Source organism: Populus alba, chromosome 10 (assembly GCF_005239225.2).
Source record: "Populus alba chromosome 10, ASM523922v2, whole genome shotgun sequence".
Classification (NCBI taxonomy): Eukaryota; Viridiplantae; Streptophyta; class Magnoliopsida; order Malpighiales; family Salicaceae; genus Populus; species Populus alba.
The window spans coordinates 21,057,461-21,293,313 of NC_133293.1; the positions used below are offsets into that span (position 1 = coordinate 21,057,461).

At 35.4% G+C, this 235,853-nt stretch overlaps 44 protein-coding genes, 1 long non-coding RNA gene, 1 other non-coding gene and 1 pseudogene across 79 annotated transcripts; 21 read left to right on the plus strand and 26 right to left on the minus strand.

Annotated features, from left to right (window-relative positions):
* Positions 1 to 5,801: 5,801 nt before the first annotated feature.
* LOC118060062 (lignin-forming anionic peroxidase) lies at positions 5,802 to 7,357 on the plus strand. The gene is made up of 4 exons (XM_035073174.2): positions 5,802 to 6,068; positions 6,164 to 6,355; positions 6,449 to 6,614; positions 6,716 to 7,357. Exons 1-4 carry the CDS (start codon positions 5,862 to 5,864, stop codon positions 7,099 to 7,101), a joined length of 951 nt encoding a protein of 316 aa, XP_034929065.1. The 5' UTR covers positions 5,802 to 5,861; the 3' UTR covers positions 7,102 to 7,357.
* A 2,303-nt stretch (positions 7,358 to 9,660) lies between these two features.
* Positions 9,661 to 11,230, plus strand: LOC118060064 (lignin-forming anionic peroxidase). Its single transcript, XM_035073176.2, has 4 exons — positions 9,661 to 9,999; positions 10,092 to 10,283; positions 10,390 to 10,555; positions 10,657 to 11,230. The coding sequence occupies exons 1-4, from the start codon at positions 9,793 to 9,795 to the stop codon at positions 11,040 to 11,042; spliced, it is 951 nt and encodes a 316-aa protein (XP_034929067.1). The 5' UTR covers positions 9,661 to 9,792; the 3' UTR covers positions 11,043 to 11,230.
* Positions 11,231 to 12,527: 1,297 nt separating this feature from the next.
* Positions 12,528 to 14,255, minus strand: LOC118059802 (GDSL esterase/lipase At5g03610). Its single transcript, XM_035072772.2, has 5 exons — positions 14,192 to 14,255; positions 13,884 to 14,057; positions 13,243 to 13,511; positions 12,838 to 13,150; positions 12,528 to 12,742 (listed from the first exon to the last, which is right to left on the minus strand). The coding sequence occupies exons 1-5, from the start codon at positions 14,253 to 14,255 to the stop codon at positions 12,552 to 12,554; spliced, it is 1,011 nt and encodes a 336-aa protein (XP_034928663.1). The 3' UTR covers positions 12,528 to 12,551.
* Positions 14,256 to 15,010: 755 nt separating this feature from the next.
* Positions 15,011 to 16,874, minus strand: LOC118060065 (GDSL esterase/lipase At5g03610). 3 transcript variants are annotated; one of them, XM_035073180.2, is made up of 4 exons: positions 16,530 to 16,874; positions 16,228 to 16,419; positions 15,869 to 16,143; positions 15,011 to 15,516 (listed from the first exon to the last, which is right to left on the minus strand). In XM_035073180.2, exons 1-4 carry the CDS (start codon positions 16,597 to 16,599, stop codon positions 15,148 to 15,150), a joined length of 906 nt encoding a protein of 301 aa, XP_034929071.1. In that variant the 5' UTR covers positions 16,600 to 16,874; the 3' UTR covers positions 15,011 to 15,147. The 3 variants fall into 3 exon arrangements, with proteins under 3 accessions (XP_034929071.1, XP_034929070.1, XP_034929069.1); XM_035073179.2 differs by having other exon boundaries at positions 15,013 to 15,663; positions 16,228 to 16,410; positions 16,530 to 16,869; XM_035073178.2 differs by having other exon boundaries at positions 15,013 to 15,663; positions 16,530 to 16,869.
* Positions 16,875 to 17,813: 939 nt separating this feature from the next.
* LOC118060066 (protein SUPPRESSOR OF K(+) TRANSPORT GROWTH DEFECT 1) lies at positions 17,814 to 21,317 on the plus strand. The gene is made up of 9 exons (XM_035073181.2): positions 17,814 to 17,967; positions 18,172 to 18,896; positions 19,022 to 19,127; positions 19,531 to 19,729; positions 19,842 to 19,910; positions 20,015 to 20,089; positions 20,188 to 20,286; positions 20,457 to 20,612; positions 20,924 to 21,317. The coding sequence occupies exons 2-9, from the start codon at positions 18,419 to 18,421 to the stop codon at positions 21,047 to 21,049; spliced, it is 1,308 nt and encodes a 435-aa protein (XP_034929072.1). The 5' UTR covers positions 17,814 to 17,967; positions 18,172 to 18,418; the 3' UTR covers positions 21,050 to 21,317.
* A 193-nt stretch (positions 21,318 to 21,510) lies between these two features.
* Positions 21,511 to 23,925, minus strand: LOC118060067 (organelle RRM domain-containing protein 1, chloroplastic). Its single transcript, XM_035073182.2, has 9 exons — positions 23,474 to 23,925; positions 23,280 to 23,377; positions 22,940 to 23,177; positions 22,758 to 22,855; positions 22,614 to 22,679; positions 22,299 to 22,388; positions 22,062 to 22,130; positions 21,877 to 21,983; positions 21,511 to 21,784 (listed from the first exon to the last, which is right to left on the minus strand). Exons 1-9 carry the CDS (start codon positions 23,794 to 23,796, stop codon positions 21,698 to 21,700), a joined length of 1,176 nt encoding a protein of 391 aa, XP_034929073.1. The 5' UTR covers positions 23,797 to 23,925; the 3' UTR covers positions 21,511 to 21,697.
* Positions 23,926 to 24,678: 753 nt separating this feature from the next.
* Positions 24,679 to 28,856, minus strand: LOC118060068 (uncharacterized). 2 transcript variants are annotated; one of them, XM_035073183.2, is made up of 14 exons: positions 28,271 to 28,856; positions 27,599 to 27,710; positions 27,283 to 27,395; positions 27,086 to 27,208; positions 26,770 to 26,942; positions 26,597 to 26,672; positions 26,193 to 26,279; positions 25,890 to 25,970; positions 25,783 to 25,815; positions 25,590 to 25,643; positions 25,439 to 25,480; positions 25,119 to 25,197; positions 24,963 to 25,033; positions 24,679 to 24,879 (listed from the first exon to the last, which is right to left on the minus strand). In XM_035073183.2, exons 1-14 carry the CDS (start codon positions 28,460 to 28,462, stop codon positions 24,781 to 24,783), a joined length of 1,335 nt encoding a protein of 444 aa, XP_034929074.1. In that variant the 5' UTR covers positions 28,463 to 28,856; the 3' UTR covers positions 24,679 to 24,780. The 2 variants fall into 2 exon arrangements, with proteins under 2 accessions (XP_034929074.1, XP_034929075.1); XM_035073184.2 differs by having other exon boundaries at positions 28,518 to 28,855.
* Positions 28,857 to 29,794: 938 nt separating this feature from the next.
* Positions 29,795 to 32,758, minus strand: LOC118060069 (nifU-like protein 4, mitochondrial). Its single transcript, XM_035073186.2, has 6 exons — positions 32,419 to 32,758; positions 31,864 to 32,025; positions 31,598 to 31,773; positions 30,941 to 31,044; positions 30,726 to 30,837; positions 29,795 to 30,159 (listed from the first exon to the last, which is right to left on the minus strand). The coding sequence occupies exons 1-6, from the start codon at positions 32,633 to 32,635 to the stop codon at positions 30,091 to 30,093; spliced, it is 840 nt and encodes a 279-aa protein (XP_034929077.1). The 5' UTR covers positions 32,636 to 32,758; the 3' UTR covers positions 29,795 to 30,090.
* A 735-nt stretch (positions 32,759 to 33,493) lies between these two features.
* Positions 33,494 to 39,114, plus strand: LOC118060070 (uncharacterized). Of its 3 annotated transcripts, none has more exons than XM_035073187.2 (6): positions 33,494 to 34,000; positions 35,003 to 35,711; positions 36,548 to 36,917; positions 37,616 to 38,013; positions 38,112 to 38,336; positions 38,458 to 39,114. In XM_035073187.2, the coding sequence occupies exons 1-4, from the start codon at positions 33,745 to 33,747 to the stop codon at positions 37,664 to 37,666; spliced, it is 1,386 nt and encodes a 461-aa protein (XP_034929078.1). In that variant the 5' UTR covers positions 33,494 to 33,744; the 3' UTR covers positions 37,667 to 38,013; positions 38,112 to 38,336; positions 38,458 to 39,114. The 3 variants fall into 3 exon arrangements, with proteins under 3 accessions (XP_034929078.1, XP_034929080.1, XP_034929079.1); XM_035073189.2 differs by having other exon boundaries at positions 38,241 to 38,336; XM_035073188.2 differs by lacking the exon at positions 38,112 to 38,336.
* Positions 39,115 to 45,728: 6,614 nt separating this feature from the next.
* LOC118060071 (uncharacterized) lies at positions 45,729 to 48,541 on the plus strand. Of its 2 annotated transcripts, none has more exons than XM_035073190.2 (5): positions 45,729 to 45,887; positions 46,499 to 46,761; positions 46,844 to 47,055; positions 47,351 to 47,615; positions 48,110 to 48,541. In XM_035073190.2, exons 2-5 carry the CDS (start codon positions 46,501 to 46,503, stop codon positions 48,404 to 48,406), a joined length of 1,035 nt encoding a protein of 344 aa, XP_034929081.1. In that variant the 5' UTR covers positions 45,729 to 45,887; positions 46,499 to 46,500; the 3' UTR covers positions 48,407 to 48,541. The 2 variants fall into 2 exon arrangements, with proteins under 2 accessions (XP_034929081.1, XP_034929082.1); XM_035073191.2 differs by having other exon boundaries at positions 45,751 to 45,985.
* A 2,670-nt stretch (positions 48,542 to 51,211) lies between these two features.
* Positions 51,212 to 53,693, plus strand: LOC118060073 (uncharacterized). The gene is made up of 5 exons (XM_035073193.2): positions 51,212 to 51,354; positions 51,885 to 52,147; positions 52,267 to 52,478; positions 52,752 to 53,016; positions 53,255 to 53,693. The coding sequence occupies exons 1-5, from the start codon at positions 51,231 to 51,233 to the stop codon at positions 53,549 to 53,551; spliced, it is 1,161 nt and encodes a 386-aa protein (XP_034929084.2). The 5' UTR covers positions 51,212 to 51,230; the 3' UTR covers positions 53,552 to 53,693.
* Positions 53,694 to 53,975: 282 nt separating this feature from the next.
* LOC118060072 (diphosphomevalonate decarboxylase MVD2, peroxisomal) lies at positions 53,976 to 59,063 on the minus strand. Its single transcript, XM_035073192.2, has 10 exons — positions 58,652 to 59,063; positions 57,755 to 57,953; positions 57,065 to 57,128; positions 56,477 to 56,540; positions 56,295 to 56,375; positions 56,063 to 56,149; positions 55,586 to 55,743; positions 55,414 to 55,462; positions 54,670 to 54,794; positions 53,976 to 54,550 (listed from the first exon to the last, which is right to left on the minus strand). The coding sequence occupies exons 1-10, from the start codon at positions 58,859 to 58,861 to the stop codon at positions 54,337 to 54,339; spliced, it is 1,251 nt and encodes a 416-aa protein (XP_034929083.1). The 5' UTR covers positions 58,862 to 59,063; the 3' UTR covers positions 53,976 to 54,336.
* Positions 59,064 to 61,382: 2,319 nt separating this feature from the next.
* On the minus strand, positions 61,383 to 68,156 carry LOC118060074 (uncharacterized). Its single transcript, XM_035073196.2, has 12 exons — positions 67,727 to 68,156; positions 67,279 to 67,343; positions 67,070 to 67,175; positions 66,532 to 66,603; positions 66,348 to 66,407; positions 66,112 to 66,241; positions 65,847 to 66,031; positions 65,534 to 65,721; positions 64,775 to 64,902; positions 63,755 to 64,020; positions 62,766 to 63,009; positions 61,383 to 62,304 (listed from the first exon to the last, which is right to left on the minus strand). The coding sequence occupies exons 1-12, from the start codon at positions 68,114 to 68,116 to the stop codon at positions 61,547 to 61,549; spliced, it is 2,592 nt and encodes an 863-aa protein (XP_034929087.1). The 5' UTR covers positions 68,117 to 68,156; the 3' UTR covers positions 61,383 to 61,546.
* Positions 68,157 to 68,788: 632 nt separating this feature from the next.
* On the minus strand, positions 68,789 to 69,669 carry LOC118059803 (germin-like protein subfamily 3 member 2; annotated as a pseudogene).
* Positions 69,670 to 71,793: 2,124 nt separating this feature from the next.
* LOC118060076 (germin-like protein subfamily 3 member 2) lies at positions 71,794 to 73,914 on the minus strand. Its single transcript, XM_035073199.2, has one exon. It carries the CDS (start codon positions 72,787 to 72,789, stop codon positions 72,157 to 72,159), a length of 633 nt encoding a protein of 210 aa, XP_034929090.1. The 5' UTR covers positions 72,790 to 73,914; the 3' UTR covers positions 71,794 to 72,156.
* A 138-nt stretch (positions 73,915 to 74,052) lies between these two features.
* On the minus strand, positions 74,053 to 78,663 carry LOC118060075 (ACT domain-containing protein ACR12). Its single transcript, XM_035073197.2, has 10 exons — positions 78,404 to 78,663; positions 77,904 to 77,961; positions 76,924 to 77,046; positions 76,221 to 76,315; positions 76,025 to 76,109; positions 75,799 to 75,858; positions 75,034 to 75,089; positions 74,804 to 74,909; positions 74,631 to 74,699; positions 74,053 to 74,357 (listed from the first exon to the last, which is right to left on the minus strand). The coding sequence occupies exons 1-10, from the start codon at positions 78,586 to 78,588 to the stop codon at positions 74,295 to 74,297; spliced, it is 900 nt and encodes a 299-aa protein (XP_034929088.1). The 5' UTR covers positions 78,589 to 78,663; the 3' UTR covers positions 74,053 to 74,294.
* A 7,906-nt stretch (positions 78,664 to 86,569) lies between these two features.
* LOC118060077 (uncharacterized) lies at positions 86,570 to 96,953 on the plus strand. Of its 2 annotated transcripts, none has more exons than XM_035073200.2 (16): positions 86,570 to 86,730; positions 87,397 to 87,980; positions 88,248 to 88,491; positions 89,322 to 89,599; positions 90,190 to 90,357; positions 90,547 to 91,320; positions 91,460 to 91,554; positions 92,445 to 92,507; positions 92,588 to 92,676; positions 92,793 to 92,855; positions 93,567 to 94,232; positions 94,859 to 94,939; positions 95,143 to 95,213; positions 95,335 to 95,392; positions 95,667 to 95,883; positions 96,074 to 96,953. In XM_035073200.2, the coding sequence occupies exons 2-16, from the start codon at positions 87,568 to 87,570 to the stop codon at positions 96,718 to 96,720; spliced, it is 3,927 nt and encodes a 1,308-aa protein (XP_034929091.1). In that variant the 5' UTR covers positions 86,570 to 86,730; positions 87,397 to 87,567; the 3' UTR covers positions 96,721 to 96,953. The 2 variants fall into 2 exon arrangements, with proteins under 2 accessions (XP_034929091.1, XP_034929095.1); XM_035073204.2 differs by having other exon boundaries at positions 94,859 to 94,933.
* Positions 96,876 to 100,360, minus strand: LOC118060078 (uncharacterized). Of its 2 annotated transcripts, XM_035073205.2 has the most exons (6): positions 99,962 to 100,360; positions 99,328 to 99,460; positions 98,770 to 99,014; positions 97,843 to 98,014; positions 97,674 to 97,736; positions 96,876 to 97,321 (listed from the first exon to the last, which is right to left on the minus strand). In XM_035073205.2, exons 1-6 carry the CDS (start codon positions 100,075 to 100,077, stop codon positions 97,094 to 97,096), a joined length of 957 nt encoding a protein of 318 aa, XP_034929096.1. In that variant the 5' UTR covers positions 100,078 to 100,360; the 3' UTR covers positions 96,876 to 97,093. The 2 variants fall into 2 exon arrangements, with proteins under 2 accessions (XP_034929096.1, XP_034929097.1); XM_035073206.2 differs by lacking the exon at positions 97,674 to 97,736 and having other exon boundaries at positions 99,962 to 100,356.
* Positions 100,361 to 100,931: 571 nt separating this feature from the next.
* LOC140955975 (uncharacterized) lies at positions 100,932 to 101,715 on the plus strand. The gene is made up of 2 exons (XR_012170806.1): positions 100,932 to 101,123; positions 101,257 to 101,715. It is a non-coding gene; the product is annotated as an uncharacterized lncRNA (long non-coding RNA).
* Positions 101,716 to 102,347: 632 nt separating this feature from the next.
* LOC118060079 (uncharacterized) lies at positions 102,348 to 104,606 on the plus strand. The gene is made up of 2 exons (XM_035073207.2): positions 102,348 to 103,125; positions 104,139 to 104,606. The coding sequence occupies exons 1-2, from the start codon at positions 102,582 to 102,584 to the stop codon at positions 104,396 to 104,398; spliced, it is 804 nt and encodes a 267-aa protein (XP_034929098.1). The 5' UTR covers positions 102,348 to 102,581; the 3' UTR covers positions 104,399 to 104,606.
* Positions 104,607 to 105,398: 792 nt separating this feature from the next.
* On the minus strand, positions 105,399 to 106,848 carry LOC118060080 (iron-sulfur assembly protein IscA-like 1, mitochondrial). The gene is made up of 3 exons (XM_035073208.2): positions 106,558 to 106,848; positions 106,183 to 106,300; positions 105,399 to 105,761 (listed from the first exon to the last, which is right to left on the minus strand). Exons 1-3 carry the CDS (start codon positions 106,757 to 106,759, stop codon positions 105,656 to 105,658), a joined length of 426 nt encoding a protein of 141 aa, XP_034929099.1. The 5' UTR covers positions 106,760 to 106,848; the 3' UTR covers positions 105,399 to 105,655.
* A 1,778-nt stretch (positions 106,849 to 108,626) lies between these two features.
* LOC118060081 (agamous-like MADS-box protein AGL103) lies at positions 108,627 to 109,693 on the plus strand. The gene has a single exon (XM_035073209.2). It carries the CDS (start codon positions 108,641 to 108,643, stop codon positions 109,247 to 109,249), a length of 609 nt encoding a protein of 202 aa, XP_034929100.1. The 5' UTR covers positions 108,627 to 108,640; the 3' UTR covers positions 109,250 to 109,693.
* Positions 109,694 to 110,364: 671 nt separating this feature from the next.
* LOC118060082 (argininosuccinate synthase, chloroplastic) lies at positions 110,365 to 114,409 on the minus strand. The gene is made up of 10 exons (XM_035073210.2): positions 114,117 to 114,409; positions 113,961 to 114,019; positions 113,780 to 113,861; positions 113,150 to 113,291; positions 112,605 to 112,653; positions 112,271 to 112,453; positions 111,902 to 111,976; positions 111,631 to 111,816; positions 111,197 to 111,285; positions 110,365 to 111,093 (listed from the first exon to the last, which is right to left on the minus strand). Exons 1-10 carry the CDS (start codon positions 114,181 to 114,183, stop codon positions 110,541 to 110,543), a joined length of 1,485 nt encoding a protein of 494 aa, XP_034929101.1. The 5' UTR covers positions 114,184 to 114,409; the 3' UTR covers positions 110,365 to 110,540.
* Positions 114,410 to 117,227: 2,818 nt separating this feature from the next.
* On the plus strand, positions 117,228 to 119,078 carry LOC118060083 (ferredoxin, root R-B1). Of its 2 annotated transcripts, none has more exons than XM_035073211.2 (2): positions 117,228 to 117,420; positions 118,381 to 119,078. In XM_035073211.2, the coding sequence occupies exon 2, from the start codon at positions 118,389 to 118,391 to the stop codon at positions 118,854 to 118,856; it is 468 nt and encodes a 155-aa protein (XP_034929102.1). In that variant the 5' UTR covers positions 117,228 to 117,420; positions 118,381 to 118,388; the 3' UTR covers positions 118,857 to 119,078. The 2 variants fall into 2 exon arrangements, with proteins under 2 accessions (XP_034929102.1, XP_073268178.1); XM_073412077.1 differs by lacking the exon at positions 117,228 to 117,420 and adding an exon at positions 117,480 to 117,670.
* Positions 119,079 to 119,306: 228 nt separating this feature from the next.
* On the minus strand, positions 119,307 to 121,157 carry LOC118060085 (replication protein A 14 kDa subunit B-like). 2 transcript variants are annotated; one of them, XM_035073215.2, is made up of 3 exons: positions 120,360 to 121,157; positions 119,920 to 120,178; positions 119,307 to 119,806 (listed from the first exon to the last, which is right to left on the minus strand). In XM_035073215.2, the coding sequence occupies exons 2-3, from the start codon at positions 120,173 to 120,175 to the stop codon at positions 119,742 to 119,744; spliced, it is 321 nt and encodes a 106-aa protein (XP_034929106.1). In that variant the 5' UTR covers positions 120,176 to 120,178; positions 120,360 to 121,157; the 3' UTR covers positions 119,307 to 119,741. The 2 variants fall into 2 exon arrangements, with proteins under 2 accessions (XP_034929106.1, XP_034929105.1); XM_035073214.2 differs by having other exon boundaries at positions 119,371 to 119,806; positions 119,920 to 120,195.
* Positions 121,158 to 121,311: 154 nt separating this feature from the next.
* LOC118060084 (small ribosomal subunit protein eS25-like) lies at positions 121,312 to 123,033 on the minus strand. The gene is made up of 4 exons (XM_035073213.2): positions 122,882 to 123,033; positions 122,710 to 122,784; positions 122,376 to 122,510; positions 121,312 to 121,579 (listed from the first exon to the last, which is right to left on the minus strand). Exons 1-4 carry the CDS (start codon positions 122,882 to 122,884, stop codon positions 121,466 to 121,468), a joined length of 327 nt encoding a protein of 108 aa, XP_034929104.1. The 5' UTR covers positions 122,885 to 123,033; the 3' UTR covers positions 121,312 to 121,465.
* Positions 121,758 to 121,833, minus strand: LOC118060237 (small nucleolar RNA R12). Its single transcript, XR_004689408.1, has one exon. It is a non-coding gene; the product is annotated as a small nucleolar RNA R12 (small nucleolar RNA).
* Positions 123,034 to 123,819: 786 nt separating the features above from the next.
* LOC118060087 (uncharacterized) lies at positions 123,820 to 125,720 on the plus strand. The gene is made up of 2 exons (XM_035073216.2): positions 123,820 to 124,023; positions 125,268 to 125,720. The coding sequence occupies exons 1-2, from the start codon at positions 123,915 to 123,917 to the stop codon at positions 125,627 to 125,629; spliced, it is 471 nt and encodes a 156-aa protein (XP_034929107.1). The 5' UTR covers positions 123,820 to 123,914; the 3' UTR covers positions 125,630 to 125,720.
* An 883-nt stretch (positions 125,721 to 126,603) lies between these two features.
* On the minus strand, positions 126,604 to 129,258 carry LOC118060089 (ribonuclease H2 subunit A). 7 transcript variants are annotated; one of them, XR_004689382.2, is made up of 5 exons: positions 128,451 to 129,258; positions 128,264 to 128,335; positions 127,458 to 127,545; positions 127,042 to 127,179; positions 126,604 to 126,898 (listed from the first exon to the last, which is right to left on the minus strand). XR_004689382.2 is itself a non-coding variant. In XM_073411739.1 (5 exons), exons 3-5 carry the CDS (start codon positions 127,624 to 127,626, stop codon positions 126,991 to 126,993), a joined length of 288 nt encoding a protein of 95 aa, XP_073267840.1. In that variant the 5' UTR covers positions 127,627 to 127,732; positions 128,264 to 128,335; positions 128,451 to 129,258; the 3' UTR covers positions 126,604 to 126,990. The 7 variants fall into 7 exon arrangements, 5 of the variants coding, with proteins under 5 accessions (XP_073267840.1, XP_034929109.1, XP_073267839.1 ...); XR_012170899.1 differs by having other exon boundaries at positions 127,458 to 127,732; XM_073411739.1 differs by adding an exon at positions 127,616 to 127,732 and having other exon boundaries at positions 126,604 to 127,179.
* A 227-nt stretch (positions 129,259 to 129,485) lies between these two features.
* On the minus strand, positions 129,486 to 131,640 carry LOC118060088 (uncharacterized). Its single transcript, XM_035073217.2, has 3 exons — positions 130,757 to 131,640; positions 130,294 to 130,448; positions 129,486 to 130,075 (listed from the first exon to the last, which is right to left on the minus strand). The coding sequence occupies exons 1-3, from the start codon at positions 131,307 to 131,309 to the stop codon at positions 129,821 to 129,823; spliced, it is 963 nt and encodes a 320-aa protein (XP_034929108.1). The 5' UTR covers positions 131,310 to 131,640; the 3' UTR covers positions 129,486 to 129,820.
* A 4,674-nt stretch (positions 131,641 to 136,314) lies between these two features.
* Positions 136,315 to 139,603, minus strand: LOC118060090 (vesicle-associated membrane protein 727). 4 transcript variants are annotated; one of them, XM_035073222.2, is made up of 7 exons: positions 139,449 to 139,586; positions 139,290 to 139,327; positions 138,624 to 138,842; positions 138,340 to 138,532; positions 138,133 to 138,253; positions 137,001 to 137,063; positions 136,315 to 136,914 (listed from the first exon to the last, which is right to left on the minus strand). In XM_035073222.2, exons 3-7 carry the CDS (start codon positions 138,814 to 138,816, stop codon positions 136,771 to 136,773), a joined length of 714 nt encoding a protein of 237 aa, XP_034929113.1. In that variant the 5' UTR covers positions 138,817 to 138,842; positions 139,290 to 139,327; positions 139,449 to 139,586; the 3' UTR covers positions 136,315 to 136,770. The 4 variants fall into 4 exon arrangements, with proteins under 4 accessions (XP_034929113.1, XP_034929114.1, XP_034929112.1 ...); XM_035073223.2 differs by lacking the exon at positions 139,449 to 139,586 and adding an exon at positions 139,415 to 139,430; XM_035073221.2 differs by lacking the exon at positions 139,290 to 139,327 and having other exon boundaries at positions 139,449 to 139,603.
* Positions 139,604 to 141,673: 2,070 nt separating this feature from the next.
* Positions 141,674 to 145,658, minus strand: LOC118060091 (uncharacterized protein At2g38710). Its single transcript, XM_035073225.2, has 5 exons — positions 145,272 to 145,658; positions 143,953 to 144,072; positions 143,283 to 143,397; positions 142,443 to 142,536; positions 141,674 to 142,134 (listed from the first exon to the last, which is right to left on the minus strand). The coding sequence occupies exons 1-5, from the start codon at positions 145,373 to 145,375 to the stop codon at positions 141,929 to 141,931; spliced, it is 639 nt and encodes a 212-aa protein (XP_034929116.1). The 5' UTR covers positions 145,376 to 145,658; the 3' UTR covers positions 141,674 to 141,928.
* A 3,048-nt stretch (positions 145,659 to 148,706) lies between these two features.
* Positions 148,707 to 150,808, minus strand: LOC118060092 (UPF0496 protein At3g19330). The gene is made up of 2 exons (XM_035073226.2): positions 150,061 to 150,808; positions 148,707 to 149,970 (listed from the first exon to the last, which is right to left on the minus strand). Exons 1-2 carry the CDS (start codon positions 150,158 to 150,160, stop codon positions 148,910 to 148,912), a joined length of 1,161 nt encoding a protein of 386 aa, XP_034929117.1. The 5' UTR covers positions 150,161 to 150,808; the 3' UTR covers positions 148,707 to 148,909.
* Positions 150,809 to 150,940: 132 nt separating this feature from the next.
* LOC118060093 (uncharacterized) lies at positions 150,941 to 153,676 on the minus strand. The gene is made up of 4 exons (XM_035073228.2): positions 153,518 to 153,676; positions 153,329 to 153,418; positions 151,792 to 152,059; positions 150,941 to 151,387 (listed from the first exon to the last, which is right to left on the minus strand). The coding sequence occupies exons 1-4, from the start codon at positions 153,558 to 153,560 to the stop codon at positions 151,096 to 151,098; spliced, it is 693 nt and encodes a 230-aa protein (XP_034929119.1). The 5' UTR covers positions 153,561 to 153,676; the 3' UTR covers positions 150,941 to 151,095.
* Positions 153,677 to 155,449: 1,773 nt separating this feature from the next.
* Positions 155,450 to 157,262, plus strand: LOC118060095 (uncharacterized). Its single transcript, XM_035073230.2, has 3 exons — positions 155,450 to 155,665; positions 156,374 to 156,457; positions 157,022 to 157,262. The coding sequence occupies exons 1-3, from the start codon at positions 155,519 to 155,521 to the stop codon at positions 157,046 to 157,048; spliced, it is 258 nt and encodes an 85-aa protein (XP_034929121.1). The 5' UTR covers positions 155,450 to 155,518; the 3' UTR covers positions 157,049 to 157,262.
* Positions 157,263 to 157,627: 365 nt separating this feature from the next.
* Positions 157,628 to 158,077, minus strand: LOC118060094 (germin-like protein 9-3). Its single transcript, XM_073411940.1, has one exon. The coding sequence runs from the start codon at positions 158,075 to 158,077 to the stop codon at positions 157,628 to 157,630; it is 450 nt and encodes a 149-aa protein (XP_073268041.1).
* Positions 158,078 to 158,624: 547 nt separating this feature from the next.
* Positions 158,625 to 159,407, plus strand: LOC118059804 (germin-like protein 9-3). The gene is made up of 2 exons (XM_035072773.2): positions 158,625 to 158,628; positions 158,692 to 159,407. The coding sequence occupies exons 1-2, from the start codon at positions 158,625 to 158,627 to the stop codon at positions 159,252 to 159,254; spliced, it is 567 nt and encodes a 188-aa protein (XP_034928664.1). The 3' UTR covers positions 159,255 to 159,407.
* A 798-nt stretch (positions 159,408 to 160,205) lies between these two features.
* Positions 160,206 to 161,167, minus strand: LOC118060096 (germin-like protein 9-3). Its single transcript, XM_035073231.2, has one exon. It carries the CDS (start codon positions 160,914 to 160,916, stop codon positions 160,536 to 160,538), a length of 381 nt encoding a protein of 126 aa, XP_034929122.1. The 5' UTR covers positions 160,917 to 161,167; the 3' UTR covers positions 160,206 to 160,535.
* Positions 161,168 to 164,243: 3,076 nt separating this feature from the next.
* On the plus strand, positions 164,244 to 165,910 carry LOC118060097 (transcription factor SRM1). The gene is made up of 2 exons (XM_035073232.2): positions 164,244 to 164,720; positions 165,438 to 165,910. Exons 1-2 carry the CDS (start codon positions 164,308 to 164,310, stop codon positions 165,730 to 165,732), a joined length of 708 nt encoding a protein of 235 aa, XP_034929123.1. The 5' UTR covers positions 164,244 to 164,307; the 3' UTR covers positions 165,733 to 165,910.
* A 7,651-nt stretch (positions 165,911 to 173,561) lies between these two features.
* LOC118060098 (cationic amino acid transporter 6, chloroplastic) lies at positions 173,562 to 177,750 on the plus strand. 3 transcript variants are annotated; one of them, XR_012170884.1, is made up of 6 exons: positions 173,562 to 174,245; positions 174,333 to 174,552; positions 174,646 to 174,994; positions 175,108 to 175,342; positions 176,569 to 176,796; positions 176,964 to 177,078. XR_012170884.1 is itself a non-coding variant. In XM_035073233.2 (5 exons), exons 1-5 carry the CDS (start codon positions 173,861 to 173,863, stop codon positions 177,533 to 177,535), a joined length of 1,761 nt encoding a protein of 586 aa, XP_034929124.1. In that variant the 5' UTR covers positions 173,570 to 173,860; the 3' UTR covers positions 177,536 to 177,750. The 3 variants fall into 3 exon arrangements, 1 of the variants encoding a protein (XP_034929124.1); XR_004689384.2 differs by having other exon boundaries at positions 173,563 to 174,245; positions 176,584 to 176,796; XM_035073233.2 differs by lacking the exon at positions 176,569 to 176,796 and having other exon boundaries at positions 173,570 to 174,245; positions 176,964 to 177,750.
* A 9,271-nt stretch (positions 177,751 to 187,021) lies between these two features.
* LOC118060099 (pentatricopeptide repeat-containing protein At5g04780, mitochondrial) lies at positions 187,022 to 188,967 on the plus strand. The gene has a single exon (XM_035073234.2). The coding sequence runs from the start codon at positions 187,127 to 187,129 to the stop codon at positions 188,756 to 188,758; it is 1,632 nt and encodes a 543-aa protein (XP_034929125.1). The 5' UTR covers positions 187,022 to 187,126; the 3' UTR covers positions 188,759 to 188,967.
* A 278-nt stretch (positions 188,968 to 189,245) lies between these two features.
* LOC118060101 (small ribosomal subunit protein eS17w) lies at positions 189,246 to 190,932 on the plus strand. 7 transcript variants are annotated; one of them, XM_035073237.2, is made up of 2 exons: positions 189,246 to 189,389; positions 190,292 to 190,932. In XM_035073237.2, the coding sequence occupies exon 2, from the start codon at positions 190,323 to 190,325 to the stop codon at positions 190,749 to 190,751; it is 429 nt and encodes a 142-aa protein (XP_034929128.1). In that variant the 5' UTR covers positions 189,246 to 189,389; positions 190,292 to 190,322; the 3' UTR covers positions 190,752 to 190,932. The 7 variants fall into 7 exon arrangements, with proteins under 7 accessions (XP_034929128.1, XP_034929129.1, XP_034929132.1 ...); XM_035073238.2 differs by having other exon boundaries at positions 190,295 to 190,932; XM_035073241.2 differs by having other exon boundaries at positions 189,256 to 189,389; positions 190,304 to 190,932.
* Positions 190,933 to 191,579: 647 nt separating this feature from the next.
* On the plus strand, positions 191,580 to 199,582 carry LOC118060102 (uncharacterized). Of its 2 annotated transcripts, none has more exons than XM_073411800.1 (10): positions 191,580 to 192,548; positions 192,934 to 193,061; positions 193,498 to 193,638; positions 194,025 to 194,111; positions 194,634 to 194,787; positions 195,743 to 195,802; positions 196,819 to 197,247; positions 197,847 to 198,142; positions 198,318 to 198,447; positions 198,565 to 198,837. In XM_073411800.1, the coding sequence occupies exons 1-10, from the start codon at positions 191,670 to 191,672 to the stop codon at positions 198,586 to 198,588; spliced, it is 2,328 nt and encodes a 775-aa protein (XP_073267901.1). In that variant the 5' UTR covers positions 191,580 to 191,669; the 3' UTR covers positions 198,589 to 198,837. The 2 variants fall into 2 exon arrangements, with proteins under 2 accessions (XP_073267901.1, XP_034929134.1); XM_035073243.2 differs by lacking the exon at positions 198,565 to 198,837 and adding an exon at positions 198,868 to 199,582 and having other exon boundaries at positions 191,583 to 192,548.
* Positions 199,583 to 207,620: 8,038 nt separating this feature from the next.
* Positions 207,621 to 209,092, plus strand: LOC118060103 (transcription repressor OFP13). The gene has a single exon (XM_035073245.2). It carries the CDS (start codon positions 207,765 to 207,767, stop codon positions 208,395 to 208,397), a length of 633 nt encoding a protein of 210 aa, XP_034929136.1. The 5' UTR covers positions 207,621 to 207,764; the 3' UTR covers positions 208,398 to 209,092.
* A 3,638-nt stretch (positions 209,093 to 212,730) lies between these two features.
* On the plus strand, positions 212,731 to 216,113 carry LOC118060104 (protein SMAX1-LIKE 3). Of its 2 annotated transcripts, none has more exons than XM_035073246.2 (3): positions 212,731 to 214,249; positions 214,350 to 214,605; positions 214,709 to 216,113. In XM_035073246.2, the coding sequence occupies exons 1-3, from the start codon at positions 213,057 to 213,059 to the stop codon at positions 215,825 to 215,827; spliced, it is 2,568 nt and encodes an 855-aa protein (XP_034929137.1). In that variant the 5' UTR covers positions 212,731 to 213,056; the 3' UTR covers positions 215,828 to 216,113. The 2 variants fall into 2 exon arrangements, with proteins under 2 accessions (XP_034929137.1, XP_034929138.1); XM_035073247.2 differs by having other exon boundaries at positions 212,733 to 214,249; positions 214,712 to 216,113.
* A 4,620-nt stretch (positions 216,114 to 220,733) lies between these two features.
* LOC118060106 (uncharacterized) lies at positions 220,734 to 223,094 on the minus strand. The gene is made up of 7 exons (XM_035073249.2): positions 222,943 to 223,094; positions 222,725 to 222,824; positions 222,286 to 222,369; positions 221,892 to 221,931; positions 221,489 to 221,557; positions 221,285 to 221,394; positions 220,734 to 221,192 (listed from the first exon to the last, which is right to left on the minus strand). Exons 1-7 carry the CDS (start codon positions 222,965 to 222,967, stop codon positions 221,057 to 221,059), a joined length of 564 nt encoding a protein of 187 aa, XP_034929140.1. The 5' UTR covers positions 222,968 to 223,094; the 3' UTR covers positions 220,734 to 221,056.
* A 1,996-nt stretch (positions 223,095 to 225,090) lies between these two features.
* Positions 225,091 to 232,251, minus strand: LOC118060107 (exocyst complex component EXO70A1). Of its 5 annotated transcripts, none has more exons than XM_035073251.2 (13): positions 232,087 to 232,251; positions 231,860 to 232,008; positions 231,163 to 231,258; positions 230,447 to 230,652; positions 229,564 to 229,806; positions 228,899 to 229,037; positions 228,615 to 228,827; positions 227,888 to 228,093; positions 227,063 to 227,263; positions 226,874 to 226,973; positions 226,282 to 226,394; positions 226,053 to 226,199; positions 225,091 to 225,557 (listed from the first exon to the last, which is right to left on the minus strand). In XM_035073251.2, exons 2-13 carry the CDS (start codon positions 231,998 to 232,000, stop codon positions 225,440 to 225,442), a joined length of 1,923 nt encoding a protein of 640 aa, XP_034929142.1. In that variant the 5' UTR covers positions 232,001 to 232,008; positions 232,087 to 232,251; the 3' UTR covers positions 225,091 to 225,439. The 5 variants fall into 5 exon arrangements, with proteins under 5 accessions (XP_034929142.1, XP_073268168.1, XP_073268170.1 ...); XM_073412067.1 differs by having other exon boundaries at positions 231,860 to 232,002; positions 232,087 to 232,250; XM_073412069.1 differs by lacking the exon at positions 232,087 to 232,251 and adding an exon at positions 231,569 to 231,635 and having other exon boundaries at positions 231,860 to 231,987.
* Positions 232,252 to 235,853: the final 3,602 nt, after the last annotated feature.

The following is a 235,853-nucleotide window of genomic DNA, read 5'->3' on the forward strand; positions in this document are numbered from 1 at the left end:
TTCGAGAAATGACTTTTCTCCTTTGTTTTTTTGTGGTAAAAAGGCAAGAAATCAATTAAATATCTAACTTTTCTTAGGATCACTGTCGCCAACATTCATTTCATGTAGCTGCTGTGTAAGATCAGTTCTGATGACCAATGGCTGCGAAGGCTATACACGCTGAAAACTCTGCCATTCCTCTAGTGAGCTAGTACAATAAGAGGGAAACTACTCAGTGAAGAATTGTAACCTAAGAGAGTTGTTACCACACCTAACCTTGAAAAAAATCTTGGGTTTACTAATTCTATTGGCATTTTTCTGACCAAACCCTATGAAAGAGCAATCCGAGGAGGCTGCTTGGAATTCTCTTGAAAGAAATTGGTTGCTTGTAGCTTTGGTTATCTACTTAAAACAATCATTAGATGCCGAAAAACAAAGGAGAAATAGGCATTGTGTTCTCTTGTCAACATTAATGTCGTTACGCTTATTAAGACAATATAAATATTTATGCCGCCTTGAAGATTATTTCAGAGTAAGAAAATGACATGAAGGGAACTTGGCTTTTGACAATACATATAGTAACTTAACAGAATTTCTTTTTTTAATTTATATCGTAGTCTAGACTCTTAAAGCCATGCAGACATCAAAATTGAACAATGATTTACACGTTATCCCACAGTTTTTACTGAAACAAATCTTAATTAATTAATGAGCTTAAGTAATCATGCATCCTCTATAAATGGATGAGTTCCCATATGCATTCTACTCCATCTTCTATCTTAACTCTCTCCATTCTAGCATCTTGTGTTAAACTACACTAGCAAAATTGTAGAATTGAGGAAGACTGTATTTGATTTTATTTCAATGTAAAACATAAGAGCAGAAAAGGCTCTTATATATATAGCCTATACAGAGACTAATTAGGAAGAAACTAATTACACTAGTCTAGGAAATAATTATGGACGATTTACAATCAGGTAAGGTTAATCAGGAAACTAAATATTCTATGATTCCTATTCTGTGATTTCCATATTAATTCCTCACGTTAACACTCCCCCTCAAGTTGGTGCATAGATATCAGCAATGCCCAACTTGTCAAGTGAGTTATGAAAGATTTTACCCGAGACAGCCTTTGTAAGTATATCTGCTAGCTGATCCTCTGATTTTACAAATGGAAATTGAATCACGTTATCTTCAAGCTTCTGTTTAATGAAATGCCGATCTACCTCAACATGTTTGGTACGATCATGCTGAACTGGGTTGTGCGCAATGGCTATGGCTGCTTTATTGTCACAAAACATGTTCATTGTTTCTTGAGATGAACATCCAATTTCTTCCATTAATCTCTGTAACCAAAGTAGCTCACACAATCCTTTGGTCATACCTCTGAATTCAGCTTCTGCACTTGATAAAGCAACTACCTTCTGTTTCTTGCTTCTCCAAGTGACTAGATTCCCGCCCACAAATGTGAAGTAACCCGATGTGGATTTTCTGTCAGTGATGTTCCCTGCCCAATCTGCGTCAGTGTAACCATGGATGTGCAGATGTTGATGTTTCCTGAACATCAGTCCTCTGCCTGGAGAAGACTTCAGGTATCGCAAAATGCGAGTCACAGCACTCATATGATCTTCATTGGGACAATGCATAAACTGACTTACCAAACTCACGGCATATGCAATGTCTGGTCGAGTATGAGATAAATATATTAGTTTTCCCACAAGCCGTTGATATCTCTCTTTGTTGGCGGGAGCCTGATCAGGAAATTCTCCTAACCCATGGTTTTGAACTACTGGTGTATCAGCTGGTTTGCAGTCAAGCATTCCTGTTTCAGACAACAAGTCAAGAACATATTTTCTTTGGGATAGAAATATGCCTTGTTTCGATCGAGCCACTTCAATCCCCAGAAAATACTTTAATCCTCCGAGGTTCTTCATCTCAAATTCTGTTGCTAACTGCTCTTGTAATTTTGAGATTTCTTCTTTATCGTTTCCTGTAATTATCATATCATCAACATAGATTATGAGAGCAGTTACCTTTTCTCGTCGGTGCTTCAAGAAAAGAGTGTGGTCTGAATTACTTTGTTTGTAACCGTATCTCCGCATGGCCAAGCTAAATCTTCCAAACCATGCTCTCGGGGATTGTTTTAAGCCATATAACGCCTTTTGTAGCTTGCAGACCACCTTCCCTTGCATTTGAGAAGTAAGGCCAGGTGGAACATCCATGTACACCTCCTCCTTAAGATCTCCATGAAGAAAAGCATTTTTTACGTCAAATTGGTGCAGCGGCCAGTCCAAGTTTGCAGCAAGAGAGATCAGTACTCTTACAGTATTTAATTTAGCTACCGGTGAGAAGGTTTCTTGATAATCTATCCCGTATGTCTGAGTATATCCCTTCGCCACCAGCCTTGCTTTATATCTTTCTACTGAACCATCTGCTTTGTGCTTGACAGAGAACACCCATCTACATCCCACAGTTCTTTTTCCTTCAGGTAGTGACACAAGCTTCCAAGTATTATTTTTCTGTAGTGCTTCCATTTCTTCCTTTATTGCTTGAATCCATTTAGGATTATGCCAAGCTTCATTCACTGTTTTTAGGGACATCTTCTGCAGATAGTTTATGAGCCAGTGCCTTGAGGGGTTCAGACAGCTTCTGAGTTGAGACATGGTTGGCAATTGGATACTTGGATTTGCTCATTCCATGATCGGGTGAATATCGTTTTGGAGGTTGTCCACGATTATGTCTGAAAGGCAAGTTATAACCAGCAGAAATATTTTGAGATGAGTTTAGAACTTGTACCTCATGGATATTCTCAGGAGATTGAATTGATTGTGGTACTGTCACAGTGTGGAAGGGCTGTTCATTGGAGACTGCTCCAGTTGCTTCCATTTGCTCACCAAGTTCTGCACTCTCCTCTACTGTTTCGGTCTCCATGTGCTCATCATTTTCTATTTCTCCTTGCTCCCTCATTAATTCTGTCTCTGTATCAATAACAACATGCTCTGTATCAGTAACAACATGCGGTGGCTCCCTCACACTAATCATATGCTCATCATCTCCCCCTGCATTCTTCACTGTAGTATCAGTAAAGCCCGGCCAATATTCCCAGTCCTGCGTTGCACTTATGAGCTCCCCCTGACAAGAGGAGCTAGAAGATGGGGAAGTGAAGAAATGCTCAGATTCAAGGAAGGTAACATCCATGGAGGTATAGAGTCGTCTTGTAGCTGGATCATAGCATCGGTATCCTTTCTTGTGAGCTGCATACCCAAGAAAAACACAGCGGACAGCACAAGGGTCAAGCTTGCTTCGTTGATTTTTGTGGATGTGAACATATACAACACAACCAAATGTTCTGGGAGAAAGCATGAGAACTGACGGTAGAATTACATGTTGGCCTAAAACTTGAAGCGGGGTTTTGTAGTCCAGAACTCTTGATGGCAGTCGATTCATCAAGTATACTGCAGTCACCACTGCATCAGTCCAGAATCTTTTGGGCACGTTAGCAGCTGTCAAGAGAGCTCTTGTGATCTCCAAGATATGTCGGTTTTTACGTTCAGCGACACCATTCTGTTGTGGCGTTTGTGGACAAGATGTCTCATGATGCATACCATGTTCCTGAAAGTATCGGTGGAATTGTTTATTATCATATTCCCCACCATTGTCGGAGCGCAGAATCTGTAGTGTTGCAGAGAATTGTGTTTGAATCATATTATGGAATGAGCGAAATATGTCAAACACCTCATGTTTCGTTTTCATCACATACAACCAAGTCATTCGTGTACAATCGTCAACAAATGTGACAAACCAGCGAGCTCCAGAAGAGATAGTAATCGGGGCAGGGCCCCAAACATCAGTATGAACAATTGCAAATGGAGTGGCACTCTGATTTAAACTTATAGGATACGATACACGATGACTCTTAGCTGTAATACAAGTTTTACATTGAAAATCTGCTTCACGAAATTTCGTGAATAGTTCTGGGAATAAACAACGTAAATACCGAAATGAGGGGTGTCCCAACCGATTATGCCATAACCAAATCTGCCGTTCCTTATTGTCGACAAGTTGCATGTTATTTGCTCGACCACAGCTGAAGTCGTCCATGTAATACAGCCCTTCCCTCTTAGTACCACGACCAATAATCTCCTTGGTGAGAATATCCTGAAACAAGCAAAAACTAGGATACATTAGTGCACAACATTGTAACTCCTCGGTCACTTGTCCTACAGATAACAACTTATTGGACAGTGATGGAACTAGCAGGGTATGGGGTAATGAGAAAGAAGGAGAAAATGCAACTGTTCCAGCCCCAGTCACTGGATATGTCACTCCATTAGCATTAGCAATGCATAGCCGTTTTGGTTGAGTGGTGTCAGATAAATCACAGGGATCATACGTCATGTGGTCTGTTGCTCCAGAGTCAATGATCCAACCATCATGATCATGTCTTCTCTTCTGAGAGGAAAAAACATAACCTTGATTACCTGGGTCATTCTGATCAGTCTGTTCCTCAGCCGAGATAGGAGATTCTTGTACAAGTGATAGTGTAGGTTCCATGCTCATAAGGGCTGCACGACCAGAATGTTTCACTCCGCCTGGCTTCTGGTTTTTTCTTCGCCTTGAGTTCGTTGCCACCATTCTGGATAACCATGTATTTTGAAACATGTATCTTTGGTGTGTTTTGTATTTCCGCAGTGTGTGCAGCCTCCCCCTTCCCCATGTGATTTTGTAACTGGCCTTCCATTCCCTGGCATTAGAAAGGATAGACGATGCTGAGGTTTCTGTCCTCCTCTTGACAGCATAGCACCTCCAGGTATGACTTCTTCATTTTTCAGCATCACAGATTGCCTTAGGTCTTCCCTTCTAACTTGCGCATAGGCTTGTTCTACTGTTGGAAATGGCTGCATTTGGAGCACATCTGCTCTAATATTGTCAAGTCTGTCATCAAGCCCGTCTAGAAATATATAGACTCTGTCCTCTTGCAAAAGTGAGTTATATTTCTGTATGTCAGTATTGCACTCCATAGGGTTTGGACGCCGGAAGTCAATTTCTCTCCATAATCCCTGCAGATTATTGTAATATGTTTCAATAGATCCTCCTCTCTGTTTCAGCCTGGTAACTCTCTTTTTGAGTTCATATACTTGTGATGTATCTGTGCCATCAAAGTAGGTTGTTGCAATATTATCCCAAACAGCTTTAGCTGTTGAAAATCTGATGAAGTTGCTTACAAGTTTTGGATTCATAGAGTTGATCAGCCATCCCTTCACCATTGCATTTTCAGTTCTCCACTTCCTGAATGTCGGATCTGTTTGCAGAGGTTGTGGAAGGTCTCCATTTATGTATCCCAACTTGTCTTTTCCTGAGATATACATCTCAACAATTTGGGACCATAATGCATAGTTGTTGTCGTCTAGCTTGATTCCAATCGGTGCAGCAGATTCATGGCTGGCAAGTTGTGTCATCCCTGCCGTCAGATCTGCAAGGATTGAGTTCTCCCCTTCATACGTTTTCACCCCAGCAGAAGGGGTTTCCATTCTTTTTCGAAGAAAAGAAAAAAAAAAAAAATATGGCCCTAGAATCTCTGCTCTGATACCATGTAGAATTGAGGAAGACTGTATTTGATTTTATTTCAATGTAAAACATAAGAGCAGAAAAGGCTCTTATATATATAGCCTATACAGAGACTAATTAGGAAGAAACTAATTACACTAGTCTAGGAAATAATTATGGACGATTTACAATCAGGTAAGGTTAATCAGGAAACTAAATATTCTATGATTCCTATTCTGTGATTTCCATATTAATTCCTCACGTTAACAAAAATATTTAGCTAGACATTTTTTGTGTGTGAAAACTTAGTGTTGCCCTTTAGAAAACACGAAGAAATGGCAGTGAAAGTGGCAGCAGCTTTCATTTTTATGTTGTTTTTCTTGAGCACAGCATGCCAAGCAAAACTCTCCTCTGCATTTTACCACAAGTCGTGTCCTAAAGCAGAAAGTGCAATCCGAACTGCCATCAGAACTGCCATTGCGAGAGAACGGAGGATGGCGGCGTCTCTCATTCGCCTGCACTTTCATGATTGCTTCGTGCAGGTATTTTGGAAACCATATATGGCAGCCACTGTTCCAGTCTAGTATTTAACATTGATCTAGCAGTTTACTTCATGAATTATTCCTTCTTTTTTCAGGGCTGTGATGCCTCGATCTTGTTAGACGAAACTTCCTCTATCAAGAGTGAAAAGACTGCGGGAGCCAACAGGAACTCTGCCAGAGGCTATGAAGTCATAGATAAAGCAAAATCTGAAGTAGAGAAGATATGTCCTGGAGTTGTATCTTGCGCGGATATCATTGCTGTGGCAGCAAGAGACGCGTCTGCTTATGTGAGTATACAATCAATCCACCTCTTTATATCTTTTGTTTGCATTTCAAGTTACAAATTCAGGATCGTTGATTAGTTTTAAAAAATGTGGCAGGTGGGTGGTCCATCTTGGGCAGTGAAGCTTGGAAGAAGAGATTCAACTACAGCAAGTCCAGCTTTAGCCATCACAGAACTACCTGCCTTTTTTGACGACCTGGGGAAGCTTATTTCTCGCTTCCAGAAGAAAGGCCTTACTGCAAGGGACATGGTTGCATTGTCAGGTTGGCACCCGTAACCGACATAAGATGGCTTTGATAAGAATACCTTAACGTATCTTCAATACTAAATTCCTGATGCTAAATATATTCGTTTTCGGGTGCAGGTTCTCATACGTTAGGACAAGCTCAATGCTTTACATTCCGTGACAGGATTTACAATGCTAGCAATATCGATGCTGGATTCGCTAGCACTCGCAAGAGACGTTGTCCCCGTACTGGTGGCCAGGCAAATTTGGCTCCGCTCGATTTAGTCACACCCAATTCTTTTGACAACAATTACTTCAAGAATTTGATGCGAAAAAAGGGTCTCCTTCAATCAGATCAAGTTCTTTTCAACGGAGGCTCCACGGACAGCATTGTCTCAGAATACAGCAGGAATCCGGCGAAATTCAGCTCTGATTTTGCATCTGCCATGATCAAAATGGGAGACATCCGTCCACTCACTGGATCAGCCGGGCAGATAAGGAGGATTTGCAGTGCCGTCAACTAGTTTTTCCCTATTTGCTTGAATTGTTTTTTCCAAGTGTGCAGGCGCCCCCATCTAGTTTCGAATGGAGGCCTGGTTGCTGTCGTCGTCGTCGTCAAGTGTGCATATGCATGTGTGATTTGTTTTTCTCGAATTGTCAAGTATAATAAAGTGTGCATTCGCTTAATAAAGTGTGCAGAGGCATGTCTTTATTATTTTATCAATTGTTCATTCTTCAAATTTGTCGAGTATTACTTAATAATAAAGAAAATTCGTTTCATTGCTTATCATTTTGACGGTATTCATCGTACCCTTTCATATGGATCGTATCTACTACTCCTTGTCTAAGAACCATTTTAATTCAATGGCCAACTCTTTATAGTATCAAAGCTCCCTTTCCTCCAGCGAGTTTTTTGATCCTTTCTCTAGCTTTTGCCAATGGCCAACTCAGTCCCTCCCCCTTTTGCCATTAACGCTACCCAGCAAATCACTACCAGACTCACACCAACAAATTATCCCTCTTGGCATGCACAATTTGAGTTCCTCTTCTCAGCTACAATCTATATGGTTATGTTAATGGTACACTCACATGCCCTTCGTCCACGAATCCTGATGCAGTAATTATTGCTATTTATACTAGTTGATTTTGACAATATAAATTAATTTAGAATGTTATTTTTATTTTGATGTCTGATATTTTGATACTATATTAAATAATTATTTTCAATTTAATAATTTAAATTATTATATTAAATAAATATAATTTATATTATTCTGTAATTTTTTATGATGATTGTTCAAGAACAAGAGAAACAAAAGATTGAAGAACGCGTTGGTTTTGACAAGATAAATTAATTTGGAATGCTATCTTTATTTTGGTGTTTGATATTTTGATACCATATTAAATAATTATTTTAATTTAATAATTTAAATTATTATATTAAATAGATATAATTTATATTGTTTTGTAATACTTTTTTGAAGATTGTTCAAGAACAAGAGAATTACAAAAGATTGAAAGAACGCGTACAGCTAGATTATTTTTGCCTTTCAATTTTAATGACGGGTCTTAGAGTATAACTTGGGCCCCCCTTGAACATGCGTGGACCAATTAACCCCTACCTTTGAATTTCTGCCTTCAATCATGAAAATGACCACCTTTTTGTCTTCATTTTTTGCTTCAAATTTTAATTATGTTTTTTTATTGGGTAATATTTGATAGATGGGGATGAATTATACCGTATGATTTTTTTTATAGTGAGACCAAATTCTCAAGTGAAAAAGTCATTATCTGACTTTATATAAATCTTTTAAATTGTTGTTAATGTTTATTTTAAATAGATAAATGACATCCTTATCATCATGAGACTCACAATATTCATAAAATTGGAAAATATGAAAGAAAAGTGAAATTTTAAAATAAAACAAAAAAAAAATGAAAATTAAGATGTAAATAATATTATGGGAGGAAAGATCTCCGTTAAATTTTTGAAAATTTTTTATAGGTGGTTTCAATTTTTTTTAAATGTTCCAATTTCTTATATATATTTTTTTAAAATGAATTTTTATTTTTTTAATTCGATGTTTAAGAGATGGCTTTGCTTGAAAAGGGACAAAAAAAAAAGATACGAATGTACAAGAACATGTGATGCATTTAAAAAGGCCGGGGTAGAGACGGAGTACCAGTTCCCATGAGATGCATTGATTAGGAAAATGGTTAAGATATCACTTTCGAAAAAGGACTTTTCTCCTTTGTTTTTTTGTGGTAAAAAGGCAAGAAATCAATTAAATATATATCTAACTTTTCTCATGATCACCGGCGCCAACATTTCATGAAGCTGCTGTGTAAAATCAGTTCCGATGACCAATGGCTGCGAAGGCTATACACGCTGAAAATTCTACCATTCTTCTAGTGAGCTAGTACAATAAGATGGAAACTACTCAGTGAAGAATTGTTAGCACCTAGAGCTAGCGAGGATAGAGGGCTCAAGACTCACGACCTCTATACTCACTACTGTTCTTTATAAAAATCCCTTTTCAAATGCCATTTCTTTCAAAACAAGTAACCTAAGAGAGTTCTTAGCACACCTAACCTTGAGAAAAATCTTGGGTTTACTTATTCTCTTGGCATTTTTCTGACCAAACCCTATGAGAGAGCAATCCGAGGAGGCTGCTTAATTGGAATTCCCTTGAAAGAAATTAGTTGCTTGTAGCTTTGGTTATCTACTTAAACAATCATTAGATGGCGAAAAACTAAGGATACATAGGCATTATGTTCTCTTGTCAGCATTGTCGTTACGCTTATTAAGACAATATAAATATTTATGCCGCCTTGAAACTTATTTCGGAGTAAGAAAATGACTCGAGGGGAACCTTGCTTTTGACAATAGTACATAGTAACTTACCAGAATTTCCTTTTTTTAATTTATATCACAGCGCAGACTCTTAAAGACATGCAGACATCAAAATTGAACCATGATTTACACGTTATCCCAAATGCATAGTTTGTACTGAAACAAATCTTAGTTAATTAATGAGCTTAATTAATCATGCATCCTCTATAAATGGATGAGTTCCCATATGCATTCTACTGCATCTTCTATCTTAACTCTCTCTCTCCATTCTAGCATCTAGTGTTAAACTACACTAACAAAATATTTAGCTAGACATTTGGTGTGTGAAAACTTGGTGTTGCACTTGAGAAAACACGAAGAAATGGCAGTGAAAGTGGCAGCAGCTTTCATTTTTATGTTGTTTTTCTTGAGCACAGCTTGCCAAGCAAAACTCTCCTCTGCATTTTACGATAAGTCATGTCCTAAAGCAGAAAGCACCATCCGTACTGCCATCAGAACTGCAATTGCGAGAGAACGGAGGATGGCGGCGTCTCTCATTCGTCTACACTTTCATGATTGCTTCGTTCAGGTACTGTTGCAACTTGCAGCAATTGTTCTACTCTAGTCATTAACTCTGAGCTAGCACGTGTTCTTCATGAATTATATTCCTTGTTTTTTCAGGGTTGTGATGCCTCAATTTTATTAGACGAAACTTCATCTATTCAGAGTGAAAAGACTGCAGGAGCCAATAATAACTCTGTTAGAGGTTATGAAGTCATAGATAAAGCAAAATCTAAAGTAGAGAAGATATGTCCTGGAGTTGTATCTTGTGCAGATATCATTGCTGTGGCCGCAAGAGATGCGTCTGCTTATGTGAGTGTGTGTGTGTGTGTAAATAATTCATCTCTTTATTTTTGTTAGTGTTTCAAGTTACCAAATCAATATATCTAATCTATGATTACTGTAAGAAATATCACAGGTGGGTGGTCCGTCTTGGGCAGTGAAGCTTGGAAGAAGAGATTCAACCACTGCAAGTCCAGCTTTAGCCAACGCAGAACTACCTGCTTTCTTTGACAGCCTAGACAGACTTGTATCTCGCTTCCAGAAGAAAGGCCTTACTGCAAGGGACATGGTTGCATTGTCAGGTTGGCACCCGTAACCGACATAAGATGGCTTTGATAAGAATACCTTAACGTATCTTCAATACTAAATTCCTGATGCTAAATATATTCGTTTTCGGGTGCAGGTTCTCATACGTTAGGACAAGCTCAATGCTTTACATTCCGTGACAGGATTTACAATGCTAGCAATATCGATGCTGGATTCGCTAGCACTCGCAAGAGACGTTGTCCCCGTACTGGTGGCCAGGCAAATTTGGCTCCGCTCGATTTAGTCACACCCAATTCTTTTGACAACAATTACTTCAAGAATTTGATGCGAAAAAAGGGTCTCCTTCAATCAGATCAAGTTCTTTTCAATGGAGGCTCCACGGACAGCATTGTCTCAGAATACAGCAGGAATCCTGCGAAATTCAGCTCTGATTTTGCATCTGCCATGATCAAAATGGGAGACATCCGTCCACTCACTGGATCAGCCGGGCAGATAAGGAGGATTTGCAGTGCTGTCAACTAGTTTTTCCCTTTTTGCTTGAATTGTTTTTTCCAAGTGTGCAGGCGCCCCAAACTAGTTTCGATTGGAGGCCTGGTTGTTGTTGTCGTCGTCGTCGTCAAGTGTGCATATGCATGTGTGATTTGTTTTTCTCGAATTGTCAATTCTTTTATGTTTTGAAGATTAAAGTAATAAAGAAGGAAAATTCTTCATTTCCCATCTTATTTTATCTGTTTACGTTTCCTTGACTTGAGTTATTTTGTGCCTTTTTTAAGGATACATTAAAAAGGATAATTTACAAAGCCATATAAATCCAGAACCATTAAGATTGGCGGCAGGAACAAGAAAGCATGGTTACAAGACCTAATTAATTCATCCCTGATACACTCCAAGGCTCCGGTCATGGATTGGATAAATCAATTCCCAGTTTAGCTCAACTGTTGATTTTTTTAATAATACTTGACAAGATGTTGTTTTAGTAAAAAAAATAAAAATAGTTCAACGTGAAACCTGGTCAAATCCAGACTCTTGGTAAACGATTCAACCAGGTTTTATAACTATGAAACAAAAAACAAACAAGAGTAACAATACAATTAGCTCGCTCATGAACACAAGATTCAAAGCGCATAAACTCTGCGTAGCTTCGAGGAGACGGGGTTATGTTTTTTGTAAGCAAAACCATGGCTCGAATTGGGACTATACTGTTAACTTCTACATTGAAGAGTAATCACATAAGCACATAAAGGCAAACACTGGCTGATTGTTCAAGAATCTTGGCTAATATACACCGAGAAGGCACGCCTTACATCACTCAACAGGTTAATATGTTCAGTACCTGCAGCCTCTACAATGGACTAACTCAATCTTTACAGACGTTGATTAGTTTCTTGTGTCAAGTTATCACCTAATTTTGTTATTTATCAATCAATCTTTTGCCCATCAAATCTAAAGGTCAATACTTTTTTGCCATTTTGCCAAAAAACCAACGATTTTATCAAGGCTCCTTCCTTCCCTTTTCCTTCTTCTCTGCCTTTTGTGTCCAAAAGTTAATACTAATAATAAAAAAATGTTTTCTGATGTTTCCACAGCATCTTGCCTGTCATTCCTTTGTCAAATTAAGATGTTAAATTATGCAGTCATTAATATACAGCATCACACATTATCACATTTTTAAGGAATCAATTCACTTACATAATTGTCAGACATGACTTAGGGACTATAATTTATTAAAGGGCTTGAATCATTGATCATTAGGTGAATTCACTTGTTCTATTTAATATCACCGAGGTGCAAGATGCGTCATCTCATCCCAAATCCATCATGATTATCCGCCGTAATCTCTCGGGACTTCAGAAATATACTAATTGCATGTACGTGAAAGTTTAAGCAATAATCTTAATTATTCTCAATCAAGATATTATAAGGAGGACAATTTTTTAAATTGAATACAATCACAAGACATGAAACTGAATATGGACTGTATATAATGTACGACTTTTTAGTTAAAATAACGTCAAATACAAGGAACCATCCTCAAGCTTTTAGATCATTGTTAAGAGAACCTTGCAGAAATGAATAAATTGCATTCCAGCCATTGTCCGAAGGGTGTGCTAGATCGAAAAAGAAAGATGACTTGGGATTCGAGCATAGTCCTTCCGCTGAGCATATGAACTCAACACTCTTCGAGCAACATGGCTGCAATGGGTTCTTGTGCTCGGTATTTGCTGTGACGAGTTGAAAAAAGAAAGGTTAATCAAACATTAACTTGAGATGCATATAAAAAAAATTGTGTTGTTGAAAAAACATGAACAGAAATTACCTGCATCCTGTCTGAATTGGTCAATAGCAGAAACCATAGCGTTATAGAGATCAAGAATTACAAACGTGTTTTTGTTTCCATCATCAATGTTCAATTTTCCCACTGCTTTCTGCAATAGCTGGTTGTGAATCATGGCGTTTTTGTTGGATTCTTCGTCGCAGTTCTGATATGAATTTGGTGGAATTATGTGGAGAGGCAAACATCCTATAACTGGTAATGTTGCTACAACAACTTTTTTCACTCCTAGACGATTAATACGTTGTAGGTCTGCAGCGAGCTGGTTCACAAGTCCTTCAGTGAAAGCAGGCAGCCCCTATCATGTTAAAAAATACAAGTTAAAAAGCTACATATTCATCGTAAAAAATACTTGTAAAACTCTGTTTATTTAGGGTAAGAACTACTCACATCGTTGGAACCTTTTTTGGCTGCAGAATAGAATGAATAGTCATTGATTCCAGTAGAAACCAGAGCAACTGAACTATCGAGGTCACATTGACTACATACATTTTCTTTGAGTAGCTGTTCAAACTGATCGATCTGGACAGTCAGGCTGTCTTTCGCCCATGTGGGGAAAACACCACTGCCTCCATATGCAAAGTTTAATCCTTGCTGAATACCTTTTGATGCATCTCTCTGTTGATAAGGGGTAGGTGATTCTATTCCCAGAAATGATGCTGCACATATGTATATTTCATGAATGCAAATGAGGAAAAAAATGTGTTAATATGATTTAATAACTAGGTGACATATTATAGCTGTAATAGGAAAACAAATTCCATATGACCCGACCTCTCAGGTAATAAATTGGTCGAGTTAACCCTTAATCAACCCGATTCTATCTCAAAACAACATTGTTTAAGCTGTTCTATAAATTTCTTACACCGATAATGATCTTTATCGTATTTAGGTTATAGGTTGGTCGATTTAACCCCCCCTACAGGCTAGTCCTGGTTTGATACATTTGGTTTTGTACTCTCTGCATTCTAAAAATAAAAAGAAAAATTGAAGAAAGAAGAAAGGAGCACAAGAGAAAAGTCATTAAGCACCTATATGGTCAGTAAGGACACGACCATCGGAGGCTCGACCAGTTGGTTTGCCGGGAAATGTTTTGCCAAATGGTTCTTTCCATGGACCCCTGACATTCTTTGGCCAATTTCCAGTATCAACATAGGAGTCTCCAAAAACAAAGAGTTTTGGAGAGCCCTTGGGACAATTTTGAGCTGAAATACCAAAGAAAAACAATGAATGATTAATTATCAGAAATCACTAATTATGTGTTAATTCAAGACTCAAAACTAATACAGGGAAATATAAGATAAGCATTTTGAGATAATTAATTTATCGGTCGTCTAACCTGTAGAAATATCAGCGATGGATAAAAGAAGCAAACCAACCAAGAAGATTCCTTTCCCCTCCATTGGAAAAACAAAGACAAGGAGAGAGAGCTTTATAAAATTGTTGTTATGGTGGAGTAGTTTTATAGAGCAATCATTCTTGTGTAGGGTTTCCCTCCGGGACTCTTGCATGGAAGTTTTGAAGGTTGATGAGTTTAATTAGCTGGATCACTCCAGCTTTTAGACAATTAGGCACCCTCTAAATTTAGTTCTTTTTGCCTTTTTTTATGGAAACATCTTGTCAGAATGTGGTGGTTTCCTGTCATTGCCCCTTAAAAACTGGTGTGCTTGCATGAGTTTCATCACCAAATGAGGATTGATCTCTATCCAGTAATGCCAACTTGGGTATCTGGTTTGTTTACCCTCCTAGCTGAAAAATTATCAATGGGGACAGCTTCTTTGAGGTAATAATACAACTGGTTTGGAAGTAAAAATATTTGTAAAATTGAAAATTCTCTGTTGCCATCCATGCAAGTGATATTTTTTTTAATGAAATCGTTCTTAGTTGTGCTTTTGATTGTTGTGATGTGGAATAAATTTTAATCTTAATTATATAAGGAATTAATAATAAAAATTTTATGGTTTAGGATTGTTTTTATCTATTAATGAAAACCTTATAGAAATAGAAATCATCTATATGTTAAAACCAAGACATATCGTCTATAAATATATATGTCTAGGCTGATTTTTTAGAGTGTCAAAGTGCAAGGGGCTGCAATGATGGATCATATTTAAGATCTGGGTTCGAAAGTTCTCAAAATGTGTTGATTATATATATATATATATATATATCATTTAGTATATAAAGAAAAGGACAAATCACCTTCCTAGTAGCTAGATGATCTGATCAACAATCAAACCTTACAATATAGTTTTCTTCTTATTATTATAATTTTATCCTAATCATCTGAAGATCCTAATAGAGTCGATGAAGTGAAGATTTCAGAGACGAATAGACTTGATGCCAACCATTCTGTGCAGGATGTACCATGTCCCAGAAGACAGACAACTCTGGCTTCTCGCATACCACATACGTCTTTGCCCCATTCTTGTCGACGTTTCCACATGAGTGGTTGCTTGTCACGCCCACACAGCATGGCATCAGAAAACTCCTCAACTTCAAGTTTCCTGCAAGGCGTGCAGTGTTCAATTTGGACATGAATGCAGTATACAGATCCAGTGTTTCGTACATGTGTTTTCCGCTCTCATTGTTCATCCTTTGTATTGCCTGCTCCAATTTCTGGTTGTGAAACTTGGAGGCAGTATTCCAACTTTCACTGCAATTCTGATATGAAGAGAAGGCTGTCAATATCGGCAGGCATCCAAGAGGCTGCAATGCTGTTACTGCTATTTTTCGCACTCCGAAACCATGTATTCTTTTCAGGTTGGCAGAAAGCTGGTTGATTAGTGATGTTGTGAAGGCTGGCAAATCCTACAGTATGATAACGAGATACTGTTTTGTTATGTAGTTCTCTCAGAGTTATCATCCTGATTTTTAACTGATTAATCAAACAGCTGGTTAATGGATCATAAGTTGATGCTAAGAATAAATTAAAGATTGCGATTATGTTGTATTGCAGCAGATCACCTACCCTACCACCGCAAGCTCAAAACAAAAGGTAGTTTACCAAACTCACCTGAAAGTTGCCATTTCTTTGGATATAAGTAGTGTAGTCGTTGCCTGCTAGGGACACCAGGACAATGGAAGAATTAAGGTCCTGTTTGGTGTAAACTTTTTCTTCAAGCAGTTGTTGAAAGAAATCGATTTGGGCAGCCATATTTGGTGCATTGATGAGTGTATCAAAGACTCCAGTTCCTCCAAATGCAAAGTTCATCCCAAATTGTAGACCAGATTTTTCTACAGTTTTTCTCCATGTGTAAGGGACTGGAGATGTTATACCAAGAAATGAAGCTGCAAACCATGAATTCCAAATATAAATTTACACTCATGTCACTCATCTAGGATTGAGAATTAACTATATAAAAAAATGCCTACCTATGTAATCTGTCAAGACACGACCATCAGAGAATCTACCAGCTGGTTTACCAGGAAAAGTGAATCCATAAGGCTCTTTCCAGGAAGCTGCAAATTTATCCCAGTTCCCGGTATCTGCATAGGAATCCCCAAATACAAAAAGCTTCACTGATCCATTTTCATGGTGTCCACTCACAAGACCTTCTGCAACAACTAAAGCCAATGGATTATAAGCTTATAACTAACAAAGCGTAATTTTAAACAAAGAGGAAGAAAAAATAATCCCATCTATAAATTGCAAAAAATAAATGTATTAATGTAACCTGAAAACATTATGTAAGAGAAACAGAATAGGGCAACCAAGAAGTGGATGAAGTGAACTTGTTTCTCCATTGAAGATCAAGCAGTTGTTGAAGTATGGAGTATGGGAGTGTATATATATAATAAATGAAGGGAAATGGAGGAGATCAAAGTCACATTGATTTAAGGCATTTCTCTTTGCATAATTGACATGTGGAGTGTTCTATCTGGTTTCTGGCAAGTATAAACCAAGCTAAGAAAATGTTTGGTGGAACTAATTCATCAGTCTAAGAACCAAGTAAGGAAATTATGGACACATCCTGTGAAAGGTTAGGATACCAGAGTCAAGACTATAGCTTTCTTTTGCTTTGATCTTTCCTTTGTTAATGGTGTATGTTAGCGTATGTTAGTGTATGTTAGCGTATATTAAATGAGCATTTATGGCATCATAGATAAGGTCTACGTGGCTTTGCTTCTCTTGATGCTATAGAGTTCTTGTTCTAGTTCCATGAAATATTAAGAATTGTTCATCTTCTAAGGAAGTGAGGGGAGAGCTTTTCCATCCTTGAGGGGATGAAATTTAGTAATTAGGGGCATATGAGAATAGTTTTTACATTTTAAGGATCAATTTGTAAGTATTTTTTAAAAATACTCAAGTCACCCATTCCCACCCAAGTCTCCAGTCCACCCCTGGATTCTTCTAGTTACCTCCATGCGTTTGTTTCTTTGGAGCTAAGTCTTCTAAAAGTATCGATTTTGAAGTTTTGACAACAAGAGAAAAAAAAAACTACTGTGATGTATTTTTTTTAATTTTATTTACTAAAAAAATAGGGGGAAGCTAATTCACACAAATATCTAGAGTGAGACTAGATTATTAATTTGCGATACATACAGATTTGGTTGAATTTTTTTTAATATAAAAAATATATTTAGATATTATTAATGTTTCTATTTTAATAAAAAAAAATTTAATAATATAAAAATTAGTTTAATATAACCTGATTAAATATGTGAATTTAAAAACAATCTATACAATTCATAAAAACATAATAATTTAACTAAAAAAATTAAAAATGAAATCATTTTTTTATATTAAAAGAAAAAATAATTTAAGAAAAAATAATGCATTTATAAATCATTTAATTATTTTTAAAAAGAAAAAATAAAAAAATAAAAAAAAATCTCTGCTTTCTTGAAATAAATAATATCAAATTACTATTTCTTATTTCTTTCTTTCTTTCTTTTTGCTAGCTTTATAGTATTTTGCTTTCTGTATTTGAAAGCGACAGGACGATTTCATTTTAATTGGTCGGCTTTGCTTTTCTATCTCTTAACATCAAACCACGAATCAATATTATAATCAACACATATAATAAACAGGGAGAGACAGATGACAAAAAAAACAAATGTTTACTTCACTGTTAACAATAATCATCTCTTGATCAAAGCCTCAAGTTTCAGGTCTGTTAATGGGTTTTCTATTTCTTGTCTGTTCATTCTCTCTGGTTGATATTTAATTGCAAAGTTTGAGTCTTTTTAATGTAAACTGTATTGGGTTGGTGGAAACTTTTAAAAAGAATTGTATATCTCAAAACTACTGTGAAGGCTGAAACTTTGAGTGTTGGGGTTTTGAGTTTTGATTGAATTATAGTGTTTTTTTTTCAGGTTTTTTGCGTCCAAGTATTGGGATTTTAGCTTCTGATAGAATCAGAGGGATGTTTGATGTTTTCATTGTTTGTAAAGATGTTGTCCTTACCTTTCATTGGATCAAGTACTAGTTTTGATGTTGGGCTGGATATAGGAGATATTGAGGGTTAAGTTTAAGTATCATTGATTTGTGTAGGAGTGATTTTTTGGTGGAGAGTGGTGTAAGGATTATATATTATATGGTGTTTTTAGTTTTGAGAACAAAATGTACAGCAATTTTATGGAGCATGGTATAGAGTACGCAAAACAGGCAGTTAAGGAGGACGATACTGGAAACTATAGTAAAGCTTTTCAGCTTTATATGAATGCGTTGGAGTACTTTCAAGCACAATTGAAGTATGAGAAGAATCAACAGATTGAGAAAACAATTAGGGAAAGATGTTTGGGATATCTGAGGAGGGCGGAGGAGATTCGAGCTGTTCTTGATAATGGTGGGAGTGTGCCTGCCTCAAATGGTGATGCGTCGGTTGCTGCACAGCCAAAGACTAGTCCAAAACCAAAGGATGGAGGTGGGAAGGACAAGGAGGATCCTGAGAAAGCGAAGCTTAAGGCAGGGCTTGATTCTGTTATCATCAGGGAGAAGCCAAATGTGAAGTGGAGTGATGTGGCAGGTCTTGAGAATGCCAAACTGGCGTTGCAAGAGGCTGTCATATTGCCTGTTAAGTTCCCACAGTTTTTCACTGGTTAGTTTCTTGGTTGTAATGCTCACAAAAGTGTTCTGCTTCCAATGTTATGATATTTTCTTGGGTTAAGATTCTATGTTTGACAATATTTGATGTCTGGATGTTATTCGTCTGTCATTCATCAGGGAAGAGAAAACCATGGAAGGCTTTTTTGTTATATGGTCCACCTGGAACAGGGAAGTCATACTTGGCAAAGGCTGTTGCAACAGAAGCTGACTCAACTTTTTTCAGGTAATATATAAACCAAGATATCGTAACTGCCCAGATTACTAGCTGATGAAAGTTTCTTAAAAGACTATACACACATTGCATCAAGTGAGTGTTTGAACTTTGAATGCGTAAACAATATTAAAGTTTATCCTTATTCTCTGTTTTGATCGTCAATATATATAGATAGGTAGTCTTTGCAATTGAAAGCAATGGTCAATAATCGTTATCCAAGAAATTTGTAAAATGCTTGTGCATCAGGCAGGACCTTGAGCAAATGCAAATTCTTACTATTATCCCTCTTTTGTTAGATTTCACTTTTATAAATCATAAATAAATCCCAATATCTTGGGCAGAATCTATGCCTTTCATGCTCTCTTTTGCTGATCAAAGTTGGTGACAACTCCCACATGCTGTCTTTATGCAGTGTCTCTTCCTCGGACCTGGTTTCCAAATGGATGGGTGAAAGTGAGAAGCTAGTTTCAAATCTTTTCCAAATGGCTCGTGATAGTGCACCTTCCATCATTTTCGTTGACGAAATAGATTCACTGTGTGGCCAAAGGGGTGAAGGTAATGAGAGTGAAGCATCTCGGCGCATCAAAACAGAACTTCTTGTACAGATGCAGGTACTTTGTGCTCACTGTATGTGGATATAGAACATTGTCCTAATCTGCATCTCCACATAAACTGATAAGAGCACTGTCATAATCTTAAACTGAGGTTCTTGTCCCATTTCAGGGTGTAGGGAGTGATGATCACAAAGTTCTTGTTCTTGCAGCCACAAATACTCCCTATGCACTGGATCAGGTTAGAAAAACATCAGATTTTAAACTGCCTTGATTATGGACAGAAATATATCTATTTTCATCAGAATTACGTAGTTGGTAATGCTAATGCAAAATAAACCACAGGCTATCCGACGGCGTTTTGACAAGAGAATATACATTCCTCTCCCAGATTTGAAGGCAAGGCAACACATGTTTAAGGTATTGCCCATCAGAACTAATGTAGCCTGTTTTTTGACTTGTTGAAACATGTTCGTGTGATTCATGAAATTAACTTCCTCCTGCATGTCGACAAGCAGGTGCATCTTGGTGATACTCCTCACAATTTAACTGAAAGTGATTTTGAGAAGTTGGCTCGAAAAACAGAAGGATTTTCCGGTTCAGATATTTCAGTTTGTGTAAGTGTCAAGTTTACATCAGCCTCTTGCCATATTTCAACTCCTATTCGTATATCCAATTTGAGCAAAATGTTTGAAAAGTTTATTTTTTTTACATTTTCTTTTGTGAAAATTTAAAATAGTCAGGAGTTGCCTCTTTTTAAACTTGTTCCTGACATTCTCATTGATAGGTTAAAGATGTACTCTTTGAACCTGTTCGTAAAATCCAGGATGCTGAATATTTCATGAAGTCCTCTGATGGCATGTGGGTTCCTTGTGAACCAAAACAACGAGGAGCTGTCAAGACCACATTACAAGAACTTGATGCACAAGACCTTGCTTCAAAGGTATGGATTGAATAGAATACTATTGCAGAGAGTTCAACCCTGAAAACCATTCCCAGAAAATAAAACAACTATACCTAGGAGACACTGTTAGAAATCTATAAGAGGAGAAGTATTGTTCATTTGTGTTCTTATTTCCGTAACTTTCAACAAGAGGAACTGAGAGACATGTTATCATGATTCATGATTATACTCCCCCCTCTAGAATGGCTGGTTTCACGGGAAATTCAATTTAGTTTATGACTTCTAGCTGCATGCTTCCTCTTTCGGTGACAAACATTGACAACATGTATTTGAAATCGATGACTTTGCAGGTCCTTCTGCCACCCATTACAAGAGCAGATTTTGATAAAGTGCTTGCACGGCAGAAGCCAACAGTGAGTAAAGCTGATCTCGAGGTTCATGAGAGATTCACGAAGGAGTTTGGAGAGGAGGGCTGATGACCTTAATTAAGTGGAATCAAGTCTTTGATTAATCGATAAACACATGTTATACATAGTGCAAATTACCCATCTCTGGTGGCTCATGTTGGGAAAACCATGTAGGCTTATGAAGTCTAGAGTTTCTTTTCTGCTCTCCCCAATTAGTTGGGCAATATTTTGAAAAAGAAAAAATGGGGCTACAAGGCGAACCAGACAGAATGACAGATCAATGTATGCAATGGTATGGTGAATGTATATACAATATTAGCATTATTTGCTATCCTCATCCCTTGATTTCGTGCATGTGTGTAAGTGCCTGTTTGGGAACATGCGCGATTTGGAAATACAAGTTGCTTTGCAGTTATGCCTTTGTTCCCAACAGGCCATAAGGCTATGGAAAAGCATGAGTATGGCTACTTAATTCATTTCTTAGGACTGTCGACAATGGCACAGCCAAGTACTCCGGCTTGCACAAAAAAGACAATGAAAACATATGCAGTACAAATCAATGTAGTGACGACATGTTCACTATTTAATTACAAGTTTACAACGACAAGAATGACGAAATGACTATTGGTTTTGTGAGCTGCGAATTCAATGAAAATGATACAGGTGACTGGCGAGCACAATAATTCACCACACATGGGTTGAGGCCTCCCCCCTCTCTCATGCTGCTTGTCTTGGTCGACCCCTGCTGTATCTTGGTGGGTTGCTTTTGGCAACATCAACAACAATCATCCAGCCATTGATGATCTGCAAGTTGGGTTGCCAGAATGTAGGTCAGCCTTACCGCTTGGACAGTTAAAACTGAAATGAAGTGAAACAAGGACTCGTTCTACACCTACCTTGCCATTCATCTCCTTGAGTGCTGAACTTGCAGCCTCCTCTGTGGTGTACTCTACAAACGCATAACCTTTGGACCTCTTTGAAATCTTGTCCATTATTATTTTAACTGTCAGGAAGACACCGCCATTATTTTAAAGACTATTGCAACAAATACATGTCAACAAACAAAAAAGGCAAAGCATACCTTCAACAAGCTCACCAAAGCCCTCAAATGCTGAACGCAAGGTTTTCTCAGACGTATAAAATGACAGACCTGCTCAAAATACAGATCGCCAAGCAATTAAATAAATGCCAAAGCTAGCTAAATCAGGCATATGTGTATTATCCAAAAACTTGCGCTATCTTGCAGGTAGTATTTTACAAACAAAAAGCAAGAGCTGAAGAACATATCATCAGAACTTGATTTAAAGATGCAACATACCAGTTATAAAAAGTTTTTTTGTTCTAACAGGAGTTATTTGACTAGCTTCTGAAGAATCTGATGGATTTGCAGAATTGATGAGGCTATCACCTGGAAACTACATGTTGTTAACATTACGGAAGAACCATTTGCCACAGAATAAAATTCTACATCACATTAAACTTTGAAAATTGACAATTGGCTTTTCTGAAACCTCAAATAACAGTATCATAACTTAATATCCAGCAGCAAATCCTGATGCTAATTTCATAAAACTTGATCGATGATTGCATATATACCACCAGCAATCCTAGTGCTAACAATAAAGGGACACACCTCCATAATCCTTGTTTTCCGACTCAAAATCCTTATCTGGCAGAACAGATAAAACACCAGGAACACCTAAAAACAAGGAGGTGTGTGTCATTAAACAGAACAATAAAAGCAAACAAAATTTCACTTGAAAGGGAATTAACTAACCAGCTAGCTCCTGTGCACATTCCTCGTCAAGTTCACAGCAGAACCCAAAATTCGATTGCCATGAAACATGATATATACACATTTGAGCATCCTTCTCACTGCAAAAGAAATCAACCTGTCACTTCCATAGCATGTAAAAAATAGCAAGCAGATTGCATTCTTTTTCAAAAATTAACACTTACTATCCCATGACCTTGGTTAGTATTTGAGCATAATAATCAACCATTTGAGCCTTTGTAACAACTCCAACTCCTGGCTTATCAATTCTAACCAGCCAATGTTTCGTATTCCCAGATGGGAACAACAACTTGCTTCCAATTTGTGGATTTGATAATGTACTCAACTTGACACCTGAACTATAATTTTTTTCCACAGAATTATAATCTGGGTCAGGCCTAACTGATAAAACCCCAGGCAACCCTACATCACACACATCCACAACAATTCAGAAACCTCTCAAAATCTACCATATGAGTATCGTAATTCTCTACATAATTGGAGCCAAAAGAGAAAGAACCTTACTGGCAAGTTCAAGGGAAGCATCTTCATCAATATCACAACAAAACCCAAAATGTGTATCACAAGAAGCATCGTATATACACATTTGAGCATCTATTTCACTGCTCAAAACCAATAAAGCAACAGGTTTTAGGCCAAAAAACAACAAATACTAAAATGGGTCATCTATAAAAACACAAAGGAACCAGCCCACCAACCTGCCTAATACTCTCTCTAGAGTCTTGACATAATAATCAATTATTTCTGGTTTTGAATTGACTCCCTTTGGAGGAGTTTCCATTAGAACTATCCAGTGGTTGTTAGTTTTAGTTGAAGTTAAAGGTGTAGATGTTGATGTTGTTGTTGCTTTTGTTGATAGAGAAACACAAGAAATGAGAGAAGAAGAAGATAAAGATTGGGTTTTTATGTGGTTCGTGTTCTTTTTAGGGTTGTAAAGTTTGAAAATTGAAGCTTTAATTGGGAGTTTTTTGGAAATGGAAGCTAGAGTGGTGGAGCATAATGAAGGTGAGAGTGTTTCCATGGCAGCCTCTAAGGTTTCATTACAGAACAGACCAAGCTCCTCTGACTAATGTTGTTTGCTGTTCAATGTCGTTGTGGCAGACTAGCAGTAGTAGAATTTCTATCTGTATTTTTATTTTTTTTATATAGGCGCTTTAGATGAATGATGGTCGTTGATTTGTCCCTGGTCGTTTTTAGGAGAATGTCAAGCAACGAGTCGCTCATGAGCGAGAGAAGTTGATTTGCAAGTCATTGATGTCCATCTACGGATTGGGTTTGGTGCTATCCATGCCACTAATTTTAATTCAAAATTGATATTTACGATGAATTTTGGATGCTAAAATCTAACTAGATTTGGGTTTTGGATATTCTTCAGTCATCTATAACTCAAATTTGATATGAACTTAAATTCATATCCAGAAATTACAATTATATATAAAATTAAATATAAATGTATTTTTGTTTTAAGATCATTATTGATTTTCAAGTGAGTTTCAAGTAGGGTAGAATAATATCAATATCTAACTTCAAAACCTAACTGCTTACCGTTATACTCATATCTAGAAATTACAATTATTTATAAATTTTGATATAAATATAATTTCATCAAACTTCAAGATCATCATTAATTTTCGAGTCGAGTTTCGAGTAGAATAACATTTATATACATTATTTTTTACCTTTAAATTTCGTATGATAGTAGTTCTTGTAACAAGGTTATCATTTGTGTGGAATGAGATTTTCGTTCTGAGATCTAGTTCGAGGATGACCAAAACTTCATGTCAATGAACAGTTTGGTATTTGTTTTAGGTTATCAGTAAATTTCCCGAAGTGCAGAAGAAGGAACATTGGAAATGTTCTAATTACAGAGCTAAACGGAGCAAATTTTCACTATGGAAGTTGCTTTAGGCAAAAAGTAATTGCATTAAACATGATGCAAGAGATATCTAGATATGTACATCATCTGGCCGTGAAGAATAAATGAAGTATCTTGTTCGGTACTCAGTTAACTTTCACCTAAAAGTGGTGCTTCAATTTCTTCCTCCGGGTCATGGCCCGACTTTTCGGCCGGCTTAAGCAGGCAAGCAAAGCATAAAGCAATCATCTGAGACAACAGAAAAGTTCATGGTTAATATGGGAGAAAAGGAGAAGAAGGGCGAGAAAGGTGGAAGTTTTGAAAGGCCTTACCATGCTTACAGAAGCAACTATGATGCTGAAACCTTTACAGTTGAAAGGTGCATCACTAGAGAGGAACCATGCTGAAACAACAATTCATCAATGAGCAAGCAAAATTGAATGCTTGTTGTGGTAACCAAAGAAAGGATGTAAACACCGGCAACTCACAAGTCAATGGACTCATTGCAAGTGGGGATAATAAACTCGCTATTGACTGGACACCGGCAATAAATCCCTGTACTTTTCCCTGAAATAAACCAGTACTTGAACTTGTGAGCAACGGGGACACAGATCATTCACAAATATGCAGACATTTGAAAGCAGGTGTACATTTTATGAATGCATAGTTGGGCTCATAATGCTGACTCTAGCTTGAGCATTAAGAAAAGATGCTTCTTCCACCAGCAGAAGATGGGAAGTTTGTTTATAGGAAAGGAATAAAGGTGGAAAAAACTAGACATTCATGTTAGACTGCTGGTTTTGCAAACCTGATTCACTGAGCTTGATCCTTTAGAAATAACAGCATAAGTCTGCACGTCAAGAAATTCAGAACATAAAACAATGATTATTCAATGATGAATCTGGAAACCCTTTCTACCTGAGGTTCTGAAGAAAAGTGAGTGGGATCATAATGCTTACAGCAGGCTTCACGAGGACATAAATGGCTCCAAATGCGGCACTCAAGTATGGCATCTGCATCAGGCAATGAGAAATGCTTAAAGAACTTTGCATGCTTGTTTAAATAATGCAATTTGGTGGAGGATTGGTTCAGGATTGAACTTCTTTTTTTCCATGTCATGTGAAGTTTAACTCTTAGGAATTAGGTATATACCCAAGATGCCCACGCCAAGCCATAAAGCAAACCCTGTTCAGAGAAAAAGCGCCAGTTATAATTTTCATTCTCTTTCCAGCTAGGATGAGTTGGGAGTGGCAACTTACATAAGCTATTGATGCAAGTAAGGCTAGACATAATATCACTCCCTCTCCAACCAATGGACTGAGAAGAGGAAGCACCAAGATCTAGAAGCCAGCCACAAAACAAACATGCGTTATGCAAAAGAATTTCTCAAGTTCATCGACATTCCACAGAGAGCCTATGATGAGCTGAGAGCGAAGAGTAGATGAACCATGTATAAACGTTTGATTTACATGTTGCCACTTTCAAAAGAAAGAAGCCCGCAATTTTCATTGTTTAAGCACAGTTGTAAATGAAACCGCAGAAAGATCACCTCCACGTCGTACCTGAGAAAAGATTGCACCAATTCCTACCACTGACAGAATTTCCGAATATTGATTCTTGTTAAAACCAAACACTGCCTTCAGATAGAACTGCATAGGAAGGTGACATGCAATCAGGGGATCTACATAAACAGAGAACGGAGTAGATAGGCACCACAAAAGAAAATTACAATTAGCCTTATGAGCAATTAGTACACTGGTGCTATGAAATTAAGGTTGGTCCTCGGTTTCATAATGAGTACGCATTTTTCCATGCATAATTCATATGTTCAAAGATGTATTTTCCCATGAATTTTTGTTTTATCGCTTGCAGGTTAGCAAGTTGCGATTCAATACCCTTGTTCTCCAAGGGTTTAATTTCTCTGATAATCAAGATTGAAATTAGGATTGCCATGCAAGGAGCTTACTAGTAAAACTGAGCTGATGCCAGACATTCCCAACTCATAGAAGAAGGAAACGAGTGAAATGACTTTCAGTGTAGGACTGGAAAAAACAAAAGGCGAAAGAATGTTACATTACTCAAAAAAACAAAAACAAAACAGCAGTACAAAATCAATGGATGTGTTTGAAGAGTAAGTACCTTCTAAACACTACCACTGCTGCATATCTCATTGATTCATATCTTTTGCGAGTGACGTTTATTATCTTAGTCAAGAAGGTTGAGTCTCGCTCCCTCTTATCAACCCGTTCAACTGTCTCAACTAGAAAGAAATACATATAAACTGAACCAAAGATCAGGAGAGCAATTGAAACCTGAAACAAAAAGCTTAATCTTATCAAGTACTGGATGGTTACTAGTGTATATATAAAAAAAGTAAATAATAAAAACAAACTCGACAGATGAGCATGACGAAACCATGCAGCTAGTGCTTGAAAAACTCACAGATCCTACTTACCACAAAGATGTATTTCTCAGGGAGAAAACGTGCCAGAAGATTGCCTACGACATGAGAAGCAGAAAAGAAACCGGTGATCCAACTAAATGCTGTAGCCCTGTTTTCTTCTTTGATAATATCTGCCTACCAAAGGGATGAAAATGTGATGCCCCAGTATCCGTAACCATGGCATTTTATTGATGGTCGATAACCCTTACCGCATAAGCAATAGCAATGCAGAAAATACTCCCTTGACTTAAAATAAATGAAATTGTCCGAAGCACATAGTACACATACACAGCGTCCCTAGATTGGTTACAGGCAAGTACAGCTGAAACAATAGAACAAGCGAATAGAAAAGAAAATTAAAAATCTGCAGTATAATTTTGATTGCAGTGTGTATTCTTTCAAATAATCTAAGACCGCTGTTGCTTCGCTGTATATCCATAACAATGAGTTAAGAATTAAAAGCAGGGTGTAAAAGACTTCCATAAATCCTAGCCTCTGACAAGAAAAGCTCAATATGGAACATACCAAAAGGGAACATGGATGTTGATACAGTAATGAGGAGAAGCGGTTTACGCCCATACTCATCTGCAAGCTGGCCCAAGAGTGGTAGTACCACCATTTTGAAAATTCCTACCACCTACAAGCAAAAAGAATCATCACTTGCTTGATGAATTTAAATCTTGTTTCGCAATCCTCAGAATCAGTTTAAGTGCAAGGTTAAACATGAAAACTAAACACCGCAAATTTCTTCACCCGAGTTCTAATCACTCAAAAATCAAGCCGTTTTAGCATTAATGATACACAAAATCATGATCATGCCCTGATTGGCTTAAAAGATTACATTGGAAATGCAAACCGAAAAAAGAAACTCGTAAATTTCTGCTCAGTTCTGAGCAGCAACGCAAATCCTCAAAATTCGTGAATGAATCTACCTAGTATCCCTACGTGAATAATTCACTCCTTCCTCAAAAACCTTTGATTTTACAAAAAAATGAAAATTGGGAAATTGGCAGTCCCCACAAACCCAGATAGCAAAATATCTTAAGTTACAAAAATTAGTGCTTAATAAACTCAAAGCCCTAAAACACATAAAAGAATTAGAAAATTCAACGAACCCCATTTCCATTTCCTTGCAAACCAAACAAATTATAATTAAAAAAAAAAACAGTAAGCAAAGCAAGAATTTCCCATGTTTACCATTTGTTGGAGACCACTGATATAAATAACCTCAGAGCAAGTACTTTGACCAGGACATAAAGCAGAAGTAAGAACATCAACAAGAACAGAAACAGTCATTTCCTCAGCAATCCAATGAAAAAATAGGGGCAACAACAAGTGTACTAAAGGCCTAAGCTCTTTGAACCCAACTAAACAATCCTTAAACACCATTACTAATATTTCAAGAACTAAGCACTTTTCTTGCAAGAAACAAAAGAAATACTACCAGAAGTGGTGGGATGGATAAATGATGTCAGATCAGTGTTGGAGATCAAAGAAAGTGGAAGTTGACAATGATGTTTTTGACTTATGGTAGAGAAAAGGGCTTCGTCCTCGTGGTATTTATGGGGTGACAAACGCAGTAAAGCAGGGGTTCTTGTGCTAACAACAAGAATTCTCGTGCTGGATTAAGGTTGTCGTGTGTTGAGGGCTAGTTTGCTTGTGATTGACGATGGAGTGCTGGTGGTGACATGACCATAGATCAGCCACCTGACCCTTACTAGGCATTTGGCCTTGAAATATATTCATAAATTTACGAGATTTTTTTTTTCCATGTTATTTGATAGGGGAAAAAAATCTTCCTTTAGGAGGTTGGTAAACAAATACAGGAATTAGGCAGAGATAAATTTATTGTTATATATTTTTTTTTATCTTTTTAATTAAACAAATATATTTTCATCTATTTTACATATATTTTTCATGTCTTGTAATAATGAACAAAAATAACCTTTATATAAAACGACGATGATTGTGCTAAAAAAATGACATCAGTGAAGCATGATTCATGATAGGTTACGTCCTGGTCCCCTTGTAATCTATATGGGTTAGGGACTTAGGGGCTTTAATGAAGTTGACAGTTCAGTGTTGTGTGTATTAGAATAATTTTTGTTTTGAGTCAACCCATTTTTATATTCATAAGCCAAATGCTCAAGCACGATAAAGCATCTTAGCTTTTTTGTTTTTGTCCTCTGGTTAGTTCTTTGTTTTCTTTTATCCATTGTCAAGGAAAAGGAAGAAGGCAACCACAGCCTATTATGCTGCTGGCAAACATGGTTTGCTCGTCGTTACTTGTTTACGGGTTCTTGATTCTCATTTTATCATATTATCCAAGAGTTAATAGATCAATAATTTGTTGCCATGAGGGGAAGAGCCTGTTCCAGCCTCAGATTTTATTTTAGAGGTCAAAATATCCTGGTAGGTGGTGGCGAAGCATCACTCCTTAGTTGGCTGATGGCATATAATTTGTCTTTAGATGAGCAAGTCACTTCACCGATTGAGTAGCTTATCGTCTTGAAGTTGAGTTATTATTGCAATCAAACAATGAACAGGAGCAGATGGAGTTTTTCGACCAAGTCCATGGGCCCTTATAGACAGGCTCAAGAACAAGCCAGAAACAATTTGCTTAGCTAACTTGACCAGCAAGCAATTCAAACCCATCCCTCGACTGCTTTATGCAATGAATTTATTGAAATCAATGGAGGTGGAAAATTGAAAGAATGGGAGTAGAGTGCAAAAATCTTTGCATTGTTACAGAAGCACAGATTGAATGACAGAAACAAGGGTGGGTAGTGAACAGTTCCGCAAGATGTACAAGGCTCAGACAGCTCTCACGTTCTTTACTCTTGCGCTATAATTATATTTAGTTTACATGAAAACAAAACATAAACTCTACCGATATCGAGTTAATTTGAACCCGTGAACTTTATTTGCTCCTGTACACAGAAGCATACTAGAAGTTCTCTTCGAGCCCACCACGTGTTCTCGACCATGTTATGAGAGGAAAAAAATGGGGGCTTCGACTACTCCATCTGACTGGTCAATGCTGCATCATCATCTTCAGCATCTAATTCTTGTTCCACACCTTTCACCTGCATGCATAAGATTTTCTTGAGTAAATATAACAGGAATGCAGAGAGGAGCCTGTAATAAAGCAACGGAGGTGGCAACAGTGGGGTGAATATGGAACTCAAGAGCTTAACAAGCAAGGAAGCATCAACAAAATTCTGTACTTAACACAGGAGAACACAGTTAGCGACCTGCACCACCAAATATCTTCAAGAACTAGTCAAGAATCGATTTATTCCATGGTCTTTTTCTATTATCCTAAAGCTTTATAATCAGGTTTTAATGCTCCCGCCAAACACGCATTAGCCTGCCGGTAAGTGCTATTAATTTTTGAAAATATGCAATTTGTCATTGCACTAATTCTCAATGGGCTTCGTTCTTAATTACTGTCCCTACATGCTTAAGTTAATGTGTAGTAAACTCACAGACACAAATTACAGACACACAGACCAAATTGAATTATTATTTGGCTGGTGGTGGATTTCCATATACCAAATTTTGAACTTTAGTGCAGAACCCTCTACAATGTCAGACAAAAGGTGTAATTTTGCGTAGTTTAGAAATCTCAAAGATGATTTTCACTTTTTACCTCTGGTACATAATGCATCAGCATATTCTCTATTCCAGATTTCAAAGTGACAGATGAGCTCGGACAGCCACTGCATGCTCCTTGCATTTGCAATTTGACTATTCCAGTTTCCCTGTAGAGGGCAAACATACAGATTTCAATTAATGATAAGTTACAAAATAACTTAATCATTCAATATTCTATGAACATGTTTAACCAAGAAAAGAGAAACCTACTCATCAAAACCCCGATACTCAATATCTCCACCATCGTCCTGCACTGCTGGTCGAATACGAGTCTCCAACAGCTCTTTAATCATTGCAACAGTTTCTGAGTCATCCTGCATTAGCAGGAGTTGATATTTTCAAATCAAGTGCTTAATGCTCTATTGAAATTAGTTTCAGATGATTTGAGAATAACCAATAAAATCCTCCAAAATCTCAGTTCTCTCTCCAGTGATAACCTAAACTACATTCAGCTATTTTACAGTAATCAACATCAGCAAATATCTGTTGAACTTCACAACAGAAGAGTACAAAAGGGATGAAAAGCACCGTTCAATTACTCATAACTCTAATATTTGGGATATGGATGGCAAAAAACTGCATAACATAATACATTGATGTCGATAGAACCTCTTATATCAAACATCTGGATTTTCTCAACAGATACAAACCAGCACTACTCCTGAGCTAAACTCATTAAAAAGAGAATTGAGAGTGGGGAATAGAAAAGTGAACATGAGTACACCTTTACTATAAGTTAATGCCCAAGGAGAACTTTAAACGCATAAGTACATGCCAAGGAGCACCCAATATGAAACGCAAGCAAAATCCTAAGAAGCATGCTTGATTTTTGTGGACAGCTGAAAAATCAGTAATCTAAAGATATACCTCACTAATAGCCGTGTCCTTCGCTGCAGCAGTTTGTGAGTCTAGAAACAATGGTTCTCCAGAAGAATAGAAGTCCATGATAGCTGCAAATATCTCAGGCTTTAGGAATTCCCAAGTAGCATCATCTGACTTTGTTATGGTGATAAAATCAGATCCAAAGAAAACTCGATTGATACCTGAGAAAAAACAATACAGGGTACCGGTCAAAAAATTATAAACAATCATAGCATTACGTTTACCTAAGAACAAAACCAATTCAATCTTACCATCGATTCCATAAATAGCTTTAGCCAATGGAGAATTCATAGCTGAACGTGCATTTGGGAAATCCGCACTCCCTACATCCATCACCGGCTTCCCAGGATAAAACATAAGGGATGATGGATTTGGTGTGGATTGAGTTTGTATAAACATAGTCCTCCTCTGCCCTGTGCAAACCATCATACCTCAGCTTACTGAACTTCACCAATCTTTAATCAACACAGAATTAAAAAAACACTGTAACCTCTAAAGTTCATATCTTTACAGCATACCCCATAATTCTTATGTAAAATAAATAATCTAAGTGTTGTTATTTCGCAATAACTGCAACTAACTAAGCTAGCTAACCAATAAAATACAGATATTAATTCAATTCCTTCCTTAACTCGTCAAAATCTCTAAAAAATCATTTTATTACCACATTACAACAACATTATTTAAAAAAAAAAAAGAACCTTTACATATCTTAGAACAAATATTAACATAAAACATAAAAACTCTAACCACAAGGTAAAAATAACATTAAATAACAATAATAATAATTTCAATCATAATAGAACCTGTCAAAACGGTCAATTTCTCAGGATGCAAAGAAGAAGCCAACGTTTTCGAATCAGGGAAAGCACCACCGCTGCTGTGCCAAAACGCTGTCGTTGCTGATGAAACATGTATAAAGCGGCGAGGAGTCAAACGACATGTAGTGTTGATTTCTCTGCAAAGTCCGAAACTTTTTTGGTTTGATAGAGCTCGCGATATTAATCTGCCAAAACCCTTCATTATTTCTCTCTTGTAGGTTCGCTTTGAATGTGAAATGGATGCAGGAGATGCAAATCTTCGAGCTTTTTAGTGGTGATGGTGTATTCGTAATAAAGTCGAGGAGTAAGGGTAGATAAATTGAAAGCAGGTAAAGATCAGCAGCTTTGGCGGTAGGGAATTGAGTGGTTTTGGACCGTCGATTGTGAGATTATATATTGAAAATTTGAAGGTGTGGTTTGATCCTTATGTTTATTGAAATCTACTATTGTAGTCCCTTTGGATCAACATCTTTCTAGTAGTGCACTAGAAATCTTCTAATTTAATTTCTTATGAGATTTTTTTAAGAAAATATGTTATTTTTGTAAGTGTTGTTTTAATGGAAAATAGTTGAAAATAGTTAAGTAACATTTTTCAATAAAAATTATTTATTTTTTGTGGCGACCCATAATCTCCGTCCTTGAGTTGAATATAATAACTATATTATTAGCTGAAAATTTAGTTCAATTTTTCCCTGCCATGGATACAATGAAACTAAAATTGTGTTTTACTTTAAATACAATTTTAAATATATCTGCTTAATTAATATATACAATAGTTTTATATAAATTCCATTAATTTTTTTAAAAAAAAAAACCTTAATAAAAACTATAATTTATTAAAAAAAATAAATATTTTTTTAAATCACTACCACAAAACAAGTACAATGTCAAGCATTGTTGTTTTCAAACTCGAAGCCAAACAGAACCCAAAAATCAGATGAAGCATAACAGTGAACAAATATAAATAAAAACATGTAAAGTGTAAACGCACGCAACGTAAAATTCTCATCACCCATATCGAAACGCCACGTGTGACCCACAATATAACGTCGCTTGCGCTAAAATCGCACGCAATCGTCAAACCCTATCATCTTTCTTTCTCGATCAAAAATTCTCTCCAAAAATATTCCCCAAAAACACAAACCCTAACACTAACACTGACACATGAAATCAAGTGATTCCCAAACAAAACCTAATAGATTCCCAATCGAACCCCTAATTTGATGATTCTGACAATCCAGTCACTCAAACTCTAACAAGTGTTACTTCTCTCTCTCTCACACACACTTTTTGGGTCTATTTGTTGTTGTCATGGAGGGCTCTGTGGTGGTGGATGATCTCGGAGCCCCCGAGTCATGGGAGGTGGCTGATTTGGACGAGACGATGAGTCGTTTGTTGCTTAATAAAGACTCTAAACAGCAACAGCAACAGCCTCAAGACCACCTCGCTCGTTCGGGTTCGGGTTCGGGTTCTCTCGGTTCGGGTGAGAAAGTAACCGATGATGTTATCAACCAGGTTGATCAGTTTCTTCGTGAGGCCTTGCAAAACCCTCGCGAACGGCTCTCAAGTGAGTTTTTTTTTTTCTAATTTTGATTAACATGTGTTAATTGTTTGATACGTTAGTTTTGTATGAGAGCTCTGTGAGATTCTTCTTTTTGTTTATGCATGTTAATGGGTAGAGTAGCGAGTGATTTAGCTAAATTAGGTGGTGATTTAGTTGCAGTTGGTTTTTAATGGATGGGGGGGTGTTGATTTTGCTGGGTATTTCGTGAGTGATGGTGTTTTTTACTGGTTGTAACGTGGTTAATTTGTGAATTTCACTTGTGGATGATTATGGATGAGATGGAAATTGTATGTCGTACCTTTGAAGAGAGCAATGCTTCTAGAGGTATGATGATGGCGGGGATATAAGAATGGGAAGATATTCTACTACAAAGCTTGGAGACGTTTGTGCTTAGAAATTTTCAGGTAGTTTTAGTCAGATTGCTTGAGAAAGGAGATTTGAGTGGATGATTTTCTTAATGATCAAACTGACGTGTAGGAAAGATTTATGAGTATTTGCAATGGAAAGCAAGTAAACTGGATTCAATAAAAGAAGTCTTGGTTTTGACTTGGTAAGAAGGGGCGTGGCTGGCCTACGGACTGTTTTTTTTTTTTTTTTGGTCTGTGTGTTTGTGTATTTATTTATTTATTATTGTTATTTATTTATTTTTGGTCTGTTGTTGTTGTTGTTGTTGCCGTCCCGTTTTTATTTTGGGAGGGAGGGGTGCAGAGGAGATGGGCTGGGGTTTTCAGTAGAATGTTAAGTTGGTTTCAGCCCAAATTTAGGGCCTGCAGTTATTTTTTTTAATTGGGTTTTATCAGGAATTTTGATTTTTTTTAGATGCAGTTGATAATGATCTTATGAGTTCCCAGTTTCTCTTTTTGCAAAAATCAGTATTATGAGAACTGTAGGGATGACCTGCTAGTTATCATCATTCACATTGTTTTTGTTTTCTTTATGTGATTTAAGTATTTTACATATCCTTTTTTTTTCATACAAGTAAATTCATGTATATCTTCTATTCAGTTTTGCGGATGGAACAAGATGTAGAAAAGTTTATCCGTGATCCAAACCAACAACAATTAGAATTTCAGCAGTTGCCTACTTCATATTTAAGGCTAGCAGCACATCGTGTGGCACAGCATTACTCGCTGCAATCAATGGTTTTGTTAGACAATAGTTTACCTGATGGCTCCGGTTCCAGAATTATTGTCCGCAAAACTTCTGACTGTAGCCTTCCCTTGATTCGCCTGGCTGACATCCCCTTGAGTTTGCCATCGGAAGATGGTGATGTTATTAAGGTTGCAATTAAGCAGAGACCACAGAAACGCTCTCAAATTGCCAACAATTCAAATTCAAATTCCACGAAGTCAAATAGTTCCAAAAGTGTGGAGGAAAGAAAAGAGGAGTACAACAGGGCACGTGCACGGATATTTAACTGTAGCAGTTCCAGTAGTGGTTCTACTGGGAAACCAGAAGGTGAACCAAGATTGCAGGATGGTTCCCAGCATGGTTCATTTGGCATATCGAAGTCAGAAGAGAAATCTGCTCCAGCGATTTCTGATTTAAATTCTGGGCAGGGTTTAATTGAATCATCCACAAGCAGTGGTAGATCAGCTAGGGCTAGGATGGAGAAGGAGCCAATTGGCAGGTACAGACCAAACAACAGAGTGGCCATTTTTCGGGACCGTGAGGTTGAGCGTAAGGACCCCGACTTTGATCGAAGCTATGACAGGTATTCTGTCCTTGCTTTTCTTCTGCCATCTCTCTTGGTTTGCTTTATTTAGTCGGGATAAGTTCCCAAATCCTGTTCTATTCCTCTTAGTGTGGCATTTTTTAATCTTCTTCTTTGGCGAGGAATCTGTCACCTCACCTGTTACTTTGTTTGCTTGAGGCCCTGTGTTGGTGTCCGCCACTTTCTTTCTGCAAGTCTGGTTGTTAAACTTCATACGTAAACCTAAATGAGAAAAGGAAGGAATGTGAAGGAAAAAAAGGGTAAAAATTAATAATAAAGACCATTTGAACATAGAAAATTGATGAGACATAGGTACATGTCCAAAGAGGGTAAAACAATGCTGCAAATTGTGCCAGAAATTTGACAGTGGATTAGTTTCTCCAAATAAGTTAACTGGTATTGCACTTATTTAGATGTGCCATCTCTTCACTAATTTTGGCTTTATAACTTCTGTGGTAGGTTGAATTTTCCTTTTCTTTTCCATGTTTAAATGCTCAGTGTCTGTGGATTGTTTTCTGTTTGCTGTTTGATGGGAGTTTCACCCTTCAATAGAATTAGTGGCTCGTGGCCAATTAAAATGAGGATAGCTAGCTAATCCAACTGTGGTACTGTAAATGAGAGCAAGGGATACCTATATACATTTTTAGCATTAAGTGTGTTTATATCCCTTATAGCTCAAGTCAGTAACCTGAGTGCCCACAGTTGGAGGTTGGAAATTACTGTGTCTAGTCTGAAAACGAATTTATTGTTCTTGCGATGTTGATTAGCTTACTACAGCAATGAACTTGATCTGTCTTTGTTGAGTAGAGCAAACTTATGATGAAATGTTCTTGCAGGTATATGCAAAGATTTGATCCTGGTTTTGGATTCAATGGGGGAGGACCTTATGCCATTCAGCCTATGTACACTCCTGCGCTGAATTACAACACTGAATTTCCACAACTTGGGTCCGCCCACAGGCCTCAGATATCTACAGAACACCAACCTCGGCCTCACCCTCAACATGTACCTGGACCCTGGGTTGCACCATCAACCCCTGCAGGGATTGGATATGGTCATCCTGATACTCATATACCACCATTTAATCCGAATCATGTTGGTGCACGTTCTGCGTCTGCCATTTATCTGCATTCCTCTCAGTATCCATGTCAACACCCAGGAATGCCTTTTATCCATCCCCATGAACATGTTCAGCCTTTTTCACAGGTGTGCCAGTTAGGGTGGCTTTATTTTCCTGCCTTTAATTGAAGTAATCTTTTCTCTTTTCTATGGAAGGTTTTTTTCAGTATAATAGTAAGAGGAATAATTATCATCAAACTTGTAAGATATTTCTCAAGTTTGATGATCTTAGGCTCCCTACATTCAACTATCTACTCATTGATAGTATTTTCAAGAGAAATTACAGCGTGATACTAAGTCACTACTTGAAACTGTGGGCCAACCAATTGAATGGACTTATCATTCTATTTGGCCAGGTCATCAACTTTAAAATAAACAAACAATAACCATGGCTATTTAAAAAAAGAAAGATTTTTTTATTAAGAGGAGAGAGAAACGATTTTGTTTCTTGATATGGCTAGATATATGTCCCTCAAAATTGGTTGGTCAGTGATGGACCAGGTTCACCTAATAATTTCCCTATTTTCCATTACTTGTGATATTTCTGATCATCCTATTTGACCAAAAAGATGCCTACTGCAACTTATGCAGGGCACCTGAGGTATCCTCTCCTCCCTCCCAAAGAAAGAAAGTGGGGGAAGTTTGTATCATTAATGATAAATGTCTCAAAAAGTAAAATTGGTTTAGTGACTTGCATTGAATGCGATTATTGCAGCATCTTGTTTTCAATTGTTTGATTTTGGTTATGGTATTGATTTCCTCTTACCATTTATGTGCTTGTACAGTCTCATCAACAGCAACCTGATGCAAGTTTTGGTTTAGCCCGGCCCCGTTGAGGGGCTTGGGCCGTGCCTGCACCCTGCCAGCCAGAACTTTAGTTTGAAATATTGATGAGCTGATACAGCTGCTCATCATATCTGAACTGGCAGGAGTGCAGGCATAGAGAACCGAGCTGGATTGGAGCGGGCAATACTTCTCATGAACATCCCAGTGATCCATTCCACCAGTCTCGGTTTTGCTTGAGGCTTCTTCCATGTGGTGAAGGATGAAGAAGCTCAAGGGCTTGGCAGATCAACTAGTATTACTGGACAGGAGCTCCGTTTTGTCACTGATGATGATGAAGAATCAAATTAGGAAGAAGAATTGTCAGAGTTGTGGATGTGCGTGCCCAGTCTAATTGAAGGTACATCCCTTTATCACGGTGCTCATGTTGTTTATCTTTTGGACTTGTTTGCATCTTTTAATATAAGATAAATTAATTTGCTTTCCTCATCCCTACAGACCATAAGGGCCAAAGGGGATGTGCTTGAAGGACATTTCTATCGGAGTTGGCATGTTTTTGGCTTGTCGCCGCTTGCCCCCTTAGAGAACTCTGATTACGCCTGACTGTGCTGTACATTTGACTTGCAGGAATAATGAAGCAATTCGCTTCATGAATGATAGGAACAGATCTTTTTGAACTGTAACAGCATCTTTGATTGCAATCTATGATGGATGAAGTTATTTGTAATCTATTCCTGCTTCCTCACATGTTTTATTCTCGTGTGTCAAAAATTTACACTCGTTGTGGATGTCTGAGTGTTTGCCCAGCAATCTTATATGCTTCTACCATGCTGGAAATGTGCAGGCACTGATGCACCCATCAGAATGTGGAAGATTGTAAGCTTGTTGATCGACTATCCTCCCATTCAAAATTTCACGCCCACTGATCATGGCACGTGTGCTTAGCCACCCTCGGGGACGGGGAAAGACGGAGACAGTTTTGGAGACCATTAATGCAGCTGTTCATCTGTTGCGATCTGGTCTTTCTGTGCGAACCAAGCGCACCCTTGATCGGTAGGGATTCACCATGCTTGAATCGTGTGGATTGTCAGGATCGCAAATGCCTGGCTACCATGGTTCGGACTGTCCGCAGCTGTGGTCTTCTCATGGTTGGATGAAAAAAATGGACCCACGCCAACGAGTAGCTCCTCTTTCTCCTCTCCTCTCTCCTCTGAAGGGGTCTTCCTTTGGAGCCTTTTCTCCGTAGCATCTATGTCTCCTCTCCTCCCTCCTCCCTCCTCCCTCCTCCCTCCTCTGAAGGGTTTCCTTTGGAGCCTTTTCTCTGTAGCATCTATTTCTCCTCTCTTCCCTCCTCCCTCCTCTGAAGGGATCTTCCTTCGGAGGTCTTTTCTCCGGAACCACCACCCATGAATGAACACGCTAGTATTAGTTTGTCTCACTGTTTAAAATAACGGTCGTTAACGTAACAAGTGTATTTAATGGATGCGGCGTCTTTAATCAATGATTATTAAACTTGCCTAGTAACCTCTTAAAAGTGCTTTGCACGGGTCAGGTGTTTTCTTTTTATCAAATTGTTTTAAAAATTAACCTAGTTAAATCTGTATCGTATCGTAGCGGGTTAATTTTCTATTTGATTCATCTAGTTAAACACGAGTGATATACGACTAGATAAACAATAAAATTTGAGTTTTTCGTAAAAACAAAAAAAAAACTAAAATAAAATATTATTTTATTTAAATAAAAGCAATTTAATTTCATGATCCAGTGACTCAAGCTATTAGCCTGTTTGATAACTACGCATTTAATGGGTTTGGATCAACTTATTATTATTATTATTATAAGAGCTAGTTATAAAGGATTTATCTATAAAATTGACTTTTTTTGAAAGTTTTTGTATTAGGACTTAAGTTTTCATATTTTCACTTTTTTATATAGTTATGTTTATAGCAAATCTTGTTAGAAACGAGTATTTAGTTTTACTTTTTTTTCATACTTTTTATAAATTATATTTTATATCTTTACATCGTAGGTTAAACAAAATACATTGTCAGGAAGTAAATTCTTATTGAATATATAAACTAAAAAATAAAAAGTGTAATTTATAAAAGTAAGGTGAAAAAGTGAAATTCATATCAAATTATAGAAGAGTTTTTGTAATTATTATTTTTATTTTTTGTAGTTTTGAGAGTGGAGAGATTAAGGTCGCTTTTGCGAGTTTTAAAATTACAAGTTTTTTCTGAAGGATAGCTTTTTCTGAATTAAGATTAAGATTCTACTTTAATGAGATAGTTTTTAGTTTTTAGTGGAGTCCGTATAAAACCATGCAATAAACACTAATAACTAAATGAGATTGAAAGTATATTTGATTTTATAGTAGAGGTTGTTTTTTAAAGTATTTTTTGTTTGGAAATATATAAAAATAATATTTATTTTTTTATTTTAAAAATTTATTTTTGACATTATTTCAAAACAATTATTAAAAAATAATTTTAAATAAAACACTTCAGAATTTTTAACAAGTTATTGGCATGATGTCACAACCACATGATGTTGAAAAAAAGAACAAGAAGTGGACAAGGGGACGGACATATTTGGCCAAAGCTAGACAGTTAAGCCGCAATCATTAGACATGCCATTTAAGAAAGAAAGCAGATAATTGCTTTCCTTCCGCCAGCTTGCTGTCACATGAATCTCAAAACCTCCCTTCCCTACTTCAGCTGCCTCCCGTGCTCACCCTCAGACCACACGCCTTCGTCTCTCCGTACTAAAAACACCCTTTTCTCATCTTGTACCCCAAGCATCATCAGCTTTTCTTCCCATTCCTCATAAATTCTCATTTATCGAGATTAAATTCTTTTCTAAATTTAATCTCAAGTAATTAATGTCTATTTGCATCAATGTCGTTCACGAGAAACCTCGACGGAGTTTATTTCGATGGAGTTTAGGTAATCCATCTACTTCAGCTGATGTATTCACGAGAAATTTCCCTCGAACCTTCGTTGTTTCTAAACCAGGGATACTGATACTGGCCATCACATGTAGATTTAAACACCTCTTCTTATAAGTTGCTTCCACTGGCACACAAATTTCACTTTTTCGTGCATCATGTTTACCGCACACATTCCTTTTACGTGCGTTGCTCTAACAAAATCCACAAGACCCTCTTTCTTTTGAATATGCCAGTGAAGATCTCATGAGCTATAGACGGTTAAAGACACACGTATAATCAAGTTATTCTACGTGGAAATGGCAGGCATGAGGGCTTTGCAGATGGGGTGTCTGCTGTTTTGGGTAAACCATGCTGTCTTCAAATCCCTTGTTTTGTCTTGAGTAACCCCCCGTGGTATGTGTGTGTGTGTGTGTGTGTGTGTGTGTGTGTGTACATGTACACTTCAGGAATGATACGTATAATCATCCCTCTCTTTTGTATGCTCCTAATCTTAGATTCTTTTCCTAATAAGGCATACAGGTAGGTTTATCAAGTAGACTTCTAGGTACACGAATTAAATTCCCAACTCCTTGTCTCATAACAATTTGTATATAGGTGGGCACCATCTTTGCTAATAATCTGTGTTTTTGCAATATTTTCAGGTGCAATAGCAGGTGTTCAAGATGGAAAAGCTAAACTCGCAGCTATACTTGCAGAACTGTTATATAATCCAACAGAATGAGATGCTAAGGAAGAAAGCTCAGCGCCTAAACCAAGAGAATCAGGCACTGTTGTCAGAGCTGAAGCAGAAACTCTCCAAGACAAACTCCAAGGCAAGCTCCAGTTCTACAACAAATCCCGTTAATTCTGACAAGCCCTGATTCGTGGATGTCTTAAATCAGTAACGCCCCCTCCCTTTTCTCCCCCTTTGTTCGTTGTGTGCAGATCATGGAGTGCCTAGTTGCATGTTGAAACTCTAGCCAGTCTTTATTTTTAGAGGAAAAAATGTGCTTGTGAAGATATATTTGATGATTGATAAATGAAATCTTCTGGTCTCTCTTTTACACCGAAGTTGTGTCAAGGGTGAGCCTAAACACACAGCTTAATCTACCTGCAGCTTCTTGTCTATGCTTGAAAAGTTACGATAGGATACCTTGAAATACTTGTACGTAATGTCCATATAACTTCCTTTGCGCATATCTCTCTCTTACACTGCAAGCAAAAAAGAGAGATTGATAACAAGTCCTGTTGCATTTCAGACCATTGGTTTTCTCCATGCTTTTCCATAAAATCTGGGTGTACTCCAGGAGCCATGTCAGTAGATACTGCAGATACAGAAGATTCCAAAAGAAATCTTAAAATTTCTGTCAACAAAACTGATTGCAGAAAAGAAGCGCTAGAAACAGAAGGATATAATGTAATAAAATAAAAAACGGCCAACTAAATTCTACCAAGAAAAGACTGCCGAATAGCAAGCCTGATAGCCCCTCTAGCAACTTTATAATGAGCCAGGCACCCGACAATCTGTTTCGTTGCCTGAAACTTGGTCGGTGCATCAGCTCCCTGAACTCAATATACAGAATTAGATCATTCAATTGATGCATCATTATGATCTTGAATCGAAGTCAGATCGATGATAAAAAAACCATCACACTTGCTATTGTGGCAGATTGATGCTCTTTCACTTTTGCACAAAAGGAGAACAGCTATCTAAATAGTTAGCCAATTAAAGTTCCATAACAAGAAAACCAGATGGTAGTGCCATGCTGCAGTTTTCAATTTTTCCTTTCCTCACAGTACTAACTGGAACCTAAAGTTTCTTCTTGATATACGGTATAGAATTCAGCTTTTATTATCAAGGCCGTCTCCTATTATGGCTGCATAGCAAAGGAGCTACAGAAATTTAAAGTTCAAGCACCGCAATGCTTTTTATCAAGTCCCCACATTATCTACTCAATAGATACACCAGATTCGTGTCATCAAGTGACTAAGCAAAACAAAAGGAGATACCTGCATAAGCAGAGGATTATGAACAGCTTATGAAGAAGATTTAGGTAATACATATTATAAGAACAGATGACACCATTCCAGAAAATACATACTACAAAAAAAAAAATGATAATAGTACAGGCACATAAACTAAAATGAGAGTACAACCATCTCAAGATTAGAAATTATAAGACGAAAGTGTGTTTAAATCTCTTCTCCAAGGAAATCCTTATAATGACTAGCAATCCAGTGAGGATGCTTCTTTTAAAAATGGTTTAGTAAAATTAAGTTAGGTTTTCATGCCTTCAATTCCCACTCTTCATTCTCATGAAGCAAGTCAAATCCAGCACCAATCAACCACCGCAACTCCACTTGCTCCGTTAGCCATTGGATTTCATTTCTTTTTAGAGTCAGAGCTAATCAACAACTCGATCAGGTTTTCTTCTTCTTCTTCTTCCATGACATTAAAATGGAATGCGTGAGAGTGCAATGTGCGTCCTGTGCTGTTCATTCAACAGGGTTTTCGAGAATCCTTCAAGGGTGAGTGTCTCAGAGTCTACAACCATGTTCAGGAGTTTGCTGGCATGTTTCTTCATTAGGTTGAATCAAACATGCAGGGCCTAGCTTATGCATATTGTAGAAGCCGCTCATTGGGTTGAATTCAATCGCCTCATCCTGATATCTGTCTCAGAGCTGTGACTTTTCCATGCATAAGTTCTAAAATGGTACATTATTGAGGGGGGTGACCACCTACCAGCCTGTTGAATTGTTTTAAAGAAGAAATATTTGAAAAAAAAAAACCCAACTAATACTTCGTTATTTATTAGTCTTCTAAACTTGTGATTGAAGGACAAGATTTTGATTATTGATGAGCAATTATTTTGGTTGTTGGAGCAGGAGCAGGTCTCTTTTGTTGAAAATTCATTACCCCAACTGCAGCTTATTGTCTTCCACTCTGTTTTTGGATATGTTTTTTTTAAACAATTATTTGGTTATAAATATATATATATATATATATGTTAAGTTTATCTTAAAATTCAACAAAAACTTAAATTTATTTATTTTTAAAGCGACCGTGGTATCACAACAAATATAGTATTTATTTTTGTGGTTGAATTATATTTTAAAAAAATTATTTGTTTTTTAATTTTAAATTATTTTGTATATTATTAAATTGTTTTAATATGTTAATATCAAAAATAAATTTTAATAAATAAAAAGATATTATTATAATATATTATTAAACAAAAAATATTTTTAAAATAACCCCGAGTATAATCTAAAAAGCCTATTTAAAAATGTAGTTGCTTTAAAGTGTTTTTCATTCAGAAATGTATTAAAAAAATAAATTTTTTATTTTTTTAAAATTATTTTTAATATCAGCAAATCAAAATGATCTAAAACAGTAAAAAAATATTAATTTTAAAAAAAATAATTTTAAATTTTATTAGAAATAATTTTAAAACATAAAAAAAAAAAAAACATATCATAATAAAAATAAAAATTCATGGTATTCACTTTTAAGATTCTTGATAAAAAAAAAAATATATATATATATATATATAATAATATTAAAAATAAATTTTAAAAAATAAAATAATATTTTTAAATAAAAATAATAATATTATAATCACAAACTTACCGTAAGAGTGGTTGGTGGGGAGAGAGTGTGGGGGACGCAACACTGACAGTACCTTTTTTCTTCTTTTTCTACGTTAGCTTTGAATGACAGAGATGGCTTACCTTCTTCAGTTAAGTGGCAGTACCATCACGGTGGATTATTGTATGTATTATGTTCCCTTACGCTTTCTTTTTTTGTTATAAAAAAAAAAAATCAAACCTTCAGTTTATAAAAAAAAAAAAAATATATATATATATATATATCAAATTTGAGTTTGATTAGATTAATTATCAATATAATTCAAAACTAAATCCATTATCAATTAAATTTTAAACCAACAAGGTATTAAGTTGATCAACAAATAAGTTTAATAATCATACTCAAAACTTTTTAATTAGAGAATAAATATTAATACTTATAAAATTACAACCCCTTGACTCGTTTATATTTATTAACCATATGTATATATGTATTATATTCTTCCGCTTAGAAAATGTTTTTTCTTTCTTTTTTTCAATCGACCAACCGTAGCTTGCAAACTGCCAAACCGATGGCGTAAAGAAAGCAAATCCAAGTCCTATTCAAGTGCTGTTCTACCGTGGCCATCAATTAATTTTTAGCAGCACAGTTTTTGCAATTCCACGATGCTCATAGCTTCTTTTTTTTCTATGTTAGTATTAGGATATATATATATATCTCAACTAATTTCATGGTCTTGAAATTAATAATTATATAAACTTTTAGTAATTATTATATTAACAACCATAAAGTTCGAACTTTAAATCATAATAATAATAAACTTTTTAACTTCAAACTCTTATCATTAAATCATCTATTAGATGGTTTCAATACTCATAGCTTAATAAAAGATGATACTGCTAAGGATAAGGATTGTATAAAAAAATCTAGGTCTTTTTTTTTCAAACTTGTAATAAACTTAAATAAATCCAATTTGAATTAATAGAGATATTTTTTATGGATATATTTTTTTTTATTTACGTGGATGTTCGGGCCAGCTTGTGCGCACCACAACTAATCTCATGGTCCACTGAATATCCTGCAAACTCAATGAATATGTAAGGCACCGCGGGGGTGACAGACGTGCACAGTGAGATTTGAACCCTGATGGGGTGGAAAGGAACAAGCCACTTTCACCACTAGGTCAAGACCTCAAGTGCTATTTTTTATGGATATTGATTTAATAGGTATTTAGTTTTATTTAGTATTTATTCCTATTTTTTATTATATATACTTGGTTTTTTAAATTTAATTTGATTAATATCGGTTTTTTTGTTCTTTCAAATTTAAAAGAAAAACCAAATTTATTTTTTTTTTAATTGTCTAACCAAAATTATAATTCAATATGGTTAATTTTCAAGTCAATTTTTATTAATATTTCTGACGACACAGTTAATTTGCTCACCCCATTCCTTGGTCATTGAACAATGTGAGTGCGCACCCTTTTTTGTAATTTTACCTGCTTTTTTTTACCAACCCTTTTATTTAATTTAACTAAAAAAAGAGATGTTTTTTCCTTTATTTTTCTGTCACTCTCCATATACAACGAATGATTGAGGTCCGAGGATGTTATTTAAGAAATTAATTTTTAAACAATTATAATTTTTTTGTGAAAAGCTGTGTTACCGGCACCTTAATTGCTAAACATCTGCAAGAACCAGGAGTCAGCAACAATCTATCAGCTGATTCAGTAGAACTTCATTTCAGTTTCTTGCAGGTTCTCTCCTCTCTTTCTCTCCCACACACAAAACAGACATGGACTACGTTGTTTTGCTTCCTGTTCTTCATAAGTAACCACTTAAGTTTATTGGTGTGGTATGTCCACTTTGAGATTTATAAATATTCAGTAACGTTTTTGCTTGACAAAGCAAATGGATACCAAATTTTTTGTTTCTTTTAGTATTTGGATGATCTTTGCAATGACCGACTCATTTCTTCAATCCATGCTGGAAGCAGATAATATTTGTTCGACTTGTTTTAAGCTGAACATGCCCTTTTCTTTTCTTTTGAAGCAGTGAAATTAATGGTCTGGATATGATTCTTAGAATTTCTTGTATTTCTCACAAATTTATAATCATAGCCTTTCTTGATTGATTCAAACCTGATTTTCTGTGTGTTATGATCTCTGTTAGTGTTGGTAAACTGTGACAAACTTTTTTGTGGATTTGATCTTTGAAAAATGAAAAATCTTGGGGATAAATTATGGGAGTTCATCGTCAATTTTGTAACGATCAAATTTCTCTGGGCTTTCATAAGCGTGACTAAATTTTTCTCTGGTTTTCAACTACAGTCTCTGGATTTTTATTTTTTTTCTTCTAATTTTTGCAGGGATGCAGAAGGAAATTAGAGCGGCTTTGCTTTTTGGGCTGGTGGTATGGGTATATCAGGCAACCAACCCTCCACCTCCAAAGATTTGCGGTACCCCAGGCGGCCCTCCTGTTACAGCACCTAGAATAAAATTGAGGGATGGGAGGTATTTGGCCTACAAGGAGCATGGTGTCTCAAGAGAAACTGCCAAATATAAGATCATACATGTTCATGGCTTTGCCTCTATGAGACATAATACAATGAGCGTGGAAAAACTCTCTCCGGTATTCCAACATTTCTAAATCTTTGTGTTTAGCCCTTTTAAAGTTCCATTAGTCAAGAGATTGTGTCGTTTTTGTTTGTCAGGAAGTTGTGGAGGAGCTGGGATTCCACCTTGTGTCCTTCGACCGGCCGGGTTATGGAGAAAGTGATCCACATCCAAAGCGAACTCCGGAGAGCATAGCTTTAGATATAGAAGAGCTTGCGGATCATTTAGAATTTGGATCCAGATTTTATGTTATGGGGTTTTCTATGGGAGGTCAGGTGGTCTGGGGCTGCCTCAAGTACATCCCTCACAGGTGAGACTGTTTTCTTGCTGTTATGACGTCAACTGTGCTTATCTGGAGGATGTTCTGCCTGCTGTTTAAGATCTGGGACAAAGCATGAACATCATACAGTAATTCAAAAATATGTCAGAAGTGAGAAAATAAAGCATGCTATCTAAAATAATGACCAGAGTTCTTTTATTGGAGCATCAAGAATCTGCTGGATAATTTGTGCCCAACGTAAACAACTGGTGGCTTTTTCTGCTTTGGCTCATGTCATTGTTTGGAGTTATTATATGTTTTAAGCTCGGTGCCCATGGTGCTGCAGGCTAGCAGGAGCAGCACTAATTGCGCCTGTTGTCAACTACTGGTGGCCTGGCTTTCCCGCCAACTTATCAACAGAAGCCTACTACCTACAGCTACCTCAGGACCAGTGGACATTGCGTGTTGCTCACCATGCTCCATGGCTCACCTATTGGTGGAACACTCAGAAATGGTTTCCTGCATCGGCGGTTGCAGCCCGTAAACCTGAAGTTTTCTCCCGTCAGGATTTAGAACTCCTTTCCATGGTTGCAGATGGAAGAATGAACATGGTACTTCGTTTTCTCTCTCTCTTTCCACATTACAAGGAAATGAACCATATATCAAGTTTATCCTGACATATTTTGTGTCTCTGAAACTGGAGGCAAGAAGAAGATATTGCTAGTGAGAAAGTTATCATCGCATACATAATTTTTGCAGTGTACATAGAGCCAGTCCGAGAGGCTTTGATCTTTTAACCAGGAGAGAACAGTAACTGGCCGGAATTCTAGTTTTACAGGGGCTGCCTTGGAACCTTTTGTTTTTTGGAACTGGCTTGTGGAAAGCTAAGACACTGCAGAAACTTCCAATTTTCCTTTGATATATTAGAAGCAGAAGAGTTTTTCGAACCAGAAGTTCTGGAGATCCAGTTAGAAATTGATTTAGATCAACAAATGATAATTGACTCTTCTATAAGAAATGTTATTGGCCACATCCTACTTGATCCTTAAGAAGTGCTTATGAATCTTCCCGCCTGATTTGGAATCTCTCCTTTCATTTTATGCAGCCACAAACAATGCAGCAAGGAAAATTTGAAACCATACATCGAGACATGATGGTTGGGTTTGGGAAGTGGGAATTCGATCCCATGGATCTTGAAAATCCCTTTCCTGACAATGAAGGCACGGTTCATCTATGGCAGGGTGATGAAGATAAGATGGTGCCTGTTAGCTTGCAACGATATATTGCCCAAAGACTTCCCTGGATAAACTACCATGAGATATCTGGCTCTGGACACATGTTCCCTTACATCCCAGAGATATGCGAAGCGATTATAAAGGCTCTTTTGCTTGAAAAAAACTAGCCCTCTTTCGAGCTTAGTTGGCGTCAGCATTTGTTTGCCTTTCTTCCTAGGTTCATGGCACTGTATCCTGTTCTGTTCTTAGTTTCAAACAATATTGCAACTCGATTGGATTACGACCCCAGTTCTATTCTCAAAGTTTGCTACCAGGGATCACAGTTTTAACCGAACCCATGGATATCCGCCCAAACAGATATGAATTGATAGTTGTTGATCGCTCCGGCAGGTTTGGATAAAACCCTAAAGGACAAAGTTATGTTTCGGGCAGGTAATGAATCTTACCCTACCCGACTTGAGATACAAAGAGATTTAGAGAGAGAGAGAGAGAGAGATCTGGGGGGTTGAGAAGAAAGGAAACTTTAATATTTATACCCCTGGGCCCTAGTTTTCGTTCTAATCAGTGTTTTTTATGATTCAGTTTTTTTGTTGTATTTTTTAGGTTTTTTCAGTTTTTTATGGCCCACAACAATTTGGCAATAAGCTGGGCCAAAGCCAAGTGTTTTGGAAAATTGGGCATATTTGGGCCCACAAATTACATAAAGGGGGTCCGAAGGTAAAGACCGGGACCCAACTTTGGTATGAAGATAATCACAAATCAGTGCTCTTGATTTGTCAAAACTTTCAATTTGGTTTCTATAGTTTAGTTTATTCAATTCGAGTTTAAACACATTTAAAACAGAGGTTTTAAACCCAGTCGGAGGGCAAGTTTCAGGTTGACACGCCCATAAAAGAGTCCAATGATGAAGTGGTCGAAGCAGCAAATGAAAGGCATGCTTTGTATGAAATCTCCGAGTCCACATTATTTTGTAAGTCGTCTCCAAGAAACATGCAGTCGAGGAGCAAAGCCATCGGTTCTATCCTCAGCATTACATTTCGTTTATATGTAGCGTCAATATTAGCGATGAAATACAATAAACCGTGTCAAGCCCTGATTTCTGACGAAAACAAGCACAACTTTTGATCCCGAGACTTGAAAAAACCTAATTACTTTCTTAGTGATGAAATACAAGAAACTTTGTCAGGCCTGCTTCGGTAGAACTTTCCAGGGTCTCGTGCGTGTTCTTGTTTTTCATGTCTTCCTCCGAAGTTTATTCATATTTACCTTCTCTGTGTGGAGTTTAGGACACCTTATCTTCTTAAACATGAACAGATTGGAAAGTTACGTTTAGTAGACATAGACTCCACTGTTTTAGTTTCTTGAAGTATTTTGCTTTTTGCTGCAACGCTTTAGTGCTTGCTTCATTTTCTGCTAAAACAGAGGGTATATATGATTAATCCTTCCAATTTGCAAGTTGATTTCGACCATCTCTGATTTAGTTTCCTTCTGTAAATCATGCATCTACGAGGGTAGTCTTTCTTCACCGCTAGTGTACTCTCCAAACCCTTGTTTTAGATCGGCTTTTCTCGATGTTACCTTCGATAATGTTGATACATTTACAGCCTATTCAATGAAACAAATTTGTGTTGGATTTGATATAATGTAAAACCAGAAAATCTAGCTGCGTTAGAGATTCATTTGCAACGATTAATTTAATCTGGTTAATGTCAGTAACAAATGACATGATACAACTCCCATCCCATTTTACTAGGGTTGCTCAAGAAGGTCGCGGTGGTCTTGTTTCTTGGGTTGGTGGCATGGGCATATCAGGCCACCCAACCACCACCCCAGAAGACTAGTGGTTCCCCAGGTGGCCCTCCCATTACAGCATCAAGAATTAAACCGAGGGATGGTAGGCATGGCCTACAAGGAGCATAATGATTTTTCTTTGTTCATGTACGCAAGGAAGGAAAAGAACGACCAATTGTTAGCCACTCCCTTTGGGTTTTTGATGGGGCCGTTGATGTTGGTCGAAGTCAAAGCTAATTAATGTTTTTTTATATATATTTTGATGATTTTAAAGAGGTGTTTCACATTTATGTTTTTTTTTTTAATAAAAATATTTTTATCTTGAAAAAATATTAAATTAATATTTTTTTTTATTTTTTTATAGTTTTGATATTCTAATATTAAAAATAAATTATTTTAATATAATTTTAAATAAAAAAATTTATATTAAATAACATTATTATCAAATGAAATCGTTATAGAAAAGTCTAAATCATGTTTTTTACTATAATTATTTAACCATCCTTGATAAATAATAGGATTTATTCGATAATTTATTGATATAAAATAAAATAGATGCCATGTTTTGTTTATTTATTATTTTGAATATTTATTCAGTTAAATTTAATTAATCTAAGGATTTAAAATAAAACTTGATTAGTCTAGTTAAATTTAATTAAGAGATCATTTACAATGAATTTTAAAAAAAACTTTTATGGAGAGCAATGTTGTTTTATTTTTATTTTTTCAAAATAATATTGTTGGAGTTGCTTTCTAAAATAGTATGTGATGATTCCTTTTATATTTGGGAAAACATCTTTATTTTATAATTTCCATCAGTGAACATAAGGTTTGAAGAAGTGGTTGGGGAGATTACAAGTCAGAGGGGTCTTTTTCAACCACAAATAGTACGTCCGTTTATCTTGAATCTGGTCGAAATATTTTATTATTTATTTTAATCGTATGTTTATTTTTTTGTTTTAAAAATTTTTAAAACAAATTTAAATTTTTATTAATTTCAAATTAATATATTTTTAATATTTTTAAATTATTTTAATATATTGATATCAAAAATAATTTTTTAAAAAATAAAAATATTATTAATATATATTTTAACACGAAAAATTATTTAAAAAACAACCAGTATCAAATAATTACATTTCTTACAGTAGATAATTGATACCCTTTCATCATTATACCAAGTGAAAATTTGACTATAAAATGTGGTGGAAGTCAGCAAGCAACTGCACTAGCTGCTTCAAAAGAAGAAACTTTTCATTTTATTTTATGGCAGGTTCCCTCTCCCTCGCGCACACAGTTACTGGGGAGGCTGTTAATTTCTCAGGTTCTTGTTATGTCTCCCTCTCAAGTTTCTTGATGTTTTTTACTCTCACAAGTATGAAGCATTAGCTACATTTGCAATGTAGAGTTTGGATGGATGGATATCTTATTTTGTTGAAACAATAGAGATAAGAAATGTAGTAGGAATAAGATACTTCACTGTTTTTATTTCTCTTGTTTGTTTCATCTTTGAACGCTTGCTTAATTCTCTGCTAGAAACGGATAATATGATACCAAGATGAGTATGACTGTTTCTTAATTTCCAAGATCTTTGGAGTAGTACATATTTCCCATAAATTTATGAAGAGTCTTTCATGACTGAGAGTGTGTTTTGGTCTTTGTTAATGTTGATAATTAGCCTGTTAAATGAAACAGATTTTTGGTTGATATGCTGTAAAACAAAATAATTTAGCTGTGTTTGAGAATAATTTGTAACAATCAGATTAATCTGGGTCGATTATTGTCAGTATCAAGTTGATGAAAATTTCTCCAAGTTCATGGCCCAGCTTGTGAAAAAACTCTCATTTTTCCTAGGGATGTTCAAGGAGGTTACTGTGATCTTATTTCTTGGGTTGGCGGTATGGGCATATCAGGCCACCCAGCCACCACCTCCAAAGATTTGTGGAACCCTGGATGGCCCTCCCATTACAGCGCCTAGAATGAAGCTGAGGGATGGGAGGCATTTGTCCTACAAGGAGCATGGCGTCTCTAAAGAAACTGCCAAAGCTAAGATCATACTTGTTCATGGTTTTGCCTCTACGAAACATGATATGATGAGTATGACAGAACCCGTTCTGGTAATTTATTTCTAAATTAATGTTTTAATGGAACTCTTTAAGGTTTCACTGGTCAAGAGATTGTATTTGTTGATGGAGAAATCTAACTTTTACCCCTCATTTTATGTGATGATTTTCAGGATGTTGTTGAGGAGCTGCGGTTGTACTTTGTGTCCTTTGATCGGCCAGGTTACGGAGAAAGCGATCCAGATCCCAGGCGAACTCCTAAAAGTTTAGCTTTAGATATAGAAGAGCTTGCTGATCATTTAGGACTAGGATATAAATTTTATGTGGTGGGATTCTCCATGGGAGGCCAAGTGGTTTGGGGCTGCCTCAAGTACATCCCTCATAGGTGAGACTGTTTTACTTGCAATTCTGGTAAATTTGCTACATTGGGGATCTTCTGCCAACTTTCAGAATGCGGGATGTTGCATCAAAAAATGCAGTAATTTCAAAAAAGAACTCAATTAAAAAAAAGTAAAGCATGCTATGAAAAATAATTGTCAATGTTCTCAAGTGTATTCTAGTATCAGGAATCTGCTTGAGATTTGTTTGTGATATGCTGCCTCACAGTTCTGTCTGGTGTTATTTTTTGCTTCAAATCATGTGCTCTTGTTTCTTCCAGGCTATCAGGAGCGACACTGATTGCTCCTGTTGTCAACTATTGGTGGCCTGGCTTTCCTGCGAACTTATCAGCAGAAGCCTACTACCGACAGATTCGACAGGATCATTGGGCATTATATGTTGCTCACCATACTCCGTGGCTCACCTACTGGTGGAACACTCAGAAATGGTTTCCTGCATCAGCTGCTATATCCATGAAGACTGATATTTTATCCCGCCAGGATTTAGAAATCCTACCCATGATGGCAGAGAAGAGAAGCAACAGGGTACTTCATTTTCTTGTTACTCTCTTTTGTTCATTACAAGGAAATGAATCACAAACCATGAGTATCTTAATAAATTCTGTCTGAAAGTGGAGGCGGAAAAAAGATATTCGATCATCTCATGCATAATCTTGCCATAGTCTGATAGGCTTTGTTTTTCATCCACGAATGGATAGTAACGTGACAGAATTCTTATAAACCCTATCTCATTTGGAATTTTGTACCCTCTCTTTTTATACAGCCACAAGCAACGCTGCAAGGAGTGTTTGAATCCTTACATCGAGACTTAATGATTGGATTTGGGAAGTGGGAATTTGATCCCATGGATCTTGAGAATCCTTTTCCTAACAATGAAGGCTCAGTTCATCTATGGCAGGGTGATGAAGATATAATGGTGCCTTCTAGCTTGCAGCGATATATTGCCCAAAGACTTCCATGGATTGACTACCATGAGGTCCCTGGTGCTGGACATTTATTCACCGCAATCCCACAGAACTTCGGACAGATTTTAAAGGTTCCTTTTCTAGGAAGGGATTGATCCTATTTGTTGTAGGGCTAGGTGGGTGAACAGTGCATCCCTGATTATGTTCAAACATTTTGTATGTCTTTCTGCTGTACAAACCATGTGTCTGTAACTGAGATTTGGTCACGTTGCAAAAATGTTATATTTCGACACTACATTTCACAGCTTAGCATTAGCTGGTTGGCGTTTCCATTAGATAGTCCAATGATGAAGTGGCTTAAGCTGTGAATGCGGGGCAGATCAGCTTTGGAATATCTAACACCACAGTATAGCCAAAAAAAACCCAGCATAATAGCATGCCCGGCAAGCTAAAGAAAACAGAATCAAGAACAAACATAACAGGTAAACCAATAATTTATTGAATCTTTGGAGCCTTTAAGGGGAATTGTGTCGGGAATCCCAGCACACTGGCAAAAATGAAGATAAATAACAAACATAATAGGTAAACCAAGAATTTATTGATTTATAACAGAAACTGATACAAAATGTCGGAAACATCATAAAAACTATTCAATGCTAACAGCTGAAAGAAGCTTAGAAGGAGCAACGGACAGATTATTCATTGTTGACACCGATAACTTAAATGGACTGAAATATAAAATAAATTACAAATGCAAGGCAAAAAGCAGCATTAACTGCAAATTTGCGCGGAACAGTTGAGAGAATCACTTCACAGTAACCCTTAATTACTGCAAACAATCATCACAGTGGAAACACTTCAGGGTCACAGAAGTGTCCAACTCTGGTCAACAAGACTAAAAAGTACAGAAGTGCAAGAAAAGTTAAATGTGCTCCTAAGTTCATTTGGGCAGTCCAGTTTCAGGATGGAGAAGAGCCTGGCTTTCATCAGAGAGCAAAACAGGACCTCTACCAGGTTTCGTACAGATGAAATAACTGACATCTCCTTTGCTTCTCTGGGCATTCTTAATTTCTGGAGGTGGTGACAAAGCTTCCACATCCTTCATATCTTCAATCCCAGCATCTTTTAGTATGGACTTATCACCTATAACATAACTGAGGAAAAAAAGTTTGATTATTTGAAAACTGATTGATGGGGTTGTATAAATCATGCATAGCCTCCAAAACATTGCACCAAAATCCTTTTGTGACCTTGACATTGGAAGACAATATACCTGTTCAAATCAGCATCGGAACTTGGAGGGAAGTAAAAAAGCAGCTTCTGCAATAACTGGGTAGCAGCCTTTCTATTATGTGCAATCAGAACTGCATTGGGCCCAGCATCAAACGTATAAGCTACCTGTCAAGGAAATCTCATCATTAGCCAACCATTACACATTTGGAAACTGTGACAATTAGCTGGCAGGGCCAGTAGGATTCTAACTATCATTTTGTTTCTTTTTTCTTTTATTTTTTATTTTAGGAAAATCAACAACAAATGAAGTGGTTGCAAGCATTAAAACAATGTTATGATAAGTCATTACGGATAGGTAAAATAGCACAAGCCACAAGTGAAAAGAAGCTTCATGTTTGATATGATGAAGTGATACATTTTCAGTTACAAAACCCAATACCAAATAAATTATCTCATGATATTTCAGCAACAGCAGGAAAGTATATCTGTACTTGAGGAACCACGCAGGATCAGCTAATAGTACAGAACATGTTTGCAAAAAGAACAAATGAAAACTAAATACTATAATTAGACAATTGAGAAGGCAATTTTATTATGCTATCATCCTTAAATCACCTATACAATCATCTGTGCCCCAAGCTTGACCATCATCTATGATCAAATTTTTGGAAAATAACGATGTTAATGCCATGACATTCTATCTGGAACTTGCTTCTAAGTTAAGCTCCTAGAATGTGGCGTATATAAACAAACAAAAAAAAAAAGATAGCAAAAAAATACAAACCTGAGGTGTTTCTTCTGAGCGATTCCATTTTTCAACACAGCTGATTATCCTGAAATATAGTCACTACATTAAAACTAAACTCTATGTCTGGTGAAGGGCTCAACAGGCAAATAAATAAATAATTGATGAGGCTTAAATTTTCATGTCACATAAATCGAGAAACTTTACTTGCCTGTGAGATGTATCATTCATGTAGAATATTGGGGGACATGTATCCAAGCAGACTGCATGGAACTGATTGCTATCTGCACAGGTTAATTGTGCAAAAGATCCAAAATCACGATTCTTTATGGCTTCTTCCATTTGTTTAATGCGTTTTGGTACAACTTCCTATTTAGTCCAAAACAGGAAAGGAGATATTACCAAAAGTTAAATAAATTTCAAACAATTTCAGAATGCATTGATCAGAAGACAGCTAAAAAGGGAAAAGAGGGTTAAATTTCATAGAAAATCTAAATCTGAACAGCAAGGAAAAGGCAGTGTGCAAATCACAAAGCATGGTTATCATCCAGAATAGATTCAGAATAGGGCTCCAGCTCCATTTATGTCTAAAAATCTCAACTGCTAAGAGCACTTTTTGCAATTGAAGAAAGACAACTGCTTAAGAAGAGAAGTTGCAAGAAATTGAATTAAGGGCATTGAAAAGCACCTTAGCTCTGTGTTGCAAAAGCAAGCTAGTGTCAACACTGTCCCGCATTCCTGTGGTGCTACTTGTTTCTTTCTGCCGTGAACTTACCTGGAGAACAAAATCACAAGTCTGTTTACTAAAACAACAGGACAAAGAAAAATCAAATGTATTTTCAGGACCGCTATTCCCAGAGTCCAGAGGCAACTCAAACTAAATTCAGACTCACGAGTTCTAAATAAGGGGGAAAACATACCACAGCGATAATAATAACAAGTTCATCCCAGTGCTTTTCGTCTACAAGTTGAACAGCAAGGCTATCACTTCCATCCTCAGCCTTGACATATTAAAAAACAATGCATCATAATTAATTGCTCAAAATGGGACAGAGCAATCTAATCAGAAGGCTCCATGGATGAACCTCGAAATCAAACTTACTTTTCCCATGATCCACTTCACAAATCCACCAAATAAACTGCGACAGGCACTGCCAGAACCTTGCCTGAAAAACAAAGCTTACAAAATATCAAACATTGCAAGAACCTTTCCAAGAAACAATGTTCATAAAATATCAAATGTTAATAGCAACTAGCATGCTTGAATCACTCATATCTGAAAAGCATTGACAGATTAAATTAAATATATAACTGGGCTATAAAATAAGTCAAGACAGCACCCAATACACCGACTTATCAATTACTTAAAGACAGCTCCCTATAAACCAACTTATCAATTACTTAAAGATATCATTGTTATCAAATACTATCATTGATGTAAGCCAAGAACAAGCAATTAGGTATCAGCAAAGATGCATCTAGCCAGAATTCAGAATAATAAATATTTGTTGGTGGTGACAGCTGTATGAGGATATAGTGGAATAAATGAAACATGTAAATAGCAGCTGCATATGAAGAATACAATTCTAGGGGGGAAAAAATGTTTCATGCTACTCAAAATTATTGACGTAAAGACAAAAAAAACATAAAACCAAGCACTTCAAATTATGCCTATGCTATTAAGGTATACCTTGCAATAGCAGAAAGTTCACTATTGTCTTCTTTTGCATTCATCAGCTTTGCAAGGGCAAAAACTACATAAGAAGATAAAACCAGATGATGTCATGATGAATAAATTATTCCAGTCCCATACAAGATTGCAATTGATACTACAGCCCTGCAGATATAAAGCAGAAAAAACAATAAAAGGGCTCCTCGAAGTTGAAAACTGCTTCATTAATAGTAAGCATTTCTGTCTAGCTTGTTGCATTTCTATATGAGCTTCTATATAAAAAAATGTGTACACATCAGTGATTATAATCCAGAAAAGCTAGCTGGCAGATTCATGAAAACTATATGCCAAGTTGGTCAATTTCAACATGGACCCCATAATCATATACAGTAAGCTTTATTGTGAGTGTTTTCAACAAAAGCGATTAATGAATAATCATTCCACATACCAAGCTCCATCCATGATAAAGCTAGACTAGAGGATTCTGAATAAATTTAAGCATTGAGCAAGAATTGCATCTATTTTTCTAAACAATACGAAACTCGGATTGTTCATTCACAAGAATTTCTCAGAAATGTGAAGTCCAGCACAACCATTCAATGAAGTAGACAGAAATTATGTTTAAAAATACAGGCCCGACCATAAAAAAGAAAAAAAAAGGGGGGGGGGGGGTGAACATAGCAAGGAAAATTCAGGGAAAATGTTTACCAAGACAAGCAAAGCCAGCTGCAGAGGAAGCCAGTCCAGCAGCAGTAGGGAAATTGTTGTATGAAGCAACATGCACATGCAAGTTCTCCCAATCCTTCTTTGCAATCTTGATACCCTTCTCTTCATCCTCAACATCACAAGCCTGGGCACGAATTTCCCTTAAACAATTTTGGTACCTGCCTCCAGAAAGGGAAATCTCCTACGCTAACCAGCAAAAACCAAATGTGCCATGAGTCAGCAGTGAGGTAGAGAATTTCAACACGAACCCAGCAACCATTTACACATTGCTTAGCTACAAAGAACCATAACTAGCAAATTGTCTCATTTACAGGGAAATTGAAATGCAATTAAATTTTATCCAATCTAGATCCATGTCCATCTTTTCAATATCAAATCTTGTATCAGGTCTCAATCAATTTTTTCCTTTCCTCACATTTTCTCAACAACCAAATAGGATGCAATGAAAAACACATCAAAGTTTTCCCTGATGATAAATCACACAGGATTCTCAACACAACAAGTTAGCCCTCTTCCTCTCTTATGCTCATCATCCTTGATATAAGTACATCACGATAACGCTACCACATGACTTTATGAACTACGTAAGCTGACATGCAATTCCAAAATCTGTTTAAACAGTACGGTTTCAAATAAAGAAATTCTCTGCTATGTTGACGTCCAATTCCGAAAAGGAAAGAGTTCATGAGAACAGAATCTGACTGTAAAGCTTAATCCAGTAAATTCCCTTCTTTCCAGGTCCCAAATAACCATTAAACATACAAAACAAGGAGAACCCACAAAAATTCACTATCTAAATGAGTCATTAAACCCACTGAAATCCCATCAAGAACTTCCACGGCAACCAAATTGAAACAGAAAAATGAGAAAAAAGACTACCTTTCCATTGAGCCACATCCGATCCTGGTCAAAACTAGGACTAACAGCAACAGTTGTGGTTGTACAAAGATGAGCCGGATCAAGAGTGACACTTATGCTATCATTAACAGGCAAAATCAAGGTCTCATCTCGCTTGCCCCAGTACTTTATCACAGCTATATTTGTTGGTGTCTGTGCAGTCACCATCCTCACCCATGATTTCTCTGCCATTGATAATAATCCTCAAAAAGCTTCAAACTTTATTGAAAAAAAGCACCAGAACAGAGATCTGAGGATCTGAAAATGGTGATCTTATTAATGTTTTTTTTTTTTTTATGGTTTCTTGTTGGCTGAACTGCTGAAGAGGAGAGGAGGGAAGTTTGCAATATAAATAAGAGAAGAGCCGGTTAAGAACCAGAAATTGGTGGCTTATTTGGCCTGCGTTCATGTTTGGACTTCGGACTTTCCAAGGTGTCATGCTTGTTCAGAACTAATTATAAATTAGTCCCTATAATTTTAGAATATTTATTTATTAGCCCTATAGTTTCATGTTTTATTATTAAATCATCATATTTTAAAATCTGCTTGTCCTTTTTGTCAATGCAATGTTCTCTTTCTATTTAGTTTAATTTATTTTTTTCTGAAAATAGAGAGAGAGAGAAGAAGGCGAGATAGAAAACTCTGATCAGAAAAAAAAAATTTGGAAAAAAAAATAAAAAATAAAAACATGTTGCATTTAAGATAGTTAAGCTAGTCAAGAGACTGTTTAGTTGTTTTTAATAGTATAAGGACTAGTTGGTTATTTATGATAAACTATAGAGGCTAAATTGTAAAAGAGCTAGTGCATTAAAAATGGATTCTAGTATTTGTCTTTCTAGGAAGTCTTTTATTTTTGAGTGATGAATTAGCAAATTAGGCTTTTATCATGTGCTCTGATGAAGATAATGAAAAATATATTTTTTAATTTTAAAAATAAAAAATTCATATATAATTATTTTTTATTTTTTCAGCTAAATATCTTATTATTTCTATTATTTTTATTTCTTATATCCCGAGTGGAGAGGGTAATAAAAAAAAATGAGAAATTATTGACATTTTCATATCGTAGATGTGTGAATGAATAATCCAAATCTTAGTATAAAAGCTTGTTGATTATATCGATTGACCTGTTTGCCATGTTTTTGTATATATAAAGAAGGAAATTCATTAAATTAAGCAACCAAATTGGACCCAGATGCCGTGCAATTTCCACTGGCATTGTTAATAAATAAATAAATAGTTTAGTGAGGTTGGTGAAGGTTATAAATTTTTATTTAATTCAGATATTAATGGAATTGTCACTAATCTTTGCATAATTTAATATTTTTCCTGCTGTTGTTGCATGGAATTTACGATTTTTATTTTTGTCTGATGCTTGCTTTCTGTTGCTGGTAGAGGTGATTTCAGTGTTTAAATGGCTCATTTCTCTCTTTCTCCATTTCCTTCTTTTAACATAAATATAATTAATTAATCCCTCTAGCAATTGATATAAAAGTATTTAATTTTGACATATAAAAGCTGATTATAATAATTAAAAAATTATTAAATATTAAAAAAAAAAAATTTACTGCATCAATGATAGTGGTGGAGTCAGTCAGGTGTTTGAAGTTATAATTATTGTGAAGAAATTAGATGAACTGATCAATAATTGCAGCCAAAACATTTGGTCACGCCTTGAATAGTCAAACTATAACAGCCCAGCACTCCAATATTGACTTACAATGTTGCTTATGTATATTGGTAACTGACCAAGACTTTATTCAAAAACAAAAAATATTGGCTCCATGTGTTTTGTGCTACATAAATAGACAATTACCATGCATTTGGTCCGTCATATATAATTTTTTAAAAAATTAGTTTTTATTTTTAAATATATTAAAATAATATTTTTTAATTTTTAATATTAACACGTTAAAATAATTAAAAAAACACAAAACAAATTCAATCTAATATTTCTTTAACAGGTTAACCAAAAGAACACTCAAGATCACACTCCTTTCAAGACATTCAAATGAAAATCCCAAGTCTTAATCATACTTGCCTGGTCTAATTTAAAAAGTTAACCTGGAAACATGATTCATAATTTAGATATAGTTTTAATTTAAATATAAAAAAAAATATCTCGGTAAAATTCAATTAACTCAATTAAAGTTTTAGTGATCTGATTAAACTAATCAAACTTAATTTAAATCTGAGTAAGAACATATTTGGCAGTGTGATGGTGGTTATTTTTCAAATAACTTTTCATGCCGATATGTATGTCAAATGATGTTTTTTTTATTTTTTAAAAATTATTTTTAACATCAGCACATCAAATAATCTAAAAAGTACAAACCATATTAAATTTTAATAAAAAAAAAAAAAAAAACTTTTGAATTTTTTGGGAAAACGGTCCCAAACGCTACCTAAGTGAACTACAGTAACTCTTTTTTAAAAGGAGCAAAACCATGTTTTTTTATTAAAAATAATTAAACCTGAAATTTTAGGTGTCGGGCAAGATGAAAGCTTTGACTAGATTATGAGCTTGCTAAGGTTAATGTACAAAACAGAATTAGTGACATCTGATGAGTGGAGCTAGATTTATAAGAAAACTCCAATAACATGTGTTGTCAGCATGTCATACCAACAGAAAATATTGAGGGAAAGAAGGGAAACAAGCAAGCTGCTTTCTGGGAAAGTTGACAGTTAAGAGAAGGAATAAAGAGCCGTAAACGAAGAGATCATATCATTTTTTTTCTTTGATTGTTTTTGGACCAGCAGTTCAACAGCTTAGTAGAAACTGAAACATGAGGAAAATTTCGCATTGCATCACTCAGCTTGATCCTTTTTTGATTGTTATAAGATACAAATACATTGTCAACACTCCTATACTAATTCCTAATCAGAATCTGGATCAACATCCACAATATCAGGGACAGAATCAGTTGATTGATTATCATCTTCAATAGCAAATGTCGTACCTTTCTGAGCACTCAAGGTTGTCGTGTTTCCATCTTTGGTGGCAAGCCCGTCACTTTCACCTGCCACAACGGCTTGCAGTGATGCCATTTCAGTATCCCTGGAATTTAATGCATCATCTTTCGAAGCAAAACTTGTCAAGACCACGGTGGTAACATTTGGATCACCAGTAACAGTAGGAATGGAGGCACCTTTGGAAGATTCCTGATGCTGCTCCATGGATTCTTGCAATTGCTGTGAGTCAACCATTGTTTCATCACCACGCCTTATCTCTATGTCTGCGCTAGCAGCTGCTGGGCTGTGCCCATTTCTCCAAGGACTTTTTGCACCTGATGAACCAGCCACGGGAATATTTTCTCCCTGTTGAACCCTTTCAGTGTCCATACTTTCACCCACTGGAGACTCTGTTTCCTTGCTACTATCCAGCCAACTCTTATACAAATCATCATCTGAATCAGAAAGGCCATGTCCTGTGTCCTGCACGCCACTTGAAAATGGATTACTGTGCTTCTGGGCAACAGAGTATATATTCTCTGGGAATCTGTGGTTAACTTCATTGAAGGAGCTCGCAGAGGGAAAATCAGCCAGCGGAAGTGCCCGGGGGTGTATAAGCACCTCCAAGGCTAGGAGTGCGTAGGCACAAAATTCAGATACTTTTGTTCCAATTTCTTGCCTGCCTGCAAAAATCCAACATCCAACAAGATTAGCAACAGGTTATAAGCAAACCATAAGCATTTGTGAAAAATTAGCTAGGTGATCAGCAAGTGGGCTTTGTGATATTATCATGGTCTAAAGCATTAAATTGGGTTACAACTATGAAAGAACGAAAAGGACCAATCAAAATTATCCATGAAACAATGCTGCCATTGGGGCTTCTATCTAGAAATGAGAAGAAAAAGGTTGGAGCAGAACTCTGTGTATAAGGAAAGCGGGGAAGGTAGGGGCTTAGAGTAAAAAAATGACAGAGCAGTCATACCACTTAATACTAGTTTATCTTGAAATAATTTAAGCACTAAATAATAAACATATCACTTGAAAAAATAATTGAGGATCACAGCTATTCCATGAAGTCATCCTCAAATGCTGTTTACAGGATGATGGGAAAAAATTGAATTTCTATAAATTTGACAGGACTTACCTCTACGGAAAATCTCAAGAGCAGGAGCTAAATGTGGGGGACGTACACGAGAAGGAGAAAGGAGAGATGCCAAAAGTGCATGTAATGCTGCTAACTGCAAATCTGAGCATGTTAGGGTTGATTCATTGGGCAAGAAAGTTTTGCTTTCATCACTAACCCATCCTTCTTTACAGGATTCTGTTGCAATAGTTATCAAAAGATTATCAACTTTTGAACGCCAAGACTCGGATCTCAAACCGCCACCCTGTCAAAAATTATTATAAATCTTTAGCGCACCAATTAAGTCGACAACAGAAAGAAGCAGCCAAAAGCTAAATATAAATGATCGTGAAAGCAAAGAAAAAATGCACATAATGGATACTTTTGGCTTTTCATCCGAGTACATTGTAGAAAGGATAATGAAGATGTGCCTTATAACTCCAATATTACAAGAACATTTTATTTTGAGAGGGTACATCTTTCTACCATTAAAATATGTGGGAGCAGTAATTTTCACTCACATCCATCAACCAACTCATTGCTAAAGGGTGTTTGGATGACAATTTTATATATTCTGGATAGTGATAATTTGACTCAAAGAACAGAGAACAAAGGGATTAGATATGGGTGGATATCTTAAAACCCATTTACTTAAATCTATGACAATTTTTTTAAGTCCAGTGATTTAAGAGGACATTAAAGAGAAAATTGTGAGCTTGAGAAAATAATTGTACTGAGAAATAAAAGGATTTGTTATAATCAAACTTAGTGCAACCACACCCATGACATTAAATGTAACACTTTGATGGTTAATGTATTTGGTAAGGGTTGACAAAAGCTAAACAGGTGAGCACCCATTATTGGCAAAAAGATTCATAGACACTCGGTCTATTTTGACCCTATCCCATGCTAAACCATTTTGCAATCCAAGAAAGGTTAGACTAAAGCACAAAAAGTCAGCAGCTTGGTAGAATATTAAGCACTAATCAAACAACATGCAATAACCATACCACGGTTAGAAGAGTTTCCAATGCCCCGAGTGCAGCTATCTTCACAGAAATCGCTGTTGGACGGTTCTTGGATGCTTCCACCTCCAAACCAATTCTGTCATGGAGCTGTTCAAGAGATCCAGTCGCACCATGCTTTCTCTTTCTGTGGAAAGGTGGCAGCAAAAGTTCGGATTTTGCATTTGCATGAAAAGATGTACCATCAACGATGGGATTTAAATCATGAAGAGAGCAGTTGACAACTTCTTGTGCAAGATATATCGCTATTCCTGATCAGAATATGACTGGAAGTTAGCAGCGGCACCACAAGTATTTCGATGAGAGACACTGGGTCTTTTAGAAAAGAGTTAATGGCTCAATGCATGAACAAAAGCTACTCAAAATGGAAATCCAGGGTCAAATGCTCACAAATTTTCATATGAAAATAGTAAAGCATGTTATATGCAGGGGGGGAAGGTTAACCATCCAACATCTTAATATGGAAACTTGAGAGAGCTTACAGCTAGGACAGAGACACTTTCAAGGCACACTTCCACAACGTTCTCTCTCCCTTGCTCTTCTTTTCTGTGAGCAACACATTTACACACATCGAGATGGGGGGGAGTCATGCACACTCACACTCTTAAAGGGCCCTGGGCTTTTGTTTATGAAATATGGCCATAAAAAGGGGTGGAGAAAAGCACACATGCTCGAGTACAAGAGAACCTACCAACATATTTCCACATGCACAAAATGGAATCAAAGAGAAAAGGATTTCCTACCGAATCTTATATTTTATCACATTATATGACAAGAAAATATCATAATATTGTTTCTTGTTCTGCCTTTCTTTCAAGAATCTGAAAGATTTTCCTGGCACTCTTAAGGACAATCAGTACTGAACTTCAACCATATTTGACCATTGATGTATGATTTATTAGATTCTTTTGAATTGAAAATAACAACAAAATCTATATAGTTAACACCATAACAGATATACATCAGACAGGAAAGAGACAAATACTCTTAAAAATTGCTACATACCAATACCCATGGACATCAACAACAACTTTGTGATGGAGTAGACTTTTATCCTTAACTCTGGTAACTCACATCTCTTAAAATATTCTTTAACAAGCCTCACAATATATGCAGCATGTGGCAATAGTTGACTGCAAAACGGAAATAACATAATGTGAGATGGTGAATATCAATAATAACCAAGATTGATAATGAAAAGAGCACTGTCAGCATTTACAGGTTCAGGGAATGGAAAATCATATTCTACATTTAGAAGACAGAAACCAAAATAACAGCAGGCATAATTAGTAGCACAGTGCACCACATAAAGTTCTGGAAAGTGCCAGAGTTTACACATGCATCCAACTAAATAGGACCCTGTTTTGGGTACTTAAAGCGATTGGCTGGAAAGAACAAAGCAATGGGCAGGAACCTTTTCCCCGACTTGTTCCATCAAATTAACAAAGCAAAACCTAAAAAAACTTTTTCTTCTTTTAAAGCTGTTGTCTTTAATTGCTGCTCCGGATACTTAAGCAATGTGCTTCTTCAAGTTCAGGAACCATTTGGTCTTGAAAGTTGCAACTCAACATGGTCAAAGTCTAATCGAAGTGAACTACTCTTTTATACCTTCTCAAATCCAAAAGTCCAGAATTTCCCTACAAGTTGCCCACAAAGAACAGTAGCTAGGTTTGCCAAATCTGTTGTGATATAAACACAATTGTAGACCCATTACAAAATACAGCACAGTTCCTCCAATTAGTGATGAGAAAATACTTTGTTTACCTGCGAATCCCCTTTAATGACTGAAAGCAAGAAGTTCCAAAAGCATATGAGTGCAGAACTGGAAGTTCAGAGCAAATGAACTCTTGTTCTGCTAAAATCACAAAGGATGATGTGGTTGGTGACAATGAGCCATTGACCATCAGCACTCTCTCAACAAGGGCCAGTAATGAGCGAACAGGCACTGAAACCTGTTAATCAAACATACAAGATTGATTTATTTCCATACCCAGTTTCAGATTTAAATAAGCAACAATTAAGAATTCCTCTTATGAATAAAAATATGTCATAACAGTCATCAAGCGCACAACAGTACCTGGACAGGATATGAATTTGTAAGCATTTCACAACAGCTAAGAATGAACATAGAGATACTACACAGCTTGGATCTCTTTCTTTCCTTGTCTGAGGTATCCTCTAACAACTTTTGACCCCATAAAGAAGGTGGAGGAACTTCTCCTGGCGGAACCAATAATCTAACAGCTTCATCCCATTTTGTTTCTGCAACATGTGCAAGCACATTTTCCACTTACCATCACTGAGACCAGCAAAAGCTCAACCAAGAAGGCATTAGCACATACCTTCCTCTAGACCGGTGAAGATTTCAGTTAGGTAACCATTTACCAATAACAGAACCTTCCTCATTGCTGAAATCCAGCTATCTTCATCTCCCTTTGATTCGGGAAGCAATGCTAGGCAATGAGCTAGCTTCTGGATGATGAAAATTAAACAGAATTTATTATGTTCATGTCCATGCCCTGATCTGCTTATCTTATCAGATCCCAGGGGCAGTTAGAGAAAGGAAGGAAGGAGATACCTTCATCAAATTTACACTGAATTTTCCTGAAAATATTTTTGATGTAATAGCAGCTTCAACCTACAAAAGTACTGACATCATTATATCACAACACGTTATACTGCCAGAAAAATATGTTTTTGCAATTGCTATCCAGTTAAAAATGCTACCTGGCTTTCCCAGGATGGAGAATTATGGAACTTACACTTTCATGATGACGCTGAAGTGTAGCAGGAAAGGAAGATATAACAGTGCATAACAGATGAATTGCTCCTTCCTGCACACCTCTCACAATGAGGTTCATATATGAAAATTCAAGTCAGAAAAAGAAGACTGCAAAATAAATCAACAGACAGCATCAATCCTAGAGATGGATCATGATCGTGACAGTGTGCTAAAATGCAACTTATAAGGTATCCATCAACAAACCCTAACCATAGATTGAGACTGATTTCATCCTCAAACTGAAACTAGAAAGCGAAGGGGAATACTGCTTTATAAGAGATCAAAATCAATCTCTTCAACTATCATAGACCATGAGCGTGAGCAGATTGGGGTTTTGAAGAAAAAGAAAGACACAGGTCTCAACAGAAAGGCATCAAATTATGTTGGAGGAAAGGAAAATGCCCTGGCAGCAGAGAGAATTGGACACCATTGACCAACTTGAAAAACAATAAAACTAAAATAAATTAGCTTTCAGGAAAGCAAAATTTGTTGTGTAATGAATTAAGAACCCAGCTCACCAATACAGCCTCTGAACTATCCTCATTCAACAGCTTTAAAACAGGTTGAATGACTTTTCCAGCAAGTGAAGTCCCCTCCTTTTTCACATTTGGAAATCCCGCCAACCTATTTCATCAAAGACAATATCTTCACAATTTATAACAATAACAATAGGTGGCACTAACTAAATCAAGTCCAGACCTCTCAAAAAGGGCTTAAAGTTTTTTACCTTGTGATCAAATCCGATATCGAGGTACAAGCAGCCACCTTCACAAACTGAGAATCCCCTCGTGACTGTTTAAAACATAAACATAACAATTCCAACATCAAATTAAAAGTTCCAAGCACAACCAAGTCTTTCCTTAAGAACAACACTGATTTTACGAAAACCTTCCCCAATACCACATCCTGAAGTGGATTAGGAGCACCCACCAACAGCATCCACTCATACAATGGATGAAATTCCAAGGACATGCTTTTGCGAAGAATCTTTCAGTAAAATTAGCATCGAAAAAAATAAATTAAAAGGTCCAAACTGTAAAGGCTGAACTAAAGATCATTTCTTTGACATTCAAACAAGTATCATTTTCTTTCATTTCTCAAAATGTTAAAAAAAAAAAAAACGGAAACCCCATTTCAAAATTACCAACTTTAGTTCAAAATTCTTCTTGCAATACCTGAATATGCGTCAACATTTTATCAAACCAGGCAGCATAAGACCCCAGAAACCGGTCGGCATTACACTCTTGACACGTCACCCCCAACAAGCAAATTCCAGCCCAGCATTTATCTGGTGTGGTGGTGGTTTTACTGATAAGAGACAACAAGCGAGCGACCCAATCATTGACGGAGGACTTCCACCGTTCGATTTGTTTGTTGTTATCAGTTATTGAAGGCTCTGATAAGAGTTTGTGAGACTGAATGCAGGAGATAATACAGGAGAGTTTTGATGGAGAATCAAATGGGATTTTATCGTCAGGGACATCTTCTTTTAGAAGCGTACGGATCATACGAGGTTTCAATCCGACGTCGTACATGTCCTTAATCACCATTTCTGAAGTCGCCATTTTTTAATGAAGCAAAGAGAAGACGAGAGGGGGTTAGGGTTTAAGGATTTTGGTTTTTATAGGGACGGAATTTTTTTTTGGGGGGGGGGGGGGGATTGTACAGAGGTGGGCTTGAATTCTGGGCTTCAATCATGGGCTACTTAGCTGACTAATAGGCACAACAATATAGGGCCTTTGGGTATAAAATAAAAAAACTTCAACGTTGCCGTTTTGGGACAAGAACATATTCTCTTGTATTTACAGTTTAAAAAAATTATATTAAAAGCCATTTCAAAAACTATCTTATAAATATATTTATTTTATATTTATATTGTTTTTTCAATCAAATATATTTTATTTATTTGTAATTTCTTCGTAAATACCAACCAAAGACTTGACTTGGTGATCAATTAGGCTTAAAACCTAGGTTGCTGAGTCGAGTGGATTTACTATAATTTATCTAATTTTTTAATCTTCTTTAAATCTCTTTCAGTAAATAAAATCAAGTTTTTTCACCGACCCGATGTGGGACAGGTCTTGTAACGATTGTTTGTGGATGATTTGTTTTTTCCTTGGACGAGAAAGGAATTGCCTTCACCGGCATCCGAACCACTGTTGAATGGCAAGGTTACTAAAGGCTTGGTGATGCTTCTGACCTAGAAAAGAAGATGCAAGAAGTAAAATGGTGCTCTCCAGTAAATTCTGCAATACAGATGATCCATTAAAGCATTCATCAGTTGCATTATTACAAGGCTGCTTCGGTGCGATCCACCAGAAACAGCAACTTGGAACAGAAACCAAGCTACTAAACTTGATTCTGCTAATACAGCTTAAAACTTTGGACTTGCCAATACTTGCATTCAAATATAGCAATAGAGTCTGCTACAATCCCTTTATTTAATGTTTAAATTACCACTCAATGGTCTCGATCGATCGTCGGCAGGTTGATTGGCGGCAACTTATTGCTCTGGTCAGCTAGTTAAAGCCAGCTTCAGCCTTTCCACACAAATGTAACTCTCCCCTCACCTTCTCGAGAAGTTCTTCCTTCACTTCACATCCAAATGCCGCAGTTGGAAACATCGACTTTCCAGGATTTTCGCTATTATAGATGCCCAGGAGTGTTCCTTGTATTTCTCCAATGTTCCTATGGAAGTGTACCAGGCCCCTTGGAATTACAATCACGTCACCCTGTTCAATCACCTTAGCAAAAACTTTCTGCTGTGAATCAATAAACCCTGAATAAAATGTCCCCTCGAGCACACACACAGCCTCTGTTGCTCTTGGATGCGCATGAGGCAAAGCGAAACACCTTGAGTTCTTAGTCCTGGAAAGTTGTTTACGTTGACAGAAAGTACTGCTTGCCCTGTTTCGCTGAAATTTCCCGTAGAATTTAGCCCGGAAAATATGAAATCTTCAACGGTGACAAGTGATGGATTCTTGCATGGGATGTAGGTTTCAGAATCTGTAACGGCTATGCAGTAGTCTTGGACCGGGTCAGGGTCAGAAGCCACGGAGCCAACGAAGAGGACGCCAAACAAGATTCTCACCATTAAGGCCATCGTTTGGAGTCCTGTTTTCTTTTTCTTGGATTAGAAGCAAAAAGTAGACTTTGATCTGTCGAATGCTCCTTAAATACTAGTATAGCTCTGGCGGTGCAACAGTACCCTAAACAGCGTACCTCTATAGTTAATACATGTTTTAACCCTCGTGATTAATTTTGGGATTATTTAATTAATTAGTTTCTATGCATGCATCATAGCGACCAGCCTACATATAAGTTAAATTACAGCTTGGAAATATTCTGGTTATCTGATATTTTATTTTTTGAATTGTTTGAGTGAGATATTATGTGAATTTCTAAATAGCAGGTACACGGCAGGCTGGCCGTTGGATTTTTTAATTAGATTAGAGTTTAGTGTAAACAAATCCAACCAACATGATTGCCTGTGGATGGTTTTTTTTTTTTTTATTTTTATTATTATTATTAAATTAGAGCAAGTGAAACACCTTAGTTTTTAGTCCTGGAAGGTTGTTCACATCGACAGTAACGAATGCTAGCCCTGTTTCGCTGAAATTTCCACAAGAAATATGAAATCTTCTACTGTGACAAGTGATGAATTCTTGCATGGGATGTGTTGGAATTTTTTAAAAATTAAACATGGCTAACGGTACTTACATTTGAAATCAAATTTAAGGTGGATTGCACTTAAGGTTGTTAGAAATACTTTTTTAAGTTAGCATTAAAAATATAATGTAAATTTGGATTGTAAAATGCAAGCAAATTTTTAAACTAATTATATATTTATAATTCCAGTTAAAAAATTAAATTATATTAAAATCTGATAAGAAGTGTCAACAACATTATAATTAATGAGTGATCTAAATAAAATAAGAGAGATAAATAATATGAATCAAGAAGTTAATAACATGAGAATAAAACTTCTTAATACAAGGGGGGACACTAAATGGTAAGAGGTACACAATAACCTGGTGACAACCTGGTTTTTCCCATCACATCAAGTCCTAATGGATTCTTTTTAGATTACAAGTTAATGATCCCCTAAACAATATTTAATGTGCGATAAAAAATTTAAATTAAAAATAATTACTCAATATTAAATAAATAAAATAGTATAATAAAAACAAAATTTCTTTACATGGCCTGAATCTTCGATTTTCATATATTATTTGCAGTCTTGATTTCAAACACTGTGTTTTTCCTTGTCTGGATGAATTACTGGGTTTATCATATATAGTTGAAAATATTAAGATGTCTAGTTTCCGGCCAATCTTGAATCACAACAAAATCCTCCCTGTAGCTCTAGATATGTCAAAGCAATACACGAAGGTCTAGTTTTGCAGATTCGACAAAATTTATTTTGTAACTTTGACCCTCTGAAATAATATGTTCTCACACTCCATTTGACCTATAAGTTTACCACAATATAGTTTCATGTCTCTAGTATTTCCTTGTAGCTCGATCCGATATACAATTTGAGAGATATATCTGATGTCGCAAAACTAGTCAGCAAACATTTTAAGACTAAATTTGAATCTAAATTGATTCATATCATAAGTTTAATAAACTCGATTAAATCATATTGATTTTACACTAATTAAATTTGATTTTATTAATTTTAAAGTTTTTAATCTGATTTTATACATCATATACATACTTCATCATATATATTTTTCGAGTAAACTCGCGAACACTCACTTTAAAATTAAAACTTTGCGGAAAAATTTGAAGTCTTGTACGGTGACGGTGATGAATTCTTGTCTTGCTCGTGGGATGATGGTTGCAGAGTGGTGTTCAGAAGACCTGGACCGGGTCAGGGTCAGAAGCCAAAACGACAAGCAAGATTCTCCTTAAGCAGTACAGCTTCCACGTTGCCCAAAATGTACCTCCATAGTTAATTCACGAGCAGATGGTACAAAACCATGTGATTTTTGAGGAAATTTGGACCCCCTGGCCATAATTATCGCTTTGATTCTCCTTCTTGGTCAGCAGTACTGTTTGTCTTTTTTACTGGTAAGCATTGACGGGAGCGTGATGCATCAACAGAACACAAATAATCAATATTCCTTTCCATGCTCGCTCCTTTGAAATGTATAATCTCAAAGATATTAAACTAATAAAATTTTTAAACAAATCACGTGTATTGTTAAACATGCGACGTGAACAAGTCTTGGCCCCCTACTTGTTGAACTGGATTCGCAAATTTTCATGACAATCAAGTTTGTTTGGTTCAAAAGGGCAACATCATTAGTTGGCTATCATAAAGATGGGATGGGATGTGCCAAGAGGCTTTGATTTGATTCATTATGGAAATTAAAAGGTGGATCTAAAGATACAACGTTAATCAATTCTTCAACGAGTTTATGTATAATCTCTGAGGATCCGCCAAAATTATTTCTACCAAGCATTTCGATTCTTAACATTGTGAAGTTTGAGAGCCCTTCTTGATCAGATCGAAAAAGGAACTGCTGGTTTCAACATTACATGTTTTTTTCTTAATCCGTTGAACCTAAGATCGAGCAACAGCTAGCCTTCAGTCTTTCTAACACGAAAGAAACTTTTTCCTCACCTTGGAGATGTCCTTGCCCTTCAACCCAAAAGCCTTCTCCAAAAGCTCTTCCTTGATTCCACATCCAAATACCGCAGTAGGAATCTTCATCGATCCAGGATTTTCGCTATTAAAACTGCCCACAATAGTTGCTGGTTTATCTCCAACATTCATCTGGAAGTGTACTAGACCCTTTGGAAACACCATGACCTCACCCTTCTCAAGCACTTTAGCAAAAACTTTGTTCTGCGTATCGACAAATCCTGAATAAATCTTCCCCTCAAGCACATACGCAACCTCTGTTGCTCTTGGATGGAAGTGAGGCACATTGACACCACCAGCTTCAAAATCTGCACGCACAAGTGACATGCCTAGCGTGTTGAGGCCCGGGAAGTTATTCACGTTGACAGGAATCGATGCAAGCCCCGTTTCACTGAATTTTCCATGAGATTTGATCCCAGAAAATATGAAATCCTCCACCGTGGCATCTGATGAGTTCTTGCAGGGGATGTTGGTTGCGGAATCAATATTGGCTATGCAGAAGTCACGAACTGGATCAGGATCGGAAGCCAAGGACACATAACCTTGAAAGAGAATGGCAAATAAGACGGCCACCATTAAGGCCATTGTTTATATGTTTTACAGCACTCTTTTCTCTTGGATCAGGAGAAGAAATAGTGTTTCAAGGACTTCAAAGATGGGCTTCACACAATAGAACAGTAAGCAAAATGAACTATACTTGCCACTGTTCAAGACTGAAAACCAAGTATAATATATATCACTGGTAGAGAATGAGTACTATTTTCCCGTTCACATACATAATGGTGTGGATCCACACCTTTTCTTTACAACGAAGTCTGTTCGATTACAAAGGGAAAGAGTACTAGTTGGCCATCATAAAGAGTGTTTACTTTCGGCTTTTTTTTAGGGTTAAATTGGTTAAAAGGTGGGATGATGAGCTGTTCTAAGGGGCTTAGATTCATTACCGAAAACGTATATCCAAAGATACACCATTACTCCATTCCTCCACTAATCCCTGTGCTGTGCTCCAGCTGCTACATTAGAAGAAGAAGACAAAGTAAATAAAGCCCCACATTACCCGCAATACCATGCATGTCCTATGAGGATCTTGGTCTAGAGAACACGCTGTCTTAAGGTCATTTAAATACAGTTTCTTTTTTTATCCTCCCACGTAGTTTAATAGGTTAATGGGTCACCCAGCCCACCAACCCCGGGTTATTGGTTTTAGATCGACTCGCCGACCCTTGGATGCTATTTGTGTGCATGAATTACTGATGCTATGTTTTTTGTCAGTGTCCCTGTGGCGGGTGGGTAGTATTTCTGTTGAAGTAGACAATCAACGCCATGTTTAGAACAGCCATTTTTAGGTTGCCCTCGACACTCAATTACTCGGTTTTGGCGCGTTTGATCTGACCAAACTGATGAAGGTGAGAAGAGATGGTGATTTCTAATGGCCCACAGTCGAAAAGAGGGGTTGGAAACGGCCTTCAATGATATGACCCATCGAGAGGGAGTGTCTCTTCCTCTTTCTTTTTCGGAGGTACAACTGAAGCCTAAAGAAACGACGACTTGCATGCGACACTTTAATAAACCTATTTTTCAATGAAGGTGTTGAGATAGATAGTTATAGAGATTTCTCTGTAGAGCTTCCTTATAGACCTGAAAATAATTAATTCACAACTAGATGATGCAAAAAGAAGAACGAACAAATTTCTTGGCCTACAAAAAGCACCATGCAAAATCCCAGGCGAACCAGTTTTATATTTTTCTTCTCCTTATTCCATGGAACTGATCACAGGTTAACTTCTTAACCATGGCTCCCACTTTCCTTGTCAGAAATATAGAAAGGAGCAAAACAACGAGCATGAATTATTGGTTTCAACATCCCATGTTTTTTCTTTTGTAATTGGCTTGATCCCATTTTCAAGGGTCGACAATAGCAGGGTTACAAGCATCTTTTCAGAACATGCCAGCTTGCAGTTATGGAACATGATCACATAATATCTTGAAGCATACAATTCACAGGTACAAGAAACATGAGCTCAAAGGCGAAGTGGTACAAGAAACGTTACATTGGGTCTACAATCGAGAATGGCGGTTAGCCTCTGGTACTAATAGCTATCAATATCTGTTTCAGGCCTCCGAAGGTAGTAACGCAAACAGTTCACTAGGACCTGCAGATTCAAAAAAAAAGGGAATAAAGTGGTAGACATGATATGAAATTGAAAGTAAACTATGCTTAGGATCTTAAATTAATCTAGTTCTGTAAAGATACAGCACTTTCTTGTACAGATCTAGAAGATGAGCTCATATATTAATTGATTGTAGGATTCACTTTACAATTGTAGGAAAACAGGGAAAGAGAATTGGGAATCTATACATAGACCAAGAAAATGTTGTTTACTCCATTATTATCAAACAACCATTGCTGGAACCCAACTAATTACCTGAGACAGGGAGCTGGTCAATGCTGCCCCTCTGTAGCTGACATGAAATTTATCTTTGGCAACTAGTCCCTGTGAGATGACAGATAAGTTAATTAGAAGAGAATGCAAAACCAAGATTCACCTGATAGTGTGTGTGCATCAGGTTGGGGAGCACGAGCGAGTAAGAGAGAGACCTCTGTATCGATCTCCGCAGATTCGACATCAATATTGACATCAGCAATGATTTTGATGATTTCTACAAGTAATCCAGGTCGATCTGCTGTCTCGATGCAGAGCAAGCTGATTTAAAAAAAAACTCTCAATTTAATCTGTCCCAAATGGTAGGTTATTAAAGATAAAAATTAAAAGAAGCACATATAACTTGTGAATTAGAATAGTAATAAACGTTAAAACAGAAGCAAACCTCCTCTTAGGTCCGTCTTCTTCGACATGCACTTGAGTTGTAATATCAACATCAAGCTGCCATAAAGGAAATTATGAATATAAATTCAAATTTTGTAAAGTCTACTGTAGCACATGCAAGGCATCTACTAATCCAAGAACAGATCTTCACCAACGAAAAACTTGATTTAGATGCTAATGGTGGAGATTCAATAGAATATATACTTCAATCAATGCAATAACCAAACCTGACAGAAGCAAATACACCATATTAATCAATTAAAATAAGAGAAGCATCTGTACAACATAACTTATTAATAGCATGCCAACTGCAATCAGAAAGCATAAGACCCTACAGTTCGATAGCTGAACAGCAATTGAACTTTGCCAGGATATAATTCGGGGCACACCACAACAGTTACTCAATATGTGGACAAATTATAAACGTCAAAGCAAATAGGTGCACAAACCGGAAGCTTCATGCTTCAGTTGGCTCTCCATGACAAACTTTAATAATATTTAGTATATATATGCGCCAAATAAAACAATATGAAGTGTTTGTGTGTGTGTGTGTGTGTGTGATTGATTTAGCGCACGTGTGCAACTGATCTTGTTGCAATGGCAGACAGGCCTCTATGATGCAAATATCCAAAATATAGAAGATCAGATGAGGATAAAACAAACCAAATCAATATGACAAGAAGTTCATTAAGCTAAAAATAAGCTTTCATGACGTCCTGCTCTCAATTATAATTACACGCGCACAGAGGGACTAGTATAGAAGCACCTTTTTCTCTGGAGCTTTTATTCCAAAAGCCTCGCCCATAGCAAGTCGCTCACTAGATTCCTAGCGAGAAGGCAAACAAAGAATAATTTATCACCATGAGAAATGTAAAGAAAATATAACAGAAATATCTCTAATATCCTAACCACAAAAGGCAAAAAAAAAAAAAAAAAAAAGAAGAAGAAGAAGAAGAAAGTGATAGATCCGGGTATCAATTCAGCATACATACTGGATGGTACTTCAAAAGATTGTTGATGATGGTAAGTCGAATTCTCTCTAGCATATCAGGATCTTCAACCTTGCGACCAGTGTCCCTGGCATAACCAAGATCAATCACTAAATGCTAAGATTTCCGGTAAAACATTAACACGGGGTAATATCTGATCCAAGTACAGGGGCAAAATATATTTTAAAAGAAAACTCACAATCGTGTAATGAAAAACTTAGTTTGTTTGACTGGTCCATCAGTGAGAACAGTTCCCTTTGCCACATCCAATCCCAAATCTTTCAGGGCATTCATCTGTCCCATGACAGAACAAGACAAGTTACAAAACCTCCAAATATTTTCAAGCAGCATATCTGATATTAGATGAAGGCAAGTGCATATTTTTACTTCTTGAAAATATCAATCATATGCATGCATTTGGAGGTACCCCTGATGGTCCTAAATACACGAGACTAACATTAAGCAGTGGCTTTGGCTCAATAACCATCAAAGCAATTGGAGCATTTCTGCTTGTTGAATTCTGATATACAATAACTACATTTTCAATATATATGAAGATTACACTGCCTCAGAAGCAAGTCTCTTCTGGCATTTCAAGGAAATTGAGCTAAGAGCCTGCTTCTGGGCCGCCTCATCTTCAAAAAATTTCACCCTTTAAGGCGATAACTCCCATCTCATGTATAATAATAAGAAAACTGAAAGATCATTTGCATAACACCTTTACAGCCCATCCTCACATGAGAGACAATCAAAAGGCCAACTATGTGATGGTGGTGGGTTTGGGATTAGAGGAGGGCTAACCATCTTACGTGTAGCCTGCACTTTCATTTTGATGTTGGCAGTGTGGGGACTAAAAAATTCTAGACCAGAGAGGACAGAGTCAGTTAAAAAAACTACTTCACCGTATCAATAAGAGCTCCAAGACGATCTCCAAAGCTGAGTTGCACAATTGTTGCATCAGAATCTGAATCTTGATCTATCAGAACTACTGGCATGGGAACTGAATCAGCATCCTGCTCGGATTTCTGCAATTACTGTTAACTTGTAAATTTCACAGCAAATTCTAAAGCCACCTGTGAACTATTGCATACATTTCTGCTACCGATTATTAACATAGGTAAGTCAACTTCTCAGTTCCAAATGTTTCACACACACACACACACACACACACGAGCATGAAAAATCTGATATTGAACTCCATCTACAGTAACTATTTCATAGCGATCTCGATTGGACAGCACGGTCCAGGTGATGAAGAGTTCAATTGGACAATCAAAACTCACAGAAACAGTATACTTGAGTCAAAAATACCGGAAAAAAAAAAAAAAAAAACTCCTGGCTTTGATGAATTGCAGAAACTATTATTAGTCCATGCTTATAAATTTCATCAAATAAAGACCAGGATTAAAAAATTAACCCCCAAGACAAGTAATAACTCAACCTGCAAAACCATGTAAAAATGCCTTTATTGAACTTCTTTTGTGAGCCCCGTGGACGAAAACCACCATGCTAAGTACATGAGGGAATAGACATCAATATCCACTAACCGAATCACAATTTTTCCAATCAGAGAAAAAAATCCAGAAAATCATGACTGCGGTGAGAATTATCAACATTATTTTCACTATCACCTCCAGGAACATTGACCACACAAGACATTTATCACGATAAATTCCACTTGCAGGAACTGTTTCCTTCAACAATTAATCAATCTTATAAACAACATATATGTATGTATCAAATACAATCCTGCTTACATGATGACAATGCTATACTAATTACCCTATTTAGATTCATTCAATAATATCTCAGGGCAATCAACAATAAAATAGATAAAACCACATTCCACGAACGAGATGGCAGGAGGGAAAAAGTAGCTGACCAGAGAGGTTGAACTTGCCGATGCATTCAAATCATTGACTGAAGCATATAAAATGTTCCTGCATAACACTCAATCATCGATAAGCAACGAGAAACACAAATTTCCGATCAGCTAAAAAACAACTTAAAAGATTATCGTATTTCATGAGTTTGATAAAAACGCAGATAAAGAAAGGGATTAACAGATTGATAACTGAGTCTTTGATATTTATATCTAAATTTATTAGAGTGGGAAAATAGCACAAAAAAAACTAATAAAAATATCCACTGTCGCTTGCTTTCAATTTTTAATTTCTATAAACATCAAAAAAACTCCAAACTGCATATTAAAAAAATCTCAATGTTTCTCCGTAACCAAACAGACCGCTAGAATCAGTATAAAAAAATAATAAAAAACGACGAGAAAAAAATGAAGCTAACAGGAAGTAACAGATTCTCGGAAACCAGTGTCGGTGTGTCCAAACAGGGAAGACGAGAGAATCGGAGAATTTTTAAGCTTACTTTTTACTCGAGGAACCGATTACTCCAATTCCAAGCTCGGAAAATTTGTTACGAATCGGAGAGAAAGTGAAAGCGGACCGCTCATGAGGAGAAATGATTAGAGGAGTGGAATTGAAATCCTTAGATCCATGGTGAATTTGAGCAGGTGAAGAAGAAGAAGAGAGGAGACTGTTTGCGAAGGCCATGGAAATAGTTAGAGAAAGAGAGATCGTTTTTTTTCCCCGTATTTGTTATGACTTATGAGATATGAGTGTCCGTTGATGATTGCGAGTGGGTTTTTATTTGCAGGAAGAGGAAGGCGAGTGAGGGTGGCGTCAGTGTGGTGGGGCCCATGAGTGGTACGCCAAGTAGGATTGCTTGTGTAATGGGGTAAGCCAAGATATTAGGGGAGACTTCTGTTTCGCACCCTTACATGTAATAACTTTCAATTTCAACCCTTATTTATTAAATTTTTAATTTGTTTGTTTTTACTTTTGTTTTTAACCTTGAAATCATAATTATCAACCCTACCCAAGTCACAGTTATCAAGTATCTGGCACTGTGTTTTAAATGTATTATTAAAAAAATTTATTTAAATTAATATTTTTTTGATATTTTTATATTAGATCATTTTAATTAGTTGAGGTTAAAAAAAATTATTTTAATACATCTTGAAATTAAAAACAACCACCACCGCATTTCTAAATATCTAATGATAAATTCTTGAAATTGATCTAGTTTTTATCTTTTAAACTATGATAAATTCTAAAACAAAGTTATTTGATTTTGAATATTATTTTAATTATTTTTTAAGAATAAAATGTTATTATTTTAAAAAAAATTAAAATGATATTATTTTAAATAAAAAAATAAAATTAATCTAGTTTGGTCTCATATTTAAGTTTGAATTACAAGTTGACCGATTATAGCGGTATAATTTAACCAAATCAACTCCCAGTTTAATTTTAAAAATGATTCAAGTAGACTAGGCTTCATGTTACAAGTAGACCATTCGAGCAACCTGACCTTAATAACCATGCTTAGAATGACTAATGAAAATTTTGTTTTGTTTTTTTTTTTATAGAAAGTCTACTCATTTTATGATGCTTGATTGAGTCAACCAGAGTGCATAGACAACAGTCCAAAGCCCTCACCTAGCATAAATACTTTAAGAAGATGTGAGATATACTTGTCAATTATACTTTATAAAATAAAAAAATGCTCCATGTTAATAAAATATCATAAATACAAAATAAAAATTACTCAAAATTCTATTTATCAAATATACATAAAAATAATAAATATATTTTTTAAATATTTTAAAAGTTTATATTTACAATTTTATGGAATACTTCCAGCCACCTTGTGTCGGTCGTATAAAAACATTTCAAACACGAGTCAAGACAAAAAAAAATGGAAAAGTTGCGAGAGGAACTGGAATTTTTGGAATTACCTGCTGTATGGGTGATTTAAGTTTTTAAATATAAGGGTATAAGTGGAATTTTAATGAATATATAGAGGCAAAAACAAGTTTACTGACGATATTATTTTGTTTTGGGCGGCTGATATCGTGTGGACTCTGTGTGTGTGGCGTGAATAACCGTTGACGCTGACCAGGATTTCACAGATCAATGGTATCATCAAACGGACGTCAAGATTTGCTGTTTACTACGCCGATGAAATAGTTACAGGTAGATAAAATACCAGATTAGATGATTAACAATTTAACATATTTATTTTCATGCATGTTCTGGATTGAAAAAGTCAACGAGTATATTAGAATAAAAATGTGTTTGTATTCGTGGGAAAAATTTATGGTGCGTGATAATATAAGGACGAGAGAGGAAATAAAATTCGAGATGTCCTTAAAATAAAATAAAAGGTATCTTAATTTATAATTTTCTTTTTTTTTTCCTTACCTTTATCTTTATCGAGAGTAAACCAAATAAATTAAAATTTATAAATATTATTGTATTTGATATAGTTTTAAAACTTACAACAGTTAAATGTCAGGGTCAATTAAAAAAAATATTATAATTAAAAAAAATACATGATTGAGTTTTAGTATATTAACCGATGGGTTAGCTAGGAATTTTAACCGGTCACCTCATGTCAACTTCCTCCTTTATTTTTTGTGATACCAGACTACTTTATTTTTTGGATTGACCTTTAAACTAGTTTGGATTTTTTAATTATTTGATTTCGAGAATTAAAAAAAATAATTGTATTTAGCTATGTACTTTAAATTAATAGTGTTTTTTTAATATGTTGCACCTATAAAGAAATAACTTGTCTAGTATTATAATAGCAGCTGTTTTTTAAGTGATTTTTACTTGAAAAATAATAATTTTTTTATTTTAAAAAATTCATTATTGACATCAGCATGTCAAAATGATCTGAAAACATCAAAAAAATAATTTAAAACAAAAATAAATAAAAAATTTTAATTTTTTAAAAAATATTTTAAAATGTAAAAACAAAGATGATCAACGATTGTAATAAATCAGAGTATCAGTACTTTAAATGTTACAACATGCAAAGACAATTGGTATAACACGATCTTGAAAAATAAAAAAACAAATGTTAGTTATTGTGTGTTGTATAGAGTTCATTCCTTCTTTATTTTTTCTCCCAATAAATCTCATTTTCTCTTTTCATCAAGGTAGTGTGGGATAAATGGCACTTGGGTTACGATTCTGAACTCGAGGGGAATGAGTTGGGCATCAGGACTCATGATCAATAGATCTAGTGCAATGACTCAATTCTATTAAATCCTTCATCAAGACATGATATTCATGGGACTTGGGATTCTAGATATTATTATTTGTTTTAAAAATATTATTATTCTTATCATAGTTAATATTATTAGTATAATAATTAATAAATTTTAAAGAAAAGATTATTATTTATATTGTAATTTTTGATGGTATTTTTTATAAAAATAAAAAGCGAGGCCGCAACATGGTATTATTAAAAATATTCAACAATTCTAGGTATCAATATAAAAAACATTACAACATGCGTTGTCAATATTATTATTCTTCTTAGAATACAAAGTATTCATCTCAAATATATTATTGTGTTTTTGTTATAATATTATTATTTTTATAATAATTCAAAGTTTTAATATAAAAAAATTATTATTTATGTTCTAAATATTTTTGGAATTAAAAATAGTGTCATGTGTGTTATGAATATTATTATTTTTACTATAATCAAAAGTATTAATATTAAAAATATTTTTTTGTATTATAAATATTATTATTTTTATAATAATTCAAAGTTTTAATATAAAAAAATTATTATTTATGTTCTAAATATTTTTGGAATTAAAAATAGTGTCATGTGTGTTATGAATATTATTATTTTTACTATAATCAAAAGTATTAATATTAAAAATATTTTTTTTGTATTATAAATATTATTATTTTTATAATAATCTGTGTTATTGATAAAATAATTACTAAAATAAAAAAAATATTGAGAACAACCAAATATTTGATTTGCAAGGTAAAATTAAAAATTACTATTAGTATTATTATCATCATCATTAATAAATTTTAAAAAATTATTATTATTATAAAAAAAACCATGTGGGGACACGTGGCGCTTGGGCTTCTGCATGGGGTTTGGACCATAGTTTTGAAACCCGGACCGGCCCGACGGGTCGACCCGGGACCCGGCCGACCCAGGCCTAGGACCGGTCCGGGTCTAAGTAAAAACCCGCCTAGGAGATGGCCCGGTGAAACCCGGTCGACTCGGAACCCGGGTGACCCGGACAAACCCGGCTGAGACCCGGCCTCTTTGTTTTTTTATACATACAGAGTCCGAAACGACGTCGTTCGTTTTGGCCATTTAAAGTCAAAACGATGCAAATAAAGGATGAAGGATGCAAAATTGCAGACAAAGATAACAAGAAAAAGCAATTTCAATCGCATAGCTCCTATGCCCGACTGCCCGTAATACACCTCCACCCCAAACACGACATCCTCTTCGTAGTGATCCCTGCTCGTTCATGTAGATTCCATTGAAGACAGTATACCCGGTTTTGATCAGATCCTGCATCAAGACATGATTTGAAAAGCCCATCTTCAAAGTTCTGTGCGTGAATATCAGCGTTGTCATTGATGCATGATTGTTGTTATTTTCTGTTCTGATGCCCATGTGTTCTCTCTCTCTCTCTTTAAGATTTTCTTTTCGTCTTTACCTTCAATTATCAATTTAAAGAGAATATCTATTTGTTGTTGATTAAAAAAAAACGTTTATTTGTGATTGGAAAGTGGATTGAAAGTTGGAAAGCAATTTGAAAGTTGAAAAGCGGATTGATGAGAAAGAGGGATAAGAGGGGAATTGTATTTATTGAAGTTTTTATTTGATTTTTTTGGGCTGACCCGGGCTGACCCGGGTCAACCCATCTGACCCGTGACCCGGTCATTAGACCGGGTTGACCACCGGGTTGGGTTTCAAAACTATAGTTTGGACACACTCCCTACGCACACGTGGTGCTTGGTCATGCCTCATTACTGGGCATATCCCAATGCACACATGGTAATTGGGCTCCTGCCTCGTTTATGGCTACAACATTGCATACAAGTGGCACTTGGGCTCCTGCCTTTGTGCTGGACACATCCCTACGCATAAAGAGGGCTCGGGTTGTCTCACTAGAGGTTGGATACATTTCAGTGCATACGTGGCGCTTAGGCATATTATGACTCAAGTATTCTTGGGCTCCATATGATGCATAACCTAAAATAACTTTGGGTCATTAGTTGTGATTGTCTAAAATAGAGTTGGATCCTACATATGTAAGACCAAATAATCTTAAATTGTGCCACCATCAAGACCTAATTTTATATAAAAATAAAAAAACGAGCCCGCGGATAATGTGGCCACCTAACTAGTTTAGATGCTAAATACTAAATAAACAAAAGAATAAAAGAACATTTAAAACTGCAGCCAAAAAGTACCCTTTACCGTTAAAAAATAATAGAAAGGTGTAAAAAAGTGCATAACCAAATGTACCCGTATTAATTTGTAAAAGTTGCTCTAGTATGCTATTTTTTTTCTTTCAATATCTTCAAATAAAATTGTACGGAAAATAAATTATTATTTCTTAAAAAAATTTAAGAATGTGTCTTCTATGTCGGTCTAATAAATCATAACAGGTAAATTTTCATAAATACTGGTTTTTAAATTCAAATGAACAATTTATCTATCCAAATACCTTTTAGATATGCTGACCGTTAAATTAGTTTTGGGTAACTCTTGGTTCCAATACATGGAACTCGTTCAAGGTTAAAAAATAGTTTTAATAACTTTGAAATTTTTTATTATAAGTCATACTGCAATTTATTTTTTTTGAAATTAAAAACTTATAGACTCATTCGAATAAAAAATTTAAACAAAAAACCATAATAAATGAATAAAAAAAATTAAGAACGGTGAAAATTGATTATTGTCTTGATGTAGAAATCCTTGTAATATATAAACACAGCAAAAATTATACGAGAAGTCCATAAAGAATTTACACACATTAATGGGCATTATATTTCCAAGATCAATATTTGCTTTTCATCTCAAAGAAAATAACGTGAAAAATGGAAAAGAACACGGCCACGTGGAAAGTTGTTACGGCCAGGACGACACTTTCTCGGAATAGGAAGTGTCCTTCTCCAAAGTAAAAAATCTTAGAAGTTTAGATTTTCGACGATAATAGCAGCAGCAGTAGTTTTACAGTGGAAGCGATGACTTGATTCATGGTATAAATGATATTGCTAATGTGCAACAACGTGAGGAATTTTTTTCACAAATATTACAGTTACAAATAAAACTAAAATTCATTAGTTTTTTATTGTGGATTATATATCATGGATTAAACGAATAATCAGCTCTTCAATAACTAGAGAAGTGGAATTGTATTTTCACATGTTTATTTCACAATATAATTTACTCATATGCCCTTGAAAAAAAAAAGAAAACACAACTAATATCTAAAGAGCGTTATCAAATTTTTACATTTTTTATATAATGTAATTACCACATCGTTTCCAAGATCAGCCTTTTTTTGCCTACATCAAGAAGTATTTATAGTTTTTTAACCTTAATTTTTTTGCAGTTATCTTATTGGGTTAATAATGTTCTAGCCTTTCTATAATTTAAAAATAATGATTGGCGCGTGTGGGGAGGCATGTACGGCCTCTCCTGGTAATTGCTGGTAGCCTTCCGGGGAGATGACTATTGGCATCCATGGCAAAGAGAAGCTCTAGCGACAATTTCTCCCCTCCTCTTTTCTCTCTTTTCAACTTAAAAAGGCATGTTGAGCTTGGAAAATTGTAAAGTGATCCTCAATATTTTTAATTATATAAAAATTGTTTTTTTTTTTAATTTTACCACCTAATTTTTGATTTTTTATATTCTTTTTTTATCAAATTTAATCCTATTGTTTTGATTCATATTTAGTTTGGTTTTAATCCTTTTCTTATTGGATTTTATTTTTCGATCAAATCCATAATCATTTGATTTTAACTATTTTTTTTATTGGATTTGATATTTGTTCTTATAATTGAAATTCCTTTTATTTTGAGTTTTTTTATTAATTGATTGTTTTGAGGCAATTCCATATCTTATTGTTTAATTTCATTGAATTTTCATATTATATCTATTATTTATTTTTTTATCGTGCTTTTGAAACCAGGTCTAGGAGTCGACCCTTGTCATGTCCTAAATCATGGGTTGGGTTGAATAACTGGGGTTATTGTAATCAATCAGATTTTTTTATCATGCAGAAAATAAAAAATAACATTATTTTAATAAAAAAAACAATGGCAGAAAAATTAGTGGGTGTTGACATGATTTTTCCCTGGCTATCCACTTAATTTTTTATTTAGCTTAAAAGTAAAAATAGTGTTATTTCAGTAAAAAATAATGAAGAATAAATTCAATTACAATCCTTTTTTATTGATCTCTCCTTTGATTTGTTTAGATTGATTTTTTAGTTTGATTCATTTCCATTTGATTTTGTTTCATTTTAATACTAAATATGGTATATATTCCTTTGGTTTTTTTTATAGATTTAATTCTCATATTTTTTAATTGTCCTTCTTTTTCTATCATTTTCTTATTTTGTTTTCTTTCAATTTTATTACTCTATATTTATTTAATTTTTTGTTATCTAATATTGGTTATCATTTGTTTAATTGTTTTTTTTATGTTTTTTTTTTAATTTTATTTTTCGATCAAGTCCCTTGTTATTTTATTTCATTAGTTTTTGCACTAAATTTGGTTCTCATTGTTTTGATAACTATATATTTTTTCTTTTTAATTTTTTGATGGTTAGGTTTTTTGTTCATGATTTTTTTTTAATCTTTTACATGGTCATCTCGATTTCACGATCAAAGTTGCTGATTTTAAAATTAATTTAATTTAACTTATTTTTTTTTATCTCATCATTTAACTTTAGATTATTGGGTCTTGAGTTATTTATTTTTTTCTATTTTCTTCATCCAGGGTTATCCCACATCATGTATTAATCAAATTAATCTGGACCACTTAAATTATCATCATCATTTAAATATATATTTATGTATTAGAAAAAAATTGTCCTTTTAGGCAAAATTTCCAACATCAATCTGAATATAAACATATGAAATATGAAAGACTAGCTTATAAGCTCTCTCCACTCACTCTCTACCAAAATTTCCAAGACTTGCATGGTTTCCCTTCATTTTCTCTGGTTCAAGTTCCAAGCAACCACCTCATCGGGGTACAAGTGAAACGAGCAACCCTTCCCATAAACTCAAACTCTCATCCCATCACAAATCCCAAAAGACATCGCCCACAAAAGCTCAAAGTTTTAGATTCATGAGTGGGTGTTTGTTTCAATGTTATAATCTGTTATTTATTATTAATAAATATTAAATTGATGTATTTTTAAGTATATTTAAATAAATTTAATATGATGCTAAGAATAAAAAATATATTTTTTAAAAACAACATACAGCGCAAACATACCGATCATCCCACGTGTCACAAACAAACAAAAAGAAAAAAAAAGTGAGTGAAAATAGTATATTCCCTCTCAAGGACACCAACTCCTTTCCTTCCCCTTCCCTCCTCTCTTCCCCTATATATTAGCACGTTCGCAGGGCCCACCAATTAAAAAAAACCCCTGATAAACGGCCCTGATAGAAGCGGCACCGTTTTCCTTTATATCCCTAAATCAAGCACGCCAATCCCTAAATTTTTTATGCGGGACCCTCACCATTCATCTCTCCGAAAAAAATCCCTCCTGTCCTGCTTATCTCTCTACAATTCGATCTCTCACGTAATCCAATTACCCTTCAATGGCGGTACGTCGCGACTGCGTTTCGCTACCTCATTACCTGCGTGTAGTTTAATTATCTTGTTTATTGCACATTTCGTGTTTGAATGTCTTGTTTTTCTTTCAAGTACCCTAATTCTGGTTTGCTTAAATTGGGGTTTTTTTTGTCACAAGAGTTTGTTTTATACCTACCAGTGATTGAACGAATGCGAATTTGATTAATTTGATGTATTAGTTGAAATTTGAAATTTGGTTTTAATTTGATTGAATCACAGTGTTTGGTGTGTTTAATTGGTGATTGGAGGCTTAATTATGAGTGTCATTGATTTTCGAGCTACTAGCGTACTTAATTACTCTAGAATATTGGGTTTTTGTGGCATTGATTTTCCTGTTAAGTTTAAAACGGTGAAAGTTAGTTCCTTTTTCTAACTGGGGTTTAGCGTGTAAGTGGTGAAATAGTGAATAATTTTACGCACTGAACATGTTTAACTTCTGCTCTAGTTGAAATTGTTTATTTTTTTTTTGTAAATTTTATTTAATTTTAATTTTAATTCTGGGAATTACAAAATAAGCGATTGGTGGCTTTTTGTTGATGTCTTTGTTATCTTTTATTTGAAATTAAATTTTAATGTGCTATTGAATGAAGAAACTTTTTAAACGGGCTTTGACTAATTGAAGTTCATTGGTATTGTAGATTCGACAGCTGGTTTATAATTTTGGTGGTAATTTGTGAATTTATCAAGCCATTCTCGATTTTTCATTGTTGAATGTCTGCTTTAGAGATAGTTGCTGGACTTGGTGAAATAAGCAGTTGAGGAAGAAGTTTTTTTTGTAGAGATGAGCTGGTTTTTGTGGGTTTGAGAACATGTCTGGAAATGCGAGATACGAGCTGAGTTCGGCTAGTCCGGAGGAATTGGGTTTTACTGGTAGCTATTCTAATGGGCAGAGGGGGAGTTATCCTAGTGCCAGTTTTGATAGGTCTGGAAGTTTCAGTGAGAGTCGGATGTTCAGTTCTGGGGCAAGTACACCCCGGGCTTCTGCTTCACCAGCAAGGAGTATGGCCCCACTTGCTCCATACCTGTCGTTGGATCCAGTTACAATGGGGGATCAAAAATATACTCGAACGGGCGAGTTAAGGAGGGCTTTTGGGATATCTCTAGGGAGTGCTACAGAAGATAATTCTTTTGGAGCTGCTTATTCAAAGCCCCCCCCTGCAGTGGATGCAGAGGAACTGAAGCGGATCAAAGCTGGTGTATCTGATGACAATCAGAAGGCTAGGTAATTAATTGTCTTTTGATGGATGGATTTCTCATCGTTGCTCTTCTATATCCTCTCTTCTATTTAAATTTTTCTACAGTGGAATATCTGTCATGCATATGAAGTTATTTCCATGTGATGGAAGATGACCTTTTATGATTGTCACCGGGTCTGGATACTGGGCAGAAAGTTTTTCTTGTCTTTTTTTTAATTGAAAATAGGATGTAATGACTTGTCATTGGAGCTTTTTTTTCTTTGCTGAAGACGAAACAATTTTTTTTGTACCAGGGATAGAATAAAAATGTGGAATGGATGCTTGCTAAGATGTAACAAACTCTCAGAAGAATTAAATTCAAAGAATCAACAACGAAATGAGATGCTAACGAATGAAAGATCAGGTGGTTCAAACTTTTTGAAGGTGGGAACACAGATTCATCGAAGCCCTTCAGACCTTGGGACTCAAAGATTAGAGGACAGGACTAAGACTCCTGTTTTGAATAAGCGAGTTCGCTCTTCTGTAGCAGAATTTAGGGTTTGTGCACAAATGCCTCCTTCAGATTTGCTCTTTATACCTGTCCAAAAAATATTGCATCTTTCATGTTGCAGTTATGGTCTTGTGAATGTTACATTATTCTGTTTATAATCCAAAAATGTTTTGTATCAACATGCTTATAAGAACGGGTGTGCTCATCTTTGTACCTGCTTAAAGATATATTCCTATATATTGAATTCCTTAAGTTCTTTCTAAGCTATAAAGTGATGTGTTATTAGTATGCGAGAAAAATGAGGTAGTCACATATTCATTTACTCTAAGGGGTGTTTAGAACCAAGGAATCAGTTCATTCTTGTTCTGAATTTTGTTTGGACTATTGTTATTTGATTTCTTTTTTCATGAAGATTTTTTCTGCATCGGAATTTCTATTTCTGCTGTACATGCATGATGTGTGGGTTTACAATAATGGAGAATAATGGTTAGACACAACAGCAAGGAGAAAGTAGCAGTAGAGGTTCTTGAAGATCTTAAATTCCAATAAATATCCAAATAGCTCTTCACAATATACATCTGCCCCTGGTTGAAAACTCATGATAAGCAGATTGTTGAATTGTTATGGAGGTCCCCATTTCCTCCTAAGATTAACATGGTAGCGTGCTTTAATTTGCTTCTGCTTTCTGTAAATTTCTACAATGTTCAATGGGCATATTTACTCTCCTGAGACATTAAAGTTCCATAATACTGCCTTGATTGTTGTTGTTTCCCTTTGTTGTGTGAATATTTGTTGTTTAGTAAAGGCATTGATATTACCTCATCAACTGTATTAATTAAATATGCTTGTTTTCCTCTTTCCTCGCTGAAATCTCTAGGCTGATGGCCGAAGCAATATGGTTCCGAGGCAGCCTTTGGTCACGGGAAAAGACAGAGACATACACAGGGATGGTGGTGAAGTTTCTGATCTCGCTGAAGAAAAGGCCCGTAGGCTACCCGCTGGAGGGGAAGGGTGGGACAGAAAGATGAAAAAGAAACGTTCTGTTGGTCCTGTTTTTACCAGAACTATAGACAATGATGGGGAAATTAAACGAGTGGTGCATCATAAGTTTAATAATGAACCTGGTCTGCAGTCTTATGATGCCCAAGGCTTCAGGTAATTTCTTCATTAGTTATGTACCATTTGTTTGTAGATGAGAATGCTTTACGTGTCCAACTTAACAATGCAAATTAGTTAGTTCTGTATAGTATTATTAATATGACTTCTAAGTTTTGCGAGTAATTTCCAATATTGGCCTTCCATATTCCTTGGTAAATGGCATTGTCCCAGATGATAGTAAGATACTCTTTCAAGAATGAACTGACCCTCTTGAGCTGAAAACTGAAACTTGTAATTATGCAATCTAAAGGGCTGAAGGTGTAATTATCTCTTGTAGATGTCCTCAATGGCCATCTTGTGTACAGAGTGGGATCATTTGCTCATTATACTTTACTTGCATCAAAGTAGTGGAGGTCCAGTTCCACCTTTCCCTACCAAACAAAGTTTACATTTTTTTTCCAATTGAATTGGAAAATAATGAGCTTGGGTCTTGCATGATCTAAAAGTTAGTTCTTATATTTTACTGTATTATTCCTTCTATTGTATTTACTGTTTTGACTCTTTGTGAAATCATGAGGTGTTGCGCTTTCTGTTTTGTTTGCACATGTCAAAGAATACTTGGTACAATCATGAAAGTCCTCTTGCAGGTCAGGATCTTTTAATGGGAGTAGTGGCATCAACAAGGTAGATGGCATTTCAGCATCTGCTAGTTCAAATGTCCGTGCCCTTCCCAAAGAATCAGAAAAAGTTTCTTTGACAAGGGATTTTGCTGCTGGCATGAATAAGGAGCGGCTTGTAGTGAAAGCAAACAATAAGTATGTGGTGATTGACTGATTTATTCACTTTTTAAGTTCAACCATGCTTCTTTTTGGTACATAATAACTTTGCATATACTAGGTTATGATGTAATGGTGATGCAAATCCATTTAATTTGTTCAATGTTTCAGTATGTAAGCTCAATGTTCATTTTCTGTGTCTGATGTATCTGTAACCATGCTATTCAGGGTAAATATTCCGGAGGACAATAATCATACAGTGAGTCCAAGTCCAGTCACAAAAGGAAAGGCTTCCAGGACACCTCGAACTGGCCCAGTAATGGCAGCAAATGTATCTCCTAATATTTCCCGTGTGCCTGGGGCCCTTGATGGCTGGGAACAAACACCAGGTATAACCAAAGGCAATTCCGTTGGGGGGCCTAATAATCGCAAGCGTCCGCTGCCGACAGGGTCATCATCTCCCCCAATGGCTCAATGGGTTGGTCAGAGACCGCAAAAAATCTCTCGTACCAGAAGGGTGAATGTAGTGTCTCCGGTCTCTAACCACGATGAAGGGCAGATGTCATCAGAAAGAGGACATATTTCTGAATTTTCCACTCGAGTGAGTTCTGCTGGGATCAATGGGCCACCTCTTGCCAAGGATGTGGTTAATGGAACCAAACAAGTCAGAGTGAAACATGAAAATGTTTCATCTCCATCAAGATTATCTGAAAGTGAAGAATCTGGTGCTGGTGAAAATCATGAGGGTAAGCCAAAGGAGAAGGGAACAGGTAGTGGTGCTGTAGAGGAGAGATCCCTGAATCAGAATGTTGTTCCTTCTTTGTTGCTTACAAAGAAGAGTAAAATGCTCAATAGGGAAGACACTAGTGATGGCGTGCGGAGACAAGGAAGGACTGGTCGGGGTGCATCATCTTCTAGGATTAGCATTTCTCCAATGAGGGAGAATCCAGCCTCAACCAAACCACTTAGAAGTACAAAGCCCATATCAGACAAGAGTGGAAGGTGGCGAATGTTTTTTTCTTAATTAGTTTTTTATTTTTTTAAATGGGAAGAAATGACATGTTTATACCTGTGTACTAATTATTACTATTTTCCAACTAAGTTAAAGCGTTGATACATTCGAATCTGTTTACTAGTTCAGCAAGACAGGCCGTCCTCCTCTTAAGAAAATAGCAGATCGCAAGGCCTTAGCTCGTCTTGGGCAAACACCAATAAGTGGTTCCCCAGATTCCACAGGTATGCTCGCAAAACCTTATATTTAAGTTTCTTACAGACTGTAGATTCCCTTGGAGCTATATTACTTTAGTGTGGCTGTAACAACTAGATAATGTACAAAAAAATGATTATTGCTTGCAAGTATTTAGCTTTACAGCAAACCCCCTTCCTTGTCCTCCTCTGGGCATTATGAATATGAGTGCCCCTTATAGTTGAGGCTTGGTTGGCTAAGTTAATTTTCTTTCCCACTCTTTGGTTCGTGTTTGTTACCACATAATTCTCATCATTTAATATGAGAAGAACACCTGCTTTTACCATGCACATGGCTTTGATGGCAAAAGTTAGCATTGACTTTGGTGGCAAAGCACATTGATGTGCTGTTCTGAAAATGATATTTGAAGGTCTCATTATGATTTTGTGAAATATCTAAGAAAGTTTGATGATAACTAGGCTTGAACACACATTCTTAAGGCACAAACAAATGAAGAGAATTGAGAATACACTCAAGGCAAAAATGGGAGAAATGCAAATACAGTGGTTTCCCTTTTAAGTTAGCATTTGTTACCTGATAGGCATTGATGCCTTGGGTTCTCCACACTCATGTTCATCTGATTTTCAGTGGGTCTTGTATCTCTTAAATCCCAATTCAACAGAATAACCTGGTTGGTTTAGAGAGTGAAAATTGAAGACTTCCAAATTCTGTAGCCTGTTGATTTGATTTTGCAGAAATATGAAAACAACAATCTATCTAGTTTTATGTTGTTTGGATTTCTCAAACGATGAAAGTTGTCAAGACTATTATAAGCTTAGTGAAGAAGAAGCCTTACTTTCCATATCTTTTAATTTATTGTCGTTTGCTAGATTTCTTTGTAATCACTGGTTTTTTCATTTTTTTTTGTTTGATTTTTAAGGAGAATCAGATGATGATCGGGAAGAACTCTTAGCTGCTGCAATTTTTTCTTGCAATGCCAGCTGTATGCACTTTGACCTCAAGCCTTTTGTTTCCTTCTGCCGGCTTTATATGGGCATTCTTCACAAACTTTTGCTTTTGTAGATCTTTCCTGTTCTGGTTCTTTCTGGAAGAAAATGGAGCCAGTTTTTGCTCCCATCTGCTCTGAGGATTCATCCTTCTTGAAACATAATGTAATTGCTACAATCTGCTGCCAGAAAGATGATCTTAGTTCTGCTTTGAGTTATATTGATCATTTGAAAAAGCTAACTTTTTTTTCCCCTGTTTTCTCATCTATGTTTGGGGTCAGTTGAAATCTACTGAGGATCTTCAGAAGAGATTATCTGAGATGTTTGGTCGCAACAATAATTTGGTAATCTAAGAGTGGTTATATAATTTCTTGTCAGCATACATATGACTAGTGTTGCAAACATGTGTTTGTTCTCTCGGTTCCATTTTGACCTTGCATATTTTTATATGCACATAAGATGACAATTGAAATATTGCATTTGACTCGTGGTACCTAATATTTCAAGTAGCTGCTAAATGTAAAATCCATCCTTGACTACAGTTTACATGACTAGGATGGTGCACCAGCAGAGGTTGTTGTGTTTTTCAAGTTTTTGAAATCCCTGAGATGCTTCACTGCAAGCAATGATAACAGCTAATTTCAACTCTTCCGAGAGAAACAAAACCTATTGCAGAATACTACTGGATTCATTACTTTAATGGAAGGATGCTGCAATTTATTTAATGTTTTCCACTCCCAACTGCAAGATATTTTTAATAAAAATCCTTGTGTTTGACAGCTTGAACCTAATACGATTTCTCTGATATACAAGTCCCTTTGTTTTCAAGAATTCATTTTCGTGATAATTTATGATGTGTTCTTATACTGTTTGTTTATGCCATTCACTCTGTCCATGAACTACTAACAACTTATTTATTTGTGGCACCAATTCCCAGTGTGTATGCACGATAATGTTAAGGAAAAAAAGAGAGAATAAAAGAGAATGATAGAGTCTTAATCCTTTCTGCAGTTTACTGTTCCTCATCTGGCACTAAATCCATCTTATTTCTTCAGGGTGATCTTGTGCTTGAAGAAGATATTCCATCTCAGCTTGTTCATGAAGAAAGTGAAGAAAACTTGCATAACCAGGATCGACCAAAAAATTTGGTGAGGACTTCAGATTTGGTAAATCCAGATCAGGACAGTAGTGCTTTATGTGGAGGCTCAAGAAGAAGGAACAATGTTACTCCACTGTACCAAAGAGTGTTGTCTGCTCTGATTGTAGAAGATGAGTCTGAAGAATTTGCTGAAAACAGTGGAGGGAGGAATATTTCTTTTCAATATACTAGAGATAATTCTCCTGGTGATAGTTACCTCCCTATTGATTTTGAGCCTGGGAGCACAAATGACATTGATTTTAATTATGAATCCATGTTGAGTTTTCAAAGTCAGAAGCAATCTTCTCTTGATGGTTTTTCTTGTAATGGAAGCACTACTATTAATGGGATCAGTGGTTTTCACAAAAATTCCTATAATGATTATTCACTGCAAGGAAGTAATGGATTTATGCACTCGAAAACTGGAATGTTCCCTGGGCTTTCCGAGAATAATGACGAGAAACCAGCTATCCATTCAAATGCCTTTGGCATTGCCGCCTATGATTGCCAATATGAGGAACTCAACCTGGAGGATAAACTCTTGATGGAGCTGCAGAGTGTTGGTCTATATCCAGAAACAGTGGTAAGTTCTATTTCACAAGTCTTTGTCTATTCCTTGAAATTATAATGTATTTCAAAAGGTCTGGATGCTTGGTATTTTGAGCATACAAAAATGCACCAAAAAGAATGAAATAAAATAATATGTCCTGGTACATGGTACGTTCAGAAATCAATGTTAGAAGTCTTTGAATATGATGTCCCCCTTCTGAGAACAATGTATCTTCTCTCCAGCCAAATGAACCACATCAGACAGGAAGGAAATAGCCCTACTTGTTAATAAATCCTGATCATTTTCAGATTAGCCATCTGCTCTGTCATTTAATGAGTCTTTGCTAAATAGATTCTTTATGTATTTGCCAAATATCCTCCATTTCCCTTTATGAACATGTATGCACACAGACATCACTAAGCTTGTTTTAGGGTCAAGTATGGTGAAGGCTTTTGCATGTAAACAGGAAAGACAGAAAAAAAACATGGAATCTCTCTCTCTCTGTAATGTGTATGTCTATGTGCATATATGCAGAAGTAATGGACTCTCTCTTTCTCTCTCTCTCTCTGTAATGTGTATGTCTATGTTCATATATAGATTTTCTCTCTCTAACATTTTCAACCCCCCCGGCTCCTAAACACTCTGTTGCTTTCTTGCAGCCTGATTTAGCAGATGGAGAGGATGAAGTAATCAATCAAGATATCATTGAACTTCAAAAGAAACTTCATCAAGCAGTTAAGGTTCTGAAATTCTTTTCTTTTTAAGCGTATCAATTTCCTGAAAATGTTAATTTGACACTTTTTGTAAGCATTTTCTTATAAATTTCTTAAATATAAAAGTAATTGCATTTTTTCACTGATTTCCTCACTGCCACTTTATGTTTTTCATATGCTGCTAGAGTATGAATTTTTTTGAGTGTGTACAATTTTTATCATTTGTATAGGTTGGTAAGAAGGAGGAATACTTGGACAAAACAACTAAAGCAATCAAGGAAGGAAGGGAAACACAAGGATGGTAAGATACTCTTTTTTATATCTTATTATGTTAGGCTTTCAACTTCCCAGAATGCACATCAACCGTTGAAATCATTTCGTTGGATTTTACTGATTATGAGTATTGTGTTGTTGATTTGCAGGCCCCTTGAGCAGGTTGCAATGGACAGGCTTGTTGAATTGGCTTACAGAAAGCAGCTGGTATGTTGTTTATCTCCCTTGCAGAATTTACATGTTTGATTGGCAAATGATATAATATAGCGGCCAGTGTATAGTTTAGTCCCTTTTCTTTTCTTTAGTTATCTGCTGTTTCTTTTATTTTTACCATGTATCTTATGTTTGTTCCTCCTTAATGGAAACTGATTCCTATTTTAAAGTCTTGCTGGTGGTTCCATGCATATGTCACAACTTTTTTTTTTGTCTGTGTGTTTCTGAATTTACTCCCATTTGACATCCCCTTGACTAACTTTGACAGGCTACTAGAGGAAATAGTGCTTCAAAATTTGGGGTCCCTAAGGTTTCAAAACAAGTTGCCATGGCTTTTACCAAGAGGACTCTTGCTAAATGTAGAAAATTTGAAGATACAGGCAAAAGTTGTTTCTGTGACCCCCCCCTTCGAGATGTCATTTTTTCTGCCCCTCGAGCAAATGTCACAGAGTCCACAAGTTGCATTCAGGATCCAGGGGCATCAGGTTTGCCATTTTTCTGTATGCATCATTAGTGATGTAGTTTTATGATGTTTCGCCATATTTGTTTCGGTAAAGGGCAGCCTTGGATCAATGAATGATGTAGAATCCTGTTCAAAAGGATTTGCCAGCTCTCAGATTTAATATAGTAACTTTCCACCTTTTTGACTAAACGGGCTTGCTTTTTTTTTCCCAGGCTCTGTACCTGGTAGAGTTGAGAGGCACGATCTTTCCAATGATAAATTTGGCAGGAGTGCATTAGTTGACCAGGATTTTGCCAGGAATGGACCCATATTGAACAGAGGGAAGAAGAAGGAATTGCTGCTTGATGATGTTGGTGGTAATGCTTTATTCAAAGCCACATCATCTCTTGGTAATACTCTGTTGGGTGGAGCCAAGGGAAAGAGAAGTGAGAGAGAAAGGGACAAAGATGTTTTAGCCAGAAATTCTGTAACCAAAGCTGGTCGCGCCTCTCAGAGCAATATCAAGGGTGACCGTAAAACAAAATCAAAGCCCAAGCAGAAGATTGCTCAGCTATCAACTTCTGGAGATGGAATTATCAACAAGTTCAAAGAAACAGGTAGCAATAAGAAAAGAGAAGCCGGGACAAAATCCAATGGTTCAAACCCTGTAGATTCAGCTAAAGAAAGCAGGGGAGCAACAAACATTGCCGGGCTCCAAGAATTAGACCCTATAGAACTACACGACGGCAATGATTTTGGGGACACTCAGGATCTGAATAGCTTGTTTGATGGGTTGCCAGAAAATGACTTGGTGGGTGAAATACTGCTCGACGACCTGCCCCTTCAAATTCCCATGGACGACCTCTCTATGATTCTATAAAAGATAGTACAGTGTAAATTTCCCAGGATTAAGATAAAATGACTGTGCCCTTTGCCTGGAACCAACTGCTAATATAATTTATGTCAGGCGAATTTGCACATGTAATTATGGTCATTCTTTTTGTATACTTCAGTGGGGTAGTCTAAAGGAAAATATGGAAAGAAATTTTGTTTTTTGAAGACAATTTATCTGTAATAAATTATTCTATATAGCCTTGGTTTATTTGAGATTCATCATTAATGCAAATATCCAGTCAGACTCGAGTTTTTACATGAAAATACAACTGGGTCGGCTGCAGGATCGATCACAGTCGTTGGATGCATCAATGAGGTTTTTAATAAGCTGTTCACACATGATTTGTTAGAACTTGGAATCAAGCCTCCCTCGATGAAAGATGGAGACAATCTGAGCATATGTCCTGCTCAGTTAGCCTTTCTTCACCATGTGAAACGGGGATGAGTTGTTCTATGACTCGAGTGACAAATGCTACATTTGGAAGATTAAGACCCTTGTTATACTCCTCTACATCAAACTCTGCTTTGCTTATTGCCCTCTTGTAATTTTCTGTAGCAAATCTTGGATGACCCCTAGCAACTGCCACCTGCAATTTTCCATGAACACCTATTAGTCGAGCTTAAGATAACACGGTCCCTGACCCGATTTAGTGGTTTGCACCAAGCAAGTGAAACAATATTGCCGGTTAGTATTCAAGTTGAAACAGTGTCACATACTAGCCTTACTCATGGCAAACATGGTTCTCAATTCATGAATTATTATTTAACCAATTGATGCAGGTGTCCAAAATAGAGTTTGGAGGAAGCCAAGCAAATCGTAAATTTCTACCAGTTACATTGAAGAAATAGCCAAAAAGAAATGCTTTTCATATAATCAACTGCTCATTAACAGGCTAGTGTTTTCCCTAGGCGGCTCTATCTTCATTTTCAATTACATACAGTGAGCATGTACATCCTTCCTTTCATAGCCTGCTGGTACCGAGATGCTTGCAATTGTGCCACCTTCAACAGGTTAAACATATTATACACCTCTTCATAATTTCAAGGGTGAGAAGTTCAGTGAAAGGAATATGATTAGAAAAGAAACACAAACAAGGGAGAAGCTTACCCAATGTCTTTCTGGCAGCTTGAAAAGCCAAAATCTCCACTCTGTCAATGGCTCCCCATCCACTTTAACAGATATGTTGGTCCAGTTGGTGTGATGAAATTCTACTTTGTCCACCCCATATGCCAATCCACTCCCTACAGCTTTGACAAATGCTTCTTTCAGACACCAGTATCTACAGAAAAGTATTGATCTTCTTGTTAAGCATGTTCGACTCCTTCCTTTTAACTTGAATAATTAGCATGTACAAAACTGCATCTAAAGTTATTAATTGCATTGATAATTACTGGTGCTACTGCCCGTGAGCAACCTAGTTAACAACAAAAGCACCAAAAGTAAAGCCCTAATGAGCAATTAAGCAACACAGAGAAGAAATTTCATGAAGTTTGCCGAGAAGGGAAATTTATATTTGTAACTTATATTCTATGCCCTATTATGAAAGTCTTCCCGTTTCACAAAGATTAGTTCAGATAGATATGATGACGATAAATAAACTCATAATTTGTAAAGCCTAATTTGATAGACAAGGTTCCTTCAGAACAGTGGAAGAATTGAAATGTGGTTAATATACTAATATCAGTTTGATACATAAAGCTGATATTAGTATAGTAACCATTCATTTTATGGTTGACAAAAGAGAGAAAATAATGTTTTAGACAGCAAGCAATTGGAGTGTCACTGTTGCAAAATTCCTGTTCTTGTCACTGTACTTCTCAATCCTCTGTGCAACCAAATGGACTGTAATCAAGTTTCTAGAGTTTTGGGCTGCTCAAACCATTCATTAGTTCAGTATTGGGTGATTCTCTTGTAATTGTTGACTTCAATAGTATATGACAACTGAGCTTAAGAAATAAAATGCGGTAAAAATAGATCAAAGCAGTATCAAGATCTTAAATGTCTACAAGGACATAAGCATAAGCATAAGCATACCTGTAAAAATCCACCAAAATTTCATCAGAGGTTCCAGTACTGATTATATTATCCCATTCCAAACTTGAAAAGTATGAGGAAAAGTTTTCAATAAATTCTGGAACCGACTCTTTCATGGGTTTGATACAACAAACAACATCCACCCCCACAAGGCACAGAGGTTCGGATGCTATTGCCACATAGTCACCATGGTGGGATACATTGAAATTAAAATTGGGAAACTCCACGCCTACTTTACTACATTCCTGAGAACAATGGACAATTTGCAAAACATGGTTATAATTCTGGAAGTGCATTTAGAGGAGAGCAAAGGAACAAGACTTGTGACACGGGAAGAAATGCATAAATATTACACTAAGCTGTCATCAACATAGAGACAAAAAGAAATAGAAGGTTTACATTAGTGTATTCCATTTATGAAACTCCACGATAGATTAGAATGAACATCTCTTTTTTTTCTTCTTATTTAATCAAAAAATTATGCGTGACCCTTAAAAAAATCACCAGATTGGAGTTAGGAAACAATAACAACATTATGATCTCTGGTCATACTCATACCAGATAGGGTTTCCCTTCGAATGTGCGTTTTATGACAATCTCATTGTATGGAATTCCTAAAACTTCATGTATAAGTGCATATTGAAGCAACCTGCTCACAAGCGCCTGTTTTCTATCTTCCATCCTCAAAAACCTTATGAAAGTAGAGATGCATTAAAAAGGTTAAGTAATCCCTTATAAGCAACTCAAACATTAATCATCTTTATTGATTGAAAAATCTATACAACCACACATATCTATCTATCTATCTTGATATCTTTTCAAACCAAAATTTCCAAGATTTTGTCAAATGGGTTTCAGTGATGTCTTGTTTTATAGCTTAAGAAGTTATTTCTTCCTAAAAATTTTCACAGCAACAAAAAATAAAAAGATCATCAATCCACAATTCTTTATCTATCATCAAAGCTCACTTATCTCTTGCCAGGTTCAACATTGATAAGATAATTCACCCTTTCAACTACTGACAAACGCAAAAGATCACTACTTTGAAGCCTCTTTAATAACCTTTCTCATTCTATAAAATCTAAAATCAAAGACAGGATAACCCCAACAAACCAAACCAAGAAAGAAAGACATTACGATCTTCTTGAAAATACATTAGTAAAGAGGAGAGTTTCTTGAAATAACAAAAAACCTGGTGATAGAAGAACGTTCATGCTGAGGAAGAACAGAGAGAGCTGAGGAGAAGTCATGGGGAGTTGGGTTCCACTTTGATGTGTCCACCAACCATCTTTTTACTCCTTTCTCCATTATTATTATAACCACCGCACAGGAGACAGGTCTTCTCTACTTTTGTTTTAGCTCTCAGTACTATCGTACAGTATTTTTCGTTAAAAGCTACAAAGCAGGGTTTTTTTTCAAAGCTGCAAGAGGAGAGGAAGGGTGGCCGGCAATTTTTTAATGGGTTTGTAGAGGCTGGTTAATGACGAAAGCTTTGGAATTTCGGCTCAGACCGGTACATGCCAGTCTAAAGAAAACCCGATTCGATGGAATACGCAGCTGGGGTGGGCTGTGATGCTCGTGGTGACCGTCCCGTCCCGTCGTCCCTATTTTTATATAAACAGTTTTAAAATTATTTTGAATGAACTTAAGTAAACAATAATTTTTAGGAATAATTGCAAAAACAAAACCTGTGTTTTTATTTTTTTGTTGTATTTTTTGACACTTTATTCTTTGATTTTATATATTATATATTAGAATAATTTTATCTTTTGATTATTTTTAAAGTTTTTATTTGAAATGAGATGTAAAGTAAATTAAAATACAACAGAAAATAAAAACAAAATCAAATTACAGGAGGTTAATTTTGTAATTACCCTTAATTTTTATTATGCATGATATGTTAAATATATTATATATATATATATATAAAAAAAAACAAATTTCAAATTCACAAAGATGTGGTCATGGAGAAATTTGACTTGACCTTTCTTGAACCAAATGATTATCATTTTATCAAGATATTAAATAGTGGTAGTAATGGTAAAAGATTTATAAAATTTAGATTGAAAACATGTTCTTAAGACCTAACTTCGAGGATTAGTTGTAAACCAGCACTCAATGCCTGTTTAGATGAGGTTTTATGTCAAATCAATTTATTTTATGAAAACATTATTATTTTTTATTTATTTTTAAATCAAAACCTAGGTCAAGCCCACTTACCTGCTGGTTGATCCACACATTCACAATTTTCTCAAGAAAATTAAATTGACAAACAAATCTGCCGAAGTTCTGTGGTTTGAGAATGGTGCAATTTCTAGACTACTTAGTTGGCCAAACAAGACTATGAGAAACATGTAAGCTTCATGTCAACTTTGCCCATACGTTATCTTAAGTTTTTTATTGCATAGTTTAGGACAAAACTTGTGATGTTTTTCTGGGTTTGTTGTCCTAACCACTGTTTTTATCCTCCATCACACCCAATTTCAGCTATAAAACGTTGAGCAAGGAAAATAGGAAGATGTTGATCCTTCAATTAATTAAATGAAGTATGTGAAGCTTCATAAGTGCAGGCTCGATCAAGATGAGTTGCTGTTCCCTTCGTCGGAATCCGGTGATCGGAGGGGAACAATATGTGACCAAGAAGGTGGACAGAAGATACATAAGGTGACGGCAAGATTAGTGGAAGCTATGCAGAGGGTCATCGTGGCTGGGGATCAATGGCAGAAAAAGAAACAACCAGCTAATGGCATTGGCATTGGTGGTGATCAGATCAAGAAGTTTGACGGGACAAGCAACACAGGGATAAGTGGGTCTAATTGAATGAAATTCAAGAACTTGTACCTTCATTTTTATTAAATGTTTTTAATATGATATTTCCAAAGGATAAAAGGGAATAATACCCTTATCATCCCAGTAACTGCAAGAAATTCTATTTTATTTTCTTTATTTGCTTGCCTTGCTTGCCTTTTCAATAAATAATAGGTCGAGGATGATTTATCTATGGTAAATATTCCTCACAATATAGAGTGTAAATTAAACTCATGTTTAATGCGATATAGATTAATATATAAAATAGATTTACAATAAATTCTTTTAAAATTGAGTATTCATATGTTAAAGATATTTAAAAAAATACATACTTTACAATAAATTGAGTATTCAATAAATTCTTTTAAAATTGGTGAAATAGTTGTAAAACAAAAATACATACTTTAATGACTAAGTAACAATGCCTTAAATAGTTAGGGGACTAGTTTATCATTTCTTGATACAAAAACATCTATTCAATTTATCTGTTTTACGTTAATTTATTTTTAATATCACAATTAAAAAATAAAAAAATTTATTTAAAAACTTAAAAAATAACAAAAAATTCAACCGACAACAAAATACTTGAAGAGGTTTTCGAAAGTGTTACAATTATTATTTTTTAAAATATTTTTTATTTAAAAATATATTAAAATAATATTTTTTATTTTTTAAAAAATATTTTTATATCAGTATATTAAAAAAATATATAAAAATATTTTAAAATAAAAAATATTTTTTTAAAAAAATAATTTTAAAATACAAAAACAAAAAAATATCTTCTGAACCGTGATCAGTCCTTTTAGTTCTGAACCTAAGAAACTACACGGTAATTTCTCTTTTCACTAAAAACATTATATATCTGTTACCTTTACCTGTCTTTCTTGGTATCTTCTCCCTCAAGATCCTTCCCCGGACCCTAAAAGCAACAAAGAATCCATTGAATGCCACTCAATTCTTGATTTCATTTTCATGTTTTCTCCTCAATCTTGCAGAACCAAAAGATGGGTGTAGGTATATCAGTCTTGTTGGGGTTAAAAGCAACAGTGTTGTTCCTCATCTTTGTATCTCTTAAAAATCTTGATTTCACTTTATCATCATTACCATTCTTGTATGCCTCATTAGTATCATTACTGGTATCACTAGCTTCTCATCCATCAATCAACCTCCCTATGCTTTTATCCAAAAACCCAGATGGGACTTTTCCTATTTGGTCTCTTATAATTTTTAGTCCGTACTTGTATTTTGTTAGATTATTTTCATTTCTACGTAGGTTTACTAGTGGTGAAGAGCCTTATAATGAGATTTGTGAGGGTGTTTATGTTGGTGGTTGGCCTTATTCAGTTGATAAGTTGCCACCTGGTAATCCTGCTATTATAGATTGTACTTGTGAGTTTCCAAGAAAGGAAGAGTTTAAAGGGCATTCTTATTTGTGTCTTCCAACTTGGGATACCAGGGCACCTCAGCCTGGAGAGATTGAATCTGCTGTCAAGTGGGCTTGCAGAAAAAGAGCTCAGAACAGGCCTGTTTTCATTCACTGTGCTTATGGTATGATTTGATTGTCAAGACCTGTCCTTTTCTTATATATATTACATGGGGGGTGCTATTAGACAATTTTTCTGCATTTTGTGTTGTTAATCTGTATATTGATTGACTGTAATTGTTTGATTTTGCTGTGCTGAAATCCCTTTTTTGCGAATCATTTGATGCTTGCAGTCTGTTCTTTCATATCATAGTGGTGGTTTACTTGCAAATTGTTTTATCTAGGTAAAGGTAATCAGTAGTTAAAGTGTTAGCATTTTTGTGATTGCATAGATATATGCAGAGCTTCAGGTGTGACCTTTACCCGTCTAATTTGCTAGTCGCTTGTTTTAGTTCCAAGCCAAGGCTGTGTGGTTATCTGAAGAGATTTTCATATCATAGTACTATGTAGTATGTAAGACATTCCTTCTTGTGGTATCATGATTCATGAACAACCTTGTAACAAAATAGATCCTGGTTATCAAAAGTGAAGAAAATAAATGAAAAAATCGTCATTTTTTGATATCGATCAATGATTTGTAGGATCATAGTTAATGGAAGTTGTTTTTAGAAATTGTGGAATGCTTTTGTAGGATCATAGTTAATGTAAATTGTTATTAGAAATTGTGGAATGCATTGTGGTCTCATCATACGATGGCTTCATCACAACTTAGGGGCATGAGATATTGATATTTTCTTATTCTGTTCATCTGATGGCCTTATTATTTTCCTTGAAGCATCCCAAGCTCGAACCAGATTACCCATTTTTGGTTAATGGAAGTTGTTATTAGAAATTGTGGAATGCTTTTGTAGGATCATAGTTAATGTAAATTGTTATTAGAAATTGTGGAATGCATTGTGGTCTCATCATACGATGGCTTCATCACAACTTAGGGGCATGAGATATTGATATTTTCTTATTCTGTTCATCTGATGGCCTTATTATTTTCCTTGAAGCATCCCAAGCTCGAACCAGATTACCCATTTTTGGTTTATCTTTTTGCATTTGTTGCACAACTAATAGCTTATCGTCCCTTTAGGTCATGGAAGAAGTGTTGCTGTGATGTCCGCACTGTTGGTGGCCCTGGGCGTGGTGGAAGACTGGAAAAAGGCTGAGCAGTTCATAAGAGAAAGACGACCTTGTATTTCAATGAACTCTGTGCATTATAATGCCTTGGAAGAATGGTCAAAGCACCGGTTATCTACTCCTAAGGGAAATGAAGTGAACACAAGTTCTGCCATTCTGTCAACTGCGTCTGGACGCTCACGATATGATAGGCCAAAAAACAGAAGTGATTAGCATGCATCATTAATGTGCTGCAGACTGTTGTTTTATGTAGCACACATGTGGCTTATAACACTGCTATTCCTTTTCCCGCGTGATTAATTTGTTAAAATCTAGCTCTGTGATTCTGTTTGGATATCAAAATGTGATCTGTGGACATGATTGTTAATGATGTGGACTTGCTACGTCAACTGTTAATGAACAGGTTGAATTTGAAACTGAATAGGGGTCTTGAACTACTAAGTGTAGACATTTTCAATCTTGATGCTTGCTGGTGCTATTAGCGAAAAATTATGATTTCCAACGAATTTTTTGATATTTTGTTGGCAGGCAATTTCCCATTTTATTTCACCGTGTTTTGGAATGCATAACGGTATATTTGAAAGTACTGTGCTGCTTTCCTGCTTTTGCCCGCCCCAGGTTTGGAACTGGCGGGCAGTTTTGGCTTGAGAGGGTTATCCGAGGTCGAAAATCTTTTAGTTCAATGTCACGTTTGCCAGCATAATGAAAATAGGTTTAGATGTTCCAATAACTTTCAGTCCCTTAATGTGTTTGCCGCCTCATCTGATTGTGTAATTAACAATGTAGGCACTGAAATATAGCCGTTTGCAACCACCCAACCCAAGAGCCTAACAGCTGTGCAGTGGTGGCATTGCAGGCAGTGGTCATGTTAACTGAGTTTCAGGAACTATTGCTATAATAAGCGTAGTTCGAACGAGCCAAAGTACAACTGCCAGCAAAAGCTTTAAACAACTATTGAAACTTGGCTGTTTCCTCTCTTCAGCATTTCCTGACCATGAAGAAGCCTCCCATCTCCAGTGTGAATTTTAATCAGATCCAACGTGTATTCCTTACACCAATCACAGCAGAGACATAGGCTATTCAGCAAGATTTACACCCAAACATGAGTGGCTTGAAACCAAACAGGCATTTTAGGTGCCTGGGATTTCATGACAAAAAATAACTGCATCAGGCATGTTTCACAACAATGAAATTGTTCAATGTACGATCAAAATAATCGACAAGGAAGAGTACACCAGTTCTCTTATTTCAAACAAAGAATTTTCAGACTGTTATAGATACAAAAAAATTAGAAAATCTACACCGTTGAACTCAGCATACAAGAGATAATCCTCATAGTGTACACTACAAATTATCCAGTATCCATCTAAAATGAGAAAAAGGAATGCTGATCACGTAAATTTGATTGCTTTGGTATTGTCGTCACCGGTACAGTGATGTTATTATTTGTTCATGCACCTGATATTGTTCTTAACTACCACCACCTTTAGCGGTTGCTGAACTACTTCTTGTCATAAACGACTCTCCACAACCACACTGCCCTTTGGAGTTGGGATTGATGAAAATAAACTCAGATCTGCACAGGTTACAAATAAAAGATACCCATTCAGTACAGGCAAAAACAACAAATCAAAAGGATTGAATCATCATTCTTTCGAGAGATGGGGGATCGGGGCAGGGTGGGGTGCCTTGATTTTTCCTCCAGCACTCAAATCTGAAATTAATGGACTCAAAAACAACAATGCAAGCCTAGAAATAAACCACATCCTCGAATGCATGAACATGGGGACATTTGATGTCAACTACAAAATTCAACTGCCAACTGCCTTCACAAATGGAGCTAATTTGCGCCATATTAGGGGGGAAATCACGATATACACAACGGGAATTCAAGCTAAGAATTCTGAAAAGGGGACAAATTATGGGCAACATATACTCTAATGTATGTATTACTACTATACATGCAAAGAAATTCAACCTCAGAAATTAACCTTTACCTGAGCTTGTCATCAACAAAATCCATCCTGGTTCCAATAACATGCATCAGCGCCTTTGGGTCAATCAATATCTTCACCCCTTTATCTTCAACTAATTCATCAAATTTCCCTTTCTCATCTGCACATTTCAATCAAAACACACAAAAATTAACAAACTTTCCTTCAAACCCAAAAAACAAACCATTTCCCAGAATCCAAATTAATCACAAACCAACAAATACAAACCCCAAAAAAACCTAACTTCTCAAATCAAACCAAAAACATCTCAAACTTTATAATTATCCGATCAAATTCCATCAAACCAAAACTCAAAAGTTTCAGTCTTTATAATTTTAATGAACCAATGAAACAAAAATTTAGGGTTTATAGCAGAACCTGCATAATTAAGAGTGTATGACAAGCCATTGCAGCCACGAGCTTTGACGCCGAGGCGGAGAAAAGGGCGTTTGCGCTGCTGCAAGAGGTCCCGGATTCTGGTAGCGGCGGCGTCCGTCAAGCTTAGAACTTGTTTTCGGGCTGAGGAACCTACCGCCTCCGCTGCTGCTGCGAAAAGTTTGGATGCTCTGGAAGCTGCCATTTTTCAGTGCTCTCCCTGTTTTTCTCTATTGGAAAAATCTGAAAAGTTGAGGCGTGAAAGGATCAAAATTTGATTTTGCATATTTTGTTGGATTTTGGGAATATATAGTTTATTAACAAAAACTAAAAAAAAAAAAATATATAAGGTTGGCCGTAGATTAAATGAGCAGTAAATCTTCTTGCTTTAATTATATAAAATTAAACATTAAATTAAAATACAAAAAAAAATATGGCTTATTCTAAATATAAAATAATTTTTATTTTGATAAAAAAAACTTTATTAAATTGTTTTATCTTTAAATAAGAGAATGGAGAGAAAATTGTTGTAAAACTATGAAACAAAAAAAAAAGTATTTGGTTGTTATGATACAAACAATAAAATAATTAAATTTAGTTTCAAGAGATTCTATTCAAGAAGAAAAATTCAATAATTATGGTTTTTTTAAAGCCTGATATATTGGGCCACTTAAGCTTGCACATCTATCCTTGCTTGTTTTCTTTTGAAAAAATCTTTAATATTAGATTTTTGATAAAAAAAAACAAATATTATTTTTTAAAAATTTTATCATTTAATAGTAGATTAATTTTGAATTATCTTTTTATTTTTTATATAATTAAAATAAAACAAATATTATTGAATTTATTAAAATCCATAACTCATATTATAAATTTGACGAATTAACTGGAATCAATAAACATTTATTTTTTATCATCTTGTATGCATTCATAATGATATTCAGAAAATACAGAAAAGTAGTGAATTTGAATTCTTTATATTATTTAAGAAATTTTTTTTATTGAAATAATTCAAAACAAAATTGTCTCAATACAAAAAAAAAATAAACTTTATTTTAACGGTGGCCCAAGTTACTTTTAAATTCAAGCATTTGATCTTTGTTTTTTATATTATTTTTTTATATTATTTTTTTATATTTTAAGACCTGTTAAATTAATTAAGTTACATTAAAAAAATCTCATATAATTTAGTTAGAAATTTAGATTCTACAAGGACCCGAGTTAGAAGTTTCAAATTTAACTCTTTGTCGAAATTAATAATAATATCAAGAAATCTCTCATAACTTAGATATTTAAAAAAAAAAAATTAATTTAACTCTTAGCATATCACGATCAGTAAACTAATATATAAATATGTGGGTGGGTTGGTGTTAATATTAAAAGCATATTGTTTTGTTTTTAGATTGAATTTTAAATTAAGTGCAATAATATATATACATTATTTACTTTACAATTTATTAAATAAAATAATTATAAAATAACTAATCCTTCTAAATTCATCTGGTTCAATTTCTATCGACTTTGAATTAATATATATAAAGCTTAACACTTTGATAAAATGAAAAAAAAAAAAAAAAAACCTTTTGTGTACAAATATATTCTTTAACCTCAGCTTTAAAAACTCAATTACTTGATTTTTTTCTTTTTAAAAAGAAATTATTGAAATTAAAATAAACAATAATTTTTTTTATCATCTTGACTACATGCATAATGACATGCGGAAAATTAGTGAATTTGAATTCTTTTTATTATTTAAGATTTCTTAGATTTTCGTTATTATTGAAATAATTCAAAACAGGATGAATAATTTTTTTCTCCACAAGAAAACCGACTTTAAATTCCCCAAACAGGGAAATTCGAAAATTATTTTGAATAAATAAATAAAGAAATTATTTCCTTTTTCAGACTCCTAATTACAGTCGGATTTCCTAATTCTACAAGGGTTAATTAAAATCACTCTTTCCAGCATTTATATAATTCAACAACACATTGTTTATCTTTGAATCTTTTATTTATTTATTATAAACAAGCAGCTTGCTACGTTTTTTCGTTGTTATCTCTGCAAGAAATCAAGAATTAATCCACGATGACAACACTCAAAGAGAACAAGGCACCGCCCATAAAGAACAAGTCTTATGAGGAGAGGAAGCAAACCCTAAGGAAGAAAGCAAGTGAGCTTGCAACATTGTGCGACGTTCCTGTTTGCCTAGTCTGTGTTAATCCTGATGGCTCCACTGAAACATGGCCAGAAGAAGAGGAGAGGGCTGTTGATGTTCTCATGGCTTACAAAGCCCAAACAACAATGAAGAATGAAAGCAATGAAGGTGAGAAGGGCAAGGAGAAGGTTGTCGACAAGGCACCTCATGTTTTTGAAACTTGGGACGCAAGGTTTGAGCTCTTACCTGAGGAGTCTTTGGTGGATGTTTTGAAAATCTTGGATAGGCAGTTGCAGGCTGTGAATCAAGTTGTTGAGAAGGAACAGATTGGGAAGAAGAGAAAAAATCTGCATGATGTTAATGATGATGGGTCTCAAAAAGCTGGTCGAATCACAAAAAAAATTCTTGATTCGGTTGGCTTGAACCTGATCACCAATTCCTATACAGGAAACTACAGCGATATCAACAGTTTCTTGGGTAGAAAATCGGACGGCAACACTGATTTTGAGAAACCAGTGGATTTGAAGTTGCGTTTGTGATGAGATGGATGAAATTGGGGTGAAGTATAGAAACCTTGATAGCATCCATGCCGCCTCCACAAGTCAATGTTGTGGATTTTCTAGGTTAGGTTTTTTTTTCTTCGAATTGCCTTTCTATTTCTTCGTGTAATCTAAGTTTTGTATTTCACAAGGAACGCACAATTTTCACTTTCTAATAATGTATTGTTGATGCATTAACATTATCTCTTCAGATGGATGCCACATGCACAAGAATATAATTAGTTATCCAAACATGAATGCCTACATCTTCACCAACACCATGTCAATGGCTGAAATTCACATCCTAAGTTGATCACCCTTCACATTGCCAGCTCCACATCCCAAGTACCCTGCTTGCCAAACATGTGCTAAAGAATACATTTAAGCCTTCGTTTGTTTTTTAAAAAATTATTTTTTAAATTTGGTTGTGTTTATTTAATATTAAAAAAGTTAGTCAATTTTCCAGTTAAAAAAAAATTTGGTTTGGTTTTTAGAAAAACATTTTCCTTTTATTTTAGGTGAAAAACACTTTTCGGAAGTTATGAAAAATTTAAAAATGTCATGTTATTTGCTGATTATATCAAATTTGATCTTCAAACTTTTAATTGCTATATATATATATATATATATATATATATATATATATATATATATATATTGTTTTGAATATTTTTTTTTTAATTTCATCCTCTAGAATTTAATTTTTATCCTCATTTTTATAATTGTTATTTGTTTTTTCCAAATATTTTTTTGATTTAAATTTTTTATCTATCAAATTTAATTCTTATTTTTTAATTGTTACTTATTTTATTCAAAATAATTTATGAAATGTTAATTATTATTATTTTAATTTCTTAAGATTTTTTTATGTTTTAGATTTGATCTCTATTATTTTAATTATTATTTATTTTATTTGAAATAATTTATAAAATTATATATATTTTTTTAATTTCATTCTCATTCAACTTTTTAATTTGTAAAATTTATTTTTCATTATTTTAATAAACTTAAAAAAAATAAAACATTAATAAGCATATTCTAACTTATTTTTCATGACATAACCAAATACTGCAAAATATTTTTAAATTTATTATTTTTCATCATATTACTAAACATAAAAAAATAATTTATTTTTCCAAAATTTAATTTCCTGAAATTTACTTTTCAAAAAAAAACTTTTATATAAGAAAGTCAGCATAAAAACTAATCCATCAGCATGATTGCCTAAAGTACTGAAACAGCAGAATGAACCGGGATGACACCAGAACGGTAGACCACAAGAACAATCATATTAGATGCCCTTCTCTAGCATTGCCCTAACCCTCATTGGAAGACCATAGAGCCGAATAAATCCAGCAGCATCAGCCTGATCATATATCTGCCCACTCTCAAAGGAGGATATGTCTTCTCTATACAGGCTTTTGGGGCTTGTCCGGCTAACTACCGATACGGATCCTTTGTACAGCTTAAGTCTGATTGAACCAGTCGTTGTCTCTGTGATCTTCTCCATAAATGCATCCATGGATTCACGCAGTGGGTCAAACCACCTGCCTGCATACACTAGCTCAGCATACTTGAGAGCAAGTGAATCTTTAACTTGCATTGTTTCTCGATCTAGTGTTAATGACTCCAGCTCACGTACAGCAGTGAAGAGAATGGTGCCTCCAGGAGTTTCATATACTCCACGGCTTTTCATACCAACAAGTCGGTTCTCAACCATGTCAACCCGGCCAATACCATGTTTCCCACCAATCTCATTGAGGCAGGAAAGCAGAGAAGCAGGGGAAAGCTTCTCCCCATTTACTGAAACAGGAAGGCCAGCCACTATCCCGATTTCTACATATCTGAAAGAATCAAGCACATGGAGAAAAAATGCAAACTTGGGGTTATAACTTGATCAATGCTACTCTCAGATTAGTTGAACTGAGAATTTAACAAGGGACTCACTCAGGTTTCTCAGGTGCATCTTCTGGACTAGTGGACATCATGTACATATCTTCCTTTGGCTCATTAGCAGGGTCTTCCAGAATGTCACCCTTTAGAGAGAGAAGCAGATAATATTTAGAAAACAAATTAACAACCGAATGATCAGTTAGAGAATTTAAGCAGATAGTATTCAAACAAACATCGTGCATGTATATCTACAAAATTATAAGGTTTCGAGGTGTCTGCTAAGCATGAAAATCAGCAGACAAAGAAAATGAGCAAGTGTGGGGGAGAAAAAAAATTAGAGCTGACAGCAAAAGGAGTCTTAATTGTGACTTAAAATCAACAAGTTGTTTTCTACCTTCAACAAGCTTAGCACATGGCTTTCTGAATTAATATTATTTAACAAGAACTTCAATTTTTCCTTGAAAGCAGTTTGAAGAACAAATACTAACCTCATGGCTCAGGTGCCACAAGTTCCTGTCCCTGCTATATATGGATTTTTTTGTCACTGGGACGGGTACATTGTGCTTCTTAGCATATTCAATGGCGTCTTCTCTTCCTGTGATATCCCATTCCCGCCAAGGAGCCACAACATTTAGTTCAGGATTTAGTGCAAAGAAGGTGAGCTCAAAGCGAACCTGAATAGATAAAAAGGCCAAAAAAGTTAACACTTGAAGGAAATGCACGAGTGTTGGTTAAGTTGGATCTATTTGTGAGGCATGCCTGATCATTTCCTTTTCCAGTGCATCCATGAGCAACAGCATCAGCTCCAACTTCTTTTGCAACATCTACCATGGCCTGTCACAGCATAATTAAAAATATGATGCTTAGTCACTGACATACAAGTGTCATGATGCAATGCATATTCTAGATAACAAAGAACAGTAGAGAAACACTCCACAAAACTGTGGGTATCTATACTTATTTAGATAACAGAAATTGCTTCTCTGAAACAATAAATTTGAAGTCAGAAGATAAAAGATCAGAAAAAGGCAAAACACACATTATTATCATGCATCAGATGTTTATCTTAATGTTTGGGTAAAAAATCTACAACAAGGAAACAACAACGCTCTTTGAGGAATAGCCAACCTTTGCAATAACAGGGCGTGCCATTGACGTCCCCAACAAGTATTTCCGCTCATAGATGGCACCTGCTCGCAAGCAAGGAAAAATGAAATCTCTCACAAATTCCTCCTGCAGGTCCTTCACCACTAACTGACAAGCACCACTAGCCTTAGCCTTTTGTTCCAAGCCTTCCAATTCCCCTACTCCCTACAAAATGAAAAATCTATATCAAGCACATGTATAAATATGGGTACCATAATTGATAAAACCAGACAAAATGATTCGTAGGAGAAATAGTCAATATTCTTAAGCAAATCAAATATTATGAATTTAATAATTTTTTCTACTATTTACAAACCTGACCAACATCAGCAGTGAAGCAAACAACCTCGCAACCATAATTCTCCCTGAAAGCACAAAATAATTGAAAAAATTATAACAGGGAACGCTGGCAAAAAAAAAAAAAAATTGTTTCAAAAGAAAAGGGCAGGCTAAAACACTGAGAAGCTGCAATGCATAACGACAGGAAGCAAAATAAACAAAGAGTAATTCTGCTAGTAAGAAGAAATATGCCACCCACCATATGGCATACAAATGACATAGCAACAACATTCCCTACTATCTGGTTGAGCTAATCAAACTGTGCATCTTTTCGCCAACCCCAGATTAGACTACCAGGATGTCCCAAAAGCATGTGTTTTAATATGATCACACATGCATAAACAGTGCACACGTGCATTTCCTTTGTACTTATTCTAAACACTATCATATGGAGCTGGTATAAAACTTCCATCCATGTTCCAAATTTTCCTAATTAAACAAAAACAGAAGCTTAAGGCTCATGAACCATGAGCATCATTAGTCAGAAAAGCCTAGTTATCAAACATAAAGCAAGGGGCATACCGTAGCCATGGGACAATAACTGAGGTGTCTAAGCCACCACTATAGGCTAAAACAACCTTGTTTAATTTTCCTCTCAGTCCTTTAGTCTTTGTAGCTTCATTAACCTCTGTAACTTTATCACTGGATGCTACTACTTGAATCCCTGCATATCAAGCTAAAATAAAACTACTGGATAAATAAATCACTACTACGTTTCTAGTGAAATGTATTGCATGCATGATAAAACAGTTACAAAGATTAAAAAGTAAAGGAGCTCCAATTCAAAAACGTAACAAGTTCATATTTGGACCCCATTAAAACTAAACTATCCACGTTAGCATCTACACTAATTTGGTTGCTTTAAGATACATAAAAGCAGAATCTTGAAAAAACTAAAAGACTTATCAAGATTCAACTATAGATTGCATTCCTGTCCAGTGTAAGAAAAGAAAAACATTGAAGAAATAAATCGCAATAACTTTTTCTAGTAAAACTTAGCATATACAAAACTCTACAATTTAAAAAAAAAAAACCGTTAAAGATTGAAAATTTAGAAATGATATTGAATTCCCATTCCAAATAGAACCAAGTTAATAACTTTAAATCGTCAAACATGACAAAAACCCAGAAAAAATAGCAATTAAAGTTCACCTTTATTGCAATGAACTCGAAGAGCATTCCCTCTATTGCTCACAACCGCATCACCCTGAACCTCACTCTTTCTAGCCCCCAACTGCAAACAAAGAGAAAATCAGAAACAAAAAGAGCCCGTCAATGCAAAAACTAAAAGGAGAAACCAACCAAACATAACACTTCAAAAGAAATGCTATACCTCTTGAAACAAAGCTGACTTCTTTGCAAAAGATACATTGTTACTACACAGAAACAAATCTGGCAAACAATATCCAGTCGTGTATATTAGTTTAAAGAAAATCACTCCCAGTGTATCAAAATCATCACAGAGACAGAAAAGGTGGGGAGTTCGTACCTCTCTTAGGGACATGAACAGGGAGATTGAGGGATGAAGATGATGATACTGCCTTCAACTGAGCCATCTCTTACTGACCCTTTATTTTTTGATGGGTTTATGACAACTCTCTATATCTCTCTCGCTCTCTGCTGCTGCAGCAGCCTTTTGCGTGTCTTGTGCTGTATGAGAAGGCAAAACCTGTTTTGTTCAGAGTTTAGGGTTTTAAAAAAGCAGGGTTGCAAGAATCCCGACCCGCACCCGGTTGCTGACTGCCAACACCTTATGCGTTAATGGAGGAAAAACGGAATCTTGGACCTGTTAAAAAATTATTTACAGCCTATTATGGGAGAAATCATTGCATTCTTAAGAAACTTTTTTTTCCCCATTTATCCCTGTTTTTCCTTAAAATTTGAATTCAATTTGAAACGTTCAAGTAATAGCATGTTTTGAGAGAATGATAGATAGTGTTTTCCTTATAAAAAAAAAAAAAAAACATTCCTACATGTTGTTTTAGAATATTAGTTAATAATTTTATTGTAAAAAAGAAAAAAAAAAAGAATTCAACAATCCGGCCATTTAAGTGGATGTTTGGCTAAGCTGGTGCGGTTGCGGTTTATAAAAAAACAGTAAAACATGTGTTTGGTTAACTTTAAAACACAATTTATTTTTATGCGAGTTCCATTAAAAATCACAGTTCAATTATAAAAAGTGAAAAGCAAATATCTTTTGCTTTTCATGCGTTTCTACTCTCTCTCATCACCGACAATTTACAATTGCTTTTTTTACTTTCCCAACTTCTCTTTGTAATTACTTTCCCAGCTTCTCTCGATCCCTCATCAATTTGCAATTACTTCCCAACTTCTCTTTGTCGTCCCTCATCAATTTGTTTTCCAACGGTCACAACAAATCCAAAATTTCACAAATCAATGTTTTTCAACCTTCGGTTCCTTACTTCTTTCTCACCACCGAACTTTCCCTAGTAAACTTAACCTCAAAAATTACGGTTGCAAATCAATTTGACAAGCTAAAAAACTCAAATTTCCTTCCCCAAACTATTCTCCTCTCTCTTTTCTTGCTAACCCCATTTCTATTTTGACCTAACACCAACGCCAGAGCGCTTCTTCCCCTTTGTCCATTCAAACACAAACCATCACCGACTGTCCCTCCATTGTTACAGTTGCAGAAAAAAACCAAGAGATACCAGGTAATGTGCATTCCCCTTGTCAATTTTATAGTGTTTTATTGAACTAAATTAGAAATAGGAACGAAGGCTGCAAGACTTGCAAAAAGATCCAAACAATTATATTAAAGACAATAAATCCAAATCAAGCAAAAACAAAGAAAACCCATAAAAGGATTTACCTGAGTGAAGGCACTGGGATCATGAGGGAACTCATTGACGACTTGAATTGCATAGAGTTTAGGAACAAAAGCAACACCACTCCAAATGCTCGATGAAACGTCCAACAGATAAAAAACACCGAAAATCATGACCAAGGAAACAAAGACAGAAACTTTCTTGTACCTAAAACGAGTGGAAGATGAAGATGACATAGAAACATTGTTGAGTTTCTTCTTACGAGGTTTTGCTGCCATGGAAGGATGGATTCATTGGGACCGGACCAGTGATGGATCCTTGTTTCTGTTGATTGTAGGATGGATAAAGTTCATTGTGGTACTTATAGTTTATTAGATATTCCATTTCGAATCCTTTCACATACAAATTCTCAATATTTAACATTTATTATTAAACCCAGTCTAGTTTAACTGGTTAAAACTATATAGTTATATTTTAAAACTATAAATTTATGTAACCTTTTGAGCATTTTAGCTTCGATTTTGTACGTGATGAAATTGCAAATAGTTTGATTGCAAATAATTTGATGGACCAGTAAAGGAGTGCATTAATGTATAAGGATTTTTCATTTTGTTATGTAATCATAATAACAAAACATCTATGTTTTGAAATTATATATATGTGTTTATATATGTCCTTTTAATTAATTCAAATCAAATATAAAACACAAACCATATTACGTGTTTAGGAGTGTGGTTGATGTTACTTTTCGAAGTGTTTTTCACTAAAAAAAGCATGCTAATAATATTTTTTTTTTATTTTTTTAAAATTATTTTTTATATAAGCACATCAAAATGATTTGAAAACATAAAAAACATACTCATTCAAAGCAAAAAAAAAAAAAATCAATTTTTTTGGAAAGTGCTTTTTGAACCATAGTTTTTACCAAACACAAACCTGCTTTTTTTCTACCATAATTTCAATCACAGTTTTTTAATCAAACACAATAAACTGCTTTTTTTTTTTAAAACCACAACTTCAATCACAGTTTTAACCAAACACCAACTTTTTTTGAAATCAACCTCATAAAAAGTACTTTTTATTAAACTACTTTTTTCAAACCGCAACCACAAAAACTACCACAATACCAAACACGCCCTAAATAGGCCTTAGTGCGCAGAGACTCGAGAGCGAGGAAGTTAGGGCTAAGATCTTTAATATAGATGAGCCTAATATTTATTTATTAAATCCGGGCTGATCTAAAAAGGTGGGTCGAGGCCTGGTTGATACATTTTTTAGCCTAGACAGTGTTTCAATAAAAATAAATCCTAGCTTAATTTGTAATTCAAATTTTAAAAATTGATCAATCTACAAACAATTTAGGTGTTTGGAAGTGTAGTATTAATTATTTTTTATTTATAAATATATTAAAATAATATTTTTTTTTATTAAAAATAATTTTTTATATGTACACAACAAAATCATCCAAAAATAAAAAAAAAACAAATTCAAAATTTATCCAACCCCATTTAAAATACAATATGAATCGGGGCTTATTAATTATTATAGGCACATGCTTGCATTGTTTTACTTTTACCTTCATGCATATCTATAAAAAAAAGATGGAAAGAAATTAAAGAGAGAAAAAAAGGTTTTTCATTTCTAGGCACATCAAGATCAAGAAAAGAAAAGAGAGAGAGAGAGAGAGAGAGGGTAGACCCATGATAGGGACCTATCCTACCTAATCTACAATTCTGTTTTTATTATCTTGCTAAATTCCAGAGACCATGAGAGGATCCTCCCCATATTCACTGTACTTGTAAAATGCAATCTATCTAATAATAATGTCTCCCAAGAGTCACTCTCTCACCCTCACATAAATCCTAACTTACTATAAAACACACCAAATGTTTTTACACACGCCATCCTGAGTCTGAGTTTGGTAGGGCACACTCCTCTTTTCTGGTCCCCTTGAACTTTCCGCCCTCAAACTTCTTTCTAGGACTCATCGGTCAATTTTTCCTTGTAAGATCTCTTCTTGCCTTTTGCTCTCCTTTACGTGGTGTATTTATCTTGTTTTGTTTTTGTTTTTGTTTTTGTTGTATCTCTGATCTGTTATTGTCAGCTTTTATATGGTCCTTTCTGATCTTGATATGTTCTGTAGAAGTTTCTTCGTTTCCTTTTGTACTCTTGTTGTTTGATAAAATTCTGCATCTTGGATCCAAGGAACTTTATTTTTTCTTTTTTCAAATCGAAAAACGCAGTGAAAGTCATGGTAATAATCTGTTTTAAGTCAGCCTAGTATGAGCAAATCAACTGGGGTGGTTTTGGGGTTTGTGTTGCGGATGACAAAAAAGTGGATGAAATCTTGTCATCATCGATTGTAGAAAAAGATTTTCTGAATTGCCTGTAATTTGTGGTCACAGCTAAAATATTGTGGAATTATTTTGATGGCCAAGAATCAATTGTCTCTAATACAGCTTGTGAAGAGCACGAGTCCTTTAAAAGAAAAAAAAAACAATCGATTTTGCCTGGCTTGATGGTTTGAAGGGAATTATTTTCACTTTAAGCTCAAGGGTCTTTTATTTTCTCTTGAGCATGTTTCTTGCTGAGTAGACCTATTGATTAGTCACGAGTGTTTATCATATAGTTCTCCCTGAAACTATTTTCTCCGTGATCTAGAAATGGTGATACTATCATCTTCATCAAAAAGATTTTCCTGGGGACGTTCCCTTGCACTGCCCTTTTGTGGCATAGCAGCTATAGATCATTTATCTGACTGCACCTTTTACTGTTCGGACTTTCTTTTTACTCATGAATCAATGATAGAATCAATTGGATTCTCTCGTTTACCTTGGCAAGTATTGTGTCTATTTCCTGCAAGTATTACGTATTTGAAACCTGCGATGAGGCTATGAAAGGAAAGAAAGCTGTGCTTGACAGTAACTGAGTATCCACTAAATGTTCTTAATTGCCCTCTTGCAGGTGGAAATATGTCAACCGCGAGACTTCCCACAACATGCATGATCAGAAGCGCACTCCCAAGTAAAGTTGCAAGCCCAAGCAGATCATGTGCCTTGATCAAGAGCCCGGGTGCTTTGGGTTCTGCAATGAGCGTATCTAAAGCATTTGGCCTGAAGTCTTCGTCCTTCAAAGTATCTGCAATGGCAGTTTACAAAGTGAAACTAATCATGCCAGATGGATGCGAGCACGAAATTGACGCCCCTGATGATACTTACATCCTTGATTCAGCTGAAAATGCAGGAGTGGAGCTCCCATACTCTTGCAGGGCCGGAGCCTGTTCTACTTGTGCTGGTATGATGGTTTCAGGATCCGTGGACCAATCAGACGGTTCATTCCTCGATGACAAGCAGATGGAGAAGGGATACGTCCTTACATGCATCTCATATCCAACTTCGGACTCTGTGATCCACACACACAAGGAGGAAGAACTGTATTGAGCAGTGTAATGAGCATGCCTTGTTGCGCTTATCAAACAATGCAAGAACCTGCATTCATGGTAGATTGAGTAGGGTACTCCATTATCTGCCATTTTTACTACCTGGTTTGCTGTTTGTGTTTGTACCTTGTACTGTTATTTTTTGGACATGATCTCTAGTCCCCCATGTCTTGAAAGCTTCATTTCAGTCAACTTGCGCTCAATGCGAATTCATTTTGGGTTTCACGCGGGTAATTATCAATGGACATCTACTCTAGATCACAAGGAAACCCACCTATGCTTGATTTGTTTTTCAGGTGAGGCCACAAACAGTTCGGGACCGTCCAATGGGGGGAGCACATGAACGTTTACTTTGAAATTCTTTTTGCCATGAATGCATAGATACATCTAACAGAGCTCAATGGCATTCAATTCAAGAATGATGATTACTGACATTTTTGAATTAATGTCACTCCCTAAAGGATCATCGCTGTAAATTGAACATCTGAACGCGAAAACCTTGTTGAGTTGGGAGGAGGATCCAATACTTGACCATGTACTGATTGGAATGATTAGAATATAAAAAATTGCCATATGAAAGTGATCTTCATGTCATTAATATTCTAATTAGCATCTCTAATGGGAATTCCAGTAATCCAGCCCTTTCCTCTTTGAATCTTGATAACAAAAGAAATCATCACAAAAGCCAAACAAAAAGACTGGACTGATGCCAAGTTCACTTAATTTATATAAAAGAGTCGGTTTGCATTATCAGAACAGACAACATGAGCCATCAAGATAGGTTTTTTTTTCCACAAACCCACATTAATCCTGGTCTTTAATGTTACAACTTCCCATAGAAACAAACCATTGCTTGCCCACTAGTGAGCAGACACAATGCAACTCCCTAAAGAAATAAAGCTTTGAATTCTCCATTTGCAAGTTTGCACAATTGATTGTATGAAGCAGCATCTGCAACAAAAAAAAAATGTTCTTAATCCTTAAATGATGCAAACCCGGGCTACGATTCAATCGCTAACAGCAAAGAGACCAAGAAAGACTGGCCAGTGACTTGAAAGTCGTACCAAACGCGTCGCCGAAGTTGGTCCATGTTTCGGCATGGACTGACTGATTGCCGTCAGCAATACCGATCACTTCAACAAATTTCAAAGGAGGGATAACAGGCAACCCTTTTATAATCAACTGATGTTCATCTGTAGATTTTGCAGTCGTGTCTGCACCATCAGATTGAATGACTTGAACCACAGCTCGAACCCTTTTCCCATTGTACAGAGGCAATGACTCCCCGTTAACAAAAAATGAAGGGCTCGATGTATCCATGTTCTGAGATGTAAAGATAACTAACAAACAACCCAGTTACTAATTTGCGAGGAAAATCACAACAGCAACATGTGGATCGACAAAGCTAAAACTAAACTGTTGAGAGATCAAATTGATCTTCAAAGGCGAGAGAAAAGAAACAACGAAAAAGAAATGAATATTTCGAATGAATAAAGAGACTTACCTAGAAGATCGTAAACAAGCGTATGGATGTTTCTGTGTCTGCGGAACAACGTGTAAAAGAGAAGGAAATTTGACAATTTGTATGTAAAGAGTTCTTGAAAAAAATAAAGGGCGGGAAATCCGACAGAATTTAGGCGGGAATCATGTAACTTCCAACTTTTAAGAAGTCTGATAGATAGATGACGGATTAGACCTCTTAGGCTCTTACGGGTGCCAATTGATTTTGAATTTAAAAGGTATATACCTTAAACCCAGTCTACCTATCTGATGAATTTCGATAAATTCAAGACTTAGAAATTAAATTAGGCTGCATTTTAAAATTTAATCAATTTAATTAAGTTCTCAGTAACTTAGACCAAGCCAGTTCAAAACCCATCGAATCAACACTAACCAATTTCCTTAATTTTTTTTTTTTAAAACACCATTTTAAAAATAATTCTTGACCCAAGTTATCTTGAATTAACCTGATAATCCAGACGTTAACACAATAATCTTTCGAGCTGGTTCCCCTATAGAATCTCACACCAAAAGTAGAGGTTAAGGAAGTAAGACCCTGTTGGTACGTCGCCATAACTAGTTCAATTTGATGTTTTTGATAGTACATTGCACGGTTAGAACATTAAAATACACCTTAAAAAATAATTTTAAAAGCACATATATTCAAAAGTAATGCCAAAAACCCCCTACAAAACAAGCAGGGATCCAGCTCGAAAGGCTTTTGATAAAGTTTCCGGCAAGGCATGCAATCATTTCCCAATATCAGGTTGTTATTTAAAAATATAAAGAACAGGGATCCTAAACCTGTATAATTCCGAATTTAGGTCTAAACTAGAAAAAGATTGGATCATAAAAAAATAATGTTAAAGCCCTCGAATTGGAGAACATAAAAAGATTGATCTGTTTAAGGTCTAAACTGGAAAAGAGTACCCACATCAGTAAAAGTATTGCTAATGTACGCGAATTCAAGCATGAAATTAAGTTCTGCAATGTAAGAAACAAACATATCAAAACTTCATTCCCAACATAACTGGTGGAGAGAAATGATAACGAAACAAAAATGGAACTAGCTTCCTCTCTATACTATGGAGAATGCTAAGATTCTGTCTCTTAGGTGTTGGTAGCCCTAGTGTAGATCTGCTGGCTGGCATGTGAAGAGACCATTCTAATAGATCCTCTGGCCATTAAATCCTTGATAGCTTTGCGTGCAAGAGAGCCACTAATCTGAAATTCAGTTATAAAACAAACCTGTCAATAAAACCAGTGCCTAGAGGCAATAAATGCAAGGCACCAAGAAGACACCAGATCATCATAATTTAGTGGAAGGATAAAAAATAAAGAAAGAAGAGCATCCTGGCTCAGAGGCAGGAATCTAGATCATTTTGAAATGAAGGTGCGCATGATGGATCAGAAGTGGCTGGTTATTATATCACATTGAATTATCAACGGGAATTCATCTTATTCATTTCATCTGCCATCATGCTCAACCATCATTCAATAAAAGGAAACAGAAAAGACATATAATTGAAAAAAAAAATTAGAAGCAGAGCTTAATTCCATGTTCGTATGTCCCAGAATGAGACTTTGATGAATAATCTCAGGCTAATCTTTCTTAAATTTCCCTTCAAAGAAAAGTGTTGCAGGTAAAAATAAAACTTCAATTGTAGGATGTTTTGTGTGCCAGAAGACAAGGAATTCAACAAAAGATTATATAACTTCATAGTATCCTAATTGGTATCCACATTTTGATGTTAACCTAACCTTCGCGAAACACAAGAAAACATCAAATCAAAAGCTTTTTGGAGCAAGATGTGCCTCTTGTGAAATGCACCAATCTATCTCAGCACAATAGAAGCTCAATGCCAGCAGATCCAAATTAAATAAGTAATTTCCAAGAACAACACGTGATTCATTCTCAATCAAAAAAAGCCTATACTAAAAACACGGAGCATAAAGGCTAATGTGAACAATTAAGACTAACAGCATGTGAGAAAAGCAGTGAAGGGCAAAAGGAACATACCCTCAATCTGTCAGACAAGACAGAAGGAGTGATAAGCTTATACTTTGGAGCTTCAGAAAGTAGCTTATCGTATGTAGCTTGATCAAACAAAACCATGTTGTTCACCTTCTCCTTTTGCTTTCCCTTGCTCCATTTCTGCACATACAACCCCAGCAAATCAGAACAAGAAAATACACTACGCCAGCTATGTCATTAACACCGAATCACCAGTATCAAAATTCCCTAGCAAAGTCTTCTCTTTTTTTCTCATATGCAATAACACCAACAAAAGAAAATCATTCAAGGCTTAAAACACTAAATAACAAAAAAAAAAAGAGCCTGTGATTTGTTGTACCTTCTTCTTCTGCTTGCCACCCCCGGATTTCGCTGGCTTTGAAGACGGAGGAGGAGCCTTCTCCTTCTTTGGTGCCTACAAAAAAAAACCCACGGATCAATGAATGAAAACATTATACACAACCGTTTGGAAGCCTGGAAAATTTAAAGGATAGTGGTTTGGACATTGTTACCATGTTGAGAGATCAGAGATTAAATCTCTAGGGTTTTGAAGTCACAGATCAAGAGCAACTAGGGCTTAGCGAAACGAAGATTTTCGATTTGCAGGGAGTATTTATACGTGTGAGCTGCTAGGGTTTTTGGATTTAGGGTGTGTTTGGTTACTTGTTTTGGTACATTCTTGATCAACGTTGGACACGTACAAGGCAGTCTCAGTGGGCTTCATTCAGATTGGACTCAAGGGGTATTGGGCCTGAAAACCTCATTTATTCGGTTTATTTAAAACAAATGATTTTTTTTATTGTCAATGTTGTTTAATATTTGTTAAAAAAAATAAGTGTTGATGCAATTATGATGAATGAGTTTTTTGCACTAGACCAAGTAGAAGGTCTGGATCCTACGTCGGTCAATTTATTTATTTATTTTTAATTTAAATCTATCCAATATTTGAATTACCTTATAGAATTGATCTAGGTTCAATAGATAAAATTGTTTCTTGTCTTTCTCAAAATATTTTAGATTATATCATCTTAATCCTGTATATATTCACAATTATTAAATATGATTTGATTCGTTCCATTGATTTGAAAAACTGGTGATATAAAATATAATTTGATTAGATTTTAATTTAAATTAGAAAATATATTGATCCAACCTCATCCAATCATCACCAATAATTTATATATACAAAAGTATATTGTTTTAATAAAAGATAATTGATATTATTTTGAGAATATAGTTATAGTTGCTTTTTAGAGTGTTTTTTAGTTAAAAATATATTAAAATATAATATATATATATATATATATTTAAAAATTATTTTTGACATTAGCATTTTAAAATATTTAAAAAAATAAAAAAAAATATTAATTTAAAAAATAAAAAATTTTAAAAATACTTTTAAAAATACCGCAGCACCAGGATTCATTGCTTGATTCTCCACGCACGAATCAATTATTAAAGCAGCAAACGGTGCCAATAAAAAAAGAGGCTTTAATAAGGGGAAATTGTTTGAGCCTCCGCACTTCCAAAAGTAGACAAAATCCGATGGCAAAAACTACCAGGATAAAGTCTCAGCTCCTTGGACTCATCGTGATCGCCAGCTTATGCCTGTCTGCATCTTCAACGCCACTCGACGATAAGCCCTTCCTTCCAGGTATATATCCTTCTTTCGAGGAGAACATAGTTTATATATAGAGAGCCTGTGTTGATTGCCTAAGATTTTTTTATCAGTAGCCTTCAAGAAAGAAGAAAACTTCTTGAGTCGCTGTTTTTGTTTTTCGTTCGAGTAGAGAGCTAGTAAATTTAGGGCTCTAAGACGAGCCAGAAAACGCCGGAGTCCGTGAAAGATGATGCTTGAGCAGGTGGGTTTGAGGAGAGATACGAGCACCGATTATTCATTTCTTGGCTAATAATACTTGGTCGTTTGTTTATCTATAGGAAAGGTGTTTTTTTTTAAATAAAAAAAAATATTTTGGAAAATTAGAAAATAAAAAAAAAACATAAATAACGAAGAGGAGAAAGCGTGGATGATTATATATTGCAATTTTAATTAAATTATTTTGGAGCTCATTGTTCATCACCTTTTGTTAAATCTTGTAATCTAATTTTTCAGCGTTAATTAACTTTAAACAATATAAAACCTTTTTCAACTTGTTTCTTTACGTCACAGTCAAGCAAAAAAGATTATTCTTTTCAAACTTAGTTTTTCAATAATATACACATTGTTTTTCAAGTCGTGATAGAGTAAAGAATAAAGAGTAATCTATCTTCTCAAAAATTAATATAGTTTGGTGGACTATTTCCCAACTCATTTAACATAGAAAGAAATCTATTTTCTAAAAAATTATTCTTATAGAATTCCCTTTCTGTCAATCAACCAAAGTGTTAGTTATGAAAGTAATCTAGTTTGGTGGACTGCATATCTATCCCGGTTTAGATTTAAAAACTAAGTAGAAATTGATAAGTTAAATTTAAATTACATAACATATTAATTTATGATTTAATTAATTTAGTCAAAACTCTATTTAATTTTTAAAAAATAATCAAAATGACACACGTTGAGATGGGTTAATTTGGATTAACTCACTCAAAGTGGATTTTTTTTTGCCAAGGGAGGAACTTTGAATATGGCACGGCAAGAATTTTGCCTTTCCATCTGATCGGTGCCCTGCTGCTAAATTCCTGTCCCCCACCTATAAATGGGCTCCTGCTGTATGCATGCGAGGATCCTCCTGCAAAACACTAAAGTCTGGGTCTAAAATCAAAGGGATTCTGATAGTTTTACTACCATTGACATGACTTGGAAGTTCGAGCTTTATAATTCATAGTTTTATTCGTCAATCAATCCCTTAATTTTTTGTTTGCTCTGAGAAAGACTAAACAGTATCCAGGACACAGATCCTTTGCAGGAGAATAATCTGGGAGCTGCAGGCACACATGAACATGGCATCGGTAGCATTGACGATGATTCTAATGAAAGAAGAAGTGGCATAGTACACAGCAGCAAATTTGCACATGGCGGCTCAGCTCATGGCGGCTCAGCTCATGGAGGTGCACGTGGTGGTGGAGCAACTGGGGCAGCTGACAATGCAAATGGTGGTGGCGAAGCACAAGGAGGTAGAGCAGTCGCCCCGTTAGTCATAGCAGGTGCTGCAGCTAATCACCGACCAAACAACCACCACAATGCTGGCAGCCGCCAAGTGAACTGCATAGTGCCTTCATTGATTACAACCACCTTTGTTGCTCTCATTGTACATTAAGCTAAGTGTAGATTGATTCATAATGGTGTTTGTCACTCAGTTTCTAGTATCGTATGATGTCAGGTGTTTTTCTAAAAAGCATTTTCTTTAATGATTTATTTTATTTTATTTTTAACACCATTAAATTAAAATAATAAAAAAAACATTAAAACAAATATTAATTTAATATATTTTCAAGATAAATGTACATTTGTTTTTTCCTCATATGATCTTAGAAACACACCCTTTATATTAACTTTGACATTTTCAATTAAATTTTTCTATGTTTGTTTGTCACTATAAAAGTTGGTTAACAGAAAACACTTTTCAGTCAAAAAAAAATTTAGTTTGGTTTTTAAAAAAAATGTTTTCTTTTTATTTTAAACGGAAAACACTTTCCGGAAGTTGTGAAAAATTTAAAAATATTATATTATTTGTTGATTATATCAAATTTGATCCTCAAACTTTTGATTGTTATATATATTTTGTTTTAAATATTTTTTTAAATTTCATCCCTTAGATTTTGATTTTTATAGTAACTTTAATCCTCATTTTTATAATTGTTATTTGTTTTTTCTTATCATTTTTTAGTTGAAAATTTTTATTTATCAAATTTGATCCTCATTATTATTATTATTTATTTTATTTAAAATAATTTATGAAATTATAATTATAATTATTTTAATTTCTTGATCTTTTAATTTTTTTTATTTGTTATATTTAATCTCTATTATTTTAATTATTATTTATTTTATTTGAGATAATTTATGAAATTATATATTTTTTTTCAATTTTATTATCATTCAACTTTTTAATGTGTAAAATTTATTCCTCATTATTTTAATAAACTTAAAAAATAAAATATTAATAAATTATTTTCCAGTTTATTTTCCATGTCATAACCAAATACTGAAAATTATTTTTTAATTTATTTTTTATTACATTACCAAACATCAAAAAATAATTTATTTTTTTTATAAAAAAACCTTTTCAGCAAATAAATAAAATCACTTAGACTGATGCATTACGCTGAAAATAATGGGTATTTGTCACTCAATTTCGGGTTGTGTTTGTAGCCTGCGTCACTGTAATATACAAGTGTGTGTTTGTGCAATTTGTACATCATGTGAAGTCAATGTGTTTGCAATTAGCTCGTGTAGCAATCACACCCAAGTGTGCGTGCTCAGGGGCCAGAAACATCCAGCACCGTCAGAGTCCGAGTGTAAATAGCCTGTTTCTCACCTAACCCCGAGGTAGTCCTGGATAGTTGAATGCAAACAGGCCTCACCTCTGCATTTAAAGAAAACAGTTGATATGTCACTGACTAAAAATAAGGTACTTTCTGAAGGCCTCTTTTTAACCTCCTCAGTTGAACGAAAGATTCATATTGGCATGAACAAATTAAGGGAATCAAATGGGCGGGAAATCACTACCTTTGCAACAATACTTGCTCCACTCACAACTGGATAAAGACTACCAGCCTTCTTTGCAACAACAGACTTGACAAAAGGAAAACTTTCAGACAGTTTTATTCTATATTTCTCAGGATCTCCCACTGTATCCACATAAACCTGAAACCCAATCATGTGAACGTGTAAGCATTTTAACTTCTATTGCAGCATTATTTAATGATAGTGATGCCAAAGCAAGTCAAAGAGCAGATAAACAAGGTTGACACAGCATCATATGTTTTATCCAAGATCTTATGCACATGAGGAGGAAATTATCTATATAACTGACACATCTTATTAGATGTTAAGGTTTAGTTGAGAAGAGTGAGATACAATGAGTTTGGATAAACATGCTTTTAGGGAAAAACCCGCCTCTTCTAACTCAGAAAAAGTCTTACCTCGGTTAAAAGAACTCCCATGTTTAGCACCCTATTCACAAGGCCACTAGCAGAATCATGTGATATCTCATTTAGGTTTATCTTATTCCTAGAGAGAAAAGATAAGAAAAACATTGAGATGCCAAAAAGTCAAAGAATACCAGAAGAAATCTACTTACTTCTTAAGCATTTTAGCCGAGAGCTCCCTCAGATCAATAACATCAACAGCCCATCCAATTGATTCATTAGCCTTTAGATTTTCAAAATCACTCCTCCCTTTTCTCTTATTTTAAAGTCTTTGGATCGACAAGCAACAAAACAACAAAATAGCATCATCGTTTTTTTTCAAAAAAACCTTTCATATTTGAACCCATGTATTGAAAGGGCACAAGTAGCTTATAATTGCCTTTGCTGATAAAAAAAATAATTCCAACTCTCGAAAAAAAAGCTAAAATGCAATCCTTCTTTTAACTTCAATTCAACATTTTGCAACCCAAATTCCATTCAGCACCGCATACCATTTTTCAAGCTCTGATAAAAATCAAAATAAAAACTATTCCATTATTCAAGCTCTAGTCTACATAATTGAGGGGTACAAGCAGCTAATGATAGCCATTGTTGATAAAGATCCAAACTTTAGAAAGATGAAGCAAATAATATTCTTTTGGCTAAACATGGCACATTTTACAAAAATTCTATCAACCATCACATACCATCATTCTAGCTCCAGTTCAAAAGGAAATTTGAACTAATTAAACCAAAAAAAGAGAGACAAAACCAGAAACTAGACAAAACCCAGATCAAAATTAAGTTAAAGAAATCAAAACCTGCAAAGCTGAGGGTAGAGAGAGTCTTCTCATATGAGCGAGCACAGTACAAGCATCCGCACACCATAGGTCCTGAAACAAGACAAACAATTAACCCCACCAAAAAAAGACTTCAAGAGAATCAAATGAAAACAAGAAAAGAAAACCCAGAAAGGAATTTTAAAGAAATGGGAAGCAAAACAAGTACGAGTAATAAAGTGCCAAGAACTGGAACACGACCAGCTTCATCTATACCCATAATGCAAGGCTTCGAGCCCACTCGGGGAGAGTTGATTCAGACCCCATTATGTATAGAGAAAGTCTTTTAGCCGCCACTAGAAGTAAACTCCTTCCCTTTCTCCGTGCGAATCTGTAGATAGACAATGGAGTTTGGCTCCCGCCAGAAATGAGTGAGAGGATTTTTCAGTCTTAGGCTAGGACTTGGGTCTAAAAAATGAAAAGATAGTTGGGATAATGTTTCTTCTTCTTCTTCTTTTTTAGAACGGAGGCTAATTTACATCTTTTGGAGAAGACCGGTTAACATTTTCACTTGCGACCATTTATTAAACCCGGCTACTATGGTAGGTTGATATGGTGAATTTTAATTATGGGCTTGAATGATATATTTTAATTTTGACAATTAACTAACTAAATTTAGATAATTTAATGATATGGTTTGTGATGTACTTAATTCTACAAAACTCGATCAAATCAAAATCAAAAAGTTTTTTTTTAATAAAATAATATTATTTTGAAAAAAAATAAAATTAGCCCAGACTAACGAGAGGGGAAAAGAATCCCACAAGTTCTTCATCAAAATATAGAAATACCTCTTGCTGTTCACATCAAATCAAGTCACACCATTTTTTATTTCGAAACACATAAGCAGGAGAAGAACAGCATTCACAAATTACAATTGTCCTTCCTTCTACCCTTTAAAAGACAACAAACAATAAACCTTCACCTCACCAAAATCAAACCAGATATCGGTATTTGGAAGTCAGTTTGATCATAGACTTACCAAGTCTCTTCCATAAACATGAAATTCCACCTCACTGAATAAGTTCTCAAAGGGATAGATGAACTCTGCAAACGAGGTGTTTTACAGACCATGGCCACGGTTAATTGATGAGGTGAAGCAATTCTGATTCGACAGGTTTGAGAAGCAAGAAGTATGCCAATGAGTCCATCGGTGAAATGAATCTTGACTGTAATGTGTTTTCTGCGAAGTAATCTTTCTAGCATTCCATGAGAAACACCATGCTTTTTGAGCCAAGCCTCGGACCCAGGCGAAGTATGCCAAATAACATCAACCAAAAATGAAACTACAAGCCCGGCAAGTCTTTTGCCGGCTGTGATTCATCAAACTCCTAATTACTTCTCAATCCTTAAGGGGACAAAGTTCCATTGCTTACAAATAACAGTTTCGAAATGGCACCACTGGCCGCACAAGCCACAAAACAGTTATCTTTTGCTTCAACTATATATGAGCACACGACTTCTTTTTATCTCTATGAACATTGAGAAAAAACCAGCATCCCACTCTACGTACCATATCGATGTAGCTACTTCTGCACCCTACTCAATAATCCTGCGAAGCATGGAGGCCACGAGTTTTTCCTCTTTGCACCTTGTAATCAAATCCAGGTACTGCATGGCTTCTCGAGGGAGAAGACCTTCAATAAAAAAGCTGAACAAATGCGAGTGAGTCCCTTGCATCACATCAATACATTGCTCCAATACCCTCAATTGCTGATCTTTTCCCAGTTCCAGAGCCTCCATCAATGGCAATACATCTCGCTCCTCCTCCTGGAAGTGCTCTTTGCTATGTCCCTATCAGCACAATGGAATAATTCAAATTATTGAAGATATATACAGAGCTCAAGACACCTTATTCCAAAAAGGGACTCAAGAGAAAAATCTCATACAGACACAGATACACATTATAACAGCCTAAGTAGCCCTGTAGCACTGATAAAACCAAGGAAGTTGTGGCAGTAAATTTTCTGAGAATCTTAAAGCCAGACATTAAAAAGTGATGGCATTTATACCAGCAATGATTTGAGCCGAGTGGAAAGGTTTCGAAGAGCCTCTCGGTAGTCATTGCTCCCAGTGTCTAGAACTCCAATTGATTTCATGTCTTCTCTGATTCCATTCATGATGGGCAGGTCCCTTCCATGCTCCTCGTTTGCAGCTTTACACAGCCCTGCATCATCACATTCAATTTGCAGATCATAAGCTTATTGTTGGTTCAATGATAAAGGATATACTCCGAAACAGCTTGCACGTCAATCAAGATTGAATTATTTTTTGAATGATTTTAAAAAGAACCTGTAATTATAAATTGTATTAAGAAAAATTTAATAAAATTTCTGTCTCAAGAAAAAACTAAATTTTTTTTCGAACACCCCGCATGAATACATTATATTTAAAAAGAAATCAATAAATTCTCGACACTGGTGAACATATCTCATTGACCATGTGTACGGACGTAACTTGAACACGAGACCTTACCTCTCTCAGCCGTTTCGAGAAGCGGAAAAACCACACGCTCCTCCATCTGCGCGTGCTCAACCATGACCTCTAGCAACTGTGAATAACTCTTCCCAAACTTCCTCACCTCCATCCTCGCACTCCCCATAGTCGGATCATCATTCCTCCTCCCACCACGTGTCACCAAATCCTCACTCCACCACACCATCCTCTCCAAATGCCACACCACACTCCTATGTTGCATCGCCACCATTTTAACCACCAACGCCGCCGTTTCACCTCCCTCTTCCACCACCACCATCAACGGCGGTTGCGGCAACTTCACATCAATGAACCGAACCATCATCTCCCGGGAACCCGAAACTGTTTCGGGCCCGAATTGGACCATTGGAATCGGGTCATTAGTGGGTGTAAATTGAAGCGCTCTAGTCTTGTAAAGAAGAGCAAGATGAAGGTAGAGAGTGAAAGAACTGGCGGGGTCACCGTATAAGTGGACGGCTGGGGTTGATTTTATGAAATCACAAGGAGCTAACTCTGCCATTGATTGCTTTGAACTTGTAAAACAGTTTCCCATCGTTACTTTCTCAAGGTTTTCTCAAGAAAACACAAATGGGTAGTCAAATTTGGTTTCTTTTTTGTGCGCTTTGTCAGTAACGAAGAGAGAAGAGTGACGTGCAAGAAAAAGGGATCAAGCTAAACAGAGTAAAGTGATGGGTTGGTTAGAAAAAAACAAGAAAGAGTTGAAGAGTAAAGTAGTTGAGGATGAAGGCAAGAACAAACTGAAAGTGACATTAAGAGAAGGATTTTTGGTTAAAGAAAGGTTCTCTCTCACTCTCCTCCGTGTAGAAGCAAGAAAAGGATGCAGAGGGAGGCTTGGAGGGGAATGTTTTCCCTCTCTTTTTTAGCAGAGTTTGGTGCGTTTGTCTCCTCTATCTTTTTGATTTGTTGTAATTTGGTCACTCTGTTAGTAGTTTCTTTTATCTTAATGTTATATTAGTGTTTCTTAGCTTTCGCTACTGTTTGAAAAAGTAGAATTTTTTTTCTAGAGGGTGTAAACCCAGTTAACAAATATAATTTTTTTTAAAATCATGGACAGATATGATTCTTCTCTTATTCTATTACAAGTGTAGTTCGACAATAATTAAGATAACCGTGGGATTTGATGATTATAAAAATATTGAATATCAAACTAATATAAAATCGAAAACTAGGGGACTAAATAAACGTTTTCCATGAGTGGTTTGCTGGCTTTGATTCCTATGGTATGTGGGTTTCTGACACGTTACATGAACAGTGATGTTGCTAAGAATTTTTCCTTATCTTTTCGATGGGATTAAGAAATAGGAATTCAGTGTGGTCGGCAGGAAGGTGACGACAGGATGGGAAAATAATATGGAAAGTGAAAAGAGGAAAGGGAAATTAGCAGTGTTGGTGAATCTTTAATGGAGATTTGGATTCTTCCTTTCGTTCATGAATTTACTTCAAAGATGGAAACTCCAACGTAAACAAAGTAACTGATTTTCAACTGTATTCATAACTTATGATTTAATCAATTGATTACCCAATTCAAATTACATCAACCCTGAACCCCATCCGAATTGTTTTTTTTTTTTTAAAAAAAAAAAACAATTATCTATGTAATCAAAAAATATATTTTTTAAAGGGAATTTCATGTTTCAATGTGTTTTTAATATTTAAGTGGGGATTACTTTTTAAATTTTTTATTTTGATATCATCACATTAAATTTATTAAAAAATAAAAAAAATATATCAATTTGATATTTTTTTTTAAAAAAAATAAACATATTTTACAAAAACATAAAAAAGGGGAGCCGCAAACTCCCGAACAGGTTCCTAGTAAGAAATTTTACTATAATTCCATGTAAAAGGACTTGACTGGGAATTGTTTTATAAGTTGGGAACCCAATTGATAAAAAATAAAAATAAAAATAAACTGGGACCCTATGGACAAATGGGTAACATGCTGGGGACTAGTCGCCTTGAAGGAACTAGCCGAGTCTTGAATTCAGTTACTTACTGCAGCCATGCAAGTGGAAAACTTTAGAAAACTTAAGAACATGATAATTTTGATAAGAAAACAAAGCTGCAGCAATAATACAGGATCTGAATCCTAAAGAGTTAATCATGTAGCTACTCCAATGTTATCGAGCTTGTAAATGCATGCCACTCACATGGTGCTGGTCCAAATTTGACTCAGTATAGGGATTTGAAGAGATGAAAAAAATTAATAAATCCATGTTTTATTCTTGATGTTTTCGAAGAGATTAAACAAATGCAAGAATTGTCTTCGCCGTATGATCCAAAACTAGATGGGTTTTGAGGAAGATTTTGCTCCCTTGGAATGATCACTGGCCCAAGATGGGGTCCTCTACAGTCGGGGGGTTTAATATTTTCATGAAAGGGTAATGGAAGGAGACCTAATCGACTGTATTCATGGTTATGGTTGCTGGCAGAGGCATAAAAAACCAGTCCTTCACCATCACTTAATGCCATGGTTTGAAAAACTTGCTACGTTCTGTGGTTTATCTAATTTTCTCTGTACTTTCTACAAGGTGTTCTTACCCTGGAATCACTACCTTGTACAGTGATGATAGTGCTTAGTTGGCCTTAATGCGAAGTCTTAATTGCCATTGCTGTCAGCATCTATTAAGAACGTAGAAATTACATGGCTGCAATTCTTTTCTGGAGTCTCTAGATACTGTTCAATGATTTTCGTAAAGTATTTTGAAAATATTCTCAAAATAAAAATGATGTTTTCTTGCATGGTTTGAACTCTTAATTAACACTATTAAAAAGACATCTCGAAAATCATTAATTTAATGTTTTTTTTTTAGGATAAAAACAATCTTTATTGCAACATCAAACACATACTTAGGATGTATATAAGGAATACATGGATATGAAACAGTAACCAAGAGTGATTGTTAGCTATAAAAGGTAAATTATGCATAAAAACAACAGCTATATGGTAATGTAATAATTAAAATGCAGGAATTGGTGGTGAGAAATGCTACAAAACAAAAAAACACGGATATTGGTAATACACTAACATTGCAGGGAGTGGACCAATGGACTCAACAAGGAAAGAAACTGAAACCGTTTTCCATCTCAAAACTAGTTTTGCTGGGTTTTTTCCAGTGTAAATGTTTGTGTTAACATTAAAAATCAATAATGTAACCACAATTTCTTGTCCTTTTGCATGTGTTTTGTCCCTTCTCGCAAAGGATTTGGCTCTCATGCGTTAATTAACCCCTTCTGTGCCTATAAGAAACACTCCTTAATTGGCCTGTTAGTGATTCCATCCTTCTTCATTTCCTTCTTGTTTTTATCAACTTTCTTGCGATTTTAGCTATGGAAGGCAATGGTTTCTCTAGCCTGAAAGACCTGTCGAAGTCCCCATCACACCCAAGACCAACCCTCGTGAGGTCTCAGTCCATACCAGCAACATGGGGTAATGTAATTTTTTCAAACACCAACGAAACCACCAATGTTGATGATGGCGTTTCTGACCTTTCTCTTGAAGAGAGTTCTTTATCCTCCATCAACTCTCTTGATGCAACATTACCGTATTCATCTTCCCCACCACCATCTTGTTTGACTAGTCTTTCTGACGTGACGAGTGAAGCTACCTTTGATCAGAAAGAGGAGATCATGAATGTGGACGCAGGAAAGTACGTGGCTTTTGGGAATTCAACTAAGATAAAGGGATTGTTTCCTCCACCAATCTCTTGCCTGAGATTGTTTAACAAAGGTATGCCTTGTAGGTACCTCAATTATAATGAAGAAAATGACAGTTTTGAGCTTGAGGAGATAAAAATCCCCCAAGGAGACATTTTGCGTGCTAACCGCTCAGGTGGGCGTTTGAGACTAACCCTTGTGGTTTCCGATGATGAAAGCTCTGATATTGAAGAAGAAGAAGAGATCATGGAGGAGGAAGAGACCAGCGGCACTGTTGAATAGGCCTTTGTTGTTCTCTGTGTTCTTGTTTTTTCATGGTTGGTGTTAACTTTTTTCTTAGTAGACTCGCCTGCTGCTGTTGTTATTGTTAACCTTTTGCAGGTTACGTTGTCGTTGCCTAGCGCGAGTGTGGCATATGTTTAGTTTCGTTTTTATTTTTCCCAAACACCCTTAGGTGTTTTTTTTATTTTTTATTTTATTTTTTTATGGAAGATGGAATTATGTGGGTCAAGAAAGAGTTGTTCTTGTGTTGTGGAACTCAAAATTGCCATGGTAGTTAAATTTCAAAAAAATAAAAATAATAAAAACCATGAGCACTTTCTCTCCCATATTTTGTTTCAAATGAATTATATGTAAATTAATTAACATCCAATCCCGCTAATTATTTCATACAAGCAAAGCAAAAACAAGAAAATCGATTAAAGAAGATAAAGCATTAAAATATATAGAAACTTTAAAATCATGAACTCCTTCATGCCTTTCTAACGAAGTTAGTTAATACCGATAATTTATTTTGAATTATTTTAAAAATACATTATATATAATTTCTTACTAATTAATGTTTCAGAAACCTGATCTCGGTTGATACAATTGTTTTTGTTATTAGTTACTTAATTTGCTAAAATGTTAATTATTGAAAATTAATTTTTGATAATTACAAATATATCATTAAGTTGTTGTTAATTAATTAATACTTGAATAGGAGTTTATGGTTTTTTTATTTTATTCTTGAGAATGCAAATAGGAGTTTATTGTTTCCTAATTAAATAATGAAAGGAATTTTCGATCAATTTCAGGTTTTAATTAAGTAATCATGTTTAATTAGGTATATTTTTTGGATTTAATAACCTAGTGTTGGTAATGATTAATTAATTTATAGTCAACGTAAATTACTAAAAAAAATGATGGGGAATTACAAGACCATAGTGATGTCAAAGAATGGATAATTGCTTCTTAATTAAATATGCATATTCTACAATTAGGGCAGGTCTAATTTGCTTATTTATACTAAGCAAAGGCACTCATTACCAATTGAAGCAGGCAGTCCTGTAACGCATGTCTTTACACCTCTACTCACATGGGAAATATGATAGCATTCAGCATGTCGACTCAGGTTCCGACTTCAAAAAAAAAAAATGGAAATCAACCCGGTCAACTATAGCACGATTAAACTCTATTTGACTTTTTTTAAAAAAAAAAATTCAAATCAATATCATTTGAAACAACATTGTATTGCATTAGCCTCAATCAACCTGTCTAACCCTTGATCCCTGAATTTTGGACAGGATTATAGAACAAACCGAGTTTAATTACTTTAATGCTAGCTTTATCCTAGGTTTGGTCTAAGAAGTAAAACACAGATATCGAAGGACGACGTAGCTTTTTTCACATCCTGCCGATTCATAAGATATCCGATGACGAGTGTGCCTATAACGTGGCCCATTATTCTTCAATTTGACAGCCATCATGCTATAAGTTCAAGTCCAATTATGTGCTGCTTGAGTGCATTCAATACGGGCATGGCATCATCAAGAAAAGAAGAAGATAAGTTCATGTACTCTTCATGACTCAGTTCTTATTGGGCTGTCATGTCTTGTGTATGGAAGGGAATTCAGAGATTTATTTCACCTGTATATATATATACACATGCAGTAAAATTTAATGTAAGATAACAGACCCGTACGATGCCATTCCCTCTACATATTATTATATAACCAAAGGCTGACTTGCTCATCGGAGGAGCTGTTAGCTGATCGGATCCTAACCATCAATCAGGCCTTGCACTTGGTTGCAGGTTACCAGAGGGTTCAAGAGCTCGTTTTGGGGATTCTGATGAAAAGCCAAAGCTAGAACCACTAGAACAAGTCAAGCAGCAGCAGCGGGTTTACGAGAAACCAAAACCCTGCTCGGCCTTCAGGAGTAGCGGGGGAAGAGGGAATAGAAGATTTAGAATTGAGTATGGGTAATAAGACGAGCTCCTCAATATTTCTTTGTACATCAAATTATAAAAGCAACTGCAAATGCTACTACGTTAGCCATCTTGCTACCCCAGCAGTCTAACATTTGAAACCTCCACAAATGGTCATCCACACGATCACAATCACGATAAGGACTGCCCCTCCAATGAGTAACTTCACTTTCAGATTCTGAAGCCACATCTTCCGTCGCAATTCCCTTCCTTGCCTCTGGAAGCTGTCAGCCTGCATTATAACATACAAGGACACAAGCACATTGTTACAAGGTCCCCCAAAATTGCTTTCAGAACTAACCAAGGAATAGCATGTACCTGGAATGAGAGGTTCTCTGTTTTATCCACCAAAAGTTCAATCCTCTCTCCACGGTCCAAAACCTGAAATTCATTGAATTAGGCACCATATTCAACAAAAACTTGCTAATCACTTAGCTGCTTGACTAAAGATGAAATTTAAACAATCTTAGTTTACTGCACAGAATATAAATCAACTAGCTTTGTACAAGAGTGGTTTAACTTGTTCCAGGTGATGAACAGACTTAACCAACTCCAAACCACTCAGCTTGCAGACATGAAATTATCAATCGCATAATAGTAGCAACTGCAGTTGTCAATCTTAGCCACTGTGTTGCATGTCAACTATAAAAGTGGTCTACAAATACTTCATTATACAATGTAATTGACGCTTACAAACATAAAATTCTACATCCACAAACATCAAACCAGATCTTTTGTCCAGGTAAAATTACTGATCTCCAGGTAAGGAACCTATGCTTGAATTTCAAGGTGAAAATGACACAATTGAGAAGATGCCTATTTTGATCTCTAAGTAGATTTAACAAGTGAATTCATTGCATGCTCAGCCCCATCAAGTAATAACATGATACAGTGTGTTAAAATATTGGAGAAATGATGGTTCAACTCTAATTAGGCCTTCTCAATATTCACCAATTGCCAATCCATCTATGACTAGAGAAGTGCTGATGATAGTTATCCTATGCGGAGATAACATGCCATGATCCTCAATGGCTTACACTAAGAAATGGCATTCCTAAAGTGGATTAGATTGAGTGGAATATTATCAAGTTGATTATCTGACAGGTTCACTTCACTCTTGACATTCTATCAAATAAGCAGTCAATACACATACACCTTGATGTCCAGAATCAACTGAATAGCAAGCAAATAGAGTAACACAAAGCAAGTTTACACCTTCCGCATCCCCTCCCACCACCAAACAAAAGGAAGAGAAGAAAACCACATTAGTACAAATACACTAGTAGTATATGCAAAATAAATTAGACTCAACAGTATCCATTCATGCATAAATCTCTATCTTGTTATGATGCTGAGAAAATACAGAACAGAAAGTATATTTTGTATTTGAATACTAAACATGAATTGGTTTATCACCAACATTACGTTCAACAAAACATGAAACATGTACCTTATCAATGTTGTCCATCATAATCCCCTTGACCTCCGTTATCTGAGCCTTTAACTTGGAGAGCTTACTGATCTCTTCTGGGTGGTTCACGCAGTACTGCATATGCTCCTTGAGTCTTGGCCTGTTACACGAAACAGAATATCAAAAGTTAATGAAACATGCAACAACAGAAACCTTAAAATTTGACATGTACAGTACCATACACACCCGAACTCTCTGTCAAGATTGTAGGCAATGCTAAATCGGTCTTCAAACAAGTCTTCGTCGTTGTCATCAGCTAGTGGGTGTGCCTCATTTTTAATACTGGCACCATACCGCTGATTAAAATCATCCTTCACTCGCTCAAGAAACACAAAAGACACACCCCTCCCAACTGATTCATCAGAAACAACGAGAAAAACTGCACACCCAACACAAAAATATTTAGCACACATTTCCCTATGGCAAGAACCTAAGCTCTACATCAACAGCTACCAAGAACAAAACAATACCAAATCCATTATCAATGAGGAAGTTAAATGTGTGCCCGTCACTAGAGTATGTGTACTTGCTGCTATTTGAAGGAAGCTTCTGCAAACACTGAACAGCAATGGTACTAAAGTTCCCCGAATAAGATGTGTGCTCTGCTAACACCACATTTCCCCTTGCCACAAAACTATAAATCAAGCCTTTCTGACTACTCATCTCTCAAAATTATACCTTTAAAGTATCTATAAAATCAGACAACATTCAAACCTCAGAACCAAAACACAGAATTCTAATCAAGATTACAAATAGTAAAAAAAAAAAAAGCAGTCCACAAATTATTCTATGATTATAGATTAACCATAAAATTCATGCAACAAACATATCTAGTTGGCCACAGATACAGCCCCAACAGTCAGCAAAACCTCAGATTTAAAACGGAAACGTCAAATTCACATGTAAACAAGTATCCATCTAATCTTAAGCGAAACCTACCAAATAGAAACATCAGTTTACAGAATTCAACCCTAACCCTGTGTTTGGCTACTAGAAAAACAAAAAAAAAAAAGCGAGACAAGCAAAGAAACCGAAGGAATTCATTATCCAACAACCAAAACTTCGAAACCCATGTTTGGATTTTTCATTTAAAGAAGATAAAGGGTAAAAGCACGCATTAACCAAAAATTTTCTACCCGATTATTCCTAGATTTTCTCGGCAACCAAACAGAATCTGTAAAAGATGTAAGATTCTAGGTATTAGTTACAACATCAGACAGTTTGATTCAGTTTAAACGACAGGTTTTGAAATTCTACTTACTGATCTAATTAATTAGAGAAAGGAAGAGAAAGACCTGGAGTTTGCCGGGACTGCAAGACTTTGTCACTTGAGCAACGTGGTGGAGAGGTGTTGGTGTTTTTATTTGTTATTGATGATGTCGTTGTTGTTATAAATTTATAGTCTTGTGTAATTTTAAGAATTTATTCTTAAGAGCTAAGAGAATAGAAAGGGTCAGCTAATAGTGTATTTGGCATTGCGGTAACTGTTGTGGTTGTGTTTTGAAAAAAGTTATTTTATAAAAAGTATTTTTAGTTGAGGTTAATTTGAAAAAATGAGTATTTGGTTAAAACTATGGTTGAAATTGAGGTTGAAGAAAAAGTAGTTTAATGTGTTTGGTTTAAAAAATGTTTTTCAAATTGAGGTTATAAAATAATTTAAAAAAATATATATTAATATTGATGGTTTTAAATTTAAATATTGTAAAATTAATTACTCCTATTATATCATGAAAAAAATAATATTTTATATAAAATATTTTTTATTATTCTATTAAACTATTTATAATTTCATTACATACAAAATTCATTCGATAAAAACTACAAAATTGATATTACTATGCGAGTGAATTTAATTCACTCTATACTAGTTTTTCAAGAAAAAATTTCGAGAAAAAAAATATTATTCACGTCGCGAACGAATTTAATTCTGAAAACTAGTTTTTTTTTTTTTAATATAATACAATTAACACATTATTATTAAAAGAAAAAAAAAACCTGCGTACAGTGCAAGTGAATTGCACTGTTCATGTGAACAGTGCAATTCACTTGTGAACAGTGCAATGAATTGCAGTGTTCCTTGTTTTTTATTAGCTGCAGAGAACGAAAAGCATGTTTTTGTTGCCTTTTCGTTTCAGCGTTTCAAACGCAAAATTCATGTGGGTCCCATGCACAATAAATCACTTTTCTTAATTACTAAACGGCTGTGGACTGCGTTTTAAATAAAACACAGCCGCAGCCGTGTAGACAAACGGACTCTAAATGAAAATAATAGTTTATAAATGTTCGATGGTAAAGTTCTGATAATGGTTATCAATGGCGTGTTTGGGAATGGTGTAAACAACGTCTCTTTAAAATTTGTTAAAATTAATTTTTATATATTTAGAAATTGATATTAAAAATAATTTTTAAAAAATAAAAAGAAATATTATTTTATATTTTTTAAAATAAAAATAATTTTATACTATAATTATTATCACTTTTTCAAATACTTTTATTTTTCCAAATACTTTCTAAATTATATTTAACTGGCTGGTTGAGCCGGTAAATTTGAAATAATATTTTTTTAATTTATTTTTAAAACCAATAAATCAAAACAAAGTAAAACTATAAAAAAATATTTTAATTTTAAAAATATCCAAAATCTCTACAAAAACAAATCAGCTGTACCATACATATATTTCAGCTTTCACAGATCAACAAGGTGCTTTGAAGTGGGAATATTGATGGCTCCTTTATTCCAGGGAGAGCTGTTGCTGGCTAGGTGTTAAGGATTAGGGTGTGTTTAAAAAAAGTAGTTTAAACTGTATTTTTTAAAAAAATTTATTTTTATTTAAAATAATTTTTTTTATGTTTTTAAATTGTATTAACATACTAATATAAAAAATAATATTTAAAAATAAAAAAAAAACTTCATTTTAAAACATTTTTAAATGAAAAACAATTTAAATCACTGTAAGTATCACAATCTTAAATACACCTTGAGGAGTTTTTTTTGCGCATCTTCTCCTACCCGTCCAATGAAGCTGAGTTTTTAGCCGATTAAAATAGTATCAGGTGGGTTGGGCCGAGCTATAAACCGTTGTAAGCCAGATTTTAGGTCGGTGATCCACCGGCGTCAAGCGGAGTTTTACAGCTCTAATAACAAATATGGAAGCTGATTAAATTAATTAAAATGCCCTCCAAAAACGTCCATGTATTTATATTCCATGATATTTCAACATCAGCTCGTTTCAAATCCCTATCCGTATCCTTCTTGTTCGAATTCCCTAGTGATGCATTCAAACAAATACACCAACGGGCCAATAGCATCGAACAATTTTCTCTGCTTAATTCTGATGGGAAATGCCATTCCACCCAGCCTCACTTCCTATTATTGGAAATATTATTTCTGCAGTAGCATCATATAGCTTTGCTTTCCTTGAAAGGCACTCATAAACTAAACACGAAGAATTATAATTATAAAAATTGCCTGCTAATAATGCCTTCTGCATGCAAGCAAAAGATAAAACGAACAACATGGTAAACAAACACAAAGGGATAGATTCAAGTTCTGATACAGCTATACCAGAGAAGCTGCCTAACTTGTGAATGTCCTGTAATGAGCCACAGGAACTGAGCTCATCACCATGAATTTGAAGAAACCAAGGACAGTTCATAACAATTACTGAAGAAGAAATGCTGGTGGAACAAAAACAAACTTATTCCACCCTTAATGATTCTTTTCTTTCAGGCCAAACCAGCCTTTTGTTTTTAATAGAAGGCTTATTTGGATGAGTCAATAGTTGCCGGGCTTCACCCCATTAATAGCCGGGGCTGCACCCCTGGTTGCCCTGACATAGGAGACATAATCACTGTACGTCAAAGTAAATAACGTGCTCTGGTAACGAGTCACTTGTATAGACTTTCGAAGTGACTCGGTAATGTGGCCACTGTAGCCAGCTTTGCGCATCAGTGAATCAATCGCCTCCTCTTTTGTCCAGCCTGAAACCAAAGTGGCAAAATATAATCAGGCCTTTGGACACAAAAAACATTTGTCGGTGGGTGCAAGGCTTCGTAGGAATTAAATACGAAAAAATCTCCCATTCTATAACTAAATCTGTATGTCCTGGCTAAATTACCAGAGCATTAAATAAGAACACAATTGGCTAGGGTCACTAAAATTGTCAGGGGATTAAGCTCCCCCATCCTCCAGAACTCTTTCTCCGATTGGGTTGAGTTGTTTGCTTCACTCCGGTAACTAAAAACAAGCTCAATCAAGTTAACTAACATACAATAAACAACGAATTTACCTTCATGGGCAGCCACTTCAGGCAAATAAGTGGCACTTCGCCTTACATTGTTATTAGGATCGGTAAACTCAATAATCAAACCATGTGTCCCAACCTGCAACCCAGACTCACATAATAAGTTGGGAAGGCAAGAAAATTGAACAGGGTAACTAGATTCTGTTAAAGGTAAAACTTGAAAGCATTTGAACAGAGAATCGCAGACAGGTTTACATTGATACTGTTAGTTTCTTCAGCACCAAGTACAATGATTACTTGGTTATAATTTATGACTACTCAAACATTGCAACAGCAACACGGCTGATCAGTCCTCCTCTCGGCTTGAGGAGATGGGCCATAACGTGTATTATGAGCATCCAAACATGTTGTATGCACTCAAAAGTAGGCACTGGGGAACCACTTTTCACTGTAACTTTCAATGTTAGCTTCTATAACTTTGATTGATTTTGCGAAATCCTAATAAAAATTTGAAAAAGAGCCCCACAACAATGTATCTTTGGAAACTTATTTAAGAGAACTGGCTTGTTTGATAATCAATGATGGAGCATGCCATAATGAAGATATAACTGAAATCTAGCAGCTGCGTAACTTTTTGTTTAGTCTGTCTTCTAATTTTGCAAATCTAAGGAGACGCCTATCAACAAACCTTAAAGGTTCAGCAATTTAGATCAAAGTTCCAGAGTGTTAAAATTTTATTTTATTTTCAATTAAAAACTTTCAGACCACATGAAATGGAAAACATAACTGAGAACAATACTATCCACAATAAAACTTGGTAGTTTAGATGTTAGAAAACATCTTAACCCCAAAGTTTCAAGAGCTTAAACAAGTTAAAGCGCACACCTCCCAATCAAGATAGTTGTTGGCAGTTTCATAATTAGTCAGAATGGAAACTGTGCATTCCAGAGTAGGCAATTCTTTAGCTTGTATAGGAGGGAATCTGCGGTCCCTCAAAGCACTGCAAGACAGTAAAAATGAAATGTAGGAAGCCTCATAAGAGTATGTCATACCAGACCAAAGTCGCACCAACAGGAAACAGACTGAGAAGAGATTTAAATATAACAAGAGAAGGAATTTGTTACAAAATCATTTTGTAATTTCGAATGAATAAAAGCAAGGTTGCAGGAACAAACCTTATAGAAATCTATTTAGATGGTTGATTCATCTCCTAAGTTTTTTCTTTGGGGTGGGGGGGCATGGGGGCATGGGAAGAGACCTTGACTTACTGACACTTGACAGTCTCCAAAAGGAAAAGAAGGAAAAGTTTTTTTTTCCTCTGTACATAAACCCAAATCCATTTTTCACATGCTCTTGGACTAGAATGTGATTCAAGCAATTCCTAGCAACGGAAACTATAAGGATAAGCAAGGTTTGACAGTTCATCAAAGGAACAGAGTGGCAATGGGTACAGAGGGTTATATGCTTTTTTTTACATGAAGGAGGAAGAAAGATCCACAATTCAACAGAAATATATATATATATCAGCAACATAATTGGATATAAACAGCAATACCTTGTTAAAGCATAGTCCCGGAATCCATTAACCAAGTATCGAGCTTCCAGAGTTCCAATGCATCCACGTAAACGAGGCTCACTTCCATTGACAACTTTCTTCCAAGTGACAAACAATGGGCTGATAACAGAATATTACCATGTCAAATATGACAGTGAGGACATGGTTCTGGTGTGCATAACTGACAACAAATAAATCTAAAACAACATTGCAAAAACTTTTTATCACTTTTATGAATATGACCTCTCAATAATTACAAAAACTTCTCAAAAAATCATCTAAGACAGCATTCTCAACAAGTACAAACTTGTTAAAGATTATCCAACACAGAATTCCCATGAAGTAAAAACCTTCCTAAAAAATCACTACTTCTATGGCACCTGACAAAGACGTGCCAGGTGTTCAGACAAACTATGACATGCCATCATTGCGCAATAATGGCAAAGGCTGAGAGATTATTCAAGCTGTCAACACAACATGACAACCAACAAATCTCAAAACTTGTTCTGTCAACATTCACCCAATCCATGCAATTAAGCAGACTGCAGACTTGAAACCTCAATTATCTTGGTAAATAAATTTAAAATAGTCACAGCACAGTTGAAAAACAGCAATCTTGAAACACCAAAAAACTGAAGAGAGAATATAAAAATGCAAAGGAGCAAAGGTGCAGTTATATATATATATAAAAAAAAAATCTACTGAACTCCACTAGACAATACAGTTTGATACAGCTAGCTAAGTGGAAGGTAGAATTTCAGCATTAAAAAAAAAAAAGCCCTCTTCCACTGTATCTCCCAAGTATAAACAGAAAAAATTTAGCAACCTTGAAATTTGAATCTACATTTCACACACACACAAAAAAAACCTTCTATAACATAGAACCAGAATTTTCTTAAGATATAGCACTTCTGTAAGCTGTTTGATAGCAAAAATAATGGGAAAAAAAAACGCGAGATTTCAATGAACTAATCATAAAATCTACGCATGCATAGCACCATCCATGACAAGTACGAGGGGGGGGGGATAACAACTCAAAAAGCAAAACTTTGCAATATCAACAAATCCAGCAAGCAAACAAAAACCCAATAAAACCTTCAAAACACAAACAGAATCCCACAAAATCAAGCAGCGTTTCCACTCAATCCAATCCCCAAAAAAGGCCCTGTTTGCTTCTGAAAGAAAATCCAAAAACAACACTCAAAAGTAAACCAGCAGCAACAAAACAATCCAAATTCAAGAACCCATTTAAATGCATTCACAAATACATGTATAAATTGATTAAAAGAGTGAAACAGTTAGACAGAGAGTGAGATTACTGTTGACCCTCATCAAAAGCAGCAGGAGGAGCATCATCAGAGTTGTAGTGAGCAACAAGAGTATCAAAACAGTACACAGCCATTTCCCTGTTTGCCGCCACCATGATTTCTTCTTTCTTTTCTACCTTCCAACAATTCACCTACTCTCTCTCTCTCTCTCTCTCTCTCTCTCTCTCTCTCTCCAAGTAACCAAAGAGAGACAAAGAAATGATCTTTGATGGGTTAACACAAATAAATGAACGAAACAGGAAGACCCTTTTGGTCCCCTGTTGTAATGATTCAGAGAGAGAGAGAGGGACAGAACTACAGGGATCTCTAATGGTTTTCTTTCTTCCCCGTATGGTGTTGTAGCAGAAGCAATCTCCCGTCTTGGAGTCTTAACATGAAAATAAAAGTTTTATTATAAAAAATAATAAAAATTCTCAAATTTTACTCTTTTTTCTTTTCCATAACTGCCCATCCTTTCTCTCTTAAATTACCGAGGAATGATTGCCGTGTCGGTGTCGTTTCTGTTTTTTGTTGGAGGGTGTGATCGTTGTGCCACCCATAACTTGCCAAGTGGAAACTCTTATTATTTAGTCTTCTTCCCCCTTATTTTTACTTTTTGATAGCAACGAAGTATTGCTTAATTGCTTTTAGGATAATTATGAATTATGAAGTATTGTCTTAATTTTTTTGAATTGAGATTAATGAAAAAGAAAATCTCGTTAAAAAAAAAGTTACCAAAGAAATTCTATTTATAAAAGTTACCAATCCACATGTTTTTGTGATAAATTTATTTTGTATTTTTAACTCACATATATTATTTGTTTTTTTTTCCTTTTTTTAGGATTTTAATTCTGTGATATTTTTCTTTACCTTTTTGTTTTGATATTAAAAATATTATTGGACCAATCTATGAATCAACTAAAAAACTGCATCCCTTATCCAGTAATCTTAAAAATACACCCTTCACATCGAATCAGTTTAATATATTTAAGAAAAGTTAACTAACTCCAGGTCTTAAGCTAGGAAATTCAAGAAATAAATTAGATCTCCTTAAATATCAAAATAACTCTTTAAAATCATATATTTCATGGTTAAAAATAATAATAAAATAAATAAATAAATAGCAAGTTATGGATAATTGATCAAATGCGTTTTATATTAAAAATAAAAAATAAATTCAAATGCTTCTTTCGAGCGAAGAATTTCTTGTTACCATTGCCATCCAGGCTAAAGAGAATTGGCTTAAAGGTGATTTTATGCAATTAGATGCATGGCTCGAGGACACCAACTACCTAACCAATTGATAGCAAATTCGTGCATAGAATAATACAAAATGATCATCCTTTTCTTTGCGTGACGTGAAACTTGGTCTACTTAAGGCCTAAAATAATCGCAATCAAGAAAGATACCCTGAACCAAATGCTTTGTTCATCACGGATCTTGCCTTGTGTAGGAGGGAGATTGCTTGATCCAACAAGTTAGGGCGACTAAATAACAATGGGAGGAGTCGTTCTCCAACTATGATTCTCACATAAAGTCCAAAAGTTCTTTTTTCACTTGCTTTTGGACAACAATGGAGAATTTTACCCGTCACCAGCTTTTCCCTGTGACACTAGCCATCGAAGACCGAGTAAAAAGGACTGGTTTATAAGTTTTCAAACATGAAGAACCAGGTTTTAACCGCACACAAAATCCAGGGACTAGAAAATAATTCACTCAAGTGAAAAAGAGAAAGTCATCTGTTTAAAGAAGAGGCATCAAGGAACATCTTTTGAGCAGGTCCACTAGAAAGGCAGATTTGTGTACTGGGTTCCAACTACGCTCACAGACAAACATCTCTGCTCCCCAAACTTTCAAAGTGGAGAATAGACATGCCTAATTGGAGCGCTGCCATGCTCACCGGAGGAGATTCCATGGCATGACAGTTTTCCCCTTCCCTTTTAGATTTTACATGAGAGATTTCTTCGAGATCTAATCAATCTCCGACAATAACCACCACTTCAAATCTTTACTTGAGGGTTCCATCAGAAACGTGGGAAATCTCTCGTCAGATAATAAGAATGATAGCACTTACAAATGAAAAGGAATGTTCTGGCCAAGTGAGTCACGTTTCCTCCCTCTGAATTTCCTCCTCCTATAATCAGAATCCAGAATCACAAGAATGGTGCTAGTTACTAGGATGATAAATCCTTCCCTGTTAATACAGTGAATGAAAGAAAAGGTATACCATGCCTCAAGTTGCCAACCAATAGATAAAAGATAGAATGGCCAACACTGTGAAAACCAAGCAGAAACGGAAAGCAAACACCAGTTAATACACTATTTCAACTACTACTCGAGGCAGAAGCATTGGGTCGACGGGGCACAGAAATTTGGAGACACCTAGCATCCCCGTTTCAATGGATCTGGGGATGTGGATGCATAAGATGGCCCAACGGCCTGAATCATAATAACAACATCCTCACCACAAAGAAATGCACGAGGGAGAAAGGGCTAGACAATGCTGTGTAATTTAAACAAAACAGTTTTCTCATACGCTAGCAGAAGAATATATGCGAAGAACTGCATTTGAAATAAATCAGTCAGCTGCTGGGATGTGTACCCAGGCATTCTCTTCGTTTACACATGCAAGTATTTAACACATTTCCATTTAAGGAAGAAAAAACGAAAAAACATTAGGAAGTAGCATGAACAATAAAGTAGTGGATTTAAACGCCACGGGAAAAGGGCTCCGTATTACCAGAGTGTCCCGCATAAAACTGCCACATCTTTCTCAAGACTCAACGACGTTATTTAGAGGAGAAGATTCAAACATCAAATAGAGTGTCTATGTTGTCTATGTACATGTGTGAGCTCAGCATTGGAAAAATTGGTTGGAAATAAAAAATACCACCTTGGCTTGTATGCACCAAAGCAATAAATAAGAGCAGAAAGCATTGAAAACATCTCTTACAAAATGATTAAAAGAACAAGGAAGAAAGAACGAGAAAAGTAAATGAAATTGCCATACTGCTCCACAAAAACTATTTAAACAGCTATTCTCATCAAAATTATCCTTGAAACATAACAAAATTGCCCAGGTAAAATCATCTTCTAGTATTTCAAATTGAATTGATGATATTGGGGATAACATCCATTTTGTATACAGTAAACACATTCATTATGAAAGTGCTGTACCTTCCACATTGACCTCTTATGTACTGGGTACTGGTAGCTTTCATCAACGAATTGAAGCGACAAGGGAGATGTCTATCCTAAATCTATCCAAAAATATTCTAGAAAATATCACAGATATGCATCTGACCTGAAGAGAAAATCTTATTTAACTGGGAAGTGAATATCATAATCCTCTAGAAAGTTAACAAATCAGCTTTTATTAATCAAAGATATATAATGTGGCAGGAAAGATGAAATGAAAGAACAAACCAGGTGTAGTGGCTCAAAACAGATCATGCGAAGATACCTCCATTAAAAAAGTGTCTGAGAACTGATTGCATTTTCGGTATACAAAGTGCCATGATTGCCCTGATGCTCATTGTTAAGAGCGGGTAAAGGGCAATGTTTCATAGTCAGAGTTGGAAAGATGTTAATACAGAGCAATGAAGTTAGTATATGGCAAGTAAATGCGACTCAAAGCAGGTCATCAGTTGTTAGGAATTAGAAATTTGATGGCGATGGATCTCGTGAAGAAGCAGACCTCTGGCCCTATTGACAGCATTACAGCAAAGGCATATATGCTCCTCGAGATCCTTGAGCTGTTCAATGAAATTGAGATGGTTTTTTTTAAGCCGTTCCAAAACCTGTGAAATGGGATGCAAGTCCTTACCGCTCTCCAATCCAATCTGAATAAGATGCTTATCACACTCGACAGCATCATACAAACGAGCAACACGCCGTTCAAGGGTAGCAAGTTGATTGTTCAGCACATATGTACCCCTAGAAGCAGAATCAAGTTGCTCGACACGGGCAAGCTCTTTCTTAGTCAAGCGGCGAGGGAGACACGGCAGTGTGCATATCGGGGTGGCAGCAATGGCAACAAATGCATGACTTGCGATTCCCACAGCAGATACTACAACAGCAACAACAGAGCCAATGACGCAAAGGGCAGAGCCAAAAGTGGCTCGGCGAACTAGGTGGATTCTAGAGCGTGACTTGCGGATTCGCCGTTCTAGTTGCTGCTTCAGTTCCGAAAAGCACTGCTGCATTTCATTAAAGTTATGCGATTCGGGGGAAGGGAAAGGGTTGCCAAAGCGATCAAATTGGAGAAAGACATCAAAAGCACAATCGCATTGTGATTGAGACAGGGATTCTGAGTCAGTAGGAATAACATCCAGAAGTTTATGAAGAGGACCATAAAGAGCACGGGCACGATAAACACTCTGTTGGAGAAGAATGCAGAGTTGGCTAGTGTTTTCGCTGTTGTCAAAGTAGGTGGATACAAGTCGAGTGAGAGTGTTAGGCTTGGCGTCACGAAGAGCTTCTTCCACACATTCTCGATTTGGTTGAAGAACTTGAGTCATATGCAAGCGGTTAGCATCCTCCTCATTGTGATGATCATGAATTTCTTCAATTTGAGTTTCGTCATTATGAATCCTGGACCACATCTCGTTATAGGAATTGGTCTGGACAGCGAGGGTGTATTCGCGAGTGAGGTTAACAGTAGGGGATGGCTGTGCGCTTGATCTTGGTGTTCCATCCGCGGAGTTCCCAGCTGATTACAAACAGAATTGGATTCATTCAGACATTTACACAAACACGTTACAGGCATCACAAAATCTGACTTCGAATAAGCCAATCTGACCTTGCGAAGCCGGAGGGCAGTTATAATCACCGTTGTTTGGAGGTGGTGAGTGTGTTGTGGATGCTGCTGAAGATGTTTTGAGAGATAGGCACTGCATCATCTCGATCTGGATGAGTTGTGTACGGTCAAAGTTCCAACTCCAAGCATGGACAATGGATCTTTATCTTCTTCTAGGCTTGTTGATGGCTACTGATGATATCGGAATTGCCCAAGTTGAACCAACGATCAATTTCAGTAGGAAAGGAGATGGACAGAAGAAAGAGTTTTTGATAAGCCACCCACGCCGCTATCTCTTGCGCCTGAATAAGGAGACGGTGGCTGCTCCCGTTGCTGTTCCTTGCTCATCCAAAGTTGAAAGATGGCAACCTTTTGACCAAGGTAGACTTCACTTTGTCATTATAAATAAATTAAAGCCCGCTTTCCCTCTACAGTTTTAATATCTCGTTATTACTCTGGTAGTTTCCATAAAGTTCTAATGTTACCCCTCACCCTTATAAGATACACGGGGATTTGAATGGAAAAAAGAGAGAGAAGTGTGTGTGAAATCTAAATAATGCAGCTATTTGCTAGTTATTTATCAAAATTACCTTCTAACAAACCAAAGAGATATGATATGAAAAATTTCCAATTATTAGGATAGAAGTTATACGAGCCATATATGCTTCGCTTCTGTCTCTGTTGTAGATTACTATCAATTTTATTTTTTTTCATTTCAAAAACATTTTAATAAAAATAAAATTTCTTTTCTTCTATGTTTTAATTTTTTCTTTATTTTTTTATATTGTTTTGATATGTTGATATATAAAAATAATAAATTTTTAAAAAATATATATTATTTAAATACATTTCAAAAAAAAAAAAAAAAAAAACCACTTGAAACTAATCAAAAGCAGATAAATTGCCCCATCTCACATAATAACACCACTTCAAATCTTACATGAAGTTTACATCAGAAATGCTGATTTCCATTTCTGCAATACAGACATCTATCATGAACTATCAGAAATGATAAAACTTCCAAATGAATAAGAAAATTTAGTCCGAGCCAGAGTTGTGTGTTCTGCGCTCCTTGTCTTTCTTGTGTTTCTTCTCATCAGAACCACGAGAATGGTGTTTCTCGTGCCTATCATGCTTTTCACGTTTTTTCTCCTTCTCGTATTTCTTCTCTTCATGCCTCCTCTTCTTCCGGCTGCTTTTGTCCTCCTCAGGTTTATCTTCTTCGGAGTTCCCTGCCGGTGGATCAGGCATAGCCACCTTAACTGGCTCAGGTGAAGCCTCCTTGCTAATAGATGGAAGAGTACTTGGGTCTTCCCAAGCCCGAGGTGCCCTGCAACAGGAAGTTCAAATCAAACATAAAAAATGATGAAAAAGAAATGAAGAACAGTTTAATAGAATGCTACATGCTGGCACAACAGCCTCGATAAACCTACAGGCTAGATGGAAATATCAGAATATTGCGTGTATAAGCATCACTCAGATACAGTATTATGGCCAGCTGCTGGCCTTTAGTGCACCCAGGAGTGAAGAGAACTAGAATACCATGCGAGTTTACAGTATCCTAACACATAAGCATGGGCAAACAATTCTACAAGTGCACCAAATAAAAAAAAAAACACCATATGATACATGGCATTGAATCTTGATGCATAAATATGTTACAAGCCCAGGTAGAATCACACTAGTATGTTGAACATAGCAATTATACGATGCATGTCATTAGTGACTTAATACCTTGAGAAACCGAGACCATCAACCCGTGCTGCATCTGCATGCCCAGCCCCCAAGTCCTCTGCCGTAGAACCTCGCTTAACAAGTTCTGTATACTCATGTTTATCAAGACGATTTCCTTGAGGTCGGCTAGATCGCTTTGGAGCTAAGCCAAGAGCCTCCCTCATGGACCGCTCTTCCTCTTCCTTGATTCGTTTTATCTCTTCTTTCAAGGCATCTTCATTTGAACTCCCAGATTTTTTATCCCTGGCATACCAATGTAAATCCTTCCCTGTAGAAAAAATGAATGAAAGAAAAGGTTGAAAAATTCTTAATGATAGTGCTCCTCAAATTGCCAAGCAATAGATAAAAGATGCCAAGAATAACACTCTGAAAACTAAACAGATACAGAAAGAGAAACATCAGTTAATCAACTATTTTGACTATAACTTATACTGAGAACTGCTCAAGGCAGAGCCATTAGGTCCAGAAATTTGAATATACCTAGCACCCACTTTAAATGAATCTAGGAACGTGGATGCATAAAATGGAAAAACAACCAAAATCATGATAACAGTGTCCTCCGTGGATCTTTTCAACACACTCCACTGAGCAATGTATCAGGGGAAGAAAAGGCTGGACAAACCTGTATACTCTTAAGAAAAAACAATTCCCTCACAGGGTACAATAACAACACAAGCCAAAACTACTTTGCAAGCAATCAGTTAGCTGATGAGATGTATCCCTAGAAAGTACTTTTTTATCCATTTACACTAGTGACTGTTTTACACTAAATCTCCAATTACAAAATGTTATGAAGCACTGTGGATGGATAGGCAGTAAATTTGAACATCAAAGAGTATAAAAAAGAAGTGCTGCATTACTGAAGTATCACATACAAGACCACCTCTAAACAAAAGAAGAAAGGAGCCCCACATTACACAGGTATCCCATAGCGGACAGCTATGTCGATCTCAAGACTCAAACCCCACACACCTCGCCCAACCAAATACCTTCAGGCCTGTTTGGGAATGCCGCGCAAACCGTGTTCCCTTAAATTTTGATTTGGTTTTTTTTTTTTTTTTTTTGCTGAAAATTATTTATTTATTCATGTTTTTAGATCGTTTTCATGTACTGATATCAAAAATTATTTTAAAAAAATAAAAAAATATATTATTTTAATGCATTTTTAAACAAAAAGCACTTTCAATAACAACCCCCACAACAATCCCAAACACAATTAAAGAAGAAGAACTACCAATCCACCAGAGTCATGAGCAAACCACCAACGCAACAGCATAAAAACTCTAAACATGGTTGTTAAATCTCTCTTAATATCATAAAACAAGCTATAAACAAATCCGGCAGAAGAGTCGTACACTAAAATTCCATTTACAAGTTCCAATAAACAAAAAAAAATCCCGTTTGTACACTGAAATTCTCCGCAACCCATTCCCCCTTCACCATCCATTCAACCAAAAACACAAAAACCAGACAATAAGTAAGAGCAGAAGCCACCAAAAACACGACAATTCAAGGGGAAAACAAGAAAAGAATTTACCTTTCTGCCATCTACCAACAGGAGCTTTAATACTGTGACCAAGATAATTCTCTCTGTGCTTATCTGCCTTAACATCATCCCAACTAAATTCTGCAAACAAAAACCAAAAATAAAATTATTTTAACACCGGAAATTAACATTGCCAATCGAACCCTAATTAAATCACGTATGTAGAGAGAGGAAGCTTACGATCTCGTCCTCCGCGAACGCCTCCTCTGGTTGGATGATACATAGTTTTTTTATCGTTTCTTTAATGGATGGAGTTGAAGCTGGAAGCAGAAGAAGGGATCGAGACGACTTTCTTCAATGGATGCTTCTGCAAGTATTTATCTCGCTGGTAAACAGATGTCGTCCATTTATAAAACGACATGTCGTCATTTTAATGTAATGCTTGACTTCGGCTTTATGACTTCTTTTTTTCCTTTGAGGTTGGAAGACACTACACGTGCTCATGGTTCTAGATCCCGTTTTTGTTGCGGTAAAACTGATTTTTTTTATTAAATTTAAAATATTTTTTGTTTTAATTTTTTTTAGTGTTTTTAAATATATTTTGATGTGTTGATGTAAAAAAAAAAAATTAAATTAAAAAATTATTATTTTAATATATTCTTAAATAAAAAAATAAAAAATAATATTTATTACTTTTAAATACATCCCTAATATGCTCACGGCATGTTATTTGTAGTTTTAAAATTATGAGGTTATAATATAAGCTGAATTGATTCCATTGTTTGTAAAACATAAAATAAAATAATTTTAATAAAATAATTCAACACATTGATGTTTGAGTTTTGACAGGAATATACATAAATTATTTTGATTAACCTGGATTTTTAACAGGTTTATCTAGATTTCATGTAAATACTAACTATGCACATAGTTTTAACATATAATGTTTCATGTTAATTTTTAAGATAAGTAAATAGAAGAACGAGCAAACATTGTGTAATATGATGCCATGAAATGTTTTTAGACCAGCACTAGTTCATGTTGTAAGAATAGTTTTTTTTTTCCTTTTTTCCCACAACCAATTAAAATTTTATAAAATGCCATAATAAATGACTAGTGATTTATTTTACAGGTTAATAGTGAAATGAATAATAAATTAATAGCTAATGAGAATAATTAGTTGTTTCGTGTATTTGTTTTCAAATTTTTCAATGCTTCGTATTAATTGGGAGAGCTAACTGATAAAAAGGATCAGCCTAAAACTGTAACTGGCACAGGGGTCCAATCACGAATTCATGTTAATACAACGAATAATAAATGGACTAAAATAGCAAGAACTAAGAATTACAAGCAGCAAACGTGTTGTTCAAGTAAAATAACATTTAAATAACTCGCTTATCAAGGCACGTTTGTTTATTTAGGTGAGAAGCATTTTTTTTTTAAAAAAAACTTTGGTTTTAAAATAAAGTTGTTTTACATTTTTAGAATATTTTAATAGGTTGGTATTAAAAATAAATTTTTATTCAATAAATTTTTAAATAAAAAAATATTTTAAGGAATAATCACAACAATCAATATTAAATGTATTTTAAATTAAGAGAGAGAGAGAGAGAGAGAAGGAAAAGAATGAATAAGGTTTAGTGGAGATGAGGAGATGGATAACTCTTTGTCCAATTAAAAGACGCCGGCGATAATTCTTTTTTCAAAACGCCTGGACTCACAGCGGCGTTCTCTCCTCTACCATCGTTCTTTTGATCTCACATCAAATTGAGACTGTTTTTATAGATAGCATGGTACTAAGGGGACTTGATAAGTTTTTCCAGGCAGTTTTGGATGTTAGGTCTGGGGGACAGAAAATTTTTATAATTTATAATTCTTGTTTTGAACATGAATTCACCCAAAAAAAAATATCCCATGGATGAATTTATTCTATCTCTCTATTTATATATTTTTAATAAAATATATTTTTATTTTTTATTATTTCTATTTTTACCTCGAGATTGAAACTAAACTCTGGAAAAGTATACTCCTAATATTTATTTTCTTTGTTTAACAAATGAAAAATCTGTGGCCCAACTATTTAACTGGGCCGAAGCACCTTACCCTTGGGCTTCATCTATCAAACGACGTGTCAACTGCCAGAAGGTTCTAGTTCTAGAGGTAGGAGCTCAGCGTAAGTTTCCCGTATCCGTGTCAAGAAAGAAAGGTTTCTAAGGAAAGCAAAGCGCCCGCCCACAAAACATGGCTCCAAGATCCGCACTGAGCCGACTCAGCTTAATCACTATTCGCTCGATGGAGTCAACTCGTGGAGCTACTCGCTACTTCAGTGATGGAAAAGGTCGAGTTCTGAGCGAAGAGGAACGCGCTGCTGAAAACGTTTATATTCAGGCCTGACCTCTTATCTCACCTTTCCCCATCTCGCAACCTCTCTCTTATTGCTATTATATTCTGCTTGGTTGCTGAGAAAGTGTAGGAAAATGAAAGAAATCTTTGCTCATAACTTTGGTGATTGATTGAGCTTAAGAAATGTTTTGTCGTTTTTGTTTGAGCTTCTGTTTGTTTGTTGAGAAGGTGTAGGAAAATGAAAGAAATCGTTGCTCATAACTTTGGTGATCGATTGAGCTTAAGAAATGTTTTGTCGTTTTTGTTTCAGCTTCTGTTCGTTTGCTGAGAAGGTGTAGGAAAATGAAAGAAATCGTTGCTCATAACTTTGGTGATCGATTGAGCTTTAGAAATGTTTTGTCGTTTTTGTTTCAGCTTCTGTTCGTTTGCTGAGAAGGTGTAGGAAAATGATAGATATGGGAAAAATATCAGAGTATTGTGAGTTAAGTTAAATGATAATGAAGTTATTTACATCTTTGTCATCGTTTTTTTTTCTTTGGTAGCTGAGAAAGTGTAGGAAAATGAAAACGATAGGAAAAGATAAACTAAATTAAATTATTTTATGAGTTAGATTTAGGGTTTGCTTCAACTAATCACAAGTTTGCAATCAAATAGAGCTTGATGATTGAAGTACCAGTCGATTTGATTTCTGCGATAGATGATTGTATGGTGATTTTTTATTTTATTTTTTTCGGTGTGTCTGTGGGTTTGTAGAAAATGGAGAGGGAAAGGTTGGAGAAACTGAAGCTAAAGCAGGAGAAGGAGAAGGCAGAGAAAGAGAAACAGGGTGCTGACAAGGTAATTTAAATTTAGTAGCTTGATGATGTTTGTTCCTCATTTTTAGGTCAGAATGATCGAAACATTGCTCCTATTACAATATTTGGGCTGTTATGTTCGATTGTTGTTTAAGCATGATTAGATGTGCAGTTTTTTGTCAATGGAATGGAGCAAGAAGATGTGGCTGGTTTACTTAGGTGTTTCAAAATCAAAATTCCCTATTATCACCAACATTGATGTTTAAAGTAATAACTAATTACTGCTTGAATGATTTAAATATTTGTTGAGTAATTGAATCTAAGTACATAGATTCCCTGTTATGAGTTCAATTCCCAACATCATTTCGTTGATGTTTCGTGTCACCGATTGCCAAATGTTAGCAAATGCATACCTTTTTCCTCTCCTCTTTGACATGTGTTTTGAGTTTTGAAGAACGAGCACCTAAGCATATGATTCGTAGAATGGTGGTGCAGCATTGATCTCCTAAATTACCGTTGCAGATTTCTAATTCATTTATTTGTTTGGTTATTCAAATCTGCCTTTGAAGATTAAGTTTAATCGACTTCAATTATGCCTTTTTTTCAGAGAATTGAAGGGAGCCAGAAAGCCTGATGGGGGATCCATCTGCACCAGATAATGATGATCTTGCTGTGGTAAAAGGCATGTAAAATAATGACTCTCTAGGGAGATGTAGTGGTTGCACAGAGTTGTCTTCGGAATACTTTTGAACAGTTATAAACATAACCATGTTCTTCTATGTAGCTCTGCATCTGTTGATAGTTTTCCTATCCTAACTTTGAATGATCTTGATCCAGGGTTCGTTTTATCTCTTCTTGTTGATGCTCTGGATGATTTCATGTGGCAATTCCTGTTGCTTCACCGAAAACCAGCTGACCTACCCGCTACCAATTTTCTCCAGGACCATTGATTTCTGATTATTTCTCTGATTTGACTAACTGGATTCATTTTTTCTTTCCTTCGAAGATCATGAAAAAATCCGAAGGCATTCAAATACAGCAACGAGCTTAAAATGATTATCACTCTTAACAGAAGGGTATAAATTAGCTCTTATTGAAAATTCATGACTTTGATGTACGAACAAACATTAGTCGACTCTCTGAGCCAAGAGAATAATTATTGATTGCGTGGAATACAAAAGTGCAGGCCTTTTTTGAGCTATCTAGGCTTGGTTCAGGGCTTGCCAAAGCCGGACTTGATCTTTTGAATGGTATAAACATCGGTCTTGAATGCTTTGGCAAGAATTCCATCATCAATTCCTGTTGAGAAGACAGCCAACGGCACAGAAACTGTTCCGGCATTTGCACTACCAAAAGAAGAAATCGCAACAGCTGGTTCTTTGGTTGGGTTGGACTGATAGTGTACCAGACGCTTTGGGAAAATGAACACATCTCCAACTCGGAGTTTTTGGGTGTAAAGCACATTCTTGGTGTAAACAAATCCAACATCCAAGCTACCATGCACAGGGAACTCATTCATGGTAGCTTTTGTTAAAGTGAAGTTTTGAGGAAATTTGGCAAGAACCCCACGCATTCCTGTGTAGGTGAAGAACTTTCCATCGACACTTGTGTTAGTTGGTGCGACGAAATCCGAAAGGATATCAGGATCACTTGCGAAGACCATATTGACTGCACTGACTAAGGAAAGTAGGAATACAGAAAGGGAAACTGGTTTGAGAGAGTTCATGGCTATGGTTGACAAGCTGCAAGCTCAATAGTCGAATTCCGAGCTTTCGAGTTAGTGATTCAGTTTTGTGCTGACTGGATTTAGTTGTCTGGATCATTGTATGGCAATGCCTTTATAGCTCCTTTAAGGTTGAAAAACGTTGTCTACTTGCTAGAAAGTGCTGAAATTTTCTATGTTTGTTTCATGTTTTCACCGAAGAAGTCAGACAGCTAGCTAGGAAATCGACTCTTCTGCGATTTTCAGGGCAGATTCTGTACCAGAAGACCTTATCGAAAAGGGTCTTTTTATCTCTTTCACCTTCACTTCATAGTAGGTATATACTGCCTCAGGACATCCTTACAACCTGGCTGATGATGGCTCAATGTCTTGATGACAACTTGAATTTTAGGCATATTCTGTATTCGTGTGGATTTGAGGCGAAAGAAGTGTAAATTGACAATGCCAAGGAATTCCATCCCGAGCAAGGCCTGCAAAACAAGTATAAATGGGTACCTTGTTGAAGGCACTATGGCGTAGCAGGTTGTAGTTGGATCATTAAGGATTATTTTAAGGATTCGTCTTGGTATCAGTCCTAATCTTCGCCTGTTTCCAAATAGCAGTATCTGGAGATGCAGATATAATCTCTGATTTTATAGTGCCACCAAATGTCACGAAAGTTGATGGCAGGTTGTTCACTTGTACTGCTTTACGGTCTCTTGTCGGGGCTAAACCACCAACATCTTTCACTGCCTCAAAAGTAAGCATGCCGGAGTTTCCAGCTCTCAATGGACAAAGTGTTTCTTATGCATTTCTACAGTATCCAGCAGGCACGCTGAACCCTCCTCGCACTCATCCTCCGTCAGCTGAGCTGCTGTTTCTTGTCGATGGTTGCCTTGAAGTGGGATTTGTTGGCACAGCTAACAAGCTTTTCACACAGACACTCGAAGCTGGGGACATGTTTGTGTTTCCAAAGGGACGTGTTCACTACCAGTATAATAATGATCCTAAGAATCTGGCCGGAACCGTGTCAATTCCAAGCACTCTGTTCACAACTGGCGTTGATAGTGGGATTTTGGCAGAGGCTTTCGAGACTGATGTTGCTACCATAGAAAAAATCAAGGCAGGTTTCGCCTAAAGCAGGGAGATGGAGCTCTAACATAACCATGCATCCCAGTTTTTTTTCGTCTTATTTATGTACTGAATAAGTGATGATCACAGCTCAATGAAGGGATTTGTGGTGATTTTACTTTCATTTAGTGCATTTCTTCGTTTTATCTCCTGTTAAAAAGTTTGTTTCATAATATACTGATACGGAACAAAGAACAAAAAAAAATTTAAAGAAAGAAGAAAAAAATAAAGCTTTAAAGAAAGAAGTTAAAAGTTAAAAGCAAAGAAAAGAAAAGAAAAGGCCTTTAAGAAAAGAGAATTTAGATAGGGAAAAGTTGTTATTTTTATTTAATTATTAAAAAGTGTCTCACAAATTAAAATAAATAAATATAAATAGCATAACTTTAAAACATCTAAATATTAGGCTCGGTTTATCAATTAAAATTATTTAATATAAATAATTCAAATAATTCAAATAAAACAATGAAATAGGTTTAAATAGACTTAATTTTCCAATCAAAGAGTGACACACGATGTCATTTTATTATGTTTTCATCAATTAAAACAGCTTAACATAAATAACTTAAATAAATAAAATAAAATAATAAAATAGATCCAAATATTTATTTCAATACCAAGATGCAGTTATATGTGACATTTAAATCCTGTTTGAAATTATGATAGCAATTCAAAATGTTTTTTACTTTGAAATATATTAAAATAAAAAATATATATTTAAAAAAAATTAAAAATATATAAAAAAATTATTTTAAATAAAAAAATTAAAACTTTTAAAAACACGATGCAAAAGACTTCCTTAGCCTAGTATAACAGCAAGATCATTCCTTTTTGTTTCTTTCTTGATTGATCTTTTTTTTTTTATGATTCATTTTAAGGGTTAATTAAGCATTTTTATCTGGGAATCATCGATAAACTTTTATTTCATAAAAACAGTGCTCTCTTATATTGATTTTGCTAGTTTTCAATAATAAGATAAGAGAAATTATAAAAAATTTAAATTTAACACGGCATCAGAGTTTGAATAGTCAGACAGCTTGGGACCTGACGTTTAGAGCACGGTGTATAACTACTCATCTAAACAAAACGCAAAATGGTCACTTGTGATATCTAGATAAAGTAGGATTCAAGTTGAAGCCGGCACTTCTTTGAAATAAAATCACCAAATAATTTGTTTTATTAAACAAGATTCATTCTTTCTTTGCTGAAACTCAAAGAAAAGGGTAAAAACAATCAGGTAGAACAAGTGATTAAAACTACTTATACCGAGAATAGCAAAACCAGGATCATGTTAGGCCTTCACTGCAAGACCTGCTTTGAGCTTCTGGATAGTAGCAACATCAGTTTTAAGAGCCTTGGCCAGGATATTATCATCAATGCCAGTAGCAAACACAGTTGTGGGCACAGATACAGTGCCGGCATTTGCACTGCCAGAGGCCGAGATAGCTGTGGCAGGGTTCTGGGAATCTGCCATGCCAGCTTCTGTCACCTTGAAGTTTGGTGGGTGGTCGCTGTCAAAGAAGCCTCTGAGGGCGGTAAAGGTGAAGAAATCCCCATCGATCTTTGTTAGATTTGCCGGGACTACAAAGTCTGTGATGATATCAGGATCACTCGCTGTGACCGTAGCAATGAATGTCACAAAAAGAAGTGCAGTTATCAAGCTTGAGGCCATGTCAGTGCTTATATTTCCTTCCAGCAAATTGAGGACCTTGCAGAATGGATGATTTTTGCTTTCTGTGTTGAATCCCGATCAATACCACTGCATCAGGCACTTGTAATGGTGCCCTTGAACATTGTTTGGCATGCGTTAACAATGTCAATTGCTGGCTTGATGGCCAGCTGTGATCGACGAGGTTCTCTAGGTTTCTCTGCCCTGCTTCAACCGGAACCAGGGCAACAGGACGGCTTAAACATGCAATTACAAGGTTTCAAGCCTTCCCTTAATTTAACATTCGTCAAATATTCTCATATCAAAAAATAATTTTAAAATATAAAAATTATTATTTTAATATATTTTAAAATAAAAAAATACTTCAAAAATATTCATTGTTACACTACCAAACATTATCTTAGTGTAGTAGCCAATCATATTTCAAACTATAATTGGCCGTGTAAAAAGTACTTAAATTAAAGAGTGTTTGAAAATGTGATAGTGATTGTTTTTTAAAATGTTTTTTACTTGGAAATACATCAAAATAATATTTTAATATATTTTTTAAAAAATTATTTTTAACACAAATATATTAAAATAATCTAAAAATACTAAAAAAATATTAATTTAAAATAAAAAATTAAATCTTTTTAAAAAAACACTCAAAACACAAAAATATATAATTTCTTAGGCGTGAAGAAAGACGGGCTGTAAATGACACTTATCCACAAAGGATGATTCAAACACAACCTCGGACTTTTGAGCACATCAATATCGACAGTGATATGTTGAAGAAACATGTAACCAAGGGACAATAGTTGCGATTGTTTCAATAAAAACCACACCCCTCCCTCCATCACATGCAAAATCCTGTCTATTTCTACATCCAATTTCATTACTGATTCTCATTTCTTGGGTCTATAACAACGTTTTCAACCTCGATTGGATTTTACATTGCCAAAGATATTTCCTTTTTTTTTTTGTATTATAAAAGGGTTACTTAAAAACAAAATCTAAGTTTTTCAAAAAAAAAAAATATTTTTGTTTTGTATTGTTTTAATGCACTAGTATTAAAAATAATTTTTTAAAAAAAAATATTATTTTAAACTACAATAGAACTTCGATATATACAATAACATTGATTACCTAAATATAAAGTTTAAAATCCAGTGTTATTAAACCGGTTTCAGGATTAGCTGGAAAAATAGGTTTAGGTTATTAAGTCATGATATAATTCATAGGTATTAAATCAATACAAGTCAATTATTTTTATTTAAACAATGCTATTTTTTAAAAAAAAATGGTTGGTCTAGTTTAGACGAGTCCATGGAATTATATATTAACAAGATTTTATTAACTTAGTTTTCCTTCAATTTATTTGAAAATTTAACTCAAATTAAACTTCAAAACACAGAATTTTTAATTGAACTAAATTGAGTTTAGCAACAATTATATAATACTACTCTGGCCTATCTCAGTCAAAAAAAAATATTATAGTCCATCATCCATATCCAAATACAAGTCTAGAAGCCAAATTTATCCCAGTAATGATAATAAAAATCTCTGACGTGGCAAATTAAGGTTATCCAAAACTCTGTCTCTGGGCTGCTTTCGAACCAAGATTCCAAGTGGAAGACAAGTGCCAAGCACCCATTTCGCCACGTGGATAGAGAACTTGAAATGAACAACAAGACTAAACTGGCAGTTTGAAAAGGAAAGGAGAAAAGCCTTGGCTGGGCACGGCTTGTAATTATTAATTATTCTAAAGTGACAGCTGCTACGCCAAGAGGCACCAGACGTCAACCTCCGACCGACAGGGCGGTGACCACTTGCCGACACTGCCATAAAGATGAGCACCTCCAACTGGTAAGCCGTGATCCATTTTCACCTGAATTCCATGATGGTTGCCCATGGCCTATGACAAAAGACAACTAGCTTTATCTTTATTAACAGTGAGGTAAAATTGATGGTATGGTGATATTTTTGGTTTCATGATTGAAAAACTATTTCATGCATAGATTTTTTAAAAAACAATATGGCTTATATTCCAGGAAATAACTCTATTATTACATGAATAATTTATTTAATTAAATCGCGCGTGTGTGTGTATCAATTCACTACTAAAGTTGTATGATTTTCATTGCCATTCTTGTAAATTGTTATTATTTTTAAAAATTATTTAAATTATATCAATTCTGTTGTGATTGTCAATTAGCATATATAAATTAATTTAAATAAATAGAGTACAAAAATAATAGTTACTCGTGAAATACTGGGGATATTTCGACTCATACTGTTTATTTTACTATTTCTTTTCCTTGAGAAATCGGTTGGAGTAAATTTATAGAAATGACCACAAACACTAATTACTGTCTGCACTGACAAAAAAAAAAGGTGTTAAAGCAACTCTATTTTAATCTTATCCCAATTAAGCTAAAGGCTGTTAACAATAAAATGACTGTAATTAATTAAATCCCATTAAACAAAAAATAAAATTAATTACAGTGAGGCAATTATTTTTAGCTTACGCAACGTTAGCCAACCATATATTTCGCAGCCAATTTTGTGCTGGAAACAAAAAAAAACGATGGTATTGGCCGAAATTGGTTTTTTTTTTTTTTAAATAATCTTAAAGCAAGGACAAATATCACTTGAATTTAATAGATTACGGCTCCAATAAATTTAATTTTTTTTAGTATGTTTTGGATTTTTTATGCTGGTTTTAAAAATAATTTTTTTAAATAAAAAAATATTATTTTAATGTGTTTCGATATAAAAAATATTTTAAAAAATAACCACAACCACTTATAAACAGGCCTAATAAAATTGTTTGTTGAACTGCTAAACATGTTTATTAACCTGGCATGATATATTAACAAATAAACACTGAATGAATTACTTGAGTTTAACTGATTCAACATAATTTTTAATTTTAAATTAAAATAATATTGTTAATTTTTTAGTTTAAAGTCAAAGTCAAGTTAGAAGTTTGTTATGTTAATTTTAAAACAAGTGGATCAATCAAATCTATTTTAAAATACAGTTGTTTATAACAAAAATTGAAAAAAGAAATTTAAAGCTGACCGACTATAAATCTTACCATTTAACCAGTTTAGTATTTATCCAACTCAGGAAAGAAACTCAGTTAAAACTAGGTTTTGAATTGGCCAGTCATTGCTTCGCTTCGGCTGTTAAAAATAAAGTTTTCTTTTTAAGAAAAAAAAGAGAGAAAAAGAAGACATCCTAATTCAAGTAAAAAACGAAGAAACGAAAAAAGGGGAGCCAATAAAAGAAAAAACGTGTTGAATTTAAAGAAGAGGTGAGTTGTACAAAAGTCCAAAACCCTTTGCCATCCGCACTATAAACTAGCATCGTCTCAATTCTCCCACCAAACCCCCATCCGAAACCAAAAATGCATCAAGACTTTAACTTTCAAACTCGGTGCTTGACTCAGTCACCTCATGCCACAGCAGCCGCCACTCGCTGGACTCGCGAGGAAGACAAGATTTTTGAACAGGCTTTAACTATCTTCCCTGAGAATTTGCCAGATCGGTGGCAGAGCATTGCAAACCATATCAGAAAACCAGCGTGGGAAGTGAAAGAACATTATGATATTTTGGTTCACGACGTTCTTGCAATAGATTCGGGCCGTGTTGAATTGCCAACTTATAGGGATGATGAATCTGTGAGTTGGGAATCCAGCGGCGGCGACGGCGGGATGGTCGCTGCGGGTGCGCCGCCGTCTGGACAGATTTGTTTTGGTGGCAAAGCAAAGCAAGACACGGAACGGAAGAAAGGCACACCATGGACTGAGGATGAACACAAGTGAGTTTGTGTGTAATAGATTTTGAATCTTGTTCATAATTTTTTAAAAGTTTGAATTTTTGTATATAATTGGTTTCGGAATTTACAAAGTGTGAGTTATTATCCAACATCTTCTGCAAATTTTTTTGTTTTGAAACAAATATCTATATGGGTAATCTGAGGATTGGTTGATGACGGGCTGCAAAATCTTGTGCGGTAGATGAGTCTACGAAGGGTAAATGCTGGCTGTTGAAGTGTATTTCTTTTAAGATGCAATTTTCTAAGCTCATTGTGTATAGTTGTATAGCTGTTATGGAAACCTTAGATCAAGGGTAGTAGACAGGGAGTTTTGCATAGAGTTAGCAGTAGGAAATGCCACGAGACCCCTTCTGGGATATAAAAGGGAAAAACCCCAGAGAGCTCTGTTCCGGGCAAGAGTGAATGGTGAAGGGTTGGATGAACGAATGTTGTCAGTCGATTTTTTATTTACATATAAGCTAAAAATTCAAATTATAAAGTGTTTTATGTTTAAAGGTTTAAACTATCATCTCTTGGTTTTTGAATTTTGGCAATTGACTCTCCAATGGAATTGTTCAAGCTGTTTTTGATAGGATTAAGTTGAGGATAACTTCTGCGAAAAAGATTCAGATAATAAAATGTTATATGTTTGAAGGTTTGAATTGTCATCTTCTGATTTTTGAATTTCTGGCAATTGAGACTCTAATGGAATTGTTGCAGGCTGTTCTTGGTTGGATTGAATAAATTCGGCAAGGGTGATTGGAGGAGCATCTCAAGGAATGTGGTCATTACCAGAACACCAACACAAGTAGCCAGCCATGCACAGAAGTACTTCCTCCGCCAGAATTCGGTGAAGAAAGAGAGGAAGAGATCGAGCATTCATGACATTACCTCAGTGGATAACAATACTGTTGGTCCTTCAGCTGATGATTACTGGAACTCTCCGCCTGGCCCTCCAACTAATCAAGACGGGCCACCGGGTTTGGGTTATCAAAACTTTAGATTTCAAATGTAAAAATGGTTAATTAGTGTAAACATCATTGTACTACCCGCGTCTCTCATTCAATCAAATCTGTTATTGTTTAGGTTATTGGTGTTTCGTCCTATAGTCGATTGGTGTTCATTTTAGCTGTAGACAGATGCTGTATAAACATAAAATGAGAGTTATTAAAATTTTCTATTCTTATTGTCAATCGTGCCTTTGATTGTGGAAGTGACAAGGTGCAGAGCCAGGAAGCTCGCCATATCCATGCCTCTAAAATCAGCTGGCCGGAGGGTTTCATGGACTTCAATGACTGTCCACAACTAATTAAAGGTTGCCAAAGTCCTCGGCCACTCTAGGAGTTTAACTAGAAAGTGTCGTTGCCCCGATTCCTTCCCCCGTTACAACTAGAACTACAATTGAATTTATCACATAAAGTGCCTGTACAAATGTAGATGGCAAATGATTCAACAATCCAACTCTTCACCGTCGGTCCCCGAATCAAGCATGATAACCATGGTCCGTACTCGACAATTCATCAAACGGTAACTCCACCTGTTTCTTTCTCAAAACCCATATCATCATTCCCCCTGCAAAAATCACCGGATTGATCATCACCATCGACGCACTGAAATGACCCAAGTTCACCTGGGTCCGGCTATCCAGACAGGAGGACCCGACACAGGTCCTGCACAAACCGTACGGACTAGACAACTCACGGGTTTCAGTAATAGCCTGGCAGTCCAAAACCCAGCCGGTTTGAGCATGAGCTCGAGCCCGGTAACAACCTTGAGATTTCCGTCCCGTTCTAACTGGACAGTCAGGAATCTGACAATAGGACGATGAGAGGTGTGGAATATTTGAATATCCACTGGGGTTTTCCCCACTTGGTACGTGCCCCAAAACTTATTGGGTTCGAAACGGGCAAGGATCGAACATTGTCCTTGAACAACCTCTGCTTTAGTTTCTTGTGCTGTGTTTCCAGCACGATTGCTGCTTTTGCATCTTTGAACTCTGCCGTATAAGCCAATGGAATCATCTCCTAGGCGCATGGAGTAGACACCATTGGACGGAACCGGGAGACATGTTAGTTAGAAGTGAAATTCTTATTCTCGACGATGATATTTGAGGGAAAGACGAAACTTTGCAACATGAATTGTGGTTTTTGTGGTAATTGTAGGTTTCAGGAGCCAGGGACAATAACTCTGCCGCCGCCACCTTGTTGGAACGTTGCCGTTTGCCAGAATGTCTTCCCTTGCGGACCAGGTATTACAACATGGTAAGATTGAATTTTTAAGATAGATTTGAAGTGATTTTTTATCTTTTAAAACTTAAAAAATAAAGAGATTTGTATGCATCTCTTTTATCTAAGATAAAACTTAAACTCTATCTAGGAATTATTAACAAAAACTAAAAAAGATATGCTGTTATTATTCATCACTTTACGGGGAAAAAAATTGCTTTTGTTTTTTTCCAAGTTTTTCTTTTTTTTTATCTGGAGATTGGATTCACCAAGTTTATGCTATTGTTTTGATATTCTAAGTTTATGCTATTGTTTTTTATTTTTTAATTTTTTTAAAAAATTAATGTTTTTATTTTATCTTTTAATATTTGGTTAATTGAGAATTGAGTTTTTATTTTACTGACTAACTAAATTATTTTTAAATCCACCAAGTGAACCAGGTGAAATTAAATCAATCTTTTTACAATTTAAATTTTTTATTTAAAAAAATATTTATAACATCTAGATATTATTGATTTTTTACATCTACGGACCAACAACCCAGGAAAGTATTAGGAAGGGAGCTGGGTTTGATATTGTTTGTCAAGAGAGATATTTTTGATGGGTCGTTCATGTCTGGGCTAGGCCCTCTCCTTTCGCAGTCGACTTTTTCCCGTCTTTATGTGGGTTGTGTTGGGCTAGGCCTTCTTGCTGTTACCTAGAACCAAGGGGCTGTAAATGACACAAAAAAAAAAAAAAACGGGCCAGTGGCTACGATTTGGGATGTCACGGAGCTGCAATTACCACCATTTGATGCCACTTTCGGTTTTAGGTCCGTCGTGGGAACCTCCATATGGTCCCACCCCACTAACTGGGATAAAATATATCTACCTTGATATCTCAAGAATACAAAGACAAACACAGAGGAGCACTCCTCCCTGTTTCTTTTTTATATAATTTTAAAATAAAATACATCGTCGTAACGATTTTAAAATAAATTTGTTATTTTAAAATAAAAACACAGAAAATATCGTGTCATCTGCATTTTAATTGTATAATATAGACAATATCCAAACACTACAACAGCAACAATAATTAATTTTAACCTAACCTAGGTCATAGAATTATTTAGAAAACACATTGCCATGAAGAAAACACATCACCTCGTTTTATATACCTGGAGGCAGCAGGTTGCTCTTGGTTATCAAGCGGCGGCGAAATAATTTCTGGTTGCCTGACATTAATTATTTGACCCTACCAATAATCTAACAATTATTTGTTTAACAAGACAGGAAGGAGCTTTAAAAAACGTTGTGGTCGGGAAAAGGCCCATGTCTTTTATGTGCTTTGACCGAGCGACCATCATACAATGAGGCGTCATTGTAATTGATTTGATAATCTCATGCTTCGGATGAGCTTATGTTCTCGTACGACAAGTCGCCAACAAGGAAATATTTCGCTCACGTACACCACAGGGCCATGTTGAGAGTACGAAACAATACATGATAAAAAAATATATGGAAAAGGGTGTCATTATTTTATTTATAGCCGGTTTTTTTAAATAAAAAAAAAAAACCAAGAGTAGAGAAATAAAATAAAGAATGACGTCTCTGGAGCAACTCCATTCGTTGTAGAGTATGATTTAAAAAACCAGTGATCATTATTTTCTGAAGTACAACATGACGGTTCGGGAAGTACACTGTATGTTGTACAACTCAGGACCGTTATTATTAAATAAGACATGATATGATATGATAGCTCAAGTTGAATCCGGTTGATCCACTCCTCACTAGAATTGGCTCGGTTTCATTTTGTGGGTCAACTCGTGGCTATGTTAAAAAATTAATTATCTAACTATTCAGTAGCTGCTCTAATATCAAGAGTTTGATATGAAAACGTTGTTTTGTATGGTTGTTAATATGATGATTAGAGGCTTATATAATTATTAATTTAAAATATTATAACATTATTTAAAATATATGTAAACTAGCTCGGATATTTATATTAATAAAAAAATTTAATTATCTTTTTTAAATTATATTTTTAAGAAAATATTAAAAAAAAAATTAATTGATGTAGATTAAGGAACCTTCTTCTCAACCATAACTTTCTGCGTGTTTTATACCCATTAGATCATTTAATAATTTTTATCTTCTACATGTGTTTATATGTGTTAATAATTTTTATACCCATTAGATCATAACCTTCTACATGTTTTAAAGAATCTTCTTCCCAACCATAACCATGACCTTCTAAATATTATGTTAATAATTTTTTAATATTTTTTTGATGATTTTTTATTTATTGATATTAATAATAAAAATATATCTTAGTATATTTTTTAAAAAGAAACACCGTATAACATAGAGTCACATGCACTTGGGTTAGCTTGCCAGTACAGTGTGACGTGTCCATCTGTATACTTGAGGCTCAACACATGGCAGAAGGCGTGGCACGAGCTTGCACCTGAAGAACGAGGTCAGTTTAAAATATGGTCACTCTGATCGACACTTAGTGGCGTTGCCACGTGATAATATATGCGTGTACCATGTGACCTTTGTTGGTGGTCGCTGTAGTAGCAAAATTACCTTCCTTTATCAAAGACATGACGAGGCTGGTGTCAATTTGCGTCCAAAGCAAGTCTCCATATCAATGTGACATTGCCATTATGCGTCCTTATTTGAGAAGAGAAGGTTGAGTTTTGGATGTCGTACCTATCAAAAAAATAAAAAATAAGAAAAATTTACGGTTAAGTTTTGTACATAATTAAGTTGTATTTAACTACAAGTTCAACCATAAAAACTAAAATAAATATTATTTTTAATTTTTTAAGTTTTGATAGTGTTATTTATCAGTTTCAATTGTTTGCTTTATTACAAAGAACTTTTATAAACATATAGTAAAAGCTATGGCTCATGGCTATAAAAAAAAGAAAAAAGAGAATTCATCAACTCGAAAGGTGTTTTAATGTTTCAAAGACTTGGGAACAATTTCAACTATTCATCAATTCTTTTTCTCTTGTCATGACATGCAACCATGCTAACTTCGATAAAATTCTCTTAATATAAATTATGATTCAAATCTTTTTATTTTTTGATAAATAGTCAATCTAATTAGAGACTTTATCATAGGTATTAAAAATTTTAAAGTCTTGTTTGTAGCTCATTTTTTTTTTTTATTATGACTTTCACATACCTTCCTCAACTTTTGGTGCCATAACATAACTTATGTTGTTCTATAGTTCAGAATTATATTAATAAACTTGATTAATACTGGTAGATTCCTTGGGGATTTTTTTTGACTGTAGGGGGCAAAATTGTCATCTTCTCGTGTGGCTGCAACCATGCTGTCCTCTCCTAGTTCTTGGTCGAATCCCCTGGTTGGAGCCTGACAGTGGTCATGAACTAGCCTTTGAAAGGGCTTGAACTCCATTTTCCAGCAAGAGAGGAAGGACGGGGCGGGTGCGAACGGAAGCATCGGGGGCCTAGAAAACGTGATTTTGTGGGACCCAGATCTTAGAAAACTGTGTTGATTGGTCATGAACTGATAAGATCGTGCCCAAGCTAGAGGCACAGCATAGGTGCAGGGCTATCCCATTTCCTCGCAGCCCTGACAATCGTGGCACAGTGGATCGCAGTTGATTTGGACAGAAATAGCAGAGGAGGGTCACACACACTTGATTAACAATTTGCTGCGATTAAAATCCTTCTACCTATTTCACGGTGGAAGGTGAATTTTTAAAAATATCTTTTATTTTAAAAGATAAAATAGTCGATTATATAACTCTCAGATCTGAACAATTTTCCTCTCATCACCTAACTCTGGATCCTTTAAAAAACAAACCAAGAATAACATGCATGGATTGGTTCAATTTTCATATAAAAAATCAAGATATTCTTACCATGACCCTCATGTTTTGAAACAAAACTTTCATGATTGTTTCTTTAATTTTTTTTCTGTCTCTGCATCAATATCCATATATTTAAAAAAAAAAAAAACCTTCCACTGTGATGATTCTTGCCTCCACGCCCACGTTTAGGTCCGTGCCAACAAGCAAGCCACCGATCTCCTTTTCTGCCTTAAATCCATGCTTATCTTCGAAAGATTTGCCTTTTCATTCTCCACACGTGTCATTGTGGGTTTTAAGCTAGGTGCAAAGTTAGTTGCCTTTTAGGGGCCACGTACCCTCTAGTCCTTGAACGGCCAGGGACCCAGTGGCCACCATTTGGCTCATTGACCCCGTCCTGGTTCGAATGTAACGACTCGAGATCCCTCTGCCAAGTGGGTGTTGGTTTTCCGGGTCGCTTCAAATGGCTCAGGGAGGTCACGTTTCAAAATTCAAAGGTCAAGATTGATTCGTCATGCACATTTATGGTGGTGTTCGTCCTCAGTCGCAAAGGTGAAATCATTATTTTAATAAAAAAGACATCGTTGTTTGTGTTCAATTAAAAAATAAATAAAATAATGTCTTGAGATTAAAAAAAACTTGATCAGGCCTCCCGTATTTTTAACCAAATCAACTGTGAACCGTTGTTCAAAGTCAACCCAGCCTGAAACAGGGCTTGAGTTGAGGAGCTTTCATCTCGATTTGGATGGCCGGACCGGATTTAATGGCTATGAAACTCTAAACAATAAGTGAGCTTGTTTTTAATTTAATTCATACATAATTTATTTGCCTATAATTCTATCATGAGAAAATTGAATATCGAAACATAAAAACATTTCCAGCAGCTGCATGAAATTGATGAAGAACACGTCTAGTCCTCTGACAATAATTAAATATAAAAACGAAATTACCAGAGGAAAAAGGGAAGAAATTGTATATCTCAATATAGGTAATCCAAGCACCCATGGCTTAGATCGACAAAGAAGGAGACAAGACAAACAAGTGTTTTCAACTTGGATTTTTTCAAAAAAAAAATTATCAAACCAAAAGTGTTTTTTTTTTAATATTTATTTTAATTTGTTGATATGAAAAATAAAAAAAATATATCAAAAGGAAGCTGCACCACAGTCCCCTTTCCTGAAAGGAGCACTCGGGAAGATTTATTAGAATTTGTGATTTCATCATCATCATCATCATCATCATGAAGGTGATTCGATACAAGGTGTCATTAATGGTGGTAAATAAAAGGCAAGGCTAGTGCACCTCCTTTAGACGTTTCTAGCACCTGGCCTCAGCCCCTTGTATTCTCCTCTTCCCGTTGTAGCCACCAAGTTGCTTGCACTTTGCACTTTGCAGTGCATTATTTAAACCCATCTCAGATCTACTTCGACTCTAATTTTAAACCATATGAAATAGAAGTTATTTTTATATTTTAAAAGTATTTTTAAAAAATTTTAATTTTTTTTATTTATTTTAAATTAATATGTTTTTAATATTTTCAAACTATTTTAATTAGCTGATATTAAAAATATTTTTTTTAAAAATAAAAAATCTTATTGATATTTATTTTGGTATAAAAAGTTATTTGAAAAATAATTGCAAATACACTATTACATAAGTTTTAAGTTCCTTAAATATTTTTTTAATATTTGAAAATTTAATTTTTATATTAAAATATTAAAACATTTTAAAAATACAAAAATAACAACTCCATAGAAAAAATAAAAAACAAAAAAGTGGATGTATGATATGAAATTTGATTCGATGGGTTTGTTAGGACCACAATGAATAATAATACCTTTCTTAAATCAAGCACGAGATTCAACCACCAATTTTGCTTCATTTAGCGTACTGAATAAACGGAATTAACTTTTCGAGATCGTGAGCCTCGTTTCTTGATGAGAGCTACAAGCATGGTTTTTGCCAGCCAGAGGCGTCGTTTTGGTTGTGTGATCATTCATGCGCCAGTCACCACAGCCATTGTTTCTCGTCGGCCACGTGTCTTGAGAGCGTTTGTAAACACATGTAAATCCGTTTTTTTTATAAAAAAAAATTTCAAATTATTTTATATTTTAAATGTTTCTAAATGTTGTTTTAATGATCTCAAAAATAAATTTTAAAAAATAAAAAAATATTATTCTTAATACAATTTAATATTAAAAATACTTTGAAAAGCAACTGTAATTACACTCCTGACAAATTATGTAATTATCTGTAATCATATTTCCAACAAACCACTTAATTGACAGTGTAATTGGATACTAGAAGTTATTTGTTTTTATATTCTTGATAAAGTTTAATTTTTTTTGTATATTTTATTTTTTAAAAAAAGTTAATTTAAAAATCAACTAATATATCATTATACCAAACAAATTATAAATGAAAATCAATATTTCTCGAAAGCAACTTTAAAAAATCAAGTATGCCCTATTAAATTATATTTTTAAAATGAATATATATATTTTTTTCTAACGTGTCAACTACTTGGGTCAATAAAAACTGTCAAATTAATATATTTTCAACGTATCAACATATTTTTACACATGCTAGACCATTCTTGAACATAACATTAATGCCTCTAAAGTTTAAATCGTAATTAACAAAGAGGGGGGGGTATGAACATACACACGCCACCAGCCGCGCTAAGCCACGCCAAATCCTCCTCTTATCAAAAACCAATCGAATCAGCAGCCACTTGAGATCAAACCCTCCTTTACTCATCAATGTTCATGTCTACAAATACCAAATGCAATCCAAAAACACCCACGCAACAATGCCATAGCATTAGCTATATGAATCCTTTTCTAAGAATAACCGTAGTCAAAGCAGCCAGCAGGATAGTGGACGCTATAATACAAACCTAAGAGGAGAGATTGATTGACACACACACACACACACACACACACAAAGTGGCCCTTTTATTCACCTTCCATTGTCAGTCCTCGCCCTTTATAAGTCCCACTCATCTCCTCTTCACTCACCACGCAGAAGCTTGAGAAAGAGATATAAGATTGTTAAAAAGAGGTTTTTTTTTTTGTTTTTTGTTTTTGTCAATGGAGAGCAGTCATGGTTCCTCTTTCTCTAGCTTGAATTCTTACATCCAGGCCCTGGCTCAGACCCCAGCTCGTTTTGCCAGGCGGGCTGGTTCAGTCTCAACTTCTTATGAAGAAATGAGCAGGGTCAAGGCCAGGTCTGGTTCTGAAATGCAAAGAACTCTTCGTTGGTATGACCTTGTTGGGTTTGGCATCGGTGGTATGGTTGGTGCTGGTGTTTTTGTCACCACTGGCCATGCCAGCCGTGTCTGCGCTGGCCCATCAGTTATTATCTCTTATGCCATTGCTGGTCTCTGTGCTCTCCTCTCCGCCTTTTGTTACACCGAGTTCGCCGTCGACATGCCCGTAGCCGGCGGTGCTTTCAGTTATCTCCGTGTCACTTTTGGTAAGTAACAACCACTAGTGTGCTGCCGAGGAACTGTTGCACAATTGGCAAAAAATGCTTACTGGATTTTCCTTGTTTACTTGACAGGTGAGTTTGCAGCGTTTTTAACCGGTGCCAATCTTATAATGGATTATGTCATGTCAAACGCCGCTGTTGCTAGAAGCTTCACTGCCTATCTAGGCTCCGCAATTGGCATTTCCACATCAAAATGGAGACTTGTTGTCCATGTACTCCCTGATGGCTTCAATGAAATTGATGTTTTTGCAGTTCTTGTTGTCTTAGCCATCACTCTCATCATCTGCTACAGGTACCAAAAAAAAATCGTTTCTTTATAGTATTCACAGTATTCTTAGACCAGCTTTCGCTTGCTAAATATGACCACCTTGTTCTTGGTTTACAGCACAAGAGAGAGTTCAGTTGTGAACATGGTGTTAACTGCCTTGCACATATTGTTCATTGGGTTTGTGATACTAATGGGATTCTGGAAAGGAGATTCGAAAAACTTCACAGAGCCAGCAGACCCAAAGAATCCATCTGGGTTTTTCCCATTCGGAGCTCCTGGTGTGTTCAATGGAGCAGCAATGGTGTATCTGAGTTATATTGGATATGACGCTGTTTCTACTCTAGCTGAAGAAGTCCATAACCCAGTGAAGGATATCCCTATTGGAGTTTCTGGCTCTGTTATAATTGTCACCGTTCTCTATTGCCTCATGTCCGCTTCCATGTCCATGCTCCTCCCTTATGATATGGTAATTGATTAATCAATCAATCAATTAGAATGATAATTAATTTAATATCACCGCAAATTACTTGGAAAATGACTGAAAGTTTGTTGCAATTGGGTGCGGTGGTGACCATGTAGATTGATGCAGACGCACCATTCTCAGCAGCATTTAGAGGGAAATCCGACGGCTGGAAATGGGTGTCTAACGTGATAGGGATGGGGGCCAGCTTTGGGATCCTTACGTCATTATTAGTTGCAATGCTGGGGCAAGCTAGATACATGTGTGTTATCGGACGGTCCAATGTTGTCCCTGCGTGGTTTGCCAGGGTCCACCCAAAGACATCAACACCCGTTAATGCTTCCGTATTTCTTGGTACGTGTTTTTATCATGTGGTTGCTTGTTTTTTTCTTGAAAATTATCACCTGCACGTATGAGGAAATGTTTTGTCATGGCTTTTTATTTTTTGTTTTTAATAATGAAATATTTGTGTCATTGTGTGTGCTCTGTAACGTGGATAGTCTTGGCTTTATCCTCGATGTTCTCGCGTTTGTTCTTGATAAGTTGTTGGGTTATGGGGCCTACTTGAACCGTTTCAGTTTTGCAGGTCGTGATGCATTTATGTTCTTGATCATGTTGTTGCCTCTCATTCCTTGTAAATGGAGCATTAATTACTTGCCGTTTTGCCTTCTTGTTGTGACTAAGACCAGATCGGATCTGGATCATCGAATTATCGAGTCCATTTATGAATCTCCAGACTAGTACGAATTATTTATTTTATTACAACGGCATTTTCTCTTTTCTCGTTTTAATTTTAACTGGAGTTGACATGCTTGGATTTGGTTTGCGAGTTGATATCTTGAAACCTGGTCCAAGTCAAGATCCCGATAGTGAGTTTCTGAGTCAACCAGCGAAGTTAGGCCACTGAGGCTAAGATACAACCATGGCTTTCAGAGAAATGGTATAGGAATGGCCCTTCGGATGTCATGTGTAAACGGTAACTGGGAAGGGGTTTAATCTTGACGAGAGAATTAGAATTGCTAGTTTTTTGTTTTTCCTTTGCCCCGCAGGAATTGTGTAGTCATTACCCAACAAGCAATATGCATTTGCTGCGAGGCCATGCATGAAGAATTACTGGTTCCATTAGTGTAAGTTTACGAGATAGAATATAAAATTAGTGATCGCAACATTCACTTTGTACAAGGTACAGAGATGCTGAAAATTAACATTATTTGGTTGTTTGATAGCGCAAGAAAGCTTTGGATAAATGCTATGCCCTGTAAATTATTGAGGCAGGGTACGTCCGAAAGTGTCCCTAATAGGAAACCCTTACGAGGAACTCGCGCTTTGTCTCATTGTATTTTGGACCCTCTGAGCTGGACCATCACCTTGCCAAATTGGTATGCCTTTGCTTTGTGGAAAGTGAGTGAACATTTTACTATTAGATTCTTCAAATTGGTCTTTCTTGGTCCCTTTTCTCCTGTTCACGTGACTGGTTGGGTGTTTGATGATGTATAGTTTGCATCTATTAGTTAATTACTAGTTCTAGAAGTAGGATTTGTTGTTTAGTTAAGAAATACTGAAGGGTTTCTTGAAGACAGCAAATCTTTCTACAGATGGCTGAATTTATATAAACAGACTAGGCGGGACTGGCATGCGTCTCTGAAAAGAAGGGGAGACGTGGATGAATTAGGAGGAGAGCACATGCCAGGCATATTGATATCTGGTGGAAACTGCTAGATGCGGCAACATTTCAGCAGCATTTGATTATGTATACTTCTACTAAGATGGGATATAAAAAATAAGGGTTTTCGAGCTTCAAAGATACGGTACTAAACTGTAAAGAAATCAGTACAGAAAACTATGATATTTCCAAGACATGTGCTAGGAATTTACTGAGTGACATTGACACTTGCTCACAAGGATGAGTTTATTATCCTGTTTTGATCAATTTTCAACGCATCATCTTTAATATGTGTTATGATTTCTTTTTCAGGAATCTTCACTGCTGCAATTGCTCTTTTCACTGATTTAGATGTCCTCCTCAATCTCGTATCAATCGGCACGCTATTTGTCTTCTACATGGTGGCTAATGCTGTAGTTTACAGACGTTACGTAGCCATAGGGACGACCAATCCGTGGCCTACATTAGCCTTCCTGTGCTCGTTTTCCTTGACCTCTATCCTATTCACTCTCATTTGGCACTTCATGCCACAAGGCAAGGGAAAAGCCTTTATGCTCGGTGCTTGCTCGGTGATAGCGATTGCAATAATGCAGCTCTTTCATTGCTTGGTGCCACAAGCAAGAAAGCCTGAATTTTGGGGTGTTCCATTGATGCCATGGATACCGTGTGTATCTATCTTCTTGAACATATTCTTGCTGGGGTCTCTTGGTGGTCCATCCTATGTGCGGTTCGTCTTCTTTTCAGCTCTAGCTGTGCTTGTATATGTTCTGTACAGTGTCCATGCGAGCTTCGATGCTGAAGCAGAAGGCTCTTTCGGTCAAAAGAATGGTGGGATTTTGAAGGAATCAGGAGAGAGTGATCAGGACCCTAGTTTCAAAGTGTAAAAATTTATCCTTCTCATTTACCTTTTCCTTGGTAGTGACCTCTGCTTTTTGAGTGGTTCATGGATACCAAAGGAAGGCATAGAATAGAAGGAATTTTGCAGAACTGGCTGCTGCTTGTATAGCTGGTGAAGGGAGGTAGACTTGAAATTAGGCCGTGTGATCCTTTGTACATCAGCTTCATGCGATCCATCAACTACCATTAAATTTGCTTGTTCGACTTGAACAGTTCATGAATGAGAGCAGCGTAGCTTAGAAAAGAAGTCATTTCCATTGTGTTTTTACAACAGTAATTAATCCTGGCCGATGATGGAGCTATGATGAGTTCCTTCTGGTTAATTTGGATTGATTGGACTCGATTGAAGGGTTAAAATTGTTAAACTAATTGAGATCAAACACAAAAAGGAGGCTAGAATTCTGAATAAACTGTATATTATGAATGCATAGTCTTAACCTAATTACAAATAAAGTATATATAGGTTAAAATGAAAGTACTATTCTACCCTTAATAAATAAGACAACATAAATATTATTTAACATCTCCCTTCAAACTCACGATGCGGCAGCTACAAGCATCGAGAGTTTGCCAACTAGAAAACGAAAACGAGATATGGAATGCGCCTTGGTAAAGAAATCTGCAATCTGCAATGAAGAAGGAACAAAAGGCAAAGTAATGGTTCCATGCTTGAGATGATGACGAGTAAGATGACAATCGATTTCAATGTGCTTAGTCCGCTCATGAAAAACCGAGTTGTGAGCAATCTGAATAGAACTCTGGTTGTCACAATACATAGGAGTAGGATGGGAAAAGGAAACTCCCATATCAGCAAGTAACCAACGTAACCAAATAATCTCTTTGGTAGTAGATGCCATGGCACGATATTCTGCTTCGGTGGATGATTGAGAAACAATAGATTGTTTCTTGCTCTTCCAAGAAATAAGAGAATCACCTAAAAAGATACAAAACCCGGTAACAGACTTGCGATCTGTGGGATCACTACCATGATCAGCATCAGAGTATGCACGTAACTCCAAGGAAGAGGTGGATGAAAGTAAAAGACTTTGAAAAACTGTACCCCGAAGATATCGCAAAATACGAAGAACAGCTGCCCAATGAACAGTAGTAGGAGAAGCAACAAACTGACTAACAACATGAACAACATATGCAATATCTGGACGAGTAATGGTGAGATATACCAAACTCCCAACAATAGTGCGGTATAAAGTAGGATCTATCAAAGGTAAACCATCAGAAGAAGAGTACCTTGCGTTAACCTCAATAGGAGTATCCACAGTCTTGTTATCAGTAAGTCTAGCCCGCTCAAGAATATCTGCAACATATTTCGACTGAGAAAGAAGGTAACCTCTAGGTGAGTATGCTACCTCAATACCCAGGAAATATCGAAGATAACCCAAATCCTTCATCTCAAATCGTCTAGCCAACTCTGTCTTCAAAACTGAAATACCATCAATGTCATCACCAGTAATAATCATGTCATCAACATATAAAGACAGAATGATACGACCTGCATCAGTGCACTTAATAAAAAGAGCAGAATCATGACTGCTAGAAACAAAGCCAAGTGACGAGATCACAATAGAGAATTTCTCAAACCAAGCACGGGATGCTTGTTTGAGACCATATAATGCTTTCTTAAGCTTACAAACATATCCAGAGTCATGTGAAATACCAGGAGGGGGTGCCATATAAACTTCTTCTTGAAGATCTCCATTCAAGAAGGCATTTTTAACATCAAGTTGAGAAATATGCCATTGACGAATCGAAGCTACGGCAATAAGAGTACGAATAGTAGTCATTTTTGCAACCGGAGCAAATGTCTCCTCATAGTCCATACCATACTGTTGAGAGTATCCTTTGGCAACCAACCTAGCTTTATATCGCTCAATAGACCCATCAGAATTAGTCTTGATCTTATACACCCAACGACAACCAACAACACTCTTACCAGGAGGTAGAGGAACCAGATCCCAAGTATCTGTCTTATGCAATGCAGAAAGTTCCTCATCCATAGCTTGCTGCCAAAGAGGATCAAGAATTGCCTCTTTATAGGAAGAGGGCTCAATAAGACAATGAATAGAGGCTAAAAAGGAAGTAAATGATGAAGAATAACAAGAATAAGCAAAATCTGGTAGTTTTGTGGACTTACGAATACGGATGGACTGACGTGGAGGTGGATCCACAATCTCAGATGAAGCTTGAAGGGCTGTAGATGAGAATGGAGCTTCAGGTGTGCCAGAGAGTAAAGTACCAGTACCTGCAGAGTTATGAGTACAAATTGATCGAACATGGGGAGAGCTATCATTACCAGAATCCTTAGAAAATGGATCTATACTAATAAGATCAGATTTAGTCAGGTTATGAGTAGTGGATGGAATAGAAAAGAAAGGTATATGCTCAAGGAAGACAACATGACGAGACACATAAAGTTTCTGAGTGATTGGATCAAAACAACGATAACCCTTTTTACCTTCACCATAGCCCAAAAAGACACAAATAGCGGATCGAGAGGATAGCTTACTTCGTTCTACATGAGGACGAAGAACGAAACAAGTACAACCAAAGACTCTAAATGAGGAATAATCAGGGACATACCCATATAACTTTTCAAAAGGAGATAGACCCGAACTATGAGAAGATGGAATTGTATTAATCAAGCTTACAGCAGTAAGAACAACTTCTCCCCAAAACTCACTAGGAACAAAAGCAGACAACAAGAGAGAACGAGCAGTTTCGACAATGTGCCTATGTTTTCTTTCAGCAACACCATTTTGCTCAGGAGTATCTGTACATGAAGTTTGGTGGATGGTTCCATCTAGGGCAAGCAATTGGCAAAATTTATTAGAAGTGTATTCCCCACCTAAATCACACCTAAAGCATTTGATCACAGTAGAATATTAAGTTTTGATAAGAGCTCGAAAAGCTGCATATATCTCAAAGAATTCAGAACGATGTTTCATTAAATAAACCCAACAATAACGAGTATGATCATCAATAAAAGAGACATAATATCGAGACCCTCCTTTTGTGGCAACAGGAGAAGGTCCCCATACATCAGAATGAATCAAATCAAATGGTGAAGAAGAAACAGAAATACTTCGATTAAAAGGTAAGGCAGAAAATTTTGCCAATTTACATCCACTACAATCAGAAATGTCACAAGTTTTCAAATTTCCTAAAGCTCCTGTGGATGCCAAAAATCTCAAACGAGAAGACGAAACATGACCTAGACGGGAATGCCATAAATAAAAACTAGAAGATGAAATACTCAAATGAAAGGAAGACAAATCAACTGTAGTAGTAGCAGCGGCAGCAGCAACAACTGGCACTTTTAACTCATCCAAAATATAAAGTCCATTCTCCCTACGGCCTGTCCCAATCAGCTTCTGAGACTGCAGATCCTGTATACAACAAAAGGAACCAGAAAACATGACTAAATAATCACCAGAATCACATATTTGACCAACAGACGCAAGATTCAATTTGAGTTGTGGAATAAGATAAACATTAGGGAGAGACATGTGAGGTGTGACAACAGAACCAACACCTGCTAAGGGCATTTGAGTGCCATCAGCAGTCATAACAGGAATGGAGGATAAATGGGATATAGAGGTAAAAGATGAGGAATCTGGAGACATATGATGAGAAGCACCAGAATCCAAGACCCATTCAGAATGTGACATACCTGAGGAACTATGAGGCAACTGACCTATGGAAGAAGAAGCGGACATTGCTTGTGGCTGCAAGGAGAGAAACTTCTGAAATTGCTCAGCCAAAATATTAAGATCGGTAATAGAACTCGAGGAAGCTACTGCTGCAGTATTGTGGTGTTGTGGTTTATAACCCTGAGGTGGTCTATGAGCATTAGATTGTGACTGATTTTCAGGCTTCCAAGCTTGATTCTGATGTCTCAACTTAGGACACTAAGCCTTCCAATGACCTTTCTGCTTACAGAAGCTGCACTCATCGAAGCCAACCCTTGTGTGAGACTTATTCTGATTATTAGAGAATGACCTAGAAGGTACTGCTAGTACTGAAGGATTTGAAGCAGAAAGAATTCCTTTTTCAGAATAAGACTGAAAACGTATTTCTTCAGCCAATAACTCACTGACAACAGAGTCAACAGAAGGCAGTGGAGAACGATGCAGAATTGAACCTCTAAGTCCTTCGAAATCACTGCGAAGTGCTGTTAAAAACTGTACCAATCTTTGCTGCTCTCTACGCTCAATATAGGCACCACATGCCTTTAATTCTGTCGATTCAGTAAGAGCTAATTGATCCCAAAGATCTGTCATAGCAGAATAAAACTCTTGAATACTCATATTCTTCTGATGAAGAGCTCGTATGTCATTCTCTAATTGATACTGTTTTGCAAAATTTGATTGTGTGAATAACCTTTGCAGATGATCCCAAACCTCTTTTGCTGTCTCATATTTCGTCAACTGCGTACCTATTGAATGCTCAACAGAATTGTTGATCCAAGTAATGATCTTTGCATTATTTGCTTCCCATGTATCTATCAAACCAGCATCCCCCTCCTCAATATTCTTAGGTATCACATAAGTTCCACTAACATACCCCCACATCTTCTTACCCTTAAGAAAATTTCTCATTACATAACTCCAATATGAATAGTTCTTCCCATCCAACCTCACACTTACAGACTGAAGCGAATCATCTCTTTCAGTAGCCATAATCAACAATCACAAATAACCAGAATGCAAAAGCAGCGGAAGACAAAATACTCAATTGCATAAACTAAACAAATATCTTCTCGAAATTATACGATTACTCCCAAAACACAAAACAAATTTGCAAAAATTGAACGCAGATACCAAATTGCAGAAGCTGAAGGGAAGACGAAATACCAAAATAATTGCAGAAACTGTCGAAATACCAAAATAATTGCAGAGACTGTCGAAATACCTAATTTTGCAGAAGCGGAAGACAAAATATCACTCCAAAAAAAAAAAAAAAAAATTGCGCGCTGCCCCCTGCAAACCCCCAGCCAACTCACCGTAGAGTTGGATCCGCGAAGCTGTATTTGGGATTAAGCTTCGTTCCATAAAACCAGCTCTGATACCATGTTAAACTAATTGAGATCAAACACAAAAAGGAGGCTAGAATTCTGAATAAACTGTATATTATGAATGCATAGTCTTAACCTAATTACAAATAAAGTATATATAGGTTAAACTGAAAGTACTATTCTACCCTTAATAAATAAGACAACATAAATATTATTTAACAAAAATGACACCAATTTGAATCTGTTTGTCAAAATAAGGGTCATACTGGGTGAATTTAGAGAATTAAATAAATGGGGTTTTGTTGAAATATATTCTGGGAATGATGATCTTCACATTCAAATTGGATTAAAGAAATGGGGTTTGAGAATAAATCAAGAGTGAGAAAAGTTCGATATGATGTCACTTTGAAAAGGAAAAGATGCTTTTGCATAATTTAATGATTATTGAGGCTGATTGCCTAATTAAATACAAATTGACAAACATCAGGACATTTCTTTAACAAGCTACAAGGGATAGAGTTAGAATCACAGTGTAGATGGTTGCTAGAAAAGAACAATTTCCCCCATGTCTTGTCACTCCTTTCTTAAAGCTCCATTAACCAACCTGCAATGAAAACCTGAGCTAGGGCAAATCATGTCGCTTGCAAGGTCGGTACGAGTGGAGTGGTCTTGCCTAATCATGGAGCTCGTTTCCCACTTTCCTTTGACTGTGACAATAATCGATGCAATTTAGATATAAGTTAGATTCATAGTTGAAATGCTCTTCAGAGATATCCTTCAATTAATGCTTTTTGGTTACGACTTTTTGTTATTACAACCCACCGAATCTATCTTTCCTTTACATGCTTATGTTTATGAGTTCTCTTCTACAACACTAACCAAAACCTATGAATTTATCCATGCATCATTATTAACTGTAAAATAGGAAGAAAATCATCCGGCAAGAGCAGAAGGGCATGCCTTGTGACAAAATAGACATGGAAACAAAGAATTATGGGCCTAGTTGAATCTTTTTTGTCTAGTGCAGGGGTCAGTTTGCACCTGTTTCTTCATGTTCATCCACAAAGTTTTGGACCTCACCGTGTCCATTGGGAGGGAAACAGGGACCTCCATCGGCGTCTTAGGAACCACCACACTCGGACCTTTAATAAACCATGCTTCAGAATTCTTACCCTAAAAATTAAAGTGAGAAAAATGACGTTGTCCTTCTGTTCTTAAAAAGGGTAAAATTCTATTCTGATTCTCCTCTAACCCCCTCCATATATACTTGAACTGTACTGTAACGAAACAGTTTGTCAATCTTGTATGGCCTCACTTCGATTTTTTCAGCGAAAAACCTAGTTAACTCGTTAAAATCCAATAAAAAAACTTGAAATTTTTAATTTTTTTTTTGTTTTATTGAAACTACATAATTTTTTAAAAAATATATATTAATCCATGTTAATTTATGTTAATCCTCCCAATATGTGATTCACGTTTTGTACAAAGTCAAATCGTGAATCAAGTTTAATAACTTCCAAGTGGATGGTTTGACTAATTACAAAATCTGATTGTCTCTTCAGATTCTTTTGTGGTCAATATCGGATAAGATTTATGCTCCATGAGCATCTTGAAAAACTAGGGCAGAGGATGCCTCCAAGGAGAAGTGGGTAGCAAATGGTGGTTTCCACTAAATGGATTCTATGCAGATAAAAGGTGAAAAGGGAAATGAGAAGACCAATCCAAAAATAATTCAAGTCATGTTGTAGTGCTCGTATTCTTTAACTTTATGCACAGATTCAGCCTCTCTTTTTTTCAGGAAATAAAACAGATCCTTGAAAAAAAAAAACTATATTGTAAAAGATAAAATATATCGCTCAAGGTCATGCCATGTCCATAGATCCTGCCATAAAGATAAAGAAGGATGCATTGCTTATATTATCCCCACAAACCTTTTACCTATAAGAGAAGATGAATATGCCCACCCATCACACCATTTTCAGCTGACTACCCCAACAAAAAAAATTCACAATCGAGTCCTCCATCTAATTGGACGTTACTCGACCATCCAGAATCCATGTAAGATTTGGGACGTAAATGATTGGATGGGATCATGGTAGGGGTGTTAAAGGGATTATGTCTAATCACACGGGGGGTTTAATTTGGAAAAATCATTTCTCGGGGGACTCAATCATGATGTTTGCCCTCTCCCATTTCAACAAATTATCCTATCCTCTACTTCCAACTTTAAGGTTTCTATCATTTATTTAATTTTTTTTATTTATAAAAAAACTGGTTTAATATTTTCATTTGGGTTGGTAGAACAGGTGGATCCTATTTGATTTTAAGCCAGAATTTTGTGAGTATTTGGAAACGTAATTATACCCGTATTTTTAAAAAATTATTTTTTTTATATGTTTTGGATTTTTTTTTATACATTTCAGTATGAAAAATACTTTAAAAAACAATTATAATCATATTTCCAAACATGTCATTTATCTAGAGTTTTGTTTGACTATGCGGTACAAATTATTTTTTGCATTTAAAAACATTATTTTCTTATGTTTTAAATGAAATTTATATTGAAGATACATCATGTGATCAAGTGGTTTTAAATGTATATCTGGGATCGAGGTATAATAAAATGTAATTGAGTTTTTTTCAGATATAATTTTTTTAAATAGTGTTTGAAAGTGTAATAGCGATTGCTTTTTAAAATATTTTTTTATTTAAAAATAAAATTAAAAAAAATTAAAATTTAAAACATAATTTAGAAAAACATCTCAAAACACGAACACACCTTTCAACAAGCTAAATTTACGTACTATTTATTGTTTTTAAAAAAACAAATTCCAAAAAGAGAAAAAACCTAGCAAAACCTCACCACGCTTCTCCCAAAAGCATTGCGGTGTTGTCACTGTCCCAGCCACACAAAAATCACGAGATACCTGCCACCGCAAATCGGTAGTACGCTCTGACAGGCAATATAGGTAGGTATGAAAAGCACAGCCCAGTAAAGCAAGGCATAGGAAAGAGATGAGGAGGCGAGGATAAATGATGGGGCCGGCCGGCCGGCCGGCTGGAATATCTCTTATTTGGCCCATTGCTAGTGGCTTTCAGTTTAGATTACGGTGATGATTCTGTGAAAAGACATCCCCTTCCAGAAGATAATGCTGCTTAACTGGTGTGGATTTTCTTAGTGGGGAGTTGAAAACCTAAAGCTGATGAGAGTCTTGCTCATGTAATTTTCAGTGCAAGAACACGAGGGTCCACAAGATTTGTGCCTTTGGGGATCTGCAGATTTTTACCCTTCTTTTGTACCTCTCCTACTTGATTTTACATGCCAGGAGGATGACAATCTGGGTCTGTCCTCACTCATGTCACAGTCTCCATCATCTTCATCATCATCATCATCATGGGGAGCTTTTTGAACCAGCTAACATCAACTTGCTACCTACAATGACATGCAATTCCATGTCAACGAGATTCTTTTCACACATTATTTCATCTACTTTCCTTTAGAAAGAAATTCTTCATTTCACGTTTTGAAATTATGTTTTTGAAAAAACTTAATTTTTTTTATTTTTTTAATTTTTATATATATTTTTAAATAATTTTAATAAATTGATGTTGACAATATTTTAAAAAATAAAAAAATTATTTTAATATATTAAAAAAAAATAACCTTAATTACATTTTTAAATGCCCTTAAATTTAATTAAGGCCTCGTTTGTTTGCTGGAAAGTAGTTTTTTTTTGAAAAATAAATTTTAAAAAAGTGAATTATTTTTTAATGTGTTGATAGTATAATGAAAAATAAATAGGAAAACACTTTTCAGTATTTCGTTGTGTCATGCAAAATAAGTTTTTTTTTTAAGTTTATTAAAATAATAAAGAACAAATCTTATAAATTAAAAAGTTAAATAGAAATGAAATTGAAAAAATAATAATTTCATAAATTATCTCAAATAAAATAAATAATAAAAAAATAATAGAGATCAAATCTAAAAAATTAAAAGATAAAGAAATTAAAATAATAATAATTAACATTTCATAAATTATTTCAAATAAAATAAGTAACAATAAAAAGAATGAGAATCAAATTTAATAGATACAAAATTTCAATAAAAAAATTATAAAGAAAAAGTAAATAACAATTATAAAAATAAAAATAAAAATTTATATAAAATTTAAATTTTAAAGGACGAAATTGAAAAGAAAATATTCAAAATAAAAAATATATATATAACAATTAAAAGTTTGAAGATCTAATTTGATATAATCAATAAATAATATGATATTTCTAAAATTTTTATAATTTTTAGATAATAATTTTTATTTAAAATAAAAAAAACATTATTTTTCTAGAAATCAATCTAAATTTAGCTCATTAACTAGGTTAATCTCCGGACTACGATGATGGACATCACGAGACTCGCTGGATTTAATTGAAGCACATTTTAAAAGGCCTTAAGGCCTGTTCAAGCACTATTTGCCTTTCCTTGCCAAGACTAGAGAAAACAAGTCTATCCCCAAGAAAGAAATGAACAAGCATCCTTTGCTAGGACATGAATACATTTAGGATCATTTGCAACAAGAAGAGATTCAGTGAAAATTTTATTGTTTACTGTAAACACTTCTGTTCCTTAGGTAACGCTACCAAAAAACCTGAAATTATAACTCAACAAGATTTTTTCTTTGACGCCACCAAAGTATTAAAGTTGCATTCTTTACTACAATCCTGTGCAAAAAATCGAGAACCCATTACAGGGAAGGCCTGCCATGGACAAGTTATTCGATTGGGGTTAGAAACAGATACCTTAACATCCAATATGTTAATGAATATGTACTCGAAATGTGGTCTAATTCGTCGTGCTTGTAAGGTGTTTGATGAAATACCTGAGAGAAGTATGGTTTCATGGAATATAATGATCGGCACTTGTGTACAGAATGGAGAGGAGGAAAAGGCTATCGACATTTTCTTGGAAATGCAAAGAGAAGGAAGCCCATGCAGTGAATTCACGGTTTCTAGTGTTGTTTGTGCTTGTGCTGCTAAAGGTGATGTCTTTTTCTGTAGGCAATTACATGCTTTTGCTATCAAGGCTGTAGTGGATGCTGATGTTTTTGTGGGTACTGCATTGATTGATGTTTATGCAAAATGTGGGTCGATTGAAGAAGCAAGTTGTGTTTTTGAAGGGATGACTGAGAGGAATGATGTTACGTGGAGCTCAATAGTGGCAGGGTTTGTGCAAAATGAGCTTTATGAAGAGGGCTTGGTGTTGTTTGCTAGAGGGAAGGAAATGGGGCTTGAAAATAATCAGTTTATGATATCATCCGTTATTAGGGCTTGTGCAGGGTTGGCAGCTTTGATTGAAGGGAGGCAGGTGCATGCTATTGTTTGTAGAACTGGTTTTGGTCCAAATAATTTTGTTGTTTCCGCTCTTGTAGACATGTATGCCAAATGTGGTAGCATAGAAGAGGCTTATGTTGTGTTTTGTAATATAGAGAGAAAGAATGTTGTCTCGTGGAATGCTATAATTTCCGGGTTTGCCAAACATGCTTGCTCTTCTGAAGTGATGAATTTATTCGAGGAAATGAAGCAGACGGGTATGCAACCGGATGAAGTGACTTATGTTGCAGTATTATCCGCTTGTGTTCATGTAGGTTTGGTGGACAAGGGACGAAGCTATTTCGACCTTATGACAAGAGAGCACAACGTGTCACCAAATGTCCTTCACTATTCATGCATGGTTGATATCCTTGGCAGGGGAGGACTGGTTCATGAAGCTCACGAGTTGATGACGAAAATGCCATTTGCTGCTGCTGCTTCAATGTGGGGATCACTTTTGGCCTCTTGCAGGATTCACGGGAATCTTGAATTAGCTGAGATTGCAGCTAAGAACTTGTTCGAGATGGAACCTGACCGTGGAGGAAACTATGTTCTACTGGCAAACACATACGCTGCTAGTAAAAAGTGGGAGGAAGCTGCAAACGCAAGGAAGTCCCTCAAAGGGAGTGAGATCTTGAAGGAGAGGGGCAAGAGTTGGATCGAAATTAAGGACAAAGTTCACACTTTCATGGCTGGCGAGAGAACCCATCCTAGAATAACTGATATATATTTAGAGTTGAATAACTTGCTAGAAGAGATGACTAAACTAGTTAATGAAGCTGAGACTGACTTTGACCTTCATGATCTGTAAGATAGCTGAAAGCAAGAACTTCTGAGCCACCACGTCCAGAAGCTAGCTCTTGCATTCGGGATTGCCATTCTTTTATGAGGCTTGTTTCTATAATTACTAAATTATATTTTAGTAGCATGCGAATAAAAACCAATCTTTTAATTTTTTAAAATGTTATGTTAATGCACCAAAAATATAATAAATTTGTCCACCAGATTGCTAGATTGCGTCTGGGGACAGAAAAGACAAACAGTAAAAATAAAAATTATTAATAGTCCCCCATGACTCAATTGAAGGTGACCTGGATGAATTCAAAATTATATCATTTGATATATATCAAGTAACTTGTGATAAACTTGATTTTATATTAATAAATTGTATTAATCTAGTGGAAAAAAAAAAACGATCGAAGTAAAGGAAAAATTTGCAGTGGGCTTCTTATTCCCCAGCCCAAAAAACGTAATGGGCCTTCTATTTCATACACCTAAAAATGGACCCAGTAGAACGGCCCGTTAAGTTGTTAACAAAATAGGGGCTGGCAAGCGCAAACCCTAGACTGCTTAAATACCTGAAGAAGACTCTCTTCCTCCTTCCCATAACGCCGCAGCAGTACCTCGGTATTCGTCATCGGGGCTCTCCTTGCATCTTGAAGGTAAATTTCGTTTCTTTCTTGCTTCCTGTTTCCTTAGTCACCAACTATATCTCGTGAGAGAGAGAAACCTTCAGTATGTTTTAGTTTGTGGGATATCTGTTTAGTTAATCAATTTTATGAAAAAAATATATGGTTTTTGTTGCTTTTGTGTGTGTTTGATCTGTTTGGTTGCTAAGACAATGTGGGATAAAGGTATTGTTTTTCGGTTTCTTTTTCTGCTTAGGATATTCAGTTTCTTAGCAATGGGACTGCAAAACTGTTCTTAATAGTACATTTTGCTGAAGAAGTTTTTTCAGTAATTGATTTGTTTGCTGACAAAGTATGAGATCTGTACCAAGTTTATTGATTACCTTACTCATTTAAATGAATAAAGAATCCTAAGAGTTAAGATATTTTTTTTGAAAATTATTGTTGTTTTGATGGTGGGAAGCTTTTGAAGTTTTGATTTATTGTCTGTAATTTGATGTTTGGTTTACACTGGTTGTGGATTTTATTTCCCATTTTTTTTTTGTTAGAATAGTTCCGACCACTATCAACACAGTATCACTGTGGGTTTCCAGCTCTTTTGAAACTGGAAAACAGGATGGTTTATCTGACATGCCCCATAATTTGAATAGAATATGTTTTATTTTGTTATTCATGGTCTTTGAGGAGCTTTTGTGGAGCTCCTCTCCTCAATGAATTATTTGAATTTAAGATTATAGCATTGACAATTCAAGCAGTCATCTTGTAGCTCCATTGCATTTTGGATGTCATGTCATCATGTGTGAACTTAGAGTTGTTAATGGTGTTTTGTCTTTTGGTCATTAAAAATGTAGTTTCTCATGTTTTGCTTTTATGTTTCCTTGAAAGGAAATGACAATCACCATTACAGTTTCAGTTACTCTTACTTCTCTTTGCAGCAGCAGCAGCAGCAGCAGCTTATTAGCTAAGATGGGTCGTGTTCGTACCAAGACAGTGAAGAAGTCTTCACGCCAGGTCATTGAGAGGTACTACTCTAAAATGACCTTGGATTTCCACACCAACAAGAAGATCTTGGAAGAGGTTGCTATCATCCCCTCGAAGCGTCTCCGCAACAAGATTGCTGGGTTCTCTACCCATCTAATGAAGCGTATTCAGAAGGGACCAGTTCGTGGCATCTCACTGAAACTACAAGAGGAAGAGCGTGAGCGTCGCATGGATTTCGTGCCTGAGGAGTCTGCCATTAAGATCCATGAGATTAAGGTTGACAAAGAGACCATTGACATGCTTGCTGCTCTTGGTATGTCAGATGTTCCTGGGCTTGTTGAAGTTGAGCCTCAGCCTATGATTCCCACTCAGGGATTCGGTAGAGGAGGTGGTGCTAGGAGGTTCTTGAGTTAAATAAACCTCCACAGTATGTTCGAGTGCAAGAACTTTAAATATCTTGTCTTGTCTTTTTTTAGTGCTCGCTTTCAGTGTCTGTTATGGATATTACCCTCAGTGGGTATTGGTACTTGATTGTTAAAAACTGGAGATTTAGTTGATTTTGCTGTTAAAGAATGATATTTTTAGTAGATTTAAACCTGTCTTATTATGCCATTTTTGTCAGGTGTTCAAGTATGTGAACACCTTGCATTTCAATTTTATTAGTCATCATTACTCGGGAGAAAGTGTGATTTGTTCTTCCCTGGACTTCATCAAGCAAGCTGTAGAACCACCCATGTTCAATGGTGACTCGCATGCTATTTGTTCATTACAAGCTTGTGCCGCTGCAGAATGATCTATCTTTTCATGAGCAAGAATTCCTAATACCAGTGGGTGGATGTTTGCAATGTGCAGGGTGCCCAAGGCTTTGATTCATCCCCTATATTTTATCATGAGTTAGTTGTCTAAAGGTGTATGCTACGCCTACAATGCACACAGTTTTTTTTTTAAAAAATGATTTTTTTTTAAATTAATATATTTTTAATATTTTTAGATTATTTTAATTATAAATAATTTAAAAACAAAAAATATTGCGGTGAATGAACTCCATGCGCGCTGCCAAATCAGTTTTTTAGGCACTGTTTAGGCGAAAATAGTGAAGAGAGTGTCTGGATCTTTATTCCATCTTAAAACCGTAATTAAATATTTTTTTATCTGGAAACAATAATTAAATACTATATTATATTCTATATATATTTTTTTAAAGTTTCTAGCCCATGTACAGGCCAATTTCTAGAATACTTGCTCTAAGCGCATATACGGAGAATAAGTACCCAAAGTTTCAAAACTACCACTGCTACCCCCCATTTCCTCAGTCTCAACAGTAAACAGATAATGGATATTTCGCCACTCTCCACCACCCCACGCTTCCCTCATTCTCCCACTCCCTTCTCCTCCATCGCCACCACAACTATTTCTTTCTCCCTCAAACCAACACCTCCACCACCACCAGAACCCACCAATTCTTCCTCTATTCGCCGTCCCAAATCACTCACTCCAACACCCCCCACCACCTCCACACCAACCCCAACCACCCCTAAATTACCCAAGAACCCTCTCAAAACCTCCAAACCCTCAGTAACAAGCACCACCACCACCACCACCACCACCACCACCAACCCTCTTTCTCTCTCCACCAAACTCCGCCTCTCCAGCAAACTCTCGCCCCCTCCTCCTCCACCACCACCGCCGCCGCCACTAGAAATACTTCAAACCCCAGAAGCTGAAACCCAAGAAAAGACTCAAAAGATAGAAAATGAAGCCCCCAGAATTGAATCCAACCAAAATGGGAAGATCTTTATAGGAAATTTACCAAACTGGATAAAAAAACATGAACTTTCTGAATTCTTCCGTCAATTCGGGCCTATAAAGAATGTAATTTTGATCCAGAGTCACAATGAGACTGAAAGGAATGCGGGGTTTGGGTTTATTATCTATGATGGTCCAAAAGCAGGGAAGTCTGCAATGAAAGCCGAGGAATTTGATGGAATGGAGTTTCATGGGAGGGTTTTGACTGTGAAATTGGATGATGGGAGAAGATTGAAAGCGAAAGCAGAGGAGAGAAAGAATTGGGTTTATGGAGAGGATGGAAAAGATTATAGGTCTAAATGGCATGAAGAAGGAGAAGGGTCTACAAAGGCTTTTCGGAAGGTTTTAGACACGCAACCGGAGAATTGGCAGGCAGTTGTTAGTGCTTTCGAAAGGATTAAGAAGGTAAAAAGTGCCAGACATTCTTCTTGTTAGACTTGTATTTTTTTTTTTTAAAGTTGATTGAGCAGAGAAAATGTGTGACCTATAAGAATAATATCTTCACAGAGTAGGAAGCGATGGATTCCCTGATTATTCTTTGTATGACAACACATTTATAACCATGACTTGTGCAGATTATAGTAACCATGGTCTAAGTGGAGAAACATTAACTTTTAAGGGAATGATTTATGCTCAATGGCTTAATTCATAATGCATATGACTTCTATAATGATGGAAAATGTTGCATAATCATATCATGCGTGACCTTTTATATTTAAGAAAGTTATAATAGCTTTTACTTGGTCATTTATAATGTTTGTTTCCTCTTTTTTTCACATCATTTTATTAGCCTTCTAGAAGGGAGTTTGGATTAATGGTGGGGTACTATGCAAGGCGAGGGGATATGCATCGTGCACGACAAACTTTTGAGATCATGCGAGCAAGGGGAATGGATCCCAGCTCACATGTCTATACGAGGTAAAATTTATGGTAAAACATCTTTAGTATTGCATCTGTGTGATTAAGTTGAATTAACTTCTTCATGAGCTTCTTCATCTGTTGAAATACTGGTCAACCATCCAAATTGTATTGGATACATACATGTTATGTGAACGATGTGTCTGGATGCAAATTATATTTTAGGAAGCAAACCTTCCGAGAAAGATTTCACTCTGAGTTATTCAAACAAGATTGTAGGACTTTCAGCTTTGAATTTTGTACATTATTTATGTGTTTATTCTTTATTCACGTTGTTATTCATTTTTCTGGTAAATTGGCAATGTCTGTTGAAGACTGCTTCCCAAGTGTAATCTATGTTCAATTAACAGGAACTCGAAACCTCATAGTTTTTGAGGATAATAGTATTGTACTTTAATTTTCTTCTTTTGGCATTAAAGTTATTTATTTCATGCAGCCTTATTCACGCTTATGCAGTTGGTAGAGACATGGAAGAAGCACTGACTTGTGTTAGGAAAATGAATGAAGAGGGCATTGAAATGAGTCTGGTGACTTATAGCATAGTTGTCGGAGGATTTGCCAAAATTGGCAATGCTGAGTAAGTAAATATTACCTTTTTTCTTGAAGAATGTATCTGTTTCATTAACTTTGCTCTTGGAAAGTATCCTTTTATATGCCAGAGTAATATATCTGCCAGCTCTGAAGTCTCTCTCTCTCTCTCTCTCTTTTTCAACTTGTTTTTAAGCTTTTGTTTTTTTTGTGTTTTTATTTCTTATTCACGTAATGCTTTATTCTTTGAACTAAATTATTTGTAGTTTTTTATGACTTGATCAACATATAAAAGCTTTGATGACATATGCTTTAAACTTCAGCATTGTAACTCGTTCCTGTCCTTACTTTTTATATAGCAAACCATTGCAACTTTGGTTTTTGTTTCAGAAGTTCCTCTCTGTGCTAATAATAACTTAAAACTTGATTTTGAAGAGCTGCAGATTGCTGGTTTAAGAAGGCCAAAGAGAGGCATACCAATTTGAATGCATACATTTATGGGAACATTATATACGCTTATTGGTCAGTATTAAGTTTCAAATTCAAGTCTATGTTAATTTTCTTATTGTTATATTTATACTTATAAATATGGATCGCTTCAATATGCTAACGAGTTCCATGGCTATAAATATGAGGTCAGATACATATGTTCTAGCTTTTCAAGTCTACTTGTACTCTATATGTATGTGCTCATATAACCAGTAATTATTTTAGGGCTATTGTTGGTGAATTTGTCAAGTCTCCCACTCCCAAGTGCAATTATTGGGGTCCAAGTCTTTGGGGTGCCAACTTTATTAAATTATTGAAGGTTAAGACCATATAAGGACCCTTTGTCAATTGCATCATTTGTGGGCAAAGGCCTTTGGTATGTGTTGAATGGATCCTTGGAGGATATGCTTATTGAACTAGGTTGCATGCTAAAATTTGTATCTGTCATCTTTTGTCTACACATTATACTTTACACTCTCTGTTAAAATCTTTTCCAAGTTTATGAGTTGCTTACATAAATTCATAAAAGCTTCACTCCTCATCTATTAATTACAGTCAGGCATGCAATATGGATCGAGCCGAAGCTCTGGTGAGAGAGATGGAAGAAGAAGGTATAGATGCTCCTCTTGACATATATCATACCATGATGGATGGTTACACTATGATTGGAAATGAAGAAAAATGTCTTATTGTATTCAAAAGGCTTAAGGTAACAAGATGATGATGATGTCATAGAGTTTATCTTGTGAAGTGATTACTTGTGTGCTTCAGTTTTGTAAGTTTTATTTGTGTTGGAGATATGTTCTGTGTCTTTTAGCTTTATTGATCCGTAAAGCATATTTGTCAAGTTTTGCAACTGTTTCATGTAAAAAGTGTTAAAAAACTTCTTAGAAAGAATCTAATATCTAGTTGTTAAGCACCTCTATATGTAATAAAAATTCTATAATTTCCAGATAAATCTAGCTTGTGTATAACTTAATAAGCAATTTGCTTCATGATTCATGCTGGAAGTTTAAAATGTTGAATAATCTAAAATTTTTAGTCTGCATTGGGCTTAATGTTTTCTGATCAAGTTTTGTTTTCCATGTTATGTATCGTGCAGATTCTTCAATGGGCTCTCCTTTATAAGTGTCTTTAAGATGCACGTGAAAGGTTTAATAAGATGTGAACTTTGTTACCAAGAGAGCAACAAATAAATGATAGTGGAAAAACATTTTTGTGAAAGTAAAGCACCGTCTTCCTTTGTTCCATGGTTTGATTAGTGAGAATATGGAACACTTCACAAATGTTTAGATATGTGTACATACATGTGCATGTATGCTTGTATGGACTGACCCAAGGAAATTGCAAAGGAGTGTGTCAACTTTTAAGATTCTGTTGACTACCTATTGAAGCAAGAAATTGAACTTACTTTATATGTGTGTGTGTGTGTGTGTGTGTGTGTCAAGTAAAGGTGCCAGAGGACACAATCCAGGAAGTAGCAAAATCCATATAGGGTTAATGCCTGATCAGTGGTTGATGTTTAAATAATGTTTGATAACATGTAATTGCAAAGCTTCACCTTTTCCTTTAATACTCTGCCATGAAGAATTTACATGAATTGTGGTATAATTCATATCTTATTTATAGTCCCCTCATACTAAATTGCTGTATGCATGCTGTAGGAATGTGGATTTGCTCCTTCAGTGATCAGCTATGGATGTCTCATCAATATGTACACCAAGGTAAGCCTTTTGTCATTTCACCTTTTTGCTCTAAAATTTTTGCATCTTTATTCTATTTTGAAGCTCTCTTGCACACGAGCCTAGTGAAGCAATCTGACACCAAAATGCTTGGAATTTAAGGAAAGGGCAGCCCTAACTCAAGATAGTACCATATAAACATTCTGGACAAAACTGGGTGGAGCTAAGTATGTCATTGCTCAAATCAAATTGATTTATAATTCATTGCACAAAGGATAATATAAAAAAACATAAATTGGAAGAATGAACTCAGATATTTGAGTCCATGAAAAGTAAAAAGCTGTGGTAAGTCATAAAAGAGATCTTTTAGATGCCTGCATTCATTTGTTTTGACCTTCTCTTGGAGTTGTGTCCTGAAAGAGTGGGACATGGAGACAGTTTTCTGAGTGGACTAGAAAGGTGATCATGTTGGAGGATTACAGGTGAATTTGTTTGTTGACAGAGCTTATGGATTCAGTGCTAAGAAAGCTGGGATCCAGTCCATTTGAATGTCTAAATGCTCTCATAGAGTTGGGCATCAGGTGGTCTTCCAGCAACATAATTTTTCTTTTTTGAATATACTAGAAGAGTGATCATGAAGGAGGATGCAGGGGAATTTGTTTGTTGTGATGGCTTATGACTTTAGTGCTAAGATGGCTGCAATCGAGTTCAATTGAATTGGAATCTTCTGAAAGTTTGACTTCAGGTGTCCTTCTTGCAAAGCTAATTTGAGGTTAAGAAAGATTGAGAGGAGGTTGAGAATTTTAGAAGAGGGACGCTAGCAGAGTTTTCTTAGTTGAGAATTTTAGAATAGGGATGCTGTTCAAACTTTCTTAATCTTTGTGCTTTATAAAAGCACAGTGTCTTCTTCTTCAATATTATTCATTGAATATTGCTGTTTGAGTTCTGTATTTTGTTGCATGTATAGTTGCTCCTCACTCATGCTTTGTAGTTAAGTTGGTATCTCTAGTCTTCTGTTTAATTGACGATCAAACATCACATCCAAACCTCCTTTTCAGATTGGTAAAATTTCTAAAGCCCTGGAGGTTAGCAAAATGATGAAATCTGTTGGCATAAAGCATAACATGAAGACATATTCCATGTTGATCAACGGGTTCTTGAAGTTAAAAGATTGGACCAATGCATTTGCAGTTTTTGAAGATGTTATCAAAGATGGTTTGAAACCTGATGTTGTCCTCTATAATAACATCATCAAAGCTTTCTGTGGAATGGGAAATATGGATCGTGCCATCCATATGGTGAAGGAAATGCAGAAGGAAAGATGTAGGCCTACTTCACGCACATTTATGCCCATTATACATGGATTTGCAAGAGCTGGAGAAATGAGGAGGGCCCTAGAAATTTTTGATATGATGAGGCGGAGTGGGTGCATCCCAACTGTGCATACCTTCAATGCTTTGGTTCTTGGCCTTGTTGAGAAGCGTAAGGTAAACTATGCATATGATGTAATGTAGTGTTGGAACCTGGTCAGACCAGATTCCAACTTTGACAAATAGACTAGGTTGTGAAAAGAACTTTTATGTTAATGTCATGGTGTGTGCTGTATAACTAATTTAGCATGGACTTTTTTCAACGTTGTTGGATTTGTTAGGAAAGGAGTAGTTGTCTATAGCATTGCTGAAGTGTCTGAAAGACTTCCTAAATATGTGTCCTTCACCTTCAGGGTACAAAGAAAATCTTGAAAGTCTGCTTGCGTGAACAACATTGTGATGAGTAATTTACTATATCTATTTATGGGAGTTATTAAGACTCTTACACCCCCATATATTTGGTGGAAAAATTTAACCTCTCTTCCAGTTTTGTGAACCATTGTTCCCATCATATCCCTCAGTTATTTGATCGACTTAAGTCACTTCTTGAGTTGCTTAGTGAAGTTCCATTTTGGTATATGCGGAATAATATCAGCAGTTTTGAAAATTGAATTATGTTTTTCCTTTGGTGAATGTTGTCTTCTCTAGAAGCCTATATTCAGTAATGTTCTCTCTTCTTTTTTGACACAACTATATTTATCTTGTGTATCTTATAGATGGAGAAGGCTGTTGAAATATTGGATGAGATGGCACTGGCAGGTGTAAGTCCAGATGAACACACATACACGACAATCATGCATGGTTATGCAGCATTAGGTGATACTGGAAAGGCCTTCGAGTATTTTACCAAAATGAGAAATGAAGGACTACAGCTTGATGTATTTACATACGAGGCACTGCTCAAGGCGTGTTGCAAGTCAGGCAGGATGCAAAGTGCTTTGGCAGTTACTCGAGAAATGAATGCTCAAAAGATTCCAAGAAACACCTTTGTTTATAACATATTAATTGATGGGTATGAATTATTGTCTATTACTCTAAAATTTATGTTCTGAGAAGACTTCTAACCTCTTTAATATTATCGCAATTAATGTATTCTCAGAAACTCTAATCTCCCCCTATTTCATCCGGTCAGATATGTTGTCCACATCTGTTTCCAATAACCTGATTCAATTGTTTTCCTGATGTAGATGGGCTCGAAGAGGTGATGTTTGGGAGGCTGCTGACCTTATGCAGCAAATGAAGCAAGAAGGGGTCCAACCTGATATTCATACCTATACATCTTTTATAAATGCTTGTTGCAAGGCTGGAGATATGCTGGTATGCTTTGCTGATCAGTCATTAGTCAGTTTGTTTTTACACAGCTAGTAAAGAGCACGCTGAATGCATTCTGAACTTGAATGGTGATAACAAGCATTTCATTCTAAATTTCTGTAGCTCTTGCACACAGAACCTGATTAACATGAGTTCATAGGATTTCATCTGCAGGTGAAAATAATTTCATCTTTTTTTCTTTAGGTGTTAATTTAGCAATTCGGTGCTTCATTTCTTACTTGGGTATGGATTATAGGATGGATTTTTTTTATTTCTAGTTATCAGAACAATTTTGACGGCATTTTGTTTCAGTTTACTCAAAGGCATTAGAAGTTAATGCATCTTTTCCTTATAATGCATAATAGGATGAGTGTTTTTTTCCCATGTGGCATTCGCCATATGATTTGAATAATCCATATTTTCCAGAGAGCAACAAAAACAATGGAAGAAATGGAAGCTGCAGGGGTGAAGCCAAATGTGAAAACCTACACCACGTTGATTCATGGGTGGGCAAATGCTTCTCTTCCAGAAAAGGCTTTGAGCTGTTTCGAAGAGTTGAAGTTGGCCGGATTAATGCCTGATAAAGCTGTCTACCATTGCTTAATGACATCATTATTGCTGTCAAGGGCTACTGTTGCTGAAGCATACATTTACTCGGGGATACTGTCCATTTGTAGAGAGATGATAGAGTTTGAGTTGACTGTAGATATGGGGACTGCAGTTTACTGGTCCAAGTGTTTACGCAAGATTGAAAGAATAGGTGGAGAGCTTACACAGACCTTGCAGAAGACCTTCCCTCCTGATTGGAATGCACATCATTCTCTCGGGGCTAACCACGAATCAGATATCAATGATGAGCCCAGCATTCATGGTGATAATGACATGTTTTTGGCTGGTGTGAATGATGGAGATAGCGATGATGAGGATGATGATCATCATGACAGCAAGGGTTTTAACCAAAGACTGTGGGTCTAAACCAGTTTAGGAGCTTGGAGTCAAAGCTTGAAACAAATATGATAAAACTCGAGAGGATTAGTTTCTCAAGAAATTTTTAACTTCTACCAGCTTCAATTCTCACTTAGCAACATTATCTTTGCCTTCATCAATATTATAGTTGAATGAAAATCAAGATTCAAATTTATTTAACCTTGTTTTTATATATATATAAAATCTTTTCATTAAAACCTTAACTGTTCTTATCCCTCTCAGTTGTTATATCCCTTTATTTCTTTGATGTCTTCATCAAATAGCATCTTTAATATGTGCAAATATTCACGCTCTAGGTGATGTCTAGATTGTCCTGTACTCGAGCTACCATCCCATTAATGTAGGATTTCAAATTTATTTTTTTCAGAATTGTTGTTCATGATTTTAATGAAAATCAGATATATTCTAGTTAGAAAATGTATAAGAGGTCTGGTGTGTGTGTATCATATTTGCTTTTAGCTTAATTTTATTCTTGGACTATCAAATAACTGTTAGATAGTGTTAATGCAGTTTTTCTTTTTCTTTTTATCATATTATATTGTAATTTAAAAGGCGTGAGAAAAACACTGAATATTTACTGTGAATATAAACTCATTGCACTGTGGATTATATTGTAGATAAAGTGTTTGTGTTGTGGATAACATTGTAGCACCATAGAGTGTTTTCTTTGCTGTTTTTTAGTTAAAAAGTGCTGCTGAGGGGCATTGTTTTTTTCTGTTTTCTGTATCAAAAGCTATTGAGTTTGACTGTCAAGCCAGACAAAAGAATGCAATTGAAAAGAAATAAAGTGGCGTGATTGGTTTAAAAAAAAACAAAAATAAACAAAACCTTATCTCTTTTATTTTGTTGAGGGTTCTCTTTTAAAAAATATTGATTTTCTTTGTTATGTGTTTAATTCATGTATGATTTTGTTTTTATCTTTTATATAGATAAACTATGTTTTTTAAAATAAAAAAATATTTATTTTTAGATGATATTTTTAATATGTGTTGCCTTACATGTTATTTTTTTTTTATTCAATCAATTTAACATTTTATTTTTCAAGATTCAATATATTGATCTACATTTGTCTCTTGATTTTTCAAGTTTTGTTTTTAGATATTATTAATGATTTTTTATTTATTAATTAATATACATAATTCTTAGTTTAGTTAATTATATATGTGCATAAATTTTTTGATTTGTCATATATTTTGAACTACCAAAAAACATTGAAAAAATCTGCATGAATAATTTTTTTTATAAAAAATAAACATATATGAGCCGTGGTAAAGTACATGTCAGATAGCTAGTTTCTATTGAAAACATGTCTTCTTTTAATTAATTAATTTAAAATTATTTTTATTTATTCTTACCTTTTGGTTATAGTAAAACATTTCATGAACTTTAGATATAAAACTGAGATTTATAAAAGTGAAATGAAAATGAAATATACCAGGCTTAACTGAAACAAATCAAAGATTTTGGATGAAATTAAAATATATATATATATAAACCCCATGAGGCAAATTGAGATTTACCTTATTTTTATTAATTAGATATAATTATGGATATTCTTGTTATTAATTAATGATAGCATTAATAATGGTATAATATATGATAGCCATTTACACAAGGGGGTATTTATTATCTATTGTTTGTTTTCTAAATTACAACGGCTATTCAATGTTTCCACTCTGTCGTCTTTATTAAAACGGATCGATTGCATTGCAATCTGTCTATGATTCTTCTTGACATTTGTTAAAATACAGTTCAACAACTTTAATTTCTTTTCTGTAATTTTGTCTCATTTTCCCATGCTTTAATTAGAGCTTCAACTTCAAAAATTGAATCTAAATTTATTTATTTTTTTAAAAAAACCCTCGCGTACTTGAAAATTCAATTTAATTTTTTTAATACAAGTATGGAATTGGGTTTACTACTAATAAGTTCTTACTTGCCATAACATCAAAATATGCTAAATCTTGCAAAATTCCCTCATGAAAATTAACATCAATTTGTCATCCGTTTCATTACATTTTGTCCATTAGCTATGACCTAAAACCATTACAACCTTTGTAAAGAAGAAGCTTTACAACCAGACGAGTCAGTGTACTCTAAAACCATGTCCTCTAACCTTGTATAAATATGCTTGCTTCTTTGCTATGATCAAGTCACCAGAATTTACAATGATCTCACATAACCATAAACCACAGAGTTCATGGCATGCTTGCCGAAATGAAGAAAAAAATGGTGTGGCCAAGAAGGGTGGTCGTGGCAATGATAGCATCGGAGCAATCATAAATCAATTTCGTCAAGAATCTCACAAATCTCTTGATCTTAATTATCCAATGTTAGAACCAGGTCCCCCTTCTCGACCTTGTTTCGAATGGCATGACTTTTTCCATGAACAGGTAAAGCAGTATGGTGTTTTCTTAATTTTATGAACTGATTTTTATTCTTGCTAATTTTTTTGCACTTCTCTTTTCTTATTCTCCAGTTTAATTAATTCTTATCCAGGGAAGAAGTTTTGTTTTTCTACTTAGAGCGTGTTTAATTATTTACGCATTTTTTTTCTACGCTTTTAATTTAAAACTGAGTTTTTATTATTGTTATTTTTTTTGCACTTTCCTTTTTTTATTCTCCAGTTTAATTAATTCTTGTTGGTATTATCCAAGAAAAAAGTTATGTTTTTTTACTTGGAGCGTGCTTGTCTACGCGTTTTTTTTTTACGAGTTTCAAAATAAAAAACATTATTTTGATTGCCTTTTATTTTGAACCGCGGAGCAAAAAAAACATAAATAAAAGGGTTAAGGGTTATGTATTATTGTATTTACAGATTCTGATCTTATTTATTTATTTATTTGAAGATCGGAGTGAGATGTGAGGAGAAGGAAAGAAATGGAAGATGCTTTCCCATAATTGCACAAGAAGGAAAGAGTCCAAATATTGATTTGAGCCTCAGACTCTCCCTGCCAGGATTGCAGCACCAACAGGACGAAGCATCAAGACGAGTTGGGATAATAGACATGAACTCAATGAGCAGAACCGACATAACCAAGGTACCTTCACTGGTTTTGATGGGCTGTGCACGTTGCCTCATTTATGTCATGGTGTCTGAGGTAGATCCCAAATGTCCAAAATGCAAGAGAACCGTTTTGGTTGATGTGTTTCGTCACAGGCCAGCAAAGAAGCCAAGGAGGTGTTAGTGTATACAAATGCATGCTATCTGGCCATGCTTTTGAGTTGGATTTTGTAGTGGGGGAGGCATCGTGCCATCTTTGTTTTTTGCAGCTTTAGGGTTGGTGGGGTTTTAAGTCTGCGTTGTTGTGCTCTCCATATTAATTTCCTATAAGAGAAAATAATAATAATAATTAAGAATCCTTTGTGTTATCCCAAAAGTGTGAATGATTAGCATTAATGGTTAGTTGGTGTTCTTAGATTAGTTTTTGTATATCAAAAATCTGAAATTAATTCTATTCTTTTTGGGTGTGATTAAAAAAATACCCATCCACCACCTTAATTAAATCGATTTAAGGATATATTAGAATTTCTCTGGTCATAAATTAAACTCTTGCAGCAAGGAAAGATCACACCAATTATTGATGGTAAGCATAATTGTACTTAGCCCAAGATTTAACCTATAGTTTAGAGCTCAGTCGAATACTTTCTAGATCAACTCAAACATGTCATAAAATAATGTTGTTTCGAGTAAAAATTAAAAGAGATGATGCTATAAGTTGAATATTTTAATTTTTCTTCAAAAGCTTAAAATAATATAATCATAGTTTAATTATTAGTTTAGATCTTGAACCGACTCAGTAATTAAGCCGGGTCTAATAACTTTACTATTTAGTCCATGAGTTCTGAATAATATCAAGGGCACGACTTATGGGCTTGAGCCCACCAACGCTCATACAACAACACTCATTTCCTCCAAATTATACAGATCTTCCAACCTAAAACGGTGCGAGTTGATCTCTCTTTCCTTTGTTTTACGGTATGGATAAACAATAAAATATCTAATATTTATTAATGAAAAAAATAAAATACTAAAATCAATTATATTTTTTTTCAATGTATATTTTAACTGATTGTCGGAGACATGTCCAACTAGCTCAGATATTTTAATTATCCCGCTTGGTTTTCAAATACCAAACTAGTTGATGAACAAAGAAGGGGAAGTAAAAAAAGAAGAACATTCTCCTCAACAAATGCTTTCCCTTGTGCTCTTGGCAGTTGGCACACACAGAACACAACTGAATCTGGACAAGAGTACAATGTATAATTATTGTATAATTAAGTTCAATATTCCACATTTTAAAAAAGTGCATTACTTGAAGGTGTTGGAACATTAATTGCAATTAATTAGTTAATTAAGTAATCACTTTTGCATCTCATGATAATTAAGTTTAAAAGGAGTTCCATGCGTGGATATTATGCATCACGATCGTTACCATGTCTTATCATGTTCCATGTAAGACAATTCAAAGAAGTGATATTAAAGACAACTTGGTACTTGGTTTTTTTAATGTTTTTATTTTTAAATATTAAAATGATTTTATTTTAAATTAATCTAAGTTAATATATTCAACAAGCACTCCAGGCCTAACACTATTGCTGATTCTTGCACTTCCACCAAAATACCCTATTGACTCGTCCATGTTCTTTCCATTAATGCCTAGCTTCATTAATTTGTATCAAACACAAAAGCTACATATTATCATATTAGTGTGTCGTGCAAAAATACATCACATCAACATTGACTTGAGAAAAAAAACATAATAGCTTGCACTTTCTCCGCATGGTATTGTAGTGTATGTTTATTTTTTATTTTAAAAATATTTTTTAAAAAATATTTTTTTTGTTTTAAATTAATTTTTGATGTTTTCTGCTGATGTTAAAAATAATTTTTTAAAAAATACATTTATAAATAAAAAATATTTTAAAAAATAATTGTTACTACAAAATCAAATAAACTTGTAATTAATTGGTATTGTGCTCTAAAAACCCTAAAATACAATTGCTTTATTTTTTTATCCTAACATTTATTTTGAGACGTTTGAAGTTGGTGGTACGAAATTAATTAATTAATAGGAATTGATGGCATCTAATATTTTATTTAGGTATAGTTTGAATGCTTGTAAGGGCATTTCATTAACATTAGTATTTTTTCCCATCAAATCAGAGTGATTTGACAATAAAAAACACAGTTCTTTTTTCACTAATGCTAGTAATACATATCATAAATTCTTCCCAAGCTCCGTTATCAAAAAATTTCATAACCAAATTCTTGAAATCACCATACATTTTTATTAAATAAAAAAATATACATGATATATATCTCACACTTTTCGATGGCAAACATTGCTAGTGAAAAAAATACATATAAATCATTGAATTAATAAAGCTTAATATTGTTAATTATGATTTAATGACTCCTGGTTTTTTTAAGAATTTTCTTTTATTGTTTTTTTAATGTTTGGTATTTTTATTACCTCATAATTTTTTTTTTGGGAAATAGTTGAAGGAGTCATATTAGACAAAAGTAGCATTACATTCTTCTATTTAAATTATTAGCAGCTGGCAACCGTATTAGATGTTCATCTAAATGCATTTTCTAATATATCATGCACGACGTGCAATGTCATCTCACAAATACATAGGACCCAATGTTTCACAATCTTCTTAATTATCAAACAAAAACACACTTCATCCATTTTTTAAAAATAAATAAATTCATGAGGGTCAACGTAGCATGTGTTTTCCACGTAGATGCCTGCCCAAAGACAATAATAAATCGGTAGATAGGAGACAAACCAGTTCATCTACAGCCCCTTCTTCTTCAAGAACTGATCACAATAATAACTATGAACCCAATAATTTACTGATCCCAGCACAAATAACCATTCATATCGCACGAGCAAGAGATTGTTATATATATATATATATATATATATATATTATATATATATATTATATATATATATATATATTATATATATATATATTTATATAGGAAAAGAGAAGTGGATGTAAATATTTGTGATGGATTCTCCTAGAATGAAATATGTGACAATTTCTTGTTTTAAAAATTAAGAATATAGTATGATATGATTGTTGAACTGCGGATTAGATTAATTCAAGTTAAAAAAAAAAAAACTTGATTGACCTAGATAGAAAAAAACAACCTGGGGTTAATTCTCCCATTTCTTGATGAGAAGTTCCTCTCTAAAAGCTCCTCAGCAACATTGATTCTCTAACTCTCAAGAACAAAAAAAAAAAAAAAGAGAGATAAGAAAAGAGCATTGATTCTCTAACGACCCACTGACAAGATAGTTAACTGTTATTTCTTATGTCAGTTACAAGCCACGTACGACAATATAAAAAGGAGCCACTGATCCTTTCTAGTTATGATCGAATTGAATGCCATAAATTCAAAATTCTCCTCGTTCAAATCAATAACTAGGTAACATATCCTTCTATTTCGACACCACCATGCAAACTCTCTGTGATTAATTGTCTGTTAAGTAAATTAATTACATGATTTATTGTCTAAACTAAGTTAACCCGTGATATTGTATAAGCGATCCAATAATCCAAATTAAGAACCAGGTTCTTTTCCGAATTAATTTTCAAGCCAAGTCTGAAAAGAACTATCGTTTAAACGACAACATGCCTTTTCTTTCCAGTCAATCTTGATCTGGTCGATGGTACGGCTCTATTCAATCTTGGGTTTGTGAGGTCATTCTGATATTGGTGTATTTCACATCTATATAAAATTCAAAGGATGGCTTCAGAGCCATTATTGACAGGCAGACGTCGAATGGGGGAAGACGATGAAAAAGAAATATAGTTTAAATGGAGATAGAATTATATAAAAGTCACATGAATTTTGCCTCAGGTTTGAATTTTTTCTAATATTTCCGGCGTAGAAAAAACATATGTTCGTTTAAAGAAATGAAGATAGAAATCTAAAATGATTTTTTATAGCTATATAGAAAATATAATCTTAAATTAAATTCCCTAGTGTGCCTCATTAAACCGCTCTTTTTTTTTAAAAAAAAGTCACATGAATTTTGCCTCATTTATTTTTTCAAACCCATTTCTCCTTTTTCCAAATGAAGTTCTTGAATTTCCTAATGTATTTTGTCTCTTTCAATTACTGTAATAATTAAAAACAGCTTCCTAGCTAGACATAGTCACATGAAATACAGCGTGCCTAATTAGGGTTTCTCATTCAAGTAAATTTAATTCAACCTAGTTTGTCTGCTAAGAGAATCTAACTCTTCATAGTTTGTTTAGCTAAAATAATCTTCTTTAATTTCTTTAATCATTTGTTCAAGTATCATTTTCAATTCGAGTTTAGAGAAAGAGCAATCTATTTAAAGCTATGGTACGAACAATATTTATTGAGAATTATTCTAACTATTTTTTTTTTTAAATCATTTCATTAATTTAGGATAAGAGTTTACGTGTTTTTTCAAGTGATGTGTTTATTTTTACGGTTCAATTTGCTTTTCAAAATATTTTTTACTTGAAAAAACATCTAATTAATGTATTTTAAGTGTATTTTTGATGATTTTAACGTGCTGATATTAAAAATATAAAAAATATCATTTTATATATTTTTAATTGAAAAATATTTTTGCTATAGATCAAATACATACATGCTTCAATTTAAAAAGTGAACACAATACTTTTAATCAAAGTTATTAAATCTGATCCGATATAAGTTAGTTCAGATTAACATGGATTAATTCAAGAAAATATAATTTTATTTAAAAAAAAAAAAACAAAATTAAAAACAACATTATTTTAAAAAACTTAAAAACAAACCTAATCTTAATTAGATCATAGAGTCAATTCTCATCGATTCTCATCGAATTCGATCCGTATTAGTTCTTAGGTTAACCCATAATGCCAAAACAGAGTTTTATAACAATTATTTTAATAGAAAATTGACATGAGCTTGGAAGAGATGGGTTATGAAAGGGATAGTAAAATTATGGGACGGAATAACATCAACAAAACAATCCATGGGAGCTCCATTCATTATAGGAAGCTTTTGAACATAAAAAAGCTGTGTTATGTTTAGTTGCTGCGAGGAGACGTTTAATATCACATTCAATTATGCAACTCAGAATTTAATACTCACATGATCACAGGCCCTACCTGTCCCATTTCCTTTTCATCTTCCCTTACTCTTCGCATCTTCTTTAAATATAACTCTCACAACTTCCTCTGATCACATTAATAGCAAACCAAAAGGGCCACAGACATTCATTGATCGTGAGACACCATTTAAGCCTATACATCATCTCTTTCTAGTGTTTGAGATCAAGAGAGCAAGAAAAATGAAGATACCAACACTCTTCAAGGGCAAAGAAACAAAGCATCCATGGCAAAAATGGCCTTCATGCAAGCACCCAAAGACTCTTTCTTTCAGGGCTGGAGATGATGTTATCAAGACTGTAAACTCAGTCTTCTTTGATCCTTCTGAAGGGGTTGAAACACCAGAGTCATGGTTCACTGACTCGTCAGAAACTACAAGCTTCTCAACTGAGTCGGAGGACTGTGACGGGGAGTCATTGGAGGTTGTTGTACGTGGGGTGAGATCAGAAAGGTTGTTTTTTGAGCCTGGTGACACAAACTCAATACTAGAAGAGGCAAAAACAGGAGGGTTTCCATTCAAGGAAAGTGTAGAGCTAGCAATAGAGTCTGAAAACCCATATGTTGATTTTAGAAGGTCAATGGAGGAGATGGTGGAGTCTCATGGACTTAAAGATTGGGATTGTTTAGAGGAGTTATTGGGGTGGTATTTGAAGGTCAATGGGAAGAAGAATCATGGGTATATAGTCGGGGCATTTGTCGATCTACTTTGTGGGATTGGAGCTTCTCCTTGTTCTGATTCTACCTCTTCTTCTTCATCTCCTCTATGTTCATTGAAAGGGCATAATGAGATTGATGAGGAAGAACAGATGGTATAGTCTTAGCTTTCATGATTCCAGTTTTGCTTATATTAGTAGGATTTAAGAAGAGCAAAATGAGATTAGAGCTTCTTTTCGTGTACATTAATTACTATGATGATTATGAAATCTCTCTCCTTCTTGAAAATGGCAAGAAATATTAGAATTTGAAGGTTCTGCCTTTTGTTCTCTGCCTGTGAGTCTCCAGCTAGGTTCAAGGAGAATCGTTGAAAGAATGTGAGATTATTGTTGCAAATGAACCGTGACTACACAATCTAGATGGCTAATCTAACGTTTAATGCAGACATCGGGTGATAGAATGATCTTCTTTAATAGATGTTCTGCTGTAGAAGCTGCTCATCGTCTGGTATGAATTCTGGTAATCTGACCTGTTAAAAGAAGCCACCTAAAATGGCGTGTTTGACCGAACATACATCAGTCTACGAAATTAGCTAAACTGCATTGCAAATGCGAGCTATCGATTTCCTCAAGAACTGTTAGCTAAACCTACACGCAATGCATTGATATCATCAACCAGATTTAATCCATTGTGTAAACAGTATATGAAACTGCGGTGGAACGTTTAATAGGTTTGTTCATATACCACATTCACATATCCACATTTAAAAAGAAGCTCTATAGAAGGTCAGAGGTTGTTTTCATCTTTTTGAATGCACACGTTACGTTGCTCCATTTTTTTATTTCATCAAAAAAGGTAAAAAAAAAAAAAAAAAGCAAGGAGTTGTCATGGAAATTGATAGAAATACAAATGACTTCAGATAAAAAAGAAAAAAAGCTGTGTCCTTGTAAGAGACTAGTCTCAAATATATTATGTGGTTTCGTCTTCCCCTGTTCATAGCGAAGGCAATCTCAAATCTTGGGTTACCATATAAGATTGGAGAAAGTGAAGGGGAGAGCCCATCGAAAATTTTCCACTGTTCTTTCAATAAACAAGAATCCCTTATGATATACACAAGAATGACAGAAAAAAAAATTGTGTTAGTAGCAAGAACTGCTGAATTAGTATCATCTGCTTCAAGCGAATTCCAAGACATTTTTGTAAAGCTAAAGTCCATGTAAGCATCCTCAGATCTGCTGATTCAACTCTTAATTAAATCAAGTATCATTGTGTATGGAAAACAACTCTAAATTCCTCCCTCCCTGCCTCCATCTTCATAGTCATTAAAGATCACCAGCTTATGATATGATCGACCTCTCATGATAAAACCTTAACATATCAGTATGGCGGTAACTACATCCTCCTGTCCCTGAAAACTTTAGCTTTACTACTAACTGATCTGCAATTTGCCTTGCTGCATTCCTCTGATTGTCTAAACTACCGATTTCATCATTCCCTTTTCAGATTAGACCAGGGAGGCCATAATATTTTCCTTCTTTTGTTACAGTAGATGGAAATTTCCTGTGATGTAAGGCTTCTTAGAAATTCCCATGTCTTCAATACAATGAAACGCCAAATTCCTAAATAAGTAGAAGCAACTTCAGAGTTCAGACCATCTTAACAAGCCTAAAATGACAAAACTAGGCAACACAAGTATGTTGTTCCTTAACTCCTATCAATAATCATCATGGAAATCACTTAAGGAAGCACCTTATTGAGGCATCACAACATCAAGTGCAGAGATCGCTGTCCTTTAATGCAAAGTTTCCTTGCACTTCCTCAGACTCTTCTTAAATTTTGATGAAGATATTGTTGCATCGGGCATCCTTCACTGACATGTATGAATTCCCCCAATGCAACCATATCTTATTCAAAATTATGATCCCTCTTGTGATTTATACACGACAATCTCAAGTGAGCAGCCAAATTGCTTGTAAGAATTCACCTTAGATATCTTCATCACTTGTGAAATTTGAATTCTGGGACGTATCAGAGGAACAATTATGCTGGTATCATTGCCACTGGCAGCACCCAGTTTCTCAATTCAGTCTCTTCATGTTCCACAGCTCAATATTCCCGACAGTTTATAGGCAACCAGACATTTGGATCGTGTGTACATGCAACCCTAAACTGCAAAGAACACATAAACAGGCCAATCTCATATGTATATAAACATGTGACAGTTCCATAAATAAAATTAAAAAAAAAATCACACAAACAGCCAAACGAGCACTACATTCTAACCGAAACCCTTCTTTTAAAGGGCAACACAAGAACCATACAAATTGAAACATAAGAACATAACAAAAAGGCATTCAAAAACATCATTCTTCAGCAGATATATTTGACACTTAACAGCATGCATTTCAGGCAGGTGAGGATTACTACTGCATACGTGTCCATGAATTGATAAAGAAAGATAAAGAAAAATTATCACAGCATATTCCGTGTCTGTAACTTGGACATGATTCCAACCTGAACTAGTAATAACTAGCTGATCCATTATAAAACCGAGTCCATAGATTAAACTAATTAAATTTTAATCGATTCAATAATCCAATAAAAAATTATATTTGGGTTGTTCTAACTTCTTTTTTTTAACTTGATCTGCTCAGTAAACATATCAATTCCAACCCATTTAGGACATGCTATTGGTTTACCTCCACTATTTTGTAAGGAATTCAATGTTTTAAGCCCACAGTCATAATATCAAAATCGAATGCAGGAACATGTTCATCAGACAAATAATAAAAAGAAACAAACTCTGACACTAATTCAATCCACGAATTCAAACCCATGTTAGTTTAAACAAATTCACAAAAGATACAACCCAAAAAAGTAATAAATCTGTGAGACAGAGAGGACCAGATACTGACATGGTTTTGCTGGATACCAACAATCTGTGGTAAGTTTTACGTCTCGATCCCTGATATTTACGAGTATTCTCAATTTAGTCCCTATTTTCTAAAATCCCCTTAAATATTTAATGTTTATTCCGATACTTGAGATATGTAAAACGGAAAAAGGATATTTTATGCAATCTTACGCGATGAAACATGCTCATCAAGATCGTTAAATCATGGGGAATAATCCATTGCTTAATCCTTGAATTGCATATATTTTTTACCGCATTCCCTTGATATCGTACGCTTTTTCAATTACCTTATAAATCGCTAACCAGTGCAAATGAATTGCTTAAACTGATATAAAACAAGAGTTTTAGGGGGGGTTTATGAAAAGTATTCTTAGTTTAGAGGTAGGTTGAACTTCTTTACTTTTTCACGTTGTCACCAACATGTCACCGGCTTGTCGTTTGAGTTTATCCTGACAATTTTGTTTGACTAGTTGACCGTTTTGCCGTTTCGTTTCAGACCGACGGGGTCTAACTCAAGTCACTAATATATTATGTTTGTATCTACCATGCTCGACTTAGACTGTCCTTCCATGCATCAGCTCTGGTTCTGCCTGTGTGCATTTTTATCCTGTGCTTCAAGTAGGAACGTCTACGATGACTAATTAAGCAACGCATCAACAACAAGAACATGGGATTGATAAAAGCAAGCTATTAGCTATAAGTCTGCATGCAGATGAAACATTCTGTCAGCCAAGGATTTCCTATTCAAGTGACAATTAGCTCAAGAGAGAAGGGCAGTGTGATATCTAGTGCAAGTCTGATCCAGGGAAAACTCAAGCGAGTACTCTAATGCTACATATTGTGGAAAATAGAGTGGAATTTTCTGATGACCATATCCAATTCTGTGAAAGAGAGGTGGGATTCCAACAAGTATGATTAGTGTTCTATATATCAATATTATATAAGCATGAGACAGTAACAACAGTACTCCTGCATCCCAGAAAAGAAGATAATTGGAGATTAGCTAATTATTGAAGGGCTCCTACAGGGTCATGGGCTAAATCAAAAACTTGATTTGAAATGAAGGCCCCCATCAGAGCCAACTTTATGGGCAGGGAGGGGGGTAAAGAATGTTTTTTACATAGATTTCATACAATCTGTTCAAGGAAAATAGAAGTTCGTGGCCATCCATTACTCAATCATCAAAGGCATTATTCCTCTTCTTTGATAAGAGAGCAAAGTAAAGCACTACTACAGTTCCCAATTCCCTTCAAACAGACAGGCAGTCCTCTCTTCTTTACTTCAGCTTCTTGGTATTGGTGGATTTGCCTTTCCTTTTCTTTGCCCTTTCTCTTTTTTCCTTTTCTTTTTTCATTATCTACTTTTGAGCTTATTCTTCCAACCTTTAATAGCGTATATAGTACATAATGCATCAGTCATTATATATATATGATTTAACAAAGTGATTATTCCATTCATAGTCCTTAAAGCTTAGTGCTTTGCAAGATGTTGATATAATTTATAGCTCCCACAATATAGAGACACCAACCCTTTTTTTTTTTAATCCACTAACCTTTATATGATGAGAGAAAGAGAAAGTTGGATATCACATGCAAAGCACTTTCACATACAAAGACTAAAATCTTGCCTCACTAGCAAGAAAAGCACAATCCCATAGCCCATAATATCTACACTTGCCACACCTCTTCCCTCACAAGCAAAATATAAACCAGCAGATAGCTGCTTCTTCATATATAATGGTAGCTTGACTGAGAGTTTACCTAAGAAATTCCTTACCTCTACTTCTCTTGTTATCCACACATGAAGCCAAAACCTCTTTGAACGATCATCTAGTTTTCCTTCATCTACTTAGATATCTTTGAAACTTCGTATCATTATATAAGTGAACATTCAAAACTAGAGAAATATGAGGGCTGGAATTTGCAGTGCACAGCAGGCTCTTACTCCCGAGGCTGTTAGTTTAGTGAAACAAGCAGTTGGTCTTGCTAGGCGGCGAGGCCATGCTCAAGTCACTCCTCTTCATGTAGCAAGCACAATGCTTGCTTCCTCTACTGGTCTTCTCAGAAGGGCTTGCCTTCAATCCCACTCTCATCCTCTTCAATGCAAAGCTCTGGAGCTCTGCTTCAATGTGGCACTTAATCGCCTCCCTGCGTCCACTTCTAGTGCCCTATTAGGCCCTCACTCCTCATACCCTTCCCTCTCCAATGCCTTGGTTGCGGCCTTTAAGCGTGCTCAGGCTCACCAACGGCGAGGGTCCATCGAAAACCAGCAACAGCCCATTTTAGCTTTGAAAATTGAGATAGAACAGCTCATTATCTCTATCCTAGATGATCCTAGTGTTAGTAGAGTCATGAGGGAGGCTGGTTTCTCTAGTACTCAAGTGAAAAACAAGGTAGAACAAACTGTTTCTTTGGAGATTTGTCCTCAAAGTTCTGTTACTGTCAGCTGTCAGCCCAAAGAAATCATCAAACCTCAAGTTCTTAGCGCTAGCGTGTCTCAATCTCTACCTTTCAGTCAGTTTGGAATCACACACAGCAAACCATTAGATCAAGTAAGGAATGATGATGTAATGAGTGTCTTAAACACGTTGTTGGGTAAAAAAAGAAACACTATCATCACAGGAGAGTGCCTGGCTACTGCTGAGAGCGTAGTTAGGGGAGTGATGGACAAGTTTGAGAGAGGGGAGGTTTCTGGGGATTTGAGGTCTGTGAGGTTCAAAAACCTTCCTCTTTTCTCTTTCAGAAGTCTTTCCAAAGAGGACCTTGAACAGAAGCTTATGGAGCTTAGGTGTATTGTGAAGAGCTATATAAGCACTGGGGTGGTTTTATATCTGGGTGATCTCAAATGGATAGCTGATTTTTGGTCAAGCTATGGTGAGCAAAGGAGAAGCTACTACTGCACTGTAGATCACATAATCATGGAGCTCAGAAGATTAGTTCATGGATTCAGTGAAACGGGAAGGTTGTGGCTTATGGGGATCGCTACTTTCCACACTTACATGAAGTGTAAAGCAGGCCACCCTTCTCTAGAGACTATGTGGGAACTTAATCCTGTAACAATTCCAGTTGGGAGCCTGAACCTAAGTCTCAAACTCGATAGGTAAGTCCTTAAATTTTAATTAAAGTGCTATTTCAAGCTCGATCATCTGCTTATCGTATCCCCATTAGTACTAATCTTTCTGTTCTTTACTTTCTTTCAGTGATTCACAATCTCATCAATCCAGAAGCAAGGCATCTTTGAATGGGTCCAGTTGGCCACTGCTTGAATCAGGAGTTGATAACCACTCAACTTGCTGGACAGATTACTCTGTCAACTTCAATAAAGAAGCTCAAAGCCTAGTAGGTAGGACCCATAACAAGGAATCCACTTCTAACGTTACTATTTCCAACAATTCAAGCTTGCCCTTATGGCTCCAGCAGTGCAAAGAAACTGAAAGAAACACAACCAATGACCAGGTGCTTATTTTACCTGAACTTCAAATTAAGTTTATAATGAATCTTGGCTAGAATGATAGTGCTTCAATTAAATTAACACTCCTTGCACTTGGAACTTGTTTAGCAGGAATATCTATGCAATAAAGGGATCTCTCTTTTTGGTTCAGTCCACAAACAGCCCTACTATCCTGAGAAAACCATCAAATTTGCTTCGTCTCCTCCTTCACCGAATTCATTCTCCTCGCAAGAGCGCAACATCGACTCACAACAGACACACCTAAGTTGGCCAGTGATTTTTGAACATAAACAGTTTGAAAAAGAGAACCAGATTTGGATTTCAGAATGCAGCAATGAAGGTTATGAAAGCAGTTTGAGAAATGATCCCAAACCCGACCTTTTGTCAAATCCCAACTCTAGTCCAAATTCAGCTTCTTCAAGTGAGGCAATGGATGATATGGAGGGTATCCAAAGCTTCAAGGAGTTCAATGACTACAACTTGAACAATCTACGTAGTAGCTTGGAGAAGAAGGTTCCATGGCAGAAGGATATCATTCCTGAAATTGCAACCACTATCCTTGAGTGCAGGTCTGGAATGAGGAAAAGGAAAGGAAAGTTGAATCACATAGAAGACAAAGCAGAAACTTGGCTGTTTTTCTTAGGTGTTGATTTTGAAGGTAAAGAAAAGATTGCAAGGGAGCTAGCTAGACTAGTTTTTGGCTCTCAAAGCAACTTTGTCTCGATTGGTTTAAGCAATTTCTCCTCATCAAGAGCTGATTCTATCGAAGAATCCAAAAACAAGAGGGCAAGAGATGAGTTTGGTTGCAGTTATCTTGATAGACTGGGCCTAGCTTTGAATGAAAATCCTCATCGCGTGTTCTTCATGGAAGATGTGGATCAAGTTGATAACTGTTCTCAAAAGGGTATCAAGCAAGCAATTGAAAATGGAAATGTAACACTTCCTGATGGTGAAAAGGTCCCTCTTAAGGATGCCATTATTATTTTCAGCTGTGAAAGCTTCTGTTCGGTGTCCAGAGCATGTTCTCCTCTTAGAAGGCAAAAAACTGGTGGCAATCATGAAGACAAGGAAGATGAGGATGTCATGGAGGAGAAAAGTCTAGTTCTTTCACTTGACCTGAATATTTCCTTTGGTGATAATGGAGATGATCAATGTTCACTTGCAGAATATGGGATTTTGGAATCTGTGGATAGGCAGGTTGTTTTCAAAATTCAAGAATTAAGTTAGGGGGGGTATATCTGTTAGATATTTAATATTGAAGGACCTTTCTTTCTTTTCATTTTTTTTATGGTTTTTTTTTTTTGGATTTATGTGGGGAGAGAGAGATTAAACTAACAAAGGGGAAAAAGAAAAATTCTTTTCTGATCTTACATGGAGGGGGGAGTTGACAGGATTTAGGCACTTGGCTAAGTAAGGCTTTGCTGTATATTTATGTCTTTTTATTTCTTAACTTGATGTTACATACTGCAAATCTAATTATGGTTTTCCTCCAAGATTTCATTTCTTTGTATAAGTTAGGCAATCTTCCATGCAAGTTTATATTCTTTATCATTCAAATTGCCTTTATACTGATCTTATAGTTCCAGCAATGATAAACATGGTGATTAAGGGCTCATTTGTGGTGAAATTGCGATTCAAGTAAAAAAATAATGCTTTTTTAGCTTGAAACGCAGAGACAAACACTAAGACTTAACTAGTGATAAAAAAAATTGTTGAAAATCAAAAGGTTAGATTCATAACTTCAAGGTTATGCAAAGGAGTGGCTACTTTGGAAGAGAAACAAGGAAGAAGAAAAAAATCTTCCATGGGAAACAACTATTAAAAAGTGAACACTATACTTTATGACTAGTGGGCAAGTGTTCGCTTTATTACTATATTTGTTTGGTAGGTTTATTAAAACTTAACATTCTAGTTTTTGAGAAGTGTAAGGAGGGAATGATCATCAACCAAAAAGAGGATCAGCACAAAAACAAGAAGCATCTAATCTTTAGACCATAAAGAAGTTTTCACTTTAGAATCCCAAAAAGTAAGATCGTTTTTTTTAAGACTTTATGGGACCATGTTTGAAGAATTTGTTTTATATATATATATATATATATATATATGTGATGATAATTATATTAATTAACAAGCTATATACCTAAAGAACAAATCATGGGACCTTGCCAGCTCCTCACCATTCAAATGTAAACTTTTATCTTTCCTTTTCTCTAGTTCTAACATATCCAGCCATGTAGCTGACTGATTAATCTAAAATTGTTTTGAGTTTATTCTGCTGAATATCTCACGCATGCCATATATGTAGCAACTGGTAACTAGCTTGAAAGGAGTGGTCCAAGCCACCCTATCAGGTGTTATAAGCACCAAAAGAGGAGGAATATAGCTAGGTTTAGGTTTTGGTTCTTGCATGTTGTTCTTGAAGATTTTGTTCAAACTTCAGAGGTATGATTTTGTTAACGAAAAGAGGAATAAGCTTCATCTTTCAGAAAGCTCTATACCTTCCTCTACTTGTAAGAAACCAAAAGACTCATAAATATAAGCTCTTTACACCTCCCCAGAGAATCTTAGCATGAGTACTAACTAACCTTGACTCAACTACAAAAAGTAGTGAGCCTATGCTTTCCATTCTTTTGTAAGCTTTAGAACATAAAATCAAACAAGGAAAGCAATGGCCTTAAGTATTCCAAAATGTGAAACTCGCCCTGCTTTACTCATCTCCAACTGTCATGTTCTTACTTGAGTAAGACAAAAGAAGAGAGGAGAACAAAGGGAAAAGGAAAAAAGAAAAGGAATACCCGGCAAAAAGATCAGAAAATTTTAATATTATCTCATGTAACCAATAACACAATTTTCTTACACTATGGGTTTAGTCTAAGAGATAAGAACACTTCACAGCATTATGATAGTAATTAGGTTGCAACCAATCCTTATTCAACAGCAGCCCCTTAAATTTTTAAGAACTACTCCACTTAGACGTTGATGATAATGGGTAGCCTTTGTCACTTGAAGACAAGACCTCGAGCTTCGTTCCCATTAAGCGATAAATGGTTAAAAGATTTGAGCAAGAAGTCGTGAGAATGAATGATGGCAACTTCCATGAATGATTGATGTTTTTAACCAAGAAGTCTTATGGGATGTTATCCTATTCCACGAAAAGCTTGTGTGACTTGCCGGGAGATTGTACCCTTGAGTCTATGACCAACAGAGACATGGTAATTATAAACAACGGCTAGGCCGGTGGGTCGATAATATAGACCCGTCCATCCAAAATCTAGTTCAGACCAAGTTTTATTTCAAAACAACACTTTTTATATTATTTTTATTAAAAAAAAGTTAACTCATGGATTAGTGATTTAATCTAGCCAACCCACGACTCAAACTTAACTGGTTCTTATAGCCATGCTTATAAGCTTCACACACATCCTAATTCTTCCTCTTTTTCTTTTGAATTTCTGTTAATCTTTAAAGAAACATATCTAGACATGTTTTTTATTGCTCTTATCATGTTTGCACACTTATAATTAACAATATATCATACCCCAGAAGACTTTTGAGAACAATAACAAACATCTTTCAGAAAATGTTGATTTTCTGGTCTCTTTTCTTCCTGAGGGGATGGTTTTTTCTTGCGTATTCTTCGTGACCTTTTCGTCAATCGTTTCAGACACCCTTAATCCACTGCAATTCATGTTTATCCGACATGCAGAAAACATTCTCTTGGAAAAAATAGTCAGATGACGATCAGCTCAAACTTAGTCAGCTGTTTTCCAAACTCACTTTTAGTCTACTTCAGTGGCTGCAGCAATTCAAATTCTGGGCCTTCTAGCAGCTGTTCTTGGTTTAGTGACAGAATCCTTTGACCTTTGTAGCATCTAACTAAATACCCATTTAAGCACTAATATAAATATTAACGAGTTTTTAACAAGACAGTGATATTCTTCAAGGTCCTAGCTAATCTATTTATTGTTAATCAACCTCAGTAAAATATCAAGTTCAACAACATTTAGGTCTTGATCAATGTATCATTAATCACAAGGTTGTTACTACTTGCTAGCTTGTTTTATGTTCATGGTATGATGAGGTGGGGCAGAACTGCACGATCTTAATTTGTTTCATTTTTTTTTTCCAAGTTTTATGATAACACAAGATAATAGGTAAAAAATAAAATTATTAAACTCAATTAAGCTCATTTGACAACTCAATCCTTGAGTCATAATTTAAATAGGTTAATCCTACTTAATCTAAAATTATATAAAAAAAAAAATTGAATTGAATTTTATCTAGATTGACCAGTTAGTAATTTAATCCATCAAGTTGAATAAATCATGTCATATTAATTTTCAGATCTTGAATCAACTTAAATTACCCCGATTTAATAACAACGTCCAAAAGGTTTTTTTTATTTTGTTTTATGAATTATACTAGCCGTTATCCTTGTATAATCTTAGAACATGAACGGAAAATCATCACAAGTGATAAAAAGGAATGGGAAAAAGAAATACAAAAGCATGAACCCACTGGATGTATTCTTTTTAGGGTCATTAGTGCATAAAGTATTCAAAATGCACACACTTTTCAAAGGCATTACTTCTCACATCTTTTATCTTTCATATACTGCAATAGCAGTGTCTCATCGAGGACAGCTTCCACGCCTCAAGCTTTTGATTTTGAGGGAGGGAGTGGAGCCCTTCGCCAAAAAAGAATGGCATGGAGACAAAGTTTCCACACCTTAATACTTTTGCAGTCTTTGGAAAAAGAAAGGTAGCTAGCTAAACTGGCTGTTCTTATTTAAGGTCACCATGTACATAAAGCTCCTTCTTTCTCATGTAAGAGAGTTTTGCATGAAAGTAAGGGAATTCTTGGATCTGAAACTCCAATAACTAGTGTATAATTGAACTCCGACAAAGAAAAAAGCCTTATCATAGAATCACCCTTCTTCCACTCTCTCCTTAACTGATGCATCTATGCCTGAAGAACCCTATAGTCTTGGATCCTTCACTCATCATTCTCACATGATAATGGGGGAGAGAGAGAGAGAGAGCAACTAGGCTTTAGGCTTATTGTGGGGTTATAAATAAATCTCAAAGGCAAAGCAGCATGGAAAGACCAGTCAAAAAGAGGCTCCGGCGTGAAATTTAACGAGAGAATGTTAGATATGGTTTTGGATATTCGATATGTTTTTTCGCTTTCAATCATTGCTTGATTTTGTCTTTGAGAATCTTGGAGAGATATATAGACCATAGCTTTCAATCATTATGGACAAGATTGATCGATCCTATATAGTTCTGTTGTTTTTATAGCTTTCTTAGCTATTTAGAATTTCTTTTTTAGTTAGATTTTAGATTATAGGGTTTTAATCTGAAGAGTTAAGAGTTTCAAGAGTACATAAGAGTTTTTTCTATAATTTTTTTTTTTTAACTTTAAAGCTTTGAGAATTCCAGTGCTGTATAACATGGCATTTGCACGTTCTATTAAAGGAAAAAACAAACATTTATAAAGCAGCAGCAATGAACAGGAAAAAAACACATCTACCGTCTAGCACATCGAGATTCAACAAAAAGAAGAAGAACTGGAAATGACGATATATATGGCAATCAAGGTTAAAGCCTAAAATTAAGGTCCTCTCTTCTTCACACAAGACATGATGAGAGAATTCTACTAGAAAATAGTTGATGGTTTAGGTGACAAGCACACATCCAATGACTTCAACCTCTTGACTAGAAATATTGTGAGAGGAGGTCAATTAATGCTAAAGGGGCGGATCTCATGCTTGAGGCTCATCTCTCTGTCGATCCATCACTGATATCTAAGCAAAAACTTGAAAGTTTAATTGTGTGGTTTGCGCAGGTATGCTTGTGATCAATTTATTTCTGGTAAACTGCAATCAATGTGATCATAAGCTAACAACATAACTTCCTCCCATACTTCACCTCCTTCCTTTTTCCCTCTGTTATTGTGGCTGCCTAGCCCTGTTATGAGTCGATGCCCAGTAACCTAACATTGAAATAATAATTTTTTTATTTTTAAAATTTTATTTTCGACATCAAAATGATAAAAAAAAAAAATATTAGTTTGAAGTTTAAAAAAGAACTTAAGAAATTCTCAAAAATGGAGTTGTATTGCAATGCCAAACTAATATAAAGAAGGAAGTGTAAACTTCATTGAGAGAAATCATATGTAAATGAAATATGCACAGTGATTACAAAGCTTATACCTGGACACAGCTTTCTGCAACAAGAAAATGGAGCTTGAACGTAAAGCTGCTAAACATTATACATTACTTGAATACAAACTTGTAATTGCAGATTATTACTCGTAATACTAATTTAAAACAGAACAGCCAGCAATATATGGCTTGCTGATGTGATTAAGCGACAAAAACAACACCAATACAGACATGAACACGAATTAAGCAGAAGAAAAGCACGACATATCTGTTTGATTCTAAGAGTAATTTTACATGGTTGGGTCCTTCCCGAACCCCATCATAGCATGAGTTGCAAGCATTGATCCCCTGCGAAGTGTTTCCATAAAGCGGCCAGCCAATGGAAAATTGATTGTTTCTCTATTTCTTAAAGGCTTCTTGTCCCACCTGTATAAAATTAATGCAGAATTGAACATAAGCATAACTATAGTGCAGGTCAAGATGATGGAGAATTCTACATGGGCATCTGTAGAGCATACCAATCTTCGTGGCGAACAACCTTCCCATCCTCCACATATAGCTTAATGAGTGATATCATGTCTATACTTCTTCCTAGGAACTTATAGTTCTGCTTGTTGTCAATTAATATCTAAAGCAAATGTACACGTAAAGCTTCAAAAATCTGTATCAATAACCAAACCTTGAAAAAATAGCGAAAAGAAATTGCAGAAGAAGTTTTGAACCTCTTGCTTTTTCGGTGACATTGCTTTTTCTTTCACGCTGTATTCAACAATTCTTGATTCGCTAAATATCTGAAAAACAATTAACATTTTTTTCCAATTTAATACATGATCAACAGTAGCATTGAAACAATGATCACTGGTAATTCCAAACATGAAACCATCAAACAAGATATGCATGTCTCTTGAAATTTAGACATAATGATGAGAGCAAAATCCAAGAGGGGGAGAGAGCTTAGGAAATCATGACTCGTCTCCAGAAAAATCAGAAAGTTAAATTGAAATTCTCTTCAGGCCCCTTTAAATATTCTCTTGAAAGATCAACACATATAAGCATAAACGAATTGAATAAAATACTTGATATGTTGAAAGAAGAAGATTATTACCAGCACCGAAAATAAAGTACCTTAGAAAGCGAATAGAATGCTGACTTGATCTGCTTCACCCTGTGGAATCATAAAATCAGAAGCTGCAAAGGCACTCATTCCCACAACATTCTCTGGCTAAAACAAGCAAAAAAATACTCATTCTGATTAAAGCCTACCAAAAAGAGATCAATGGAACAAACAAAATTCCGTTCACTGTGAAAAGTTATAAATGTTCACTCCATGAAAAATGCTAACAATTTTGAATAGCTCTTTCATACAGCAACATATGCAAACTATCTCTGCATGTAATTACAACAGAACTCCGCTTATCAATCCAGTTTTGTAATGCAAACAGTGCTGCAGAGTGTTTTAAGTTTAAAAATCAGGTTCACTTTACTAGCAAAACATTTCGAGGCAACAACATTTACATACCCATGAGCACACATGAGTGGATCTTCAAAGGAAGCATTTGAAGCATAGATTTCAAAGTCGCGAGGTGTGGCACAAGATCCATATCTGAAACAATCAATTAAAGAACCTCGATGAACATCTTGAAGTGATCAATAAAGAGTCAGTCTTGATGACCAAGAACAGAATTTCACTATCATCTGAACACCCATCATCATGGAAAGCAGGAATTTTCCTTTCATTCTATTTCCATTTAAACATCACAGATTTTTTTTCCTTTTTAGCTTTACAGGTAGAGGTATCCTCAGGACAGTTTTTGCAGACTGAGACTTGGTCCACTTCTTTGGTTAAATTTAATGGCAGTGATTTCAAACAAAAACAATTGATTCATGACTTTATCTAACCGAAGTAGCATTAAAAACAGATAGAATCAAAAGCAAAGTAAAGAAAAGAAAGTACTCACAAGTTGAGAATATGAGGTATTATATCATCAGAAACAGGTTTTCCTGGCTTGTACTCACATGACTCCTTGCTGCAACATTCCTTTGTCTCATCTTCCTTATCTTCAAAACCCACAAATATTTTTCAAAGCCAATGATCACCAGTCACAGAGAAACATTTAAAAGAAAACCACAAGACCAAATCAAACATGAAAAACAAGGAAATTTTACATTTACGTACCCTTTGGTGAAATATTATTCTCCATGGCAATTTTCTTAGAAACCAAACAAGAATTGATGATCGAAAGAGGAGGACTTTTTCTAAGAGCCAGAGAACACAAAAGAAGGCAAATACCGGTATTTCAAGAAGGTCAGTCATGGCTATATTTTGCGTCACGTGGCAAAAGCTGGTCCATTTGGCTTTCTGTTTTTGGCGGCAGCTTGATTTTTTTTATTTTTTTTTGGAGGAGGATGTTTGGACCCAATCAGACACATGCCGTCTCCCTTGATATCCCGAATAGTGTAATTAGCCTTGGCCCATTTTGATTAAATGAGAAATTATTTTCTTAGTTGAGTCTTTATTATTTTTTATTATAAATACTTGATTTTATATATATATATATATATATATATATATATATATAAAGATAAAGATATCATTCTTGGTGTCAAGAGCAAAGGACGGGGAATGAATTTTGGTGTACTAAAACATACTATTGTTTCAACACAACACACCTAGAATCACTTAATGTTGAAGCTTATTCATTCCTCTTCTAACAACTAATTCACTTATGCCTTGTTTGTTTCAAGGAAACCAGATTCCAGGAATCCATTTTCCTCATTTTCCTACGTTTGGCAACACCCGGAAAGTTGGTCAAAGGAAAGTTTTTTCCGGTCAAAGGAAAAAACTGTCTTGTATCTGTCTTGTATCGTAGGAAAGTGTTTTCCTTTCCACAAGGAAAGGAAAACACTTTCCATCTTTACAACAAACATATCTCTGGAAATACTTCGTCAAATCTCTCTTTCTCTGGTCTTTCTCCGAAAACAACAGAAGCAAGAAGAATTGATCTGTGATGTTGCCCTGCTTATTGAGAACAGGGGAATGGCGAGAGAAATTAATTAGCCCAGAATGCATTCAAACAAAGCTACGATTGTTTCCTGAGACTAAAGAAATCACAAATTAAAGCTAGCCAATGAAATCTGGGCCTCCCCACAGGCTGTAAAATCAAAATTCATGGCTCCACTAGAAGCCAAACCAGTGCGGCCAAAGGGGAGAGACAAGATGCAACAGTTTGACAACACCACCTTGCTTTACAAACACAGTGCCGTTACAGCAACTACTCAGGGGAATTAGAGAATTAGGGGAAACCAACAGAGGGGAAACCGGGGGAGAAACCAAATGAGATAAAAATAGAGAAATCATGGGAAATCGACAGAGGGGAAACCAAGGGAAACTGACAGAGGAGGAGGGGAAACCGAAAGAGGGGAATTACAGAAATGAAATGAGATAACAGAGAAACTGGAAATTGTTGTCTTTTAATTTATGGGAGAGAGTTGGGGAACGGTTGGGATTGCAATGCAAGAGCCGGGGGTGGGTTTTTTTTTTTTTTTAATATAATTATAGTTTATATTTGTAATTTTAATTATAAATTATGTGTTTAATAACATATTATGGACCGCCTTGCCAAATCAAAATAGTATAGAATTGAACCTAGCCATGAACTCGATCGTGTGATGTGTTGCTACATGCGAAATGATTTTCGAAACTTATTTTTATTTAATTATTCGATAATTTTAAGAATTAAAATGATTGATCTTATTGATCGTTGTGAACTTATGAATATAGTATATAACAATAAAAAAAAATTCATCATTATACTTTTTAGATTTTATTTTTTTATTGTAAGTGATTAAATATTTTATATATATTAGATAAACCTGAAAAAAAAATTAATTCATTAATAAATTATTTTTCAGTTCATTTTCCATAACACAAACAAACACTGGAAAATGTTTTCCAGTTCATTTTCCATAACACTGCCAAACATCGGAAAATACTTTCCCGGAATTCACTTTCCAGGAATTCACTTTCCCCGGAATTCACTTTCCAAAAGAAAACAACTTTCCTGCAAACAAACAGAGCCTTAGTGTAATAAATGTGTTGTTTGAACATGTGATTGGTGGAGGTAGGTTGGGCTCTTGTTTTTGGGATAACACACTTGTCTATGCGTATCTTGTATTCTCTCAGCTCTCTCTTCAAGTGGGAGCGCGTTGTTCATATAATATAGCCGATGTAACCATCTAGAATTAGAAATGGTGGCAATGATGATCTTGCTGGAGAAAAGAAATACGAGGCCATGGCAGGGCAATCCATCTCCACCACAATATATACCACAAAACTGAAAAACATATATATGGTCTGCATCTTTGGAAAATTGAAAAGAGCCGATCTATAGCATCAATACAAAGAAACTCTTGGCCAATAGCACAAGCTACGGCAAGCAAAAAAGTCTTTAATTCTGTTAAAATCAAATAGGAAGAATACATTTATTCACAGCCTTTACAAATGGTACATAGATGCACAAGACCCCCCCTCTCATAATATCATCATCAGAACTAAGGTACTGTCACTCCTACAATGGGGGAGGAACCTAACTACTAAGCATTCCAAAGAAAGTTTGTTGCGTGAGCTCCTAGATCATGAGCATGTGCCCAATTTTCAAGAGAGCATCGAAACTTTACCGCCTGGGTTCATTCAAGGTCTTCCCCTCAAAAAATTCACCCAGCATTCTTTCCAGATCCTCAGCTGTGTATCTAATGTACTTCTGAGGATTCTTCCCACTCTCAACTAGGGGCCTGCAACAAAATGAGGGAAATTATACAAATAAGAAGACCACGGTACAATTAAATATGTGGGTTTTGCACAATCTTTATTGTAGTGGCAGAGCACCAGAACCTAGGTTTTACAACATTCAGAATTGAAAAGGGGAAAGATGATGTCAAGATGGAGCAGAATTCCACTTGGATTAGGTTTCAAGCTTTTTTCAACCATGATCTAGATAGTTTAGAGCAGAAACTGAAATGAGCTTCCAGGTTGAAAAAAAGAAAAAAGACACAAAAATGCAAAAATTATAACAACTCCCTGTCCCTTACCATCACAAATGAGCCTGCCCGATATAAAATCTGAACATTGATGTACATGTTTTACTATTTTCAGATCAAGCTTAAACTAATGCATGTGCCCCATTCTCTTGCAAAAACCACATTACAAAAGAGAAATGTTTTTTTTCAAATCTACAAAAATATTAAGCATGTGTATTTGTGGTGCAAGCATAATGGGACAGAACATACCCAAAGCGTTTTATAAAGGATCTGTAAGCAGGCAACAAGACTTCAGCAACAGCAAGCCTTAGTGACTCTCGCAACTCAGTGTCAGGAACAGTCCACTGAGATTGTTTTTGGTGAAGCTCCTCAAATTGTACATTGAAAGTCTTGAACCTGAACATATAACATGCTTCTCCATCTAGGTCAGAAAAGTTTGTGAATATGAAAACGAAAAGATAATGTGAATTGATTTGACCTGTCTTTAATCAACCCTCTTGAAGCTCCACTGCCACTTCCTCCCTCACCAGGTACTGCAGAACCTCCTCCCCCGGATGAGGTAAGCCCTTGCGTAGAGAGACATTGAAGAATCTGAAAATCCAAGTAAGGTGAAACCCAGTTACTTTACTCTATAGATCTTTCCATTGTATTAATAGAACAGAATAAATAAAAGGCAAGTCCTCTCAACAAATCTATTTTTCTTTCTAGTAAGAACATACACATCTCTTTGTTTTGTTTTGTTTTTTTGTCCTCTTTGTTCTATTTTTTACCACTAACAAAAGTTCCATTTTTGTCAACTTTTCTTTCATACGCCTTGGGTATTAGAATTTATCACAACTGCCAATACCTGTATCTTCTTGTTATATTTCATTCATGTTGAAAACAACTTGACTAGCAAACACATATTTTCTAGTAGATTTGGTCCACAAGGCTTCCGGCACCTTGAGGGCACCTTTCACCTTCAGCTACCTCAAATGTCTAAAATATCGAGACTATATGATATCAATAAAAGCTAACTAAGACTATGGTTGTTATCTGGCAGTTCATTTAATTGGCAAACAGAACAGCACCTTTGACCAACCAGTCCTTTTGTATTGGTTTGCATGTTGCTGCACAACCCTTCTATGCCTTTGAACCCAGTCATCCCCTAATAAGTCCTTGGCTTCTGATCTGAAAACAAAATATTACACGCTGAAACTTGGCCACAAGGAGAACTAGTAATGTTTTAAGAACTCTGAGAAAAATTAAGCATGACAAACCTGCGCACAGATCTGACCATGTAGTGAATATTGTTCATGAGAAATAAGTGAGTCAGAGCTGGATCTCTATACTGCTTAGATTTCCCATCCAGATTGGTTTGAAGAGCCTGCATTATTCGCATTGTTACATTTGCTAACTGTGAATTTCTTTCACCACTGCTTTCAAATTCTTGGAAGAGTTGCTTCAAGGTTGTTTGATAGCTGTAGAGATTTAATACACCATTTACAGGTAAATAACGCGAACATGTCCAATGTCAAATCCAGCAGCATGGGAATATTTTATTAAAAAAGAAATGTTAAAAAAAGGGCCAGAAGGGTTTTAGAGAATAGAACCAAGTTGCTCAATGTCAATAGGTGAGCGAAGAATATTTTGGCCAACCACCCTGACTAAAGAAACAATATGTAGAAAAAAGTACAACCCAATTATGATCACCTTTAGTAAAATTAATGTCATTCTCTGGCAATGCTATGCTGGAGGGATTCATCAGTCTTTAGGTTCAATGCTATTGTTAACTTGTAAAGTTTAAACTTTTTGGCTCTACCCTCCCCAGTAGTAGGTCTTTCACAGTGAGATCTGTTTTTACAGTAATGGCATTAATTATGCCCTCAATTATCTATTTCTATTTATAGAGAATTCATGTGCTTGGGAGTCCCTGATGATTAAATAAACCAAGATTTCACTGTGATTTTAGAGAGCTTGACGATCATTAGCATGGCTGCATCATATAGCTTCAAGTTGGAAAACGACACTGCACTGAAAGTGAACAAGCGGAACCAGCTAAATGATAGAACTAGAAGATCGAAAGTATGGTCAGCTGAACTTACTCAAAGAGAAACTTCACGTAGTTAATCACATAACTAGTCAAAGGATGGACAGTCCCATCCAAAACAGCAGTTTTTGTGGCATCTTTTTCAACTGCTTCTTCAAAATCACCAAAGGTTTCTTGAGCTGTCTGGGCAAGCCTTTTTGTCAAACCAAACATGGATTCCCTAATTTCATTACAAGCTTTACCACCAAAAACTCCCTCAACCTGCAAAAGAATTAGCAGTCGATAAACATTGTGCAGTATATTTACAATACTGCCCTGTTTCTCAACAATATTACTAACCCTGATTGCAACTCATGCTTAAACATCTATTCTGGCATCCAAGCGGAATATGGAATATATCATATATTTTATAGATTTCGCATCCACAAAATTATCATAAATCGGTAGCATAAATAGACCAAATTGGTGTCAGATGGAGATATGTGTTTAGATGTTTGACTCAATTGTGTACTAAAAAGCCACCACATGGAAAACCTGGAAAAAAGGATCTAAGACTTAGTACCAGTGGAAATAGGCTCCTATTTTCCTTCAGCAAAGAAAGAATATGAATCAAACTCAGTCAAAAGAAAGGAGGGGAACAAAGCAAGAAGGAGCTAATATACAAATGAATATTGCAATTTCTGCTATACATATTGGTTTCTTATTTCATTCATATAAAACTGAACAAATTTACAGGAAGTAAACAGAATGCATTCCTTGTATATATGTCACACTAACCATACCTCTGAATGTAGTTCTCGCATTATCTCATACATGTCCAGAAGCACAAATAACTTCTCAGGTGACCTTTTGCTTCTGGCAATTGCATCCCCAAAACTAAGAAGCATGGAGACACTACTAGTAGTACATTCAGCAAAGCATTGATCAAGGAGAGTATCAAACCCTTCAAATATTTGATCACATACTCTTCTTTCTCCAACAAACAGTATTTTAACCTGCACAAAACATAATTAGATACTAGGAAGTACAACATAAATACAAGTATGCAAGTCCACAAATTCCTTACAGCAATGCGCATGAAATGAATCCAATTCCCAATCTTGGCCTCCAACACCTCCCATTGCATCCTTTGGACATCCTCTTTGCTCAGCTTTTCAACCCCCAACTTGCGAAGGCTTTCCTCCAATACTGAAGAACGGGTATCCCTGAATGAAAACAAAGAAGTTGTCAATTTGATACCATGTCTTCCTATTTAAACTATAAAGTCAAATAAGGTTGCATAAGGCAGTAACTGCTAGCTGCTATTGACAAGGCTTGGGAATCATGCAGTACCATAGAATCATGGAAAGAAACTGTAATTTTCTATAAGCTCACATGTCTTCAGCTAGGCAAAATTAGAAGTTCTTCTAGTTAGATTTCATGCAGAATACTCTTAAGGTAAAAAAAAAATTAAAAAACCTGAATTAACATCTACCTTAGGCTAGAACCAATCTGGTTTCTAAAAGCACAGAAATTGCCTTTTATATTGGGCTGGGCCATTTAGACATTTTATTCCAAGAAAGCACTAAAGTTGTAAGAAAAAACTAATGTTGTATTGAAGCTTTGTAAAATTGACTTACCTGAAGTAAACAACTACATGGATGGACAAAAAAAAATCATGGAGGTCAAAATAGCTCAGAGTGCAAATAATATTACAAGTTGCAGAACTCGTCAAAAGACAAAGCTCTTTACCTGTAAATTTTAAGTAACTGTTGTTGGTTCCCAGCTTGAACCATTTGTAGGGCTAAATCATGCAACAAAGGTAGAATCCTTGGAGGTATGAGAGTAAGATGTTTGAAACCACCAGTTTCTGAAGTACCGTTTTGGTGCTCATGATGATTATTCTTGCCACTAAATGGGTTTCCAGGTGATTCTGAAGATGGCCGCATTGATTCAGGGAGGCACTCAAAGAGACGATCAGTTTCCACAGGCTTGCTGGAATTTAGAAAATAAAAACAAACAAGCTAGTGAGATGAACAAAGCTAAGTTGCATGACCAGACAAAGTGCATACATAGGTCATTATCAACCACTTCCTATCCAGAATCACTAGAGAGATCAATATCAATCGTGCATCATAAATAAATTCCAAAAACAAAATAGACAGATGATGAGAGTTCATGAGAAGTAAACAGAGTCCAGCTTGATTGTTGTTTAATGAAATGAAAGGTTACCTTCATAATAATTGAAGTAGCCATCATATAGAAAAAAGGGACAACCATGCTGCAAATACCGAAAAGCCTGTCCTAAATGATATCCCCAAAGGTTAATCTATACATGCTCATAAGCTAGCAAAACATAAGTTTATGCTGCAAGATAAGGAAGTTGAAGCAAGCACATGGGACCAGCTTCCATCCAACACCATAAAGAAATGTTAAATATCATAGATAACTATCAGTTGACACTTGAAGCTTCTTATCATAGATAACTATCAGTTGACACTTGACACATAGAGAAATGTTAAATATCATCAGTGTATAATAGAAGCACTAAATGGTTAGAAAAGCAGAAGAATTAGCAATAACCAGTTAGAAGTAACTGGCATGCAACATGAAAAGCATCACTTGGACAACATACCTGTACAATGCCAAAAGCTGCTTAAACTCATCTTCTAGCTTTGAAATAGCCTTAGCAAGTAAGGTATTTGCATTATTGATGACTGCATCGCTACTCTTAAAGCCTTTGTTGCCACTAAAGAAACGAATGTTGCTTCGTAGTTGATTAATTGCTTCTAGGTAACTTTCTAGGTCCTCATGCGGTCCCTTTAGTATTTTAGCCTCTGCCTAAATATTGAAGTGATGATGATATCAACAGTCACGTGCAAGAAATGTGCATCCAAAGAGTAAAAGATTTCAAACATCAAAATCAATGCATCATCAAAGAAAAGGTAGTACTTGAGAAAAGACATAACCCATTAAATTTCAGATAAGGCATCAAGTTTTCACCTGGAGAAATTAAAAAAGTTAAGGCAGCAAAACAAAAAAAAAAACAACCTATGGGCATGTCGAAGGAAGTTTTAGAATGGCAACTAATTCCATTATGCTGATTAAAGAAGACCTAGAATCCTAGTTTTGAGACAAAACAGACCTTAATCTAGCAATTGAATGGGAAAGCACAAAAACACTTTGATCAAGCTAGTCTCAATGGGTGAGTCAGCTATAAGCAAAAGTAGACATCATGAAAAAATCAAAACATGCTCTAAAACAGGGAAAGTTACAGCACTAACAATCAAATATATAGTGATTTACAAATAGAACAAGAAAGCAAAATTTGTAGTTATACATGAAACCAACCTGCCGAGAAGCATCAAACTGTGTCAATATAACCTCTGCAGCCTTTAGTGTCTTGTCAATATTCTCATGAGCTTTCCTTATCGCATGCGTTCTAATCTACAGAGTCCAGATTAAGCACAGCCAAATTCAATAAAAACAATCTAAACCCAACTTTTTAACAAATAAAACCAATCGAATCAGTATAATTTAATTGCCTCCAATAACTAGTCAATTCATCCATATGGAATTCTTCAACGGTGATTATTTTAACACTCAAGATCCAAATTCCCTCAACTAAACAGCAAATCATAAATCAACACCCAGCAAGGATAACCAGTCAATTCAATTACAAATAAAAAAATAAACACTGGCAACCAGGATCCAATCAAGAATCGTATAATTTTCTCTTTTGAATCACCCAACTAACCATTTATCTCATCTGGGTTCTACAACCTACGATGAAAAAAACCGCCAAATCTTTCAGCTTTCCTCCACTTCCTCACAAACCAAACAACAAACAGCACATCAACAGCAAACAGCAAGAACAAGTGTAAGCAATTAGAAAACCAAACTAAACACCAACAACTAGTATCAATTATCCCATATGGGTTCTTCAGTTTTCCACCAAAAAAACCCCAAAGTCCCAATCTTTTCCATCATTTTCTCAAGAACCAAACAAAACTCAACCCAACAAAAAACAAATTCCGCATCTACTTACCTGAGTAGGACGCATAGCAGTCTCAAGAACTGAAAGACGACTATCAAAGGAACCCAGAATTGTAACAACATTATCAGTTATAGTTTGGCTTTTTTGAAGTGCTTCTCTCATCTTTGCTGCTCTTTCACCGAGTGAATCCATGCCTGAAACTGCCACGATCATATTTTCTTTCTTTCTTTCTTTTGAAGAAAATAGAGAAAACCCAGAAATACAATTACAGGAAAAACCTAGAAAGATTAGTTCTTGCTGAAGTTTGAATTAATGGAGACGTTATGGGACCCGATCAAAGCAGAGCAGACCAACCAGGGCAGTGCCAGTTTTTTTTTTCTGAAGAAATTTATTTTCTTTGCTTTTGGTTGGTCTTTTACTGTGACAGGTTGTACACTTTGGTCTTCCAATATTTTTTCAATTTTCTGCCCTACCACCCACCACTATGATCCTTATTCACTAAGCTAAATTCATGTCAGAAAAATAGTATTATTTTTAGAGGATATTTATGATGAAAATTAAAATGATGGAAAACATAATTGGTGTGATGATTTGATTAAAATAAATAATTATCATGACAGTTTTCCCTCAAATTACCTTCATAATGTTTAGTTGAAAGATGAAATAATTAAATGTCGGTAAAATATAGCTTACTATATCAATTTAAAATTTAACCTAATTAAATTTTTTAAAACATCATGTATGATTGACTTAGTTAATTTGAGAAATTTAACGAGTTAATTTATGACATGATTGATATGATTAAAATTTTATTTGATTTAAAAAATAATTAAAATAATATCATTTTATTTTAAAAATTTAAAGTAACACTTTGTATAGATTAACTAATCTAATCCATGATTTGAATATTAGATTAAATTGAATTTAATAACTTTGTTAAGATTTGAATACAATTTAAGTAGGCTATCAACATTACAATTTAAAAAAATTTAATCTTCAAACTTAATTTGAAAGCTGAATGTTATTAGCTACAAGATCAACTCAATCTTTAATGTAGAAATCTAATTGAAAAATAAATAATTTGAAAAATAAATTTTAATCTTCGAACTTTTGCTAGTTTTGGTATATCTATGCTTCTTGAAATCAACGACGAACATAGAAAAAAACAGAGAGAATTAACAGCAAGGCATGAAAAATCTAAAATCTTATTACAATTTTACACAAGAAAGAAGCTAGTATGATCTAGGGAGCTGAACATGTCCATTCCCGAGGCAAACATGCTTGATGATCATATGTGAGTCGAGACTCGTGTCTCTCATTTTCCTCGGATCCCTCCTTCCCAAATTCTTTCTTCTCGTACCCAGTAGAGGAACAAAAAAATAAAATAAACATTGATTATTTTTCCTTTCATCCCATGAATATAGTTAAAGACATGTACATTAGATTCGTAGAGTTTATTATCGAATTTTTAATCTTAGTGGAGTTTTTTCTTGTTATTTTTCATGAATACCTAATGCACGCAACTATTTGAGTGGACTCGTTAATTTATGTACAGAAACCACTTTCATTGAATGAACATTAAATTACATTAAATTAAATTATTCAAATCATCTAATAATTCATGGTACCAGCATTTTTTAATGATTCTACTAGTCGTCAATCACCTTTAATAATTAAAGCAAGATGGTGTGAATTCGGCACCCCGATACATTGGTACAGTATTCAATTAATGAGAAATTAAATCTTGAAATTAAGACCCATCTATCATTAATTATAATCTATCAAAATTTAATTTACTCGTTTTATACACAAAATTAAGTCAACTAACATGGTTTCCACGATGCTATTGATCTCCCATAGTTAATTAAGGTAACCCATCAGGGTTTTAGAGTTGTAAATCATGTTTTTCTAATTAAAGAAATAAAGATAAAAATATAAAATAAATCTCTTGTGATATTTTTAAAATAAATTTTTATAATTTTAAGAAGGGAATTATCTCTTCTATTTCGCGAAAGAAACAAAACATTACCTTAAATGAGACTATAGTCTATATAATGGTGAAATATCCCAGAATTATTAAATGCAAATCCTTCTTTTGAAAATGATTAATGCAGTTCCAAGTCTACTGCTAAGCTACAAAAAGTGTAATTACTAGATAGGCCCAAAATTGAAAAGTGCCAGCAAGAAATAAATTAAAATAAAATAAAAATCTAAATACAGCCAAAATACGTATAATTTTTGTAAAAAGAAAAAAAGATTTCGTAACTTACCATATGTGTAATTGTCCATAACTTGATGATTAAGGAACACCCCAGTCCCTCGAGGCAACACGCCACTTCCCTTCGAGAACGGTTTATTAAAACGAGGGAGGAAAACCCCCGTGCCCTCTGATTTTCTATAAACAAACATGTCGTTTCTGCTTTTGAAACCCTAATTATCAGACCATTAGCGAAAACCCTTTAATCAATCTGTAAATTTCATAAAAAGGAAACAGCTGGAGATAATGTTGAGAGGATAATGATTTACTTCAGTTTGATAGTTATGAGTTGGCGTCATGATCTTTGAACTGTGAGTGTTAAAGGGTCCAGATACAACTTCAAATCCATGGTTCCAGCAGCATGGATGGTAGCCATGGTTAACACTTGGAACTCTCGTGCCAGTAGGGCTTTCGACATTTTGCTTGGAACCACCCAAAGCGTCACATAGCTGCAGTGGTTATATATTTGGCAATGACAGCTTAGGTTAGCACATGTAATATCTGTCAACATGTCACTAACAGCAAAATTGATTCACGTGAAAAATCCTCAGCATTACCTTAGGGATTTCCCAGAAAATGATATATTCAGGGCAAAGAAAATTAATATTAACGTTACCTTAGGGATCAAGAAAACAAAGGAAAAGAACTTAAAGCCATAATCAAACAAGAAAATCTGTTGATTAAAGTGATTAAAGAGAGTGGTCGTAGTGGCAGTACATGTGAAAAATTAAAGGGAAAAAAAAAAAGACATGAAAAGATACACAGAACAAGGCATGGAGAGATTGAGGAATTGACCTGAATTGCTGGTACTGCAACATTGGCAGAAGATTTTAAGGTGGGATGATCACGAACAAGAAGATTGTTGTCGTTGTTCTTAACCTTGCTAGCATTTGTTGTCGATATAATTTCAAGAAAAACATCAGAAGGCAGCCATGACTCTCCATCTTCAAGGTTTGGAGGAAAGTCCACCATGCTTATTGGTACCGTAGGGTAGAAGAGGTGTCAAAGAGAGGCGTAACCGCCAATTGGTTGCATGAAATGAAGGGTGATCAGTGGCAACTTTGTAATGGAAAAGGGATCTCTATCTCTCTATTTATATTTAGGGGTGACAGTATCTTAAAAAGGCAATGTGATTCCATTGAATTCTAAGGTGAGTGACTCGTGCTCGCTCATTGCCAAAAACTCTCAAAATCGTGGGAGTTTCATTGTAGCTCATGATACATGTTTGTTTGTTTATCGTAGATTGCTATAGTAAAATTATTATGTTGTTCTTGAATGGAACAAATATAGTCTTGAGGGTGCGAATGTTTTGCTCTTTTTCAGCATAGTAAAAATATTTTTTTTACTTTAAAAATCAACAAAAATTAGAATAATTGATGAAGGATTTTCTTGATTTTTCGTAAGCTTCTTAACAATAAATATAAATATTCTCCCCCAATATATATATATATATATATATATATATATATATAATTGGACAAATAACATAAATTACCACAAAAATAAATACACCCTTTAATTAAAGATACGGAAGAAGATCGAAACAAGTGATTTGAACATTCTTGCTATCATTTCCTGGCACTTGGTTTTATTACTTTTTATACTTATATATTACTTTTTATTTATTTATTTATTTATTATCTAAAATAATTAAATGTTAGAATTATATTTTAATAGTGCATCCATAACATATTGTATCTTATTTTTTCAAGAACTAGCATATCAAAATATCTGTTTCATATATTTGTGTCTGTAAAAGTATAGATATTGTATATATCATCGAGAAAT

Excerpts from the sequence above, each read along its gene's own strand:
- LOC118060062 (XM_035073174.2), top strand. The coding sequence starts at position 5,862 with ATGGCAGTGAAAGTGGCAGCAGCTTTCATTTTTATGTTGTTTTTCTTG. Across the intron at positions 6,069-6,163 it reads TTCATGATTGCTTCGTGCAG|GGCTGTGATGCCTCGATCTT; the intron begins GTATTTTGGAAA and ends TTCTTTTTTCAG. Across the intron at positions 6,356-6,448 it reads CAAGAGACGCGTCTGCTTAT|GTGGGTGGTCCATCTTGGGC; the intron begins GTGAGTATACAA and ends AAAATGTGGCAG.
- LOC118060064 (XM_035073176.2), top strand. The coding sequence starts at position 9,793 with ATGGCAGTGAAAGTGGCAGCAGCTTTCATTTTTATGTTGTTTTTCTTG. Across the intron at positions 10,284-10,389 it reads CAAGAGATGCGTCTGCTTAT|GTGGGTGGTCCGTCTTGGGC; the intron begins GTGAGTGTGTGT and ends GAAATATCACAG. Across the intron at positions 10,556-10,656 it reads GGACATGGTTGCATTGTCAG|GTTCTCATACGTTAGGACAA; the intron begins GTTGGCACCCGT and ends TTTCGGGTGCAG.
- LOC118059802 (XM_035072772.2), bottom strand. The coding sequence starts at position 14,255 with ATGGAGGGGAAAGGAATCTTCTTGGTTGGTTTGCTTCTTTTATCCATC. Across the intron at positions 13,512-13,883 it reads TGTCCTTACTGACCATATAG|CATCATTTCTGGGAATAGAA; the intron begins GTGCTTAATGAC and ends ACATATGTGCAG. Across the intron at positions 13,151-13,242 it reads CCAAAAAAGGTTCCAACGAT|GGGCTGCCTGCTTTCACTGA; the intron begins GTGAGTAGTTCT and ends TTAACATGATAG.
- LOC118060065 (XM_035073178.2), bottom strand. The coding sequence starts at position 16,599 with ATGGAGAAACAAGTTCACTTCATCCACTTCTTGGTTGCCCTATTCTGT. Across the intron at positions 16,420-16,529 it reads CTCTTACATAATGTTTTCAG|TTGTTGCAGAAGGTCTTGTG; the intron begins GTTACATTAATA and ends CATTGGCTTTAG. Across the intron at positions 15,664-15,868 it reads AAAGAAATGGCAACTTTCAG|GATTTGCCAGCCTTCACAAC; the intron begins GTGAGTTTGGTA and ends ATCATACTGTAG.
- LOC118060066 (XM_035073181.2), top strand. The coding sequence starts at position 18,419 with ATGTACAGCAATTTTATGGAGCATGGTATAGAGTACGCAAAACAGGCA. Across the intron at positions 18,897-19,021 it reads GTTCCCACAGTTTTTCACTG|GGAAGAGAAAACCATGGAAG; the intron begins GTTAGTTTCTTG and ends GTCATTCATCAG. Across the intron at positions 19,730-19,841 it reads AACTTCTTGTACAGATGCAG|GGTGTAGGGAGTGATGATCA; the intron begins GTACTTTGTGCT and ends GTCCCATTTCAG.
- LOC118060067 (XM_035073182.2), bottom strand. The coding sequence starts at position 23,796 with ATGGAAACACTCTCACCTTCATTATGCTCCACCACTCTAGCTTCCATT. Across the intron at positions 23,378-23,473 it reads CTAGAGAGAGTATTAGGCAG|TGAAATAGATGCTCAAATGT; the intron begins GTTGGTGGGCTG and ends GGTTTTGAGCAG. Across the intron at positions 22,131-22,298 it reads AAAAAAACTTTTTATAACTG|GTCTGTCATTTTATACGTCT; the intron begins GTATGTTGCATC and ends TATTTTGAGCAG.
- LOC118060068 (XM_035073183.2), bottom strand. The coding sequence starts at position 28,462 with ATGGTGTTTAAGGATTGTTTAGTTGGGTTCAAAGAGCTTAGGCCTTTA. Across the intron at positions 26,280-26,596 it reads GCATCAGCTCAGTTTTACTA|TTCTATCTGAAGGCAGTGTT; the intron begins GTAAGCTCCTTG and ends CTTCCTATGCAG. Across the intron at positions 25,644-25,782 it reads GCTTGGCGTGGGCATCTTGG|ATGCCATACTTGAGTGCCGC; the intron begins GTATATACCTAA and ends TGCCTGATGCAG.
- LOC118060069 (XM_035073186.2), bottom strand. The coding sequence starts at position 32,635 with ATGAAGGGTTTTGGCAGATTAATATCGCGAGCTCTATCAAACCAAAAA. Across the intron at positions 32,026-32,418 it reads GAAATTGACCGTTTTGACAG|GGCAGAGGAGGACTATGTTT; the intron begins GTTCTATTATGA and ends TGGTTTGCACAG. Across the intron at positions 30,160-30,725 it reads TGATGCATTATGTACCAGAG|GTGAAAGGTGTGGAACAAGA; the intron begins GTAAAAAGTGAA and ends TTATGCATGCAG.
- LOC118060070 (XM_035073187.2), top strand. The coding sequence starts at position 33,745 with ATGGAGGGCTCTGTGGTGGTGGATGATCTCGGAGCCCCCGAGTCATGG. Across the intron at positions 34,001-35,002 it reads CCCTCGCGAACGGCTCTCAA|TTTTGCGGATGGAACAAGAT; the intron begins GTGAGTTTTTTT and ends TCTTCTATTCAG. Across the intron at positions 36,918-37,615 it reads ATGTTCAGCCTTTTTCACAG|TCTCATCAACAGCAACCTGA; the intron begins GTGTGCCAGTTA and ends GTGCTTGTACAG.
- LOC118060071 (XM_035073190.2), top strand. The coding sequence starts at position 46,501 with ATGCAGAAGGAAATTAGAGCGGCTTTGCTTTTTGGGCTGGTGGTATGG. Across the intron at positions 46,762-46,843 it reads GCGTGGAAAAACTCTCTCCG|GAAGTTGTGGAGGAGCTGGG; the intron begins GTATTCCAACAT and ends TTTGTTTGTCAG. Across the intron at positions 47,056-47,350 it reads CTCAAGTACATCCCTCACAG|GCTAGCAGGAGCAGCACTAA; the intron begins GTGAGACTGTTT and ends ATGGTGCTGCAG.
- LOC118060073 (XM_035073193.2), top strand. The coding sequence starts at position 51,231 with ATGTGGTGGAAGTCAGCAAGCAACTGCACTAGCTGCTTCAAAAGAAGA. Across the intron at positions 51,355-51,884 it reads GGAGGCTGTTAATTTCTCAG|GGATGTTCAAGGAGGTTACT; the intron begins GTTCTTGTTATG and ends CATTTTTCCTAG. Across the intron at positions 53,017-53,254 it reads CAGAGAAGAGAAGCAACAGG|CCACAAGCAACGCTGCAAGG; the intron begins GTACTTCATTTT and ends CTTTTTATACAG.
- LOC118060072 (XM_035073192.2), bottom strand. The coding sequence starts at position 58,861 with ATGGCAGAGAAATCATGGGTGAGGATGGTGACTGCACAGACACCAACA. Across the intron at positions 57,954-58,651 it reads GGATGTGGCTCAATGGAAAG|GAGATTTCCCTTTCTGGAGG; the intron begins GTAGTCTTTTTT and ends TGGTTAGCGTAG. Across the intron at positions 54,795-55,413 it reads GCTCAGAAGAAACACCTCAG|GTAGCTTATACGTTTGATGC; the intron begins GTTTGTATTTTT and ends TTTCCTTGACAG.
- LOC118060074 (XM_035073196.2), bottom strand. The coding sequence starts at position 68,116 with ATGGCGACTTCAGAAATGGTGATTAAGGACATGTACGACGTCGGATTG. Across the intron at positions 67,176-67,278 it reads ATATCGGATTTGATCACAAG|GTTGGCGGGATTTCCAAATG; the intron begins GTAAAAAACTTT and ends TTGATGAAATAG. Across the intron at positions 63,010-63,754 it reads TGGAAACTCTTCTAACCGTG|GGTGGCGGTTTGAGATCCGA; the intron begins GTATGGTTATTG and ends AATTTTTGACAG.
- LOC118060076 (XM_035073199.2), bottom strand. The coding sequence starts at position 72,789 with ATGGCCTTAATGGTGGCCGTCTTATTTGCCATTCTCTTTCAAGGTTAT.
- LOC118060075 (XM_035073197.2), bottom strand. The coding sequence starts at position 78,588 with ATGGCCTTCGCAAACAGTCTCCTCTCTTCTTCTTCTTCACCTGCTCAA. Across the intron at positions 76,316-76,923 it reads TTGGAGCTCTTATTGATACG|ATGAATGCCCTGAAAGATTT; the intron begins GTGAAGTAGTTT and ends GTCATGGGACAG. Across the intron at positions 74,358-74,630 it reads TGACCAGCTCCCTGTCTCAG|GTCCTAGTGAACTGTTTGCG; the intron begins GTAATTAGTTGG and ends TTGAATCTGCAG.
- LOC118060077 (XM_035073200.2), top strand. The coding sequence starts at position 87,568 with ATGTCTGGAAATGCGAGATACGAGCTGAGTTCGGCTAGTCCGGAGGAA. Across the intron at positions 91,555-92,444 it reads TGGTTCCCCAGATTCCACAG|GAGAATCAGATGATGATCGG; the intron begins GTATGCTCGCAA and ends TTGATTTTTAAG. Across the intron at positions 94,940-95,142 it reads AACTTCATCAAGCAGTTAAG|GTTGGTAAGAAGGAGGAATA; the intron begins GTTCTGAAATTC and ends TCATTTGTATAG.
- LOC118060078 (XM_035073205.2), bottom strand. The coding sequence starts at position 100,077 with ATGGAGAAAGGAGTAAAAAGATGGTTGGTGGACACATCAAAGTGGAAC. Across the intron at positions 98,015-98,769 it reads ATTTTGGTGGATTTTTACAG|ATACTGGTGTCTGAAAGAAG; the intron begins GTATGCTTATGC and ends ACTTTTCTGTAG. Across the intron at positions 97,737-97,842 it reads AGCTGCCAGAAAGACATTGG|GTGGCACAATTGCAAGCATC; the intron begins GTAAGCTTCTCC and ends AACCTGTTGAAG.
- LOC118060079 (XM_035073207.2), top strand. The coding sequence starts at position 102,582 with ATGGGTGTAGGTATATCAGTCTTGTTGGGGTTAAAAGCAACAGTGTTG. Across the intron at positions 103,126-104,138 it reads TTTCATTCACTGTGCTTATG|GTCATGGAAGAAGTGTTGCT; the intron begins GTATGATTTGAT and ends TCGTCCCTTTAG.
- LOC118060080 (XM_035073208.2), bottom strand. The coding sequence starts at position 106,759 with ATGGCAGCTTCCAGAGCATCCAAACTTTTCGCAGCAGCAGCGGAGGCG. Across the intron at positions 106,301-106,557 it reads ATACACTCTTAATTATGCAG|ATGAGAAAGGGAAATTTGAT; the intron begins GTTCTGCTATAA and ends TGAAATGTGCAG. Across the intron at positions 105,762-106,182 it reads TTTGTTGATGACAAGCTCAG|ATCTGAGTTTATTTTCATCA; the intron begins GTAAAGGTTAAT and ends TAACCTGTGCAG.
- LOC118060081 (XM_035073209.2), top strand. The coding sequence starts at position 108,641 with ATGACAACACTCAAAGAGAACAAGGCACCGCCCATAAAGAACAAGTCT.
- LOC118060082 (XM_035073210.2), bottom strand. The coding sequence starts at position 114,183 with ATGGCTCAGTTGAAGGCAGTATCATCATCTTCATCCCTCAATCTCCCT. Across the intron at positions 111,977-112,270 it reads CACGCCCTGTTATTGCAAAG|GCCATGGTAGATGTTGCAAA; the intron begins GTTGGCTATTCC and ends ATGCTGTGACAG. Across the intron at positions 111,817-111,901 it reads CTGGAAAAGGAAATGATCAG|GTTCGCTTTGAGCTCACCTT; the intron begins GCATGCCTCACA and ends TTATCTATTCAG.
- LOC118060083 (XM_035073211.2), top strand. The coding sequence starts at position 118,389 with ATGTCAACCGCGAGACTTCCCACAACATGCATGATCAGAAGCGCACTC.
- LOC118060085 (XM_035073215.2), bottom strand. The coding sequence starts at position 120,175 with ATGGATACATCGAGCCCTTCATTTTTTGTTAACGGGGAGTCATTGCCT. Across the intron at positions 119,807-119,919 it reads CAACTTCGGCGACGCGTTTG|ATGCTGCTTCATACAATCAA; the intron begins GTACGACTTTCA and ends TTTTTGTTGCAG.
- LOC118060084 (XM_035073213.2), bottom strand. Across the intron at positions 122,511-122,709 it reads GTGGCAAGCAGAAGAAGAAG|AAATGGAGCAAGGGAAAGCA; the intron begins GTACAACAAATC and ends TTGTATGTGCAG. Across the intron at positions 121,580-122,375 it reads TCTTGTCTGACAGATTGAGG|ATTAGTGGCTCTCTTGCACG; the intron begins GTATGTTCCTTT and ends ACTGAATTTCAG.
- LOC118060087 (XM_035073216.2), top strand. The coding sequence starts at position 123,915 with ATGGCAAAAACTACCAGGATAAAGTCTCAGCTCCTTGGACTCATCGTG. Across the intron at positions 124,024-125,267 it reads CGATAAGCCCTTCCTTCCAG|ATCCTTTGCAGGAGAATAAT; the intron begins GTATATATCCTT and ends TCCAGGACACAG.
- LOC118060089 (XM_073411738.1), bottom strand. The coding sequence starts at position 128,548 with ATGGGGTCTGAATCAACTCTCCCCGAGTGGGCTCGAAGCCTTGCATTA. Across the intron at positions 128,336-128,497 it reads CTCGAAGCCTTGCATTATGG|GACCTATGGTGTGCGGATGC; the intron begins GTATAGATGAAG and ends GTCTTGTTTCAG. Across the intron at positions 127,180-128,263 it reads CTCTACCCTCAGCTTTGCAG|GTTTATGTGGATACAGTGGG; the intron begins GTTTTGATTTCT and ends ATTGGGTTTCAG.
- LOC118060088 (XM_035073217.2), bottom strand. The coding sequence starts at position 131,309 with ATGGGAAACTGTTTTACAAGTTCAAAGCAATCAATGGCAGAGTTAGCT. Across the intron at positions 130,449-130,756 it reads TCTCGAAACGGCTGAGAGAG|GGCTGTGTAAAGCTGCAAAC; the intron begins GTAAGGTCTCGT and ends GTGATGATGCAG. Across the intron at positions 130,076-130,293 it reads CTCGGCTCAAATCATTGCTG|GGACATAGCAAAGAGCACTT; the intron begins GTATAAATGCCA and ends TTGTGCTGATAG.
- LOC118060090 (XM_035073221.2), bottom strand. The coding sequence starts at position 138,816 with ATGAGTAGTCAGAAAGGCTTGATTTATAGTTTTGTGGCAAGGGGAAAT. Across the intron at positions 138,533-138,623 it reads CCTCATTGATAATGGATTTG|TTTTTCTCGTTGTTTCTGAT; the intron begins GTATTGTTTTGT and ends TTGGGTGTGCAG. Across the intron at positions 137,064-138,132 it reads TGATGGACAACATTGATAAG|GTTTTGGACCGTGGAGAGAG; the intron begins GTACATGTTTCA and ends AATGAATTTCAG.
- LOC118060091 (XM_035073225.2), bottom strand. The coding sequence starts at position 145,375 with ATGGTGGCGGCAAACAGGGAAATGGCTGTGTACTGTTTTGATACTCTT. Across the intron at positions 144,073-145,271 it reads GCTTTTGATGAGGGTCAACA|CCCATTGTTTGTCACTTGGA; the intron begins GTAATCTCACTC and ends TTCTGTTATCAG. Across the intron at positions 142,537-143,282 it reads ACAACTATCTTGATTGGGAG|GTTGGGACACATGGTTTGAT; the intron begins GTGTGCGCTTTA and ends TCTGGGTTGCAG.
- LOC118060092 (XM_035073226.2), bottom strand. The coding sequence starts at position 150,160 with ATGATGCAGTGCCTATCTCTCAAAACATCTTCAGCAGCATCCACAACA. Across the intron at positions 149,971-150,060 it reads CTGCCCTCCGGCTTCGCAAG|CTGGGAACTCCGCGGATGGA; the intron begins GTCAGATTGGCT and ends GTTTGTAATCAG.
- LOC118060093 (XM_035073228.2), bottom strand. The coding sequence starts at position 153,560 with ATGTATCATCCAACCAGAGGAGGCGTTCGCGGAGGACGAGATC. Across the intron at positions 152,060-153,328 it reads TGTTGGTAGATGGCAGAAAG|GGAAGGATTTACATTGGTAT; the intron begins GTAAATTCTTTT and ends TTTTTTCTACAG. Across the intron at positions 151,388-151,791 it reads GATGGTCTCGGTTTCTCAAG|GGCACCTCGGGCTTGGGAAG; the intron begins GTATTAAGTCAC and ends TTCCTGTTGCAG.
- LOC118060095 (XM_035073230.2), top strand. The coding sequence starts at position 155,519 with ATGGCTCCAAGATCCGCACTGAGCCGACTCAGCTTAATCACTATTCGC. Across the intron at positions 155,666-156,373 it reads CTGAAAACGTTTATATTCAG|AAAATGGAGAGGGAAAGGTT; the intron begins GCCTGACCTCTT and ends GTGGGTTTGTAG. Across the intron at positions 156,458-157,021 it reads AGAAACAGGGTGCTGACAAG|AGAATTGAAGGGAGCCAGAA; the intron begins GTAATTTAAATT and ends CCTTTTTTTCAG.
- LOC118060094 (XM_073411940.1), bottom strand. The coding sequence starts at position 158,077 with ATGGTCTTCGCAAGTGATCCTGATATCCTTTCGGATTTCGTCGCACCA.
- LOC118060096 (XM_035073231.2), bottom strand. The coding sequence starts at position 160,916 with ATGGCCTCAAGCTTGATAACTGCACTTCTTTTTGTGACATTCATTGCT.
- LOC118060097 (XM_035073232.2), top strand. The coding sequence starts at position 164,308 with ATGCATCAAGACTTTAACTTTCAAACTCGGTGCTTGACTCAGTCACCT. Across the intron at positions 164,721-165,437 it reads TGGACTGAGGATGAACACAA|GCTGTTCTTGGTTGGATTGA; the intron begins GTGAGTTTGTGT and ends GAATTGTTGCAG.
- LOC118060098 (XM_035073233.2), top strand. The coding sequence starts at position 173,861 with ATGGAGAGCAGTCATGGTTCCTCTTTCTCTAGCTTGAATTCTTACATC. Across the intron at positions 174,246-174,332 it reads TTATCTCCGTGTCACTTTTG|GTGAGTTTGCAGCGTTTTTA; the intron begins GTAAGTAACAAC and ends TTTACTTGACAG. Across the intron at positions 174,553-174,645 it reads ACTCTCATCATCTGCTACAG|CACAAGAGAGAGTTCAGTTG; the intron begins GTACCAAAAAAA and ends CTTGGTTTACAG.
- LOC118060099 (XM_035073234.2), top strand. The coding sequence starts at position 187,127 with ATGAATACATTTAGGATCATTTGCAACAAGAAGAGATTCAGTGAAAAT.
- LOC118060101 (XM_035073237.2), top strand. The coding sequence starts at position 190,323 with ATGGGTCGTGTTCGTACCAAGACAGTGAAGAAGTCTTCACGCCAGGTC.
- LOC118060102 (XM_035073243.2), top strand. The coding sequence starts at position 191,670 with ATGGATATTTCGCCACTCTCCACCACCCCACGCTTCCCTCATTCTCCC. Across the intron at positions 195,803-196,818 it reads TCATCAATATGTACACCAAG|ATTGGTAAAATTTCTAAAGC; the intron begins GTAAGCCTTTTG and ends CCTCCTTTTCAG. Across the intron at positions 198,448-198,867 it reads GCAAGGCTGGAGATATGCTG|AGAGCAACAAAAACAATGGA; the intron begins GTATGCTTTGCT and ends CATATTTTCCAG.
- LOC118060103 (XM_035073245.2), top strand. The coding sequence starts at position 207,765 with ATGAAGATACCAACACTCTTCAAGGGCAAAGAAACAAAGCATCCATGG.
- LOC118060104 (XM_035073246.2), top strand. The coding sequence starts at position 213,057 with ATGAGGGCTGGAATTTGCAGTGCACAGCAGGCTCTTACTCCCGAGGCT. Across the intron at positions 214,250-214,349 it reads CTAAGTCTCAAACTCGATAG|TGATTCACAATCTCATCAAT; the intron begins GTAAGTCCTTAA and ends ACTTTCTTTCAG. Across the intron at positions 214,606-214,708 it reads GAAACACAACCAATGACCAG|CAGGAATATCTATGCAATAA; the intron begins GTGCTTATTTTA and ends GAACTTGTTTAG.
- LOC118060106 (XM_035073249.2), bottom strand. The coding sequence starts at position 222,967 with ATGGAGAATAATATTTCACCAAAGG. Across the intron at positions 222,825-222,942 it reads GAATAATATTTCACCAAAGG|ATAAGGAAGATGAGACAAAG; the intron begins GTACGTAAATGT and ends TGGGTTTTGAAG. Across the intron at positions 221,193-221,284 it reads GTTGTTCGCCACGAAGATTG|GTGGGACAAGAAGCCTTTAA; the intron begins GTATGCTCTACA and ends AATTTTATACAG.
- LOC118060107 (XM_035073250.2), bottom strand. The coding sequence starts at position 232,021 with ATGATCGTGGCAGTTTCAGGCATGGATTCACTCGGTGAAAGAGCAGCA. Across the intron at positions 228,094-228,614 it reads TGCGAGAACTACATTCAGAG|GTTGAGGGAGTTTTTGGTGG; the intron begins GTATGGTTAGTG and ends ATTCTTTTGCAG. Across the intron at positions 227,264-227,887 it reads TACGTGAAGTTTCTCTTTGA|CTATCAAACAACCTTGAAGC; the intron begins GTAAGTTCAGCT and ends AAATCTCTACAG.